Source organism: Lontra canadensis, unplaced genomic scaffold (assembly GCF_010015895.1).
Source record: "Lontra canadensis isolate GAN:19392208 unplaced genomic scaffold, GSC_riverotter_1.0 scaffold18, whole genome shotgun sequence".
Taxonomy (NCBI): Eukaryota; Metazoa; Chordata; class Mammalia; order Carnivora; family Mustelidae; genus Lontra; species Lontra canadensis.
Window position 1 is genome coordinate 4729408 of NW_022631012.1, and position 271484 is coordinate 5000891.

The 271484-nt window shown below is 37.5% G+C and overlaps 1 protein-coding gene across 1 annotated transcript; it reads right to left on the reverse strand.

Annotated features, from left to right (window-relative positions):
* Positions 1-87440: 87440 nt before the first annotated feature.
* On the reverse strand, positions 87441-211386 carry CPS1 (carbamoyl-phosphate synthase 1). Its single transcript, XM_032859891.1, has 38 exons — positions 211118-211386; positions 188688-188797; positions 185162-185306; positions 183541-183630; positions 181342-181398; positions 179053-179145; positions 176703-176792; positions 175118-175246; positions 174440-174546; positions 173449-173587; positions 172731-172808; positions 171007-171105; positions 168962-169057; positions 165317-165506; positions 163902-164059; positions 161813-161941; positions 158862-159006; positions 156916-157126; positions 155389-155587; positions 151818-151994; positions 148167-148285; positions 129028-129169; positions 127653-127718; positions 127125-127188; positions 125222-125403; positions 118107-118301; positions 117615-117682; positions 115430-115505; positions 111053-111130; positions 108437-108544; positions 106699-106788; positions 105476-105646; positions 102922-102996; positions 100154-100252; positions 91611-91670; positions 90754-90866; positions 89281-89410; positions 87441-88540 (listed from the first exon to the last, which is right to left on the reverse strand). The coding sequence occupies exons 1-38, from the start codon at positions 211241-211243 to the stop codon at positions 88442-88444; spliced, it is 4503 nt and encodes a 1500-aa protein (XP_032715782.1). The 5' UTR covers positions 211244-211386; the 3' UTR covers positions 87441-88441.
* Between the last annotated feature and the right edge of the window lie 60098 nt (positions 211387-271484).

Sequence of the window (271484 nt, forward strand, 5' to 3'; positions counted from 1 at the left end):
GTGGTCTTCCCTTCCACATTCTCCACATGACTGTCTTTGGAGGAGGGGTAGATGTCCTTGTTCTTCAGTCCCCTTAAAAACCCTTTCCGTCTGACCCGCCACCCACGTACACTTTCTTCTCACAGGAACCCACAGACTCAGGTAAGTGGGGGGTCGAGCATCACTCCCTTTTATTTCATGAAACTTCAGACGCTGGTTCACTGTCATTCTCGCAAATGCACTTGGGTCATAACTGGTATTTCCTTTTCCACTTTGTTCCATAAGAAAGCTTCCAGTGTGCTTGCCTTTTAATTCCTTGGCTCATTCCTTGATTTACTCATCACTGACCTGTTCCACATCTGCCAGTTGCTCCTGCAAATACTAGAAGTATGTTGACTATTTTACTCTCACTGGCCTTCCAGCCTGTTGAGTATCTAAGTCACCTCCAAGCAGCCTACATTTTTCACGGGGTGCTTTCCAGACAGGAAAATCCTGGTTCCCTGAGCCTCACTGCACATCGTTGGCCACAGTGACTCATTCAAAATGGGAACATGATCTATATGGCTCAATAAATATAAGAAGATGTTGTGGAGAAAGCAACTTTCCTGATCCTCCCAGAAAACCACTGAAGAAGTTCTTACTCTTTTTCTGGACAATGTGGTATAAAGTTTTACCATTCAGAACTGCCATGACCTGTCCTGCTATAATACCATACACTTCTAGATCAAATCATATTTGAAATTAGATAAGCAAATAAGTCGCATTCTCTACTCGACTGATACACAAAGCTAAGAAATGGTGTGGGCAAAGCAGAGGCCAAAATTACTAAAATAAATAAATAACCAAACCTTTGACTGGCTGAGACATACCCATTATACTTTCAGAAGAGGTCCCTTTGTTTCTCTAACTGTAAGTTAGAGAAACAGATAGATGACAATTTTTTTAGTGGCACTCTCTTTAAAAAGCTTATGATTAGGGTGCCTACCTGTTTCGGATGGTTAAGCATCTGGCCTTTGATTTCAGCTCAGGTCATGATCTCAGGTTATGCGATGGAGCCCAATGTCAGGCTCTTCACTGTGTGTAGAGCCTGCTTAAGATTCTCTCTCTCTCTCTCTCTCTCTCTCTCTCTCTGTCTACCCTCCCCCTCCCCCTGCTTGTGCTTTCTAGTTATCTCTCGCTTAAAAATAAATAAATAAATAAATAAATAAATAAATAAATAAGAGCTGATGATGACCTGAAAACTTTAACTGTGTTAGCTACGTGAGGGTTTGTTTTACTACAGCAGCTGGCTCTATCCTAACTCATATACCCTTGTAAGCCCTGGTAAAAAGTCTTGATTCTATTCTTTTGTGCAATAGGGGAAAGTCATAGGAAGGTTTTAAAAAAAAAAAAGAGGTTCTAGCTAAAAATTGGGGCCTTAATATATAGACAAATGCATTCTAAAAGGCTGTATTTACATAAAATGATCACCGTGTTCCCTCTATGATTTCTACCTACTGGGGTCCCCCTACATTTATTTTAGTCTTTTCCTGATAATCACTTAAGGTAATAATTGATTCAGAAGCACAACAAAGGCAACGTTCAGGTATTCTTAATTTTTTACAACAGCACTCAAGTAATTGTATCGTTCTGGCTTTTTATTCAAAATAGGTCCTCATGGGGCACCTGGGTGGCTCAGAGGGTTAGCCATCTGCCTTCGGCTCAGATCATGATCCCAGTGTCCTGGGATTGAGCCCCAGTTCGGGCTCCCTGCTCGGGGAATCTGCTAATCTCTCTCCCTCTGCTCCCTCTACTAGTGTTCTTTCTCTCTCTCTGTCTGCCAAATAAATAAATAAAATCCTTTAAAAAAAAATAGGTCCTCATGCTTTCTATTGTTCCTCCTTGGGCCAGCTTCATGGATGTGCCACCTGTGCAGTCACACAGGCCACAGGCTGGACAGGGTCCCCTGCTTGGTTTAAGGCTCTTTTGTTGCTATTTTCAAGTTCTTAGTAATATTTAAATGAGAAAAATCCATATTTTTCTTTGGCCTGGGCCCCACAAATTACATAGCCAATTCTGCTCCCACTTAGTCACTGTCGTGCACGTTTGCACATGCACACACATACACACTTTTCCTCCATTGCACCACTGCCTCAATAATAACAAAAATAGCTAATGTGCCATAGGTTTAGTCCTATCATGTACCAGATACTGTACTTAGAACTTCATAGACATTGTCTTTTTTCATTTTTATTACAACCCTGTAAGGAAAGACTTTTATTATTCTTATTTACAGGTAAGGTATGGAGGCATTAAGTCATTTTTTACCCAAAATGGTCCAACTTTTATGCGATTAAACTAGGACTTGAATTAAAAGATTCTAACTTTTAACTGCTATGTTATACTATAGACTTTTTTTTTTTTTAAGTAGTCTTCAAATTCTGTGTTAAAAGAAAGTTGGGGGGGGAGAAAGAACACATTCTACTTAGTTCTGCTTTCTGATAGAAAGCAGCATCACTGTTTTGGATCAGAGCCATATAAGGTAATCCATACAAGTATTAAAAGCCACTGATAATAATGACCTTTCTTGAGTAAAACATACGGATATGTGGCTTCAGTAAGAGAAACAAATTTATTTTAAATTATACTCTACTAATATTCTACAAGGCAGCTATGGAAACTAAAATACATGCACGATATTCCCCATAATCTCCTTAAATATCAATTTTGACTCATCCAGTTGTTTAACATTCATAACATAATGTTATAGGAATTGCAGATGAATTATTAATCAGAATCTGAAAAAAATTTATAATTACATATTTATAAAAGTAATCCCTATCTTTGGTTCTACACTTACTGAGAAGAAAAGGCAGCTGAATCTTGGCTTGAAGGAGCCAACTGCCAGTTCTTTTCATTGCAGCAAGAAACAATTACAGATGTGACGCCTTTTAAATATGGTTAAAATGCAAATTTAAAAAAAATTCAGTATTTCTAAAAAATAACCTGAGAAGTAGTAATAAGCTCTGGTGTTACCAATACCAGTTAGTTAGTAAGAAACAAAGACCACTTATCCATGAAAATTAAAAAAGCAGGTCAATTTCTGTGGATGTCTCAGGTTAACTTCCATTTAACATAGGGTACATATTTCTTCTCATGTTGGACACTGAGACAAGACAAACCATTCCCCAATTAGAGACGGATGATCTTTTGCCCCTGCTTTGTCACCTTCTACTTTAGGATGGATGCTTCTTTCAAATTACCGCTTCATCTGCTCCTTACTTTCAGAAGATGAACCACACTTGCTCTGGTAATAACTCATTTCAGTTTCCACTTTAATAATATAAAGATCCCAATGAGTTTCATTTTCCTACACTATTGCATAGCAACAAAAAATTTTCATTACATTTGTCTTCAAATTATTCATGTTTCTTGTAATCAAATTTGTCCTCTTTGGGGATTATTTCTTTTAAATTTTGATTACATTTTCCCATTCACAATAAATCACATCAAAATGATTTTTAGTTTCCCTAATACACACCCATGACATTAATCTCCCCTTATTTGAATCATCTGGCAAATGAATCCCATCCTCTCAAAATACTTTCAGAAGCACCTTTTTTTTTTCTTTTTTTTTCTTTTTCTTTTTTTAAGAGGGAGAGAGTGGGGTAAAGGCAGAGCGAAAGGGAGAGAGAGACTCTTAAGCATGATCCTGAGATCATGACCTGAGCTGAAATCAAGAGTTGGATGCTTAACTGACTGAGCCACCAAGACACCCCTCAGAAGCACCTTTCTTAAGACTTCCCTAGTCCCATCCTTTCCTAACAAATACTGTAGCGACCAGATGCCTCTGATAAGTTTCCTTTTATTATAACTCTGGCTACACCATATTGTGTAATAATTGCATGTTTTCCCATGTTTTTGATCTCTGTTCCGTAGAGGAGGAAAAATAATTTTCCCTCTACTCTTCTCAGTTCTTGGCTAAGACCCTTGTAATAAAACCCAGATTAACAAAAGAAAATTAGAAGTGAATATATGTACCTCATGGACACATGAGAGATACTCAGGGAAAAATGAGGAACCTAATGAGGTGACTTTAAAATTCAGGCTTAAATACAATAGTAGGAAAAGGGAAAGAGGCCTTAATAGGGAAATGTAGGTCTCTTCGGGGTATGTGAGTTTTAGGAAAAAAGGATGGGCCTTTCGAAGAATAGATGGGAGGTGTGAGAGTTGGTGACAGAGTGTGTCTGGTGTGGTGTGGCTTCTATTCCACTACCCCCCACCCCCACAGTTGCCTTGACTAGAGTCAATCTTCCCTGTTTGATGAAACTCCTGGGGAGGAGACAGTTGAGTTGTTTTTGGAGGATGTGTCTTTAGGTAGATAAGGAGAGTTCAGAGAAAGCATGTCCCTGCACTTACTGTTTTTTGAGTGCCTACAGCTCAAAATCACCAGGATGACAAAGCGGCATATTTGGGGATAGCATCTCCTGAATTCCTGTGGTCATATCCTGCTGTCCTTCCGTTCCTTTTGCAATCCAACACATGGTAACAAATGTTTGTTTGAAGTGTGTTGAAGAAAGTATACATCTCAGGGAATGTGAGGGAGTTATTCTTAACATCATTGTGTGAGGGACTTTTTACCATCGTACAATGGATAAATCACTGCACAGTGTTAGGACACACTGTGTTTGATAACGAAACTCCTAATGATGATCAGAAGATCATTTCCAGCCTTTGTTTCGGCTGCACAGGCTACTGGGGTCAGTCAGCTGGGGCCACAGCTACTGTGGGTCCTGGACAAAGTTTATACTCAGTATTGGAGAAAACGTCTTTTTAACAGTTTGTCTTCTGAGTTTTTGCTTTATTTTACAAAGGAGAGATGTTAGAAAAAATGCTAACAAAGTTAGTTCCCAAATAAGTGGGATTGTTACATGGTATTTGATTCCTACAGTTTGACTCTTGGATCTTTCTTTGGAATAATTTAAGGTAATCTATAAACTGTTTACTTACAACACCAACCATCCTACCAAAACACAACCTGATGATTCCTTTAGGAAAGACCATTCCTGAAGCCAGGCACTTACCCCTTACCCCTACAGAATCATCATGATGAACTTCTGTTCTTCAAAATACTCCTCATATAATGGCACGTAGGTTGTCCTCATGCTCTGAACTTTACCTGGGCCACCTAGAAATGTTGAGAATTTATGGATTTACTACCAGAGTTCTAAAAATGGTGTGGGTTTTTTTGTAATAAATAAGTTTATTAACCTGTAATTTTCAGAGCTTCAAATGTATATGTGCAACAATATAAGGTTTAGATATATAGTAAATTCCGAGTAAAGTCATAAAACTTTTAAAAATGCTAAGTATGCGGGGCACCTGGGTGGCTCAGTGGGTTAAAGCCTCTGCCTTCGCCTCGGGTCGTGATCCCAGGGTCCTGGGATTGAGCCCCACTTCGGGCTCTCTGCTCAGCAGGGAGCCTGCTTCCCCCTCTCTCTCTCTGCCTGCCTCTCTGTCTACTTGTAATCTCTGTCAAATAAATAAATAAAACCTTAAAAAAAAAAGTTGTTTAAAAAAAAGAATGGTAAATATGACATCTCTATTATTTGCTCACATGTTCATAATAAGTAAATGACATTGAAGCTTGCATGTCATGCTGTATCTCCCATAAGAAAATCTGTCTACTTCTTTCACAATTCTTTGCTCACCATTTTCTTCTTACTTACTGAGTTTTAGAAAAAGCTAAATTTCTGTTGGGCTATTTTCATATTAGGCAGAAAATGCCCAAACATACTTGCACAGGTTTGGAGTCTACGGGAGAAAATACAGGCTACAAAGCATTCTCGAAATTCTTTCCTTGAGATGTGAAGGAGGATTCTCCTCAAAAAGATAGGTCAGCACCCTTCAGAAAATGTGAAACTGGGACACAATCAGCAGAGCTACAGTATGTATTCAAATGCAAGAAAAAGAAGGAAGTGGCTCTCGATATAAGCCTCAAAACTAAAGTTTTGGGGCACCTGGGTGGCTCAGTGAGTTAAAGCCTCTGCCTTCGGCTCAGGTCATGGTCCCAGGGTCCTGGGATCGAGCCCCGCATTGGGCTCTCTGCTCAGTGGGGAGCCTGCTTCCCCCTCTCTCTCTCTGCCTGCCTCTCTGCGTACTTGTGGTCTCTGTCCCTTTGTCAAATAAATAAATAAAATCTTCAAAAAAAAAAAAAAAGCTAAAGTTTTGAGGACAGATGTTTTCAACTGCAGGTGCTTGTCTTCTATCTAAGCTACTTCTCCTCCAGGCAACTATCAATTCTGAACTGAATACCAGCAGCGGTTGACTTATTTAATGACAGGTAATGCTCACCTGCAAGGCCAAGAAGACAGCTAGTCCGGTAAAAATTTGCAGAAATATATAAACACAAAAATGAAATATTCAGATGAAGCCTACTACTACTTTGGAAAATAGATTCAAACAAGCTGAATATTAAAAAAAAAAATACACTTTTCATTAGTAAAAAAATTCTTTCTCTTTCCTAGTCATTTAAAATTCAGAACATCCTGTAATTATTGTTAAATATTCTGACTGGTGAAATGTGTTGACACATCAGAACATTCACTTTATTTAAGTGACCTAATAATCTGTCATTTGTATTTTACAAAACGGAAAGAGAATTTTACATCTCAACAGTTTAACCATGGATACAGATTCTTTTATGTGCCAGTAATTTTTATAATATTTGCTCATAGAAAACAAATATAAAGCTTGTCCTTGTCAGATCTATAAACTCATTTATATGAATAATCACCAACAGATTATGACTGAGAGGTAGCCGCACAAATCCATGGGCTGTACAACTGAAGGGAGAAATTAAATCCATCGCTACAGCCCAATTCAAACTAAGCAAATTCCTCTTCTCACCGCCTCTTGCATTAAATTGCACAAGGTCATTTGACTCACCCTGAGATTGCCTGAATTACCAAAGTAGTAACTACTAAATTCCTTGCCTCCTTTTACCTAAATTAGCTGCAGCAGTGGCCACTCTTGAGACATTCATTTGACTTTGACTTAACACGGTCCCTTAACAAAACTGCAGAATGACCCAATCTGGCAGACCCACTGGGGAAAGAAAGACAGCATATTGACAGCCCCTGCTGGAGGAGTGGTTTATGTTTCCTAGCTGTTAACAACACACAGCTGTAACTTCCAATATTCTTGCCAGACTTCATGTTCTAAGTTCCTGGTTATAAAAACAGAATCATTATAACCCAAAGAATCCCTACGAATACAATCCGATCTAGCTGCCTGGTATTTTGGACTCTAAGAAAAAGATGTATATGTTTTCTATGCATCATGGTGTGGTTCAGAGTTAGAGCTCTGATCCCTTTGGGGTTTCTCCCATCACTCACTGCATATTGTAGATAAGGAAAAGGATTAGCCAAGAGTAATTTTTATAGCATAAAGGTCTGTTTCTGAAAGCTTGTCTATCTTTTGCCTCTTATACTGTTCCAACACAAAACATTCCTAGCAGAAAAGCTAGAGCCTCTCTTCTATTGAAGAGTTCATCGCCCAGAAATCAGAATATATTGCAGCTCTTCCTTATTTAAGTCCCTTGAGAATTCTGCTAACATGGAATTTTTAGTTACTTTTACTTTCTAGCTCATCTACTTTCAGTTTGAGCTTTTTAAAAAATGTTTTAATTTTTTTTTTAAGAAAGAGAGAGTGTGTGTATGCGCAAAGAGGGAAGGGGCAGAGGGGGAGAGAGAGAGAGAATCGCAAGCATGTTCCATGCTCAGTTCAGAGCCTGACATGGGGTTTGATCTCAGGATCCTGAGATGATGACCTGGGCAGAAATCAAAAGTTGGATGCTTAACTGACTGAGCCATCCAGGTGCCCCTCAGTTTGAGGTTTTAATGATTACTGATCAGATCCAAAAAATGATGACTGACCCAAAACCTATTTTCTTTTCCAAGGTCCCTCTCAAACTCTACATTTGGTCTTAATATTCCTAATCACTTTTTCAGATGGATTGGCTTCTCCATGAACTTTATTTGCACTGTTTTGAACAGGGGTCATATCGAACAATCTTATTTGTCAGTTTATAGCAACTACTGTCACGTAATTTCATGAAGTTCCTACTTTACCTCGAGGAGTTGCTTCCACAACTAAATAAAGCCAGTACACATGTTAAATTGGCCAGTATACACGGGAAAAGTGGGCTTACCTTGTTGTTAACAGGCATAGACAAGCTCAAGCCCCCCAAAATTTAAAAAAAATCACTTAAAAAATAAAAATTCAGGCACCTGGGTGGCTCAGTTGGTTAAGCAACTGCCTTCAGCTCAGGTCATGATCCCAGAGTCCTGGGATTGAGACCCGCACCGGGCTCCCAGCTCCATGGGGAGTCTGCTTCTCCCTCTGACCTTCTCCCTTCTCATGCTTTCTCTCTCTCCCTCCCTCTCTCTGATGGATAAAGAAAATCTTTAAAAAAATAAAAATAAAAATTCAACAGAACCATAATTATAACCAATTTAATCAGAAAAATCACATTAATTTCATTCATTTGTTTATTCATTTATTCATTCATTCAAGAATTCGTTCACTCAGCAAATGTTTACAGAGTACCTATTTGTATCATTTTATAGGTTCTGAAGACAAAGCAAAGAAAAAAGTCACAACATTTGCTTTTTAAGAATTTATATCTTAGCAGAAAAAGAATAAACTGACTGAATAAAATATGAAATATGTCAGCTGGTAATCAGTGTCATGGTGAAAATAAATTAAGGAAGTAGAGTACAATAGTCAGGGTCAAGGAGGAAAGGGGCAAAAATGAATGAGGAAGGTAATAAGGGAAGGACCCCCTGAAAGGGGGGCAGTGAGCACATACTGAACAGAGATGAAGGAACAATTCATGCAAATATCCAAGAAGCATTCCAGGAAGAGAAGGCAGGTGTGTGTCAGAGCAAAGGGACCAGAGCAAAATCAGAAGGAGATGAGGAAAGGGCAACAAAGATGAAGGCAGGTAGGGAGGAGGAACATGAGCTCACACAGTCCTAGGGCCTCGCCAGCCACGGAAGGCATCTCACGGAGCTGGGGGGCCATTGAGGGGTTTTGAGCAAAGGAACAACATGGTCTGCCTTAGCTGTCCTGATGACTGCTGCTGGGATGAGAAAAGATTTGGAAGGACAAGAGCAGGACAGAGGAGTCTTCTTACTGTCCAGGACGGGCAGACAGAACTTTTCATCCATCCTTTTCTAATGAGAACTCTCAGCATCTGTTTCCTCGTGTGGCAGAAACAAGTGTACCTGCTGTGTCTTCCAAAGGGAAACTCCTCCACAAGTACCATGGCAACTTCCTGTGTGTTAAGAGTCATTCTATCCGTGCAACCAAGGCTCCCTCTGGGCCTAAATGTTTTGAGAGAGCTTCTTAATTGTGCTTAATTAAAGAGCATGTAAACAATCTTAATTTGAGATGTCTATGTGAGGATGGATTTTAATTATTTAATATTAAATTTAAAAACCCTCCCTTATAAGTGGAATTTTTTTCTCATATGAAAGATGGATATAGCTACATTCTCTGGATTAGACATATGGTGTGGAAGTTTTATAACCAAGAAAATGTAAGCAATTTAAATCTGACACATGCTTAGAATTCTATAGTATCGGTATTAAAGGTATATACCTTAAAATTCAGGATTATAGAAGAAAAAAATTTAAATATCTCTGTGTTTCAGGGAGGTTTCTTTAATCTATGAATTACCATAGGATTCCTTTAAATAGAAAGCTCCCATAGTGAGTTACTAATATATTGATGTCGACAGGTTTATAGAAATGCAGTTATACTTTAAAGATTGAGATTTCTAAGCTGAGTTATTAGGGCTCATTACTAAGTTTCCTGAAGTCTGCAAAATCCCTGAAATCATGTGCAAAATTCTGTGTTTGTGTGTGTGCGTGTGTGTGTGTGTGTGTGTGTACTATGGATTTTTCCAGAGTGGTCATAGATTTCACCAGAGTTTCAGAGAGCATTTTTATCCAACAAATTTAAGAACTATGGTACAGTCGGTAGGAAGAAAAGATTGTAGCAACAAGAAAAGTAAGAGTTTAAGCAGATATTTTAGGGTTTAATCTGAGAGATTTTTTTAGGGTCTTCTAAGTGCAGAGTACTTAAAATTCTCACAAAAAGGATCTAACTCTTCTAAAACTTGTGTTTTTCTCTAGAAGATAAATAAAACTTACATAAAACAATCCACGGAAAAGGCAGGGGGTCAACTGAGCAATGATCAGAAACCCAATCATACTGAGAAAGAGGGAACACAATACAAGGAATCAGGAGAATTGCGCAGGCCCCCAGTGCAGAAAATACACCCAGCTGGCACGGGAACTGAGAGGTCTTTTCTTATTCTCGTTCTCTTTTACTCTCTGCAATATATCTGATCTAGTCCTTTGTCTGCCAACTAACTCTAACAGGCTGATAATTTTTGTTCCTCCAAACTTTGGGTTATGATTGGGTTTGGATCACCATGATGTTGACGCTGAATTCTCAATTCACTAAACTTCTAAGCCTCGAAGCTTAATAAATCAGATTCAGCTTCTGTTTTGTTTAAATACATTCTATAAAAAAAGAGAATCTGATACTCTCAGCTTGGATTCTGAATCCATCCTTGCTCCAAGAGGTAGAATTATCTGGTATAGCCTGGAACCATGGTCGCTCCTTCTTTTCTCTGGAGAACCCTGACTAATACAGATTTTGTTACTTAAAGCAGTTCTAGAGAAGCAGAATCTTAAGGATGAGTTTTCTGAATTGGTTCTGGGGTTTCTGGAATTGCAATTCTGATTAAATTTGAAGAGAAGAATGACTCTATTTCCAGTAGTAAAGAGAGCAGTAATAGTTCATAGTGTGATGTGACAACAGAAATACAGAAAATATCACCATTGGATATTCCTAATGAAATACTTACAAGATAAAGGTTCTAAGTAACCACATATTTGATAGATAACTTAGAACATTTTTGCCAAACTAATGAGTATTACAAGATTGGCGGATTGCTCCTAATCGCACTGGGTGAATTGGAGAGAGAAAAGGATGAGCTCAGGGATTAAAATTCCCTGCTAGAGCACTGTATAAATCATCTGCAAATTTCTAGGTCTACCTTGAAAGAAACCCTTATCGCCTATAGCTGCAGGACTGAGGTTGCTGCAAACTAAACCCAGATTCTCATTCTATGAAAGTCCAGATTACAACACAAATTTAATTCCTAACTTCAGAGGGTGTCTGCTGTTAAAATGAAGGCATGGACTGGAAAGGAATGGGATCCTGAAAATTAGCATGGGGATATATGGGAAGATCCTGATGAAGGTGGAGACATTGGACCCCTAAATTCTGTTGAGGTTTCTTTGCCAGTAGAATCAGCCATCCAATCCCTATTTGAGGCAAATAACCCTGCTTTACCTGAGGAAACTGAAATGGGCTTCCCTAAGGAAGATACTCTAAGTTCACCTAAGGACCTATGCCCACCACTCCTCTTTGCTTCTAAATCTAAGCTAACTCAAGTCCCAGCAGACCCAACAAGGTTATATGTAAATCATGACCCATGAAGATGTGAGCTATGCTCTAAAAGAACTTTGTAATGCTTCCAATGTATAGAAAAGAGAAATCTGGGAATATGTGTGAGAATGGATATTAATTATATGAAATGGTAGTGCAACAACAGAGTTGTATCAGGCCAAATTTATTGATATGGGTCTACTAAGTGGAGATTTGAATTTAACGTTACAGTTTGGTGGATGATAAATAATTGTAACAGTTTGGTTCATTGGCTGAAACATGGTTTCAAAAGTGACCTACAATAAATAAAATGACATGTTAAAATTGCCATGGAATCCCATAGAGGAAAGGTTCCAAAGGCTTAGGGAGATTTGAATGATAGAGTAGATTTATCATTTAAGACCTAATCCTAATAAATATAAGCTAATAAAAATATAGCCTATAAGGCTACTAATAAACCAAATTCGGTAGACAGTTGGAGGTAGGAGGAAGGAGAGGGATGTCATATGATAACCACCAAGAATTTTAAGGTTAATGTTCTCTGCTTCAGTGTGGAAGATTGAGGCTTGGTTTACCTTACCTTTTGCTCTTACTACATATAATAAAGGAAAATAGAGAAAGAAAATCACAATTTTAGAGATCAACTTCTTGTGATGTGGTTTTTCTCCCAAACTACTGTTCTCACCTTTGATCTAAACCATAAGCTTTGAAGAATAGAAAAGAAAGTGTTCTCACTTGAAAGTTTAAGATTATAAATCTTCTTTCCTCACTCTGATTATAAATTTCTTGGGAAAAACCCATCATAGACTCTCTCTCTCTGTCTCTATGAAACTAAGATGTAGCAGTACTTTTCCTAACCAGTATTCTCCCAAAATACGACATCATTAAAGTTTGTTATAACAACAATAAGAATCATAATAATGATTGGGCCATGTTAAGTTACTGGTAAGATCTTTATCTCTACCAAGCAAGCATCAAATAGATATGTAATTAATTTTTCCTGACTATGAAAGTAATTATATACTGGCAAACATATAATTGCCAGTTTATAAGATACAAAGGTAAACCACAATGTACCAGAATATATAAACAATGTATAACTAAATCCAAGATAAACAAAAAGGAATTAATGAAATTGTTTTCTACTCTTTCTAAAATTATATTATTTATCTAATATTTACTAAATATATACCACCAAATATTTATGTAACAAAATGAATAAGCTTTGTCATGCAGTAAAGAGTAATTTTCAGAACAGTGAATAGAATTAGACGCCTGCTTTTAGGGGTCTCGTTTTTTCATTGTTTTCTAGTATTTTCTAGACATGAACACACATGGCCAAGATTCCTAGGATCTTGCTAAACCATCCAAATAAAATTAAATTAAAATTATACCTGATCTGTATGGAACATATTTTATGCTATCACTATTACTATATGTTCAAAAATTAAGAGACTTTAAAGTGTGGTGACTTGGGCATTGAGACAGAGCTTAAATATGATTTCACTTAAGCTCAAATGCCTACAATGACTAGGCAACAAAGTGAGCAAGAATAAAGAAATACAGAAGGTACAGACTGTTAACATGGAGAATGTGGCCGATGTGAAGTGAGATAAAAAATCTCTACATTCTAGTTGGAATTTGTCATTTGGGAACTGAGGCCAAGCATTGCCAGACAGCTTGAATTTTCAAGAAAGCCAGAAATCCAAATATCATGTTATTTTAAAGTATCAATAATGTACGTTTTAACGTTCAAAGCTGTGTGCGGTGGCTAGATGGGTAGGTGATGGGAACCTGGATATGTCCCAGCTTCAGACCTCTGGCCACTTGCTTGCAATTTCTTGGTCAGACAATACTGAAGATCAATTTCCTATCATACAGCTTCCTTAACTAATGGGAACAGAGTGCTACACATCTCAGACACTCAAACATAAAACTGTGAGCTACGATTCAGTTTATGAAAGTTAATACAGAAAATAAATCCAATTCCTATTGTAAAATTATGCAAACTAATTGAGCAATATTACCTTACATGTGCAAGAGGATTGGGGTGGGCTTATTTCAATTAGGCAAACACACAGCGTTCTGACAGGCAGAACAATTTCTAAGAAAAATATTGGGAAAAATCCTATATAAGCAATTTGGTTATGATCACAAACTGTTTCAAATCAACATCATCAATCTGTTTTAAATAAGCAATAAACAACTAATTAAAACTAGAATCATAACAGATTCAACAGTTAAAATTCTTGCTGCCAAACCAGCTATTTTTTATCTAGAAATAAATCTTCAGTTGACATATACATAAGTTATAGCTTCTAGGCTTCTATGCACCTGTCTCCCTTTTAGAAAGGAAAAGAAAACATCACTTCATTTTTTTTTTCACAAGTACAACAATTATAGAATGCAATCCAGTCAAAAGTCCTGTTAACTTGCTCTCTTAGAAATACTCAGAAGCTTGATTAGTAAGGTTGGTGTTATTGTTCATTCTTGTATCCTGTTTGTCTCGGTCCCTGACATTCATTGTCTCACTCTGGAAATGAAAAGTTTACTCTCACAGAGAGGCTGGCATGACTGTTAACTATATTCAAAGCAAAGTTTAAATATGCAAAGGAATGAACATTTTCCCCAAGTGCAACATTTCCTAAGGCTTCTGAAAATGCCTTCCTGCTTCTAAGGTTCCAGATGAGCCCCTGACACCTAACCATTTGATTTTCTTTAGTGATGGACCTGGTGTTTATCTATCTATTTAGTTTTTTTTATTGAAGTATAATTGATACACAATATGACATTAGTTTTAGGTATATAACACAGTGATTTGACATCTAACCTTCTTACCTAGCCCTGTGCCTATATCTTTTGGCCTATGCCTCAAATACAGCATTATTATAGCATTTATTTCAAGTCTTACCTTGTTTTTGAATAATTTGTGTATGTGTTTTTCTTCACTGATTAAAACCAGGTACATGGAAAGCAGTAATTTTGTCTTGTTTATTTTTTATCGTTTGTCTTCAGAAGATCAACACATCACAGGGTCTTACATGGAGTAGTAGATACTCAGTGGATATTTACAAATCAATTGAAATACCATGACTTGGAGATTTAGACATGAAAGTCGACCATCCTTTCCCTAGTATTTTGTTTTTGATTGGTATCAACAACTGGTGGCAGCTGCCAACTAATAATTTTATAAAATATATATCATATTGTTGAATTATACAAAGAGTTTTTGAGTTTCCCACTTGCCAGCAGAAAATACCTCTTAAGAATATGAGGATGAGATATATACATATATTTGCCCTTTAAATGGAGCATAGAAAGTGGTAAGACAAGAGCAATCACTACATTATATGAAAGTCTGTTTCTTTCTTTGCTAGAATGCAAATCCTTCAGGATACTGATCATGTCAGTCTCTCCACACTTGTAAAACTAAACACAACACAGGATTTAACACTTAAGATATGCTCAGTAACTATTAACTACCTGTTAATACAGTAATCAGTGATAACCCAATTTGAATAAAAATGACATCACCACTCTCACAATCATACCCAATAAAACATATAGTAAAGAAATTTCTAGGTAACCAAGATAATAGTAGCTGTCTAAACCCAAGTCTCTCCATCCATCCTCCAAAAACTATACAGATCAACAAAAAGAACAAATGAAACCATATGAATTCTATGTTTTCAGCAAAAGTGGAAGACAGTGGGGCACCTGGGTGACTTAGTCAGTTATGTGTCTGCCTGTGGCTCAGGTCATGATCCCAGGATCCTGAGATCAAGCCTTGCATTGGGCTTCCCTGCTTCTACCTCTCCCTCTGCTGCTCCCCCCTACTTGTGCTCTCTCTCTTTCTGTCAAATTAATAAATGAAATCTTAAAAAAAAAAAAAAAGTGGAAGACAGAGAACATAACAAACTTCAGATTAACTAAAAAGAGAAAAATAAATATCAATTTCAACCAGAATCCCTGTCACAATCTTTGAACCCCTTTCACAATCTTTTGTAAGGAGTTAGTGAGATGTGGAAAGATAGTCCAAAAGAGAGAAGAAGGGATGGAGATAAAACATACTCCCACAGAGAATTAAAAAAAAAAAAAAAGAAAAGAAAAGAAACAAAACAAAAAAGGAGTCATACTACATCAGAACAATGACTTAAAAATTTACATACTGATGTCAGCAAAAATGACAGAGATGGTACTCCAAGGGCCCATCCCTCCACAGAATTATTGAAAAATGAAACCTAACTATAAGAAAAAACTTGGTAAGAATTCTGAAAAAAAAAAAAGAAGTCATAGGTTTTCAAAACATACAGAACCCTTAATCAAGAAAAATACAACTTAAAAAAGGTAAGAAAACTTGACAACAGTTTTACTTATTCTCGTCCCACCTGCCTTCACAGCTCAGTGAGACACAGCCCCCACTCAACAGTGAGAGACCTTGATCCTGGGTTCTAGAGGGAATGGATCAGATCTTATTCTCAGAGAATTGTGTCATTCTGTTTTAACTTACCTGAGTAGCTGAAGAAAGCATGTTTTGCCTAACTTAGAATGTGCTCAGGAAAGAAAAGAGGCAATGCAGAGGGCTTCCCAGTAAACATTGTAGGCAAATGAGCAAGTGAGGCCAACAATAGACATGGAAAGTATGGGGGAAGAAACTGGGGGACAGTCCTAGAGAGAGAGAGTCCCTTTGGGAAATGAGTGCATTCAAAAGCACATATGTGTATACTGGAGAATTTTAAAATCTCTATTCATGTGTAGGGCAAAAATGCGTGCTCAGAAAAGACTTGAGAAGACCCTAAGATTTCAACCTCTAGCTATCCTTAAGGCTCAGGTTGAGCACCAAGGTAAGGCTAAAACAAACGGTAAGTGACCTGACCAAGCACTGGAGGAGATCCAACCTGCAAAGATTAAGAGTTTTATTTTCCTTTTTTAAAATTTCTTTAATTTTTTTTTGTCTCTTGGCCTTCAAGAAAGTCTTTGTCAAAATAGTAGCTGAATATATGCTAAAAGAACAGAAAAAACAGACTTCAGAGCTCACAATGACAAAAAATACAGACTTTACAAAAGTAGGTTAGAAAAGTCACTAACAAGTAAATATGTGGAGCCCACACACAATCAGCAACATAAACCTTGAGGAGGAAAAGAATCTGATTTCTTCAGATACATGATTATATTCAAATATCAAGTTTTCAACCAAAAAAGTAGAAAACATACAAAGAAACAAAAGGTGTGGCTGATTCACAGAAGGTAATAGAAACTATCTTTGAGGAAGCAGAATAGGAAGGAAAAATAAAGCTGTCTTTTTTCGCAAAGAATATGTTCATCCATGTAGAAAATCCAAAGAATTGACAAAACATTCCTGAAATTAATAAGCAATTCATGTAAAGTTGCAAGATTCAAGGTTAATATACAAGAGTTGATCATGTTTAGCAATAAACAAGTAGAATTTGAAATTAATACAATTTACATTAGTATCAAAACATGAAATAGTTATAAGTCTAACAAAATATGTATAAGAGCATTATGGGGAAAATTACAAAACCCTGATGAAGGAAGTCGAAGAACTAAATAAATGGAGAGATATTCCGTTTACAGATAAAACACCTCAATATTGTCAAGATATTAGTTCTTTTCAATTTGATCTACAGATTTAACATAATCACAATAAAAAAAAAAATCAAGTTACTTTGTAGATACTGACAAACTTAGTCTAAAGTTTATATAAAAAGGCAAATGCCCCAGAATAGCCAACATAATATTGAAGAAAAAGAACAAAGTTAGAGGATCCTCAAGGTTCCAGAACTTATTATAAGGTAATTGACTGTGGTATTGGTAAGAGAATAAGAAAATAGATCCATGCAACTTAACAGAGAGTCTGAAATAAACCATATAAACAGAACCAACTGATCTTTTACAAAAGACCAAAGGCAGTACGATGGAGCAAAGATAATCTTTTCAGCAAATAGTGTTGAACAATTGGGCATTCACTTGCAGAAAAAAAAAAAAAAAGAATCTAGACACAGACTTTACTCACTTCACAATAATTAACTCAAAATGGATCACAGATTTAAATGTAAAATACAAAACTATAAAACTCCTAGGAGATAGCATAGGAGAAAACCTGATGACCTTAGTTATGGAGAAGAATATTCAGATATAATACCAAAAATACAGTTCATGAAAGAAATGACTGATAAGCTAGACTGTTAAAATTAAAAACTTTTGCTCTGTGAAAGGTAATATCAAGAGGAGAACATAAGTACAGAGTGGCAGAAAATATTATAAAACACATTATCTGATAAAGAACTGTTACCTAAAATATACAAAGAACTCTGAAAACTCAACAATAAGAAAAGGAATAATCCAATTAAAAGACAGCTGAAAGACCTGAATGGACACTTTACCAAAGAAGATATATAGGTAGCAAGGAAGAATATAAAAAGATGCTCCATATCATATGTCATTTGGGAATTGCAAACTAAAACAACAATGAAATACCATTACATGCTCAGAATGGTCAAAATCCAAAACACTGATGACACCAAATGTTGGCAAGCATGTGGAACAACAGAAACTCTCATTCCTTACTAGTGAAGATGCAAGTGGTACAGCCATTTTGGAAGACAGTTTGGCAATTTCTTACAAAATTAAACATACACTTACCCTATGATCCAGCAATCATTTGTATTTACCCATATGATTAAAAACCTAAGTCCACACAAAACCTAGACACAAGTTTATGGCAGCTGTATTCATAATTCTCAAAAGTTAGAAGCAATGATGTTTCTCAGTAGGTTCATGAATAGATAAACTGTGGTTTATCTAGCTAAAGGAATATTATTCAACACTAAAGAAATAAATAATCAAACCGTAAAAAGACATGGAAGAACCTTAAATGCATATTACTAAGTGGAAGAGGAAAATCTGAAAAGGCTTCATACTGTATGATTCCAACCAAATGACATTCTGGTAAAGGCAAAACCATGGAGATGGCAAAATGATCAGTAGTTGCCAAGAGTTAGGGGGAAGGGAGGGATGAATAGAGCATAGAGGATTTGTAGGGCAGTGAAACTACCTTGTATGATACTCTAATGGTAGATACATGCTATTATACATTTGTCAAAAGCCATCAGGAGTGAAACTTATGTCATGATAATAATGTGTCAATGTAGGTTCATGATCGCAACAAATGTATTATTCTCACAATTGAGACATTTGATAGTAGGATCAGGAATAAATGGGGCATCTGTGCTTTGTGCTCAATTTTGCTATAGACATAAAACAGTCCTAAAAAATAAAGTCTAGGGACGCCTGGGTGGCTCAGTTGGTTGGACGACTGCCTTCGGCTCAGGTCATGACCCCGGAGTCCCGGGATCGAGTCCCGCATCGGGCTCCCAGCTCCACGGGGAGTCTGCTTCTCTCTCTGACCTTCTCCTCGCTCATGCTCTCTCTCACTGTGTCTCTCTCAAATAAATAAATAAAATATTTAAAAAAAAAAAAATAAATAAATAAAGTCTATTTTTTAAAATGTGGTGGTAAGAGAGTAATAATAATATATAAAATTTTTATGTTCTGAAGAGTAGAAATAATGCAACTAAAAGTCGGTGGAACAAGCAGATATAAAATGGAAATATAATAAGACAACTAATTGTTATGTAGGCAATAAGAAGCAGCCAAAATATATTATTAAAAACTGACAAAAGACATTAAAAGGTTAAATTTAAAAATCAGAGAAATAGGACATAAAAATGTATAATTATAAAGGCAATCACTAGAAAAATGCTATAGCCTTAAATATAAAAAATAAAAATTTATATTTATGAAATATAAATATATTGTTCTCTTTAAAACAGAGAGTTTAAAATATTGATAGCAAAGTTCAATTCAAGACAAAAAGTGAATATAATAAAAGAGAACAATTTGTTCTCAATTGCTAAAAATCACAATAAAGTTGAAACAGTTGTGAGTATACACCAAACAACACAGTGACCATGGTTAAGAAGTAAAAACTGCAGAAGATGATAAGAAACATACACTAATAGAAGATTTTAACATACTGCTTTAAAAAAATATTTTATTTATTTGAGAGAGAGAGAAAAACAGTGGAGGGGCAGAGGGAGAAAGAAAGGCTCTCAAACAGATTCTGCGCTAAGCATGGAGCCCAGTGTGGGGCTCTATCTCACCACCCTAAGATCATGACCTAAGCTGAAATCAAGAGCTGGATGTTTAACTGATTAAGCCACCCAGGTGCCCCTAGCATACTACTTTTAATATCAGAACAGGTTAAGGGCACAAAAGATAAGCATGAATATAGAATGTAAACAATATAATCAATAACCTAGATTGTGTGTGTATTGTGTGTATCTAAACTTTATACCTTTGGGACACCTGGGTGGCTCAGTTGGGTAAGTGTCTGCTGGCTCTGGTCATGATCCTAGGGTCCTGGGAATCAACTCCCACAATGGGCTCCTTGCTCAGCCAGGAGCCAGCTTCTCCCTCTGCCTGCCACTCCTCCTGTTTGTTCCCTCTTTCTCTCTGACAAATAAATAAAATCTTTCAACTTTATACCTTCACAGCAGAGAAAAATCCTTTTTAACAACACAGGAAATATTCACAAATTTTTATTATATACGCTGCTATAAAGAAAGCACCAATGAATTCCATAAACTAGAAATATTACAAATACTCTGTTCTAAACAAAATAAAACTAGAAATTAATAACAAAAGTTTTACAGTCCTTTCTATATAGAAATTTAATAAAAAAAAACATATTGAACAACTCTTGCAAAGGCAAAAACAAACCAAAATGATAGGATTTCTCAAAAGTAATAATAAGGACAATTTTATGTATCATAACCTCTGGGCTATACTGAAAACAGTAATCATATGAAAATTCATAAAATGAAACTCATGTCAATTAAAATAGAAAAACTAAATAAATTAAATTATCCAATTAAAGGCAAGAAAACAACAATAAAATAAACCAAAGAAAACCACAGGAAGAAATAAAAAAATGCAAAAATTAATGAGTGAAAACAGTACTGTTCAATAGATTTTTCACATGTCTATACATATGAAAAGTAATAAAAAGCAATAAAAAGGAGCAAACTACTGATATATGCAATGATATGGATGAATGTAAAAAAATTAGGTTACCTGAAAGAAGCCAGACACAAAATAAAAGGGAACTCTAATCTATAGATGTAGATATCAGGTCACTGTTTGCCTGGGTTTGAGGGTGACGCTAAAGACTCACTGCAGAGAGCATAAGGAAATTTTTTGGAGTAATGGAACTGTTCTATAATTTGACGGTATGGTGGTTGCATGGATATTCATACTTACCAGAACTCACTGAATTGCACTCTAAAAATGAATTCATTTATATATGTAAATTACACCTCAATTTGATTTAACAAAAGAATCCATGTATCTATGCTGATACAAATATAATAAACAAAGAGAGGTGAAGCAGATCTCTTCCTTATAGTAGAATCCAACTGACCAATGTAGCAACAATGGTGAAGTTACAAAATGAATATAAGGAATTTCCACACTGTTTTCCAAAGTGGCTGCACCAACTTGCATTCCCACCAACAGTGTAAGAGGGTTCCTCTTTCTCCACATCCTCTCCAACACTTGTTGTTTCCTGTCTTGTTGATTGTGGCCATTCTAACTGGTGTAAGGTAGTATCTCAATGTGGTTTTGATTTGAATCTCCCTGATAGTTAATTATGATGAACATTTTTTCATGTGTCTGTTAGCCATTTGTATGTCTTCTTTGGAGAAATGTCTGGTTCATGTCTTCTGCCCATTTTTTGACATGATTATCTGTTTTGTGTGTGTTGAGTTTGAAGAGTTCTTTATAGATCTTAGATATCAGCCCTTTGTCTGTAGTGTCATTTGTGAATATCTTCTCCCATTCCATGGGTTGCCTCTTTGTTTTGTTTCTTTTGCTGTGCAGAAACTTGATCTTGAAAAAGATATTGTCCATTTATACAATGGAGTATTATGTCTCCATCAGAAAGGATGAATACCCAACTTTTGTATCAACATGGAAGGGACTGGAAGAGATTATGCTCAGTGAAATAAGTCAAGCAGAGAGAGTCAACTATCATATGGTTTCACTTAATTGTGGAGCATAAGGAAAACATGGAGGGCATTGGGAGATGGAGAGAAGTGAGTTGGGGGAAATCGGAGGGGGAGACAAACCATGAGTCAATTATAGTGAGTCAATTATATAAGAATCATCTTTGGATGACAAAACTAGTGGTTGAAAGGTTGATGAAAAGCAAACTGTTTACATAGTTCTAAAGTATCTTCCAAGTTACTTAGTAATTACAAAGAAGACAAAAAAAACACACTTTCTAAAGGAGAAACTAAGCAAACTCCACTTTAACCTAGTGTTCAAAGTTAATGTCACTAGTAATGGGACAAACCAACATCATATACCTGCTGATATGGCACACTAAGGACATATCACACCTGTGACACACGTGTTTAGATCTTATAATATCAAACATTAAAAAGATAATAGACAACTGTTTTTAGAAACATTAATTTCTTAAAACCAAACATTTGATATAAAAACTGATATAAAGCACTAAAGTGTATTAAAGTACTGGTTTAATAAAGATGGATATCTTGCCTTCCTCACCAGATACATGTCCCCTAAATAAACATATATTCCTCATTGCTTGAAAGATTTTTATATTCTTCATATATTGTATCTAATCATGTGGGAATATCAAACTCATTGAGCTCAATTCTACAAAATACCTAAATTTTACTCTTAAGAAATAATAAGGCTCATGAAAGACAAATATTCAAAACTGTTCCAGATTAAAGTAATATGACAACCAAACTTAATGTGTGATTCTGGATCCTAAATCAGACAAGACATATGTACACATATTCATAACATATACTTAGCTATATGTTACACTGAAGACAATTGGTAAAATTTTTATGAAGTCTGTAGATTCAATAATATTATACCAATATAACATTCTTGAGTTTGGTCATCATTCTCTACTATATAAGAGTGCTCTTATCAGTAAGTAATGTACATTAAAGTATTTTAGGATAAAGTGGCATCATACCTGTAACATACGATCAAAGGGCTCAGGAAAAGTAATTGTGTGTGTATGTGTGTTTGTGTCTGTACCTATTTATTCTGAAAATGATGAAGCAAATGTGGTAAATGTTAGCAATTGAGGAGTCTGGGTAAAGAGTAAATGAGAGTTTTTTGAATTGTTGCAATTGTTCTAAAAGTTTGAAATTATTTCAAAATAAAAAGTTACAAAAACTAAAAAAAAACACAAATTAAGTTTGTAGTAATAAATGGTATAATATTGGTTTGGAGACTATGGATATGCAGTAGGTTGTAAGAATGACCCATTCTGATAAACCATTTCCTTGTTAGACGTAATAAAAAAATGTAAATAGAATGGATCCTTTTCAATGCCTACTGTTCTCTGTGATTCATTGAGATAGAATATTGAGAATTTCAAGGCAGTATTTGACCTATTCTCTCTTCCTTATTCTTCTCTTCTAAAGCCACATTTTGATAATGTCTCATGAGATTCTCTTGAGGTTTTAGTTACCGTCCTTTCTATCTCAGTATAATAGAACCCTCATCAATTCATGGTAAAATACAGGATCATGAAATCTCTAAACAGAGAAGATTCTACTTAAGACAGTTGATTTCTAGATAGGCATCTCAATTTGAGGTACTACAAGGGAACAGTTTATATTGTTATTTCAGTAATATATGTTGGATTTCTGACATAAACCTATATAAATATAATAAAATATCTAACATTAAATATAAAACAAGTATATATTTTCAGCATTAACTGCCTAAAACCAAACCAATTGTTATAAAAACTGATAACATGCTATATATAACAGTAGCAGTTTAATATAGAGAAAAATAATACATGTCTTTCTTACCAGTTATATATGCTAATAATCTAAGGATCTTTAAACTATATTCAAAATTATCATCATCTGTCTCCAAAATTTCATTGTCAATTTGATTTTCATGAATATCTCTAAAATCATTTGGATGATGAGTTCTGGGACAGGAGAAAAGTCTGTGGCTGTCATTTCCTCTTCAATAATTTCTTATTTTATAAACAATTAAATACCTGAAGTAAGCAATAGCATCACCATTAATAATTTCAGCTAACTGTTGTGGAAATTCTCCAGTGTATCTATTTGTAGCTTCTCCCTAGACTTTGCCACTATTCTGGTCAGAATTTCTAAGATCATCAAATACTCGTTCTCACAATAACTAAACAAAGCAAAAGACTTCTTTGTTGGAAGACAGAGATTCAGCTAGCCTAACTATGCATCCATGGAAAGTTATGTCTTCCATATGATTACATGACTCATCATGTTATCTTATCACCATTTATTTAATTGATCAGAATCAGTTAACTTCATTAACTTCATTAGACACCGGTTTAGACCCCACACTGGTACTTTCACTGGCTGTTGTAAATACAATTTATGAACATCACTGCAGAAGGTTTCAGAAGCATTCATGTAGCAGTCACCTGCTCTGACTACTAGCAATTATCAATGGTAGGATAAGAAAGTTCACATCAAAAATGACCATGCATTAAGAAAAAATATTGTGATAGATAATCAATCCACCAGTATTACTAGTATTTATTGGTTCTCTTAATTACATATAGTCTTTAGATCAGCTGGATTCTAACAGGGCTTTGAAAAAAAAATGAGAAACACTGCGCATAATACATTTCAAACAAATGCTGCATCTTCACAAGACTGCCATTTTGTCAATAATTTCCAGTAGAAACTTCTAGGAAATGGAGACTACGACCAAAGAACTAAGCACTTACAAGGTAACACAGAAGCAGTTCCAAAAGGTTTATATTTGAGATAATACTTAAGAACATAATATCAATCCGTCTGGGTTCAAAATCTATCTCAATCAGTTATTTGTCATGTAGCCCTTGGACTAGCGGGCTAGTTCCCTGACCTCACTGAGGCACAATTTCTTTATCTGCATATTAGGAATATCAATGCCTCCTAGGGCTGGTTTTTTTTTTATGGGAATTAAACCCCATATAACTGTTTTTTACTTTTTTAGGTTTTCTTTCTTCTAACCACAAAAGCAATAACAGAGTAAGAAGGGAGGTAATAATAATATAAACTTCCATCGAGAGTTTAGGCTCTAGTGCTACAAATACCTGGTTTTAAAACCTGGCTCTGATACTTACTATCGACAGGATTCTGGGCACATTGCTTTATCTCACTCTTCTAATCTGTATAATATACATACATAAAACATAGTTAGTGGGAACATTGACATAGTAAATATTCAATAGAAAGTCATTTCAAAAAATACATTTTACTCTTAGAAATTTTGCATGCCAAACAAGTAATCGATCATAGTATAAAATCAATATGGTATAAAAAAATAACTACTGAAGAATTGATTATAAAGCATTTTGCCAAATGATTTGTAATGATGGTAGCACAGGTCTGTAGTCCCTTAACTAAAATTCTTGGGCCACATTTTAAAATTCAGAATTACTCAGATCTTAGAAAGGAAATATACGCATAGCTTGTGTATTTCATACCTCTAGCAAGGTCTGATGCAACACCCCATAATTAAGCATATTAATATTCAGTAGTGAAATGTATGAATATTCAAATTAAGTACAGCTTTAAAAAGATTATAAGTCACCTCAGCTCAGTTTAGGTCAGAGTTTGCCGCCAAATGACTTGAAAGAAAGCTTTTAGTTTTCTGAGATTTAGAATTTCAGAATGGTAAATGGGGAAACGTGGATGTGTATTTGCATACCTACTAACAGAGCTGGACATACAGAGAATTCTTTATGTACCTGTTAACAGGGTGATTGCCCAATAAGAGAAAATTTTGATCAAAACATTCTTGTCTCTTCAAAGTCAAATTTACACATCACCCACGTTAAGTTTAGTGTCAGCTATGAACTCATGTGCTTTTCTAAAACAAAAAGTATTTGGTAGGACTAGAAATGGGGCCACTGCTTCCCCAGCAAGTTGCCTCATTAGTAATAGTTTCTATGTCCGAATTGGGTTCCTGTTAGGATATTCAGTAATTTTGCTTCAGTTCTTCCCGGGTTCTCAAAAAACAAAGCAATAAAGAAGTAAAAAAAAAGCTTTCATTAAAAAAGAAGGAGAAAAGCAGAGAGAAGGAGGGAGAAAAAGAAAAAAAGGTGTCATCTACCCAGATTTATTGGGACATTTGCAAGTCAGAATTTACTCCCATGATAACGAGTATTTCATAAAAGCTCTGTCTTAATTATTATATGTAATTCTTTTGAATATTATGAATATAATCCAAAACTGTGTAAATTTTATCTTTATCAAGAAACACATATCCAAGGGGCTCCTGGGTGGCTCAGTGGGTTAAGCTTCTGCCTTCAGCTCAGGTCATGATCTCAGGGTCCTGGGATCGAGCCCCTCATTGGGCTCTCTGCTCAGCAGGGAGCCTGCTTCTCCCTCTCTGTCTGCCTCTCTGCCTGCTTGTGATCTCTGTCAAATAAATAAATAAAATTAAATTTAAAAAAAAGAAACACATATTCAAATAATTTTTTAGATGTCACTGGTATGAAGAGTCTTCAGAAAATGTTTGTTTTAAACAAAAGATCAATAAATAAACACACTTTTTTTTGTTTTTCTGAATTTCCCCTAATTACTTAACTCTCCATGTATTTAATTAAGACAAAAAATGAGTAGAATGCTTTGATTGTTTGGGTGAAAGTTTTCATAATTATGCTGACCATTATTATTAATAATTACAACAGTAATTCAGTGTAACTTAATTTGGTATGCATTAAAATCAATGACAAAACCACATACTGATCCTGCAAAAATGTTATTTATAATCAATTGTAATTTCCTTGTCAGCAAATTTACTTTTCTATTTGGCATACATACATTGAAAGCTATGGATATTTGAAGCCCAGAAGTCCAAAGTTTAAATAATATAGTCCAATAGGCATTTTAAAAAGTGAAAATCATTTCTATTCATAAACAGATAGTATCGCATCACTATCTAAAAATCCCATATTCTAATTTAGCCAAAGTCACTTTAAGAAAGATAATCAGGGGCACCTGGGTGGCTCAGTCAGTTAAGTGTCTGCCTTTAGCTCAGGTCATGATCCCAAGGTCCTGGGATCAAGCCCACATAAGTCTCCCTGCTCATGGGGAAGCCTGCTTCTCCATATCCTACTCCCCCTGCTTCTGTTCCCTCTCTTACTGTGTCTCTCTCTGTCAAATAAATAAAGTCTTAAAAAAAATTTTTTAAAGATAATCAATGAAGAACGATAAATATTGGGGAAAACTATTTTTCAAACATTAAAGAGTTTTCCAGATGCCTCATAGTATTCCTGCCGATCCATCTATATAGGGTTTTTATTGTCACCTTCTAGGGTAAATCAGAGCCATAGAAGACCAGTAAATTCTCTGTTTCTGACATTCTGTGTGCTTGATAGCTTAAAAATCCATCAGATGGACTCGAGTGCTTTAAAAATAACAACAACAACAAAGCTGCTTTGTTTTCAAAGTCTCATGCTTTACCCACTACATCCTGTAAGAGTGATTACTAGGAACCGTGTTCCATTCCTTTAAATAGGCTTCACCAGAGCAAAGTTTCAAACTCAGGGAGAGAAGAGCTACTACCACTAGTCCAACTGACCAGGCTGGGAAACACTTCTTTATCATGCTTAAAGCTGAGAAACAAAGTTTGTCTTTTCCCAAACCAAAATAAATCACTTGATGTCCAGTTTGATGCTAACTACAAAAGATTTTACAAAATAAGTCAAGGGCTTCTTTGGGTTTGCTGAAGTAAAGGAAGAAACATTTAGTTCTTGTGAGTGCCAATTGCAAATGATTAATGAATTGACAGAAACGAACAGAAAAGGGAGTAAATCAACACAGAAACATGTAGTCCAGATGTCAAAAGAAGGAGCAAATGGGCCATTTGTTGTGATGTTTATGGAGGATTTTCCCAGGGAAGTTTACAAAGTACCATGACTGCAAGTACAAGAGGTACGGAAACTCTTCCATTCACCTACAGGGAGGATCTGTGTTCCTGCTGGATACAGGTAAAAGTATAGTCCTTATGTGCTTGCTGATCTCTTTAGAGGAAGTGAGGTAGTATCTGGAGAATGTCTTCACTCTGCTCTAGTTTATGGGAGCAGATGAACAGATCTTAGACTGCACATAAAAAATATTCAGGGAAAGTTGAGGGGAGAGGGGCCAGGAGGAATTCTAGAAGCTGAAACAGAATGAGCAGAATATAAGCCATCTTAAAATGAAGGGAAGAACATGAGAAGAAAATCTGCATTTCTGTTTATCAAAGATTCAAAGTTTTGTAGGAATGTTAGTAAGAAAGTCATAGGACCATATTCTCTATTGAACATAAATAGGGACTTCTTAGGCCCCAGCAGGCAAGAATCTCTATTTTACACGTGTAAGTGAAATCCTTTTGAGGAAAAGAAAGAAGACTATATTCATACCAGTCATTACAAACCACCATTACTGGTCTGGCTAACCAACATTACCAGTCAACAGCATTGTTCTGCAGAGACAGGTCAAAAAGACTGCAAACACTTACCTAGCACACAACCTATGTGTTCCTCTGTCTCAGGAGAGTGAAAAATACCTCCAAAAGAAATTTGGATTGGCACTTTAATACAAGAGTATTTAATGTGGGGTCCACAAACACTATTCAAGAAAGCCAAAAATCCAATCCACTCCCCACCACGCACATAGTATACTTTGTTAATCTGTGTGCATCGTTCTGAGAATTGTACGGCTTCCATCAAATTCTCAAATGATCCTTAAAGTGTTAGTAACCACCAATGTAATACCCTACTGATAGGCCAATAGGAGATAGAACATACCGAAAGGAAGAATAAAGCAGTGACCATCTGTTTAGCTAAACCCAAGAAGAGGGCTTAGTTCATGGAATGTGTGTGTGTGTGTGTGTGTGTGTGTGTGTGTCTGTATTAGAGGAAAGAAAAATTGAGGCAGAGTCAAAAACATCCTTGTATTATACTGGTTAGTATTAATAATCACACAATTCTTATCAGTTTTATATCAGAATAAAGAAATTTAGCAAGTAAAAGGAAGAATGTCACAGAGAACAGAATAGGGAGAACATGTTTGGTAGAGTATTTATCTGCTGACTCATCAAAATGTCTTTAAATAGAAAATTAAAGGAAAGAGAGAAAGCTGTTTTGCCAAGTCTATAAGCAGTACCAGGGTAGGCACTGGAAGAGAAATTCAAACACCAAACTGTGGGGACACAGAATTGTGCAAATGTCCTCCAAATGTCATTGCTTTACAGAAATTGAATAATTACTGAAGAGCTCATATTTTGCTCCTTTTTCACTCAAATGATGTACAATGAGCTAAGCTACTCAAAAATCAAAGTTTTTCTCATGAAATGTTCATGTGAGATTCTTCTATACAGTAAGAGGACAATAACCATGCAATGAAAAGCTTGCTGGGATTTAAGTCAGTTTACAAAAAATAGTATAATAGTCACATGAGACAGAAAGTAGATTTAATAAATGAAGATTTATTATCTTCATTTTATCTTTTATCTTGCTTTTATCTTTTAAAAAATACACAATGAATTTCAACATAGAAAGAGTAGGAATACATGTTATCAGAGATAATTAAAATCAAATATGATATGGATGAGAAGATAATTTTCTTTTGGAAAAATAAAATCTAGGAGACAGAAAGAACTTGTAGGGGAGGTTAACCATTTTTTGAATCTTCAAATTACAGAAACATTCAGGAGAGTATTACAATACTGAACACTATCAAAAATCTTGATTTTAAGAAAAAAAAGATTATTGAATACTGTATGTCCTGACTGTTTACACTGGCATCGTTCCCTGGCCAAAGTTCAGAACAAGTTATTATACAAATGGGTTATGAGTACATAGAAAAGAAAGTGGGGTTACTAATGACCATTGCGTGTTCATGGGAAGTGATGCTGAGGGGAACCGTCCTCCCTTGGGACAGAACTTGCTAGTGCCCACCTGAAGACTTCAAACCTTCAAGCAGACTTTGACATTTTCTGATCCATATTTCTTACCAATGAATGTGAGTGAATGCCCAAAAATTTCAGAAGAAAAATGTCTGATTGCATTGGAAAGAATGAGAACAGTTATGATAGTTAAAAGATTGAAAAGCACAGATAAACCGTGGGAACCTGGAAGCAACATAAACCAGGTAGCTGTCAAAACAAGCCAACAGGAAATAAATGCAGTTTAGGTTACATAAATAATGTAATAAGCTAGAGAATGATGGACACTCGAGAAATAGATGTGATTAGTGAAAAAGAACATATTCGTCATGACAAGGCAATCTTTCTCACACTCTGCCTTGCAGGGCTAAGCTAGGAGAATGGATATAATGATCTACCAAGTTCCTTGGTTCTGTGACCTTTCAACTTTCATACTGGAGGCTTTGTAACCCCTAGACTTGGACTCTGAAACAGAGATTACAAACTCAGCAATCTAGAGTAAGACAGCAAGAATGATGGGGATGCTGGCAAAGCAGGGTGACAGATTGCTTCTGCTCCAGCCTATTGTTGTCAGCAACAAAATAGGCCCAGGTGGTCAGATTTTCCAATTGCTCAACAGAGGCCAGAAATCTACATTTTTAAATATGCAATCTACTGATTTCTTAAAATATTGGCAATTAATTTAATATTCAAAATTATTAAAATAAAATTTAAAATATTTTAAAAATAATTGTGTAAATGACAGAAAATACATGAATGGGTAATACATACATTATCAAGTTGCTCTAGATATTCTGTTATAAGAGATGTAAAGAGCTCTAGGCAGAGCCTCCACTAAGCCTTTATGTGAGTGCTACCTTTTTAAAAAATATTTTGTTTATTTTAGAGAGAGTGTGTGCTAGTGAGAGACCGCAAGCAGGGGAAGCAGCAGAGGAGAGGGAGAAGCAGACTCCCTATTGAGGAGGGAGCCCAATGAGGAGCTCAATCCTAGGATCCTGGTATCATGACCTGAGCCAGAGGCAGACATTTAACCCACTAAGCCATCCAGGTGCCACTACAGTGTCTTTAAGTTTTTATTTAAATTCCAATTAGTCAACATACAGTGCGATAATGTCAATGCTACTTTGATTTTATTCTTGAGTTTCACAATCTCTTTTCTTTTCATGAGACAAACATCTGGTGTAACTTGACTCTACCGATCTTATTCCTACCCTGGTTCTCAGATCCCATGGAGCTGCTCTATCTCTTGCTCTTCATGCTGCCTAAATTCCTTCCTGAGACTTGAACTTTCCTGAACCTGAATGTCTGGAGATGTTCTCTATCATAGTGTCTTCTCTGTGGCCCACAGAGGGACATTCCTCTCACTTCCAAGAGGGCACGATTGCATATCTGTACCAAACAATTGTCTACCCACTTAGTTATTCTGCTACCTGGAACATGGATTAGGGTCACTTGGTAATGTTGATCAAATTGTACCAGGTACACTTTTCATGTCACGGTCTCCCTCTATTTGTAGTTTATTCTGACAATTTTTTTGGCAGAAGGGAGGGGAAGTAAGCTATAATGGGGTGGGAAGTCTCTTTCTAATTCACACAAAGGCATCCACTGGGATTGATGTGGACTTGTCTACCATTGCAAACCCTACTCCCCCATAGATTTTATTGTACAGTGTGTTAAATTTGGATTGGCTATAATTAACAGAAATGAATTCAAACTGGCTCTAGGAATATTTTTAAAAATACATAATAATATGACAGGAAATCCCAGAAGGAATTCAGAATATGACAAAATAATCTAAGTATACTATAAATACATGAAACCGCCACTGAAATGACTGGGGGGAAAGGTGCTGACACAAGTACCTTTGGAAATGAGCAGTCTATAAGACTAAAGGCAAAACAAACTGTACATAAGGACTGTACTCTAGTTTATAAAATAATTTTCCATTGGGGATACAGGTTAACCATTCTGATATTAAAATGCACGTGTAATGAAATTGAATAATTAAGTAAATGCATGGCAGATGGGAGAGCTAGATTTTTCACTCTTAGAATAAAACATTATAGGTAATCAAAGGAAAGAAGATAGAATGATCCATGTTGTAATGGATTTAGAGGTGGACACATCAGTATAAATTCATATTCTGCTTAACACAGATACAGATGATTTTATACAGAAATATTTGTAGAAATGTGCATGTACATGGGCTAGTATATACACATGCCTCTTTGTTCTGGCTAGTATATACACATGCCTCTTTGCTCTGACAGCTGGAAGGGCCTGGAAACAGTGATATCCCATCAGTAATGTGCACATCTAGTACCCAGATGTTAGTTTCTAATACTATACCCCCCAAAAAAGGAACTAGGGTTCCTTAGAGAAATGACCAATTCTAGGACTGGAGCAGGAAATGTGCAACATGAACCTGAAACATCTCATAGTACCAGAAAGCACAAAAATGGTTAAAATAAATAAATAAATCAATAAAGATGAATAAAAAACAAAAATACTACAATAAGGCTTTGTCCAAAGGACACAGAAGCCAACTGAAAGAGCTCCTATTGACCATAACTAGAACAATTTGAGCACCTAAATAAATAAGTTATATTGGATTACAAACTACATATAAAATAAATATCCATGGGACCACATTATATGAATAATTGACAAACAGATAAATGAGAACAGAAAAGTAGACCATGCAGAAGAATCCCAACTCATTTATGTACATGCTCAGTCCTAAAAGAGGTAGAATGTCCTAGTCTTTAAGTGTGAGCTATGCATAGTAACTTCTTTATAAAGATGATAGTATAGAAAAGAGAGGAGAGGGAAGTAACCTTATAGTTGAGAAACCTGACAAACATTACCTTTGCCAAGTGATTAAGGTCAATATTAGTAATATGTACCCTTGATACCATGTGATAAAACTGCACTTTATTGATAGTATGTACCCTTCATATGAGGTGATAAAATGACATTTTACCTCTCTAGTCTTGCTGTAAAAAAATGCATAAGATCAGTTTGATGATGATGAAAACAGTAGGAGAGCAGAAGTGTGAGACATTCTAAGAAATAATTGATTAATACTCCCCAAAATAGTCAAGGTCATAAAAAACAAAGAAAGTCTGAGAAAAAGCCAGGAGGAGCCTAAGGAGACATGACAATGAAATGTAATGTGATATCCTAGAGGAGATCATGGAACAAAAGGAGCACCTTCGGGAAAAACTAAGGAAATCTGAATAAACTATTGACTTTAGTTAATAACAATCTATCTGTATTACTTCGTTATATGTAATAGATGCATCATTGTTAATAATTGGGCAAGTGGGTATAAGGTATGCAATAATTCTTGGTATTTTGTATTTTTTGTGTGTGAATCTAAAACTATTCCAAACTAAATTTGTTTTCTTCTTTTCATTTAAATGCATTTTAATCAAAGAGGTGAAGAAGAGTTTCGCACAGTATCATCTTTTCTTTTATTAACTATAACTGTAGAAATTACAGTTAATAACAACTGTGGGTTTTTATTTTATTTTATTTTATTTTATTTCTTTTCAGTGTTCCAAAATTCATGGTTTATGCACCACACCCAGTGCTCCATGCAATACGTGTCCTCCATAATAGCCACCTCCAGACTCACCCAACACCCCATCCCTCGCTCTTCAAAAACCTTCAGTTTCTTTCTCAGAGTCCACAGTCTCTCATGGTTTGTCTCCCCCTCCGATTTCCCCCAACTCACTTCTCCTCTCCATCTCCCAAAGTCCTCCATGTTATTCCCTATGCTCCACAAGTTAAGTGAAACCATATGATACTTGACTCTCTCTGCTTGACTTATTTCACTGAGCATAATCTCTTCCAGTCTTGTCCATGGTGATACAAAAGTTGGGTATTCATCCTTTCTGATGGAGGCATAATACTACATTGTATATATGGACCATATCTTCTTTAACCATTCATCCATTGAAGGGCATCGTGGTTCTTTCCACGGTTTGGTGACTGTGGCCATTGCTGCTATGAACATTGGGGTACAGATGGCCCTTCTTTTCACTACATCTGTATCTTTGAGGTAAATACCCAGTAGTGCAATTGCAGGGTCATAGGATAGCTCTATTTGTAATTTCATAAGAAATCTCCACACTGTTTTCCAAAGTGGCTGCACCAACTTGCATTCCCACCAACAGTGTAAGAGTGTTCCCCTTTCTCCGTATCCTCTCCAAAACTTGTTGTTTACTGTCTTGTTAATTTTGGCCATTCTAATTGGTGTAAGGTGGTATCTCAACGTGGTTTTGATTTGAATCTCCCTGATGGTTAATGATGATGAACATTTTTTCATGTGTCTGTTAGCCATTTGTATGTCTTCTTTGGAGAAATGTCTGTTCATGTCTTCTGCCCATTTTTTGACATGATTATCTGTTTTGTGTGTGTTGAGTTTGAGTTCTTTATAGATCTTGGATATCAGCCCTTTGTCTGTAGTGTCATTTTCAAATATCTTCTCCCATTCCAAGGGTTGCCTCTTTGTTTTGTTGACTCTTTCCTTTGCTGTGCAGAAGCTTTTCATCTTGATGAAGTCCCAACAGTTCATTTTCACTTTTGTTTCCTTTGCCTTTGGAAACATATCTTGAAAGACGTTGCTGTGGCCAATGTCGAAGACATTACTGCCCATGTTCTGCTCTAGGATTTTGATAGATTCCTGCCTCATGTTGAGGTCTTTCACCTATTTTGAGTTTATCTTTGTGTATGGTGTAAGAGAATGATCGAGTTTCATTCTTCTACACATAGCTGTCCAATTTTTCCAGCACTATTTATTGAAGAGACTGTCTTTTATCCACTGTATATTTTATCCTGCTTTGTTGAAGATTATTTGACCATAGAGTGGAGGGTGCATATCTGGGCTCTCTGTCTGTTCCACTGGTCTATGTGTCTGTTTTTGTGCCAGTACCATGCTATCTTGGTGATCACAGCTTTATAATAAGCTTGAAATCAGGAAATCTGATGCTCCCAGTTTTGCTTTTCTTTTTCAACATTTCATTAGCAATCCGGGGTCTCTTCTGGTTCCATACAAATTTTAATATTGTTTGTTCCAGCTCTTTAAAAGATGCCAGTGGAATTTTGATCAGGATGGCACTGAAAGTACAGAATGCCTATCTATGAAAAACCCACAGTGAATATCATCCTCAATGGGGAAGAGCTGACAGCCTTCCCTTTGAGATCAGGAACACAACAAGGATGTTCACTCTCACCACTATCGTTCAACATAGTAATAAAAGTCCTAGCAACAGCAGACAACGAAAAGAAATAAAAGGTAAAAGGTATTCAATTGGCAATGAAAAAGTCAAACTCTCTCTCTTTGCAGATGACATGATACTTTATATGGAAAACCCAAAAGACTCCACCCCCATACTACAAGAACTCATACAGCAATTCAGTAATGTGGTAGGATACAAAATCAATGTACAGAAATCTGTTGCTTTCTTATACACTAACAACAAAAACATAGAAAGGGAAATTAGAGAATTAATTCCATTTACTATAGCACTAAGAACCATAAGATACCTGGGAATAGACCTAACCAAAGAGGTAAAGGACCTGTACTCGAGGAACTACAGAACACTCATGAAAGAAATTGAAGAAGACACAAAAAGATGAAAGAGCATTCCATGCTCATGGATCAGAAGAATAAACATTGTTAAAATGTCCAAACTAAAACTTTTATTTAAAAAACAAACACATGGGGGAGGAGTCAAGATGGCGGAGAATTAGCAGCTGAGACTACTTCAGGTAGCGGGAAATCAGCTAGATAGCTTATCTAAAGATTGCAAACACCTACAAATCCAATGATAGATCGAAGAGAAGAAGAAGAGCAATTCTGGAAACAGAAAATCAACCACTTTCTGAAAGGTAGGACTGGCGGAGAAGTGAATCCAAAGCGACGGGAAGATAGACCGCGGGGGGAGGGGCCGGCTCCCGGCAAGCGGCGGAGCAACGGAGCACAAAATCAGGACTTTTAAAAGTCTGTTCCGCTGAGGGACATCGCTCCAGAGGCTTAACCGGGGTGAAGCCCACGCGGGGTCAGAGTGGCCTCAGGTCCCGCAGGGTCACAGAAGGATCGGGGGTGTCTGAGTGTCGCAGAGCTTGCAGGTATTAGAACGGGGAAGCCGGCTACAGAGACAGAGCCGAGGAGTGAGCTCACAGCTCGGGCTTACCTTGAACCGGTCCCAGGCTCGGTCAGTTCAGAGCACGGCCGGAGGCAGGGTGACGGGAGTAATTGGGCGCTGTTCTCTAAGGGCGCATTGAGGAGTGGGGCCCCGAGCTCTCAGCTCCTCCGGGCCGGAGACTGGGAGGCCGCCATCTTCATTCCCGTCCTGCGGACTCTACGGAAAGCGCTCAGGGAACAAAACCTCCTGAAAGCAAACCCGAGCGCGGATTACTCAGCCCGGCCCCTGGTAAGGGCAGTGCAACTCCGCCTGGGGCAAAGACACTTGAGAATCACTACAACAGGCCCCTCCCCCAGAAGATCAACAAGAAACCCAGCCAGGACCAAGTTCACTTACGAGGAGTGCAGTTTCAATACCAAGGAGAGCAGCGGAATTCCAGAGGAGGAGAAAGCAAAGCACGGAACTCATGGCTTTCTCCCCATGATTCTTTAGCCTTGCAGTTAATTTAATTTTTTTTCTTTTTCAATTTTTTTTTGTCTTCTTCTGCTAAATTTTTTTAAACTTTTACCCTTTTCTTTTTTAACGTTTTTTAACTAGTTTATCTAATATATATATATTTTTTTCCTTTTTATATTTTTTCTTTATTCGTTTTCTTCTTTTAATTGTTTAATTTTTTTTTTCTTTCTGAACCTCTTTTTATCCCCTTTCTCCCCCCCTCAGGATTTGGGAACTCTTCAGATTTGGTTAAAGCATATTTTCCTGGGGTTGTTGCCACCCTTTTAGTATTTTACTTGTTCCTTCATATACTCTTATCTGGACAAAATGACACAGCGAAAAAATTCACCACAAAAAAAGAACAAGAGGCAATACCAAAGGCTAGGGACCTAATCAATACAGACATTGGTAATATGTCAGATCTAGAGTTCAGAATGATGATTCTCAAGGTTCTAGCCGGGCTCGAAAAGGGCATGGAAGATATTAGAGAAGCCCTCTCAGGAGATATAAAAGCCCTTTCTGGAGAAATAAAAGAACTAAAATCTAACCAAGTTGAAATCAAAAAAGCTATTAATGAGGTGCAATCAAAAATGGAGGCTCTCACTGCTAGGATAAATGAGGCAGAAGAGAGAATTAGCGATATAGAAGACCAAATGACAGAGAATAAAGAAGCTGAGCAAAAGAGGGACGAACAGCTACTGGACCACGAGGGCAGAATTCGAGAGATAAGTGACACCATAAGACGAAACAACATTAGAATAATTGGGATTCCAGAAGAAGAAGAAAGAGAGAGGGGAGCAGAAGGTATATTGGAGAGAATTATTGGACAGAATTTCCCCAATATGGGAAAGGGAATAAGCATCAAAATCCAGGAGGCTCAAAGAACCCCCCTCAAAATCAATAAGAATAGGTCCACACCCCGGCACCTAATAGTAAAATTTACAAGTCTTAGTGACAAAGAGAAAATCCTGAAAGTAGCCCGGGAAAAGAAGTCTGTAACATACAATGGTAAAAATATTAGATTGGCAGCAGACTTATCCACAGAGACCTGACAGGCCAGAAAGAGCTGGCATGATATATTCAGAGCACTAAACGAGAAAAACATGCAGCCAAGAATACTATATCCAGCTAGGCTATCATTGAAAATAGAAGGAGAGATTAAAAGCTTCCAGGACAAACAAAAACTGAAAGAATTTGCAAACACCAAACCAGCTCTACAGGAAATATTGAAAGGGGTCCTCTAAGCAAAGAGAGACCCAAAAAGTAGTAGATCAGAAAGGAACAGAGACAATATACAATAACAGTCACCTTACAGGCAATACAATGGCACTGAATTCATATCTCTCAATAGTTACCCTGAATGTTAATGGGCTAAATGCCCCAATCAAAAGACACAGGATATCAGAATGGATAAAAAAACAAAACCCATCTATATGTTGCCTACAAGAAACTCATTTTAAACCTGAAGACACCTCCAGATTTAAAGTGAGGGGGTGGAAAAGAATTTACCATGCTAATGGACATCAGAAGAAAGCAGGAGTGGCAATCCTTATATCAGATCAATTAGATTTTAAGCCAAAGACTATAATAAGAGATGAGGAAGGACACTATATCATACTCTAAGGATCTGTCCAACAAGAAGATCTAACAATTTTAAATATCTATGCCTCTAACGTGGGAGCAGCCAACTATATAAACCAATTAATAACAAAATCAAAGAAACACATCAACAATAATATAATAATAGTAGGGGACTTTAACACTCCCCTCGCTGAAATGGACAGATCATCCAAGCAAAAGATCAACAAGGAAATAAAGGCCTTAAATGACACATTGGACCAGATGTACATCACAGATATATTCAGAACATTTCATCCCAAAGCAACAGAATACACATTCTTCTCTAGTGCCCATGGAGCATTCTCCAGAATAGATCACATCCTCGGTCCTAAATTAGGTCTCAACCGGTATCAAAAGATCGGGATCATTCCCTGCATATTTTCAGACCACAATGCTCTGAAGCTAGAACTCAATCACAAGAGGAAATTTGGAAAGAACCCAAATACATGGAGACTAAACAGCATCCTTCTAAAGAATGAATGGGTCAACCAGGAAATTAAAGAAGAATTGAAAAAAGTCATGGAAACAAATGATAATGAAAACACAACAGTTCAAAATCTGTGGGACACAACAAAGGCAGTCCTGAGAGGAAAATATATAGCGGTACAAGCCTTCCTCAAGAAACAGGAAAGGTCTCAGGTACACAACCTAACCCTACACCTAAAGGAGCTGGAGAAAGAACAAGAAAGAAACCCTAAACCCAGCAGGAGAAGAGAAATCATAAAGATCAGAGCAGAAATCAATGAAATAGAAACCAAAAAAACAATAGAACAAATCAACGAAACTAGGAGCTGGTTCTTTGAAAGAATTAATAAGATTGATAAACCCCTGGCCAGACTTATCAAAAAGAAAAGAGAAAGAACCCAAATAAGTAAAATCATGAATGAAAGAGGAGAGATCACAACGAACACCAAAGAAATACAGACAATTATAAGAACATACTATGAGCAACAACTCTACACCAACAAATTTGACAAACTGGAAGAAATGGATGCATTCCTAGAGACATATAAACTACCACAACTGAACCAGGAAGAAATAGAAAGCCTGAACAGACCCATAACCAGTAAGGAGATTGAAACCGTCATCAAAAATCTCAAAACAAACAAAAACCCAGGGCCAGACGGCTTCCTGGGGGAATTCTACCAAACATTTAAGGAAGAACTAATTCCTATTCTCCTGAAACTGTTCCAAAAAATAGAAATAGAAGGAAAATTTCCAAACTCATTTTATGAGGCCAGCATCACCTTGATCCCAAAACCAGACAAGGATCCCATCAAAAAGGAGAACTACAGACCAATATCCTTGATGAACACAGATGCAAAAATTCTCACCAAAATACTAGCCAATAGGATTCAACAGTACATTAAAAGGATTATTCACCACGACCAAGTGGGATTTATTCCAGGGCTGCAAGGTTGGTTCGACATCCACAAATCAATCAATGTGATACAACACATTAATAAAAGAAAGAACAAGAACCATATGATACTCTCCATAGATGCTGAAAAAGCATTTGACAAAGTACAGCATCCCTTCCTGATCAAAACTCTTCAAAGTGTAGGGATAGAGGGCACATACCTCAATATTATCAAAGCCATCTATGAAAAACCCACCGCAAATATCATTCTCAATGGAGAAAAACTGAAAGCTTTTCCGCTAAGGTCAGGAACACGGCAGGGATGTCCGTTATCACCACTGCTATTCAACATAGTACTAGAAGTCCTAGCCTCAGCAATCAGACAACAAAAGGAAGTTAAAGGCATCCAAATCAGCATAGAAGAAGTCAAACTATCACTCTTTGCAGATGATATGATACTATATGTGGAAAACCCAAAAGACGCCACTCCAAAACTGCTTGAACTTGTACAGGAATTCAGTAAAGTGTCAGGATATAAAATCAATGCACAGAAATCAGTTGCATTTCTCTACACCAACAACAAGACAGAAGAAAGAGAAATTAAGGAGTGAATCCCATTTACAATTGCACCCAAAACTATAAGATACCTAGGAATAAACCTAACCAAAGAGGCTAAGAATCTATACTCAGAAAACTATAAAGTACTCATGAAAGAAATTGAGGAAGACACAAAGAAATGGAAAAATGTTCCATGCTCCTGGATTGGAAGAATAAATATTGTGAAAATGTCTATGCTACCTAAAGCAATCTACACATTTAATGCAATTCCTATCAAAGTACCATCCATTTTTTTCTAAGAAATGGAACAAATAATCCTAAAATTTATATGGAACCAGAAAAGACCTCGAATAGCCAAAGGAATATTGAAAAAGAAAGCCAAAGTTGGTGGCATCACAATCCCGGACTTCAAGCTCTATTACAAAGCTGTCTTCATCAAGACAGCATGGTACTGGCACAAAAACAGACACATAGATCAATGGAACAGAATAGAGAGCCCAGAAATAGACCCTCAACTCTATGGTCAACTAATCTTCGACAAAGCAGGAAAGAATGTCCAATAGAAAAAAGACAGCCTCTTCAATAAATGGTGTTCGGAAAATTGGACAGCCACATGCAGAAAAATGAAAAAGGATCATTTCCTTATACCACACACGAAAATAGACTCAAAATGGATGAAGGACCTCAATGTGAGAAAGGAATCCATCAAAATCCTTGAGGAGAACACAGGCAGCAACCTCTTCGACCTCAGCCGCAGCAACATCTTCCTAGAAACATCGCCAAAGGCAAGGGAAGCAAGGGCAAAAATGAACTATTGGGATTTTATCAAGATCAAAAGCTTTTTGCACAGCAAAGGAAACAGTAAACAAAACCAAAAGACAACTGACAGAATGGGAGAAGATATTTGCAAACGACATATCAGATAAAGGGCTAGTGTCCAAAATCTAGAAAGAACTTAGCAAACTCAACACCCAAAGAACAAATAATCCAATCAAGAAATGGGCAGAGGACATGAATAGACATTTCTGCAAAGAAGACATCCAGATGGCTAACAGACACATGAAAAAGTGCTCCATATCACTCGGCATCAGGGAAATACAAATCAAAACCACCATGAGATATCACCTCACACCAGTCAGAATGGCTAAAATTAACAAGTCAGGAAATGACAGATGCTGGCGAGGATGCGGAGAAAGGGGAACCCTCCTACACTGTTGGTGGGAATGCAAGCTGGTGCAACCACTCTGGAAAACAGCATGGAGTTTCCTCAAAATGTTGAAAATAGAACTACCCTATGACCCAGCAATTGCACTACTGGGTATTTACTCTAAAAATACAAACATAGTGATCCGAAGGGGCACGTGCACCCGAATGTTTATAGCAGCAATGTCTACAATAGCCAAACTGTGGAAAGAACCTAGATGTCCATCAACAGATGAATGGAAAAAGAAGATGTGGTATATATACACAATGGAATACTATGCAGCCATCAAAAGAAATGAAATCTTGCCATTTGCGACGACGTGGATGGAACTAGAGGGTATCATGCTTAGCGAAATAAGTCAATCAGAGAACGACAATTATCATATGATCTCCCTCATATGAGGGAGAGGAGATGCAACATGGGGGGTTAAGGGGGTAGGAGAAGAGTAAATGAAACAAGTTGGGATTGGGAGGGAGACAAACCATAAGTGACTCTTAATCTCACAAAACAAACTGAAGGTTGATGGGGGGAGGGGGGTTTGGGGGGGTGGGGTTATGGACATTGGGGAGGGTATGTGCTATGGTGAGTGCTGTGAAATGTGTAAACCTGGCGATTCACTGACCTGTACCCCTGGGGATAAAAATATATTATATGTTTAAAACAAACAAACAAACAAACAAACAAACACATGATTCTAAGTATATAGGAATAGATTACTAAAGGCAAGGGAAACATTTGAACAATCAGATCTCAAGAAAAGCATGACGAAATAGAGCTTAGGAGACTTCAGTATAGGAGTTTCTGACTTCATCTGGTTTACGTCCAATAACATAATTCAGCCACCAACCTCTGCTTTTGTCTTGTCAGAATTCCTAATTCCCAGGAGAAGAAACCTGACCAGTTTGCACAGGTTAGATAACCAACCTAGACTTAAGTGGCTATAGCTCAGAGAGTAGTAGTGTAATGACGTGTCTTCATTTGGTATATTGTAAACAGATCATAGAAATAGGGAATGCATGGTTCAGTTATCCAGTAGTCCATTCTTCAAGGAGGCTTGAAAGGAGGCTATACAAACAGAACTGGGCTGAGCAACACCAAAATGGAAGGATAAATGAAAGCAATTAGCATTTCAATTCTGCTTTATCATTTCTGGTTGGTATATCACTTAAGTTCAGGTTAAGTGCTATAACAATAAACATTTTTTTTTAAATCCACCCATTCAACAAAATGTAAGTTTATTTTTCTCTCAAGTAACAATCCCAGTATGATTAGTCCAAATCTGGTGAGTGGTTCTGCCACTCTCAACATTTGGCTTTCAACTCTAGACTTGAGGCAGTTTTTATTTTTTTGCTACCATTTCCTAGCTGGCATGGAAGGGTTAAAAAGGATAAAGAGAAAGAAGCTAGAAGAAGGGGGAGGAGGAAGGAGAGGAGGAAGAGAAATTGCACATATCACTTCTGTTCATTCCCTACCTCACCCCCACTCCCTACCAAAATATTTATTCTACCTATTACAGGCAATGCCTAACTGCCAAAGAAGGCTAAGCAGTACAGTCTTTAGTTATACAGCCATATGCCAGCTAAAACTTACAGAATTCTATTATAGAAAGAAAGAGGATTAATACTGGGGATCATTAGTTAGATTTTCCATGGACAATAATCAAACTTTTACTCCTATGTATGTTTTCCATATTGATTAATTCACCTTACTAATATTTTACGAATCTCCACCACCTTTGTTTAAAAGATATCCAGTGAAAATTTCCATTTTATTCTAGTACTTTTATAGGCTCTATGATTAGCCTATTACTATATAATTTGAGTTGGGATGATTTAATCTACAGCACTATAATCTGTGGCTACAGGTTACAGGTAAATGTCACAGGTGTTAGGGCTGCTCCCCAAAGATGACACTTAAGAAACTTCTGGGACAAGAAGTCAATTCATTGCCTTGTTAGTTAGGCCAGTTTGAGTTGGGCTTTCTGTTACTGGTTAGATCATTCATATTGATTAAGAACTTTTACATCTATCCTATCAGTTACCTCTGGACCTGAAGAAGGACAGTATGCTCTTGAACAGCATCTTGTCAGAGACACCTAAATGGACAGAGGACTGTCAAATCCTAGTTGGCTGGTATGCCTGAGAATTTGAAGGGCTCATGAAGAAATATAACACACCTGGAAAAGACCCCCATGAGAAATAACTTTGACATGAAGACAAAGTTTGCATTTGTTGACTTGTTCTTTTGACTTTTCTTATCTTCTATGCCAGGAACCTCAAAGCTTATGCTGGAATTGGTGCTGTCACAATGATCAGAAAGTTAAACCATGAAAAGATTATATGAATGATTTTACGTGATATATAGAGAGATTTGTTCTAAATAAACTTGTGCAAGTTTACGACTTTGAATTATGCTTTGAAATGCTATCACATACTTTCTTGATGCCAATATGCACCCTCAAGTCAGTAGGTCCTTCTTAGATTTCCAAGAAAGCCATGTCCACAGTCTGTGGTATGGAATGAGGGGTAAGGGGGTGGGGGAATGAATAGGCTTTCAAGTCAGGTTGTCAGTCAAAGGTTAAAATCAAATTAAAAAAATAAATAAATAAGAAACAACAAAAATATACAGAAGGTCAGAAAGAAAGGGGTGGGGAGGAAAAGGAAAAGCCAAGCCAAAATGCCTAACTGTACCTGACTAAACCATGTTTTAATTCAGGTGAGGTGAGAGTGTGGTCAATTCCTAGCAACATTTAGTTCCTACGCTCTTTCATGAGACTGGATTACAAGTTTCTATAAGGAAAAGGAACACAATTTTACATTTCTTTTTAACATCCTCTCCTGACCTGACTGCACTGCTCAGCTTCCACATTCCTCACAGAAAAATTACTTGTTGATGAATGAATTTTGTTCAGAAAATGCAAAATTGAACAATTTCTTCTATCATAAAGACTACCTGATGATTTATTTTACTTTTTTCCCCCCTACTTTTCAGTAATTTATGGGCTATAGTTGAGATGCATCCAATAGAAAACCAGTGCTTATAATTGCAAAATCCACCTGAATGAGAAAAATTAAAAACAAAAGCACTAATTAAATTTAATTAGGTTAGACAGAGTAGACTGATCATCCCGTTTCATTTACTGAAGTATATGAGCTTGAGGAAATGGTAACTCATTAAGCATTTTGCATCGCACTTCACTGATAGCAAACAGATACGATTCCCTCCATATCATGACTGTAACAGGAAAAAGAAAAAGATAATAAAAAGAACTGAGAAAGAACTGAAACTTGAAATAAGATTTCCTAGAGGTTAAGAGAAATGACCGTGTCACTTACAAATAGACATAAGGACCTTAGAGTGATGCATTCTTCCCCTCTTTAACATCTAGAAAATTTTGTACTTAGCAGTGGGGAAAAGATACAGAAGAGATTAATATGTGACTTTTTTCCCCTTCGGATCAGATTTATAAATTCATCACACAGTTTCTTCTCCAGAGTTTGGTAAAAAGGTCAAACATAGCTACATAGTCGACTAGTTTGCATCACTGTGTGTGTGCCTGTGTGTGTGTGCATGCACCTGTGTGTGTGTGTGTGTGTGTATTTGTGTGTGTGTATTTGTGTGTATACACACATTGTTTGGGTGCCAGCAACAAAACACGACTCTGGCTACATTAAGAAAAATGTGGGGGAAAAAAAGTATCAGAATGCTCCTAAAATTAAATGGAAAGCAAAGAAAATATCTAGCTTAGAAACTGGCAGGAACCAGAGGTATTCCACAGCCCACAGAGCAGGCAATTCTCCATGGTCTCTTCACAAAAGAATGAGTTCTAACAATCTTCTGTCTTTATATCACTCAAATCAACATTCAAATCCTAGAGGAAAAAAGTCCTGTGGACCTAGCTTAGTCCCATTAGAAAGGCCAGGACACCTTGTGGAATGGCCAAGCTGTATACAGTAAGAAGACAAGTAAACTCCACCACCACCACACACACACACACACACACTCCTCTAAAATTTGGGATCCTATCACTAAAATAATTTCATTTCATTTAAAAAGGACAGACATCCACTGCAACCACTAAAGTGTCAATCAGTCCCTATCCCCCAAATGGTGGATCGCCTAGCAATGAGCATAAAATCCAAGCTGGATCAACCAGGGTCCTTCACAGAGACTTTAGGTACCTAAGACTGCTTCCTGTGGGGTTTTAGTCTGAATCATGCACGTGTAGAACAGTCACAGCCTCTTAACTTCTCCTGACACGAGGAGAAAGACCTTCTACAGTAAGGAGGACAGACCACAAAGGGAAAAAAAAGACAGGAAGAAAAGGGGAGCAGAAGAAACTGAAAAATATCTCACATCATGTGAGTTTCTGACTCTGACGTGACCATAGACTTGCCAGCTTTTTACAGCTCCCATTTGTAGTGGGAGGAGGGGGGTGTTAGGATTAAAGTACTTTGAGTAGAAATTCTGTCACTTATTCCCGTAAGAAATCTAACTAATAAACCACTTTCTAAAATAGCTATTCCCAAACACTAGTCACTTTAGACATTCTATCTACTTATGGCTTTCCCAGTTTTTATAGTTTTTTCCCAGTTTTTTGTAGATGTTCTCACTAAGTGATAACAAAAAAAAGAAAAAAAGTCTCTCATGTGAAACCTCCAACTTTTTGGACCATTCTCATACTAGTGTGTGCTCAAATCTATTCTATCCACTCTTATTCTTCTCTTTAGTACAACCTCCAAGGGAAAATTGCCAACCTCCTTTCCCAACCTAAAGTTCTCTTCATTCATTCATTTCTTCAGTAAACATACATTGCATATTTGTTACTACTCATGGGACAATGACTTTGGCTTTGGAGATAGAAGAAGGATTAAGACCAGTTCCTACTCTCAAGAAACCCACAGCCTAATAAAGCACGCAAAACATAGAAATGGGCAATTGATTGTTATTGTTATTAAATGAGATGATTGACATGCAAAGGGCACGTAGGAAACAAAGACAGTTCTCTAACCAAACATGCAATGGAAGGAAGAAGTAATATCTAGGAAGACCTAATAGAAGAGAGACATGTTAAAGGTAGGAGATGAGGAAATAAAAAGAATATTACCAAAACAGAAACCCAGGCTAGAAAGTATAAAGAAAGCAGTAGCATGGTATACACAGTGAACCATAGTCCCAAGTGAGTGACAAAGCAAAGTTGAATCAGACAGCCAAGAAATGAGACCCATTAAATGAATATAACTGAGGGTCTAGCACGTGAAAGGCCATGATTGAGGATTTGAACAAAAACATGACATGATAAAATTTATGCTTTATAAGATCACTCTGGATGCTCTGTGAAGAAAGGCTCTGGAGGGGTAAGGGCTAAAGTAGATAAATCAGTCGGGAGGATAATTCTGGAATTCACAGGAGAAACAACACTGCTAGGAATATTACTTCTGGAATATACTGGAGAAACAATGTTGCTTGGACAAGGGCAAATGTGGCAAGAAACATTTTGAAACAAGAAGAGCTAACAAATTTGCTTAATGGATTCAAGAAGTAAAGGAGAAGAAGCTAGAATGACACCAACGATTTTGACCTGAGCAATAGGGGAAATGGAGATAGAACTTACTGGGCTGGAAAAGACAGGGAGAGAAACAGTTTCTAGAAGAAAACAAGACATCATTCATGACCACTGTACGATAAAAATTAGAAATTTGAAAATTAGACATTCAGATAGAGATACCATGTAGGCAGTTGGACACAGAAGTCTGAATTAAGAGGAGTGGTGAGAATTGAAGCTGTAAATGTAGAATGCTTTAGCATAAATACATCATTTCAGGGTGTTTAGCTACATGAGATCACACAGGGCATGAGTATAAACAGAAGTCTCAGGACACGGAGGTGCTTCAACATTCGGAGGTTGGATCTAGCAAAGGAAATGGAGAAGGAAGACCTGCCAATGAGATCCAAGGAGTATCAGAAAGAAATACGTGACAATAAGTTTCCAGGAAGAAGGAGAAGTCAAATGCTGCTGAACACTTGATTTTCAAATTTAGAGTTGAAAACCATTTTCAGCAATTCCATTCTGTCATTTTTCTGTTTCCCCCTGGCCTTATGAACCCTTACCCTGTCTCCAGCATCACCCTGCCTTCTGACAACTGGTTCCCTCCTCGCCACCAGGACAGTAGCCCTTTTCAGTTTTAGCATCTCTTCCTAAAGATAGGGTAAGTAAATCACATTTAATATGTATCAGGGGGCAATGGTTTAATAGTGCAAGAGATAGCAGAAGCAAAGAAAAACAGTCTTGAAAAGCAATTACCTTGGACATAAAATTATAAGTTGTTTAAATCAGGTGAAATTTTTTGCAATCGTTTATGCTTTTCTAATTTTCTTGCCTCTAAAACTCATTGTGGCAGCATTACACATAGCTCAGGGATTACCCCAATTTAGGAGCTTCAGTTCTTCCCATTTTGAAAGTAATTCTGATTGATGGTATTAATATTATAATATTACATCAAGAAAAGCTATCAAATATTCATTTTTAAGTATTTATAACCCCAATTTTCATTACACAGAATGACAATAAAGATTGCCTAGGACAATACTGGCAATTTTAAATTTTTTTTTTTTTTTTTTTAAGATTTTATTTATTTATTTGACAGAGATCACAAGCAGGCAGAGAGGCAGGCAGAGAGAGAGGAGGAAGCAGGCCCCCCGCTGAGCAGAGAGCCCGATGCGGGGCTCGATCCCAGGACTCTGAGATCATGACCTGAGCCGAAGGCAGCGGCTTAACCCACTGAGCCACCCAGGCGCCCCGATACTGGCAATTTTATAAATAAATTCCAAGATTGATCTAAAATTGTGCTGGTTTAACTCTGAAAGCTGAGACTGGGTTATTATGTCAGTTAAAGTGGTTCGTGAAGTATGGTCCCTAGAGCAGAAGCCGTGTTCTCACCTGGGAATCTGTTAGAAATGCGAGTACACAGGCCACACCCCAAATCTACTGAACTCTACACTCTGGGTAGAGGCCCACAACCACTGTTTTCCACAGGCTCCCCCGTAGATTGCAATGTACAAAAGAGTCTGAGAAGCACAGAGTGAATGAAGGGAAAGCGGGAGGGCAAGGGACCCGAGGAGGAGGAGTAGAAGGGGTGAGAGAAAGAGAGCAAGGAGAAAAGGAAGAGAAGGGGCAAAACAGAAAGGGAAAGGCAAAAAAGGGAACGCTAAAGAAAGAGAATCATAGTTATTCTAAGATAGTAATAAGCAACTAGGTGTCTACCAATTAGAAGGGCAGAATAATTACCTCAGACTACTGCTGTAGGAACTGAGAAAATTAAAGTAAAACACTTTACAGGTGCCCTGGCACCCAGTATTGGTAACATCTGTATAAAAGGACTAGTCACAAAACAGCTCAATATGAAATTTGCTCAACGCAGCCACGTTCTTTTTTTTTTTCCTTTCTATTTTTTAAATTTTATTTATTTATTTGATGGAGAGACACAGTGAGAGAAGGAACACAAGCAGGGGGAGTGGGAGAAGGAGAAGCAGGCTTCCCGTGGAGCAGGGAGCCCGATGTCGGCCTGGATACTAGGACTCCGGGATCAGGACCTGAGCCGAAGGCAGACACTTAATGACTGAGCCACATAGGTGCCCACACAGCCATATTTTTAACCTTCATTGCTCACCATTATTACTAACTATTCTCATTTGTTGTCTCCAAAACAAGTACTTTCTGGGAGTCGTTCCCTATCTAATCCACCCCTTGGCTTACTTTAACTCTGCTTCCATTCTAGACACTTCATGACTTCCTTGAAATCCCCTTTACTGCCTACATTGGCACCCATCCACCTGACTTCCAGCTACCAGAAAAAGTTGCAAAGGCACAGTTGAGGTGGGGTGAGACTCAAGACTGTCACAGCGGAAGGTTCGCCACTGAGACACGATCTTGGCAAAGAATGATAGAGGAGATTGATATTTGCTCAAGCTGAGAAAGGAACACTTTCCGTTTCAAAGAGAGAGCCAGAGAGAAGAGCAGCCAAATTGTTTTTTAGTATCGTTTGACTTCCTTATGGAGACTTGAAGATTTCCTGGAGTTTTATTACCAACAGAAAATACCTGAGAGGCCAACTAATTCCAAAGATTCAGCTCTTCTTCGTTGTTTAATAAAAACCATAAAATCCAGCTGGCTAGGAAATTTAAAGATAAAGAAACAACTAATTAAACTTAATTGGGTCAGTCTGGGCAGGCTGATTACCCTGCTTGGCCTCAGGAGAATCTGATCTTGGATTCACTGAGCACAACTTGGCAAAGGAAAGCCCAAAATCAAGACAGGTGCTATATTTTTGTCTGACTGGAGATGTAATTTTTAGTGAGGAACACGAAAAAGAGGTTAAAAAAGGAAACAGGATACTGGGGTATGGCACAATCAACCGCAGACAAGTCATTCCAGACCCATTCTATTTTCTCAGAGTGGAGCAGAGGGAATTATTATAATAATAAGACAACGGGCTTATTTTATAGAAGGCCCTGGATTTCTTTCACCTGAATTAACCAAATGTATTTTATCAGGTTTTCTTTGCAAGTTCTTTCTTGCTTGCAACCCAGAAGAGAAATCTGAAAGAGCTACGTGCAATGAATTGAGTACATGGATAAAGGCCCGGTTTGAGGCCCACATGGCAGTGTGCCATGGACAAGGGTGTTGGTTCCTAGAACCCGAGGACAATCTTATGCCTCCAGCCTACATGCAATGAACATTTAATCTGAAACCCTTTGTTTTGTTTTGTTTAAGATTTTATTTATTTATTTGCCAGACCGAGATCACAAGTAGGCAGAGAGGCAGGCAGAGGGTGGTGGTGGGGGGGGAGGCAGGCTCCCCACTGAGCAGGGAGCCCCATGTGGGGCTTGATCCCAGGACTCTGGGATCATGACCTGAGCTGAAGCAGAGGCTTTAACCCACTGAGCCACCCAGGGGCCCCATACCACCCTGAATGCACCCTATCTCTTCTGATCTTGGAAGTCAAGCAGAGTCGGGCCTGGTTAGTACTTGGATGGGAAACCCTTTGTTTTGAATGCAGTAATAGTTAATCTGGCTAGTATTGGTTTGGATTATACCAAGATAGAAATGGTTTTGCACACAGAAATTATTTTCCCTCCTAGGAAATGACTTTAGAATTTCGGTCCTACATTTTCACCTTATAAAAGAACTCAAAGAATTAATTGAATTTTCTTCAAGGATGTATAGATCCCAGGCTTCTCAAAGTAATCTGTGGAACACCTGCATTGAATCCATTAGAATCATGGGTTAAAAATACAGTTTTTTAAGCCCCAACCCTGGCTCCTAAATCAGAATCATCTATAGTAGTAGGTCCAGGGAAAATGTATGCTTAAAAAAAAAAAAAAAAAAAAAAATGCTTCCCGGGTGGCTCTTAACAACCCTAAAACGAGAGAAATGTACTTCCAGTGTCTTGTTGCATGGCAAAGTAGTTAAGAGTTTGAATGCACCCCCATCAAGCCAAATAATGGTGTGACTTACCTTAAGTAAGTCATGTTACCTTTTTTCTCATGCCTTGTTAACTAAAATGAGGATAATAATAGTACCTGTTCTCAAATGTTGTTGCAAAGATTAATACACAGAAAGTGTTTAGTATAGTTCCTGGCTCAATAAATCTTGGCTCCAACCGTTATTAAAAGTCACATTACGGAGATAAAAATAGTAAGACATTAAAAAAAAAAAAAAAGTGGAGTCTCAATGAAATCCGTGTGGTGACCTTATTGTACTATTGCATCTTCGCAGTTTTTGCAACAAGCTAACTATTCTTCATTAAAAGCTAATCTTTAAAGTTTTTGAAACTTCTGGGGTGCCTGGCTGGCTCAGTTGGTAGATCATATGACTCTTAATCTCAGGATTATGAATTCAAGCCCTTTATTGGGGGGTGCCTAGTCAAAATTTAAAAAAAAAAAAAAGATGAAAGGTTTTGAAACATCTTTTTTGTCTTTTACCATCTTCCTAATACTGTTAATCTCTTGAAAGAAAGAGAATAAGCAGACAAGGGTATTTTCTATTGCACAAGGATGAAACAAGAGACCTAGCCTTTATGAAGTGTCAACCACATGGCAACAATGTCCACATATGACCGTAGGAGGAATTAGGTGTAAACTTATGACCCTTAATTACCCAAAAGAATGGCTGATGACCAAGAGGGGGAGAAAAAATCTGAGACATTAGCCACAACTGTCAAAAAAGGATTAAATTAGTTACGTATATTATGAAATATGTTTCTCATTACTCTGGGATATGTAGAGTACATTTTTCATTAAAAAAAAGAAGTAAAGGGGCACCTGGGTGCTGCAGTCGTTTAAGCAACCGACTCTTGGTTTTAGCTCCTGTCCTGATCTCAGGATCATGAAATCGAGCTCCATGCTCAGCCCAGAATCTGCTTGAGATTTTCTCTCCCTCCGCGCCTCCCTCCCTTGGTCTCTCTCTCTCCCTCTATCTCTCTCACAAATAAATAATAAGTCTAAAAAAAAAGAAAGAAAGAAAGAAAAGTAAAAACATAGGAAGATAATGAGTTTCATATCATGCAAAAGCCACATCTGAATTATCTGTGCTTCATCAACCATAGTTTTTATGCTATTCCTACAGATTGATATGCATGATCTCATTGAATTCTCAGGAAACTGTGCAAGGAAGATATCATTTCTTTTCACATGGAAAGGAAATAAGGTTAGCAAGATTAAGCACCTTGCTCAGGGTGACACTGCACATTCAACAGGTAGCCGGCTGCTTCTGCCTCCAGACTCCCGCCCTTCATTCCTCTACCGGAGTAATAGATACAAAGGGGTGTGCTGAGTGCCCAGTACTGAACCAGCAGCCGAGGACACATGCCCTCATGAAGCTTTCGGTCTAGTAGAAGAGCTAGAGAATAAATATATCCTGATCAGCATTATGAGTTACGCCCAGAGGTGGTTTAAGAAGTTCTAAGAGCTTGTCACGGGGAAACTAACTTTACTCTGTGGACAAGGAAAGGACTCCTCAAAGAAGAGGCTTTTAATCTGAGACGAACAATGAGCAGGATCAGTGAGAGGAAAGGAGAGTGCTTGTAGTGAAGGGAGCAGCACACATGAAAAATTTGAAGCAAGAATGAATCAGATACTTTGAAGAAAAATGATATCCAGGAAGGTTAGAGCACCTGAAGGGAGGGCTGGAGCCAAGGAAGAAATAATATAGGTTATGTAAGGTTTAGGGAATTCACCCAAAAGGATAAAAACAGACATAAATTAAGCAGATGAAAGCCATGAGCAGATTTTCCGACTGGAGATGCTCTCCACATGAATGACTGGCACAGACATATGAGAAGACTAGCTAGAGTTAGCAGTTTTCAGCCTCTACTCAACATGCTTTTGACCAGTAGACCCATAGCTCTCTTCAAGCTATACTCCTGCCAATTCAACTAATGTACCACAAATACAATAAGTACTATAAATACTCTGTAATTTCTACTGAACTATAGCTCCAAGCACCACCTCTTATCTTGATCTCAAGATGTACATCAGCTGTTCCTCTTGGCTTATTGTCTGCAGCTGTGTAATAACAACACCCCAAGCACCCATTAGAGTCAATTTTATTGGTAACTTCTGCTTATTTATGACGACCATCATTAATCAGCTTCTGGAAATCAAAGCCAACCGGAGCCTCTGTGCTGACATAGACTTGCAGTCCAGTGAGTACTAGAACCGCAAGGACAGAGAGAAATAGCCTTTTTCTGTCTTGTTGGTAAGTCACTGGCTGCCTTAATAGATTTTAGTTGGAGTCACAACAAACTACCGAATGAAACTCATCAGGTTAATCTTGAGTAATGTCGTAGCCTTGAATGTTCCTCACACTTCCTAAACTTCCTTTTTTAACATTTCATTAACTGATTCACTGGCAATTAAAAATAGGCGTGAGAGTAAACAACTGAGCTGATTTTACTACTCTTTGATTGGCTACTGAACTATAAACAAGATTACAAAGTCTGCCCTTTTATTCCCTGGTGATTCCTGTTCTTCTTTATCTTAAGTATGCATCTGTCTCCTAAAATCTTTCCCTGGGCTAACCCAGTCCTGCTTTTGCACACCTTCCCTAATCAGAGTTCCTCCTGTACTGTTTAAAGATTTAGTTTAGAACTCAAAAGTTTCCAAGGATGTACCCTACTCCTTGGAGGCTGAAGCCGCAGAATATAAAGTGGAAATGGAAAATAAATAATGTATATTGTAATTTGATGTTGTGATTCCCATCAGAGTCTACAGAGAGGTTTGGAAGGAAGATGGTCAGCAGGCTTTTTTCCACAAACTGATTGTTCAACAAGTAACCTACCACGGACTATTCTAAAATTAAGTAAAAACTGTGTGCCTGGAATTCCTTTAAAATATTCCTAGTATAGAAAAATTTGGTGCACACTCTACAGTGACCCTGGTGAGTCACGCCCTCGTGTAACTGCCTCCTCTTGAAGGGGGGTGGAAATTGCTAGTGCTTCTAAGTGATGGATTATAACAAAGGAGATAGGATGTAATGCCTTTGATTAAGTTACTTTATATAGCAAAGGTGATGCAATGTCACTCCCATGAATTTGTTATATTATATAAGCCTCTGACTTAGAAGACTGGAGAGAGAAGTTCTCCCCGTGTGGCGAAGTAAGCGGCCATGTTGTGAGGGACTGATGGGGAAGCTCCCGTAGCAAGGAACTGTGGGAGGTGTGCAGACCCCAGCCAAGAGTGAGCAAGAAAATGGTGCCCTCACTGAGTAAGGGACAGGCAGAGCCAGGTAGGGAGGGATAGTTAGGGGGCTACGTGATTAGCAAATGTGGAGGTTTAAGGAAATAGGAGATAAGGGAGCACACCAGACCACCCTGTCCTAGGCAGGCTGTCCTATGACAGTCTCCTGTGGTCAACCGAAAACAGCCAGACCCTAAAAAGAAGTAAGCCGTTAGAGATGTTATCACTAGTCCTTAATCAATGGTGCTGCCAATAGAGAAGTTAAAAAGATTTAAGTTCCCTGGTTAGCTTTCAATAAAAGACCAGCCCTAAAAGCCATCAATGGCAACCCTGTCGGGACCCCTCTCACTCCTGAGAGCTTTTTTCTGTATCCTTAGTTAATAAAACTTGATGGCTTTACTCACTCTCCTTTGTCTGTGAGATTAATTCTTCAACTCCGTGAGACCAGTACCACCCTCTCGCGCTTCATTTGTTCCATAGCTACAAGGAGATGAACTCTGTGGACAACTGGAAGGAGCTTAGAAGCAGAGCTTTCCTTAGTCAAGGCTCTGATGAAAATATAGTATAGCTAATACCTTGATTGCAGATTGTTTGAGACCCTGAGCAGAAACCCCAGCTCATCTGTGTCTGTACTCCTGTCCCCCAGAAGCTGTAAGAAAATAGTGGATTTATTTATTTTTCCTTTTCCCTCAATACTTTTTAAAAACTTTCCTTTATCTTCTGCAATTGGGTTTCTGTTGCAGAAAGTATAACATACAACTGACTTGGGGTCCTTTGTAGGTGATTAGGTGATTTGCTCTTGTTCTTTCTGTGTTTGTTAGAATTTTCTTTTTTGACTTAGCTGAATTGACATATGTACAAATTACGCATTCTTCTCAGGAGACTATGGATAGGGATACATCTGAAATAACAACACGCGGAGCTCTCTTGACCGTAATGATGTGGGAAATGTTGGATTTCAGCGCTGATGACCAAGAAAGAATCCTTGAGACATCTTCGGTGCAAAAAGGTGGTTTTATTAAAGCACAGAGATGGGCCTGTGGACAGAAAGAGCTGCACTGGGCTTCTGAGGAATGGCTGATTATAAACTCGGGAGCTGGGGGAAGTAAAGACAAAGGAATATTTCCAAAAGGACTTTCATATGCTAAAGTATACTCAGGTGATCCTGGAGCTCTAGCTATTATCAAGCTAAGGTTGTTTTTCCCTCTGGCAAGGCATTAACATTAAGACAATTGGGAGTTTCCTGTAGGAAGGTTATACTCAGCCTTCCTCAAGGATTTGTCAATGGGCTGCAGGTTATAAGAAAATTTAGTTTTATCTCCATTTCCTTCTGCCTTTGTTTCCCACATCACTATCACCAGTTGAAACAATCACAACTGGTGAAAATTATTGAAAAAATAAATTAAGTCTCTGGATATTGTCCTATGGGCATATAGAAAATGGGGAAACATTTATTTAAGAAAATCTATGCAATCTTCATAAGTTATGAACAGCGAGTCTGGATTTTGAGCTTTTATTACCTTTCCCCCGGTGCACTGTGATCATAAGTCTACTTCAAGCAGGTGCAGCCAAGAACACAAGGATCCCTTCCGCAGCAACCTGTCAAGGGTTACACTATCTGTCTTGGCAGGGCACACCACTAGAACTCATCCCACAGCTCTGTGTTGCAGGAGCTCTATTCCAGGCGAGAGTGGCTGAGCAATCTGGAGTTCCCTTTCTCCACCCAGCCCTCACTCCATTGGTGGAGGCCCTACACCAGGGGCATCAGACCAAAAATACTGACTCCTGATTGCCTGCCTTTGCTCACCTACAGGTGGGATAGAATTTCTATGCCTGAAGAGGCAAGCCAAGGTCAGAAGTCAATGCCCCACTCGTAAAGGGATGTCACTTCTAGATAAGTGAGTCACTTTCCTTACCCCAAGGTCTAGAGCAATGATACAGAGGTTTGCGTCACAAGCAATTAAAATAACTGATAACTCCAACAAGCTAAACCGCAGACCAGGCAGACATAACAGAAAGGACCAGGGAAAGAGCTAAGATTCCATTTGGGGTCAAAACAAACCTCAAAGGCCAGCTTCAAAGACAACCCCTGCAGAGACCAAAATTTAATTGGATTAGACTGGAGTTGATATAAGCCCCAGGACATTGTTGAAAACAATAGAACAATCAGCCAGCAATTAGAGGAATTAGAGGAAGCCAGCAGCTGGATAGGATACCATCGGAGGCAAACAGGTTTTTGGTTTGTTTTTTTTTTTTTTAAGACTTTATTTATTTATTTGACAGAGAGATCACAAGTAGGCAGAGCAGCAGGCAGAGATAGAGGGGGAAGCAGGCTCCCACTGAGCAGAGAGCCCAATGATGCAGGGCTCCATTGATCCCAGGACCCTGAGATCATGACCTGAGCCAAAGGCAGAAGCTTAACCCACTGAGCCACCCAGGCGTCCCTAGGCAAACAGTTTTAACAACAGAGATCAGAGAAAAAGACAAAAGAGAGCCCTGCTAAAGCCACTGTCTTCCCAGGGTGACTATGTGTGGTGCCAAAGGTGGCATCCACTGAGGCAGGACACTGTGGGGGACACAGATTTCACAGAAATAATCCAGCCAAGAAACTAAAAATATGAACAAACATCAAAAACCACAGCAAGCCCTGGAGGGGGTGGACCAGTATCCAGAGTTGGAACCCACAGAAAAAAATGGTGGAAATGCCAAGGGGTGTAGCCACTTTGGAAAAGAGGTGATTCCTCAAAAGTTTAAATATACAGCTCCATATGACCCAACAACTCCACTGCTAGGCATTTACTCCCCCCCACCAAAAAAAACATATCTCCACACAAAAAATGTATGAACAAATGTTCATAGTGATGAGGGAGGAGAAGGCTAGCTAAGGTCAAAGCACAAGCGGGCACCCTTCAACTCTCCCTCTCCCCCACTCCTGGGTGGGACAGGTGCAACATTGTTCCAGGAAGCTCCCAACTATCTTATGGTTAATGCCTTGCCAGAGGGGAAAACAACCATAATTTGACAATGACAAGGTCTCCGGTATCCTGTGAGTTTTTTTAACAAATAAAAATCCTTCTGAGACCTCCCTTTTCCTTACCTCCCCCACCTCCCGAGTATATAATCAGCCGCCCCTCACAACCCAGGTGTAGCAGCTCTTTCTGCCCACGGGTCCTGTCTCTGGGCTTTAATAAAACCACCAGTTTGTACCAAAGATGTCTCAAGAATTCTTTCTTGGTCATCGGCTCCAGACCTCACCCCACCAAACCGCACCTATATTCAAAAACTACATCAATAGCATTCATAATGAATAAAAAAGTGGAAATGACCCAAATTGTTAGACTAGGCACCTGTCCAGGCAGCACTCCATAGGAAGTGGGATCAGACCAGGTAGGCCCAAGATGGTGGGTGCCATGACACGAAACCCCTGACCAAATAAGAAAGGAAAAGGCAGAAACTCAGCTTCCTTGCCTCAAGTAATGAATATCTCACCCTGTTGTTAACAACTGCCAATAAAAGGATAGAAACCTGGACCCCAGGGACTCAGCTTTCTCTCACTGGAGCTCTCCCACTCACATCTCCCGAGTGTACTTTGGCTTTAATAAGCCTTTCTGCTTTGCTTTGATGAAGTTTCCTCAGCCTACCTCAATTTTATGGAGGGGAGGGTGATGTTAGGGCTTCAGGAAACGGAGTTATGGGTCTCTGGAAGATAGACTACTGGTAAGAAAGCGTCTTCCTTGTAAATCACTAGGGCATTTGTAAATTGAGGGAGACTCCTGTCCTGCAGAACTGTGATCTCTATCCATTAACCATTTGTTTTTCCTTTAGGACAGCCAGGAGCCCCTGAGAAATGTCACACATATCACATGGGGAATGGAGGGGTATAAGGTGCCAGCTTCCGCTTTGTTCTCAGCTTGCCTTCTGCTCCCTCATCAGCTTCTGTCACTCCTCTGCTGTGTTGTGTGTCTACCCTTGAATTCCTTCTAGAGAGGAGATTAAGAATCTTCAGTTAGTCCTTTGGGACGGGCTGGGTTAAGGGTCCATGGTCTCCCCAGTTACCCTGGCAACAAAATGCCCATCCACTGGTAAATGGATAAATAAATGTGGTATACTCATATGATGAAATATTACTTGTCAACAGGAAAAGAATGAAAAACTGATACCTGCTATAAACATGAATGAACCTTGAAAACGTACTAGTGACGTGAGCTAGCCACAAAAGACCACCTTTTGTTCCAAGATATAGAAAGTAGTGGTTGCCAAAATTTGGAGACATTGGGAAGAAATGGTAAGTGAAAACTAATAGTTGCAGGGTTTCATTTTGAGGTCATCAAGATGTTCTAAAATTGTGGTGATAGTTGCTCTACTGTTGAACATGCTAGACAATTGAGTTGTACATTTAAAAGTGAATTGTGTGGTGGGTAAATTATATCTCAATAGAATTTTTTTTTTTTTTAACTGACAGTGTTGGGGTGCCTGGGTGGCTTAGTCCATTAAGTGTCTGCCTTTGACTCAGGTCACGATCCTGGGATCGAGTCCTGCATCTGGCTCCTCACTCATCAGGGATCCTGCTTCTCCCCCTGCCTCTACCGGCCACTCCCTCTGCTTGTGCCTGCTCTCTCTCTCTCTCACACACACACACACACACACAAATAAATAAAATCTTTAAACAACAACAACAAAAAAAACCGGCAATGTCAACCATTTACCTTCCTCACTGGACTAATAGTATATTTACACTGCAGATTTTATCTAAAGTTTTGTGTTTGCCTGAGAATTTTTAGAACATTCCTCTAGTTGTGTGGTGGAGAGAAAGGAGAATTTTTAATTAGCTGGCCTCTGCAGATTTTTCTTTTCAATAACAAAGTATATGTTGCTATAAATGAACACAGAGCCAGAAATTGAGAGGTTTAATATTGCTTAGTAATATGGGGTTTGCCTCCAAAGATTCTGAGCCTTAGCAAATAGAATCCATATTGTCCCTTCTGTTCCCAAATCAATGGTTTAGTTCATTATTATTAGTGATTCTATTCAGGCACACAACGTACTTCTATGCTGTGTTTTTTAGTTTAGGAGAGCCAGCCTTTAAAATTAAGCTTACTCACCACTCAAAAAACAGCATGCCTGCAATTTTAGATCACCACACCGCATCTGTGCCTTTAAAGAAGCAGAGTATAGTCATTTATATTTAAGAGATTAGAATATATCTTTGGGTACTAAAACATAACTCTTTACCAAAGCAAGTAAATATAAATACAATTCTTTTAGAGAAAGATTTCTTTCAGAAATAAAGACCTAGGATATATTTCTTAGTGACCACTTTGAAGGAAAAACAAAAAACCTCCGTCATTTCCCTTTTAACACACATACACACCTCAGAGTGGGGTTAAAAATCTCTCCAGAAGTTTATTCTCAACCATCCTCAGCATTTGAGTGTCCCAAGATTCTGTTAACTTCTCTGTCACAGCCAGACTATAATCAGAGTGTCCACATTAATTAGGAAAATAATTTGGTTTACCTCTGTAGCCTACTTGTTTTTAGAACTCTTCTTTTTTTTTTTTTTAAGATTTTATTTATTTATTGGACAGACAGAGATCACAAGTAGGCAGAGAGGTAGGCCGGGGGCGGGGGATGGGGGAACCAGACTCCCCGCTGAGCAGAGAGCCCAATGTGGGGCTCGATCCCAGGACCCTGGGATCATGACCTGAGCGGAAGCAGAGGCTTTAACCCACTGAGCCGCCCAGGTGCCCCTTTTTAGAACTTCTACACCCTTCTGCACCCATAGCAGAAGAGACTTCTAGTTCTCTACCTTACGTCTGCCACATGGTCATGATCACCCTGAGGGCCCGCTTTCACAGGGAGCAGGGTTGCCCTTTCTTTTTAACTCCCTCCCAGCAATTATTTGATGCCTAAACTGCGGCCAGATATAGTTTAATTGACGTCTATCTGTTTACATTTTGAAAAATAACTTAAGACAGCCCCCATCAAGAAAAAAAAAATCGTAGAAACTATTCTAAAGCACTGATATCCTCTAAATCATCATAATATTGTGAGAACAACTTAAATACGACTTTTAAATAGAAATAGTTGTCAAGTTTGGCAAAATGCTGGACCTTATCGGGCATGAGTAAGAAGGCTGCGCTTAGCTAACCACATCCAATTCAGGAATCAGGCCCTCGTCTAGCTCCTGGCAGTAGCAGTAAATTGATGGCAAGAATGGATCATTAAATTCTGGTAATTAGTGGGATATTATTCCGTCTATCAAATTTGAAGTATAATTGATTAATCCCTTAACTTTGAGATATGTCACATCAATTTATTTTGCTTGTCTCAATAGCAATCTTGCCATGTTCTCAACACAGTTATTCCAAAATTATAGATCAAGTAATCAATATGTATTTACAAGTGCCATAAAGGTGTGAGTGCTTATGGTAGGCTTTATGGGGGCTACAAGGAGAGATAAAATCTCTTTTGTCACCAAGGTACTTAAATATTAGATAACTGGGAACTAAAAGATATTTTGTAAGTGAAAGAGAGGGAGAGAGAGAATAAGATGTAATAAATATGCCAAATGATAGTTTGAATCTCTTTAAAACAATGACCGCCATTACACCAGTTTTTGGGATTGTCATACACTGGATTTATGTCTCATCATGCTTCATTGGCTGCCCAAAGCCTTTATTATACTTGGTAGATATGAGATACTTGGTAGATCTACTTGGTAGAAATAAGAATATTCTTATTTTCCTCAAAGATGAAAAACTACAAAAGAGCCTAATTACTTCTTTTTAAAGATAGAATGATCGATCAATTGATTGATTTACTTGAGAGAGAGAAAGAACGCGCGCACGCATGATGGGGGGAAGGGCAGAGGGAGTGGGGGAAAAAAATAGCAGATTCCCCATTGAGTGCCTGAGCTGGGAACCCAGACAGAGGGTAGGGTCTTCAACACAGGGCTCCATGTGCAGTTCAATCCCAGGACCCCTAGATCATGACCTGAGCCAAGTCAAACAACCACCTGACTGAGCCACCTAGGCACCCCAAAACCGGTCTAATTTCTAATGACAAAGGTAGTTTTGTTTTGACTTGCCATTATAAAATATTGGCCTTTAAATTATTCCCGTAACTATTTCTTAAAACATTCTGATAATCAAATTATTAGTTTCTACATTAGGCTCTCATTTTTATTAGTGAAGATTCTAAGGACTATGGTCTAGATACCACTTTTAAAAGTTTAATCTGCTAAACCCACTAATATGCAAATTATAGACTTGCCAATACTTCACGTATCTGGGAACCAAAACAGTGACAATCTGAAAGTTTAAAAATAAATATTAGGCGAAGCATTTACTCTATTTTCATGGCTCAGTTATTTCGATTTTCATTGCTCTTTCAGAACAGGAAACGTTTCATACTACATTATATAATTAATGATGGATGTGTGACCCTGTGTACATTTTAGTCCACTGTGATCTCTGGCTACATAAATAATTTATATCAAGGAAACTGCTCATATACAGGAGAAGAAAGCACTGACCTGGAGCTCCTTTATCGGTTTCATCTCTAGTGAGTGTCATATCATAATTCCTTCTTCCATCTCCTTTTAAATTTGATTAAACAAAGAGCAAATATGTTACTGCTGTGCAAGGGTGACACACTCATTAATCATAACATAATTTACAATTATGAGATGCACTTGTTTATTATACTAAAATAATAGATGCCATATGAATAACTAATCTGATAATAATATTCTATTAAAAGAATTCAGTGTTACATTATAAATCCACACTACAAAGAGAATTCAAAGTGACTACAGAGTTATTTTGTTCCAAACTAGAAGATGTCATATGCCAGCTCTTGTCATAAGATGGTCCATATGACATACATAAGGCATCTATTCCACTGTGAACATACCTTTAGGTAAACACAGAAAAGAAATCTATCCTTTAATCTTGTAGTATTTTGGTTTTAGTTACAAAAGCTGTTGTGTAAAGAGTACATGAAGGCTTAGGGTTATTAAAGCAATACGTTTTATCATATGCGCATGAAGATAAAAGTAACTACCAATGTCTGACTTGTAACTCATGCTGATAGTGAGGAATTTGCTCTTTCTTGTGAATTCATGTTTCTTGTAGATAACAAGCTGCCCTGGGGAAGAGGGCCCTGGGAAGAAAAGGGTGGTAACCATCACTGCCAGTGCACGGAGTACTGCACTCTGTTAACACTCCTCCTTCCCCACAGCCTGCTTCTGACCGCTCCTAAAGCTCAGCACTAACACAAGAACCAAAGCAGGTGGATGATGGGAGGTGTGATACCGACATGGTTGCATTCCGGAAATAACTCGAGTCTGAAATCAGACAGACCTGGGTTTGAATCCTGACTCTGCCACTTACTTACTAACTTACTGCGGCCCTGGGTAGATGACAACCTCTTGAGTTTCAAGTTCCTCATATGTAAAATAAGTAGAGTAGTATCTACTATCAAGATAATCATAGATGTCTGATTAATTAAGCTAGTATTTATTTGAAACAGGTCTACTGTGGCAGGCACTATGTTGGGAAGCAAAACAACTTAGGGTGACCAGCTGTCCTGGTCTATCCAGGACTTTCCCTGTTTTAGCAAAGGAAATCCTGCATCCCAGAAACTCCTCAGCCACAGGTAAACCAGGACAGTGAGTCATCCTACCAGAACCTTCTATCTAACAGACTATATCTAGATGCCAGCAAGAATATGACCACAGTGTGAAACTGTAGTTTCAGAGAGGAGTCAAGAGGGAAAGCGGAAGTATTAGCCCTCATCTGGAACTGAAGTTAGCATGAGAATTAGAGAATTCTAAAGGGGCTGGTAAGAAGATGAAGAACTAGATTATAAACAGGGGGGTGCTGGGGAATCCAGTGAGTGAACAGCTGACAGAGCCAAACGAGAATCCTTGAAGCTCTAACTGGTCCTTGAGGAAACCTTCCATAGTCTGTGACCTACAGGGAAACATCCAATGGTAAAAGGAGGTATAAAGGAAGCCACACACATGTGTAGGTACCCAGACATACCACTTGGGGAGAAGCCAAAACATAAAATATTTGGTACAAAAGATCTGTAGACAAAGCCTGACTGGACCACAGGCTTAAAGCATCCTATAGTCTTACATAATAATACCTCCACAGTCCCCCCACCTAGTAGTGAAGAAACTAAAGCTCCAGACATTACCCTCAGCCTCACGTTCCCAAGCCACTGCTTCCAATAGGAACACCTCTGTTTTGCTTTCCTTGCCTGGACTTTTATCCCAATACTGCTCCAGGCTTTCTGAGGCCTCCAGCACTTCCTCCCATGCCTGCCCTGCCAAGCAAATGTCCTGAGAGCCTCCGATCCCATTATTTTTATCGGGATCACCCATCAGATTCCATCTACTTCATCAGCATTCCTCTTGTTCATCCTCCTCTCCATCTCATTGCTGTTTGGTTCACGCGTGCATTGCTGTTCTTAAATACCACCGCAATCTGCAACTGGTTTCTCTGGACCTTTTCACCCTTTGCTAACTCAGCCACTGAAGCTGGCCAAGCTGACAGCGTACAAAACTGCCAGAGAAAGTTCTAAAAGGAACACCTGATCTGACCACGTCCGTTCCCTGCTTTAAAATCATTCACCTTATTTCTACCTTCCCTTCCGATTTCTTCTTTGACCCAGTGAACATTGAAGAGTGTGTTGTTTAAATTCCACATATTGGTGAATTTTCTGGTTAAATTTGCTAAGAGAGTAGATCTTATGTTACGTATTCTTATCACACACACACACACACACACACATAATAATAATAATAACAAGAGGGAAGTGTTGAATAGGTGTATGGCATAAATTGTGGTGATAGTTTCACAGGAGTATACTTACCTACAGACACATCAAGTTGTATACGTTAATATTTTCATGTACAGAATATACTTTGAAAAAAATGTTTTTAAGAAAATTCTGAGTTTAGAATCACACTAAAGGAAAATTTTTAAAAGTATTTTAGATCAAAAGAATATTATTCTATATTAAAAATGCAGCTTTGCAAAAAAAATGATAATTAAAAGTATTGGTAAATGGGCTGGATTAATGTCAAAAAAAATAATAATTCAACTGTCCCCCAAGATGTTCACAATGAAGACTGAAATTCTTGGTTTGTTTATAGGCCTAACTATCATGACCTGTGCTCCCAGGCTGGTTCCATGTTTCCCAAAGTATGCACTACAAAGCACCATTTCTGTTACTGAAAGTGTTGTACTAAAACAAGAATTTCCTTCGTACAATGAGTTTGGTATTAAATAAAATTCAACAGTACAGGATTTCTTAAAATGATAATGTGATCATATCTTTATGAATCTCCAGAAGAAGAATATGATTTATTTTGTTACCCCATACCAACTGAATCTGAAAACATTTTTTGTAATGCTTCTAGCAGGATGAATGTTCCCCAAAAACTATTTTGAAAAGTGTTGTTCTGGCCTCTCCTCCTACTATCCCCCACCATCCGTAGCCTTTACCCATGGCATATGGAACTGCTGGAACCCATCACGCTCCTAACACCCTCTCATCTTTGCATGTGATCCCTCCTCCTCCTGAAATGTTCTGCTTTCACTCTTTCTCCTAGCTAATTGATATGGCATTTTCAAGACTAAGTTCAAATGTCCCTTCTTGGGCTTCCGTCGTCTGGCTTACACGCCCTTCCCTAAACTCCCAGGGCATCCAGTTCGTTCCACTTAGCGCCGGTATTTTTCCAAGGAGAGGGACTTTCTTATTCACCTTGGTTCCTTCAGTGATTAGTACAGTATCTGACATATACTAGATGTTTCCCAATTGTTGAATAAATGGAGCGTTGAAGTTGATAGAGAAGAAATCATTGAACCAAACCTTAATGGAGGATATTGGACCAATAGTATAGCAACTGCCTGTCTGCAAAATTAATAAGAAGAAACAAAGCTGTCTTTCTGGAGTGCTCTCAGTACAGGAAAATGAACTGTGTGACCTGTGGGGTCTTCTACTTGCCTTTGGAGTCTGTGAAGTTCTGGGAGAATAATACATATCTCTATGAGTTTGATGTAGCCCTTTCAAATGGATTTATTATTCTTTATTTAAATAATGTATGACTTACCCTTCCAGCTGAATATCAATAGGAAAAACAAATGTGATCTTAGATTTCCTAAAGTCTCCAAGTTAGAATGGTATTCAAATTCAATGAGATTAAAAGAACTTAGATAAAAATTATCAGGGATTTCTCCCCAGACTTTTAACTGTCACTTGCACAGCCTCTCTTTTTTATGTCTATTTTGACTTTCCACATCCTCTTACAGAGATTTTAAATTATCCTTTCTTGACTTGTTTAGTGAAAACATTTGAATCTGCTGAGAAAATTTGCTGCATTTATAACCATCTTTTTTTCCCTGTCAGATTTTTTTTCCTTTTTCTTTTATGACTTCTTTTTTTCACTGATCTACTCTTGCCAGGGATTTTGACAGCTGAAATATGTGATTAGTGCCATTTTATATCTCAATGTATGGATTTAAATTTAGTCACAGTGGTTCTAGTTGAAGGTTTGATCTGTCAAAATATTTTGGTTTTAGATGAAAGCTACCTACATATACCTTTCATAAAAACAATTCTTACACAAAAAGATTTACAGAATTCTTCCTTCTTAGAAATTCTGAATAGGTCACCTAGAGCAGCTGAAAACTACCAGCTTTATTTCATTCTTTGTGTTTTGGGTTTGGATATGCATGGTAAAAATTTTCATGCATAACCATACTTAAGACTCAATAAAGGAGTTAACTTGCCTCCTGGAAAACACTGTCTGCTTACTTCCTGCCTCCACTTCCTATTCATGCTTCAACATATGCAATTATGGCTTAACGGTTCCCCACCTCATGAAAACATAACTTTAATTTTTTTTTATCTTTATGACATTTCTTGGCATTATTTGAGAAATAGGAAAAGAGAAAGTAGTTCTAATACTGATACAGAGAAAAAAGAGAATTTTAGAAAATTAGAACTTGGTCTCTAATTAAAAAAAAAAAAACAACGAACTATCCATATATATTAACCCTTTTACCTATGTCCTACAAAGGTAGTTTCTTGCTCTTTCTAAGAAACAGTATTACTTGAGTATCAGCAAAACCAAAAATTTCTAAGCCTGATTTGTTATAGAAATAAGGTATTATAAAATATACTGCCTTAGAAGTGACTTGTTTCTGATCTAAGCACAGAGTTATATATGTAAATTTAGTATTTGAGGAGTTAATATATTTTAAAAGTTTTGATGTAAATATTAAGAAAATAACCTCTTAAAATCAAGCTTAGAACATCATGAATTCCTTGAAGGAAAGTCTCTGTTCTGTATTTCTTTATCTGTTGTGCCTACCACATAGCTAGGCACATGGTAGTATTAAAAAAAGAAAAAAAAAAAAACACTTGAAATTGAATTTCAAGTAGAGAATTGTGGAAAATGACTGTATAATCAATGAAAGGCAGATTTTAATTTCCTATGTTAAAATCCACCTGTTGGCCTTTATAATCACTGGTCCATGGGGTAATTTTATGTAAGAGAGTAAAGTCACTGTAGATGGCATATCTAGCACGAGAATTTCTCAGTTAAGCAACAAAGGGAGTTTGCTCAACAGAGATAAAACTAGCTGCCCTGTGGCAGTATATTAAGTACATTGGAGAGAGACAACACAGAAACTTTTTGCCAGACTTTGTGCCAGGGTCATAAGTTTGATCTTTTTCCGATAGCTTTAAAATGCCAGGGAAATATAATGCGATGGGGCACATATACGGTCTCCAAATTCATCAAGGACTTCAAGATTGCCTGGCTTGTTTTCCAGCTCTCCACAGTGGTCGTTTTAAGTCTTCTGCATTCTCCCTAAATCCTGACCCTTCTCTACTGACTTCAATTTCAGTAGACAATCCTCTCTCTGAGTTTGCTAAAATCAACAAATTAGAATCATAAATAAATTAAAATAAATGAGATCCATCACAGGGGAACTTATAGAACTCTCATCACCAAATACACAGACATACCCACATAGGCACTTGGATTCACCTCTTTCTCTACTTTGAAAATGGAGGAAATGTCCTTCCTCCTAAAAAAGGCCTTACCTGATGCTTTCTCATAGCTCTCTGTCCCTGCCTGTCTGCTGAATATTTCCCTCTCCCAGAGGGAATGCTTTAATCATCCCTTTAATCACCCCTTAAGGATCAAAAAAAAAAAAAAAAAAAAAAAAAAAAAAGTCCTTGGATCCCATGTTCTCCTGAGCTATTCTTCTTTCTTCTCTTTTCTCCTCTTCACGCTCATGGACAGTTCTGCATCTTTCTTATCTCTACTTTCTATTGACTCTTCAACTCATTCCAGCATGGCTTCTCCCATGCCACCAATGAAAGCACATTTCAATACAGCCAATATACTTTGTGACTCAAAAAAAGTTTTGATTCTTCATTTTACAGGACTTGTTAATAGTATTTGACATAATTGGCCTTGCTCTCCTCTTTAAAATACTCTCTCCCTTGAATTCTGTGAGCTCAGATTCCCCTGGGTTCCCTTCTATTTTCCTATGACCAGGCCATCTCAACTTCCCTTGATAACCCATCCTCCTCTCCCCAACTTATTTTTTTAATTAAGAGTTTATTTTTACATAATCTCTGTATCCAACATGGGTCTTGAACTTACAACCCTGAGATCAAGAGTCAAAGGCTCTACAAACTGAGCCAGCCAGCTGCCCTGGCTCTCCCCTCCTGTCCCCAACTTTTAAATGCATATGCCTGGGGGAATTCCAGGTTCTCCAGAGCACTTCTCTGTACTCTATTCCTTGCCAAGCTCATCCATTCCTACAGTTTTAAATGCCTCCTATATGATAACACCCAAAATTTTATCTTCAGCTCAAACATTTCTCTCTAAGTCTCACATTGCTGATCCCATTTCTTAACCGAGGTGTCCCCTTGGATATCTCACAGGTACCTGAACCTCAACATGCTAAACTAAACTTAAGATTTTCACTCCCAAACCTGCTCCTTGTCAAATATTATCTGCATAACCTGGGCATTATATCACTTACCTCGTAGGGAGAAGGTAGGACAGTCAGAGACAGGAAACATTCTCACTGGGAGGTTAATTTTTCCCCACCATCAGAATGTACATATCTGCTGGTAATAGGGGTGAGGACAGTTATGAAATATGGCTTACCTACTTCCAGAGACTGTCAAGGACATACACACAAATTCCAAATTCCATATAAGTTTCTAACTTCAGAGTCAAGTAAGGATTGAGGAATAGTGTACTTAGTCTATCTTCCACAAGCACCACATAGCACATCACATGAGTACCCTTAAAACCACACCCTTTCTGCCGCGTGAATAACACATCTCCATCCCCTCCTCCTTTCAGAGGTATCAGGCTGTTTTAAGCACTATTTACTCCCAAAGTCTTAAAATCCTCTTCTGCCACATCCTCTACAATGCTTCCGTCGTTCCCTGTTTCACCCATTTCCACTGCTGGATAAAGAAAGAAAGACTTAGAGGGCACCTGGGTGGCTCAGTCCCTTAAGCAACTGCTTTCGGCTCAGGTCATGATCTCAGGGTCCTGGGATCCAGGCCCACACTGGGTTCTCTGCTCAGCCCGCAGTCTGCTTCTCTCTCTCTCTCTCTCTCTCAAATAAATAAAATCTTAAAAAAAAAAAAAAGGAAAAGAAAAAAAGATGTAGATCACAAAGTAGGAGGATGTGGGGGAAGATTCCAGCAATTTATTCATACTCTGGGAGAAAAATATTCAAAGTTTTCAGACATGTCTTAATATTAACTTTATAATCTTATTGACTTACCTTTTAATTGAATAAAAAACTATCCATTTATAAGAGTCACAACTATTTTCTTAAATATGAGAAACATGAGAATCAAAGAAAAGTAAAAAAGAAATATGAAGACAAATCCATTGTTATGAAACAATTCTCTTTGCCAATGGAATTAACACTCACACAGTTGCTTATGCCAGAAATATGAAAAACATCCATATCTCTTTCTACTTCACTCATCATGTGCAATCACTTAACCTAGTCCCGCTAAATCTGCTATATATTTTTGGAATTCTCAAACTTCTCACCATTTGCACAATTACCACCCAAACACAAGCCACTATCATCTATCACTTGGAATACTTCAACAGCCTCCCAAAAGGCTTTCTCATGTCCAATCTCATGTTCTCGCAAAACAATGTCATATTGTAACCAGGATAATAAGTTAAATCATCTCTTTCCTCTCATTCTCTTGGAAATCACCCAATGCAATAGAAATAATACCCCAAAATTTACCTTTAATGAAATTCATAGACATCTGTAAAAAAAAAAAAAAAATGAGGATAGCTGTCAAATGCAATAAAGGTGAAACAAAGGAGTAAGAATCCACCAAGAAGGGAAATTCATCCCAGACATATTTCACTGTGTGTTGTCTAAAATAGCCAACTTAAAATAGATGACAAACCCCAAGATTCATTTTATTTATTTTTTTAATTTTTAAAATTTCAGTTTTCTTGAGGTGTAATTAACATGTACAGTTGTAAGATTTTTTAAAATGTTCACTGTGGTGATCTGATCTACACATACACTGGCAGGATTCCTCCCATCTTTTACCACACACCTCCCCTGCCTTGCATAAGTTGCCTTAGGAGCATTATGCTAAGTGAAATAAGTCAGACAAAGAAAAAAAATACTGCGTGATATCACTTATCTGTGGAATCTAAATTTTTTTTTTTTAAAAGTCAGAGAATAGAAAAGTAGTTGTCAGGGGTTTGGGAGATGGAGGAATTAGGGACAGTTTGATAAAAGGGTGTAAACTTTCAGCTGTAAGATGAATAATGTCCGAAGATCTAATGTGTAACATAGTTTATGGTTGATAACATTGTATTATATAATTGAAATCTGTTGAGAATGTAAATATTTCACTAAAATAAATGAATAGGTAAATAAATAAATGCACTATTTTTATTTCCTATTTTACAGAAGAAGAAACTGAGGCACAGAGAGGTGAATAATTAGGCCAAAGTCACATAACTATTAACTACCAGAACCATGTTTTTTGGGTGCAGGCAGTGGGGCCGTGTCCACGCTTTTAGCTCCTGCATTCCACTCATCGTTACTTCATATGTTCATGACAGCCCCCAAGATTCAAATGAACATCGATCATCAGGTAATACTGTCTGTTTGTTCTTACAGATACATTTTACACCTACTCTAGTCTGCTCTCTCCTTGAGTTAGCTGACTCTGATGAACTGATTAATCAGGTGTCTTTACCTTCCCCTTCCCCTTTGGATATGGCCAATGAGAACTACCTCAGGAGATGGTAGGGTGGTAGGAAATTACGGATGGGGTATTTATTCTGTTAGTTCTCTCCTTACTGAGCCACACGTTAGCAGTGCTTTATTCCTTTCCAAAAAACAGCTCCTGTTGGGAAGCCAGCTTTTACACCTTTAGTTCCCTCCCCCCAACATCCATTCATCCATCCATCTTTATCTCTATCATCTCTATCTCTATGTGTGCGTGTGTCTTTCCATAATGACTTCATTCATACACCCTCCTGCCCTTAGAAATCCTGGCTCCCTGTTACTCTTAGCCATATAGTCCTTCATCGTCTGTTAGTGGTTTCTCTTAACGATGACTACTATATCCTTGTCAATAAACTCTTTATTGAATTCTCCAGTTATTGCATTTAAATGGGCCACTTGATTCTTATTGGGATACTGACTGATGTACATTGTTTAGAACAATATGAAAAGCATAAATGGACTCAGGGCTGGTCTTTCTCTAGAATAAATTTGGTACCATAGAATATGAACACACAGACATCATTTTTATAGAGAGTCATCTGCAGGTGAGTCTAAAGAGTCTAATTTCTAGTCATTTGTGACAGCTGAAAAGCCAATAGATTTTGGGAGAACAGGAGGGCAAATAGAGGCTAAACAACTCGCATACAAATTAAACACTGCTGATTCTAATACTGCCCAGGCACCTCCCCACATAGGCTTTCTCCAAATAACTGACACAAATGTGCTTTGTCACCTCAATCAAGAATGTATTATAATAATTTTGTAAAGGATAAAGACAGAATCATTTAAAAATACTTTTAGGAACAAAAAGAACAGAAAAAAAACAAATGGCAGGCCCAAAACACACCAACTAGAAAAAATATTGCCACCAAACAGATAAAAATCTCAGCCAGGCATGTTGCCATGAATTCAAAATAACCAAGTGAATTAATCAAAGAGTTCAAAGAAAAATTACAAGAACTCAGGGAAAAAAAAAAATGCAGTGAAACAACAGAGCGAGATGAAACATAATCTTTCAGAGCTTATAAAAGAAGTAAGAAAGAATCACAAAAAATGAAATCCATCAGAGAAACAAAGAGGAGACAAGACTGTTAAAACACACTAAATGATGTGAAGAAGAACTTTGCAGAAAATAATTAAAATGAATTGGAAAGGATAAGAATAATAATTGGGAAAAGAAGAGAAAGAAGCACATAACACTGATTCCCTCAAATTTCATATGTAGAATGTAACATATATATATTTAAACAGTAAATAAAATAAGGAGAATAGGTTTATTTACAGGGGTAAAAGATATATAATATGAAAAAATGATGGAATCCGTGGAAATCATTTTGTAGACAATAAAAAGAAAGAAATCTGTACTAATTTCATTACTGCTTTGAGAAATAGAATGATACAGGTCTTCAGATCCTGAACTCAGAATTACAAAACACAAAAAGAAAAAGTTTCAAGGACAACTAGAGATAAAATATTTTTTTTTCATATTCTTATTTGACTTAAAAGACAACTGTTTAAAGTAATAATGGCAACAATGTATTGGATACTTCTGAATGACAACAGTGTCATAAAGGATAGAAGAAGGATTTGGGAATGCTCTGTTGTAATGCTGTAAGCCACCTGACCTAATGAGTAGTACTGTGTTACTTGGAAGTGGATTTAGGTTAACTGAAACTCAAAGGCAACAGGTAAAGAAGAAAATATATAAAAGAAATGTGACTGATATGCTAAGAAAGGAGATAAAATAGAATCATATAAAATGCTCAATTAAAACACGAGAAGGCCAAAGAGGAAACAAATGAAACAAATAATAAATAAATAGTAATAACTAATAATAAATGAATAATAAATAAATAAAATAAGTAAAGTAAAACATTGTTAAACTAAAGGTTTATTAAAATATGCCATTAAAAACAAAATGGGATCCGGAGGGAGACAAATCATAAGAGACTTTTAATCTCACAAAACAAACTGAGGGTTGGTGGGGGGGGTAGGGAGAGGGTAGCAGGGTTATGGACATTGGGGAGGGTATGTGCTATGCTAAGTGCTGTGAAGTGTGTAAGCCTGGATTCACGGACCTGTACCCCTGGGGCCAATAATACATTATATGTTAATAAACAAAAACGCCATTAAAACTCTGAAGAAAGCCAGTTGCAGAATGGGAGAAATTTGCAACAAAGAGATATACATTCACCTATGTTCAACAAAGGGCTCGAATCCAGAATACATAAAGCACTCCTATAAATCAGTTTAAAAAAAAACAAAAAAGGGAAAAAAAGGAATAAAAAAAGGAAAAAAAGGAAGATGACCCAATAAAAAGTAGATAAAAGACTTAAACAAGCAGTTTACAGCAAAGGACATCCAGATGACCAATAAGCACATGAAAAGCAGTCTGGGTTGATTAGTCATCACAGAAATGCAAATTCAAATCATACTGCAATGAAGAAGAGCCAAAATACAAAAACCAGAAACAAAGACCAAAACACAAGACAAGTTTTGGTGAGGGTGTGGAGCAAATGAAAGTCATCTCCTGCAATAGTGTAGGTTGGTAAAATGGCTTCAAAAAACCAGCGGTATGTACCAAATACAAGCATACATATGCACACTCTCTAACTCAGCAATTCTCCCAGAAAAATGCCTAACATAAATAAATATGTATACTCACCAAAAGACAGGGACAAGGGTATTCATAGCAGCATTATTCAGAATAGCCCAAAGCCAGCAACAATGCAAATCCCGAACAGCAGAATGGAGAAATAAGGAATGACATATTCACACAACAGACTGTGATTTAAAAATGGGAGTAAGCTACAGCTACACACAACATAGATGAAGATTACAACCATATTTAATGACCAACTGGTCATAAAAGAGTATATGTATATTATTCTGTTTTTATAAAGTCAAAAACAGACATAACTAAGCTATGGTGTTAGAAGCACGATAATAGTCCCCCAGGGGTATAGACTGGAAGGGACTTCTAGGGAGCTGGCTGTGTTCTGTCTCTTGGTTTGGATGATGGATTACATGGATATATTTGTGAAAAATGTCAAGCTGCATATTTATGATGTGTACACTTTTCTGTATATGTATTTTATACTTCAAAAACAAAGTTTAGGGGCACCTGGGTGACTCAGTAGGTTAAGTGTCTGCCTCCAGCTCTGATTATGATCCCAGGGTTCTGGCATCAAGCTCTGCATTGGGCTCCCGACTCTGCAGGGAGCCTGCTTCTCCCTCTCCCTCTGCCTGCAGCTCCTCCTGCTTGTGCTCTCTCTCTCTCTCTCTGCCAAATAAATAAATAAATAAAATCTTTAAACACACACACACACACACACACACACACACACACACAAAGTCTGTTGAAGTGGACTCTTAGAAAAAGATGGTCTTTGTATAGAAAAGCTAACATCAAGAATTAGCTCAATTTTTAAAAATTTCACAATACATACAAATATTGAATCATCATGCTGTATATCTGAAACTAATACAATAAATTCATTCCATCTCAATTAAAAAAATAATTAGGTGGGAGATAATGAAAGTTGAATGAGAAGGGACCAAATAGTTATTAAATTATATTTCAAAGTTGTAACAATTAAAAACATGATAATATACACTGGTCACTGTCTATTTTCCCTTCCAGATCCATTATCTGCATTTTTTTACTCTGCTCTGTGCTCTTAGGAGACTGAAACTGTGGATTCATCATCAGGCAGGCTTCTGGTTGGGCTCAACATGGCTGGAACTGGTGGCAGACTGGAGGAACAGAGTAAAAAGTCAAGTAATTATGCCCTCGGCTCAGCTCCTTCTGTGCAGGGGGCTATAATTTTGGAAGCAGCTGCTTTCTTTGACCACAGCTCCTTTTGGTCCAGCCATTTATTACCATGAAGGAAGGCCTTCCTGGATGATGGCAACAATGTTCCCTCTCTTACCTCTTGAGGTTTATGGAGCTAAAAGGTTTCCATTGTTTCTATTCACTGAGGGCTTTACCGTCCCTTATAGGGTCCCTTAAGTTTGTCCACTCCTCTATAAATAGGCCCTTTGGTAATCTCTTCAAATAAACTTTCGAGTGTATCATCTATTTCCTACAGGAACGTCAATTGGTACATACTATCACTATGAATAGAAATATAGCTTTCATTTATAGACAGATTGTTGGAACAGATAAAGAAGTCCAGAAACTTACAGAAATTTAGCAAATGATAAATGTACCAAGCATATTAGTTGGGAAATAGGAATTATTAAATATAGTGTTGGGGTATCTAGATACTCTTTAGAACAAATGAATGTTAGATACCACCCTCTTTCCTAAATCTCCAAATGTATCAAAGGTATAAATATTGAAAAACCATGAAACCCTTAGATAATATAATAAAACATGAGCTTTTCCTAAGTAGTAATCTCAGATAGACAAAATATTTTAAGTGTACAAAAAACCTTTATCATCTATGAATTCAAAAATTTAAAAAGAGACTGCTGCTTCTTAACAGAGAAATGAATAACGATCTACCACAGATAAACTCAAAAGTGAAACAACAAAAGTCAAAATGGGGAACATAATTGAGATGTAAGTAACACACAAAGGCCTAATGTCTTCTAATTTCAATAGTAAAAATTTTGCAAGTTAATTTTTTTAAATAACCAAAAGACATGAAATTTTTCATCAAAAAGGAAAATATTCATATAAATATTTTTACAAAGAGATAAAGTCTCTTTCTCTACCCCTTCATCTGATTTTGGTCATGCAACCGGTTTGACCAATGAGATACTAAAAAATATGATGCATGATAAGGGTTAAAACATGTTTAAATATTTTCTCAATTTGTTTCATTCTAAACAGGTTTTGAGACAACTTACAGAAATGTATATAGTACCACCTAATAATTAAATAAAATAAAATGATAAAAATGATATTATGCAATGATATATCATTGGTGAGTTCAGGACTCCAAATAGAACCATTAATTTCTGTCTGGATTTTGAGGGTGGGTCTCAGATTTAGTCCTTTGCTTCTTGGCAGCCAGGGATAGAAACGAGATAGGGTAAAAGAGATATGAGATCCCAGATCAAAGTACACAAGTTGCTCGTTGCTCTTGTGTATAAATATTCAAGATAAATATTTCTTACAAATCCTTTAAAGGGATACTGTGGGATACAATGGCTTAAACCCTCAATTTCTTAAAACTGTTTGACAAGAAGTAAAGCTCAAAGAAGATTTCAATTACCCATTTTTCTAGATACTCCAAATCAAACAACCTTTACTCCATTGCCCTTAGAATAAATCCATGTTTTACTGTAAGTTAGTATGCCTACTTCTCCTTTCTTCTCAACTCCTCTGCCTCTCATTCCTTGTGGTTCAGTCATTCAGTTTCCTTGTTATCTATCCAACTCCCCAAGATTATTTCTTCCTCTTCCACCTTGCAGTCAGTGGTCTCTATGCTTATAACATCTCTCCTCCTAATCTTGCCAAAACAAGTTCCTTGTAGTTATTTAAATGTGCCTCAATTATCATTTTTCAGAGAAGAGGGCCTCCTTATCTTCTTTGTTACTCTCCATTACGCAATCCTGTTGTATCGCCTGCACAACACGGATCACTATTTAAATGAGTTTCATGATATTTTTCATTCATTGCCCATTTTTCAAACAGTGTATCAACTCTAAGACCTTACCTGTCTCATTCACTAATCTGTCTCCGGTGTCTAGAGCAGGGCCCAGGACATAGCAAGTGCTCAATAAAGACTTTAAGTATTTCTTAATTGAATAAATAATAAAAATAAAGCTAGACTATCAGAGTAGTGACCTACCTTAAGGGACAAGCAGTCATAAAATCTAGTTTTTGTATCTTACAAATAATTTTGAGGATTTAATCGTCTATATCCTACAGTATTCCTGTAAAATGTTTCAAACAGCATCTTCCCACTGCTCATCACCCTTCACGGGCAAACCCTTCAAGTGCCTCCCCTCTTCTAACTAAGATGTTTCTTAACGTCCAGGGGTTATAATTCAGTCTTTGATCAAATACTGATGTAATATGTTCTAGTTGTTTCCTAATATAGATGCCATAAGATTTTAAGTCCTTATGAATTTATATATGTTCTCCACAGCATCTGGAATAGTGCCTGCCACAAAAGGAGTATGTAATAGACCTTCACTACACAAATGAATGGCTTAATATATCCTATGGCTCAATGAAAGAGTAAGATTATTTTTAAAACCTAAAAAAAAATGAGCAAAATTAGTGTAATCAATATTCTGGAACCACAACTATCAAAGCAACAAAAAAAAATTAGAAAAATGTGTGTCTAATAAGTTTCCTACAAGAAGAAAGAAAGTATTGATGATGTTCAAATACATAAATAGTAAGAGACAGTCTATGCCATGCTTTCAGGATACAGTATTTTACCAGGCACAGATTCGTCAACGATGCAGTGCTTTTGTATTGATTCTAAAGTGCTTTTTGGATGAACTTTGAAAGCCATTTGCTGAGTGTGGGATTTTGTAGGCTTGGGGTTGTCAATAAATGTGTTTTGCTGTAATTAATAACTATATGTTCTTGCACCTGTGGGGAAGATGAAGTATCTTTCTAATTTCACATTCAGCAATAAACACGAGCAACTGTCTGCATGATTCCTCTTTTGATTCCAGCTGCCAACAGCTTGGAATGCTTTGAGTCCAGCTAACTCTACATTCCCTCATTAGCTGGTGTCCCCATTTATTTTTCTGACTAAATGGGTAGAGAAGTCATTTTGTTTAGTTCATTCGAATCTGTTGAGAAAGATACCAGCAAATCAACACCTGTCACCTTTCAGTAAATCCTAAGAGGAACTGGGGATTTGTAGCAGATTTGCCTTGGCAGGAAATAAAATGTTCGAGGACTGCAGTAAATGACAGAATTCTATGAAACTGCCATCTCCTCTCTTAAAGTAGGGAATGAGCATCAATCTATTATGGACTTAATTAATCCAAATCACTTATAAAACAATAAAATTTAATTATGGATTCTTAAAAACTGAGAACCCACCAATTATTGTTAATGGGCTTTTTCTCGATCATAGCTAGTGAGTTAAATTTATGGAGACTATTTTTCCAACAGTTAACTTTTTAAAAATATCATTTTATTTTTAGATAAGTAGCTTCAGTATAACATTGTTTTACAGTGGTAGATCTAATAAATCCATTGATTTCAGTGTGGTTTCTATATTTTGGAATACAGTTAAGAACTAAATTCCTGAATGGGTCTCTATATAATTGACATTCTCTGCACCTTCCAGACCTTCTATCTTTATTATCTGTTTAGAAAAGTATTTCCCTCTCATCTCTGAACAGCTGGATATCTGTCTTTACATTGATTTTTAGGTACCTCTGTGCTTGAGAGCACAAACATGGCAAAACATTTCAAAATTCATTCTGATTTTGTCAGATCCTAGAGTAGGTCAACTGTTGCTTGTGAATGAGACCCTCATTCCTTGAAATTGTATTAAAGGACATTATAGATTTAATGATGCTTCTGTCCACAAAGAGTTAAGCCTTCCTTGGAAATCAGTGACTTATTCTTAAAAAGTAATTATAAGAACAAATACTTATTGAACTTTTGCTCTATGTCTAGTACTTTTCTATGGGCATCTACATGGATTGTCTTATTTACCTGCACTACAATTCTGTAAACTGGGTACTAGGACATACTCCTTTTCACCAATGAGAAAAGTGAAGCACAATGAGTTTGGATAGCTCGCCCCAAGTCACACAGCAAATCAGTAGTGGAGACAGACTTCAAACCCAAGAAATTTGGATGTTCATCATTACACACACCAGGTTTCTCACCTGATTAGAAGTAGAAGACTGGGGCGCCTGGGTGGCTCAGTGGGTTAAGCCGCTGCCTTCGGCTCAGGTCATGATCTCAGGGTCCTGGGATCGAGTCCCGCATCGGGCTCTCTGCTCAGCAGGGAGCCTGCTTCCTCCTCTCTCTGCCTGCCTCTCTGCCTACTTGTGATCTCTCTCTGTCAAATAAATAAATAAAATCTTAAAAAAAAAAAAAAAAAGAAGTAGAAGACTGTGTACACATATACATGTTCTCATTTCTTTAAAGCCTGTCTTGTGCTTATCCCTGCAAAGCACTGTGATCAATACCATAAAATCCTATATGTATGTATAGTACATGTAGGTACCCCTTTGGTAGATCACACCCAGAGTAGTAGTTCTTGCCAAGCAGATGTTGTCTGCTCCCAGTTCTAGCCATGCAGTGTTTCCAAACTTCCTGCCTGTCTTTTCTAAACCTCATCCAAATAGATCTTCCTGGCAAAGATTTTCTGTTTTGCTCTTGAGTCATTCAAAATGACTATCATTACAGACCTTGACCCCAGGTGACTTTAAAGGACCACCTAGTCTTCAACAGCAAAATATTATTTTACACTGTGGGAGACCTAGGTATATCTTCAAATAAGAAAATGTTATTCATACATTGCTGATGAGATTTGTACTGTGGATGGTGTTTACAGCTGAGGTGGTAACTGTGCATATACATTTTCAGGATCTTAGATCAATTGAAAATATTTGCAAATTATCTAATTGGAGTTGGGGGTGTGTAATTAATTAAATACAGCTGTAAATTCATTGCTACTCCTTCAGTTGAGAGGTGAAGATTAATTCCTCCCTCCTGGATCCTGAGCTGGTCTTAGTGATGGGTTTGCCAATTTTGATGCAGGGGAAATAACATTCTGAGAATTCCAAGGATAGATCATATGAAGACTTGCAGCTTCCATTTAGGTCTTTTAAAATCCTTACTCTGGGGGAAGTCAACTGCCATGTAAGGAGTTCAACTGCCCTGATACCACCACATTGAAGACGCCAGATTAGGCACTCTTGGCCAGCAGTCTCAGCTGGGTCCATGCTTCCGGTCGTCCTTCTCAAGTACCTGTGAGTCAAGTCCTCTCGAAATTTCAAAATCAGCCCAACGACCAGTTGTATACACAAAATGACCCCATCAATGTCACAAAAGCAGAGGACTCATGCAACCAAGCCTCATCCAAATTTCCAAACTACGTAATTAAGAGATACAATAAAATAGTGTGTTAAGCCACTAAGTTTGGGGGGTAGTTTGCTATGCTCAATGAATAATGCACAAAAAGTATGACATACGGCTCTGCCACAAGGGAATCAAGCCTGACATTCCGATTCCATCATCACATAATCCTAAAATCCCTGGCCTAAAGAATTCATTTCACATTTATAAGTAGATGCCACTTCCACATTGGGATCCAGCTAAATAAGCAAGGACCTCTGACTCTCCTCTGTACCGGGATCCTCAGAGGACACTTCCAATGTCTTCGGGAACAAGTTCATGTAAGTTGGCTACTCCCTGGCGGACTTCTTTAATCTCTGGGTCCATTGAAAGGTACTAGTTCCCACAGATTTGAGTTATCTCAAGGTTTCATGAACATGTTTATAAGGATCCAAAAATCAGTTTATGCCACTAGGTAGGTATCCAGACAAAATCTGGTTATTCCATGTGTTTGCCCATTTCTCCTGCCCTCCTGTCTTAACTCCTCTGATCTCCCCTTGGTCTTATGTACCCTCTCCCCGGCACCTTCGTCTCCTTCTTGGACTCACTGCTCCTCTCTACCTCCTCCCTTGCTTGTATATGAACTTGAGCAGTCACTTTCCCTCTCTTCACACCTGTAAATTAGGGACGCCAGGATCATTATAATAAGATAACATAATTTACATGCTAACATAACACTGGATAAAGAGTAAGAGCTCAAAATGTGTTCACTATGATTAGTATATTATTATTATTATCTTTCAGCCTAAAACAGTAGTGGCCCTGCCAGGAACTCATGACAATAAACACCTAACTACCAACTACCACCTGCCATCACTCTTCCCTATAAAAATCTACATTCCATTTGGGCTCATTCATGAACAGACCATCTCTCCTATAATCAAAAGCTTCAAGTCAAAGTAACCACACTGCCCAGAAAATCACAGCATTGTCACAGTATGAAGAAGTATAATGTCCAACCCCATCATACAAAGGAAACTGTCTGTCAAACTGTCACTGAGGTCATTCGAAATCCAAACTTGTACAACTAAATTACTCTTCATAATTATAAGGCTTTGCTCAATATAATTATATCATTTCTGACAGATATACCAAAGTCATTTTAAAGTGGGGTTATCTGGTCTTTCAGTACATTAAAACTTGCTATGTTAGTCCATATAGGATAATATGGTCCTGAAATACATTTTCTTATGTAACAACCAAGAAAAATAACAATTTGTAATTTTATCTTCCTAGAATAATTTTTGATTCAGGGATTTCTAGACATTTTAACATTGCATGAATTTCACTTTTAAACTGCTAAGAGGTCAATGGTAACTATTAGAATGTCTCATTTTAGGGATCTCTTGTTTCCCCCAGAATATAATAGCTACTTAAGAAGATATGACCTTACCCATGGACTGAGTGATCTCTTTCCAGTCTTTAAAACTGATTATACAACTGCCTGCTAGATATCTCCATTTGGATGTTCCATAAAAATCACTGTAATAATAATGGCTAACACCATAGCACTTACTCCCTACCCAGCACTTTGAAAGTACCTAGCTTATATGTTCTCAGTCTACCCATCACAACAACCCTATGGGTAGTTAGATATTCTTTTTTCCATTTTTACTGAGGAAACCAAGGTATGGAAAATTTAAATAACTTGCTCAAAATCACACAGCTACAGAGTGTCCAAGCTTGTTTTCAAACCCAAGAGGACTTGCTCCAGAGTCTGGCTTTTGGTCACTGACTGTATACCATTTCCATTCTGCTTCTCACAGACCCTTGAAACTCAAATGCCCGAAACAGAATTTAACATTTTCAACCATAAACCTGCTCTAACTCATGGGTTCCCTAGTTCCAGAAACTTCACATGACCTCTCTCACCTATTTGCCTAGGCAACTACATGGAACTCGGAATCACAGCACCCTTCCTACTCTCCAGACACATAATAACAGTTCTTCCTTCCAAACACATTATCCTCAAACTGGTTTCTCTTTCCTAGTCTAGTCCAAATGACCCCCCCATCCTTCTCTCCCTCCCTCTCTTTCTACCTCTCTCCTCTCTCCTGGACCCCTGCAACAGCCGGCTCCAAACCTGGTGCTTTCAATCCATTCTTTCTTCAGCAGACGACCTGAGTTTTGCAAAAATGCAAAAGTAACTATGTTACCTTCTCACTTAAAACACTTCAACAGGGGCGCCTGGGTGGCTCAGTTGGTTGAGCGACTGCCTTTGGCTCAGATCATGACCTGAGGGGTCCTGGGATCGGGGTCCTGGGATCGAGCCCCACATCGGGCTCCCTGCTCGGTGAGGAGCCTGCTTCTCCCTCTCCCTCTACTGCTCTGCCTGCTTGTGCTCTCTCACTCTGTCCAATAAATAAATAAAATCTTTAAAACAAAACAAACAAACAAAAAAATACTTCAACAGCTTCCAATTATCCTTAGTCAAGTGTTCAAATCCTTTAACACAGCTTGCAGGGCTCTTATGATTTAGTCTGTGCTAGTTCCCTGGCCTCGCCATCAACCCTGGGCTCATGGCTCCAGTCAGACTCTGCTTCCTTCAATTCTTCAAACGCAGTGTTTTCCTTGCCTCAGGGTCTTCATGCGCCTTGCTTCCACTGAGCATCTGCACTGTAGAATACAGCACACTTCTTCACCTAGCAAATTCTTACGCATCTCTTGGGTTTCAGATTAGATATTACCTCCTTGTGGAAGCCTGCACTATTTGCCCCAGGCATGTGTTTATATGGCTTCTCAACTTCCCTTACTACAGCATGAATCAGGCTCTAGTATAATAGCTTTTTAAAAAACTCTCTTCATTCACCACTGGACTATAAGCTTCACAAGTCCAAATCTGCTCTATTTTATTTAACATAGCTACTCAAAAATATTGTGAAATTATTAATAAAGTTTGACACAAAAAGGCTAAAGAGAAGCAATAGATAGTATATACAAGCAGCTACATACTCCTAAATTAAGATATTTATTTTCTGCCAAAAGAAAAAAAAAAAGAAAGCGACAGATTTCTACAGACATTCTGTGTGAAATGTTCTATAACAGGAAGTTAAAAAGAACTAAAAGGAGTGGTAAATAACCATGAACAAACCACCATAGAGAAAGCATAAATGAAGGCACAGATCAATAAGTATAATTTTTGGAGCTCAATAAATGTTTATTTATAATATCGTGAGCATGGAGATACACACAAACTTTCATAAGATTACTGAAACAATAAATAAGATTGAAGGTAATTATATTGATCTGTGATAGACTTAAAGAGAAAGTAGATTGAAGTCTGGGAAATTAATGCTGGTAGGTGTTTCCTTTACAAACTGCTCCAGCCTCCTGTATACATGAAGAGCGAAGTTAAGGCTGGATGCCAGTGGATACTGGACAAAGTCACTGTAGCCAAGAGAGGAAACAGGAACCCCAAATTAAGAGAAGACAGGACCACAATCATCCTAATCAAAAACTTCGTACAACTATTATTTTCTAGGATCAAAATACTGTGGATTCAATTTTGAATGTCTACTATCATTTAGGTTCCAGAAGTATAAGTCAGTAAGACAGTCCCTCCACTTTCTGTAGACTCCACCTTCTGCAGCACCAGACACCCTTGACTGGCTCTCAGCTCTCGGTTCAGGTTAAAGAAAAAGGATGCTGAGATGATCTGGAATTATTTACAATGGACTAAACTCAGTGGATCAAAGAAAGCCATCACTGATCAACACCAACCCCATCATACGGACATTAGGACATACAGACATTTAGTTACTGTGTGTGACCGAAAAACTTGCGTGGTTCCCGTACATCTGACAATATCTGTTTAAAACCAGCCTTCCAAGGAGATTAGCATGGGAAAACTCGAAGAGAGTAAGTCGGGGGCCATTCCCTGTTGGTTCAGTCGGCAAATTACCTCCTGCTGGCACTGAGATGTCCACGTGAAATTCAGATTCACAGATTTCAACTGAACCGGGCACCAGAGTTGGCAAGTTACTTCCTAAGCAAACAGGACCTCAAGTACCCCAAGTACCCCAGTACCCCAAGGCAGGTAAGGATACAATTAACACCACCTGATTTTTTGTTCTGGAGGGCTCCAATGTTGGGGAGGGTCAATTCAGGGTTGTTTTATCTTATTCTGATACAATGAATAAAACATGAGCCTAATTTACATCAAAGACTTGTGCCTCATGGTTTAAAAAAAATCTCTAAAAACTCCTATTCTTTCATATTTTAACTGCAACACCACCAATTTTCCCCTGAGGCTCCCTATATATTTTAATTATGAGTCGGAAAGAAAGTATATCAAACCTGGCAAATAATATGACAGTATGTCCTCATTTTAATTAGAAAATATTTTTTTAAAATGATCCATATGTAAATCCTCTTGAATGGAGAGATTAAAATAAATGTTTCAATTTAATTAAATTATTTCATATAAATTTCATTTGCAGCTTTCTATGTAGAAAGTTGTAAAGAGTTATGGAAAACACTTAGCAGAATATTTCTGTTATGCTAAAGACCTCAAAGCCCTGCCATATTTTACCCTTCAAGATCTTGGAATAGGGAAGTAAAAAGGAGATTGCCAAATGCCCTTAAGTTTTAGAAAGGAAAATACAGTCGTCTAGACACCACCATTAGAATATTTCTTTATTAATAAAATACATATATTTTTCAAGTATTTCTCTTCTTTAGTAACATGTTTTGAGCTTGTTGGATTCTCTCCCCTTTCTGCATGTTGATATCTTCTCTGTCTTCATTATGGCTGCCAACAACACCAAGCTTTGTGTGGGAAATTGTCATCTGGAGACACAGCATCTTTTTTTTTTTTTTTAAGATATTTTTTATTTATTTGACAGAGAGAGAGAGAGAGGTCACAAGTAGGCAGAAAGGCAGGCAGAGAGAGAGGGGGAAACAGGCTCCCCACCGAGCAGAGAGCCCGATGTGGGGCTTGATCCCAGGACCCTGGGATCATGACCTGAGCCGAGGGCAGAGGCTTTAACCCACTGAGCCACCCAGGCACCCGAGACACAGCATCTTGGACTTTTTTGTGAGACTGCTGTTGTTGCTTCCTTTGATAAACAAAAGCCCTTTTCTGTGGTTTGTGTGGTTCTTCAAGGGAAGGCGTTAAAGAAATAATTAGCTAGGCTGGTAGTTTCAGGAGAGGGAAGCTGCTACCAGAAAAACCTATTTTTTGTTTTGGTCAACAATCAATAGTGGGTTTTTTTTAATTTTTTAAATTTTTTATTTTTTGGCTATAAGTCCTTTATAAAATGAAGGTGTCAAGACTCAAAATACGATCTTTAAGCAACAAGAAACATGCACAAATGGTGCTAATTTTGACTTGCTCAGAGGTCTGTTTTTTTTTTCCCCCCTCCATTATGGCATTGATTTCAACAGCTGTAGGTACTTAAACTCTCTTTCTGGAAACCTTGCACCCTACATTATGCGTAAGAGAAGAAGTAGGGACGATTATTACCGATTTTTCGCAGAGCCCTGGGAGCCACTCAGGAGGAGGACAGACATTCTTCCTCCTGCCACATTACCTTCACGCTCACCAGTCGTACCAGCTTCTCATAAAATAGCAAGTAATATTCATTAGGAAAGATGGAATTGTTATGTGTAAGAACAAAGGGAAAAGAAATGGTAGGAGAAATAAGGGAAAGAAAGTTGAGCTAGTCTCTTTCAAGCTAAGGGTGCCTGAAATGATACGTAATGAAAGGGCTTTGTGGATTTGATTGGGTGTGTGTGAGCGGTTAGGGCACCTGTGCCCGCAGGGGGCCACACCAGCAGTCATGTGGTAATGCTAGTGTGTAATTACGGAGCACTTAACTGCATTCAGCCCTGGTTTGTTTCTCTGATAATTTCCACTTTCATTGTTCAAGGGGCTGTGGACACTCATGGAAGCTGAGGTTCGAGTACCTGCAGCTGTTGAGATAAATAAATGTTGTAGCTGTTTCTGAAAGTTTCTAGTTGCAATGCTGCTTAAGAGGGAAGTTTGACGGAAGTACAGTTAAAATATTCTACTTACTTTTCCAAAGCCATAAAATCCTAAATCTATAAATGGATCATTCCTTATTCCTCTTCTTCATTTCACAAGCTGGCTGAGCTCCTTTTTCTCCCCTCCCAGTAGCACTGGTCCTCCTTGCATGCTATTAAATTCTCAGTATGGAAAAGCTACTTCGATTTTCTATTTAGCGCTACAGACATAGCCCCTCTGTTGTCTGTCTGCACTTGTGATATATAACAGATTCAGACATTTATAAAACGTGTTAACCTGTTTATATGAAAGAATAAAAATGTTCCAAAATCTGGCTAGATCTGAACACAAATCTGCTTCCATTTCCTTGCATTGCCCTCTGCCAACCAAAGCTCATTGTTTATTTGTGTTCAAAGTATTAAGTTTGAAACATTAAAAACAAAGATAACAAAAACAAAAATTAATGTAATTTCATATGAGCACAAGGAAGAGAGTATATATATCTTATCTTCCATTTTCCAAAAGACCCTTTATGTCACCAACAAAAATATAGGCTTTATTTAGGAACAATGCTGCTTGATTCATTACTATTATTCTTCTTGTTTAACTGTATTTTATAAATAGTCTGTTCAAATTAATATAGAAATTAAGAACCTTTATTAAGCAATACAAATCTTAGCTATTGCTTTGAATGTCTGGTAGTTTCAGCAAGCAATACTGTCTCAAACTATGAGTTACATTTCTAAATTGGTCGCTAGTAGCCTGATTACTTCTGTTTGAAGTGTACCTTTTCTCTTCCTGTGTGTGTGTGTGTGTTAGATAGAGACAGATGAAGATGATGGGTGGATGGATGGATGGATAGATAGATGAGAAATAGATGACAGATACATACATACATACATAATACACAAATGTTAAAGTAGTAATAGGGGGCCTGGCTGGCTCAGTCAGTAAAGCTTATAACTCTTGACCTCAGGGTCGTGAGTTCAAGCCCTATTTTGGATGTCAAGCTTACTTTAAAAAAAAAAGTAAGTGAGAAAAAGTAAATAGGGTAAAATATTACTGATAGATAAATCTGGGTAAAGAGAATATAATTTTTATTTTTGCAATTTTTTAAGTCCAAAATTATTTACAAATTTTTTAAAATTTACATGTGGCTTAAACACATACAACCAAGATTCTGTCCTCAACTTCTATCCCTTGCCCTCTCTTTCCACACATACCCTGAGCTTATCATACAAATTACTTGTAATTTCCTTCAATGGATGCCCTATTTTGTCTCCCTGGGGAACTATGATGTGCTGTTCCAGACAACAGATGAGGCCATCTCCCCAGAAAAGCCTTTCTCTGATGTCTGCAGGCAAATTAAGTCTTTCTTCTTTGTGAGAAATGTATTTTTTTACATGTTTGTCTTCCTTATAAGACATTAAAAAAAAAAAACTGCATTTTGTGTGACCTTAGTCATGTTACTTAACTTTTGTCTGCCTCTGTTTATTTAAAATATGGCGAAGACAGCACCTACTCACAAGGGTAAATCAGGTAAAGTGTTTAGAAAGGCCTGAGGTATAATAGGTGTTCCATGATGTTAGTTATTATGGTGGTGTGATGGTGGTAAGTGGTACAGTATTGGGAAAGTACTAGAATGATAGGAGGGATCATGGTATATCCTACACCAACCATTGCAGAAACTCACTAAATATTTTCAGGTATATGAATAAATGGATGCTCAGGGAGTACATTATTATAATATCAAAGGGAAGAAGCAGTGAAGGTTTCAACGATGGTGGTAACAAGGAGCAGAGGAGGAGCAAATGAATTTGCAAAGCGTTCATGGAAATTTACATCAAGTGGTAATCCCTTGACTATGGGGTGAGAGGCAAGGGATACAAACTATTACACCATCATTATCTTAGGACCTCCACAAAGCCCCATTTTAGGTGGTATTTCTGGGATATGGTTATCCCTGGGATATTAGCACTATCTCCACCAGGCGATACGGATCAGCTTCTGATAGGGTCAAGTACTTCTGTGCATTATGCAAGGCATTTGTTTAAAAGTTTCTTATATCTATGTGGCAATCTTTAGTCAGTGTGTGGTTGTATACATTTGAAAAGATTGAGATCAAAGACAATATATAACCACATAACAACATAATAATTTCTTTAATGAGACTTATAAACAAGGTGAGGGAACAAGAAAAAAAAATGTAACAGCCTAGGTGTTGTTATTTTTAATATTAATTTGCTCATTCATATCCTATATGTCTTTTAAAGAAAAAGAAAAAGTCACATAATCCTGGCTAAAAATTGTTTCATCAGAGAAGTGAAGTGATTTTGTGAAATCAATTAAGTCAATGTTAAAAAAATAAAATAAAATAAAATAAATACAAGAATACAAATGTACAGCCTCTTAATAGCATTTTATTTAAAAGTTTACAATTAGAGCACACGTAATAACACAAAAAGTTTAAAAGTGACACAGGCTGCCCTGTAGAAAGCACTTTTCTTGTAGGCAGAAGGAATGGGAACCTTGTGCTTAAAATGTGTGGCATTCATAGCATAGTACGGGGCTCAGCAGATCAACAGAATCCATAATCTGAAGGCAATGAACATAACTTCCAACTTATTCCAAAACTGGTGGGGGGTGGTGGGAAAAGATGGCATCAACCTGAAGATTTCACTTGGCTCAGGTTAAATCCAAAGGAAAACAAGAACAGAAAACCACCTCAGCGGCATCTACTCTCTGCAGACATGCTCCAAAACACAAAACTACAAACCAGTGTCCGTTAAAGAAATCCATACTTTAAAGACCTCTGTCACTTCTCAAATTCAGTACTGTGGAAAGGAATAGGGATATTCCTGGGTGAGCCAGATAATTGAGAATAAGTATCAAAAAGATGCTTTACACAAACATCATGATGAAGAGGTTCATAAATTAAATCCATGTTTCATTTTAATGAATTTTTATAGTATTCTGCCTTGTTAAAATGTCCTGAGTACGGCAGATGCTGTTTAAAACCAATGACAATAGTGTCTTGAAAATATGTATAGTAATAGTTCAGAAGATAGAGAAGCGACGTTTTCTACCTTGATCATCATTAATCAGCACCATAAAATGTTAGCTGCAAATAAGCACATAGGTAAGTTTGGCCCGCCAAAAATAAGGCATTAGAAAATAGATGAATTCTCATGCAGAACAAGTTATTTAGGAAGGAGTTTAAGAAAGGTTTGTAAAAAGTGACGGACAACAATTTGTGAAAGGAAGGAATGTTAAGGCATTGCCAAGTAAACTGAAATAGTTTGGTGTCAATATCTGTCTCTGTGGAAGACAGTTGGGGAATCAGTTCCTTTAGATCCGGTGTGGCTTGGGTTGGTTTCAGCTGGAGCCCGGTGTTGATTTCTTTATGGCATTTTCCCAGCACTGTACTGCCTGTAGTGGAAAAGACTCTTGGAGTCCACTTTGCGGGATTTCTGCACAGCCTCAGCAAAAAGTTTGGTCACCTGAAAACATAAGGGTAGGAATCTTACTGACCCACATGACATGAAAGTGAAGATTTAATGAAGCAGGAGCAAAAGGTCAGTTTTTGCTCCCAATTTCCAAAGGGACATGTGATGAAAGACACAAAAATTTTTATTTAATCAGGACTGTCTTCTATATTTCAGACCTTATCATGAGTAAGCTAATCCCTGCCCTTCAACTCCCCCCAGGGATTAAAACGGACTCAGGGGGTAAAAAAATACGATGAGTCAAAAGTCACTGAGTCTTGAAGTACAGTTCTTCTCCGCAATAAATTTGGTGGGTCACGTCCAAGTGGAACAAAACATACCTCACGTGATCGTTTTCTGTGAATTGGACAAGTGCTTGCACTGTATCTGGATCCGCAACTATCATTAACCTGTTGTTCTTTTATGATGGCTTTCATTTAGAAACAATGGAATAAAAGTTTGTCTCTTTATTCCATGCCACACCACACTTTTTATTTAAAACATAATTGCATGGCTAATGAGTAAGAATGGCTATCTGTGGCTTTTGATTATCTCAATTGCTTGATCACCAACTGTCTGTTAGGCCATGACCTACCATAATAGCACCATTACTTTAGATTCTATTTAAAAATTTTTCTCCATTCTGAATGTTACAAGAAGGGGAGAAGAGGGATGTGCATATGTTGATGAATACTCTTAAGGGAGACATAGAAATAAAAACCTGCACGTAGCTACATTTGAGGAAAAGAACATACCTGGAAATTAGTGAGGAGAGCAATTCCACTGTCAACAGCTGTCCTCCGAATCACATAATTATCATGGACAAACTTAGTGTTGTTATTGGGGAGGTTAATCACCAGGTCAATGCTGCCATCTCTAATCAATCTGGAAGAATAATCAAAATAAAAGTTTGTAGGTGGCAATGTATATTTTATAATTAGTTTTTAAAATACTAACGTAATTATTCTCTTGTGCATTCAAGTCAAAGTCCTACTGAGTTGACTGCCATCTGCCCTCCACTGTTCCTAAATAGATGTTCAAATTACATTAATTGTTTTATTGCATTCTTGAAAGAATTCTGATGGAAGTCTAACTAAGTAAATAGAAAGGTTTTTTCTTTCCCAAATGCTATCTATCCATAGAAGAATTGGTAATTTGATAGGTATTTACTTATTTTACAAGGAGGTTTTTCTCCAGTATTGAAGTCCATTCCACTCCCATACTCCCAATTCCCAGACTTCTACCTCACTGCCTGCTTCCCAGTGCCTCTCAGCTAATGGTATGCCAACACAGATATGTCAACACTTGCTTTTGAATTAAGTCTCTTCACATTCTGTTGCTGGGCTGCCATACACACTAGGGGACATTTAAATGTCAAACAGCATGAAGGAATGCTAAATGTTGTTTTACAAAGTCCTAATCAAGTGCCTATAGCATCTTTGGAAATCTACTAAGGTGTGAACAATTTGCCCTTCTTTTATTTCATAATGATTTATAGGTTGCCTTCTTGAGAGCCCAAACAAATGGTAGCCATTTAACAGACTGTAATATCCTGGAACAACTGAGAATTTTCTCTTATGTACCTATGCCACATACCTCTTTAAGTGTTGATGTAATGGAATTCCTAAAGACTCACATTGTGCGCTAAAATAATATGTCTTACCAAATCTAATGATGACATAGCCTGAGGCATAATAACCAACCTGATTAGACAATAGTAAATTAGGTAATTCAATGGTTGGTGTTATCCTAGCACTCACCACAGTCTCCTGCATATAGCAAGTGCTCAATAAATTGGACTGATTTATTCACATACAAACCTCAGTGAAATGCAGCTGGTCAATCTTATATTTGATATACACACCTACATACAATCTAAGTTTAATGTAAAATATAAAGTGCTGTATTACATTCTCCATGTCTGATTCTCATCACTGAGGTCTTGCTGTCCATTCAGGAAATCATCCTTACTAGAAAATATTTTGAAAGATGCTATGTATCAGTATATAGACATATGGCATTATATGTTATTGTAACAGCAAAGTTCACGAGAATGAAACTTTACTATAATCCACAGATTTATTCATCTGAAATGGCTAAGAGGACTTTTAGAAGACTTGCAATAGGGTAAGGTAAAGTATTCACCTTACTAGTTCCCCAAAATCATACTAGTTCCCAAAAATTAATCCTCTATCTGTAGGAAGATAGAACTCTGCCCCAGTTCTTACTTTCTGATGGAAGAGAGGCTGGGGTTCTGTCCTTCCTGAGACGGCCATGCCACTGGGGTGGCAGGGACATTGTTGGCATTGAGCCAGTCTGACGTGGCTTCCGTGGCAAAGAGCTGCATTTAAAATGGAAAAGTCAGTTACCGAATCACAGGGACGGCTTTCATGGAACAAAGAAACCCAGTGGGACACACCTGTCACTTAAATCATAAAGTAGAAGAAAGTGGTATGTATGAGAAGCAAGAATACCCTGGATAGAGATTTGGACTCCCTGGCCAGAGTCATGTGCACTTCATATATTTTAAAAATATTCTAAGGAACAACTTAATAACCTCAACTGTAACTGCTTTTGTAGAAGAAAAAACAAAGAATTATTGCTGGCTGAGGATTCACTGTTATCAAACCAACAAAGCCCCAGGACCACAGGCCCTCTCTGAACATCGGGAATCATTTTGTTTGACTGAACCAGGCTTTGCGTGGAAGTATTTGTGGCAAAGAAGTTTTGCCTATAACTACAACAGCTGGAAACTATGACTTCATATGGAAACAAGAAAAGGAAAAAGAAAAAATACATGGGAAATGCACTGGACCTTTGTCCCAATCCTGTGTAAACTAAACTTTCTAAGTGTTTAGATGCCAACTCCCATGGAGTTTATGGTACCTTTGTTATGACTTAAAACTAGTCTTTCTGATAGTTTTATTCTATTGAAGTCTTGAAACTATCACGTTAGTTAAATCTTTCAAGTTGAAAGGGTATGTTTTGAGCTATTTCGTTCCTCAAGATTCATTAATATTCTCTTTGGTGCATAGATTTCAGGGCTTACAGAAAACGACTTGGGAAAAAAACTGAGATCACGCACCTTGAAGCCTTCGTTGTGTAACTGTTCAGCCACACCAAGGAATCTGGGACGGAATGATTGCTGGAATTAAAAGAATTTAACAAAACTCACTTTCCAGATAGTCCGCTCTTTATTTAGTCACGTGCAATACGGTATTCTCTCAGGCCGTGATCAGAGGCAATGCCATATGTTGCTAGGTGCTTTAGATTCAAGGGTGACAAGTTCGATCCTCTCATCCTCCTAGAGTGAGTACCGAGTCCTTACTTATTTGTCCCTATCGGTAAAATTACATCCACATAGTCTTGATCTCTACAATCGGACTTTCCACCTTGCCCTCAAATTCTTCCACTCCCTACTTAATCCACTTTGTCTGCAGATTAAGATCCACCTTGGTCCTACATGGATCCTTCTCCAGGTCAGGGAGAATTTAAACACACCTGGGTTAGGAGTCCAACACCAGGTCAGCCTTGCTGAGGGTTCTGCCTGCTCAACCAGTTCTACCCGCTGGATTCTAACTTGGTCCTGCTCTTAGATGACTGGGCCCTGTCCCAACAGCTTGCCCATACCCCCCTTCAATAAGTCAACCATTTTGGACTCAAGTTTGCATTAACTTTAAAGTAAAGAATGAAAGAATGGTCTCTAGAGTCACTAAGCTGCCTTTGAGATCCTGGTTTTACCATTCATTTTTAATGTGTCCTTAGAAAAATTAATGTCTTTGAGTCTCCATTTCTCCCTTTTTAAAATGGCGGTGAGCATGGTAGTGTATCTTTTCTTGGGACTCTACAATAAACTGTGTGACCTTGAGAAACTTACTTAACCCCTCTGTGGTGTACTTTCCGCATCTGTTAAATGGGAATAGGAACAGTATCTGTGTCAAAGGGTCACTGTGAGTATTCAACGAGTTAGTTTATAAGTAAGCACTTCTTAAAAGTGTCAGTATAGGAACTTAGTCCATTAATAGTTGTTGTACAAAGTTACTTGCCCATTAATAGTTCTCATTAAGTATTCATTGTTATTATTAAAACGTTTGTTTTTTCTGCCTCCCAGAGACTAGATCCCCACCCCTGGACACTAGTTTCCAAGCCTGACTTCCTCTACTGGCTGTCATATTTCAAATATAAGCCAACTTTCTCCTCACATATATTTTACTTCCAGACAAGCTTTCCTCAGGTTCCATCTCACCATTCAGATATGTTCTTAGAGCCCATTGTTGTGAACTTCCTAGAGCCTTAGCTGGACCCATCTGGTGTCCAGGTCCCGCTTTCCCTGGACTCCTGCACATTGTCACCAGGGTTCCTCCATTATGTACTTACCCCTTCTTGTGACCACAAACCAGTATTTGCAAGACAGTGATCAGGGTGAGAGAAAAAAAAAAAAGCCAAGTGGCCTACCCAAAAGTCAATCCCTTACCTTGACCTCATTAACTGGAATGTTTGGGTAACTGAGCTAAACAGCACACGGTTAAACAGCACACGGTTAAAAACATATCTATTCTGCCTTTGGCTGAACATGTTAACTGTTTTCTCTTGTAAAAAGTTTACAAACAGATGAAATGATTTGGTTACTTCAGTACATGTTTTATAATCTATTTAGAAACCATATTGGTAACAGCTAAAAAAAAAAAACAAGAAGGAGATAATCTTAGAGCCTCAAAGAAACTAAGAATTGTGATAATAAAACACATCAAGATCCTTGCACAATTTTGATAATGTTCAGCCCATACAACCTCCTAATATTTACTTGCAGAGGCTTTCTGAGAACAGATCTAAATCCTAGGAAAAGACTCCAAAGACTATGTTCAAATATAAAATTCTTTTGGATTCAGGCTCTCTCAATCCCAGAACTGCAGTTTTATGAGAGGAAACTATTGGCAAATAGAAAAGATAAATGCGACTGGTTGAATCTCAGCTAAGGCGGGCTCAGGGGTTATTCACGGACAGTCTTCTAGAACACAAATTGTAACCATGCCCAGGATAGTAGCTTTCCATTCCTGCTTAGGACCAAACAGGAAGAAATGGGCCTTAGTTGCAAGAAGCTCATGGCTAGATGTAAAGAAAAGAAAATATAGAAGTATAAAATCAGAGTAACTCAGTGACCTTAGAGTAATTTAAAGAGGCATATGGCAGCCTCCTTAATAGTAGGTTAGGCAGAAGAATAGGACAATGACTCTTTAAGCTTGATTCTACTTGGAAAGCAGGGTCTGAATTAGATGGCATTTTAGGTTTCTTCACATTTCAAGCTTCCTTGAAATATAGTAAATAAACATGAAATATTCTAAATGAACTTCTGAATCTCCCTCATTTGGAACACTACATTGTGACCTTCTGCTAAACACAGGACAGACTTAATTAAGTAAGCGCCAGAGCACATTAGAAGATGCAACATAAAATTGTCCAACAAGTTATTAACTGATACACTAATTGTGTATTGAACAAGCTATTCTCAATTTCTTAAATTTTTTCCCTAGCCAAATGTCACTAATAATATATAGCCATGTGATAACATAACATTGAAACCATTTTCTAAAATACAATTTCAGGGGCACCTGGGTGGTAAAGTTGATGAAACGTCCAACTCCTGGTTGCAGCTCAGGTCATGATTCTCAGGGTTGTGGCACTGAGTCCTGTGTGGTGCTCTCTGCTCAGCTCGGAGTCTGACTGAGATTCTCTCCCTTCCTCTGCCCCTCCCCACCAAATGCTCTCTCTCTAAAATAAGTAAATAAATCTTTTTAAAAAATATATCATTTCAGGGCACCTGGGTGGCTCAGTGGGTTAAAGCCTCTGCCTTCGGCTCAGGTCGTGATCCCAGGGTCCTGGGATCAAGTCCCGCATCAGGCTCTCCGCTCAGCAGGGAGCCTGTTTCCTCCTCTCTCTCTCTGCCTGCCTCTCTGCCTACTTGTGATCTCTGTCTGTCAAATAAATAAATAAAATATTTTTAAAAAATAAAAAATAAAAAATATCATTTCACAAGCACAGCAGTTCTCAAAATGTTGTTCCCCAGGAAATCAGTATCACCTGAGAATCTGTTTAAAATATAAAAGTTAAAGGGCACCTGGTGGCTCAGTCAGTTATGCATCTATCTGCCTTCGGCTTAGGTCATGATCCCAGGGTCCTGGGATCTAGCCCTGCATCAGTTTCCTTGCTCAACAGGGAGCCTGCTTCTCCCTCTCCTCCCTGCTCCTGCTTTCTCTCGCTATCTGTCACTCTCTCTCAAATAAATAAATAAAATATTAAAAAAAAAAAATAGAAAAGTTTGGGTCCCACCTTAGATCTGTGGAATCAAGAACTCTGAGAGTGGATCCCAATAATCTGCATTTTGACAAACCCTCCAGGTGATTCTGACGCACACTTAAGTTTAGGAGGAGGAGGGAAGAAGAAATAGGAGAACCATCCTTCACTCATTTTGTAATTTGAGGTGAAGATCCATTAACCTTGGCCAAAGTCACAATGAAAAATGTTGAGGAAGAATGTAATTTTTTTCTTTGCTATTTTAAAGTAAAATAAGTCAGCAAGTCCTCTAAGACCTGCAGACACCAGTCAGAACCTCATTATGGAGCTGTTTCAATGCTGTCCCCCAAGTGGAAAAGATAAATATCCAACATGACAGTATTGGCAGTTCCCAGCCGGGGAACCACTCTGCCTTCTAGTGTAGGGTGTTGGCTTTCATAGCCACATTATAAACTTCTATCAAACATGTATTGAACACTTGTGACACATAAAACAGCCTCTCCACAAAAAGAAATTACAGCTGTCAGCTTGCATCTGAGTAGCCCCAGATTTAATAGCTGATTGAAAATACCTGGGTAAGAAACCATTTGTTACTAAAGGTGAAAAGTACAAGCTGATTTATTTCCTGGAAAATGTTTATAAGAAAGAAAGTCCTTTAAAAATGAAAAAAAAAAAAAACATATTTCCTCCAATTATCATTTTCACATTATTCCAACTTCTGGCTGCAGAACAGAAAGCCCAGTTAATGTTGTGTGGTACTTGTGGATTCTACGGGGACGTCTGCATCGCCAACTCTATGGTTGTTCCTAATGATTCTGTATTGAAGATAAAAGGTTATTCATGTCACTCGGCGTTGTCTTTTTCAAATAAAACGCTTGCTTTGTGTTTCGGAAAGAGACTGAAGCCGCAGATGTCAGGATGGTGCTCGCCACCCCACAAACATCGTTGAATAGCCCAATCAGAGGCGAAAAGACAGTGAGTGCTCTTGATCTACTCTAGAGTAAATCATTCATTGTTAAAGGGTGTTCCAGAAAACTTCAAAACAAGGCAGATTGCCTACTCATAGCAACTAAAAATAAATCCTGATGGAATGAAAGGAGGCTGGAAATATTGCAGGAAAATAAAGGATGATTTTGTTGCCATATAAACCTACATTATGCCTTTTTTATTAGGATCTGGGCCTATGGAAAGCCTCTTGTTAGCGACCCAGTGCATGTAATACTTGACAAGAATCCTTTGACAAAATCTAAATCTTGACTTTTTTCCCCCTAAGTTCTAGTTACACACAATTGACGTTATGAATATTTCAAATTCCCCAGGTGATTTGTCCCATAGGATCTAACTTTGGGAGGGCAGAAACAGAAGGGGTGTGTGTGTGTAAAGGAGTAGGGTAGGAAAGAGAAGAGAAAGAGAAGGTTAGGAGACTGCAGTGCAACAAATTAGCATGCACATGCCCACACACACACACACACAATTTACTAGATGTTGAGAAGTGGCTGATACTTGCTAGTAATACATTACTATTTAAAACATGTGTTAAACTACCAAAAATAAGGAAAAAAATGTTTCCTGGCTCAGAGTCATTTTTACATCTCCTACGTAATTTCTCTTTTCCCCCAATTTTTTCTTGCAACCAGTTGTGAAAATGAATGAGTTAAGGTATCTTCAATTAAATGCTTGTGTTTGTCACAGGAAGGTGGGTCAAGGTGGGGACATAAGAGAAAAGGCCTTTCCCTCAAATACATGGGACAGGTCCTGACTATCTTCCTCACTTCTCCATGAAGGAATAATTAAGCAAATTAACTGCAGTGGTGTTGGCTATGAGCATTCATCTGTGCATGAAGTCTACACGGCATCAGGCTCAATTAATGATTATCTTAAAGAAATAAAAATTCAGGGGCGCCTGGGTGGCTCAGTGGGTTAAAGCCTCTGCCTTCAGCTCACGTCATGGTCTCAGGGTTCTGGAATCGAGCCCCGCATGGGGCTCTCTGCTCGGCAGGGAGCCTGCTTCTCCCTTCTCTCTCTGCCTGCCTCTCTGCCTACTTGTGATCTATCAAATAAATAAATAAAATGTTAAAAAAAAATCAAAATTCAGTGGTGGATTTCTTTCTTAGAATTTCACTCAAGAACTCAACTAACCGTGTTCCTTTGTATTTACTGGTTCTAATGTCCATTAGCATATTAGCATAGGGCCCCTAATGTCCACATATTGTATTATATTAGCAGTACTTTTTTAGGTCCTTCTCGCTTCTGACTTTATATATTTGAATGAGTGAATTATTCTGACCATGCTGAATCATGTAAAATAAAATGATTTTTTTAAAAAGTGCAATGCATACTGAAAATATGGAACCTGAATTACTTTGTCCACCGTCCCTAGGAAGTCTGAGTATAAAAGGCCTCGGTTAGGTTTGGTCCCATGCTATCTAAGAAGATACCTAGTGAGTTTTCTAGCTATTAATGCTCCAGTTAGTATATCCTGTCATGTTGTTCAGATAAATTTATGACGCGTTTTTAAAAGTCACTCTCAGTGACAATCCACCAGATGGTAACAGAGAGCGTGTCCTTGAACTGCCGGGAGGGGCAGCTCTTCCTTGCCGCCCACGCTGACTAGGTCAGAAAGTGACGCTCGTCCATCTCCTGCTAATCAATTCTACCATAGCTACTAACATTTTATTAAATATAAGTTTATGTTAAGCATTTCTTTATTTTTGAAAAGATTTCATTTACTTATTTGCCAAAGAGAGAGGGAGCACAAGCAGGGGGAGCAGAGGCAGAGGCAGGGGGAGCAGCAGACTCCCTGTTGAGTGGGGACCCTGATGTGGGGCTGGATCCTGGGATCCTGGGATCATGACCTGAGCCGAAGGCAGATGCTTAACCAACTGAGCACCCCCCACCCCAGCATCCCTTAAACATTTCTTTAAATATAATTTTTAAACTTTATAATTAAAATAGACACATATCTAAAGTCCTAACGTTGTGTACTTACACACAAGTATAAAGTTCTAAGAAGTCATGTAGCTGCTGCCATACTGATCTCTTTAAAAAAGAACGTGCTGGAAGATAAAAAAAACTTCAGTGGGCAGAACCTCATTCCTTTAAGAAACCTCTTTTTACCCTACAAAACCCTCTTTTTTTCCTCCAACCATAAAGCAAAAAATTCTGTTCACTGATGCCAGAATCACACAAATACCTCATAGGGATCGAATTAATTTTTGCTTAATATTTCCTGCAGCACTAGAACCAAACAAGGCACAATTTTATACCTCACTGCCTTCTTAAACTGATATTTTAAAAAGTTAGCACTATTATGATTAGTTGTGAAGACGGGGACTAAGGGCACAGTCTCCTCTGAATGCCCCCAGGTCTCACATTAAACTTTAAGTAATAACTGGAAGTTGGGCCAATACTCTCATACTTGTGACTTAATAATACTTAATACTCATTTATAACATGATGAGTCTCTCATATGGTGTGATGTGTCTCCAAACTGCCATTAAGCTTCACAATTGCAAGTCATCTTGTTAGCCTCTGCTCTAACTGTTCTCCATCTCCCTTTCGGCACCTTTATGAAGCAAAATTCCAAGTTGCTCTTTGCAGAAACTTCTCCAAAGCCACTACGCATCCAGTCTCCAGAGGCTAATTTGCTGATATGAAGACACCCTAATGAGGTGGTATCTATAATAATCACCCACAGTCTTGAGAATACCTGGTACTGTTCTAATTATATTTTTATTGATTTTTATGTAACCATGCAGGGTTTGAGCTTATTAAAAGTACGGCAGGGGTGTTATCTACGACCAGCTATTGTTTTTATAGGACCCAAGAATTTATCCCAAATATAAGTGAAAGACCAGGTGGAAAGTATTTAGTATTTTTTAGGAAATTTATAAACAGAACAGACAAATGATTTCCATTTGATGTGCAATAATAAAAAATTAATAAGCAAAGCAATAATAATTACTTAATAAAGCAACTGCTTAAGAAAGCAATAATAAACCAATAATGCCCTTTTGCACCGTATAAAGGTATTCTCTTATAATTATTTCACGTGGCTTTGACTTAGAAGACTTACCAAATAATGATACTCAAGAACTTCTGCAGGATACTGTGGACTCTGCTAACTTTCTTAAGCCCATTAAGCTCCTTCCCTTCAAGAACTTTCTGTCAGTTGAGGAGTGAGAAAAAACCTCCAGTAATGCCCAAGTCTTCTTCAGGTTTGGATCTTTGACATTTACAAATGGTCCTCAACGTGAAAAAGTTCAACTTTACAGTAGTGAAAGCTATACACATTCAGTGCCAACCATACTTCGAATTTTGAATTTTTATCTTTTCCCAGGCTCGTGATATGCAGTAGGAACTCTGTAGTGATGTGGGCAGCAGCGGTTCCCAGTCAGGCCACACGAGCATGAGGGCGAACAACCCATACACTTAAAACTATTCTGCTTTTCACTCTCAGTACAGTATTCAATAAATTACATGAGCTATGTAATGCTTTATTAGAAATCGGCCTTGTGTTAGATGATTTTGCCACTGTTGGCTGACATAAAGTGTTCTGAGCACACTTAAGAGAGGCTATGCTAAGCCATGATGCTCAGTAGGGTAGGTATATTAAATGCATTTTGACTTCTGATATTTTCAACTTATGATAAGTTTGCTGAGGCATCACCCCACCATAAGATGTGGAAGATCTATAGTATTTCCAAGTTGAAATGTGAATGAATGAAGGTAAGGAAGGAAAGAACAAAGGTCAGGAAGGGATCACAGAGCTTCAGCTGGGGATGTGTTCGGTTTGAGACGTCAGATAGAGGTATTCAAGAGATGGCTGGAAATATGGGATAATGAAGGATGAAGATTTAAAGATGACAGTTATGGATAGGACAGTGGATTCCACAGACACGAACTGGCAAAGGGGAAAGTCAAGAGATAGACAGAGACAGAGAGAAAGATGAGGTGAGACCCAACTTTATGGAAAGCATATGTTCAAGGGCCAAGGAGGAAGAACTAAGAGCAGAGCACATAGGAAAGATGTAACCAAGAAACAGAAGAGATTCCTGTTTAAGGCATCTTAAATCCTTCTCAGAACAAAGACCCTTTTCACTAGAGACCTTCCTTCTTTTCATTTTATTTATTCACTTATTTGTATTGATTGCTACAATGGAAAAACGCAAAACCCAGGGAACATATAGAGAACAAACATCCATTTTTTATATTAGTTGCTGTTTTCTTTAGTGGAGCTTAAAACAAACCTCCCCTCTTTTATACCACAATTCAGGTCCTTTCTCAGCCACTTCTAGCATGTGCCCAGGGGCATGCATGCAACGACACACCACTTACCTGGATTCCAATCAGGATGCCCTTCTGGGGTATCTTAAACCCTGTGGAAAGCATTGCCTTTAGGAAAGCTGTGTGAATACCTTCACCAAAGCAAGCCACCTGTTTAGAATAAATTAAAATGTAAAATAAGAAGAAGCAAACACTAGTCAAACAGCTCTTACTGATAAACAAATACAAATCAAAGCACTTTACTCATAGACCCCTTTGCTAGATTTTATTGAGTTGCCCAAAGACCATGCAGTCTGAATCCGGGGATTAACAAAGCCGGCCAGGGCAGATGTATCTTATGTTTTTAATTAAGCGTAATGAATGAATAAGCAATTCTTTCCCTATCCAACAACACTCCATGGAGCAACATAACTGGATTCTACTGTGAGTTATTTGGATACAAATCACAGCTTCTGGTCCGTAATGTGGTAAGTTACCAAATGTTAATATGACTTAATGTTTAAATAACAGTATATGTCACGCACACGATGCCACGGTGCGTGAATTCATGGGTCAGTAGCACACATGCATAACTGCTGACCAATTGGTTGGGAGTCATTTGGTACAGCTTATGAGAAAGCTTTTTGAGAAATTCAATAAATCCATGAAAATCTCAATTTAAAATCATTTTCATAAAATGAACCAAAATGCCCTGTTTAGACTAGTTCTGAATACCACAGCCATATGTTAATAAATTAATTAATTAATTAATTAAGATAAAAACCATTCCAAACTGACATATAATGTTTGGATACACGGAAGTTTCAGAGAGGGTAATTGTGCTATTAGATAACTACAAGTCAAATGGCCCCCGTAACCATAGCACAAGTGGTATATCTGAGCATGATGGGAATAGATTCTGCCATGCATATCATCATTTGGCACAGGTACAGAACCACCATTATAGTAAATAACGCTGATGGCTAGATTCATTCTTTAAGCAAATGACTCCCTTATTGTGAAAAGGATGTTCTCATGACTATGACCTTCAACCAATCACGAGTACACGCTGCTTTTCAGCAAACTCTTTCTTTGGTCAATTAATGGTCAACTAGCCTCAGTAATCTCAACCTCAGTTAATGAAACCCAAATTCTACTGACAGGAACAGGCAATCCCATCATGAAAGCAGATAGAACAACACACAAGAGGTTTCAGCAGTTTTGTAAAAAAAAAAAAAAAAAAAAAAAAAAAACACCAGAAAACAGTCAGATATTCAAGGACGCTCAGGTCTAACATACCCACCTTGCCACTAAAAAAAATAAAACAGCCCTTACCTAGATCAAGAGGTAAAGGTTTAGTCAGTCCTACAACAAGCCATCTGAACACTGAAAATGTCTCTTTGAAGCATAACTGAGATTTCACCTAAGCTAGAATTATTATCCTGCTCTCAGTTATGAAATAGGCCTTATAACATCCCACTCAGTGACACCTGGAAGTGTGACTCTAATAATAGAAGAATTAACTCTCTGCTTCTGAAATAGAGCACAACAAAGGTGAGCTGAGCTTCTAATTCTTTCGTATTTTCATATTTCAACAACTCCAATAATGTATGTCTGGAGGCAGAATGGACATAGGCAGTGAAAATAAGTTTGCCATACTAGAGAAAACAGCACAAAGGAAAGCCAATCTCTCCCGGATCTGAACCCTGGATCTGCTGAAAACAGCCCCGCTACCAAGTGACCCTGGGATCCAGGTGAGCCTGAAGAGCATCTCCTTAAATAGCAGAGAACTGTAATGTAGGCCCCTCGTTTTAAAGATAGGTTTTCTCAGCTGGTAAATTAAAAGCAGCAGCAAAGGGGCTAAGAGAAGGCAATCGCCAGTCCAAATACAAACAAGATAGCCATTTATTCCTCACTCCCTGCCTCCCTGTCTCGCTTCACCTCTCAGCACAGATGTTGCTTGTAACCAGGCAACCACATAAGACATCACATATTTATTGTAATTAAATATTTTCCCCTTTCAGGTGTTCCTTAATACAAGAGGAAACTATAATGCCTCACAGTCTGATGTTGCCACTCTGATGTGCACTGATGAGAATCTGAAGGTTGTATCTAGTGAGTCTGTCAAGGGCTGGGTGATTCATAAAATGTCCTGACACTGACATGTAGGGAACTTTCTAGAATCTGACAGTTCTCTGCAAGAAACACAGTTCACATTCTTAAAGAAACCTTCTGCTGACAAGAGTCCCAACACAAGTGAAGAGGGACATCCAGTGGCCAATCCCATTATAGGTTTTAGATGATCCCCAGGAGATTCACTTTGCTTTGCAAGTTTTTTTGAGATTTTTGCATTTATCTGCAGATTCCACAATGTTTAGGTCTGCAATCTTTCTAATGCTGTACAGTCATTCTACATATCGCTAGTAAAAACCCAATGATTTAATTTCATAGTAGCAAGACGCTGAGGGAGGTAGGGGTGGGAAGTGCTGTTACAGAGAGACCTTGAAATGAAAACTTAAAGCAGAAAGACCCAGGAGATATTTACTTAGACATGTAAAGAAATATTTTGGAAGCTGTTCTCAATGTGTAATGTGGAAATGAATTAGGAACACATACATTAGATTCATGAGTTAAATATGTGTGAAAATTTAGACTCTGGTCCACAAAAGTACAAGACTTTTCTTTAGTTCAAAATTCTTCAGCCCTTTCAGACTTTGATAACAGAAGTTTGTGTCCCCCTTTATACTTAATAACTTACTTACTGTATTATACTCAGCTCATAAAACCATAGATTTCAAAGTAGATTTAATGAAAGCATTCATGGATCATTAACCAGTTACCTCTCCAGTGGAAGCCATCTCACATCGCAGAATGGGGTCAGCATCCCTCAACCGGGGCCAGGAAAACATTGGAGCCTGTCAGAAATAATGGGGAGGAAAAATATGTGAGAGAAAGGTATAAAAGGAATGAGAGAGGATAAATTTATTTAGTGAACCGTCTCTCACAGGTTTCATTTAGGCTATGGTAGACACATAAAAAAATCTCTTTGGTCTAAGCATCTGACTTGAAAAATAGCTTTAAAACTCTGTTCCAAGAATTTCTTGAGCTCTTGGCCAAAAGCTTGGGTTAAATAATCACAAATTATTTCTGTAAATAGGGCCCCTGTGACCAGTCTAGTCCAGTGTTTCTAATCTGGCTTACACATATTCTTATTGGAGTGATTTCAAACAAAGTCTACTGGGCATTGGTCTCCCCAAGCACAGAGTTCAAACACATTTTTTTTCTTGGTAGGCTTTGGAAACATTCCTCTTCTTTTTCTGATCATTTGAACTTGCAACAGGCAACCATGCCAGAAATGTCTGTCTGTAAGCTGACTTCTGAGACATTAAACTGTTGTTGACACCTCTTAAAAAGCTTTGAAAAACATTCTGCTTGGGCACACTTCTGCCCAGAACTTTCATGTGAACTAGAACATAGATAAGAGTGTTTCTTCTTCATTTATTTTATCGGTGTAGTTCATGAGGAACCAAGTCCTGGTTTCTTGCATCTATCCGTACTTCTAGTGTGGACTCTTCTTCGATTCTGGTACCCTTCCAAGTTATCCTGGGATTATAGCTCGGGGTCACTTCACGAGGTCATCCTTAGTCAAGTTATATATTTCTCTACTCTCGCTTTTCTGTGCTCTCATCTGTGGACGTCCATCCACCTCCCTAGGACTGTGTTAAGACTGACTATAAAGAAGACAGTCATTTTTAAAAAGTCAAGATTCATATGCAATGATAATTAGGAAAGAAGTAAACTGGAAGATATGGTGCATTTTAAAAGATGCTTATCTGTCCTTCATTACTGTTTTTAACTGGATATTGTTTCATACACGTAAGTGTATGCATATTTCTGTGCCTATGAATTCAGAAACATCAATTTAATGTATCTATAGAATTTCGAACGGAAAATATTTTTCAGGGCCTTCTACTTATTGGTCTCAAACAAAGAAATACTATGTATTTTTTTTTTAACCGATGTATAATTCCCACTGAAAGTTTTAACAATTTATGTTGTGTCATAGTCTCCAGGAATAAAGTGCCACCCTTCCCCAATATAACAAATGACATTCCATCTCAATGCACTGTAAAATCCAAGTCATCCTAAATTATTAAGCTAAATAAGATTAATAATTTTTTTTTAAATTTATAGCTTCAACTTAAAGCTTCCACTATAAAAGTCAGAAGTCAGAGTCTCAGCTGTAACACAATTATGACTCAGGTCACTAGGACATATAGGAATGGAAATCTTTTGAAGGCATCCAAAATATATAAATGTCACATAAATAACATCCCATGATATAAATTGATTCCATCTTATGTTTTTTCTAAAACATTCAAATATATTTATATAGTATCTCACTAATCCTCATACTTGATTAATGAAGTAAAGTCATAATTATAAATACTCTGTGCCTGGGTGTGCTGAGGCAGCTAGAGGAGCTCAATGGTTTTATTATTAAAGTATTATTAGAAATATACATCTAGGGGCGCCTGGGTGGCTCAGTGGGTTAAAGCCTCTGCCTTCGGCTCAGGTCATAGTCTCAGGGTCCTGGGATCGAGCCCCGCATCGGGCTCTCTGCTCACCGGGGAGCCTGTTTCCTCCTCTATCTCTGCCTGCTTCTCTGCCTACTTGTGATCTCTGTCCGTCAAACAAATAAATAATCTTCACAGAAGTGCCATCAATTTCATTTCCTTCGTGGCACCACCGTGAATAGCAACGGCTATTTCAGCCTTTCAAGAGGAAAAACTGTGCTGCTGAAGAAAATAGGAACTAAGCAAGGTGGCCAAGGTAGTTAGAATTTAAGCAACAGCACAAGGTAACACTTTTTACAAGACCCATGTATTCCTGAAGTCTTGGCATAATTCCAAAGGGACACAATTCAAGCCTTATCCTAACAAAATATGTCCGGAATTTCTGTTTACCAACCAAACCAAACTACTGTGTATCAATTGCAATATCATAGTTTATAATTCACTCAGCTAGTTCGTTTTGAAGTTATGTAATTCTAAATGATTTTTTTATTATTTTTGAAATGGATAAAAATTGATATAAAGTTGCCTGTGTATATATTCAAAGGAAACATAATAAATCCCTGGTCCAGCACTTTAGTTAGAAAGTTAATGAAGTATCAAAATTATTTTTTTTTACATTTTTAATTTTTTTTTTTTTAAAGTAAGCCCCCAATGTGGGGCTTGAAGTCATGACCCTCAGATGAAGTCACATGCTCTCCTACTGACTGAGCCAGCCAGGCATCCCTCAAGATTATTTTTGATGAAAAATTTTTCCTTTAATTTCTTGAAACTTAAAAAAATGACTGATAGTCATTTTTATCAGTCATTTTTATGTTACCTTAATTGCAACATAATCAGCAGGAATTATGGGATGGTCCAATGTGGGAAGAGGTTTCTCATCAATGCTCTCTCCAATCATCACCTTGGTGGCCACATCAATGAAATCTACCCCCAGTGTCTTGGAAACAAAGGGGAAAGATCGAGAGGCTCTCAGGTTACACTCAATCACCTGGAGAGACAGACAACAAAATTCAAAAAAAAAAGAGAAATGATGGTGAGATCCACTGACAACATATTAACATTCTCCCTGTCACCTGGGTTCTAGCTGTTTTTTACTGGAGCCAGCTCTTTTTTGCCAGACTCTTTCTTTTCTCCCCACCGCTCGCACTTTGGCTAACCAGTTTCCTTTTCGTATCTTTGAATTCTGACTTTCTTCTGTCTGCTTTCCACAACTTCATCTCCACACACTGCTGATAGATTTTAATGCAGAACTCAGATAATGCCATGTCCCTGCTGGAAAGTCTTCACTGGGTTTCCACTGGCCATCGGATGAAAGTCTGGTCCTTGAAGGCTTTCTATTCTCTTGCCTCAATCTATCTCTCTGTGTTATCTTGTACCATTTCCCTGAACCCAATTTTACTTTCCAAGTTTGCCCTGCACTATTTACCTAGAAAAATGATCTTGCTAAACTGAACTAGTTGCTATCTCCCCAAATGTGCCAAATTTTCTCTTAGATGTTCTATTTATAATGTCCTCTCTACCTTCTTTTGTTTGTCAAAATTCCAGCCATTCTTTAAGATCCACTTAAAATACAAAAATGTGACTTATCCATCTTTATTGTCACCATATGATTTCACATAGTAGATGCTGCTGAACCAATTCTGGTTACATTAAATAGACTAATTAAGACTACTAGTTGATTTAACACTTTTTGTACATCAATAGTATCTGAGACTTCAGTGGATACAATTTGTGACTATTCGACATGTTCAGATAGTCACTGTGTCCATCTTTCTGTACTGCAGATGGCAGTCAGCGGTCCTCTTTCCCGTGGGTCGGAGTGCTTTCCATAACGGTGACTGACATATCAGTGCCACCAAAGGCCTCTGCCTTCCAGCAGGGCAGGCCTTCTGTGCTGTGCAACGACCCACACTCAGACAGGAACCGCTGCAGGAATCTCGGCTGCTCAGTCTGCGCTCACAGAGGAGACCACCGGAGGGGCACAAACCAACATAACCTAATACAGCTTGGTGTCCTCTCAGGCACCTCGGCATTTCTTACCAAGACATCGTTGCCTTTGACAAGAAACTGGACGTTGAATGGGCCAGAGATGGCAAAAGCCTTGGCGATCTTTCGGGTAGCATCCTTCACCTAGATCGAAAGGACAATGACATAGTGCTAAAGGGCATAGCTTGGTTACAAAACACGAAGAAAACACCTCAAACTTAGATTTTTAAACTTTCTTTTGACAGAGAGCTACACCTCCACTAATAATAATAACAGTCATAATGGCAATAATACTAATAAAAATAATGATAATAGCAGCCACTAACAGGCATCTATCAACAAAATAATAATACATACTAAATGTCTGCAACCAACTAGCAAGAAAAAGAACAAATAGCTTGACAAAATTATCTTTCTGCCAAATGTCCCTATCCCCCTGCCATTGTGTACTCTGGTTTTACTCTGAGGGCTAAATGGAATTCTGTCAGTCCAGTTGCGTCAGCCCCAGAAACCGCAGTCCAAACTTCCTATCAATCTCGCGACCTACCTACTGAGAAAAGCAGGCCCTGAAACTACACGGCACTGCAAAGAGACCAGAGAGACCTCTTTGCTGTGTTTTTCTGCTGCCCTGGACTCTACCTGGGTAGATATGGTCAGAAAGAAATGACGTTTCCTTGCCAGGAAGTTCTGCATGTCACATAAACAAATCCCTACATCCAACCGGAGCCAGACGGTACCCATGCAATGAGGGGCCGCTGACAGCAAGAAACAAGAGCTCCTTGTTCATTACTTTTACAAGAGGGACTCAGCAGCTTAATTAGTTATAAAAGGGAGTAGAGTCCATGGCATACCAAACTCTGAGAGATTCCGAAAAACCTGAGTTCTTGAGGTCATTTATGCTGACATGATCAACGAAAGCACACTTGACGTCCAGGGATGTTGTTCTCTTAGGTAGCAGGTGTTACAATATATCCTGCTGCCTTCCTATCGAGAATGAGGTGAGACCTTCAGAATCCAGCCCAGTGTACAGCCAGACAGGCCCACCTAGATTTGGATGGCCGGGTTATGGGTAAGCCTCACTGAAAAAGCCAAGCCTGACCTAACATACCTAAAGAGTAAAGGAACAACCACATGAATTATTTCAGGTGATGGTCTCTGAGGCTGCCTCGCAGAGCATACTGAGTACTGAGGCATCATTCTTGGGAAGGTCTTTAAAGCAATGGTTCCAAAGGAGAGGCTGAAAGAGACCTAATCAGGAAGTGCTGGTATGAGATGAGGGTAAGGGTGGACAGTGACAACAAAGGTTCCAGAAGTTTCCTATGTGACTGCTGCATACCTGCTTCTAATTGAGAAGCACGGCTTTATACGCCGCTCACCTAAGTGGCTCTCAAACATGGGAATCATCTGCAGCAGTGTTCTCCAAATGGGGTCCCCAGACCAACAACAACAACAGCAACATCACTTGGGGACTTATTAAAAATGCAAACTTGGGGCCCTGCTCAGAACTACTGAATCAGAAACTGGGGGTGGAGTCCAGCAATCTGTAGATGAGCAAGTTCCCCAGGTTGTTACACTGAAGCACAAGAACCAGCACCCCAGCACACAACCAAGTGGGCTCAAAAGGACAGGAAGGAAACCGTTCTCTCTGAAATACCCAGCAAGCTCAGAACAGGAAAATTCCCCTCATAATTGCATTTCACCTGGGGCATGTCCTACATTGCTCTCTAGTTAAAAAAATTTTTTCTTAATCTTTGCTTTTTTTCCCTTTGCACTTTTCTTGATAAATCATGACCTTTTCGATGGCTCCTTGGCTGACGGTTTGTGTGGGCAGCATCAGAGTAGCATCTCCTGAGTGGACACCTGCATCTTCCACGTGTTCAGAAATGGCATGGGAGATAACCTGGCCAAGAGAAGATTTTAGAAAGAGTTGTCAGGCACCTACTTCAGTGAAGCTAAGGCCCCTCCACCCTGTCTCTCCCCAACCCCCCCACAACCCCATTCTAACAGATGCCTGGAGCATTGACAAATTACTCTGCAGAGTCTTTGGGCAAGACGACCATATAAAGCCACATGCATGGACTCGCCTCCTCCCTGTAGAGTGACAGACTGCCCCTGGGGCAGCTGACAGTGGCTGAGCTGACCTCCCTCCTTTATTGATTAGAATGGGTACGAATCAGGAAAATACAACAGCTGAACTGAGTCATGTTGACTTAAGAACAAATAGGCAGCTAAAGAAAGCATTTGGGGCGCACTGGAGGGATCTTTATCTTTTCCTTCCAGGTTAGGGTTTAAACACTAGAAAAGATGGGAGACGTAACTATCCAGTGAGATGCGTGTATAACTTAGATGGTCCAGAAAGAAGACTTAAGATCTAGAGCAAGAGATTTTTTAATTAAAATTTGAGAAAGAAGGGGAAGCAAGAAGAAAATATTCTTATCTTCTCTTACAGGTAAGGAAACTAAGGCAAGATAAGAAGAAATAACCCAAGTCCATGTGACTGCTGTATGGCAAGTCAGATTTGAAGCCCTTATCTGTCACATTGCAAAGTTTATGGTCTCAGTCACCATAACCTGAATGTTAACAGCATGTGTGTCTTTGGGAAGTGATAAAGCTGACAGTCGGGGAGAATAATTGGGTAACTGTAAAAGACTTAAATAAATTACAGAGATAATTTGTTTATCAGATTTATAAATGACTTAAAGCAGAGTAACGTTGGAGTCTCCTGCTGAGGAGCTCTGTGACCTGGGCAAGGTACTTTATCTATTCAGCCTTGGTTCCTGATAAGGCAGTGCTAACAATGGTATCGGTGTCGTAGAATGTTTCTAAGGGTAAGAGAGAAAGCATATATAGTTTCTGACATGATATTTAGGGCATAGCAAGCATTCAGATTTTTTTATAGTGTCTAGAAATGGGGAGGCACTACTCCCACCAAGCTCTGAAAAGAATCACAATATAGCTGAAGCACTATTTCCATTTCAGAGTGTGACTATTTTAAAAAATTGTGAGTAACCTGGAACATTTCCAAAAGAAGGAGTCCAGGATGATAAGCAATGGTTGATGTCTGAGAGAAGCTTAGATTAAGAGCATATCCTAGCAAGCTGGAGCCAAATCAGGCCAACAGACGAGCATTATATTTGAAAAAAAAAAACCACAAATGTCTCCAGGCTAGTCTTAACATTCTCCACGTTGACATTGGTATGATCACATCACTCTCATTTTATACCTGAGTCTCAAATACTTAAAACGTTGAAAAGGAGGAAAGATTAAACATATGCTCTACAATTCTGAAGGCCAGAAGGTCAGGAATGAAAAAATTCCAGGGAAGCAGACTTTACCTCAAAAGAAGGAATAAATGAGATGTCCATATGACATCTTTCAGTCTGACAACTTTCTGTGCTCTGTATAACCAAAGTTGCTAAACAGAAAATAAGTGACCCCTTTCTGGGGATGCTGTAAAGAACATTCTCATCCTTTGGGGTATGGGGTTGAAATAAATGATTTCTAAGGATGCTTAAACTCAGGATTATATGATTCTGTAGTAAGAAATCATCACTGATGTGTGTGTATATATATATATATATATATATATATATACACATACACATATCTAAACAACCCTACTTTGAACTATTAATCTGCAAGACCAAAAAGACAAAAAGATTTAACATTTTCAGTAGTGTTTTGAAGTATCTACAAAGTAGAAAATGAAGGACAGTTTTTTAAAAATTTTTTCCTTAAAGCAAATAAAATGACACGGACTCCCTAAAACATTACTTCCTATATATCAAGATAAATCATAAATGCCTTATGAGTACAACTAGCAAACCTAAGGGAAGCATTCTTCACATTTTCATTTTTCACTGAAGTTGGAGGCATTCATTGTACTAGAAATACAGATGTGATCTGGTAAGCTAATTTTATGTTATTATCCTTATCCACCCAACTCTGTTTAGTTTTGTCTTTATTAATGCAATAAAAAGGTGGAGGCTGGGAAATCAAGAGAGGAGAAAAACTAGGGATTCAATTAGGAACTTCAGAAAGACAAGTATTAGATGTTTTTATAATACCCATTGAAACATAAAAGGAAACCCACAGACCAAAGAAAATGAGAGAGAAAAATCTATTCAAGAAGAATGATGAGTACAGGATGATAATTAATTTTGAATATCATCAAAGAGAAATCCTAACGGTATAAAACACAGGATATATGATACCTGTGACACATACACTAAGTTGTCAGTGAATCTGAAAATTTTGGGACTGAGCCACTCGTCCACTATTCTTAGAGACCTGTTTTGTAGAAATCAGGACCTCCAATCTGTTTCAAAACTGCAAGTTGCGGGTGGGGACAGGTGGAAGAAACTTGATGGGAAGGCAGAGATCTAGGAGATGGGGGTAAAGCACTTACTCTTCCATCTTTGCCAACAGCATCCATTTCCACTTCCCGGGCCCCCTCAATAAATTTTGTCAGCACCACTGGGTGTTCCTGTCATTGAGGAAAAGAGAAGGGCAGAATCCTTAGCTGACATGTGTATAGTGTCAAGTGAAAATTGCATACCGTAAGTAAATCTCAGTGTAATCCTTGCAAAGACCTTAATGCTCAACACACTACACAAACTCATTAGCCAATTTGTTGGGTAATAACAATGTCATTCTCTGCTTTCAGTGAGGGAGAGGGTCTCTCTTCCATCGTGAGTCCTCAGTCAACTGAACATGAGTGCTGAAATTTCAAATACAGACTTTTAAGTGAGTGACAGGAAAGAGAGGGCTAAGAAGAGGGTTGGATGGGGGAGTTATGAATATTTCTCTATTTTACTTATAACTGTGTATTTTTCTTGGTTCTAGTTCTTTCTCTCTTTGTACACTTGTCTTTTCCAAGTGCTGCAATTTCCTATATCAGTTCTCTCCAGGAGACTGTGAAAGAAATTAGGAGGAGAATCTCATTTTGTTTTGTTTTGTTAGGTCCAAGATGGACTCCATTACATGGAACTGACATTCCTTATACCACTTCTAAAGCATGGCATTTGCAGCATTTCTTTTTATTAATCTTAAAACATTCTTCCTTTCTCCACTGTTTTACACCCTTTTCCTTCTCGAAGTTCTCCCCATTCTCAGTTCCTTCATGACAGTGCAGTGAGGCCCTCCACCTTAGGACCACTGCTTGCTTTTTCTAGACAAAATGAATAGGTTGACTCACGACCTATAGTGTTCAGGCATCTCTTCTCGAAGCCCCAGGCACCAGCAACACACCACTTGCCTTCTTATCAGACCCTGCTTTTCCCTGTCTCTATGCCTCTCTCCCCCAAATACATCCCACTTTCTCTCCTCAGCTGTGACTTTCAAGTCTCAACTCATGCTTCAAGCCCTGACACAAAAGGTACTTCCTCCCCTAAGCCTTCTCCAAACATCTCCCGTCCTTCTGAACACAAAACCCCTTTGCCCACCATCATGGAGTTCATCTCATGCATATGTGTCAAATTTAATATATCTTATCTCCTTTAGTAGAACACTTGAAATTGAAAGGAATTTTGTGGAAAATTCAAAAGAACCAGTGTTTTATGCCATAAAGAAGCTTCTCTCTCCAATTAAATGAGGAAAATTTTCATACTTCCTTTTCTTCAAAAGCCTACTGGACATGCAACGATCTATTAGCCAAGGGGGGAAAAAAGATTCCTTTCCATCTCTGTTCCCTCTTCTTTAAATATCTGATGTTTACTGCAGCAGGACTACTGGAGCTGTGTTGAGACCTATATGGGATTTTTTCCTATATTTTGATGATAATAGCATGATTTAAAAAAAATTACCAGCTGTCTTAGCTTCCCTAGCCAAGCCTGAGACGGGAATCCTTGTTCAAGTGATTTATGGAGGGAGTTAGAAAAGCAGGATGGGACAGCAGGAAAAGGTTAGTATGTCGGTTGTCTCAGTGGAAACTGAATTTGGCTGTACTCCACAGGGGGCTCTGGAGGATGAACTGCAACACAGAGTAAGTCCCACCATGAGGCAAAGGTTGCTCACTGTTTAGTGTTTTGAGGGTGGTGCTGAGGTGAGGTATCTTGCCTCCGTGCTGAAGAAGCCCCCATTTGACTGAGAGTAGTTACCCAGAGAAGAAGTACACCTGGTCAGTATTACCAGCTGTCACTACAGTTAGGGACAGGTGCTTCTACAGATAAAGGGATCTGAGTGGGGCAATGACAGCATCCACCATCCTGGCCATTTGGACAACTGTATGAAAAAGTCCTTACCATGTTAAGAAAGAAAATCTCTTAATAAATTTCAATCTTTCTGCAATATTATACATTGTCAGCCTTGCTAAGACACTTTCCACCTTTGATATCCATAAACTATATTTTCTTATTTCTTTGTCAGGCTCCTTCATGTTTCCTTTTCTTTTACTCAGCCCTTAAATGCTGGTATCCCTCTCGTCTCTGTCTTCGCTATTTCACTCCCTCTGTACTCTCGCCTTGGTGATTGCCTCCTTCTCAAAACTCTAAAATGATATGCTATTTATTTCCAAAATTATATGTACATCTCTATCACTAACCAAAACCTTGATTCTCAACTTAAAATCTGTATAACCCACTGCTTTTGAAGCATCTGCACTTGGGTTTCTCATAGGCATCTTCCATAAAAGGTCAAATATTAAATATATGATTTCTTTCTCTAAAATTTCTCCTTCTCACATTCCCTATTTTAATAAATGGTACCACCATCCGTCTAATTGTCCAAGGCAGTGGCTCAGGAGCCATCCTTTATCAGATACTCTCTTACCCTCTGCCTCCATTCACTCACTAATTGCCTTCACTGAACATTCTAAATATTCTAGAATACATGTAATTCTTTTTTATCTTTACTATCATTACCCTGCTCCAAGGTGCTGTCATCTCTACCCTGAGCTACAGCAATAGCCCCTAATCTTTTTCCATGAAAGCAGTCTGGCCCCAAACTCATTATAACTGACAAGATTCTCTTATCTATTCCCGGCCTATTCTTCTACTCTTCCACCATGTGGAGTGTCCTAGCCATATACTAAGTACTTTATCAGTTTCTAGAAACTCCATTTTTTTCCTCAGCTTTGAACCTGTATCTGGGCTGCCCTTTCTTCCTACTCACACCCACAATGAAAACTTTTCAACAAGTTAACTCTAAATCAACCATTTTAAATTAATTTTAAAAACCCTCCTTTAGGGATGGACCCCAATACACTTACACTCACCCTCATCCTGTATTTTCTTACCGCGGTGCTCATTATATTTCATGTAATTAACTGAAGACTGATGTCCCTAGTAAAGAGAGTCCCCTGTGAGAGGAGACTGTATCTCTCTTTGTATGAGTGTAGCCCCTGATACTGAGAACAATGCCATAATACATAATATAGCAGGTGCTAAACATGAATGAAGACATAAATAGATGAGTGATTGATGGGGGCTGATTTTATTCTAGATTCACTGAACTGAGATCCCAGATTCTGCTGTATTTTGAAGAGGACACCTGAATCAGAATGTTCTCAATCAGGACATCTCCATTACAAAACTTTGGTCTAGTAGGGGCTCTATCCATATACTAGCAGAAAAAAATATTTTTAAAACTATTCAATGAGTAGAGGTCCTGTGGGATACAATGTCCCAGGCAGAAAAGAGAGGGCACCTGCTTCCTCATTTACACAAGCCCAGCTGGTTCTAACTATTGGTTTTTCAAACGGAGAGCATGCCCGATCCCTTGGCAGGAAGTCAGAGAGAGAAGAAAGTGTCTTGCTCCAGTCCGCATTAATGAAAACTGACCCACTGAGGGGATGCCCTCCTCAGCTATCTGACTTTCATACAGAAGTAAATTCAAAATCTGCTTGGTTTTCTTTTTTACACTCTTTGTCTTTCTCACCCTTTACTCTTCACTGACCCAATGTCCTGGGGAGCAACCACTATACAGAAGGGATGTCTGACTTCATAAGCAGGAACAGTCCATGCTCTTTCTTCCTCTTTGAAATGCTTCTGACTTCACTCTTTAGGTCCCTCCAAATTCCACTTGCCTAACATCAAACTCTTCTCTATGAGTTGTGCTCTCTCTCTGTCTTATTAAAAAAAAAAAAAAAAAAAACCAACAAGCTTTTGAAAGCTTTTAAAAGGAGAACATTACTTTCATCCTTTACAGTACAAGGTCTTCAGATCAATAACCTCACTGGGTAAATGGATCACACTGAGGTAATACCAAGGGAGAAAGTAAAAGCTGAGGGCAATGGAGGAAGGTAGTTGAATCACCACAAAATTATAAACATTTTTATTAACTGACAAATGGAATGTATCAAAATGAAAAAAAGTCAAAAGGTGAGCAAAGGGGTTTACTGTTAAAATTGCAGGGTTAACTAAGCCAGAGTCTCTCCAAGTATGAGAATTAAAAACCAGGAAAGCCCTCACTGAAACACGATGAGATTGGCTAGGCAGTCCTTGAGGCTAAGAACCCCAGGGGTAACTTGATCAGCATCTAACTTATGAACAAAGAAGGATATTTATACACCCTAACTCCTGGAGGCTAAAACCAGATCTGTGTTGCGATCAAATATGCGCTGGTCTTCTTCTTCCACTAACCCGAAGGATCTAAACACAATTAAATGCATTTGAGTTTTCTTATTCCCATATATAGGAGACTACTGAGTAGGGAGAAAGAAAAAAAAAAAAAGGTGGGGAGGAAACTATCCTAACATGGTGTGAAAAGAAAAACATATGAAATAAGGTAGCAATTAATACTGAAATAAGGTAGAAGTAAAAGTCACAAGGAGGAAATCGGATACTACCTGAGAGACTCTAGTGGCCTCCTCTAGGAATTTTTTCATCTCATCTTCAGAGAATACCACATTCATGGCCGACCCACTGGAAAAAAGAAGAGGACAGGTCAGTTTCTTTCACCACTTTGGAGGAAAAGCATGCTAGACTTCATTGTTTCTCAGAACAGTTCCAGGCAATCTCTAGTTTCATTCTGGACTGAATAAGAAGATACTTTTTTCTAAATTGAGTGCTTATTCCACTTAATCACGGGAACAATCAACCAAAGTAGAGTCACTCAAGTTAGGGGTAATAGCTGTGATGATGTCCCAAGAGAACCACATAGCTGTAGAGATAGCAGTATCCCAAAGTCTGTCCTTTTGATCCTGTGCTTTCATTCTGCTGGTTCCAGGTAATTCTTAAACCTTAACAAGATTCATGCTAGGATCTAGCTATTCTTTTTTTTTTTTTTTTAAGATTTATTTATTTATTTATTTATTTATTTGAAAGGGTCGGGGGAGAGAGCAAGGAGGGAGGAGCAGAGGGAGAGAATCTTAAGCAGACTCCTTGCTGAGTGTGGAGCCTGACACAGGACTTGATCTCAGGACTCTGAAATCACAACTTGGGCCAAAATCAAGAGTCAGACTCTTAACCGACTGAGCCACCCAGATGTCCCAGGATCTACCTACTCCTACTCTGTTCCTTCAGAGGTCATTGACCATGGCTGATCTTAACCCACAGGTCTGCTGTGAAAGCAGGTCATTCTACTACCGGCTAGGTTAGAAAAGTATAAAGTTTTTAGCAACATTTGCAAATATAATGTACAGTATCTGACTGAGAGATATTCAACTGTGTCCTTCTTATTGATTGCTTGAGAAAGAATGATGATATCAATTTATGCTGAATTTTGATATTTTTAAAGTGAGATCAGGGGCGCCTGGGTGGCTCAGTGGGTTGAGCCGCTGCCTTCGGCTCAGATCATGATCTCAGGGTCCTGGGATCGAGCCCAGCATTGGGCTCTCTTCTCAGCAGGGAGCCTGCTTCTCTCCCCCACCCCCGCCTGCCTCTCTGCCTGCTTGTGATCTCTCTCTCTCTCTGTAAAATAAATGAATAAAATCTTTAAAAATAAATAAATAAATAAATAAAAATAAATAAATAAAGTGAGGAAGAAGGAGGAATAAGAAGGAAAAAATAAGGAAGAAAAACACTACTTTCCACTTCTTTTTAAAAAGCAGCATTCTTTGCTTCTTCTACTCTATTACATATTTTTGCATAAAGAGCTTCCCATGTCTTCATCTATTTAAGACAGGAAGGCTAAGTCAATAACCCTGATAATTCACAGTATAGGAAACTGGAACAAAGAAATAGATTGAAAGCAAGCACAGTAGTCAAAGCTGCTTTCTGCAACCCTCCCTCAAATGTCTGTGTGTTCTTTAAATTAACTTACATTAATACCTCCAAGAAGAAGTAATATTTGATGGTGATTTATACAAAATGTCATTTAAATAAAAAGGGAAGTTTTCCACCTCATTTCAAATTTTTCATTATTTTAAAGGATCCCATCACAAATTCCATTTACACTTTCAAATTATGCACAGCAAATTGTGTTTCTCTTATTATCCCCTGTTCCGTGAAGTCCTTCCTTACGTGTGGTAACATCTGAAGAGAGTAAGTGATAATTCATAACTTCTCCTTTGATGATAGAACTTCGTTTCAAAGTTTAATATAAAAGATCCTCACCGTCTCTGTCCCTCACCATTATAATTCATCTATTAAAAAATGTGATCTCAAAAACTCAAAAAATTCAAACCAGAGGCACCATCAGAAGGTGCTGACAACAGTCAGAGATAAGCTGCCATTTCCGCTGACTAGAAAACAGACACTGGAAAGAGATGTCCCAGGTTTGTTTTGGTTTTGCTCTTTGGGTTTTTGAATTGTTCTCTTCTCTAATGTAGAACTACCCTCCCTCAGTTGGGCAACAAGATGCCCTAAGCAGTGTTATAAGATGGAGGACTGTGGACTCTTATTGCCACCCTCTGAAAGAAAAGCGATAAGCTGAATGACCACGCATAGGTCCTTTCTCTGGCCATCTTGGTTTGGGGGGTGTGGGCGGATTTACAAATCACTACACATTAAAGCCAAGTGCTATCAGCGTACCGCATGCAGTTCAGTATCTCCTGATTTTTAAATCATTACTTTGGGAAAACAATATATTACCTCAAAACATAGGAAGGTCTCAACAAGCAGGGGTAGCCCACAGAATTCGCGAATTCCAGTGCCTCATTCTAATTAATAGAAACAACAACAACAAAAAGCTCATGATTAGTTTAAAACACTCAACAGAACTGCAGAAAGGCATCTTTAGAACAAATGGTAATACAAGCCCTTTTATTCTTTCTCTCAAAAGACACCATTAAAATGTAAATTGGACATGGAAACATATAAAATTCCTAGTTTCTAATTGTAAGTATCAATCAAGCTCAAAAATAGTTTGAACGTCTTTCATTGTCCGAATCTTAATGAGAATACTCTTACCAACTCATAACCAGCATTTAACTGCACTCATGGAAATATACCAACTTCAAAGTCAAGTCACTAAGCCTAAGTGCCTCCTGTCTGCCCTGAAGTTAACATCTGTGATTAGTTAACATTCGGGTTGCAACACTTCAAAAGCCAACATTAAACACAGACCCGTGTTTCTCTCCTTACCAAAGTGTTAACAGCCTTCCAGGGTGCCTGAGCCACCTTCAGCTCGTCCAAGACAGCTGAGAAGATGGAGCGATCCTCAGCCCGGTCGATCTGCAGAGGGCTCGTGCCCATGATCTTGACACCATTCTTGTAGAGAGGGACTGCCAGGTTGTTTGGAATCTGACCGCCCACTGAGATGATGCAGCCACCGCACGCCTGGAAAAGACACCCATAACATCGGCCGTTAGGGCCACTTCGCGATGGATGAACAACTGCTTCACATGTTGTGATTGTTGCATGTCTCCCATCCATGGGCAATATCAAGTTATGCCCCCAAAGAGATAAACGAACTTCTTTCCTCCTTTCCAGGCACTTACACGCAAAAATCTGTTTGAGAGTTCCATACAACGACACATGACTGCCATGTCAGACTTCCACACAACTACACAGGAATGTATGATATTGACGTGTATGACAGTTAGAAAAAGGAAATCAAGACAATTAACGTTTTCACCACGCACTCTACTGTAATCAAGTGCTGCTTGGACTACTGCTCTAATTCCCTAAATGGACAGAGATCTCTCCTTCTAATGCTCACTTCTCCTTTTGCCCTCCAGCCCAGGCCTTCACTGAGATGAATCATCCTACGAAACTGATCCACCAAGTCACTTCTATACTGGAAACTCCAAAGATTTCCTATGACTAAAGGACAAGGTGTAAACTCATCACCATCATCAGGACAATGAAGAGTCTCCAGCCTTTTCTGTCACCCTTCTTCTCAGCACCAAGAAGACCTCCTACTCAGTATCCCCAACTACGTGCACTCCCACTAGCAAGCTTTCTGCCCACTTAACCTTCCCCTGCCTTTGCTACTTCTCTCCTTTTCCCCTCTCCCTTGTCTAAACTCCACCATCTCTATACTACAGCCCAGTCTAAATCCTACCTCCCATTTTTACATCCTCTCTCCTTTCCTGTTACCTTGGCTCTTGTCTACAGTACCCAGTAACTGATTTTAGTCCCTGTTTCCTTACTAATTGCCCTGAAAACAGGATCTGAATCTTTAACCTTAATTTTCTATTAGTAGTCAAGACTTCCAGACTAAAAATAAAAGTACATATCAAAAAACAAAAATAAAAATAAAAAAATAAAACTGCTGAGTCCCAGGTCACTCCAGGAATATAACATAATCAACCAGGGGTACATGCATGAATCAAGAAGAAAAAGCCCCATCCATTTCCTTAAAATAAGCATTTCCAATAAATGTTCACTTTTTATTTTTAGTAATTACTAGAATGCATCATATTTTGCTTTTAGTTATAGAATGATCACCATGGTAATAAAAACTACTATTACGGCTCAGTAACAATTACAGCCTGAAGGTCTCATGAAGTACACTTTTAAAATTTCAATGTGTATGTAAGATATTGTTATGGATAAATATATTTTATTAATAGAAATATGGGAAGAAAATGCTAGGAAGAAGGTGAAATAGAATTCCAGCTTAAGGAGATAAAAGGAATAAAGAAAAATTTCTGAATTTCAAAAGGAAAAAGTCCCATCTTAATTGTCTCTGTGAAACTCCCTCTAACATTTAGTCTTCATGTCTGCAAAATTAGAACAATATTTGCCTGCTTCACAAGGTCACTATATAAGTTAAATAAGATAATAAACATTAAAGGCCTTATACATTATAAGTGCATAAATAAGACATTGTTATTAATATTAGAAAATATTATTATAACTGATAGACCACCGATCTTGGAATAATTTGTATTTGCCTTAATAACGTACTAATGAATACTGGAACTGCTGAAGTCATAGATATTAACCAAATGTATTTTATCATTATTTGAAATAATTCTGAGATAGTCTTAAAAGGGATAAAGCTAATTTGTCTTTGATGAGAGCAACGATAGTAGTGCCTAAGCAAACACCTCACAGTTGAGTGCTTAAATGCCTTGTAAACAGTATGGAAAACAATAATCCACAGTTCTGCATATTTATAAGTGCTTTTATCATTTCTCATATTCAATATACATCTTTGCAAAACCTTTAAGAAGATTTATTCTTTGTACTATAATAATATTTTTATTTGCTTATTATTTTTAGTTTGTTAGCAGAGTTAATATTTTAGAGGCTTAAAAACTAATTCCTCAATTAAATGCATACAAAGATTTTTCACGTGAAGCACTTCAACATAATTTCTAAAAAGAGAAGTATCAACTTGTGAGCAAAAATAGGGGACCATCGCACACAATGGGAGCTCAAATTTGAGTGAAAAGTCTTTAATAAATACACTAACATTTTTTAAAATGTTCTATGAAATCGCTTTTTATTTTTTCAACAAATTAGCAACTTTTAAAACAGTAATAACATAATCTGCTACTATTCCTTAAGGATATTACTATTTGCCCTACACCATCTGTTTGACCTTCACTGTATTCCTCTGAGACAGTTATTACTCTCCCCATTTTACAGCGAAAGAAACTGAGGCTCAATGATGGTGAAATGACTTGCCCATATTTCTAATCTAGCAAATGCAGCTAGTACTGAACTCAATTTTCCACACTGTAAAGCAGTTATGTTTAAATAATAAACCGAATCTTCGAATCTTAAGGTAACTATTTTTCTGCCTGGTTGCAAGTGTCGTTACTGCTAGAGGTTGCAAAGAGAGCTATTTCTGAAACATTGTTTTTTGAAAAGTGGTAGAAAAACTTCCTCTGCAAAACCCCATTCTCATCATTGACTCCAGAAATAAAGATCATTGCTGGAAAGACAAATACATCCACAGGACATTTTAGAGTAATGGTGGACGGTGTAGTGTAGTTTTGCCCACACAGCAAAAGGAAATCAGTACAAAGAACATGTTTGTAGGATGAAGTTAATATACGATAGTTTTGTGGAAGAATTCATCTTAAATTGTCCCCAACTCCAAGCACAGAACTAGCAGGGACTTAGTAAGAGAACTTGGTATCCCACATGGGAAAATTATCATTACTACCATAATGATCACTTAAGCCTAAATAGTTTTAAATAACTCACTGACATAAAATATTCTAAAATTCAGATTTGTTTCACAGATCCCTAAGTACCTGGCTGAAAATAATTCCATCAGAGTCCCAAAGTTCCACTGATCTTACCTGGATTTGTTTATATCTTTTTACTCAGTTTAGTTTCCTGTTTTATTTTTTTCTAATTTGGTATCACTAAGCTCAGACAATACCACACAAGAATATTTCTGAAACAGTATTCAAGTACAATCACACCACAAATGTATTTTTAGTACTTTGGTTTGTCCTTATTTTTATGGGCAAATTAAATGATACATTATAGACAGAATGCAAGAGAAAAAATTTATCTTACCAACAAAAATAGCGTTTAATTCATTAAAAGATGGCCCTAATTTTTATAATTTCATGTATTATCGCTAATTAACAAAACTCTATTCTTTGTACATCTATGAGATTGATTATCTTTACTGTGCTTTATTATCTTAGTTACTCACATCTTAGTAAAACATTTTTAACACTTTAGGCAGACCCTTAAGATTGTATTTAATTACAGTTAAATCAAATGCTAGGAATGAAGCCCAATTCTAGTTTAGAGCCATGAATTCCCTAATGGGTTTTATTTACCATTAATTAATGATTTTCATTCATTCATTCATTTAATTCAAATTGTGTTACAGAGGTGTCATTGTATATGTATATACATATAGCATAAGGTATTAAAAATAGAACAATTATATCATTAATCAGAGTACATTTTTATGTGGGTATGATCCAGTAAATTATTCACTATAAAAGAAAGAAAAATTAAGAAGGACTCAAACTAGATAGGGACATCATAAGGTGTCAGGTATATTGCCTGGCATTTTTAGACTCAATCTGGTTTTTCATGAAGAAATTTTTTAAAAATGAGAAATGAAGTTTATATGGGGCCAGGATAGAGAAGAAAGTAAATGTTCATTTATACAACTTTTCAAACCATGAGTCTCCAGAGGAAAAAAGGAGAATGTAAAGTTAAGACAGGATCTGTGTGATTCTTTTTTTTTTTTTTTAAAGATTTTATTTATTTGAGAGACAGTGAGAGAGAGCACGAGAGGGGAGAAGGTCAGAGGGAGCAGGCTCCCCATGGAGCGGGGAGCCTGATGCGGGACTCGATCCCAGGACTCTGGGATCATGACCTGAGCTGAAGGCAGTCGCTTAACCAACCGAGCCACCCAGGCGCCCCATCTGTGTGATTCTTTTAAAAAAATAATTTATTTATTTGAATGTGCAAACAGGTGGGGGGATGGGCAGAGGGAGAGAGAGAGAGAGAGAAAGAGAGAGAGAATCCCAAGCAGACTCCCTGCTGAATGCAGAGCCTGACCCAGGGTTGAATCTTGGGACCCTGAGATCATGACCTGATCCAAAATCAAGAGTTTGGCCATTTAACTGACTGAGCCACCCAGGTTCCCCCTGATCTGTGTGATTCTTATTCATTGCCATAGCCTGCAAAGATTATTGCATAATTCATCCCTAGAAAATAGATTTAATAATAGATCTAATAAAAGAGAAACACAATGTTGCAACTTTCATAAACAATGTAATAATATCCAACTATTATACCTCAAAATAACTTGAGAACATCTTTTCCCTTATAAGGAGTGCCTTAGCCAAAATTATAAACTAAGCAAAATATTATCTGTCAAAGCCTTGTAGATAGTAGATACCAATTTCTCATTTTCTTGGCACTTCCCCATACTCAACACCAAAATTAAGGAAAAAAAATTAAAATGTGAATTTCTTTTCAAGGAGTAGAATCCATAACACAATCACAAGTAATAAATGACTTGAATTTAAAGGTTTGCTCTTTATAAAGTATTAAAAAATGTCTGCATTTCTGTAGTATTTTCTATTAAAAAAAGAGAACAAGTAGGAAGGAGATTTTAGCATAAGAATCCCCTCTCATTCCACCTCCAACTATGGTTTTTTTGTTGGTTTGTTTGTTTTTGGTAGCCTTCATGCCTAACATGGGCTTGAACTCATGATCCTGAGATCAAGAGTACATGCTCTACCAGCTGAGCCAGACTGCTTTGTTCACGATGCATGTCACTTTTCTGACTCCCCCTCGTGTTTTCTTTAGAGGGTATATCCTTATTGCCATGGAAATACGGTAGGTCCTGAACTAAACCAAGAAACCTGGACCAGGAGACTCATCATACTTTCTACCATCCTATGTAGCTATGTAGCCTAGTGCCTTTCTAAAGTGACTCAAATGTGTGCTTTTGAGCAAGTTTAGATGTGCTTCCAATTTTCTGTAGATTTACCATTGAATGTCTCAGTGCCTTTAGCATCACTAGGGATACCCAAAGCTGGATTATGGAGATTGTGAGGAGATACACAACAACCTCAAAAAAGGAAACATACACACATATGTACTGTGTGTATGACATGTGTATGTGTTAATATAATATTTCCTGTGGGATAGTCTAACAAATACATCAATGGAATATTGTTCTTATATTCTTCAATATAACATTTAAAAATATCTTACATAGTAGCACTATAAATGTCAACTAGCTTCAAAGAAGGACCAATTTATTTTTTACCATCATACTGAATTCAGTTACTATAAAAGGATCTCATTAATATCCATGTATAACCATATCCAAAGGCAGTTGTAGAAGTTTTTAATCTTTCCTTAAACTGTTTCATGCGGAAATAATTAATTATGCGTAAAATGCTCACTGCAATTCCTGTAATCCTCATTAATATTTTTTAAACAATTATGTAATTTTTCATTTATTTTTGTTATGGGTCCCAATATTATTCTAATGTCTTAAAGGTAAGGACATGGTTTTACAGCTTCCTATCATGCTGAACCTGGTATTTAAAAGGTATTCAAGATATATTTGTAGAATGTACTTGTTTTGATCCTCACGTGAAATGAATCTTGAGAAATTATTAGAAAAACCACGTCAGAGACAAAACTAAAAATTGTCTATATTCTACCTAAATTGTCTATATTCTACCTATATTCAATTTCATTATATCCAAAGATAAGTGTGTCAGTCTCAAATGGACAACTATGATGATATATCCATCCAAAGTTTGTCTATTTTTCCTCAAGGTAATAAAATCATTACATGTTCTAACACTGAAATTTACACCTTCCCATGTGGTTTCAGCCACAAATCTCCTTATCTTCACAATACCTGTACGTAGCACAGATATACACTCATTTGGTCCATTAACAACAATAAAAAGATGAAACACGGAATTTAAGAAGTTTGCACAACTAATGAATTGTCAAGTCAAAGCTTGAACTTAGGTATTGTGGCCCTAATTCAGGTTTTTTTTGTTTTTTTTTTTCCCTAAGTGACCGTATTTTATACATAGGAATGATTCTCCATCGTAGGGAATTAACTGTAATGACATGAAAAGACTCAACCACTAGACATCACCCTGAAATCTACCAGTAGTTGTTTTTTTTTAACTGTAACACTTTAACTTGTCTTACAGACTTATAGTAACCTGTGGTCATAGGAATCCCTAGTGAAGATACTCTCGATAACACAAGAGTGTGGGTGGAAGAACTGCCAGAGAAACATAGAGAAGTACCAGTATTGTTCAGAATGAACTCCTCCATCTTAAACTGAAGACTAATGGCTTCATCTGACAGCACACAGAATTAACCACACAGAATTAACTGGTCATTTGTGAACAACTGACTTCTCTCCTCTGGGGGCCATTCATTATTAAACTGTAACAACACACAAACTAGAGAGAGGTGGCTTCTTCTATGTCTAGATGATCAATTAAATCATTCTACAAAATATTTTGGAGGGTTGTCTTGTATTAGTTAATACATGTCTGGCACATGTTACCAAAAGAAGGGTTTTCAATCTAGTTGGAATGCTTAGAAAGAAAAAAATAATCACTCTGTGCCAGGGCCTCAAGACTTTAAGGCTGGGATAATTTTTTTTTTTTTTTTTTTTTTTTTTTTTTTAGTTTCACTACAAAATTAGACAGTGGAAGACACTGGCAGCTCTTTCTCCAAAGGGGAATTACAACATAAATCTACATACATACATCTACATCTATAAAGTATGCACTACATATATTTTTCTTCTTTTTTTTTTCTCTTTTTACCTCCTGATGGTAGATGTCTAGGATTCTCTCCAAAGACAACTCTTCAAAGTACAATTTGTCACACTCATCAAAGTCTGTGCTCACAGTCTCAGGGTTACAATTCACCACCACTGTCTTCTTGCCAAGCTGACGCAGTGTGCGGATGCTGGAGACAGCACACCAATCAAATTCCACACTGCTGCCTGCAGAGAGGGTGAGATTGGGAAGAGGGGTAAAAGAAACACAAAGTTACAACACAAAGACCAGCAGAAAGATATTGCTAAGGCTAATAAGGAAGCTAATGCCCTTTCCTTGCAATTTTTAAAACTCCAAAATGTAAATTTCAGATACATTACGCACGCTACAATAATAGGAAAAACAGGGACTAATTAAACAACAATGACATGTTGGCTGTTTTGTATGCTACGTTCTGCAATAAGTAATCTCCATATTTGAAACATTCAAATTCAAAGTTAATGCGAGATCCTTGTAATGATTTTTTTAAAACCTCATTTACAAAAAAAGAACTCAAAGTGAACATATTGACCTCAGGACACAAAAAGAGTCAAGCTAGTGATCAGAATACTTGAGTTCTTGTTTTAGTTATTCCACTTTAGTTACTCTGCTCTCTGAGGGCTAAACCCAATGATCCCTGAAGTGCCTTCGAGCTCTGACATATCTTGATTGATTGGAAAATCCTGTCCTTTCCAAGCATATCCTTTTAAACTTGGCAAGGCCACCCCATGCAGAGTGAGTGACCTTCTAAAAAGTAATTTGAAGTAGAGTAATGGCCTAAATACCTCAAAATATCACCTCTACTGGGACGCCACAGAACTGAAAGTCCTGGGATTTGTACTAATCCTTTGCATTAGGATTCTGTCTTCTAAAAATTCTTATCAGAATGATAATTATCCAAAAATAGTAGCATGCTAATTTTCACTATCAGTTAAGTATATACTTGATTATTAGCTTAGCTAGTCTTCCCTGGGTCCTGAGGTAATGCAGAATTGTTACAGGAATTAGGCAAAATTTGAATAGGAAAGAAGAAATTTCTACAGAAGAGAAAGGTAAGTCCTGGTGGAGGGATTCAGGCCATTAGGCCATAAGATAACTACAGGGGTAAAGATAAAAACACTTTCGACCTACTTCAAGATTTGAGCAAAGATTGCTGAAGTAGCATATCCTGAAGCACTTGGTTAATTGTAAAACCTAAAATAAACTATGTTTAAAGTAACAGAGTAAGACTACATACATTTTAAATTATGTATTTTATCATTTCTATACTAGAATAACTTGCAAGACTAAATGTTAAATACACTTGTTGAGAAATATCATTGCCTATTTAAATATATACTTTGTAACTATAAATTATGATTATTATATCGTTATTAAATGTCTAATTTTAAGTGACTGGGTGAGGTGTCACAATTTCTGCTGAGAACATTTTAATTAAATAATATAATGCTCTGTCTATGCACCAATGATAAAAGCTCTTTGCATTTGATATCAACAGAAGTCATATATTTCCAGATCTCATCTACAAATGTAATTTCTGGTTGATATAAGACGTTGTTGAACAAATATAGATCATTGCATAAAACTGTGCCTGATGATAAAAGGTCAGAGTGTAATTCATTCCCCAACTTCAATGAGAGGCTCAATTTAGTTCATGAGGATAAAAACATAAAAGGAGGACATGGTGAAACAGGAGAAGGAATTAAGTTGAGACCTGCATCTGAGTCCCACATGTATCATTTAATAGCTATATCAACTTGGGCTTTACCCAATTGAAACTTTTTCTTACTTTGCAAAATATTTATTATAACAGCATCTCTTTTACATAGTTCTTAGAATAATAGAATGAACATGTGTGAAAAGTACTATATAAACTATAAAGTCTTATGGAAATATGTTATCACTTTACCAATGTGATATGGACCACAACCCAACACCATCATTCCATGGTCATCAAAACTGATATCATGCTCCTGAGGAGGAAAAGAAAAAAAAAAAAAAAAGACACAGAAATTATTGTGTGTTATTCTTCAATCTAATTAAACTCTTTGTCCTGCCACTGTGTCTGTCTTTCTCATTTTTCCTCTTATTGACATGTATCCTCTACTAGTCTCTGGGACCTTGTAAGTATAATGTATAAGCTCTGTTTAGTCACAGAAAATAAGTTCAATATTGTTTTAGTTAAATAGCCAGAAGAACACATCATAATTGTATGTTTATATAACTCTTATTATTATAATTTACTTGTTTGATTTCACCATCTTTAGGCAGTTCTGAAAAGACTGAGTATGGAAAGACATTATCATATCTGACCCACATGATGTCACATTTAATACCAAGATTACTAGAGAAGCAAAAACACAAAAGTTGTATTTCCCCATGTGGATAATTTACTAAATCTGGAGCTTGCTGCATACAACAATTTAGCAGTTCCTACCTGACCATTGTAGGTAATATAGAGGTAGTTTGTTACTGATGGGTATTCTGCAGCCAGTGTATCGATCTGCAAGAGAAAATAAATAAATAAATAAATAAATCGGGATTTTATTCCCTTTGTTGTATTTTTTTCAAGAATAAAAAAAAATATTGTGCTGCATTCATATTCCTTTAATGCCTCTTACTGTCAGATACAAAGACAGATAAAAAGCTAGGTACAATTCAATTATTGCCTAATTCTGAAAATGAGATTAGGTGGAGGAACAATGATATAATCTGGTTATCATTTGACCAACAAATAACAATACACACCCCAGAGCATCACTGATCGACTACAGCAGTACATTTCATGTACAAAGCACAATGGCCATAGTCAACTGGCTACCAGGAAAATTTACCCAGACTGCTATCTAAAGCAGCTCAAACCACAGCAAAATGACCTGTATGTAAGAATGTTTTTGGTTTGCAAATTAATCCATAGGATTTTAGTTACCTATGGCACTAAGCAATGGGATGACAAAAATACCTTAAAGCTTGGGGATGAGGGGGAGGGGACAAGGTCTCATTGAACATATTTAGAAAAAGTAAATCAATTCAGTTCTCAAAGGCCAGAAGCTCAGCTTAGTGAGCAAGAACTCAGGGCCAACAGGGCAGGCTAGTGTAAGGCAGGTGAGAAGGAAGAAAGATAATTGCTGAATAGAATATATTCAGCATCAAACCTGAGACCAAAGGGTATGCATGTGCCCCCTCAGCATGTGGAAAAAAAGTCAATGATTTTAAAGGACAAAAACCAGCTGGTGGTACTTTAAGCCAAAGCATCCCTCTACTAAAGTCCAAAAAAAAAAAAAAAAAAAAAATCACAATGGTACACCTATGAAAGTTCTTCTGTGATTGTCATGAATACTAGATGAGCTCATTATGCCCAACCCTATCACAATGAATACTAAATGAACCATAATGATGGGACACTTAAAATAAAGTATTACCCTGTAAAAAGTTAGTGCCAAAAGAGATAACTATTCTTTTCAAGAGGTCAGCCACCATGCTAGGGTATTTCAAGTCCTTCTATTATACTAAGGATTTAACTTATCACAGATCTATTTGTACATGGGTCAAAAAGTAAAGGAGAGGTCATTTAAATTTTTTTTCACTTAGGGAGAGAAAACCATGTACCCATTCTTACCTTTACATCCCAGTGCCCCTTCAACCTTTCCCTTTTAAGTATAAATCAATCCTGTGCTAAATAAAATTGGTGGTATCATGGGCTTCAATTAGACAAGTAGAATCATTTTTGAAATTCAACCCTCTTTCTGTTGGCAGTGGCTCTATGACTTGGTGCCTATGTTTCCCCCTTGAGGAAAGGGAAACTTCTTTACCTGTTTAACCCAAGGGTGGATGTTTTTCTTCAGCCTCAGCTCCCTTGTCTGGGCCTCAGTCAGCCCAAGGCATTTTGAAATCTGCTTGTCTGAGAACCCAATCTCCTTTGACTTTTTCAAGGTTTCCTCTGTAATGGACTCACTAGGATTTAAAGAAAAAGAGAAATTCAAGTTTAGAACAGACACAGTAAGGACCAGTGAACTGTTCAATTTCAAAAACACCAAAGTGTCCTTCTTTTTCATCTTCAACATGTTTAGATATCCTATCTTTTTAAAAATGCACAAATTAAATAGCACACTAAATCGTCCACCCTCTGCAATCTTTCAGTGTTTTCAAAGCTGACCTTTTCAAATATGTGTTTTCCTACTTCCATACCCCCAGCACCTTATTCTCTTATTTTCTGAAAAAAATGGCTTCTGTATTTACTGTCTTAATGGACTTCCTCTTTCAAAATAAGCATGGACCTTCCTCTTACTAAATCTAGGAAACTTTTCTCAAGTTTCTTCTCCTCAACCTGTCAACATATGACCTACTTGATGTTTCATTCTTTAAAGATATCGTCCTCTGGCTCTGATAGGTTGCTTCTCACCCTACTTTATAATTCGCAAAAAAATTATTTACTGGTGTTTTCCCCCCGCAAGTCTCTATCTTTTGTTACCAGATTTAAGCCTAAAGTTCTGGCTACCTTTTCTCTCCCTCTAAATGTAACCACTGTCATTTGCTCAAGCACTATAAGTAATCAATAATTCCCAAGTCTGTAGCTCCTTCTCTAATGTCTGACTTATTCTCCAGGTCTTTATATGTAGGATCTTCAGGAAACACCTTCACCTGGGAATCCTAACATTGTATCAGACTGGGTATACTCTCCATAAACTCTCTATTTACTAATATTACATAGCTATCTATGTCCGCAAGATAGTTCTCTGTGATTATTTCCCACCCATAGTGTAGACTGTATTTGTGCTATTTCTCTCACCTGTAGTGACTTCAACATTCCTATAACCTACCCAACTGCTCTCCACCTCCCAGCCACTCTTTATAGGTCAACTAGAGCCAAGTTCCATCCATAAGATCTCTCAGTCTGCTCTCACTCACACATCTTCCTGGGCTCTTCACTGACTCATTTGCCTAAAGGCAGGAGCATAGTTGGAACCATACTGCTTAGCATGTCAATATTGCCAATATTTTTAATGTTTCCTAGCTTTTATTCACCAACCTGACTTTTTTCCCGCTAGATTCATGTTCCATGATGACAAAGAATACATCTGACTCATTTATCAATTCATTCCCAAAGTTTAGCAGGTTAGTCCTCAGACAACATTCAGTAAATATTTATTAAATGAATAAGGGAAATTGGACTTCAACAGCTTTTGTAGAAAAGACAAAGTTATTGAAATCAGCTTATAGCTAGAATTCAAAATGTAATACAAAAGGTAATACAAAAAATAATTTGTAAAGAGCCAAGATACAGAAGAATAAAATACTTCTGTAAAAGTATATTTAACTAAATAGCTATGGGCCCACTATTTCAAGCAATAGTCAATACAATAAAATTCAATTTTAACAGTCTGATAGTCAATACAATGAAATTAAAATATAACAGTATGTTCTCAGAAGATCTAACAATAAATAAAACATTTTCATTGAAATTCTGCTAATAAAATGTAGTTGAATTAAATCTATTGCATTTTGTTCATTCTATTCTTCAATCTTCTTTAATTAATTCATATTCTGAGTTTAGAGAAGAGAGAATCAAGCTGGTATATTTAATAGCTATTTCTCTGGCTTTTGGATATCAGTCCTAGTTTGGATTTTTACAGCTCTGTCTCTTCCCAGTCAATTTGCTTTTTCTATGGCACTTAAATTTCCTTCTGTCTCTCAAGTTAATTCATTATTTCTTCCCAACATATTTAATGTCTTTTTTTCTATTCTGATTTTGATTTTTTAATTTTCCCAAGTGTTTGATAAACAGTCTCCCAGAGCAACACATTTTTCTGTCAAATTCTTGAATGTAATCTGATTATTTAGTATGATTAGTCACGTGCTATGTGTGCAAAGTACTGGGCTTCCTGCTCTAGAACTATGCTGTCCAATATGGTAGCAATTAGCCACATGTGACTATTTAAATTATAAATGTTAATTCATCTAAAAATTTTTAAATTAAATTTTAGATTCACAATTGCACTAGCCACATTTCAAGTGTGCAACAGCCATATGTGGCCAGTGGTTACTGTTACTGTATTAGATGGTGTGGATTACAGAATATTTTATCGTCACAGAAATTTCTACCTAGGCCATGCTGCTCATGAAGATACAAAACAGTATTTGAGACAATGCAATGATAGGGAGCAATTCGAAACACTTTATGGAGAGACAGGCTATGTGGTGCAAAGTGAGGTCAGACAAAAGAGATAACAATGTGAGTGGATGTAGTAGAGACCTACTATGGCAGTAGAGGAATAAGAACAGAGCCATAAAGTTAAGCTTTCTATGGTTGAAGGAGTTGACAGATGTACTGTAGGCAAGGGTAATTGCATCTGCAATAATTTGAGACCACGATGGGCATGGCAGGTGTAGAATACATACTGAGGATTTGTAGTTAGTAGAAAATTATGAATGGTGAAGGTGGGGCAACACCCACTGTCATTCTTACATCAATGCTTTAACACTTAGTGAACATGCCCTGTGTCTCAGGTTCTATGCCACCTACTTTATTTTTTAAATTCTTTATTTAAATTCAATTTAAATGGAATTTTAATTAAATTAAGTTAGCATAGAGTAGATTATTAGTTTCAGGGGTAGAATTTAGTGAGTGATTCATCAGCTGCATATAACACACAGTGCTCATTACATCAAGTGCCCTCCTTAATGCCCATCACCCAGTTATCCCTTCCCCGATCCACCTGCCCTCCAGCAGCCCTCAGTTTGTTCTCTATAGTTTAGAGTCTCTGGTGGTTTGCCTCCTTCTCTGTTTTTTCCTGTTTTATTTTATTTTATTTCTGTGCTACTTATTTTAATGATGGAGAGATAAAATATTGAATCTCTACATTCAGGGAGGTCAGAGTATATTAGGAGGCAAACAAATAGCCACTGACAGGGGCTCAATGGGTTAAACCTCTGCCTTCGGCTTGGGTCATGATCTCAGGGTCCTGGGATCGAGCCACACATCAGGCTCTCTGCTTGGCAGGGAGCCTGCTTCCCCCTCTCTCCCTGCCTACTTATGATCTCTCTCTATATACTAAATAAATAAATAAAATCTTAAAAAAAAAAAAAAGCCATCAATATGCCTGCACTGTGAGAGGTGCTGAGGAGAAATGTAGGCAAGAGAAGCCCCGGGCTCAGGGGAAATTCTCCCAGCGGCCACTGGGGAAGTCTGGAAAGGCCTTACCCAAGAGAGGACTGCTGAGCCCCTGAGGGATTTTGAAACACCCCAGTTCCTGGTGTTTACCTTTATTCTTGCAAAAAATAAAAAATCTGAGGCAAAAGCAGAAGAAGAATTTGTTGCTATTTGTTTTGGAAATGTATATTTTCACTTTTCTTGCCAAGATTGTATTCCTAAATCAATTGCTCATTTGTTTATGTGCAAGTGTGCATTCAGCCTCAAAGTGGAAGTACTTGATAAATAAGCCATTTTTCTCAATTAGAACTATGCATGATGTTCTTTTTAAATAAATATATTCCTGAGTTTTATGAAAGATAAATCATATTAATGTTTACCTGCATGGTGAAAGGTTACACATTTTCTCTGTGATCTGCAATTTTGTTAAAAACGTAAGTATGAAGCTTGAGTTAGGTGGAGAAATACTGTACATATAACATTAAGCCGATTCTTACCCTTAGATTTTTCTACCTACTTGCTAGAACATTTTCCCATAATTGTGCGATAGCAGTAAAAAAATATATAAAAATAAACAGATCTTCAGTAAGACATTTCTTTATTATTGCAATAACTATCTGAGGCAAAACCCATATTATGTTACTATATCAGCAGCCACACTAGCTTAAATGACTAAATCCTAACCCATGGAGCAACAATCCAGACACCCTGAAAAGAGCCATTACACCTGTAATTATGACTCTGGACTAGCAAAAATGCAAGTTCTTCAAGTCCAAAGATAACCAGAAGTAATACATTCATCTTGAGCTCTTTGGATCATGTTTTTCTATTTAGTTTTTTTTTTTCCCCCTTGCCTTGAATGATTTATTTTTATTTCCTCTTATAAGGAATACCAGTCAATTCTTCAAAGGTTGATACATTGCTCTAAATGAAAATTATAAATAACAGTATTAAATAAAAAAAGAAACCACTTAGATTCCTCATGTTTCTATTAGGGATGAAATAAATTTGCATTTGTTTTGTCCACATTCAGCAGTGCAGTCTTTTCTATTGCTGAAATATGCATAATTCCTCTTATTATTTTCCACCAAAGAGTCCAATAGAGCACATAAAGACATCTCTAGCAAATATGAAATCATCCTCCTTCACTCACCAAATAAAATTGGTCTCTTACCAATAAGCAAAGAAAGGAAAAAAAAAAGAAAGAAAGAAAAGAAAAGAAAGAAAGGCTGATAGAATTGTCTTCATGCATAAAAAAGTAAAGTAAATTATTTCTGTGCTCAGCTCTGGTGGCAAAAAACAGCTATCTGTCACTAAGACTAACTCAATCATTATTGCTCCCCATAGCATCTCCACACCAGAGAACTTTCATTATTTAAAGGGGATGCCTGAGAAGAGCAACAGTAACACAGAATAATGAATCACAAATGATAGAATTTCAGGATGGGGCTGAAAATTTACTTCTCCATAGGCACCCCCTCAATTCTTACCAGGTGAGATTCCCATAACAGATGTTATCAAGCCAGACTTGCAGAGTGCATGCTTACAAGCTGATTCCCAGAATATTTTCTGGGTGAGCGCAAAACAACTCTTTAACTTTTGCTCAATCTTCAAATAGCTAGATCAATAGCATGTTAGGACATTTTTTAATATCTTGAAAATTAGGGTGTATTAAATTGGAATGGCATATGAATGTAATCATGTTCCTCTCTTTTAATTTGAATGCAAATACTAGGTAGGTATGTTCATATGAAATCCAAAGTGATATCTCTTCTGTAGTATTTTATTTAAATCTCTCTGGTTATTAATTTCTACTTTTCAGGCATGTTCATCAAATAGTGTAAAGCATTTCAGTCCTCCTCACTGACAAAATAAATGTTGATTCTTCTTCTTCTTCTTTTTTAATACATGTTGATCCTGACCCAGCACAGCAGTTACAAAAACACGGATAAATTAGATCCCTTCCCACATTCACCGCTACCCTAATTCTGTGGGGTACCCCGAACTCCAAGACAGGAAGCTGATTGCCTCTCTCTATATTTCATTCTTTCTGCTGCTTTTGTCTGACACAGAGCTGGCCGGCATGTCATTACATAGGGAAGAAAATTGACTTTATTCCCTACTTGTTCTGATACAAAATTTTATTTTGAGTCCCATTATAATAAAATAAAAGAAGAGACAGTTTGAAGACACGATTCATTAGCTTTGGGCCAGTGATTTAGATAAGGTTAAACCTCTTCAGAGTCAAATGCAAGATGAATCATCTTAAGTGAACTTAAAGCTCATCTAACAATGTGGAGATTCGGATATGCCCTCCTCATCTCTATCTGCCCACATTGGGCTGGCCTCCATTTTGTCTGCTAAAAAGAACTTCCATCAGAGGGAGATTTTTTTTTTTTTTTAAAGAAATCAAGTTAGATGAAAGCTTATTTTAGGGACAGGGCTATACTATTTTTCTTTTTCCAAAGGAAAATAAAAGCCTTAATTTGGAACAAACTCAAAATAGAATAATTACTAAAAGAAGTATAAATGCTGAATTTGTGATTCCAAACCGCCTTCTGAAGCCTCAATAGGGAATGATCCACTTATATTATATTGTAAATCAAGGGAGCATTATACCAAGCAAGAATGTGATCAGCTGAACGGAACATATTGCAGAAAAGCACACAGTTTTAAAATATGTGCAATAAAGTATCCGTCTGTTATCTGGTATGTATGTCTGTGTGCTGGTATGTTTCTGCTGATCTTTATTGCATTCTGGGAAACATGCCATACATGTAACTCTTCTCTCCCCTCCCAGCTTTCCTTGCTTTCAGAGTTCAGGGGCAAACTCTACAAAGGTCACACTTCCCTCATCGCATAAAAGAAGCTAAACACATAACACAAAGAAACACCAGATAGCTGTGATGTTGGCCTTTTCATAATCCTCAGTTCCTCTCTACTTAGCAGCTGAAAATGACAGTTCTGAAATTTTTGGAGGGGGAAAAACACCTTAAAAACAGACAATCAGACTTTTACACCCTCTGCCATAATCTTTTAATGGTTAGACAGCAGGGCTCAGCTTCTACAGCGGGAAGTCTCTTGTGTGTTCTCTGGTTTTATAAACAATACGAGCCTTTCTCCTGTCTCTCTCTGACTTCCAACGTAGATTTTGTTGTTGTTGTTTAAAATTCTACCCTGTCATCTCTGCAACTTCCTCCACTCACACTTAGTCTTCAATAATAAATGATAAAAGGAAATGGAATAAATTCCCCTTAATGAGGAAATTTTCACCTGGCACAGAGGAGCTGGGGAAATCTATTAACCGACTGGAGGAACGCCGGCAGCATGGCAATTACCAAGGGAGCCTGCACACTTCACACAGTCCTCTCTTCCACTTGACTGGCTTTTATCTGATCCACCAACTCACAAGTAATACTAAACAAATTTCTCTCCAGATTGCACAAGCTCTAACGCGAAAATGAGCACTCCACTTGGCCTACGATTACGGGATGGATGGGCTTGCGATTTTATTACTGTCTTCTTTTTAAAAATCCCCGAAAAGGCAGAAGCTGAGAGAAGCATGAGGGCCTGATCCTCAGCAATGACACCTGCTTTAATAAGGACGGAAAAAAGAGTAAGATTCGTGTTCTCTGCCCTGAGACCCCCCCCCCCCACCAGTCAGTCTTTCCCCTGACTCTTGCATGGCTTCAAGGATTATTTTTGGCATTTTGCAGGTTCAAGACCATGCCCCAATGCCAATAAGGCAAGCAGGGGAGAAGTTATTTGTCTTCTCATCTTTTTTTTTTCCCCCAAGGAGAAATGCAAAATTTTCCTTAAGAGAAATGCAAAAAACGTTTTTCAAAAGCAGCAGTCGTGTTTAGAAAAGCAAAGTATGAGACCTAGGCAATTGGGTAAATACCGCTATTTTCTCTTAATTCTTCAAAGCACGGTGCTTTGTTACTATACAGTGCTGAGGTCTTTGGAGGAATTAAAGAACACCTTGATCTTTACCTCTCATCTACAGGGCAAACAATACCCAGTGATCCAATGTTCATGGGAAAGCACACCAGCATGAAAATTATCTATGAAGATCTAGGTCCACTTAGCGCTATTGCAATATGCTACAATCTTACAAGTGTTGACTTTCGAGGGACCAGACACTTAAAACTGTATTTCACCTTAAAGGCTACTAAAAACAACAGAATCACACAAAGAAGAAAAGCTTATGAGCAAATGATACTGTAGATACTTTTTAAGCAGGCAATTTTTAATCCATGAATCTTAACATTCTTTTTTTTTAGCCAATCTTTAGTGATCACAATAATCCAGAATTACTATGGTATTATTTTCGATCTGGTAAGAACAACTTATATAATACTGATTATAGTATCATGATTATAGTCTATAGCTACCAAGTAATAATAATGTGGAAAGTGGCCTAATATAGGTTAATTGTAATTTTTGAGACATAATAAATCACATTTTATATCTCACTGATTCCTAGCTGAAAATGCTGTGACTCTCCTACGCTCTGCCATAGATTTGGTAATGATGAAAAACAAACAGAAAGCACCCTGTCACAGTAGTAAGTCATGTCTATAATTGTATAAGAAAGTGTTCTGTTACATTCAAAAAAGCATGTTTTTACCAAACAACTTTCACCTGATCAGACTGAACTAAAGGGCAAAGTGCATACCATAGAATACTGCTTCTCCTACTTCTGATTAATAAGTTTATTTATAATTTTAAACCCATTCAATAGGTCCTTTTCCCCAAATTAAGATGTATTCAGTAAGGAAAATCCTGGCTTTTCCCAAAATATAGGTTTTTTATATGTCCAGAATTTAAATCCAACAAAAACAAATGTTGCATAAGGCCTCAGTAGAAAACTGAGATTAAATGAGCATTCTTTGATGTTATAAAATCTGTTCTCTCACAAATAAATTTATTTGGAAGTCCTATATTTTACAACCTCTCCATGATCTTTGTTTAAAGAAAGTCATGTTTCCACAGAGTAGTTTTCCACCTACCAGATGTGTTGTTCCAAGCAACAACAGTATAATTTTCAATATATAACCTTCTTTGACTTCTAAAAACTATTACTTAGAATCTTATTAAAATAAATTACTTAACTGAATCTTATCTACTGATAACTGCTGCATAGATTTTTTTCTTGCTAAATGTAACATACATAGGAATAATTTTTGACCAAATTTTTTAGTTCTTGAGTGAGCAAAAGTAAGCCCAAAAAGAAAGGGAGGGGATAGAATGGAAAGTCATTTCTAGGAGGATGTGGAAAAATTCTAGTTTTAAATTCCTGATAACATATCACATTAGATCGGTTAATTTGAGGATTATTACCTACATGGAAATCAAAAATCTTTATCACTGAGTGTTTTTCAGAAGAAGACATAAAAATAAATATTAACACCCTGGACAGCAAAAATTCTCATTCACTTCATGCTAATGACTATATACTCAAGAGCAAATTGAGTAGCTCTCCCTTCAAGCTGCCTAGAGCAAAAGATGGTCAATTATACCAGTCCATCAGCTAAAGAGTAGGCTAGGTTGGGGAGGTCTAGGTAGGGGAGGGCTAGGTAGGGTAGGTAGGGTTAGGTAGGGGAGGGTTTGAGTCAGTATGTGTAATATCACCACGGCCATGTTCACACTGAGGTGATGGCCGTTACTTTATCATCATTATGTGTCATTGGCAAAGAGTGTCTAACCACCTATGTCAACCCTAAGTAAATATCTCTGGCCAAATCTAGAGTCAGGCACCAACTCTACTGAGAGAACAATCCTATCAGACAGACAAAATGATAAATCTGTGAAATGTTTGGCACAATGCCAAGCAGGTAAATAAGTGCTTCACAAATGCAGATGCCAGGGCATGAGGGAGAAGGGGAAGAGCGCAGGTGCCAGGGAGGAGAAAGAGTGAGAGAAGGAGGGACAGAAGCAGGAGGAGCTATTCATCAGTACAAAACTGGAACGTCATGTGGCCCCATCGTCTCAGCATTTCTCAGACTTTTCCTCCCCTCTGCAACATTCCCGTAGCTCTCCCCTGACATGAGGGCCAACATACTCGGCTTTCCTTGCAAATCACAACTGATCTTCTGGAGAGCATGTGCACCCAAGCATTTTCTACACCGTGGGGAGGCATGGCCACTACCTTACACTCCGTAGGACAGAAATCATGCATTTTACCTCCAAGGCCGGACTCAGGTGCTCTATGCCACCATAAAGACACTTCAGGTATGAATGGGCAGGTGAAAAAATTCTGGGGGTCAGTGAGCTAGCTTCTGTAACTACAGCTGAGGCAGACAATTTAATGTAAATGTATTCTCCATTGTACACTTCAAGAAATTTTTTTACTGACCTGCATTAACATGGAGGATAAGGTGTTCGCATCTTATTTAAAGAAAAAATATATGTGTATGTATGAATGCCTGTATACAGACAGTCTTCTATTTGAAATATGGCAAAATGTGAAAGGAAAACCCTTATCCCAGCTCTCCATACCCTAGAAAATTCTGTTTACATCTTTTAAAGGTGACTCGCCAGGGCTTTCTCCCTGCCAGGCCTCTGTTTCCCCCACAAGAGTTCCAGAGAAGGGCACATCCCTTACAATGCTTCTGCTCTAAGTGGGGTCAACAATTCAGGCAGGAAAACACACAGCTCACAACTTGACAGCTAAGGAGGAACTGATCTCCAGCTGTCTGATTTAAAAGTCATATCTCTAAAAAGAAGCTTTGAAAAGGGTTAGTGACTAGAACCGCAGGCAGAAGCCCAGGGCTAGATTCCTTACTTTCCTCTGACTGCTGTGACAGAAAGCATGACACACACCTCAATTTGACTCAGTTTCACCATCCACGAAAATAGAATAGTGATATTTCCCACTCGTATCATAACAGAAATGCACCTTAAGGTCAAAAGAGAAATATAGATCTCTTATAAATAATATACCTTTTTTGCCCTAACCTTCTCCACTGGTTAACTAAATTAGAACCTTCACTACACTTGTAAATATTAGTGAACGTTTCTCACAACAACTTTTAAGAAAATTTGTAATTTTGAAAACCTGGATAGTTTTTTTGTTTTTAATCAAAAAATATAAAAATTTTGGCTTGTTGTCAACAGGCAATACAGATTTTATAATGCATATGTAGGTATTATAATGCTTCCAATATATATATCTCCATTTGATAATTTAAAGCAATTAGATAAATCCCCTTTTATTAGAAAGCAGTTTATTCAAAGTCTTCCTACCTAATCAGTAATATATAGTCAATTTAAAAAATGAAAATGTGGAGATGCTGATCTACAATGTCTTCCAACACAGTGAATTTGTATCTTGGACTATATATTTTTCAGGTAATCATTCTGTGGGTCTCTTGAAACGACCAGGAACTATAAATGCATTTTCTAATTTCTCGTCTTTATCATGACTAAGAAATTCTGATTTTCATTTTCTACCAAGAATATGTATTCATTTACTTAATGGGCATATTATCACACAAATATTTTTGAGTTTTTGCTTGATGGAAGACACCGTCTGCCAATGCCCAAGAAAATATATGATCAATAAAGAACTGGAAGCCATTTGTATCTGTTTCAGAGCTGATGCTATGCTTTAGTATAGTGAACTTTATTCTGTGTCCACACTAATCAGCTCTTAAGAAAAGCTTATAATAAAAGTCTATTAAGACATGATATTTGCAATTTGCCTTAATGGAATTTATAATTTAATTGGAGGATGGTACCCACATGCACCAAATAATTAGAGAACACTGAAATGAAACTATGTGCTTCCAACTACTACCTACATTGAACAAATAGGTAGATAATATCCACTTTAATTTCTGTTCATAGACTTAATTTCTTTCCAGTAAGATTCTTACTTTTATGAAACATAGTAGAAACATAACAAAATAAGAGCAAACATGATTTGTTGCTTCCTAAGTAAAATTCATCCATTTACCCACTTCCTCTCTTTTCTTGCATATTTGGTTCTTAGAGTCTAGTTCCTGCTCTTTCCTCCAGATCATCAAATTTGGAAGACTTGCTCAATTCTCTCGCTCTCTACTCTCCCTAAACCACACAATATTGTTGAAAGTGTCTTCTTATTTTGTTTATTCTGTTTTAAAATTTCTCTTTTCTTGGCTCCCCTGGCATTGGGATATATTGAAGGATTTATTTGGGGGGTATATTGAAGGGATATATGCTGTCCTTGGATTCCTCAAGTCCTGAACTTAAATCCTGTTTCCAATGGGCACTACCTCTGAAATCTCGAAAAGTTTACTTAAACATCTGAGCCATTGTTTCATTTATAAAATATGAGGTAGGCAGGCACACCTTCTAGGAACTCTTAAATGAACGCTTTATGTGAGGTAACATATGCAGAGGTCTTAGAGCTTTTGTTTTTAACCTCCATTTAACTTTCCTGGATTTGTGTTCCTGCCTCTAGTTGGTCTGTTAAAAGTGTCTGTCTTCTGTATAGCCATGTGTATATATTTAACCTTCAAATATAGATTATAAACCCAATGAAGACAGGTTAATGACTAACGATTATCCATCGACAGATGGCACTGGACCTAGTACCAAGCTTTGCACATAGTAGGTACCTAATAAATACTAATGACTGAGTAAATGAACAAATACCATATGGTCCAATAAGAGTCTTAATAAAGAGAAATGCCATCTAGTAAATACATAACTCATCATGCTGAGATCAGAGATAATGACATAGAGATAATCTATTAATTCTTGACTATTAATAGGTACATGCAAATTATGAGTATATGTTATTGTAAATCAACTTAAGATTTTTTGAACTATCAGTATTTAAGAATCAATACACACAAAATACAAATCTGTTTTTTGAATTATCTAAATATACTCTGAAACATTTTGAGTAAAACATTTATTTTGCCCATGCCAGAATCAAGTTCTCTCTCACACTTTCAAAATACACATTTGTAAATGCTATTTAAATAGTGAATTTAATGAAGACTCTCAGAACATTAAATATTTGATGTAAACTTTTACATTCTATCTGATTCAATAAATTGTTAGTTAAAAAAATTAATGGAGGGCCATCAAATCTATGACATCACCTAAAATATTTTATCACATGGAACATAAAAACAAATTAAAAATGAAATCTATTTTTGGCATTAGGTTCACAGGGGCATAGAAATTCCCACAGTAATACTCCTCTTTCAAATAGAAAAAAATAACTTTCTCATGTAAGCTCCAATTTTTAGTATTCTTGATGTGGTTTATTAGATAAGTGGTTTAGGGTATAAAGACAAACCATGGAATGGTAACATGTAGTAACTGATAAAATTGTTTTCCTTTAGAGTTAATTATTTCACACATAATATGTTATATATTCATCTTAGTTGCATGGCTTCCCAGTAAAATAAGAATGGAGTTTGCTTTTTTTTGTGTTGTTGTATTTTGTTTTGTTTCTAACTAGAAAGAAACTTGAGACTCAGAAATATAGTGTGAATTAGTGGTGAGGTCAGAGGACATCACTCATTTTCTGCAAATCAAGACAATGGGTTCCATTAAAGTGTCCAATCATCACCATTCCCACATTCATCTATACTTAGTATATATATGAATGTTCAGACTGGAGTGGGGAAAACAACCAATGGTATCACAAACATATATCCAGAATAAAGTATCATCAAAATTATAACATGCAATTATATTTTATATATGAGGATATATATATATTTCTTTCCCTAAATTATTTCTATATTTGATACCCTTTAAGACTAAAATTTTTCATTATTAGGGTTTTTTTCTATCAGAAATTACAAATTATTATGAGAAAGCAAAGTGCTGACATTTTTCTGTCTTATATCTAAGTTTTAACAACTTATAGGTGACACTTTTCCCCAAGAAAACTTTAATCAAATATAAGCACAAAAGGTTCTTTTATGGTTCTGCCATGCCTCATGAGCAAGTTAAATAAAAAGCCAATAGAAACGAACATGTGTAGGAGAGGACATTCAAAGGGAGTGTTCCAGCTAAGGTGACACCTGCATTATTACATCTGCCAGAAGTTTGTGGCTGCAGGGAAATGGCCAACTTTACTGAGCTCAATTTAGCACTTGAATGCCCAAGTGGAACTCACCAGGTTTGCCCTAGATTGTTTTCCTAAGCAGTAGGCACACCTATGATTTTTCAGCACTTACCAATGGACACAGTTTATCACACTGAACATGGTGATGTTCAGATGACAATGGGGCCCTTCAAAAGTGTACTTTACTCTTTCTGACTGCATTGACTATAGCAGTAAGTGTCAGTGAAGGAGGAAAAGAAGATTATCAGAATTAAAACAGTAAAAATATGAAGGCTACAGAATATTGGAAAAAAGCAATTACTGGATAATTTGTACATTAATCCACAGTAAATTGAATTTATATTAACAATTAATAGAGAAATGGATCCAAATCTAAGCCCCCTATACTTACATAGTGGAAACTGTACAATGGTCATATCCCCTCTTTTTAAACCTCTAAATTGGACAACAGATTCATTTTGATATGTCAATCAGAAATAGCCAAAGCATCCAAAAATCAAAATAAGGAAATAAAAAAATTAAAAAGACACAAGCAGAAGATAAGCAGATTCTCAAACCTGGTAATTAGCACCCTCATGGTTTTTTTCTTGCCTGTTCATGTTGGTTTTTTTTTTTTTTAAGTATCATTATTATCTTTCAACCTAAAATTGCTAATCCAACTTGATATTATAAATTAAAATGTTTGGAGTGTAATGTCCTGAAATAGTCCCTGCTCATAGACAAGCTTTATTACAGTTGACTTCTTTCCTTACTTATAGCAGAAGGGGTTCAACTGAGAGATCCTTGTACCTGTGCTTGTCTATTAATTACTAACATAGTTGAAAACTTTATCATATGTGCTAGTTCTATGGTGATGGGACTGTCATGCTCTATTGACTACTGTTACTATATTGAAAGTGTCTATTATATGTAAACTTATTTCCCTCTGTTTAATTCATCTTGCCACACTCCTCAACATACATGTACAAATACATGTGTGAATACATATATATATTCATATATATGTGTGTGTGTGTATACATATACACACATTTACATATAGCACAGGAGTGAAATTTCAAACATCCTGAGCTCTGGAGTCCTGCTCAGGTTTGATCTCACACCTGTCATTTATTAGCATGTGATAGCAAGGAAGTTGCTAAGTATCTCAGTGCCTCAGCTTACAACTGTAAAATCAGGATAATTACTGATCTCCTTAGGTTGTGGTAAAAATTAAATGAACAGTGACTGGTATGTAGTCAATAAATTTTCTGATTATTGTCTTACACTTGGAAGGCACTCAGAATTGTTTGATTGAATCAAAATCTGGTTTTCTCTATTAAAAGATATAATTTTAAATCCATTCTTTTGTTACTTTAGGGGATCAGTTACATCAGGAGAACCTAGCTGATGAAGACATTTGACATTTGATTTATTTGATTTATGGTACTTGTACTTTTGCCCTTCAGGTCAGGTTTATTTGCATGACCTGAATTGAATCTATCTATATGCTAATGGAGGAAAGGATTACAGGTGAGGTTTTTGTACTTTTTAATAGATCAAAATAAGTATATTTTTTTCTTATAATGAGTATTTATGAAAATGCTATATGGGAGTAGCATTATGTGTGAAAGAGTGTGGGAAAAATAAACATATTAAAATGTGGATAGCTCAGTTGTGAAAGCCAATGGATAGAGCTTATGCAAACGTCGCAGCTCCACTAAAAACTCTGACTGAACTTTTCTTAAACTCCCTGCAACGTGATCCAATAACATGAAGTTAACAGGTTAAACACCTAAATCCCAGTGCATATGCATTACAGGCATTGGAATCCTATATGATACAAATCACATCACATTGAGTAAAGAGAAACTTTTCAAAACCTAAAGAAATTCACCGTAAAATATGTTATCACTCTAGGTCGATTAATGCTACTACACCAGCTTATAAATTTGGGGAACTTCCTAGAACCGTCAACTTTCCTAGCATGCCCTTGGGCAATTATAAACAATTTAAGAGGAAAAGGAGAAAGTCAGTGAACTCAAGTGGGGAAGCTGTCTAAATAATGGCTATCACCTGAGTTGGTAAGAATGGCTACTGCTTTGGAAGTCTCCCGAGGGCTGCCCTTGCTATGTTCATGTACTGGAGATGGCAAACCGAGTTCTGATGGGAGCAAGCACTTGCAGCCTGGACACTCAGTTGATTATTCTAACACTGGTCTAAGGTCTCATCACCCCTGAACTCAGCTGGGATTTCATATATTATCCTCAGCATGACACACATTCATCTCCACCATTCAAGGAAAGGAATTTCTATAATTTTCCCCTTCTCACGGACATGGAAAACTCAGTTATTTCCATAATGCCAACCTCATTACAAACATTGTTTTGTTTTCCCCATTCCAACCTATGGACACTCACATATACTAAATACATGGGTATATTCCATTTAGGAGTCAAATTCTGAACTTCATCTCAGATGACTGTATTAAATACAAAGCATAGACTGGCCATCAATCTGAATGATGTTCTCATCCTCTGCTAGTAAAGATGTTTATTGGATTTTAGAAGAACTTTAGCACGATTAACAACTGTAAAATAGAAATTTTTGTTCATTAGCATGATGGAGTGTTATTGATCTTCTGATAAGAATAGCATTTGTATTACTTGCTATCACGGCTTCTTTTAAAAAAATACATCTGGTATTAAAACAAGTGACAGTGCATCATCAAGAAAGTTAAGAAATGGCATATTGTAAAATACATAAGCAAATGCAAATTGTGTGACTCTAAAAAATAGTCTTTAAATGTATCTGTCTGAAATCACAAAATACTCTTCATTATAATAAGTAGCTTTTTCATTTTCAGGGGGAAATGAGGGAAAACCTTCTTAGGCATTCACGGTGTGCCAAGCGTCCTTTACATTTATATTGTTTAAGTTTCACAGTAAAACTATCAAGCAGACATTAGCAAAAAGCATGTGAGGCCAGAGAAAGGAGGGAGGTCACGTGCAATTCCACAGTGGGGAAAACTTCACACCTATCTATCTGACTAGCTCCAAAGCCTGTACTCTTTCCAACACACAAGAAAGGAACCAAGTGAAACTTAACCCACATCTGGCATTCTATACTTTGTCCCTTCCTTAAGTTTCCCCTTTTCTCCCAGCTGAGATCCCCAGTGCCTGTTTTCCAGGGGACCTATCAGAAAAGTGCAAAGGGACCTCAGCACACTGGCACCAGAGAGATGCTAAGGAGAGAGAATATGGAGGCCGTGTCAAATCACCCCAAATAGTTACCTCCTGGGTCTACAAGGAAAGTCTGCCTTTCCAATGCTGGAACAGTTGAGATTTTGAAATAAAGTGAACCACAGATAAATGTAAATGAAAAAGAACTGATCTTCATAAACTTTTTGCAAACTGGCAATGCGTAATTCAGCTATATAATGTCAACTGCTAATAGAGTTATTATTACTGTTGGAGTAGTATCTGCCTTGATGACTAAGCCTTCTTGGATATGCAAAGGCTGAGAAAAAGCAGAAGACGCCATAATCTAGGGTAATGGTGAAGATAACCAAAATAGGACAACAAAACTCAAGTCCTACACCCTTACACTCCATCAGCTACGATATCCATTCAATTTCGGACCTCTATGCACCATACAATGACTGTGACAGGTAGCTTCAGTGGACATCTATTCTTTTTTTATTTTTTCTTTCTTTAACTTATTTAACACTTCTAAATAACAATCATTTTCAAATTGCTATGTGTGCATCTAGGAATACTCCAAAAACAAAAACAAACAAAACAAAAAAACAAGAAGAATTAAACAGTAAAGTGTCATTCAGAAAATAGTGAGTTCAAGGTTTAGGTTTACCAACACCATGGATCACCTGTGGAGTCCTTAAGACAAAAGATGACTTTAAATATAATGTTTTAGACCATTCTAAATTATTAAAAGCTTTATATAAAAATTTCTAATGTTGATCAATATGGACAATAGAAAATATGTCTATTTACAAATGTGCTTATGCCATAAAATGAAACCTAAAAACATTAAATTGTCAGCAAATAAATGTAAGAGAATGTGGAAATCAGAAAGATAAGTGATCTGTAACAATAAGTAGGTCTAATCCTCTGAGGACATTTTTCACTCTCAATATACACTTATTTCCACTTAGTTAGAATCTCAACCTGCTTTCTGGTTGCAACAAAAACTATTCAATTAAAACATAGAATTGGTCCAAAAATCAGAATGTATATCAAGTGAAAATTTAAATCACAACAACAGCTGCTATTTTTCACCCCAGGTCTCTCCCACTGCTACGACCGTCACACTGTAAGTTTCTAGCACCCTCCTGTGGTTTAATTGGAGTGGTTTCCTAGGCATTTGAAATCAGTTGTCTGAAACTGGAAGCCGTAGAACAGACTATAATTCAACATGGAAGTTCTGCTGGCCTCGTAAACCAAAGAAAGGAAACGTCAAGTCAGCAAAATTCTAAGATGAACGTATGGGCTCAATTGTTAACATATTTGCTGTCTAGTGTTCATTTTATGTGATCACTAGGAAGGATGACTTATAAGCAACCACAGCTAGTTTCATTTTTGGCAGATCAGAATCCCCCATTTTCAAAACCAAGCATTTGTTGTGGGCAACTGTTCAATAGATGAAAAGGAACCTCGTTTTGCTCAAAAAGAAAAGCAAGTGTTATTACTGCCCAGTTCATGTGCATCTTGATTAGGTAAACACAGTGACTCAATCATATGCCACAGATGAAGGCTTTGAGAGCTTTCCACTGTCTTCAACGTTTTAAGTGATTAATATTTTTACATTTACTCTAATCATTTGAGAATAACTTACCCAAAAACAAACAAACAAACAAACAAAAAAAAACATTTCCTTCTCTCTAAACATATTCCTAGGCTTGTAATTGAGACCTTTTTCCAATAATTGTGTATTTCCGAACCTTCTTAAAGGCAGGAAGCTAAAGAGGATTATACTCTCTCTCTCTCCTAGATTGGTAAATGTTCCTCTTATCAAAGATCCATGATTAAAACCTATCTGTGATTTCATAAGCCTGAGGTGCCCCAACAAACACTCTTCTCATGAAAAATAAAGAAGTAGATTTTAAAGCACTGACACTATCAGAATATTCCAAACATGAAATGAAATTTTAAAAATAATTGGCCATGAAGGAGATAAAAATGTAAATTAGTGAGAGGTAAAGAACTTATTAACAGAACTTGAATGTGGCTTATTTGTATGCTGAACTAGAAGTCCCAATGTTAAAAATATCAGTAGAATGCAAGAGGAATACATTTGCTCATCAACAGACAGCAATATGTACGTTGATATTAAGAGAAAAACCAACTTCAGAACTTAGAAATATTATAGAAAATAAGAATATTATTCATTCATTACTGATTAATAACATTTTGATCTAGGTAATTTTTGGTAAGTTAAATAGCACATGAATTCATAGATGTACACCAATTTTTATAACTTCAAAATACTTAATAAAAATACCACTATGTTTGATGGCAATAGTAGGGGTACAAGACTGCTAAAAAGATACCTTTCAAAAGGTAAACATTGAAAACTGTTATTTCTTGATTGCTACTGCTTACCAACCTTAGCACTACAAACTTCACCGAAGAATTTTGAATTGAAGAATTTTGGCCAAACGGTTGAGGGTAAGAGGAAGACAAAAGCTGCACAGAAGGTATCTGGAGCGAATCAGAACACTGCCTTACCTGTTGAGCCCTTTCAGTGTCTTTTCCATGTTTAAAATGTCACGCATCTTATACAAAAACCACTTGTCAATGGATGTGAGCTTCATAATCTCATCAAGGGACATGTTGTCTTCCAAGGCCTGCCAAAAGGAGAAGAGATGCTTTCTTTGGCAAACATTTTATAAATGTCTTATTTGGTTGAAAACATAGAGCAACCATTCCTCTCCATGTTATTCAGAGAGCTTAAGGCTATAGACTGAGAATGGAACTGATAGGATATCATTGATGTTCCTCCCAATAAACCGACCAATGCTGCTGACTATATCTACTCATGTCGTGCCGAGGAGGTGTCTTGAGTTAATCAGAGCAGTCTGTGCTCCGAAAAATCCCCCTGACAGGCTCTGCTTCCCTGCTTTTTATATAACCATGTTGCTAATTATATCCTAAATTTGGTACATCTCTTTGGAATTAAAGAGAATCTCTTGAACCTACAGTTAAGTCAAATTGGTAGGAAAGCCTAGAATCAATATGATGATCCTTTAACTTGTATTTTGGAAAATTACCCTTTGGCAAATACCATAGTTTTATTACCTCATTCCACGCTCACACAAACCAGTCGGTGAAAATTTATGGATCAAATCTGGCCTACTGTTATTTCTTAGAATATTTCCTCAGAGAGGACTTCAAACAAAAAAATTATTTTGAATCAGTTACTATGACTTTTGTGCTAAGACAGCATTTTACAAAATCCTAATATATTCCAAAACAGTGTAGCAATAACTTCTGTTCTGATAGGCAGCTCAGCTTTTTCCACAAGCTTACTTTAGCAATTTCTCAGAAGTAAAATTACAACTATGGGTCATTAAGCTGAGTAGAAAAGGCAATGGAAAGAAGAGATAAACACTCAAAACCCAAACCCTGATATTCAAAAGAAGTCCACTCTTCTTCTTTACTATTTTTAGGTGTATGTTTATAATCAATGAAAATTAATAATCAGATAATACTCCAAAACCACATATTCTAGAAATGGCACACTGTATTTTAAAATCCCATTAAGAAATTTATGTAACTAGTAATTCTGCTGTTATATTTCAACCCAAGGAGCTTAATTTTCTTTAAACTTTCACTGATATCTAGCAGCAGAGAGACAATGATTATAAGTGTTGAGAGATAGCTCAGCTCATAATTCTGTCGACTAGTGTAAGACAACACCTAATGGGAATACTCAAAGTCTTGCTCATTTTATAATTCTATTCATGTTTCTTTTGTTTAATTCTCCCTGTATATTGCCAGTATTTTGTCTCATTTTCCAAGTGATTAAAGGTGCAATTAGCTGTTGGCCATCAACACTATGAGGGGGATAGAACCTTAAGTCAGTGACACTTTTGACAGAGCAGAGGAAGTTTTCACATGATCACACACTCTCAAGACCTCGCCGTTGTCAGAGGGCCTAGAATCTTGGATTCATTTCACCATGAGGAAGGACAACTACAGTCACACCCCCGGAGTCTAACTGAAAGCCAGGTCCTCCCCGTCTTATGAACTCATCTTCAAGCACCCCAGCTTTGCCACGTCACACGGCTACAATGAGGTTCATAATGATCCCAAACAAGTTTGAGGTTACTTTAATGTTTCCCAAATCAAAAATAATGCCCTGTATTCTCCCCAGATCGAAAGAGATGATGATCCAGTCATCCTGAAAGAAGACTGCAGCAAAAATCAGGCCTCAGAGCAACTTGCCCTTTTGTAAGGACCATGAAATCGAGGGAAGATTTACTCACGCCTTTCATTCTTTTTCCCCTTCAGCCCTCCACCATCCTCTCACTCTCTTTGTCAAAATCACCAAGTTCCTGGTTGCTGGAGTAATGAACAGTAATGATGACCTCTAACAAACAGAAATCAGTTCCTTCTGCTGGCACGCTGGCAGACAATAATTTATACCTCAGACCCTGCATTCCTTGCTTGTATGGAGGGTGCTCTGTGAGAGAAAGGACCTCCACACATTTCCCCTGAAATCTCATCCTTTATAAGTCTGTTAGAAAAGAATGAGAGATTTGCTTGAGCTTTACAGCCTTGCCGGGAACTTGGAAATACTTCCCTTTTTCATCCCCCTCAAAATGGCAGAAATACGATTACTAGGCTTAAGGGAAAAAATCCATTTACTGCCCCTTGTCTAGAAAGAAAAAAATCATATGTATATGAATCTGGTGGAATGCTTTTTTTTAAACAAAAGACTGAAATAAGAACAATAAAGAAGGTAAAAAGCTTTCTGGAATAAGCTCTCGTCTCTGCTATCACCCACTCCCCACCGAAAAATGTTAATTCTCTATTACCATGGAACTCAATATTGAGAAATGTCCATCAAAAGACACTAGCATCTGCCAGAATTTCAATGGAACTTAATGTTCTGCATTCAGAAACCATAAAGGTGAGGAGAGTATACATTATATGCAACGAAGGAAACATTCCCTCCCCTTCTCCCCTCTCAGCAGGACTCGGTATATGGACATGAAAGTTGCAGTGAGTTCAAAATCATTCACAGCATTTTGCTGTTTCTACAAAGGCAAATTACAAAGACAGATTTCCCTTTAAAGACAAAATTCATATTTTCATCAACTCGTCCCACATGCACACATGCATGTATAAAATGGTCAGCGGGGCTTTGTAGCTCCAGGGTGGTTTGATACTGTTGGAGGATTAATGCCTAAGCTTCCTTAAATGTCAAAAAGCCATTCAGGGATTTCTGACCAGACAGGTCCCAGCTGCCCAAGTCACCTTTTATAAAATCAGATGAGCTGAAACTTCAAACCCCAACGCATAGTAAACATGAAGGGAGATTAATATAGCATTTAATTTGCATAAAAGGGAACTAGGGGGTGGAAGTAAGAACTGTGGGGCTTTTTTGTTCTAAAAATAAGACCGATAAAATAATTACACAAAAAAGCCTAGAATCACTGAAGATCTTTAGAGTCATTGTTGTCTAAACACAGAAAATGATGCAAATAAAGATTATTCTAAAGTCTGAGGTAGCCTATACTAAATGATACTATTTTATGCATCTTCCTTTCTAAAACACAATTTTATGCATTTTCAAGGAACAAGTAATCCAAGGGATAAGAAATGGCAGGTCAATACAATCAGACCTACTTAAGAGTGTTGACAAGATATATTCTAAAAGGAAGGAACATGTTATCTATGTGATCATCCTTTAAACCTGCAATGTGTTCTTCAGTCCAGGTTCAAACCAAATTTTCAAAGGAGGGAGTAATATTTCATTAATTATAGAATAATCTGAAAAAAGCCACAGAAGTCTTCAGTATAATGCTAGTGAAGAAAATTATATTTTTCCCCCAAATCCCTGAACTCAGAACCATTTTATGTTTCAGTTTTACTTTAAAGTCCAGGTTGTCGGGGTGCCTGGGTGGCTCAGCTGGTTAAGCGTCTGCCTTCAGCTCAGGTCATGATCCCGGAGTCCCGGGACCTAGCCCCACATCATGTTCCCCCGCTGCTCTGCGGGGATCCTGCTTCTCCCTCTCCTTCCCAATCATGCTCTCTCTTGCTATCTCTGTCTCTGTCTCTCTGAAATAAATAAAATCCTTTAAAAAAAAAAAAAGTCCAGGTTGGCTATATTCTAAAGAAAACAGTCGCTCTGGGCCCCTTATCACATATTACCTTAGCAATGGCATAGATACGGGTGCTGGATGGTTCAGCCAGCTCTCTTCTGAGATCTACGTTGGATGGCCATTCTTTGTTCATTGGGAGACGGGAAGTGAAACCATCTATAGATGGATGGCACATTCTTAAGGCTTTCTGGAAACTTTCCTCAAAGGTGCGACCAATAGCCATGACCTGTAATGCACATTTAAGAACATGTATTTTTAAAAAGAGCTTATATATTTTGAATCCAAAACAGAAGTAGAAATGGATGTTCTTCAGAAAAGATGTAGGAAAAAAACATACAAGAATATAACTGAGATTTAGGTGTTATTATTGTTACTTTTCTTTCTCTCTCCTTTTCTCCATGGTTTTGATAGAATGGGTCTTTAACAATATTAGGTCAGTCTTCTACCACACCAGGAATTTAGCTTTATTTGCTGAGACTGTTGAGGAAATTGCCTGCACCTGCTCTCAATCATAATATTAAACTAAGGAATACATGGAAAGAGCATATGGACACTTTCTTAATAAAATCTTGCTTTTATGCAAATGTTCTTTAAAACAGAAAACAAATAAAGAGAAGTCAGACATATATTAGCACAAAAACAGAACTATTTCCAAATGGGTTATCAGTCACAATCCAAGACAGGTTGGCTTTCTTTATAACTAAGCATTAATATTAACAAAACCTTCAGAATTACAATGAGTACTGACAGATTCAGATCTTGAATGTAGGTGGAGTCTAAACTCCCCATGACAAATTCAACGTGTTTTCCCACCATCTTTCCAGCTGATTGTACACTAATCAATTAGGAAGACCATGTGGTGATTTCATTTGGACAAGTTACAACTCAGAACTAAACTTAAATTGCCTTTGAGCCTAACCAGTTATTTTCAGTGGATAACCACTGTCTTTGAATCTTTCCATGGAATAATAGATTGCTATGCATATTTGGTCTCCAACTTAAAATAATAACAGTGACAATGTTGCCTTCAGTAAACTTCCATGATTCCTCAAATAGACCCAGGTTCCCATTCGTGTCGGTTTGATAAAACTTCATGTCAATTGTGTGACAAGATACATATTCAAAGATTGCTAAAGCCAAACAGATAACATTTCACGCTGCTACCAATTTAATTAGAAGTAAGGAAGATTCTCAAGTACTGAGATAAATAAAATATTAGTCTAATTCGGATAGGCAACTTGCAAGGCATAGTGGTATCTGAAGGGGTACACAACATGGTCCTAATACTTGCTAGCCTAAGCTTGAGAGAGACTGCCAGGAATGAAATATTTTACGGTCCTATCAAATGAGGAAGATATTTCCGGAATATTTAATACAGTTTATAAGTATTACATATTTAAAAGTTGGCCATAAAGTAATGGGTTCTATAAGTAATTCATCATCAATAATTATTTGTAAGTATACTGTACGTAATGGTATATAAAATATGTTCAATGAAAGAAAAATTAACATACCTATATAATAACAAAGGAGTACATAACTGTATTTGCTCAAAATTTGTGCTTTTTAGCATTTTATATTATTAAAATTCATCTTCATTAAGTGAAAATTTCACCATTTTTCATTGGAATAACTGACATGGCCCTAACCCTATTCCCTGACCCTATTCCTCTCCATTCTCAAAGTACCTGTATGTAAATACTGTATCTTAACTTTCACCACAGTTGAATTCATATTACATTGGTTCTATTTATATATTCTGAACTTACCAACTGCAGATAACACGTAACAAATATCTACATCTTATTCTGCATGTTGCATGGAGTAAAAACTCAGGAAATGCTTCCTAACTTGAGTTGAACTAAATGTATGATAGGAAATATTCATGGACAACAAATGTCCCTTAGATAATAAACCTTAAATGAAAACGTTACAGGAATTATCTCATATTCTTTGGCCTATAAATTTTACTGTAAGCAATGTGAAAAAGGGATACTTCCCACAAAATAAACAAAGTAACAGTTGTTTATTTGGCAGAAAAGCTACCAACAAAACTTTCCATGGCATTTGAGTTTTAATGCTATTGTGCACCATGAAGCATGAGAGGAAAAATAAGATTTAAAGCAGCTAGAAAGGACTACTGTTTTTTTTTTTTTTTCACAACTAGTAGGGCATTTTAATTTAAAAGGTCAAATTTTCCTTATCTGTCATTACTTTAAAATCTTGCATTAATATCCTGGAAAGTAAGGAAACCAAAATAATAATAATAGTCCCTTGCACACATGAATATGATTGACCAGTAAAATGTCTTTTTTTCTCTTTTCTCCTGCACTGCTGATGGATTTAAGCTGCACTTCCTGCGATTGGTGGTGCGTATTTCTGCAATGGCTAGTCTGAGGATAGGTAATAAGCTGTAATATAGGGCAAATAAAGGCCAATATAGAAAAATAGGTCATAAGTAGTTCTTTGCTCTGTAGTCTAACTAGTTTAGATATCTAGACATAGACGAAGAGCTCCTACATTGACCATATAAAGACAAAGATGAGATAAAATAAAATAGATGATAGGTCAATACATTGATAGAGATTGAGATTCACGCATACTGCTGATAATAAAAAATTCTACCCATAAACAATGACAACAATACTAATAAAACACATTTACTGGAGATTCATTATGAATCTACCTTAAAAGACATTACTAAAAATTTACATGTATTAATCCTAAACCTTATAAGACCCCCCCAAGATATGTATTATCATTTCCAGTTTTCGGATGGAAAACCTGAGGACCAGTGTCTCACATGAGTGTCTGTAACTAGTAAGTGGCAACACCAAGAGTAAAATCCAAGCTCATTTGGTTCCAAGGCTCATGCTCTCTCCAAGCCAACTAGTTGCAAGCAGAAATAAAGCCCTTGGTGGGGGAGGGAAGAGAGTGACTGTCAGAGAGTAGGGGTCTCGATCCCTTTCTTTCATCTTATACTGAGGAGCACTCCATCTTTGAAGATGGATTAATCAAAAGCTAATTTTAATTTCAAATACTATAAAAAGGGAAATTATGAAAAGTCTAAAGCCCCTAAAAGCTTAGACCATTTCAATATAATCAAAGAGGGCTTCATATCCCAATTTTAAACTTTACAGCTAGATGAGACATGGATCTTCTAGTCCAGCCCCTTCCTTTTAGACATGTAGAAAGTGAGGTCTAAGGAGGGCAAAGCCACAGTTTGTGTGAACAGATTTAAATTAAATTCTTAACCTCAGTGCAGTGATCTTTTTGGTATGCCACTTTATATCATGTTATTTTCTAGATTTGATTATAAAACACATTATAGCTCGATTATTTATGAAAATATGTTTTTTGTATGTGTAAATATATTATACACCCACATATATAGCCTCTCCTTTTAATTAGAAGCTTTTAAGATCCATTAAGTGGTCATGTAATGATTACTTTATGTTAATAGTCAGAGAGATGTTGAAACACCATGGAGGAAATGAAATTACCATATATCCTCTAATCAGGAACCCAGTATCCAGGAAACCTGAAGACTTTCAAGGATATTAAATATTTGACAAAATAGCTGAGAATAAGAATAAATAGGGAGTAAACCAAAGACTCACCTCTCCCACACTTTTCATAGAGCTACCAATTCGGCTAGATGTTCCATGAAAACGATCAAGATCCCAGCGAGGAATCTTAGTAACCATATAATCCAGGCTAGGTTCAAAGCAGGCTGATGTTTTCCCTGATACAACATTCTTGATTTCTGGAAGTGGGATTCCTAGGGCAATCTTTGCAGCAATGAATGCCAGTGGGTAACTATAAAAGAGGAGATTTTTTTTTTTTTTTTCAGCAATGAGCATTAAAAGCAGCCCAAGACATAAATTGGTTTTAGATATTCTGGTATTATTCCACATCAGTATGTAAAACACATCTGGTTCTCTCTTCTGTATGGAGACTTAATAGCCACTTATAAAATAGTATGAGTCATGATAAAGTAGAGAGGCACGGATCACAAAAGAATTCACTCTCTATGCCTGACATTCAGGGCAACAGCTGACAACCTTCACCTCTTTAATCCAAAATCAATGACTTCCTTGATAAGGTGCTCACTTTTGTAGAGCCTCCATTAAGATAAGAATCTGCAAAATATTATTTTGAAAAGATATATAGATGTCTGCACCTAGGAAGACAGTAGAGTTGGCTGGTATTATGGGGTATGCAATGGTCAGAAAATATAGTCATTGCAAGCTGAGGTCCTTGTTTTGTCTCCAAATTATTTTTGAGCTTGGGACTCCTTACAAAACTAACACTCTAGTAACTTAACTAGATAGTTTTGGTAATTATATTTGAGGAAATAATTCAAAGAACTGTAGGATTACATATGATTCTTTAATATATCTCCCCCATCTGACAGATGAGGAAATGATAGAGACAATAAATGATGTGTCCAAAGTCAATAGGAGAATTGGAAGGAGAACACAGGTCTCCTGACTCTTGCTCAGGGCAACACTTCACTGGCACTCCACACAGCACTGTGGAGCCATATTAAGCAAAAATGCCATGTAATTTAAATGCCATGTGCTAAATATATTAATAGAAAAAAAGAACTAGTTAATGTTCTCTCCAATTATGCTCGCTGGCAGTTTTTAAATGGGTAGCAAATTCATTTATTTGGTTGCAATATTTATCTATAGAAGAACCCTACAATGTTTGGTCCTGTGGAGTTTGGCTAAAATAAAACAATTTATTGAATGTTTGAATCAAGTAAACTATACTAGTTGCCTATCATTTACTAAACACCTGAAGAAACCAGTTGAGGACTAAAATTGAGAATTAATTCTCACTTTTTAACAATATCTGCAAAGTGCAATTAGGAAGCAGATTTTTTGAAGCTGCTTTGACCACCCAGATTTTGATTAGTTTATGATTAGCCAGCAAACAAAGCCAGCTAGCAATATCATTTGCCTGAATCTGGCAGCAAGCTCATTAATAAGCATGTCCTTAGGGTCCTAAATGATTTGCAGCCAGCATACAGAAACGGGGACTGTAGCTTGTAAATGCAGCTCAGTCTTCCACTAGCTGTCAGTTTTCCAAAACTATCTGTGAAGAATCTGCAAACACATGGTCAATCATTCTGATCTTACCCAGTGGCCTTTGAGGCCAGGGCAGAGCTTCGGGACAATCTGGCATTCACTTCAATGATGCAGTATTCCATTGAGGTAGGATGCAGGGCAAACTGAATGTTGCATTCACCCACAATGCCCAGGTGGCGAACAACATTGATTGAAGTCTGTCTCAACATCTGAAACTCTGCATTGGAGAGGGTCTGGGCAGGGGCCACGACAACTGAATCACCTGTATATCGAGCAACACTTGTTATTTGGTACCATATCTGAATAACTAACTTCAGTGACTTAAATATATTTGTGTGATACAAGACACAGATGAGTCTAAGGGACTGTTGGGAAAATAACTGTCTCAATGGGGTACATATAAGGCACAGCAGTTACTCTTCCCTCTTCTTGTTTTGCCTGTATTACTCTGAAACATTATTGACAGGAACCCCTCTGACCTATCCCAAGCTCATCTAGCTATCAAGGCCTCAGTCATCTGCTGACCAGATTGACATTAACTTCTTCAATCTTCAATCAAACTCTTCATCTCAAAATCTCTCTCTCTCTCTCTCAAGTTCTCCCTTCTATAAATGATCATCTCCTCTTCACTCAGACTGGCTCATCCCTCAGTTTCCCACATTTCATCCCTTTCCATTGTCTCACCCCTCTCTAATCATAGCCCTTGTTATTCAATCTCTTAGTCTTTAGTCACCGCCCCTCCTGCCCACAAACATGCTCAGATTTCTCCAGGCTCGAGAAGACCTGCCCCCCACACTGCCAATCAGAAGAACATCTCTTTATTCTTCACCTGACTAAACTTCTTGAAAGTTTCCCAATTCTGTGTATCCCTCATTGCCATATAGTTCTTTTCAATATGGCTCCCATAAACAACTTTGCATTGAAACTGTCCTCTTGAACATCCAAAAACCCACATTAAATTCCTAATTCTTGACACTTCGTGTTTGATAAAGCCAAAACCAAAGCTCTTTTATGAAATATTTTCTTGTGTTGGCTTACTTGTGTACCACCCTGGTTTTCTTCCTAACACTCCCTTCCTTCTCTTCCACACTAACCCTTCCTCTTACTCATGCCCTGTAAATCTAAACAGGTCCCAAGTTCAGCCCTTGACCCTATTGTCTTTCTTTCTATGTCTATGCCCATGAATACTTAGTCTATGCTTCCTGCTTCAGTTATGGCCTTCACACCAGTGACTCCCATGAGTTTTATCAACTTCTTTATTTGTATCCCCATTTTTTGAATTCCAGCTTCTTGAGAATTCCACCCATGCCTCAAAGTTAGCATTCCTATATCCTAAGTCATCATTTTTGCCCTCTCATCTCACTAGTTCCTCTTCCTAAAAAACGTATTTCTTCTATTTCTATTACTTGTGACTATTTTTTTTATTCACCTGGTAACTAATATCCTCGTCTGATTTAAACCTTCTTAACCGGGGCACCTGGGTGGCTCAGTGGGTTAAGCCACTGCCTTCGGCTCAGGTCATGATCCCAGGGTCTTGGGATCGAGTCCCACATGGGGGCTCTTTGCTCAGCGGGGAGCCTGCTTCCCTCTCTCTCTCTCTCTGTCTGCCTCTCTACTTGTGATCTCTCACTCTGTCAAATAAATAAATAAAATCTTTAAAAAAAAAAAAATAAATAAAAATAAACCTTCTTAACCTCATTTCTTACTTTTCAACAGCAAGTCTTACAGATTTTGCCACCACTACATTCCTTACATTTAACCTCTTCCTCAAATGAAATCAGGATAATACCTGCCTTACGTCATAGGGTTTTTGAGAAGATCAAAATTAATGTGAGGTTATTTTCAGTACTAAGAAATACTATTTTGTGTAAAATTTTATCACTAGTCTGTCAGCTAAGAATAGTAATTTAAAGAAAAGACCTTAATAAAGACATCTATGGGTCATCAGAAGCATGAGCTGAAGGCATTACTATAACTCCTGAAGATTCTTTGCCTACCTGTATGAACACCCATGGCATCGACATTTTCCATGTTACAGACAGTGACACAATTGTCATCAGCGTCTCGGACCACTTCATATTCTATTTCTTTCCAACCTGTCACTGACTTCTCCACCAGAATCTGGTTGGTCATAGCAAAGGCCTAGAAATTGGTGACAAAAGACATCATAGAGACAGAAAAGGCACTGGTTTAGACACGGATAGTTGGCAAAATGCCCTGCCTTAAATCCTGGTCAGCATCGAAGTCTGAAGCCTAGTCTCCGTCCTCCTCTATGCTCCAGAAGGCACAATGTGTCAGAAAATCAGTGAGGTACTAGGAATAGCATCCTGCAGAGAATATGCTTGATTTACATTATTGAAGCTTGCCATTCAAAGTGCTGATATGACATTAAATCAAACTAATTTAGGAAAAAGAGAAAATAATTGAGCAATCAGGCAGAGGGAAATGGAATTATTTCAGCAGCAAGGCTTCTGTAAAACCAGAAAATGTGATAAGTGCGAATAAATATAGAAAAATAAGTCTAAAGACTCTGGTTTTCTCTAAAATAGCTGAGAGTGCTTTATACAGTGACATACACAATAAAAGTCAGTTGATGTTGATGAGGAGAAGAAAGGAGATAATGATGGTTGTAAACAGTTAGCCAAGATGGCATACGAAACTTGGGAATTAGAAGAATCATATGCAACTATTATTATGGTTAATCACCACCTAAGTGCTTAAATACCCTGAGTCATGTATCACGTGTGCCTGATTAAACAGATATGAATTAGTATAATTATCATTTCGTATTTATCGCATACCCAATGGTGGGTAGAATATTGAACCCAAAATATGAAAGAGGCTGTCTCTGACCTTAGGACATTTAGTGTCTCAATATCCAAGACAGAATTGGCCCCCTTTGTCTTATAGTATTTTTGATTTGCAACAGCAGCGAGAAAGGAAGAGAAAGCAATTGGGGAAAGTACTTTGAATTTTTTCTAATTATTAGCAGGAAGTATAATGAAATAACTCAATGTTATTTGGGTGTGTGTGTGTGTGTGTGTGTGTGTGTGTGAGTGCACGCTTAATGTGTCTCAATACTATCTTTTTAACCTCAGTCAATACTACAGGCTCCCCCATGTCCAACTGAAAATGTAACACATTTGTCCCCGCAGCTGCCTGATGATGAGGTTTTCAAAGTGGTTAGAAAACTCTGTAGCCAGCATGAACAATTTAATAATGATTTATCTGTCATTGGGATTGCATGCTAAAAGAGGAAGTCTGGGAAACAAAGGGTATGGATTGGGGAAAGCTCTCAGCAATCTAATGGACTAGGCTGGATGTTTGGACACAAGGACAATTGAGATCAAATTCACCTGTTGCCTCAACTTCCTTCTTTCCAGTCTCAGATTTTATACAAAGACTAATTTTGAGACCTAGATGAGTTAATGCTACTTTGAAAGGTGCTAAATATAATCTCAAGAGAATAAGGAGTAGTTTAGGAATTAATGATAAAAATAAAATGATAATGATAAAAATAATTATTTGAAGGGAAAAGCTATGTTTTTCAAAAAAAAAATCCAATGCCCTATTATTATTTTAAGGAATTTAAATAGTTTAAAACTATTCCATTCCGAAATTGTTTTCACTGTAAACCTTTTCAGACAATTCAGTATTCAGAATTTTTACAGTGTAAAAAAATATTTTTAATAGAGAATAAGTATACATGAATACTAGTATTGAAAATATTGGGAACATCTAATATATCAGAGGAAAAAAAATTGCCTCTATAAACACGTCTTTTCTTTAAATACATGATTCATAACTCCAGAATGGAAACAAGAAATATTTACGTTGATATACTTTCCTTTTGGGGGGGTTTGTTTTGGCAACTTTAGAAACACTAAATCCAAGCTGATAACAAGTAAGTTTGTCATTATAGATGTTTAAATATATTTAATTTTATTTATCTGTTCTCAAAATCCTATGACAATTCAAGGGCCGCATTTTGTTTCATTCTAAAGAGTAAATAATGACAGATAGAAGTTGTGCTTGGTATTTACTCAGCACTCCCCAAAGTAACTCTTAAAATAATCCTGTCAGATTCACGTCCACAACCATCAAGGTACACGGGCCCCTTGGCTCTACACATATTTGTTCATTCAGCCAACAATCACTGAGACCTCCACACCACCAGGCATTGTTCTATTTCATAAGAAGAGAACATGGGCAAAATTCTTTGCTTTTGTGGAGCATGTTTTCTTTGATAATGTCTAACTTATTTTTTGGAACACATCTTAATTTTCTTTTTAATACTTAAGAACTATTCAGTAATACATTAAAATTATTTTGATAGGACACAAATTTTGAAAACTCAAATCTCACTTTTGCTTAGATGAGTGTGCAGCAGTTGGCAGAGAGAGCTCATTCATTTGTGATACCAAGAGGTTTATATTGTATATATTTTAAACACCTGACTTTGAGGGAAAGACAAACTACTCAATGTGCTTTATTTCACTTTAGATGTCATCCGTGTCATATTATTTCAAAAAATAATAGAAAATGGGACATTACATTCACTTTTTTTAATCACTAAAATATATTTTAGCATCATGTGTATCTGGGAGCAGATTCTGAAGCAGAGAGAGATGGAACTCAATTGAGTTTATGCCTCTGAATAATCAAATAATACAGTAAAGATCGAGTGACCATCATCAGCATGATCACCGATAGTCAGAGTGACCATCAGTTTTCCTAGGACCTTCCGGATTAATGCTGTGTTCCAATGTAAATAACTGTATGCATTTCCCTTCCAAAGGTACCATCTTTTGGATACTTTTAGAAAACATGAATGTGGTTTAATAATAGAGAAAAGGTCATTTCTCATCTACATAACTTTCTCTAACTGAAAGGGCATATAGAATCCATTTTCTTGGTTGGTAAGAATTTGGTCTGTGAAAATACAAACCTTTGTACTGAGGTCCAGTAAGGTCTCCTTAGTGGGACAGATGCCAGAGCCTAACCCCCCCAGGGCATAGGCAGAACGGATCATCACTGGGTAGCCAATGGTGTCTGCTGCTTTTAGAGCATCCTCGATCTAGCAACGAGAAAGATTCAAAGTCTTAAAAGCTGACCACACTAGCAGAAAAGACCACACCAAGAAAGTATAGCAATTCAGGTAAGTCAGTTTCTTTGGGAAGAATGACTACAGAGGGGCACCTGGGTGGCTCAGTGGGTTAATCCTCTGCCTTCAGCTCAGGTCATGATCCCAGAGTCCTGGGATAGAGCCCCGCATTAGGGTCTCTGCTCAGCAGGAAGCCTGCTTCCTCCTCTCTCTCTGCCTGCCTCTCTGCCTACTTGTGATCTCTCTGTCAAATAAATAAATAAAATCTTAAAAAAAAAAAAAGAATGACTACAGAAATGCTGTATTATTCTTTCATTTTCTTTGGAAAAATAAGTGCAGTTTTACAAATTTAAAGTAAAAAATCCTAGGATTTTTTTTTTTAATACACAGCAAAGGCTTTCATTTATCTTTTTGTTGTAAATTTTGTTCTGTCATATTAAAAAAAAGAAACAATGGCCCAAACTGAAATAATCATTATGAATTTGAGAATGGAAGCCATATTGAAATTTTTAATTCAATTTAAAAGTCTTCATCTCTTAATGATACAAGGTTTTCTACTGCCAAAATGAACTTGATATTACTGCAACAGGCCATTAGGAATACTGTACAGAAAGAGAGTTTTCATTTTTCAAGTTCAGTCAGAGAGTAGTCCCAGAAGCTTGGATTTTTTTTTTTTCAAACTTACAGAATACAACATATGGTGGCTATATTTTTCTGTCATGGAATATTATTACACTACCAATGGGAATGTAATTACACCTTTCCCATATGCCCGTTTCTCATCCTGAGGAAGCAAGGACATAATTAAATCTGGCAATGAAAGAATAAATGTATGGCAGGAGCTTTCCAAATGTTCAGCAGAGCTATCCTGGGACTATTCCTGACTGACAGCTCTGCAACATTGTATGTACTTGGTAGCATTCTTTTCTGAAAAGTGCTTGGTCCATTTTAGTTGTCCCAGCAGTACTTGCCCTTTTCCCTAAGAATTTGCTACTTTTGTAATGGGAAAGTTGCATTAAAAACTGCCTCCAGAACCCCCACTTCATTGACCACATGTCTGAAATCAGGAATAAAGTCAGGGACAGAAACAGATATATAGCAAACCAACTTTATCTTGGTGCCTTGTAATAGCCTATCAATAGGCACAGGCTACAGTTGAAAATAATTAACAAAAAGAAGAAATCATCTTTCCTCCCTAAACATCTAAGCCACAAGTTTCTTAGTCATGAATCTCATTGATTAGATCCAGTGGCTTTTTCTAGATGATTTCATTTTTAAATGTTCATTCCATTCTAACAAGAAAATTTTAATCCAATCATTCCCCACTGGCAGGTCATTTGCACATACAAGATATGTAACGGGTCGCAGAAAGCAAAAATCGTTTTGGCATTGAAAGTTGACATGGGGGGCGCCTGGGTGGCTCAGTGGGTTAAAGCCTCTGCCTTCGGCTCAGGTCATGATCCCAGGGTTCTGGGATCGAGCTCCACATCGGGCTCTCTGCTCTGCAGGGAGCCTGCTTCCTCCTCTCTCTCTCTCTCTCTCTGCCTGCCTCTCTGCCTACTTGTGATCTCTGTCTGTCAAATAAATAAATAAAATCTTTAAAAAAAAAAAAAAAAAAAAAAAGAAAGTTGACATGGCCCTTTTTTTTGTTTTACCTCAGGAGATTTGATATTCAATGGCACTTCAACCACTGATAAACCACTTCGTCTCTGGGCTTTTGCTTCCCTTTTCATAAAATATTAATACCTATCCCAAACATTTCAGCATGGAATGCTGCAATTAATACACAAAGTTTCTGAGGTACTAACACATTTCTGGAAGATAATACATGCAAATATAATAATTTAACTATCATTTTTAGGTGTGACAAACCACTCTCCCTATAACATAAGACAAATAATGGTCTTGTTTCTCCAGAACAAAGATTCCTTACTGATTCCACAGCAAAGCTTGGAGCAATCTTTTCATTAATTTCATTTAGTTTGTCTGAGAACAGCTGCCTGTCTTCTGTGGCCATAATGGATTCAACTGAGGTCCCCAGGACTTTCACACCATACTCCTTGAGTACACCTCTCTTGAATAGTTCCACTCCTACAGAAGAACCAAATATAATCAGTTTTTAAAATCTCAAACTCTTATGTCTTTTTTAATAGACATCTGAAATACAACTTTTTTTGAACCTTAAAATTAGCTCCAGGAAGCCACCACAGTCCACAATAGAAGTGTGCTTAAGATTTAAAAAAAAAAAAAAAAAATTGAAAGAAATTCTGAAAACACTTAAGCAAAATATGTTGCTGGTGACATTACTTATATTACCACCTTCTCCAAATGGTTTTTATTATCTCAATAATAAAAATCATAGGATACAGTAAACCTCTAAACCTTAGTATATTCCCTTTCTTTCTAAGGTCCAATCTTATAATGAGATTCTCTTACTTAAATAATCCCAGTGGGGGCGCCTGGGTGGCTCGGTGGGTTGGGCCTCTGCCTTCGGTTCGGGTCATGATCTCAGGGTCCTGGGATCGAGCCCCGCATCAGGCTCTCTGCTCAGCGGTGAGCCTGCTTCCTCCTCTCTCTGCCTGCCTCTCTGCCTACTTGTGATCTCTCTCTCTCTGTGTCAAATAAATGAATAAAATCTTTAATAATAAATAAATAAATAAATAAATAGACAGATAAATAATCCCAGTGAATATAAAAGTCTTAGCCAAAGTCAGATGGCATGTTAGTGGAAACATTATTTTGATGATTTTTAACCCAGATAGATACAAAATAATGTTTCCACTAACATGCCATCTGACTTTGGCTAAGACTTTTATATTTGATATCTAAATTATTATACCAACTTCTTACTCCAACTAACTCATGAGATTCTCATTCATGATCCAGCTCCAAAGATTTGAAGTCTTGAAAAAAGGACAGAGTATTGGGTTCAGCAGATGCATAAAGGGGTGGTAGAGAGACTGATCTATGTTATCATGAGAATATGTGTGAAAGCCAAATGCTACTGGGCCAACAGGTAAGAGCACAAAGCATTTAATCAATGTCAATTCTCATTTTTTATTCATAATAGTTCTCAGGGTTTCGCTGGTCAAGAGAAAAGCAATATACTGAAGTGGAGCAGGGAGCTCTCACCTGGCCACCCCAGAGCATTAAAGTACCTCAGCTGTTTTGTGAAATAAACCAGTAATATTTATCACATGACATTTTCAGGTGGCTGTTTGCTAAATGCTTCCTCACACATTAAAGAAAAGCTTTTATGAACACACAGAGCATAATTGTTAGAGTCAAAAAAATATTACACATAAGTGCATGGGCCAAAACTCTGCAATTAAACTTAAAAGAACTCACCACAGTTCAGAGCTGTCTGGCCACCCATGCCTAGAATTAATCCATCTGGCCGTTCCGCCTTAATGACCTCGGTGACAAACTGAGGGGTGATGGGGAGAAAGTAGACAGTATCTGCTTGCTTTAAGCCCACCTCGTTGGTTTGCACTGATGCAATATTTGGGTTCATCAGGACAGTTTTAACATTTTCTTCCTGAAAGAAATAAAAGGATCCAGAATCTGAACATATGATCTAAAGGAGAGAATCACCATATTCAACTGAAGGGTCTGTATTGGGTGACAAAACTTTTAGGTTAGTTTGTGGGCTATCGAGATCAGTAATAAGACTGATGAATGGAATGGAGGGTAAAGGGAGACAAACGTCTGGTGAGAGGAAAGAAAAAATTCCTTGAAAATAGAACTATTCAAAAAGAACTGGTTACCCCACAAGGTTCACCCTGAACTCCTTGCTAGAGGTATCAAGCAAAACTGGAGTTGATTTCTATAGAATTTGACTAGAGGTCTATGAATACTACTGAGTTGGTTGTAAAAGACTAAAATATTTTTAAAACTTAAAAATTAATAAGATATAAAATGGAACCAGAGGCAACATCAAAGACACCCCTTTCCAATGTTTGTCAGAGACCAACATGGAGTGTACATGTAAAATACAAGATGATGTATTCCCTTGCTGGAAGCACTGAGAGCCTTCTGCGGGATTCCATCTTTTTAGATTTTCATGACTGCTATAGTGCTTTAACAAAGGGACTTATACAACTTTTTATACATACTACATTAAAAGAAAATGACCATATGACAAAAAATAAAATAAAATAAAAATGTTGCGTGTCTGCGTGCGTATAAAGGTATTCATAGCTCTACCTTATTTCTGACATCTGGAGAGATCTCAAAAATAATTCCTCATGTAGGCTATGAAAAGGATAAATAGCTTTATAACCTGGGATAAGGGTGATACAGCAAAATAATTGTTATAAAATATGGCCATCTGTCTCTTATTATTTTACCTATTACCATGTCAATATAGAACTCTCCTAATACATCAACAAAATACTCAGATGAGAATATAGAAATCATCCTTGAAAGCCCTATATGTCCTTGGGGGAGGATCTGAATAAAATATTAAATGTATTTCATATTACTTTATACTCAGTGCCTTAAAACTTATAATATACTTTTTTATCAATTTATTTGATTTTTATAAAAAGACTACAAGAGAAATCTCTACCTCACAGATGAAAAAACTGACATTCAATAAGGTTAAATGACTTGCCAAACATCTTCTAGCTGATCAAATGGTAAAATTAGGATTCTAATCCAAGTCTTAGGATTCAAGTTCTAGCCCTTTCTTCCATCCGAGTCATCTCTCAAGATTTTAAGAAAGCAGTTTTCAAAAGGTGTTATTAAGAAAATTTTGAACAAATACATACAGATAAGCAAATGCATTTAAAATATAGGGTGGAACTTTTTTAATTTAACATATAATACATTATTTGTTTCAGGGGTACAGGTCTGTGAATCACCAGTCTTACACAGTTCACAGCACTAACGATAGCACATATCACAAACTCTACCCAATGTCCATAACCCAGCCACCCTATCCCTTCCCCACCCCCTGCTTCCAGCAACCCTTAGTTTGTTTCCTGAGATTAAGAGTCTCTTATGATTTGTCTCCCTCCCTGGTCCCATTTTGTTTCATGGAATTTAAATAAAGTCCAAACTAAGAACACATCATCAATAGAAGTTACAGAAGGTCTCACTACTAGAGAAAATCACCAAAAGATTTAAATATATTTGTATTTTCCTGAATGTGTTTATACAATGGATGTAACTGTTTTTTGTAAATCAAATTATATAAGTAAAGGTTCCATAAGTGACTGTAATGAGTGTCCATATATTTTAAAACTAAAAATTATTTCAAACTATTTTAATACATTTTATATTATTATTTTTTCTAATATAGTTCTGGCTACAATACATGCACCACCTGATTATTTTTAAATATTTAGCCCATAGGGGCGCTGTGTGACTCAGTTCAATGTCTGCCTTAGGCTCAGATCATGATCCACGGTCCTGGAACTGAGCCCTGAGTGGGTCTCTCTGCTCAGTGAGGAGTCTGCTTCTCCCTCTCCCTCTGTCTGCCACTCCCTTTGCTCGTGGTCTCTCTCCCTCTGTGTGTGTGTCTCTCTCTCCTTCTGTGTCAAATAAATAATGAAATCTTAAAAATAAATAAGTAAATAATTAAATAAATATTTAGTCCATAAATTCATTTCTACTAACTTCCTCATTAATCATAATACTATCACAAATAATTCCTATTTGGTTAAAATACATAACTTCACCTAACAAATGTAAAGCACATAAAAATATATAAGCTATGAAAATATTAATTCTTTATAAAGCTACCAACTAGGATAAAAAAACATATGCTGCTTAAATGTATTTATAAGACCTGAACGCACTTACATTGTATTCTAACCAATCTAAACCACTGGATATCCTCTAATTATATAAAAAGAAATTGAATCATAATACAATGAAGTAAAGTACTCCTTGAAAACGTGCACAAAAAACATACGTGTGTATGTGTGTGTACTCATGCATGTATAGAAAAGAGCATTAAAATATAAAACTAATGGAAAGAAGAGTAACTAACTGGGGGCTGCATTCTATTTTTTTCAACAGAACTGTCAGGTGAAAATCTTTGTGTATAGTTGTGAATACAACAAAAAGGAAAAAGAAAAATTCTGGCCAACTGTTTTCTGTGTTTGTTGTCCTAGTCTCCCGCCACCTTGTCTGTGTGGCTTTCTCCTAGCCAGGTCTCTGGTGCATGGCTTTACACAACAAAGCCAGAGGCAAAGTCACAGAAAGCTCACATTGTCCCTGGATGGCCGATTAGCACCAACATGGGGACTATCCAAGGAAATAAGGACACCAAAGAGAAGCCAAGTTAGCTCTTTCATAGAAATACCTTACATATACAGTGAAATTTTTCTAAAGGTTTGTTTTGCTATGACAAAGGGTTGGAGAGATCTTGAAAGACTTCAAAGGAACAGGGAAGGTGTTTTTCCCAATGTTGAGTATCCAGTCCTCATTTCTACATGATAATCCGCCAAATCGTTCTGTTCAGTCATCAACCCAAGTCATAAATGGTTAAATTGGGTCCCCCAGTGACAGGTAATAACTTCTAAAGCTGGGCAAAAGGCATCTGTTGCCTTTGCTCCCTCAACTTGATCTTGCCATGTCAACCAGGATGCCTGAAGCATCCTCTAGAACATTTACAATATCTTACAGCACCAAGGATCCCCAAATTCCCTCTTTCACACAAAAGACAAGTATATTTTAAATGCTCACTGCCTCAAAAGAAATGAGCAACATCTGCAAACGTGGCTTTTTATGTTTTCAGTACAAATTGGTGGTAACAGGTAGTTTTGGAGATCACTCTTACGTTCTTGATTTACGGGTGTGCAAAAAAGTTTGAGAAAGTAGATTTCACGTGTGGTCTAAATTTCTTTAATGTAAGATGTGTGAGAAATTGTTGAGGAAATCAATTACAGTGACTTTGAAAAGAGGTAGTGTCATAAATCTAAATTATGAAATACTAATTAGATTCATTAAAGGAGTATATTAGTTCTTACAGAAACCTCTCACCTTCATGGCTTTTACAGCTTGTGATCCCGAGTAATCAAATTCACCTGCCTGACCAATGGACAGACCTCCAGATCCTAAGATAAGGACTTTGGAAACCTGTAAGCAATAAGAAAATGGCATTGCTCTGATTAGCAAGACGGGGAAAAGAGGCAATTTCAAGAGCAGGGAAGTCTATCTATATTGTCCAGGTTTACATCGTGATTTAAAGTACAATGTTTCAAAACATACATGAAGAAAAAGACTAACAACTTTTTAAATTCAAATTCAATTAATTAACATATAATGTACTATTTGTCTCAGCAGTGCAGGTCTGTGATTCATCAGGAAAAACACGAACAATTTAAAAATCTCTAATTTCAAAGCAATTTCCAAAGTTCATGAAGTTTTTTTCACTTAGGTAAAAAATTTTGAGAAGAGGTCTACATTTTATTTAAAGATACATAAATATCTAAAAATTACTACATAAATGTATATGTAAATCTACACATCTATATGTGTGTGTGTGTGTGTGTGTGTGTGTGTATGACAAGAATCTCTCTAAAACTTAAATGTATTACATTCAATACTCCATAGTTTTCTTCTAGACAAAGCAGGACTCTGGGCCTTCCATAACAAACTAATGAAAACAGAGAAGGCAAGGGGACCATGGAGGCACTTTCATATTCACATTTTCACCTTTACCGTTTGTGCCAGAAATATTTACAGAAAATGCAAGAAGAAAAACTCATGTCTTGACAATATACTGAAATTCTATAAATCGTACATAGGATTCCAAGCAAATAATGATTCTGCTTATTTTTTAGCCCCAAGTGCCAAAGACTTCAGTGGAGAGAGATATTCCCGGTCACTGCAAAAGACAAGGACTTGGGAAGCTTGGTTTGCCTCAACAAATGCTTATTGGATGCCTACCACATGCAAAGGCGAATGCTGCAAAATCCAAATTATATCTTTTTCCCCACCATTAATTCATTAATTAATTCATTAAGAAAAGAAAAGCATCTGAAGAACATGAGTTGAGGTTCTGAGAAGAACACTACACAGGAAGTACATGGGTTCTTTGCTTACCAAGAACCCATAATTTGATTCCACACAGAGTGGGTGGGCTACCTCCATCATTTCCATCTGAGGACAAGAGGCTACCATGGAAATCCTTAAAACAGGTCATCCAACTCAAATGATCATTTCATGTAAACATTTAATTCAATTACCTTTATTTATAAAAAGCCAATCTGTATATATATACTTGAAACTACATATACATTCTTCTAAATTTTATATAATAATGATGTAGGTATATGTGTGGTGTAACTATGAAGGAAATGGGTAGAAATCTTATCATACTAACCTATACATTCACACAAATAAGGACTCAAGTTTGTGCTATAGTACTCCTCTATTTTCTCTTAATAGGTAAAATCATATTTTTCTATTCATGATGACCAATAATATAATTCTTTTAGTTGAAACAAAAGTTCTGTCACCTATAATGAATGATTCTGTAATCTGAACTGTATCTCAAGCATACATAAAACTATAGTACATTAAGTAACAGAATGTATCAAATTCTAAACTAAAATCCTATTCTTTATTAAATTATTTTATTACAAATTTCTAGAAGTAAACTGTAAAGGTATAATTTTAAATCAAAAACATGAAAATTGGGTTCCTGGGTGGCTCAGTGGGTTAAAGCCTCTGCCTTCAGCTCGGGTCATGGTTTCAGGGTCCTGGGATCGAGCCCCACATCAGGCTATCTGCTCAGCAGAGAGCCTGCTTCCTCCTCTCTCTCTGCCTGCCTCTCTGCCTACTTGTGATCTGTCTGTCAAATAAATAAATAAAATCTTTAAAAAAAAAAAAAACATGAAAATTCCAGTGAACACATCAAGAACAGACCAAACAATCAGATGCTAAAATAATGGGTAATTAAAATATTACCAGTAGTCTTTTATAGACATTAAAATGGTTAACATCATTCATTTAAAAAATTATCATATGATAGAGAAAAAATCAAAAATACACAAACCAGAAAGGAATCCACATATACTGACCTCAACTCGAGATGCAACCAGAGCTGGTTTTGGTAGAACGGATGTAATTGTGGTACCTTTCCCTTTCTTTATCAGTGAGAAAAAAGAATCAAACAGGTACTGGAAAAAAAAAAAAATAGATCCAACTAGTTAGAAGCTGCAAAACTCATAAGGTTGCTAGATAAAATATACATGCCCAGTTAAATTTGAACCTCAAATAAATAACAAATAATTTTTAGGATAAGTATTCATATACAATATTTGTTTTTTGCTTTTCTGCCAAAATTGGCAAAACTAAATATTTACTACTATAAGAATTAGATCAAATAAACATTTCTAATTGTTCACTTCAAATCCTATCAAAAGCAAGTTTTTAGCAGACAATGAACATTTCAGATCATGCCTTCTAAGAATGTCATGCTTTCATCCCCTTAATTATGAGTTATTTTCTTCTAAATGGATCCTTCTAAATAAAACTCTAGTTATACAAAAGAAATTTAAGCTATATTACTTATACATCCTAAAGTTAGAAATAACTAGATTTTGAAAATTTCTATCAGCTCAAAAAATACCTCCAAAGCTTATTCTTAAACTATACTAATGAATTTACTACTATTGTGTCACTAGACATGACAAATTTCAATGAAGATACTCATTTACAACTATCTGGCAGGACAAAAAAAAAAAAAGGATTAAGCGTTACTTAATATTGCATGTCTTAATTTCAATGTTCCTAATACAAAGTACTACTATGGGCAAAATATTTAAATTTTAAATTTGAAAAAAAAATAGTATTCAGCATGTATTAGGCCAAAAAAATCCATGTAATTAAGTTTCTTTATGCATTTCATCATGGGCAGGTAATGTTATACTGATTTGAGGTATTAAGAATCACGTCCTAAAAATATTAAAAAATGAACAGAACATATATATCTGAAAAGGCAATTCAGGAATGAGAAATAGAGTTTACGGAGGGAAAATTCTGTTTCTCCTCATTTCGCCTGGGTGTCTTTAGAGTATGTGCTGACAGAGAGGAGCTGTCAGCGTTACTACTAGAGGCGTTAAGGTGTGGGAGAGGAAGTCACACCAGACTTTCCAGACTTTTCTGTGTCACCACAAGCTCTTGTTTGAAAAGGTGACCTTGAGCACTGAACCAAAAGCTCTCACACACAAAATAAAAATATTTAAATTAAAAACAAAACTCCTCTAAGCATTCTTTCTGGTTCTTTTCTTAAGCCATCTGATTCATATATATATGTGTGTGCATGCTCTCTCCCCTCCTGAGTACCCCTGCCCTTCTTCCTTCTCCTGCTGCTGTTTATTCACTCTTCCTGGCTACACAACCAGTTGCCATAGGGATTTTTGTGAAGTCACAGATGGGGGATTAAAATTTCATTTCAGTTATGAGAACAAGAGAGCAAGAGGGAATTCATTTGCATAGTACAACAATTGTAAATTTCAGAACTAAATATATTAGAATGATAATGATTTAAATAAAAACAGCATCGTGTCAGGTTTCTTCAGGGCTTTCCCACTTTAAATTTTAAAAAAGACAGAAATTTCCTCCATGATATTCATGGGGAAATTTTAATGCAATATACATGTGTTATCAAGGCACTCTTCTTGAAAAATATTCTGTACCTAAATCATCTGAGGTGATGATGTTTGTTTCTCAAGTTTTCACATAAATACATTTCTGATTTAAAAAAAATTAAGTGTACAATAGGCCTCAGGTCCAAACATACCTCAGTGTCTGTGGGACCCGGGCTGACCTCTGGGTGGAACTGTACGCCGAAGAAGGGTTTACTCTCATGCATAATTCCCTGAGAGAACAAGAAATAGGAGAAATTCCTTCTGTAACAATGACTGTCAACCAGGGCTACGTATTATTCAGCAGACAATAAAGTTCAAAATAAAAAAAAATGAGTTAAATGCTCAAGGACATTCCAACAGCTAACAGTCATAATAAAAATAAGCCAACGAAGACTCAACCAAATGTGGTTCCTTCAATAAAAACAACTGATTTGGTCTATAGCCTTTGGGTGCTCCCCTCCCAGGGTCTGTTCAGAATAAACTCAAATCTTCTTCTTATCTCCAACTCCTAAATTACTTCTCTGAGGGTCTTCTCAAGGCTACTTCAGAGCCAAGTAAGTCTCAGAGACCCACATAGACAGGCCCAAACAGATCTCCACCAGCTGTCCATTAGCAATGAATGTGGAAGACAGTCACTGATTAACCACTCAAAGAGGGTATCTCAATGAGCCAACTGATGAGAGAATAAGACAGAAGTGACTTTTTAAAAAGCAGAGGGCGATGGGAAATAACCTATAAAAAGAGTTCTTACACATTCTCTCTCTCTCTCTCTCTCTCTCTCTCACACACACACACAGTGTCTGGCTAACAGAGTATGAAAAGCCCTGCTTTACTTATTGCCAACTGAACAGGTTTATTGAGAGCACTTACCTCGTTGGTTTGGTCGTTGACATTCACAAAAAGTGGTTTCCAGCCAGCAGGAAGGGTGTTGTCCAGGGCATAGCCATGATTCTGAGCAGTAATGAAAGCCTGTCTGTTTGTGATATTCAAAACAGGCTGATTCTGCCCTCTGGAGAAAAAAAGGAGAAAAAGAATAGGGAAAAGGAAAAGTGAAGACTAATAAACACCTTCATTGTAAAATAGTGGATGAGAAAATCCTATTAAAATGTAAAAGTTTCAATTGCTTAGTGGAAATTACTTTGTGAGAAAAGTCACAGATTGTTAATCCCAATAATTTTAGCAACAAAAATCAATTCAGGAAGCTTTGCTGTGTGTTAAATACCAGGTCTATTAAACTTCTACGATCAGTACAAAGGGAGAACTGAGCTCATAACAAAAAGTTAAGAGTGGCTCATGAGCTTAACAGAGACACAAATAACAAGCAATTTATGTTAAGGAAGATAAGTAATTTTAAAGCCAGAGGAGAGTTTTTGGGAAATGATAAAGAGATGACAACTCTGTCATGAATAATTTTGAATTACACTTTACGAAGAGGGTGGGCTATGGGGGAAAGCGCCATGTTGAATAAACCGGAATCATTCAGGGTAAGGAAGTAAAATGGAGAGGATCTGAAGACTTCCTGGTTCTTGAGTCTTACAACGTTATCAGTGCTCTGATACCTAGCTTGGAAGGCAGAGAAGTTTCCTTTGGAATATCATATGATGGAGCATAATAACCTCAATTTATGCCAAGGGAAGGAAAATAACTTTAAACTACAGCAACATTATTGTTAGAGAAGGCTGCCTTTCAAAAATGCAATAAAAGTGGTATTGGGTAGTCAGACAACTATGAACCATGTAATAATACGGTTATGTTTTTTTCTGAAGAAAATGGCACATAAGTTCTCTAAGGCTTTTGCAGTTAGTTATTAACGGTGTTTCAGAACCAGTTTGACCTGTAAACAGACACGTAGCTGTCTTACCTGTTGGGCATGGACATCTTGTAGGTTTTGGCACCAGCAGCCAGTCCTGTTATTAAATTTCCTGTACTGATTCCAAACAATGGCTCCTTGCGGTCACTCTCCAAAATCTAAATCAGGGAGAATTTTTATTAGCCAGGAGTACTGTTACAAAAAGAAAAAAAAAAAAAGATGCTGCCTCTGATGGAATAAAAATGAAACATCCCTTTTATTCTTAATTAAAAAGGTAAAGAGAATAGTAATTGGATTAAAAGCTAGACTATAAATAAGAATATGACTCACAAATGTGTACCATTAGAATTTTTTAAAATGTACTTAATATTCAAACTAAACAAAACTTGATATTTCTTCAGAAACTCAAGGGTGTTATAGGCCCCCAGGTCATGATGAGAAATATGAATTGTCATTTTACAATCGTATAGAAAGACACATTTGGAGATTGGACTCGAGCTCTCTTCACTTGAGGACACAATCCCAGTTACTCTGCCTGAAGAAAGGTTCTTTTTCCTCCGGGACCCTCTCCTCACTGGTTCCCCCCATATAATATGTGCTGACACTGCCTCAGAGGTCACAGATAGGAGCTAAAGAATATCTGAACACCTAAAAGAGATTCCAGCCTTCCCAGCTGCACAGACTCCCTCCACCTCACACAGATATATACTACCCCCAGGTTTACTGCACCTTTTTGACATTCTGGATTAGTGGTTGTGCAAGAGCAGGGTTCCCCGGTCCTCCAGCAATTAAAAGCCCATCATACTCCATCTTGGTGAAATCATGATTCCAGGGAACTAAATGCACTTCAGCTCCTCGCTGGAAAACAAGGACAAAAATGATCAAGTCAATAACATTTTTCTTGGTCAAAGTGTAATTTTGCCTAGACTTTCTCTTGACTAAACACTCCCTAAAGGGGAGGGGAAAATGGCACATAATTCAAATAAATAATATTGAGTGAAAAATTCTTTGGTGGCTCCCTGTATTTTGTGTGATGTGTAGGAAGTCAGTGGTCAATAGAAAGTGGAGGAAAAAACATCATTGAAGTTTTGATCCTGAAAAAATAGATAACACATTTTCCCATATTTCAGGAGGCTTCAGAGCCTAAAGAATTCCTGACTAGGCACTGAGGAATATTGGTCATTTTCACTACCTGTGGTAGAGAGAGTGGAAAAACAAAAAATCCATTTTCTGCAAAATTTAATTTGGTCCACCTCTTACATTTTTCAATTTTGGTTGTTTTTTGTTTCTTTTTAATCTGACCAAATTTTCATCAGTCTTCTTTCCTAGAGTTTTCTCACACTATCCGTAGTATCTATACTCTGATAGAATAATTATAACTTTTATATATAGAAGTGGACAGGAAAATATCTTTGATGGTTTCCCTAGAAGCATCTCCTGGGACAAGGATTTGAGGGAAAGAAGCCTATTTGGAAAGGTTTCTAAGAAGAAACACTAGAAAGTGACACTGTGAGACACCCCAATAAAGTATGCATTACCAAGTACTATGGACAACTGGAGTTTCAGCCCACTAGGGAACTCTGAGAGCCAGTGTAGACTACTCACCCTCAAGATAGCTCATTGACGGGGCAAAGGAGTTGGGGTATTTACACACTGGCCTTCTCTAGTCATTGGGTGGGACTGCTCCAAGGATCATTAATTCTATGTTATTTCCTGCCTACCAGCAGGCTCCAACCATCAAAAGAGAGCCCTTAAGCAATGAAGTGCAGACATTGGATGGACAAAATGCCTTATAATGGTAAAATGAGAAGAAGATACAGAGAGGCCATCGATAGCATCTGCTACTGAAGAGTCAAATGCAAATTTGTGTTAATAAATTGACAAGAATTTGAAATCATGATTTGGAATGTGAAAGTTTGTACTATATTAGGGCATGATCCCTGCAAACATTTGGCACATAATGAATGTAGTCCAATGGAGGAGTTCTCCAACTGACTCCAAATTTTTGGTCATTTCTAAACCCGAAGAAAGTAAACATGGCATGTCTCAGAATGTCAGTCAATACATGGTAAGAACCATCATCATTCTTCTCTGTATTTGTGGTCCCTAAAGATTTTTTTAAAACATACTCTACATCACTAATTTTAACAGGGATACAAGTGTTATTTTATAGATCAAAGACAAGAAGAGAGCAGATCCTCTGACGTTCCAAGAGGAATGCACAAGTTTTCTCTGAAACAGAGGAAGGAAATCAGTTTAACACTAACGATCAGGATTACAAATCCTCACCCTTGAGATGGAACACATCACTTACCTTTACGAGTAGGCGAATTACATTGTTTTTAATCCCACAGTCGACAGCTACCACTTTCGTGGGGTTTCCTTTGCCATACACCTTGACATCCTGCAATTTTGACAAGCAGAGAGTGAGAGGGAAGTACAAGCCATGAGCAACACGCCAATATTGTAAACACATCTGGGGACGCTTTGCACTTATATTGGTAACAGACTGATTGCTAACTACTAGGGAATGACTGGCAGTTAACAATCAATTTATAAGGCACAGAGAGTGCCACAAACTATCGTTTTTATGAGGGAAAGTGTACTTTGCTATTTTATATAAAATGTTGATTATAGTAATAACAATGATCCCTAAGAAATTGGTCACTTCCATAATTGACAATGACCTCTCCCATGTTTTGCCTCATTAACAACCAGTGGCAATGGAATTTTCAAGTGTTACTGCATGATTCAGTACTAGACAGATGTGGTAATAGATACATCATGCTTTAAATACCATTTGTTCCTCAACTTGCAATAAAGTTTGGATGGGGCAGAGCTGTTGTGCATTAGGCTTCTGTAGTGGGGCTAATGGGTAAAATCAGTATGAGAGTCAGAGGATTGCTAAGCTAGTGTAGACCACTGCTCTCTTTAGGTTACCATGCAATCATTTGCATTTAAATGGTAGACTTCATAAAAGGATCCCTGAGCATATCATAATCATTACCTACAGCTAAAGCACTGCTCAGAGTCAGATCCATTTTCACAGGCATTTACCCAAGAAGCAGTTCCCCCAAAGTCGTAAAAGGAGAAATACTAGAAACGGAGAGAAAGCCTAGAAGGCTGGGTGCCCACACTGATTACAGCTTCAAGAATTACCTAGTATATTCTGAATTTAGGATGATTTCAATGTTTCCAAAAGATTTTAGATGAAAGTTGCAACCTGGATATTTGAAAGAGCATTTTACTTTAACTGAAACATCAGCTCTCCACTCTCCACAAATTCTAAAGAATGGGAAATCATAATCCTTAGACCGTACTTGAAAAATATATATATAAAGTTTGTCACTATTTTTTCCCTGCTAACTATTCTAGAGAAAAAGTGCCCAATTCTTTCCATGATCTGGGGAAATTATTTCTGAGCTGATCCATAAATGCTACAGATAATCTCTCTCATCGGATAATTTGAAAAAGTGTGGATTTATTTTTAACCTTAGGCTTCTCCTACAACATAAAGCAATATTACCATCTAGTTGTAGCTACATCAAATTGCAATTACAAGACAATGAATTAAGCTATCAACCATATCCAAACAAAACTCAGAATAAATATAATCTGATACGAATATGCATTTTATCACAGCTACAATGAAATTATTCAATTCTGCTAGCATTAAGAAATGGGGTCAGTTTTCACCATTGCAATCTCTCTCTTGATCTGACATAGATAAAAATACAGACAGGCTCCTTTTTGCCGGTCTGTACACAAATACATTATATACTCTCCATACAGAATGACAGCAGTTTTAAGGAAGACCTCACAGACACGTGAATATGTGAATTTGCATTATGACTCTTGAAGAGAAGAAATGTATTATGCACTGGTTTTAACCTTATTACCACAAAATTCTTTTTAAGGTGACTTTCTCTAGGTCAGTGTTCCTCACATGTGGAAAATGCTGCACTAGATCCTCAAGGTAGTTCTCAATACTAAAAAGAAAAATAGCTCTTTTTCATGCTGTGTCTCAAATGAAATCACTTCACAAGGGAACATATAGAAACAACTACAGGAAAAATAGTATGGACAAATTTTACAATTAAAAACCAGGGAATATTGCATATGGCATGATCAAATTCCAAATATATAAGCAATTACATATCTAATTTAAAATTCGCTGTCTTTAACAAGTCCTATTTCTCAGGCTTCGACATCCTGTGAATGCATGTTTGCGTCTAGCATCAGCATCAAGGTCAGTACTGATTGGCAGGGACCCATGGTTCTGGTCTCTGTTTCCATGTGACTAGGCATAGGAATGGGAACACCAGATAATATCAACATGTGTTTTCTCTGAAACTGACATGCTATTAGCCAGGCGATTTTCAGTCTTTTAATAACATTTTCTTAAGGAAAGGCCCTGGTGCCCAGAAGTTCTCACTGCTGGAATTCTTCATGAAATGTTATTCTCCATGGTCATTCTGATTGATGCTGGATTGCAGCAGGTAAAATTTACTAACTTTAAATGCACTGATTTGTAATATATATTTTAGCAGCTACGAGATTTTTTTTCCCTCAAGTCTGGTGCTTCAGGATAAAGACCTCGGCCTACGTGAAGATTTTGATATTATAAGAAATAAAACTACAAAATGTGAAGGGATATCTCTCACCTTGGTTGAAACCTCAGCGATCAAATTCTGCTTATTTGGATCCACGAAATCCACAGGCTGACCTTCAAATTCAATTTTCCCAAGCATGGTACCCTATCAAAGAAAAAAATTAGACAGTTAAAGGGGAATACCAGGCAAGGTGTTGACAGGATCCATTCACAGGGACTTAAACGGCTGCTCCAAGATCTAAATGTCTTTATAATTACTTAAAACCATCAGCAGAAGTTCCTCATCTTCTCAAACTGTAAATATGAAGTAATTTGTACAGTACATTCTGAGAAACACTGTGGGATGTACAATTCTTTTTTTTTTTTTTTTTTTAAAGGTCTGAGACTGGCCCTTGGAGTAAGCAAATTCTAAAGGCATCAGAATTCGGGTCTCCAAGTTTCAGGCTGCTGCAAATTAGAGCATTTAGAGTACCTATTCCCTTAGTGCACATGACCTAAAGAGAGTTCAGTGGAGACGTGGACAAAACAATCTTTTGAGAAGAAAAAAAAATCTAAAAACAGCAGAAAATTGAAAAGAAGTATTAATTATATTATGATAGTTAAATTCATTTACAAAATGATATAAAGGGCTATGTAAATCACAACCTTTGAAAAGTAGCATTGAAAATGTTCAGTGTTTTGGGTTGTTCATGTCCTGGTGTCCCTAAGGCCCTGAACTTTAAAGAACGTTCAGACCTCTGCGAAGTTTTCACAGATTAGCCTTGCTAGCCTGAACATGGCAAATGTTTCCTTATTATTAGCTATGTCTTGAGATTTACTTATTTGTTAGTAAGTCTAGCTTTATCTATTTACAAAATAGCATATTACAAATCAAGACTTTATTGGAGGAGGGGAGTCAAGATAATTCATTGATTTGCCTCTCTCCAAGGAAATCACTGCATTGCAGAAAAGGGAAGAAGCCTTTGTTTCCTTCTGAAATATATTCTTTAAGGAAAGAAGTAGTCACGTGAGAATGAGTGAGGGTAGAAAGCACCAGCAGGTCATTCTCATTAACATCTATTCTCAGGAAAATTGAGGAGGAGGAAGTAAAATGAGAAGTAGAGTGGAAGGACTATGTCAACTCTCATTGTCTTCCTTTTGGTCACGGGTGTGTGGCCATGCCTCACTTTCAAAAAGCCGTTTTCAGAAAGCCGTTCTTTCTGCTTAGAGAGATCCTATGTCAATATACATTCTAACAAGGAAACAACATATTTTCTTGAAGAGTCTATTTCACTTTGAAATTGTATCATTTCTTTTTTCCTTTTTGTTTCTTTAAAGATTGTATTTATTTGAGAAACAGAGTGAGAGACCATGGTGGGGGATGCAGAGGGAGGGGGAGAAGCAGATGTCCAGCTGAGCAGGGACCCCCCCCCCCTTCCACTCCCACCCCACACAGGGCCCAAGGTCATGACCTGAGCCGAAGGCACACGCTTAACCAACCGACTGAGCCACCCAGGTACCCCATCCTTTTTTAGGTAATATGATTCAATGAAAAACTTTAATGGCATTTGGGGAATTTAGTTAAAATCAGTGAGGTAAAGTTTCTTTCTGCTCTGGGATATGAAGGTTTTATGTAAGAAAAAAGAAAAATTAGTACCCTCCCCTTCAACCAAAAGAAGCAAGCAGATGGTAATGAGATAGACTCAAAAGGAGGGGTTAGACTGTTTAGCAATCAGATATGCAAGCAAAAGATAAACTTATCTTTTATCACCTCGGTCATTGGTACAGTCTCAAGAAAGACTATACAATTGAGGTAGGGTATGCAGGGCTCATTAGACACACCCGTGAAATATAACTCATTAATTTCACAGATAACCCCTCCAAGAAGACTAAACAAATAACAGCACTAATGCTGCACACTTCCTGGTTTGCCTCTTTCAGCAGGTCAGTATTGAATTGAGGCAAAGTTGTTATGCACCTGTTTACCTTCTCCACTGGGCTCACTAGCCCTGTCACGTGGGCTGACTTAGGCCTCCACTCTCTGGCATAGTGAACACACAGTGCGCACTCGATAATCTGCTGTCTATCCAGCAACAAACATCCCACTCAAATATTCAGTTTTGAAAATCACATCAGAGATAGTAAAACAAGATGGCAGAGGCTCAAATGACAGAAATTGGTCAGATTTGTTCTTTCATATATTGTTGGATTCTTCAAGCAATGAGAAAAAATAGAATACATATTTTTTTAATTTATAGAGCATATAGTAGATAAACCATATATATGTATACAGAGAGAGAGAGAGAGAGAAGGAAAGAGAGAGAGAGAGAAACATAGAGTTGGCTAAAGATGATGATCATACCTTATCCCGAATTATTTTGGTCAGCATTCTTGTATCCACTCCATAAATTGCAGGGACCTATAAGAAAAAGAATTTGTAGTGACAGTGAAATTGGAGGAAATTAGATCCAGCATATTGTTTTCAAGTTATAAACTGAGCATCATCTATCTTCTTCTTCTTTTTTTTTTCATCATCTATCTTCTTGAGCAGTAAATAATTTCCCTCCTCCTTCTTTTCTCTGACCCAGGGTGACTGTATTGTCAGAACACGGTAAATTGCTGTTCCACTTGGGAACAGGACTCTTAATACCCAGGTCCTTCCTCAGAATAAAAAATGAGAAATCCTGAACATCAATCTTTTGCTACAGTATTGTTTCTTTTTATACAGGATAGTAAATAGGCAATGTTACATATTTATATATATTACATGCATTTATATATATAAATAATGGAATTTGAGAATTTCATAAGCAATGATATGTAAATACTACGAAAATCCACATTTGGAGCCATATGCTCTGGCTACCTACTAGACACTCAACACATTTTTCTGAGGATGCTTATTTTTTTTTAAAGACGTTATTTATTTATTTATTTGACAGACAGAGATCACAAGTAGGCAGAGAGGCAGGCAGAAAGAGAAAGGGAGAAGCAGGCTCCCCGCCGAGCAGAGAACCTGATGAGGGGCTCCATCCCAGGACGCTGGGATCATGACCCGAGCCAAAGGCAGAGACTTTAACCCACTGAGCCACCCAGGCGCCCCTCTGAGGATGCTTATTAAGTAGTCAGACTCTAATAAGATTTCCCACCTGATTAGGAAATCAGGTAATATAAACATTTGTTTTCTTTTTTTTGAGTAGTTTGGATAGAGACAGATGTGGTAAAATAAAGGGACAGTGAGTTAGGAAGCAGCAAAACAGGTTCTAATTTCTTTTCTTCTACCATTCGTCTGAGTGATGTTTGAGCAAGGAGTTTTTACTCACCGATACACAGAAGGAGATGAACTGGTTACTATATTAGACGTTTTTTTTTTTTTTAAGATTTTATGTATTTACTTGAGAGAGAAATTAAGAGAATGGTGGGCAGGAGAGGCAGAGGGAGAAGCAGACCTTCTGCGGGGCAGGGAGTCTGACATGGGATCAATTCCAGAACCCTGGGGTTATGACCTGAACCCAAGTCAGATGCTTAACCAACTGAGCCACCCAGATGTCCCTTTCTTAGACCCTCTTCTAGTCTATATGTCTGTGATCACGAAAGATGATTCAAAGCACATTTTAAAAACAAACTAACAAGTCATGGATGAAGTTAATACTCAAACCATTAGTTCTGACACAGAGCAGCTATAATATCAGTTGCCTAGTGACACAAAGGAAACATTAAAAGGAGGGTGTCCTAAATGACCATTACAAAAATTAGCTGTCTAGGTAATGGAGGTAAATTTGGATAATGGTTGAGAATGAAATAGTAATGATTCAGGTGGTGAAACAGATGCCTTGTTCTCCCCTTTAAAATTTAGAAAAAAAATGAAACCCAGGAAGTCAAAATCAAGATTCCTTGATTTTCAGAAAGAAGCAACATATAGCCTCAGTAGGTCGACGCTCATTGGTGTGGCAGAGCTTTCTTAGAATAATATTCTGTCAGTTAGAGGCTCCAAAGCAACAGAAAACAGCTACGGCAACACTGGAGATGAAGCCAAATGTAGCAGGTCCCTTAACTTTAAGTACGTCTGACATTCAAACCAGGAGAATCCTCTTATTTGATTAGAACAATAATACTTAAACTAAGGAAAGTATAAGATAAGGTTTATAACTCTTTTCAATTACCACTTCAAATAGGTTATATCTAATTATATGTCATCGAATCGTAATGTTTAAGCCAAAAGAAACTTAATAGCAATCTGTTTATCCTCGTAAGAGTTCACGATTTAGAAAATATGGTATGATTACATGATCTGCACAAAATCACACAGCTAGTTAGCGGTAAAGCTGATCCGAGAACCCACGACTCAAGTTACATATCACAATCGTGGTGGGTATAAGAGGATGGGAAAATTAAGTGGTTCAAGAAAATAAAAAAATCTAAAGTGTTCTCTAGGCTCTTTCCCCAAAGAGAAATGCTACCAAGCCTGTGTGAGTGCCACCTAGTGGATTAAACTAAGAATGTGTGGCCGTCAGTATTACAGAAGAGAATTGGTCCAGACAGGTCAGCCTGCATTTCTCACCTTTTCTTCCTGTAGCCACTGCCCGAGACTCTTGGTAGCCAGCCAGTGGTGGTAGTCATTGCTGTAATTCAGCACCAGCAAACCTGCAACCTAGAAAGACAGGGAGTTGGGGTGAGCAGAAAATATTATCCAACTCTTGTGACTTGTTTTACGAGTCCATTTGCAATTTTTTTTTAAAAAAGCTTGAGAGATGGAGAGGAGAAATGAATGGGGGAAATCCGAGTGGGAGACAAACCATGAGAGACTGTGGACTCTGAGAAACAAACTGAGGGTTTTGGAGGGGCAGGGGTGGGGTGTTGGGGGAGCCTGGTGGTGGGTATTAAGGAGGGCACGTATTGCATGGAGCACTGGGTGTGGTGCATAAAAAATGAATTTTGGAACACTGAAAAAAATTAATAAAATTTTAAAAAGCTTTATTATATCCACTGATTCAAGGCTTAAAATTCTGGAGACTTGAAGAAAAAAGATGATCAACAATTTTCTCTTAAAAAACATCATTGTCACCTTAATTACCATGTTGAGGAATAGTCTTACCTCATTTGCCAAATCCTGTGACTAAGCTAGGTCCCCCATGTCAGCACCCTGGTACTTTTTCTCCATGGTATTTACCAATAATCTAATTAATAACTAGATTACACTATCTTCCTGTACATTAAACAAAGGATACATAATTTTCAATCTACATTTAAAGGAGACCGAATATATGGGGGAAATTGTGAGAAATAGAATTAAGCTAAATGATTGGTCCAAGTCATTCAAAAATACAGTGGGAAAAAAATAGAGTGATGAATTTGGATTATACATTTTTTAATTGTTTATATGGTCCACATTTTTAATACTATCCAAATTTTTTTTTTTTTTTAAGATTTTATTTATTTATTTATTTGACAGACAGAGATCACAAGTAGGCAGAGAGGCAGGCAGAGAGAGAGGAGGAAGCAGGCTCCCCGCTGAGCAGAGAGCCTGATGCGGGGCTCGATCCCAGGACTCTGGGATCATGACCTGAGCCGAAGGCAGAGGCTTTAACCCACTGAGCCACCCAGGCGCCCCTATCCAAATTTATCTTGATTAGGAAAACTTAATGTGTTTACTTTTAGACTGGCATATAAGCTATCTTTTATTCACCCCCTAAATAGGATAAGATTAAAAGGCAAATACTCGATACAGAGTTGATTACCAAAGACCTTTTAAAAGGTAATTCATCACCATTTCTTGTAGCATACTTGTCATTTAGACTTATAACAACATCTTTCCAAATTAAGCCAAGTTTCATCCAAGGCATTAAGAGTAAATGCAAAGTGCCATGAAAAATGAAATTCAAAATTATGTCATGTTAAAAATTATTCCCATAATACACAGGAATAAGATTGAGAGCACAAATTTAATGGGTTGTCCTACGGTATTGAGGAGAAACTTTACTCATCCTGGATTCTTAAAAATAAATCAACTATCCCCCCTCCAACTGAGACTTTTTACTTTTTCTTTTTTTTTTTAAAGTAGGCTTCGTGCCCAGTGTGGGGCTCGAACTCACAATCCTGAGATCAAGAGTCTCATGCTCTAGAGACTGAGCCAGCTAGGTGGCCCAAATTGAGACCTTTTAAATAGTCATCACTGGCACTACCTTAATTCCATCAGACTCCAAATACTTGCTAAGTCCCAGTCCATCCATCGCGGCAGTGTCAGGAGCTCCACCATTCCCAATAATGGGATTGGCCATGGTGAGAATCTGTCCCTTGTAGGCAGGGTCAGTAATAGCTTCCGGGTACCTGAGTAAAGAAGCCAAAAAATTACCAACAACAACAACAACAAAGTCTGTAACTACAAAACTACAATCTACATACACACTCTTAACTATTGAATCCTTGAAAATTTAAAATTAATTTAAAATCCTATAAAATCCTATAAGGCTGCATCTAGATTTTAGCAAATCTAAAGAAATTTTATGATAGGATATAAAAATGTATCCCATCATATGACTGATATGAAAAGACAAACTGACCTTTAAAAAAATTTTTTTTTCATGTGAGTATAGCTGACACACAATGTTACATTAGTTTTAGGTTTACAACATAGTGATTCAATTTCTCTATATGTTATGATCTGTTCTCCACAAGCATAGCTCCCAGCTGTGATGACACAAAACTATTATTACAGCATCACTGTATTTCCTTTGTGGTGCTCTTTATTCCTGTGACTTATTCATTCCATAACTGGAAGGCTGTACTTTCCACTCCCCTTCCCCCACTAGCCCATCCTCCTCCTCCCCCTTCCCTTTGGCAAACATCAGTTTGTTCTCTGTATTTATGGGTCTGATTCTGCTTTTAACCTAAACTGACTTTGTAAGTTCTAAGGCATATTCTTATATAATCTTCAATCCCTAAACTTCTTAAACTTTTTAATTCCTTGAAAAATTCCTTCATAGGGAATGAAGGAATTTCTAAAAGATTGTCCTATTTAAAGTTTTCAGGTATCCTGAAGTTTCCCCTTGCCTTCCAGACACGAATCCAAACTGGTATTTACTATTAAGGGCTGCCAGTTTCACCAAAATATTAATTGTCAAAAATTTCAAAGTTTTTTTAAAAAATACTTTTCAGGAATCTGAAGACTATCCTGATTACATCGCTGGTGACTGCATGGGTGTCTATGTTTATTAAAATTCATTCAACATTTAAAATGACTGAGTTAATTTCTGTGGCAGAATTGCCCAAAAATATAAAGGCTGTAGGTTTTTATTTTAAAGTCTGGAGAAAGGGAAAAATAAGAATACATATATTCCCTGAGAGAATTACTCAATATAGTTGTTTTAAAAAACAGTTTTAGAAAGAATTATACAAGTTTGAGAGTTATCAACTTAGAAAAGAAAATCAGTCCCACAAAAATTGCCCTGAACCACTTCTGACTTCTAAATCAAAAGATTCCAAATAACTATTTTAAAGTACTTGCATAGAATTAGGGAGGAATGCATTAGATCTTCATTTTAAAGTTAAGAACATATTCTCAATTTTATTATATATATATATAAATATATATGCATATATATCACTCTCATTCTGAATATTAAGAAACATTATTCCAGTAAATACCAGGAGTTATCTGTAGCTATTCCATGCCCTGGAATACAGCATAAGTTGAGGCTTCCCCCCACCCTACCCACCCCACCCACCCCCTCATCCCCTCACCCCCGCTCACATTTTCACTTTCTGCAGAAAGAGTTAAACCAAATCTTTCTTGTGGATTACTACTGATAATGAATTTAGGTGCTGAGGGGGACAGAATCAACAACCTTGAAACCAATAAAGTTCAACTCAGGCAATAGTCAACATAAATTCTTCAACCCCATCCAGACAGACTCCTCCCAGAACTACTTTTGTCAACAAAACACTTAGTCTTTCAGCTCTCCAACCCCTGAGGAGACTAGAGTGCTATAATATTTATCCACACCTCCATCAGCTAATTTCTCAGATGCCTCTCACCTGTCAGGAACTGATAATTTTTTAACCAAGGCTTACACACAATATAAATGCATTTCTTGAAGATGAAAAACAAAATAACCCCTTTAATTATCAGCCATCTTACTGAGCGAGACACACAATGAATGAAAGCAACAATTCTCAATGGAAAATAGGATCTGTGGACTAATGTTATTAATGAATGCCTTTTCCTACATCAAAAACATCTTTAATTAATTTAATTTTACTTCCCTTTCTTCTTTCTCTCCATAAAAGAACTGACCATTCCCTTTAAACATATGCTTACAATACTCTCGCCGCAAGTGAATAAATACAGCTTGTCCTAGAGAACTGCAGTGTTAGAAGCAAATTAATCCATCAGGTCCTGTTTGACTTTTGTGATGTGACAAGATTTATTACCCATAATCTATCACAGAGAAGAAAACTCCAGTGCCCTCCATCATTCTGATCTATATTAAACAGTTGTTTGTTGGCAGGTATATTAACACAGCTAGTAATTAGTGCTGTCGGAAAGCTTAAATAATTGCCTGGTGAAGCAAAACTTTGCAAACAGCTTTCATACACTGTAATTTAATGTTCTCACCAGTGGAACTATTTTAAAACCCACCTAATATTCTTCATTTCAGACAGAGCCAAGAGTTTAGAGAAGAATGTATGTTAATAATATAAAGGAAGTTTCGTCAGTTAATAACTTCCATATCAGTTAACCCAACATCTCTTTGTCTTTATAAGGTTAACGGAATTTTCCTAAAAGAATTTGTCAAATACTCCAAAGAAGTTTAGTTCATTGACTCTCTAAGGGAAACCTCTTGAAACCACCTAGTCATATTTTTTTAAAGGACTCATAGGTTAGATTTTTTTTAATCCCCACTATAAATTACTGTCTAATCCAGGTCCCTCATTTTATATGTGGAAACTAGGATTCAGAAAGGTTAAGTGATTTTCTCAATATCGCATAACCGGTTAGCATTGAAAATTAGACCAGAACTTCAGCCTCCTGGTTCCCAGAGAACAACCATTTGTTGGTCGATAAGGACAACTAGGTGATTTCTGCAGCATCTCTGATCTTTTTGCTGCACACCTATTAGCAGATCTTAAACACTGACTTGAGTCTCAATTGATAAATTTTGGAACCATCAGATCAATGAACCTGCTCTCCCTTTGATTACTTTAAGACAATAAACGGATCTGTTATTTCACCTTTCTTACTAGCGTGTGAAATTACACAGAATACCTAAGAACTTTCTCAGCTCCTTATAGTACTTCATATCAGATCTGCAAGGTTGATTCTTAACTTCACTAAAGCAATGGGACTGGAGTGTGCTATCCATCCTTTCCTTGCTCCAGTTTTTACCTTAATCATATCCATACCTTCCCCGACAGAAGCCATTTAAGTAATCTCATATGACTTGTGTCCTTGGGCTCTAGGTTTCTAGAATTAATTTTATGCCTTATTTTTCAGGGGAAAACCAGTGTCCGCATTCTCTTTCATTTACCACGGCAGGGAGGAGTTTGTTATCTATGCTGGAAGAGACGACTTAGAGCACAGGGCAACGGTAGGACAATGTGTAGTCTTACTATGATGGGATGATTTCAGCTTTCCACCATGACTAAGATCATCTAGTTAGTCCTCTACATAGAGGAAGAAGAAAACCTTGGTGTCCGAGCATTACTCACCCTCCCAGGCCCGTGTTAAAAACCACTTCACCAGCGACAGAGGATGGATGGCCGAAGGAGTAACCTTTCATCTTAGTTCCATCTTCCAGGACAATGTGTGCTGTCTGTGCCTAAAGAAACAGACGCATGAATCTGAGCGGAATACAAAATACGAGGTAAAACGCATTGAAAAATATCCAAAGGTACAATACACAAACTCACACACTCATTAAATAAACGTCCAATATATGTGATGAAACCATACTGCCTACATTTGGAGTTTCTCTCCTGCTCCTTGTCACTTTTCTTCAGATGTATGGCTCTTGTCACTGGCAGGTGTTTTATTTTGTTTCGCTTGCAAGAGAAACTGAAGCATGTTGATACATTGTCTATTCTAAGTCTACTTGTAGAATTATTGACAATCCAGAAATACTTCAGTTGAGCTGAAATGCTGTGTGTCTATCTTTTTCCCCTTAATATTCCATAGCTTTGCTCAAGGATAGCTTTAAGGGAAGTTCATGAGTTTGCAAAAACTGTGTATCGTACCATACGCTCATCATCATTCTGGGGTTTAGAGCTAGAAGGAATCTTAAAGATTATCCATCAAATCCCCCAGAGTGTTCCAGAGAGCTCTTGTGTTTCTTTCTTTCTTACTTTTTTTTTTTTTGAGAGTTCTTATGCTTGATGGAGTTGTCCCAAGGGCCATCCCTCCACACCAGCTTTATGATCATAAAGAAGTCAAAACTTTATCACTCAATTAATACTGATACAAAAGCAAGCAGTATGAAATATCTAAATATAGATCATATTATATTTTTTAGTAGAGTTATTTATATCCATGTCTGGTTCTCTCTTTAGAATATAAGGCATTCTGAATTTGATCACTTCACCATACTAATCTTTTTTTTGAACAGCTTCTATACAATCCTTGGCTAAGAAGAGGGACAATGAGAGAAACTTATCTATGAAGCAGGCATCAGCCACTCTTCCAAAATGCTCTAAATGCTATTGTTGAAACAATTTATGTCAAATTTCATTTCCATAGAAGTTAGGGAAGAGAGAAATGTGGTAAAGTATACTTTGGGAGGCAAAATATAGACTCGGTAAGAAACCACAGGGCAAAATAAGTGGAATATGATCTTTAAGAATAACTATAAAGAAAAACATCTCTGCAAGAATTGAGGACACTTTTTATTAATTTTTGGCATAGTTTTTTTAAGATTGAAGATACCATTGTGCTTATATTTAAGAGTCCTTTTTTTAAAAAAGATGTATATTTAAATACTTAAGGATAAAATACTATGATATTTATGATATCTGAAATTTCCTTTGAAATATTCAGGAATTAGGGCGAATTGGTAGGGACATGAAATATATTCGGCCATAAGCTAAAATTGTTGGGAGTAAGGAAGATCAGCGTGCTGTTCTTTCTGCAAAGATTAAGTGCAGCCCTTAAAGAGAAGCATAGGAATTCTCTACTTTCTTTCGCTCACATTTTTAGGACTGCTCTCATGGTGCCTAATCCTTTCATACCCTGCCATTCACCCCCACTCCCACCACACACACACACACACACACACACACACCCCAAACTTGATATACAGCAGAAGCTCGGTAAGTGATTTCTAGACTTTTGTTATTACACTCCTTTAGATTTGCAACATGTACTCAGCTTTTCAGGTGTTAAAGTGGAAAAACTTGATTATTTTTCTATAGTAGTCTTCTCTGTAGAAATGCAATGCCTCTTTTAGGTACAAGTACACAAATCTTTTGGCATTTGAATAACTGCTCTTTAATGTATAAAGTAGTGTTTGATCATCTTTAAACCAATATAATCTGTGCCTAAATATTATTTATGTAAGGGTATGCATACACATGAACTTATATTTACACACAAAATAATTCAGTATTTCCTAATAAAATTGATATGTTTAAGATACTTATTTCAACAGGAAAGTTCTGTTTTTTTTCAAATTGGAGGCACAATGCATGGATTTCAAATTTATATTTCTGAGAAAGATTAAACAAAGTGCTGGACTGCACACATATGTGTTTCTGTGTGCGAGTCCATATGTGTGGCAGAGTTAGCCAAAAGAATTTTGTCCTTTACTTGGCTTATCAAATAATCTTTGAGACAGTTTTGTTTCATGTATAGCCTTGGAACTAGTGTTCGAGATCTCAAGCTTGATACTTTATCTTTGAATAGTTATGGTTTATCCTCTTAGCAACTAAACAAAAAGAGCTTTTGGAATTTAAAAAAACAAAAGAGATGAACATAAGGGAAGGAAGGAAAAAATAAAATAAGATGAAAACAGAGAGGGAGACAAACCATAAGAGACTCTTAACTATAGAGAACAAACTGAGGGTTGCTGGAGGGGGGAGGGGTGGGGGATGGCATAACTGGGGGGATGGTGGCATAACTGGGAGGGGTGGGGGGATGGCAAACTGAGGGTTGCTGGAGCAGGGAGGGGTGGGGGATGGCATAACTGGCATAACTGGGTGATGGGCATTAAGGAAGGCAATTGATGGAATGAGTATTTGGTGTTATGGGCAACTGATGAATCACTAAGTTTTGCCCTTAAAACTAATAATACAGTGTATGTTAACTAAACTTAGATTTAAAAAAAAAGCTTTTAGAATTACTTGGCACAAAGGAAATCACAAGTGATTAATGTAGTATGAGTGATGTCAAGTTCTGAGTTCTGCTTCTGTATATAGGAAATCAACTTTGCATGTCCCTTCTTCTCATAGCATGATTTTCTTATTTTGCATTTTATTTTAATTTACCAACTATTGTTTATTTACGATTGAAGACAGGGGTTAATGATTTTAGGAAGTAAGAGTGATAATGTTCAGTGTATTGTTAAAGATTGTTATAAGCTAATGAAATGTGTATGTTGATGGTTCTCAGTAGGGATATTTTTAATGGGAAATTTCCCTAGTTTGAGGGAAATTTGAGCTCTGACATGTTTCACTAGGTGAAACTCTTTGGTCCAAGTAATGAAAATTCACTGTCAAAAAAGTATTTTCTCCTCAAAGTATTATTTTCTGTTCTTGAGGAAGCCATGTGTAACCTACATGCTTTCACAAAATGGAAGGAGGAAAGAAAACATCTTCCTAAATAATACGTAACTTTGATAGAACCTAAAATAACTGGACATAGTTGGCAAAACGGCTACAAACTACAAATTTCAGCTGTTTTCTATCCATCAGTTTATCTATCCTACTCGAAGCCATCCCTGCCTAAAATATCATCTGCTTACTTTTTTACTTTTTTTCCCTTTTCCTATCTAAGAATTTCAAACTGTCTGATCTCTGGGTTAGACACCATCTAATTATTTTAAAGAAAGGTAAAAATTAACATAAGCAAATCCAATTCTTGTTAGCCCGTTCCCACAATTCTATTTGGCATTTTTCTTTCTCTCTCCATGGGACTAGATTTCTACTTTACTTTCAGTCTTTTAAAGATATACTTGAGGAGACATTTACTGTTGCCTGAAATAGTCTCTGAGATTGTGTTCAATATGTCTTTTTGATCCTTTAATTATATTTTTTGTTCTTTTTGGCAGCTTTTAAAGATCTTCCAATCCTCTTTCTCACTACACATTATATTGTTAGAAGGCTTCTGTTTATAGTCTATGGTACCCTTTATATTCCACTTAACTACATGGGCCTCTGATGAGTTTAAAATGATGAGTGCCAACTGACTTACCTATGAATTGATAAAGGAACTCTGAACAAAGAGCTATTATTTGGTATCCCCTTTTCTAGCTAATAGTTCCCCAAATGCTATTTCATTCCAATGAGTCCAAAAGAAATCACCTTGTGACTATTGTAAGATATTTTAGTAGCCTCATCCTGGTAGAAAGAGGTCCATAGTCTAGGAATTAGATTGTATCATTAAGGGATAATTTAAGTGCCTACTGCCAGAGCCCTTTAATACTTCGAATGCTGAAAGTACAAAGGAAACCTTAAGGAAGAGAAGCCTGTACACTCATATAATGTCAGGAAAAGTAACCAAAGGATATATAAATATGAATTCTACTAAGTAAAGGACCTCTATCATGACATGGTCTCTATGTGTTTAATAAAAAATATATGTGTCAAGAAGACTGCTTTCACATTCAGGTCAAAAACTCATTGAGCTCCTACCATGTGCCAAATCCCACACTAGGCTCTGGAAATACATGGATGAATGTCCCCAGACTCTCCATTTAGCAAAAGGTCTAGATATGTGACTGAATGGTAAGGAAGAAACCTCCAGAAGAATATCACTGAAGCACCTGGAGATAACAAAGATAAATAAAATATCCTTTCCTTCGGGAGACTTTTCTTTAATAAAAAAATTTGCCCTTTCTTTTCCATCTATGCTTTAACTAATAAAAATTAAAATTTTATGAAAGAATTCATGTCAAATTTTGAATTTAAAGCCCAAAATTTAAAGGCTTTTTCAAGGGATGCCTGTGTGGTTCAGTTGGTTAAGCATCTGGCTCTTGGTTTTGCCTGTGGTCTTGATCTCAGGGTTGTGAGATCAAGCCTTTGTCAGACTTTGTGCTTAGTGCAGTCTGTTAGAGATTCTCTCTCCCTCCCCCTCTGCCCCTCCCACTTGTGCTTGCTTGCTCTCTCTCAAATAAATAAATAAATAAATACTTTTTTTAAAAAAAAGGAAGAAGAAGATGCCTTCAAGTTTGCTCAAATGTCATCCATCTTCTTGGTGAGTCATATATCCTCCCTCTTATTTAAAAAATGAAAACATTGCCCCCTCCCACCCCCACACTCCCACCCTCATCCCCCACTCCTCCAACCCCCCACCCCCACCCCACCCCCGTGCTCTATCTGCTCTTCCTTTATAGCAGTCATTGCCTCCCTGCCTTATCACCCTGGAAAACAAACTTCATGTGGGCAGAGTATTAGGTCTGCACAGAGTAGACAATTATTCAATTTTTGTTGCATGAATAAAGATTCATTGAGTGTCAATATGAAGAAAATTACATAATACCAGGAATTTTTACTATTTTTATCACTATTATTCAGCTTTCAGTTTGTCAAGGCATGAATTTAAAAATAAGCAAATACTTGTTTTGAGTTGCCTTTCTGTGATGCTTAACCAAGAATGCCGTTCTATAATGTGTTTAATTTAGTCCCATCAAGTGGACATACTATGTTGGAAAAGAGACATGAGTGGCATTGAGGGAGAAAAGGGGCGAAGAAGGGAGAGATCAGTGGATGGTTATACCCGCACAAGCATAGTGAGCGTGCTGTATGTAAGTGTACAAATACGCGTTGTGCAGAGCTAAGACAAATATCATGATCATTCAAAATTCAATTTACTAGGCATTTCACATCAAAGAGGCTGACGGTGCTTGAATTACTTAACAAACTGTTCCATTCCTTATCTCACTTTGCAAACATAGACAAAGAATGAGAAAGCTCTCCTTACCCAGTATATTCTAAAATATACAGGTATGCGAAGAAAATTCTGTTTTATTCTATTTAATTTTAAGATAATTTATGCACACGAATCTTGAAGAAAAATTATTTTACATTTCTCATATTGTTCTCAGGTGTTAACATATGAATTTGTCACAGCAGATTCAAGTGAAAGGTGTAAGGTAAGGTGAACTCAAAGGGATCAAAAGTTATTTTGTACACTGAAAGCTATTTACTTCTTGATCACCAAAATTAGGTGAATAAACATGTATTATTACCCACCTTACTCAAGTAGAAATTGGAGTCTAGGCTGCTGCCTATCTCTTTGTTAGTTATTGTAGAGCAATGGAAGCATGCAACAAATTCTGAAGTGAGTTTACTCTGACCCCTGCTTGGTAGAATGATGAAGGATTTTAGTCTGGTTTGCTCTCATTACACATGGAGAACAACTATTCTCCAAAATGTAAATACTTATATGAGCATTATTTGCAGATGGCTACTTTGGATTTTTCCTTGTGTTGGTTGTTGTTGTTGTTGTTGTTGTCGTTGTTGACGACGACCTGGGATGAACAGTCTCAATTCTTATCACATGTCCTTAAAGTTCTTCATTTTACTTTTTCCCCTCTGGGTCTTTAATATTCTAATAACTTTTCTTAGTCAAACCTTCATGAAAATTAAATTCCATGTGTGGCAGGATCCACTTAGTGGCCTAATTTTAATTGAGTACTCAGTTTCATTATAGTGTAATTCTTCATCACTAATTAAATGTATATGAAATTATAAGAATATTCTTCAAATCTCAAGATCATAGCCAATAAAAAATCTTAACTTTTAATTCACTATCTAATTTTAGATTTAAGTCAAAGGACTAGTTACATGTTGTTGTTAGCTGTTTTTATTCATATTGACTCAACCAAATTGACAATAAAATGATGAAATATAACAAAGAAATTTTGGGTTGTATCTGTACCCATCTTCAGGTTAGCAGTTAAGAGATATTTATACTGCTTTTATTAATGGAATGTAAATCAATCCCTTTTCTCCACTCAACATCATTTATCATCCCAAACAAGCATCATCCCCTAAATGTAACGAAGAAAATAACCTTAGCACAAGAGGCAGCAGAACAAGAAGCATCTATCTAGAAATCTCATTCCAATAAGGTCAGTCACATTGGTTTGCCAAATGTCTAGATCACAGACTTGAAAAATAAAACAACTATATATTGTAAATATATAAATTATATAGGTATTTCAGGATAAGAGTAAGTATAATTTTCCATCTAACCAGGTGAGGAATTATTTTAAGTATAGAGGGGGTAGAATTCTGGAGAAAAGCAAGTACTATAGGGAAAAAAAAATTCATAGGCTATGGTCAGTTACTTCTTCTATGTTGACCACATCCATACCAATCTGTGCACAGCCCTATTAGGGACCATTTAAAACTGTACTCTGGGGGGCGCCTGGGTGGCTTAGTGGATTAAAGCCTCTGCCTTCAGCTCAGGTCATGATCCCAGGGTCCTGGGATCTAGCCCCTCATCGGGCTCTCTGCTCAGCAGGGAACCTGCCCTCCTCTCTCCCCCCTCTCTGCCTGCCTCTCTGCCTACTTGTGATCTCTGTCTGTCAAATAAATAAATAAAATCTTAAAAAAAAAAAAAACTGTACTCTGTGACTATCATCATCTCATATGTGGAATTTAAGAAACAAAACAGAGTATCACAGGGGAAGAGAAAAAAAATAAAACAAAACAAAATCAGAGAGAGACAAACCATAAGAGACTCTGAATCGTAGGAAACAAACTGAGGATTGCTGGAGGGGAAAAGGTGGGAGAGATGGGGTGGCTGGGTGATGGACATTAAGGGAGGCATGTGATGTAATGAGCACTGGGTATTATATAAGACTGATGAATCACTGACCTCTACCTCTGAAATTAATAATGTAATATATGTTAATTAAATTTAAGTAAATGAATGAATGAATGAATGAATGAATAAAACTGTGCTCTGTGGAAGGGAAAGAGAGGTAATATAAATGCAGTTGGGTTGGAGAGAGCAATTTTGACCATCTCTCCCACCTTTCACCATTTGGCTTTCTCTCCCCCCACTTCCTGATAAAATATGGATTTCACTGGTTTTTTTGGTTTGTTTTTTTGTTTGCTTAGTTTTGGTTTTGGTTTTATAAATGTGACTAATTGTAGTGTATTAAAGGTCATCTCTACAGATGCCTTTGGAGACTGTCAAAAAACAAACCTTGAAGAGCCATAGAGATTCAGGTATGCCCAAGTTCTCACCTTCATCTCTGCTCTCCCTTCTTTCTACCTCCCTGAACTCTACCACTTGTTAGAAAACCAAGTTTGATCATCTTTGTGCATTAATCGAACAAGCAGTAGAAGACTTGTCCCTTCTCAAGTTAAGACTAAACAAAAATTGGCACTTATTATTTACTGCCCCATAACCAAGTATATGACTAATTTCTCCAATTAGATTATAGGCAACACCAGACAACATCAAGGACAGAGAGTCTGCCTTGTCTGTCCAACACAGCATCACCAGCACATAACACAATGTCTGGCGCATAGTGGGTGATTGGAGAAACCATTTTATTCCTTCCTGAATTCATACTTTGGTCCATGAAGCTAATTTTCAGAGACTTTGGGAAGGTCATTTAACCCCAGTCCACAAAGTAAAAGTAAGAGGAATGATTGGTGACTTTGGGAAATGGAATTGAGCAAGACTGGCTTAGCCCTTCTTAACTCTCTTTTCCAAAGAAACCTGTTCTCAGTTGTACATCAAGATGGGAGAGGAGCAGCTGTGAGTGAACACACTTGACTCGGGGAAAGGAGTTACAAGAAACATATTTTGTTACAGAGCTGGGCCTTGTTTACTAAACAGCTTTAGCAGTAATAAAGATGATATTCAGATTGCTGTCTATTTGAATACTGTGTCTTATTTCTGTATTGATTCTAAATATAGAGATTGAAGAGAAGGTATCATTACACCCTAAAATCACACCAGTAGAAAGTACCCTGCAAATACTGACGGGCTGAATGAATGAATGAATGAATGAATATTTGAATGAATGGCTTTCAGGTGGCAAAGAAGCTACATAGATCTATTTTTGTTTCGCTGTAACGTAATTGGCTTGCAGAATGCAAGTCATATTTTAACTATTCCTCTTAGGCACTGCTCACAAAGGTAAGAAACAATGGGCAAGGGGCACCTGGGTGGCTCAGTGGGTTAAGCCTCTGCCTTCGGCTCAGGTCATGATCTCAGAGTCCTGGGATTGAGTCCCGCATTGGGCTCTCTGCTCAGCAGGGAGCCTGCTTCCTCCTCTATCTATCTCTCTGCCTGCGTCTCTGCCTACTTGTGATCTCTCTCTGTGAAATAAATAAATAAAATCTTAAAAAATAAAAAAAGAAACAATGGGCAATATACAGCTGTCTTTTAACTCCGTATGACTTATTTCCTGGGAGACTAGTTAAGAGAATGAAGAACACCTGCTTTCACAGTATTTTTCTCTTCCATATTCCACCAACTAGAGATGTAAATGGGTGCAGCAATTCCTTTTTAAAAAGTCATTATCATACTTAAGCTTTATTCACAGTTTAGTAAAATCACTTCACGCAGATAATCTACTAACCGTTAGTACTGCTAAATGATAATGAATTAACTATAACAGAAAAAAGGAAAGCATGCACTCTCTTCCATACGATCTTCTCCATTATTTCCTTTAATAGAGAAAATTGTAAAATTTAATACTGAAAATAAACACCTATTTTTTCATTTTATATTTAATACAAGTTTTTACTTTTCACCACATGGTGAATTCTTATTTCATTTGTCTTATTTTGGGCTGAACTCTTTTATAAAATGTAGATTTCTAATTCGATACTTTTCTAGTAGCAGTTGGTTTTACAAATCTTTCAAATCCAATGATATTAAGACTAATAGTAAGATGTTGGAGTTTCAGGGTCTCTCTCTTTGGCATCTTTTCCTAACATCCCTTGGGGATAACAACTTTCAAATCACATCTGGTCCTAACAGGCTAGATAATAAAGTTACTTAAATAATTACTAGTGCAATTAAAAATAATTCCACTGTTAATGGGAATTCAAAATGATGTAGCCACTATGGGAAATGGTATGGAGATTGTTCCAAAAAAAGTAAAACTGAACTAACATATAATCCAGCAATCCTACCTCTGGATATTTACCCAAGGAATTGAATTCAGGATCTCAGAGAGATAGTAGAACTTCATCTTCATTGTAGCACTATTCACAGTAGTCAAGGTATGGAAGCAACTTAAATATCCACCAACAGATGAGTAGATAAAGAAAATGCAGCATATACGTACAATGGAATATTACTCAGCTTTTAAAAAGGAAGGAAATCCTGTCATACATGGCAACATGGATGGACCTTGAGGACAGTATGCTAAGTGAAGTAAGCCAGTCACAGAAGGACAAATACTGCATGATTCCACTTACATAAGATACCTGAAATAGTCAAACGCATAGAATCAGAAAGAAGAAATGTGGTTGCCAGAGGCCAGGGGAAGAAGGGAAACAGGAGTTACTAACTAACAGACATAAAGTCTCAAATGTTTAAGATGAATAAGTTCTAATGATCTGCTGTACAACATTGTCCCTAACACTGCGCTGTACAGTTAAAAATCTTTTAAGAGGTTGGATCTCATGTTAAGTACTCTTACTGCAAAAAATAAAATAAAATAAAATAAAACAGATCCACCTCATCACATAGTATCTAATAATTCATAATGACTATTAATAACTCATAGGTTGTCACTTATTTGCTTTGAGAACTAACTCCATACTACATTGGATTTTGTCACCACCCAAGAGAAAAATCTCCATCATCATTTATTATTGGTTCCCAATTGTTCCCTCTGTCTCCAAACTCTCCCTGCTTCTACCTACCCCATGCAGTGAAGTTAAAGGCTATCTTTCTTAAACATATATTCATAACACTAATCTTCACTTCCCCAATTAACATTCCAAGTCCCCTCATCTGGCCCATTCTCTATACGGAATCCCTTAGACTCCCCACCTCCCTAGACTTTGTGCATAAATGTCTCCTCTTTGCCTGTTTCTGTCCTGGTTATCCTTCTTAGCCCGGCTCATAATATGTCTTCAAAGATCCCCCAAGTCAGAATTAACCACTGATTTTCCTGTGCTCTCACTGCATGTGTGTACTGTTTGTGTTAACTTTTGTTTTAATTGTTTAAGTTACTCTTCTACTCTGCTAGATCATGACTTCTGAGACAGAAAATCCAAAGTCCGATTTAATTTTATATCCTCACAGAAATGGCCCACGGTTTTTCACACAGTCATATAATCGCAATATACTTGGTGAATGCACAGAAATATGGGCCATTATGTGATGCTGAATGTTGTTCACATGCTGATATTATGGTTTTTCTAATCAACTCTCTGATGCCCACTGGCTACTGGGTTTTGTTCGCTTGTTTATTTTTACTTGAAAACAAAGACAGATGTCCCACATAGGCATAGTTCATGCTAAAAGATGGAAGATGAAAGTAAAGAATAAGTTGGGACTGGTTGGCAGCCCTTGCCTCATAAGCATCCCTAGGTTTCTATACCAACTAGGTGTCATACGGATAATATCTTCAGAAGAGTCTAGAAGATCATGTCTAATCTTTATTCTTTGAACTTCCTAATGGGTTGCTTCCATTACTAATATTAATTATTATCTTAATGTCAACATAAATCTAAACCTCCATCACTGGGGAAAAGGAATAATAAACTATGTGTGCATACATAGCCCAATTATTTTCCTTTCTTCCTTTACTTTTTTTTTTCTTTAAAGATTTATTTATTTATTTATTTTAGAGAACAAGAGGTAGAGGGAGAAGAAGAGGGAGAGAACCTCCAATAGACTGCCCACTGAGCACAGATCCCAACACAGGGATCAATTTCACCACTCTGAGATCACAACCTGAGCCAAAACCAAGGGTTGGAGGCTTGACCAACTAAGCCACACAGGTGCCCCTCTTCCTTAACTTTTCATTTAAAATCCTTGCCAAATTTTACTATAGGTCAATGGCAAATTCACTGATTTTAATTCACTAATATAGTCTCATAATATTACACTTCTATACCAAATCCCCAAATAGTTTATAATTAATAGTCTGTTTTTATCTCCCTCTGGAAAAAACAAACAAAAACTGAGGCTGCCATATTTTTACTGATATTGTTTCTGAAGTTTACATTTAGTGCTGGTGCATATTTGACACTCAATAAAGATTTTAGCTAAATTTGAGAATAGTAACTAAAGATGACATGTATACTTCAATTTTTCTCTACTTTGTGTCCATATGTTAAAGTACCTCCCACTTTGTTTTGTTTCTATTTTAATTCTGGAATAATTGTCATGTTTGAAAAAATATATATAAAGCATGCCATGTCTTAAGCATGCCTTATAAAAGTGGATTGACCTGTCACAATCCTGTTTCTACCTTTTGGTATTGCTTTAATGAGACCCTGTTAAGGCATAAACCAGATGGCATGTATAGTTACCTATGCTTATTAAAGTCTATATATAGTTGCACAAATAAACTTTGTATATAGATTTGAAAGATAAATGTCTGCTGTTCTGAGAAAGTTACCTTACCTCAAATAGAATTATGAAGTTATGTTCGAAAAATGGGATTTGGGAGAACATTGACCTCGCTGAGGGCTCTACCCTGATCCCCTTCTTAAGGCTTCATTAATAATAATTAACATGATGGGTTGGGCACTGTTTCTAAAGCTACCAATGGGTTTTCTCAATTAATCTTCACAAAAAAACAATGAGGTAGATAATGTTAAGAACTGTATTTTACAGTAAAGCTAACTGAGGTTTGGAGGAGTCAAGATCATTCCAGTAGTAAACAGAAAAACAGTGGCTTCTGAATGTAGTCAGTGTTACTTAGAATCCACAACTCTCTACCCCGCTATCATTACCCTCTGCATGGAGCCAGGTAGAAGGTTTCAGCTTCAGCTGAGTTACGTATGGCCCCTTTTTCTTCTCCTAAGCTTACTTCTATTTCTTCTTTCCAATCTTTTCAAATGGGAACAAAAATGCATTTCAATTACAAACTCACTCGAATTTATTGATAAGATCTTTCTTTCAAAACTGCCGTGGGTAAACTGCCAGGTGCCCGCGTCCACCGAGAGTCACCTGTCTGTAAGCCTGTAAATCGTCAGAGTGGAAGGTCAAGTCATTAGCTGTATCCTGTGATCTTAGGAGAACCAGAAGGCTCTGAGAACTTTTCACACCGATTCCAGGCCCTTGAGTCTGAAGCTCTGAAGACTTTCAGGACTATCCATGTGGTGAACATGGAGACCCACCTCTCAGTTCCCCCTTCATGAAGGCCCTGCTGTCCTGCTGCAAGGGTTGGGGGTCAGTGGACAGTCACCTCCAGTCACTTCCCTGATGGTCTGCCTCAGCTGCAGAGAGCTGCTTTGCCACAGGCCCTGCACAGAGAGCCCCATGCCTGCACTGGTTACTGAGGCTGGCAGGGAGAGGAAGGCCCCGGCCCAACACAGGAAACTCTGGTGGGCGAGAGCTTTCTGTCGGGTTGACCTACGCTTTCTCAAACCTGCATCACAGTTTACTTCTTCTCTGCCCAACTCCGTTGCCTCAAATTCCCTCCACCAGCGTTAACCGCTAATAGATATCTGGCTCCCTCAACACCATTTAATATCTGCTTCTGGAGAACCTAACTTATGATAGTCACAAGTCAATAAGAATTCAAAGGCTTTGGAGAGTCTCAAGACAGAAAGTTCTGCTATTTATGAGGGTTCTAACCCAGAAACTACTAGATAAATGTGGAACACTGCAGGACACCTAAATGGTTTCCTTTCTTCATATATCCCTAAAATGTTAAGAATTAGCCCAGACTTCAAGTGAATTTGGCATAGTGCCTAAATTAGGTCAGTGAAGGTCCTTAGGCCAAAGTTAATGGTACCTCCAAGTTGCTCAATGTCCTGAGGCAGACATACACTTTTAGGGGCCACTAAGCACAAGTTCAGCATGCAACTGCCTAAAATAAACTCATACACACACACACACACACACACACACACACACACACACACTCACACACTTGCCTATACCTTCTAAAGCTTTCTTGATTGACCTTGAACCAATGTTTAAATTGTGTCTGCAATTAATAAGATTATCTCTACCCCTTCACAATTGTATTTCTCTCCCATCCACTTAATTGTGTTTACAAAACATCCAACAAGACCCTGCACCTCATGCGTACCCTGCCAAATAAAGCCAGGCTTTGTAGACAATATGGATAGCAAGAAAAATGCGTTAAAACTAGCTCATGCTCAAGAGTTTGATTTCTTTTAGCCTGGAGCATTCAGATATTGTGGATCTGGAAGCCAGTTAGATTATGAAATAAGGAGTCAAAAATTGTCTGTTCTTGTGACTTTATATGATTCTGTGGGATAAAGAATGAAATTAGTAGTCCCCTTGTCCTAGTAATACTAAATATTACTGTCCACAACTTTATAGTTGGAACATCGTAAGATTATAAATTTTTCCACACACATAATATTTAAATAGGTTAAAATGGAATTTTTCTGTGTATACTCAATTACCTCATTTCAATCTTTTATTTTATAATTATAATTTTCTCTAAATTAAATTGAATTACATAAATTTCTACATGATCCCTATTCTTACATTACTTTTTAAATGGAACCTTTAGTAAACTGCACAATCTTTGGGTGTTGTACTTTCTAATATTTAAAAAACCTGATGATTCCTTCACAAAGCATAGGTAATAATGAAATAAATGAAATATGAAATAAATGAAAATAATGAAATAAATGAAAATACATTTTTGTGAGAGAGCTTGCATATAAGTAGAAATTCCAACAAACTCTCTATTTATTTGTTGATTTGTCTGCCAAGGAAGTTGATGTTGTTTTACCGTACCACAGATTGTTGTTGTTTTTTAATGATCTCAAAAAATGTGACGCTGTAAGCAAATCTCACATTTTCCCTAAACATCTCACTCATCTCTTTAGGGCTTTTGATTTTTTCCTTCAAATTAAAATTCATTGTAAACCTACATTTATGGGTCCATTTTCATTTCCTAGTAAGATGACTGATTAGCTTTATGGGACCACAAATAAATGACCGAAATTTTATACCCTAATACTCTCAGTTTGAAATCATATTTAAAAGGGTAGATGATTCAAAGCACTTTCCAGGATAAGAACAATGCAACAGCTGTTAATAGGAGTCACACAGCTAAATTCTCCTTCAAAAAGCTTTGAAAATGTGTCCCTGGTGTTATGCTCAACTGATTTAGAGAGCTTAGGCTGAGGAAGTAACAGTCAAAATTCAAGCATAATTTATAATTTAACCTATAAAGGTTTTAAAAGTGCCCAGTGTTCATTACTGTCTTTAGGCTTTGCCTTTGCACTCAGTATTATGTTATTAAAAGTCATCCACTCATTCCTTAATCATCCCACATCGCAGCATCATTCTGGGCTAACTTTGAAGATATTGGCCCTTCACTTTGAAGCAGCTTTCTTTGGATCCATTAGTTTGAGACAGTGGAAACAAGTCAAAATGAGACTTTTCTTACAATTCAAAATTTCTAGCAGTAAACAACTACCACATTAGATTTCTGCATATGTGAAGCTTATGGGACTATAAGAGAAACAAACTGAAAATTGAAAAACAGCATGTTTTGTTACAATACATGACAATATTTTGGTTGAAGTGAAAGAAATATGTCACTGCCCTAAAATATCCTATTAATAGAATTGTTAATTAAAGCAAGAATCCTTACTAATTCTTTAATTTAAACAATCTGTTCTCAAAATGCAACCAAAAAAGGAGAAAAAAGGAAAGGAAAATGTATATGATTTATTTTATGTGAGGATAAAGTGCAGTATATACATGGGCTCTTGAGTAAGCAATAACATTACAGCAGGAGAAATGATTTAGAGCATTATGAAGCCAAGTTAAACAAGGATGGCTCCAAGTAAATAAAATAAAATAAAATAAAGCACAGTAGACAAAAAGCCAAAGTAAAAAAATCCATGTGGTGTTTGGGCCTAATTAAAATTCTAACCAGATTTGCTATGGATATGTTTCACTTGTACAAAAATAGACATCCAGGTGTCCTTGTGTTAACTCCAGCACTTACACATCCGTGAAATGGGAATAACTGCACTGTTTCTTCCCCTGGGTGTGAGAATTTACCAGTAAAATGTTCTGAATGTAAAGGCTTAAGCTAATTTAGCAATAAGTTCCATAAAAGATTTGAATATAAAACATGATAGTTGCAATAATCCCCTTAAGCTAGTAGTAGAAATGAAAATCATTTACTCGGGGAATCTGACTGTATTGCTATTAAATCATTTCACTATGTAAATTATTTGTATATCAGAAAAAGCAGAAGCCCCATGTGTTTATTTTCATTTTCACCAAGGCCTAAAGCCTTATAACATACTTGATTTCTGGCTTACCTGATGTTTCTTAGCTATTAGTTTATATCAATACTCATCCTCTCAAGAAATAAAATAAATCTGAGCCAAGCTTTAAAAAGGAAGAAGCTTAAAGCCAGAATTTATTTCAGTTATTACTGCATAGATGATATGGTAAAAGTTAAAATCATAAAGTGTTCTTTATCGGTAAATTAAACCTCTTTTTCCATTATTGGAGTTGTACTATCAAAAAAGGACACTTAAAATTCAGAATTAAGGTACAATTTCCGAATGTGGAATATTTAATGAGACTTTTCTGCAGTTATAATATCTAACACTTCAACAATTAAAAGTACTGTAACAGCAGTAATCAATCAAGACTTACAACATCCTAAGTTAATAGCCTTACCACATCCTACATTAATATTGTTATCTGCCTTTATTTAAACGTAAGCTATTGTTGGGGGGAAAATCTCACAAGGTTAATTTACTTGAATACTTCTCTGTTCCAGATATTTGTAAACAAATGAGTCAGATTCAAAAGTAATTTTTATTCTAGTTATGTTTCTCATTATAAATAAAATATAGCATTTAGAAAAATTCCATTATAAATTATGTTCATAAAGTGTAAGTTTACGGTAAAATTTTCCTGAATCTAGGAGGGCTCTCCAATATTATAAGACAGGGGCGCCTGGGTGGCTCAGTGGGTTAAAGCCTCTGCATTAGGCTCAGGTCATGATCTCAGGGTCCTGGGATCGAGCCCTGCATCGGGCTCTCTGCTCAGCAGGGAGCCTGCTTCCTCCTCTCTCTCTCTGTCTACCTGTGATCTCTGTCTGTTGAATAAATAAATAAAATCTTTAAAAAATATATTGTAAGACAATTTTTATTTTATGGCAATAAATTAATATGGTTTTATTTAGTTCTATATCATAGATGAAAATTATTCAGTAAAATTCTTAGTGGTACATTGACCCTATTGATTCACGTGTTAGAACTGCATGTTAGCCAGTAATCTCCCTGTGAAATATAAAAGATTGATATATGATATTTAGTAAGTTAACAAAAAAGGAAAAAAGAGTAAAGAAGTCTTGAAAATATTTTCATGAGTTGAATTCATTTAGACCACATGAAGAAAATCAAGGGGAAACTAGATGTGCTAGGACTAAGGAGTCCAAAACCAAGTCTGATGCTGGCTCATGTAGCTTCTTTCCAGTCTTCGGTCACTATAAATACCCTAAAAAATGCTAGTCCCATCAAGGACATTCATTCTTGCATAGCAAACTGAGGAAGCCTTGAAGTGGGCTTTGGCATGACCATTGCTTAAGAGATACTGAAAACTCTTTATTATAACTTGGACTTTGGTATAAGTCAGAAATGTGAAAAGGTTAAATGAAGATGTGAGGGCAAAGGAACGTTCTCTATTTCACTAAATTCACTTCTACAGGATCAGTAATTCTGCTAAGCATGGTCAGGTGAAAACTCAAATCTCCATCAGCTGGAGAAGGAAACAGGAGTCGTCCAAGCAGATTTCTTAGCCTCCTAACCTCCTGCCCTACCCTCATCTAGGCCCTATTTGACTATCACTTCTTCAACAGTTTTATGGCAGGAAGCTCAAAATGACAAGGCATTCTTGATAACCAACAAATGAGTCTGTACTTTGGAAAAGAGCAGTGGGATATAAAAGGCAGAGTACATAAACAAAAATATTCAAAAGGGAGCTACCTCTTAATTAAAGAAATTTCATTCACCCAAAATATACACAGTTGCTAATCATCCAGACTATCCAACCATTCATTTGGGATTGAAACATAATCATTTTTTTCAAAAACTTGCATCATCTTAGATGAAATCCAGCCCTAAAACCATATGTATATGTAGTAAAGGTCTAATACAATAGTTATTCTTGAAAGTGTATGATAACCCTATTCCTACCCCCACCTTTAATATCTACAAAGAGGCTCCAATATAATATCCAATGTAATATCCAATATAATAATGAACTCTATTTCCTGTGAATGTCTTTAAAGGTGCTTCAATATAACTAAATGATTCTAATTGTAGGAGTTTTTGTAGTTGCCAATTTCTAATCAATGACAATAGCTCCTCAAGACTGAGCTAAATAGGTAGGTTAATGTTGGAAACAGAGTATAAAAATCTTACAAAATGAAAACCATTCAAAGGGAATAATGACTCTAGGGCTCAATTGTATCTAAAGTACCAGAGAGAAGGACACTTGGACTGTTATGTTCCCAGCTTAATTGTAACACAGGTCACCATTTTAAAAACCAAGTGGATTAATGTTAGAAGCTGTACCTACTGAGAATCTTTTCGATTCATAAAGTACTTAACCTTTTCAATTTAATACATTTGATTTCCGAATTCATTTGCAAGTAAAAATAAAACTACTTAGTCTTGGTGACTTTCCAAGACTTGTGAATTCAGAATTTTTAAATTTTTAGTTTCTTGAAATCAGAGACTATCTACTTACTACTTGTTTATTTCCACTTATATACTCCGAGGATAGAAGCTTTAAAAAGGATATTAAGAGGTACATCCTGACTTTTGGAGTTGAATTCAAAATAGTAAAGATCATTTGCTTCATAGTTCTCGAGTCTAATTTCACTATAAGTGATATCTTCCTAGAGATAAATTTAATATTAAGGCAAAGGTGAAAAAATCATTATATATACTTGAGAATTTTCATCAGACATTTTGTCATTGTAATAATTTGAATGACATTATTTTGAATGAAATAATTTGAATAATTTGAATGAAAAACTGATGTGTCTACTAAGTCCTTCTACTAAAATGTGTAGGACAGAATTTTTTTTTTTTTTTTTTTTTTTAGTATCTAAGGCTTGGAGTGCCCGAGTGGTTCAGTCAATTAAAGGTCCGACTCTTGGTTTCTGCTCAGGTTGTGATTTCGTGGTCATGAGATGGAGCAACATGTTGGGCTCTGCATTGAGCATGGATTCTGCTTCAGGTTCTCCCCCTCCCTCCCGCTCTGTTCCTATCCCTGCTTCCTTGCACTCTCTCTCTCCTAAAATAAATACATAAAATCTTAAGTATCCAGGGTTTGCTTTTACAGTATTTTATAGATTATTTTTTGAAGATTTTACTTATTTATTTGAGAGCCACTATGAATGGGGGAGGGGTAGAAGGAGAGAAAAAAGGACAAGCAGACTCCCTGCTAGACACAGGCTGGAGATGGGGCTCGATCCCAGGACTCTGAGATCATAATCTGAGCCAAAGTCAGACACATGACTGACTGAACCACCCAGGTACCCCAGTATCTCATAGATTTTTAAGCACTGATTGTATGTAATAGTCACATAATCCTTTGAGTAAGTTAAGAACTGTTTCTACACTACCGATGACAAAATTTAGGTTCAAAGAAGACCTGTGACTTGACCAAGTTTCAGAGAATTAATAAATGCACAAGAGGGTTTAGAATCCAGATCTTTTTATTCCCCACCCAGTGCATTTTCCACTACACGCTACAACTGGCCAAATGTAATAGTGAGCACTGAACATTTTCTACACTAGTAGAAAAAGATTGAGGTCTCTGAAACTTCCACATGATCTGGCTGTTGATCATGTATATCCTTGATATCTAAGTCCTTTAAATGTAGAGCACCTTAAAATTCCTACCTCTTTCCTATAAGAGAAATACAACTGTGTCTATTGGCAAGCTACACTTTGTAAATATTGGCCACAAACAAATACACAAGGAAGGGCCACATAAAACTACAAGTGCGTCACTGCTGTCGTCAAGCCCACTCTGTCACTAATGGGACAAGAAAAGTGACCTCCAAAGCCATTGAAAAGGCAACTAATTTATAGGGCATTGCTTATAGATCTGCCCACAGGCTATCTTCTGCAATCTATTTATTAGCTATACCTAACTATAATGCCACTAACCTTTAGTGACTATTCTCACTGCTCTTCACTGACCATTATGTAACCACATCCTAATAATTTTTAGGTGATGTCCATCTAAAAAGAAGAAATTTGGATATAACTTCCTAGGAGAGTTGAGTTTTAAAAGTGAAGGCAGGAAGAAAAGTAGGTAGAGGACTGTTCCAAAATAAGTGAATAAAACACAAGCCCCCTTGGACTGCTGCATGGAATTTTAATTTGTTATTGTGAAGTTCAAGAAATTCTATTTTCATGCCTGGCTTTCCTCCAAAACTCTGGCCAGTAATGACTGAGTGTGAGTAATGACTTCTACATCACAAAATGATGGCTTATTCCTCTTACAAATTTGTCATTCTTAGCTATGAACTTTGGCAGACCTTTAAAACATATATACCACCCTGAGCTAGAAGAACTACTTTCACTGTAGTCCATCCATATAATTAAATCATTTTGTTGCGGTTGTGGTTGGGATCATACAGAGCACTTATTAGGATCATGGAGAAGTGGCTTCTAATCTCCGTCAGATCTATGCCATTTCAACTAGTCACTCAATTTCTCTTTTTCTGGTGTTGTATGGAGCTACACCTATCCCTGCCTACCTATTTTTGTAAGAAGTAAAAGATATTCCGGATAAAGAAGATGTTGTATATATACACAATGGAATACTATGCAACCATCAAAAGAAATGAAATCTTGCCAATTGCGATGACGTGGATGGAACTAGAGGGTATCATGCTTAGCAAAATAAGTCAACTGGAGAAAGACAACTATCATATGATCTCTCTGATATGAGGGAGAGGAGATGTAACATGGGGGGTTAAGGGGGTAGGAGAAGAGTAAAGGAAACAAGATGGGATTGGGAGGGAGACAAACCATAAGTGACTCTTAATCTCACAAAACAAACTGAAGGTTGATGGGGGGAGGGGTGTTAGGAGGGGGGCGTTGGGTTATGGACATTGGGGAGGGTATGTGCTAAGGTGAGTGCTGTGAAGTGTATAAACCTGGCGATTCACAGACCTGTACCCCTGGGGATAAAAATACATTATATGTTTATAAAAAATAAAATTTTAAAAAAAGAAGAAGGAAAAGATATTCCAAGGGAGACAACTTTGCAGTCTTAGAAGACACATCTGACTATAAATGGCATTACTTTCATTACTATCTATTCTCTCTGCAGTGATATATGAGTATCCTTGAGATACTGCTAACACTGAACTAAAACTAATATTCACTCTCAGAGTTTGTGTCTAGTCACTGCATATTTGATGATGGTTTAGAACATATCTCCTTTCTGGCTCTCTTGTTGTAATTAAACTGAATCCAAGAAAATGGTTGTTTCTAGGTTTCTTAATTTTAAAGTGGTAGTTTCTGATAGTTTCTCCTGAGATCTTGTGTTCTTTCTCTCTCTGTGTCTGTCTCTATTTCGCTCTCCCTCCCCCTTCTCACTCCTCACCTCTGTCTCTTTCTATCTCCCTCTCTCTTCCTTTCTTTCTACTCCTATTCTTTCCCCACCCTGTCACTGGAGACCACAAAGACCAACAGGCACGGTTGAGCCCTACAGATGTCACTCAGGGCTAAATACCATACTGAATCCTGACTTGAGCAATCTAAGAAATGGAAGCTGAGGAAGCATTTGGAGTATTTTTAGTCAACCCAGTGAGCATACAAAGTATTAGCAAAACACTCAAAACTATTAGGACCTATTTTTACACCAACAGATAAAGGTTGTTTTGGGTTTTTTCTACTTCACTTTTTATAGCTCTTACTACTAAAGAAGAAATCTATTTAAAGCTACTGTGATGACTTGAACTTTATATTCACTAAAAATGTTTTTCATTGGCAAAGTTCCCATGGAGTAATTTCAGATACCTCTAGTAATAAATACCTTAATAAAGTTATAGGAAGGAACAGAAGTTCCTACTGGAATTTCATAATCCAATGGTGGGAGTAGGGGAGAACACTTCATGTTCTCTTCCCAGACCTGCTTTTCAACTATAAATACATTCATAGGGACAGAATTATCAGCTTCTAATCGCCTCAAAGTCTTAATCTGCAAAATAAAAATAATAAATGTGGACTCCCAAATGTGGCTAAGAGGGAAAGGAAAAAAGTAAAGAAATGGTCTACATCATGGTTAACAAATGCCAGAATTATGTAGATATTTTCCTTCTGAAATTTTTTCCTAAAAAATGATGTTTCAAAACAGAAAAACTTACAGTGAGCCAGTAAAGCAGAGCTTAACAAATTACCTTCTGTGATGTGGCTCATGAACATGGAAACGACTTCATGTTTGAACCCTAGCTGTGTACAATAGTGACTGTACAGACAGAGTGAGCCCTGGTAGCCTTTAAAAGTCATTGTTTCCTAAACAGAACACTTATATTTTACATATTTACAGGAATTGTGACCCTTCTTGACGTTGGTTGAAAACTGCCATAATTTTACTCAGAACAGTTGAAAATGAACATTTACTAAACCCAGTCGATTCAATATTAAAGCCAATATTAATACATTAGCACTTCAGAACTACACGCAAATCTGTATTTGCTTCCTAAGTGACACCTTTGCTTCATGCTAAACTACACTCCATATGATTTTATCAGAAACAATAAATATGGGAATGTTACCTTGACAGAAAGGAGCCTGATGCCAGGTCTTGAAAATTTCCATTGATGGTGTGCGGTCACATTGGTAAAACCAAAACCAGTCTTCAGGGTCTTTACCACTTTGCAAGCTGTCAAAATCCTCGTCATTTTGAAGATGTTGATTTGTGACTACAATTAAATAAAATTATATATATTTATGAGAATTTTGTTATAAGATTTTTTAAATTAATGTGAAAGAAAGATGGGGGGTGCAGTCGGTGTTTAAGGCTGACTGCACAGCAATCTGAATTTCCATTCATTCTGTCATTAAATGTCTTCAGCCACAGCTCCTCCTTCTGTTAACCCCTCCTCCTGAGGTAATGTCCGGAGATGTTCTATGGACATGTAATACAAATTGCAACACATCAAACACTACCTTTTCCTGCTGAGATAATGCTAGCGTTGTAGAAAACCAATCATCCATCAAAGGAACTGCTTATGCAGCTGAATAGAATGACCTAGACACAGTGGATAACCTTAGGAATCTCACCCTAAAGAGTAATAACTTTCTAATAATGCCAAAGATCAAAGGCTTTTACCAGTGTTAGATGTGATGCCTATTTTGCCTCAAAAGAGATTTGGGATTCCCAAAGCAACCCGAAGAACTGCCATTTTCTTCATCTTAGAAAAAAGATGACACAAACCACATGTAGTAAAAATTACATCAGAATGAACTTTTCTCCATAAATATAGATTGTTCTTTTTTGAGTTAATAAGGTAATAGATGACATGCTTACTACTGCATTGTTTTGTATTCCACATTTTAAAGCAACCAGTAATATTAAGTAAAACACAGCTGGAGCCAAGTAGCCTGTTTATATCTCTCTTAAGAGTTATAAGATTCGGGGCGCCTGGGTGGCTCAGTGGGTTAATCCTCTGCCTTCGGCTCAGGTCATGATCCCAGGGTCCTGGGATCAAGCCCCGCATCAGGCTCTCCACTCGGCGGGAAGCCTGCTTCCTCCTCTCTCTCTGCCTGCCTCTCTGCCTACTTGTGATCTCTCTGTCAAATAAATAAATAAAATCTTTAAAAAAAAAAAAAGAGTTATAAGATTCATAAGAAGTCTATGAAACATGAGCAAGCATTGATTTTTCATGTAAGTATTCCTAAGTCAAGATTTTTTAGTTTTCAAAATGTCACATTTATAAAATTCTTGAGCCATCATGCTTCAATTAGGGCAAAATGGATTCATGGAGCCCTTCAATCCCATGCTTAATCAGGTAGGCAAAGGGTCTCATTGGCTTGTGGAAGTGCTCATGTCAGGCACATGCCTGTGTAGATCAGGAAGCGCTGTACCATCATCCTTTGGTATCCCTGCATAGGAGGCCAAGAAATGAAGGCTCCCTCCCAGGGCTTCCCATAAGGAAAAAGATGGCATAGAATAGCGTAGAAATTGTAAACTCCACATGGATAAGCTGAGTGCCAGAACTAGGGAAGTGAGGAGGACTTGGTTTCTTTTAAAAAGAGGAACAAAGTTTAAGTTCAGTCTTCTGTCTTACGTAATGCATTTTTTTAAAGATTATTTATTTATTTATTTGTCAGAGAGAGAGAGCGAGAGAGAGCAAGCACAGGCAGACAGAATGGCAGGCAGAGGCAGAGGGAGAAGCAGGTTCCCTGACGAGCAAGGAGCCCAATGTGGGACTCGATCCCAGGATGCTGGGATCATGACCTGAGCCGAAGGCAGCTGCTTAACCAACTGAGCCACCCAGGTGTCCCTTAATGCATTTTATATAAACATTCTCTGAAGCCAAAATACTTCATGGTCCCTGGTGATAGAAAACGGAAAAAAATAGTCTCACTCTAGTGTATATAAGTAATTAATAAAATAAATAATGTTATGGTAGTATGTCCAAATGCAATGGAAAAATACAGAGAAGGAAGGAAAGGAAGAAAGAGAGAAAGAAAGAAACACACCCTTGCTTATGTCCAGTAAAATTTAAGTATGGAATTATGTTACCCTGAAGGATGCATGAGAGTTCACCAAGTAGATGAAAGGGGAAAAAAAAAACACACACACACACACAGGGATGGCATGAGCAAAGCTCACATATAAAAATAATATGGCATATGGGGGGGCGGAAAGCTGACACAGCCTGGGGAAGCCTAGGGGCAGGTATAGTGTGGGAAAGTGAACAGGAGCCAAAACATGGGAGACTTTGTGTGCCTTAATATGGGTGGCCTTAATTCATATATACTGTTCATGGTAGTCATGGAAGTATTTGAACAGAGATGGAATTTGTGTGAAAGAAAGAATGAATTGGAAAAAATGAAATGGAGGATGTTGAAACTGGTAGAAGAAAAACAGTACTTACTGTTTTTAAAATTTAAAAACAGTACTTAACTACTTACTGGCTTAGTCTAATTCTCTGTTAGACCTTAGTCTCACCCCTTGTGTTTACGTCTCTGTCTCTGTCTCTCTCTCTATATATATACCAATATTAATATTGATATTGATATAGATCTATAGTGAGGCTTATCTTTCTCTCCTTAGAACAATGACATATTTATACTTATTATGGAAAATTTTTTAAAATGCAAAATAAATTTAAATCAGTCACAGTCCCATTGCTCATTACCCAAAGTCATGGCCCATTCCCACAGTAAACATTGTGGTATATTTTCTCCCTTCCTTCCTTGCACTTCGATTGAATATGACAGCTAGGGTACTGAGGACTTCAGAGTTTGGATAAGGAAAATAAGTAGCTTTGTAACCATTTATAACAGTTAGCCAAAAGCATGATGAACTAAACATGGTTTTCCAGAGAGTTATCTTCAACTGTAGGACATAATTCCATGACTCCAGAGTCTAAAGAAAAATGTAGGCCTGAGAGTTGTAATGGGCTTTCATTTGGGTCAGTAAAAGACCCTGGATGTAGCCTCTGGCCCCTGTTTCCAGTCATCAGAATGAAAGAAGAAAGGTAGAAGATTTAGGATTTCTTTTTAAGTATTCTGAATTAGAGACTTAGGAAATTCATCTTTCATGATTCTACAATCATCTTGGGACTTGGAAAGACCAATAAATAAAATGGTGAGTATTTTCAGATTTGAGTGTTCAAGACAGACTGAAATCTACAACCAAACTGAAAAAAAAAATATATTGTTAGTGAGGGAGTTTACATCAGGATAGATCAAAGGGATGAGATGATAAGAGCTGATTGGTAGCAAACATTAAAGCTAGAGATGAAAAATTTAGTGGAAATATTATACTTTTATGAAAGACATTTTATCAAAGCATTTCAAAAGAAAGTATTTTTCAGGTTGGAATGATTTTTTTTCCACCTCTGATAGCATTTACGTGGTCCTCCCCTCGTGTAAGCTGTCTGCGCACAGCTGAACACAGTGACAGGCAGGCATGCGTGTACACACAGGGACCTGGGGAAATCTGTGCATTTGAAATGTATTCTGTATGAGCCAAGATACAAATCCTTTAATCTTATAAGCCGCTCACTCAAAAAGAGAAATATTTTATACAAATTCAGCCCTTCTTTTCTATTGATACATTTATCACAGTTAACAACTATTTACGCACTGAGCTACTTGCCCCTGCACAATCTCATACACAACATTAAAAATTATTAAACCATGCATATCTCTATTTGGTTGGATTTTGACTCTTGAACATTTTTATCTAATGCTGAGAAAGTATTTTATTTCTTCCATAAGTTGGAAAATGCCTTGTGGAGATATATATACATATATGTCTGTATATACAGACATATATGTATATATGTGTATATATATGTATATATATGTCTGTATGTATATATACATATACATTGTATATATGTCTATATGTATGTATATGTACATATACATGTGTGTATATCTACATATATTATATATATACATATAATATATGTGTATATTATATATACATATATATGAATAAAGAAAAAAGTGGGGAAGGAAGAGAGAGAGAAGAAAAGTATCTTTAACTAGTAATAATTTATCATTTCTTAAGAGAAATGAAGCATTCAGCCTTCCAAATTTCTGAGAGTACTTAATTTGATAAATCTGTCATTGGGATATCTGGTATTAAGAATGCTACTAAATCAAGTACTAGGTGATATTTGTTTCATTTACTATTTTAAATTTTTTTAAATATGAAAAAACAGATAATAGTCCACTCCCCAAACATAAAGTCTGTTACCATTTTAGAGTACCTTCTTATTCCCATGAAAGGGTCATAGTTTTGAAACTGTGACCAACTTGCATTATACTTTTGTGAAGTAATATTATATCAAGAGTACATTCAATGTTATTGCATGTTCTTTTAAGACCTTAACTGAGAGAGCTGTAAAATATCTGATTTTCATTGCTTCTATTGTTGCTACGGTATATATCAGTATTGCCATTTTTTGTCACTATTGCCAAATTTCTCTCCAAAGAGAGTATACTCATCTATATACCGATTGCAGTGTATGGGTGTCCCTCTCAACACACCTTGCCAACATCAGGCATTATCTTTTATTTGTTTATCTAAGCACAGAAACTGGTATTTTGCTTTCATTTAAATTTTAAATTACTAGTGAGGTCAAAAAGTTCCACGTGCTTTTTGTAAGTACTCTTTCTTTCTTTTTTTTTTAATATCTTTTTGTCCCCATCACTAAATTCATTTCGCTTAAAGATCAAGAATATTTCTTAAAAGGAACACCAAGTAACACTGACTGACCACCTATATTAGTACTTGTACTAATTTCAATATCTTCTTCATTTGGGTGATCCACTGACATAAACAAGGGAGGATCTGCTTCCAACTGGAAAAAAATGAGACCAGCTCATCCTAGATGAAAGGCCACAAGCATGGGAACATAAAGAAAATAATGGTGTTAGTAATTCCTTCGTAAAAAATACAAAAACTGCCAATTGCCCTCTTGAAGTGTGTCTTGCTAGGTAATGAATCTAAGGCAATGCTAAGAAAGTGATACATCTATCAAAAAGTCTTTAACAGAACAGACATGCAAGGGGCACTTCTGGAAAAACGATTGAATAAATGAATGGATTCCTGTGTACTGAGTTCTTGCCTGATCCATTACACTTATTTAAGCAGAAACAAAATTATGTCAATGAATAGAAGGAAATAAAGATGTTCAGGAAGAGGAAAAAAGAACTGTCAATTAAGAATTCTACAAAAGGCTATTTTGAAGAGATAAATTTAAAGAAAGATGCAAGGTATGTCTGCAGAGCAAACAAAGTCAGAGTAAAAGAAGATGAGGTAACACCTCCAAAAAAAGAAATTTCTACTTTGTGTTTGAGTAGGGATGCCAGAAACTAGAACGCAAAAGGTAGAAATGATTATTATGTTTCAATTCTGATTTTTATTAGTCTAATAGAGCAAGGAACACCATTGCAAGTAAGGATATGGACAAAAAAGGCTACTCTTTCAAGGAAAGTGATGTGGATTTGTACCCACATAAAAGACATATACTTTCTCTCATTGCAAAAACTAGAACTGGTAGATAAAGTAAAGTTTGGCAGAGAGAAGGTTTATCAGTAATAACAATAGACAGATATTAGGTTATTAGATGATGGAATTTTTAAAAATAAGATGTCTTTGGAAACCCAATCAAGACAGACACATTCATTAAGATCCAATTGGCATTTAGAAGGACAGAGAGTGAGGGACCGGTTTTCATGAATGTGTTTCTCAGACTAACGTTTGATAACATAAAGGTTGAAGTGATACAAAGGAAAATGCAAAATGAAGCAGAAAAAGAGGCTTTGTAAAAATGGTTTCACAGGTAAAATCCAAGGCACATGTGATTTATATCCTGGGATAATAAAAAAGCTACCATAAATGAGACCCCACTTGAAGGAAATGTTAGATGCAACCTACTTTAATTCAAGAGCACTGAGCACATATTCGAGACCAGGATTAGGTGCATACACATCTGCTGGAGAATGTGTATAAATGTAAAAGGATACAGTGAATTAGCCAGTGAGTAAACCAAGCTTTTTATGTATTTATGGGATGAGAACAGAGTGGACAATGCTTTAGAAAGTTGATTCAGAATTCACAGTGACCTTGGTAAATTAAAGACATAGTCAAACACAAACAGAGTAAAGTGCAAGCAAACTCAGGTCAAGTGTAATTTGGTCCAAAAAGGGGGAGAAAAGCAAACTGCAAATACGAGCTATGGAGGACAGATTCTATATTGTATATTATATGGAAGTAGGCCAAAAAGCATATGTAGCAGTCCTAAAACATAGCAGGCTGCCCAGAGTTGGTTATAGTAAGTTGTTATTATCAAAGCCATATATGGCAGAACTTAGAGTAAGATTAAGGAAAAAAAACCTCGAAGTTCATTAGAAAATTAAATATTAAATAACTTAAAATGCTAAAAGTAGAATTCTGACAATAAGATGACTATTAAATTTAAAATCATGTCATGCAAGACTCCTAATTGAAATTTCCAATCCTCTTGAAAGTCCCCCCTAAAATAGACGCAGTTAGTAGTTAATATATAAGAACAATTCTACAATAGAAGTTAAAACATGGGAATTTATAACTATAATATATTAGCATATACCTATATCTAGGGAGATATACACATGACTTGCTATTATGTCAATAAGTGTAAATACGTATTTAAATAAACCCATTTCAATGGCTCTAATGATGATAAATATGATCTTGCCTCAAAGTGGAAGTACTTGTCTTTTGTGGAGCACCTACTAAGTGCTGGGCTACGTACTTGGTATACATTATTTGCTAATCTTTAAAGCAGTCTCTGTACTGAACATAGCTAACACTATCCCCATATCACAGAGTTGGTGAGTGAGTGAGTCCCAGAGAGTTAAGAAGCTTGTCCAAGCTCACAAAGGTAACAAACTGTAAAGCCAAGATCCAAACCCAGCTCTTAGGCAACATCCATCCTCTTTCCAGCATGTCAGTTATATCTGGGACAGACAGAGGCAGCAACATGAAATGACTTAGGGTAGGCAAAATAAGATCCAATTTCATAGGAAGACTACATGATTGTAGAGGTAGCAATGCTCAAAAATACTATGACATTTCTGGGAAATTAATAAAATATAACTTCAATAAAAATCAAATAATGATAAGAAAGTACCCATAACTTTCCTGATTTATTTTTATGTTTAAAATTAAAATAATATAAGAAATAAAGATGGTAACATAGAAGTAAAACTGTACATTTTTTCCAGTGATCTGTCTCATAGAACCAACTGGCCAGGGAGCCATACTTCTTGGTGGCTAACTGATTCAGCTAGACTTACCTAAAATAGCAAAGGCTACCTTATATCTTTCTATCTTACATCTATTGCTTGAAGTTCCATATTCCAGAACCTGGATAATTGAATACCATTGAATTTTCACAATTATTTATAAAGTCTAGAATTGCTCAAAGAATAACTAATTCAGGAAGTATTTACTGAATACTTTCCATGTATCAGACACTGTATATCAGGAAACAGTATTCTTTTCTGATGAAAGATGCTTTATGGGAAATGAAAACACTTTTAAAATATGTTGTTTAAGTACTCCTCAAACAGAATATAAAAATGTACATAGGGGGCGCCTGGGTGGCTCAGTGGGTTAAGGCCTCTGCCTTTAGCTCAGGTCATGATCCCAGGGTCCTGGGATCAAACCCCACATCGGGCTTTCTGCTCCGCGGGGAGCCTGCTTCTCCGTCTATCTCTCTCTGCCTGCCTCTCTGCCTACTTGTGATCTCTGTCTGTCAAATAAATAAATAAAATCTTTAAAAAAAAATGTATGTAGATAGATGGTTATATATAGCTGAAAGGATCTTTAAAATCATCTTTTCAATTCCTTTGTTTTATAGATATAAGAAATAAATATCTAAATGAGCCAAAGTCAACTCATTATTTTGAGTTATTTAATAGTAGAACTAAAGTCTGTAGTTCTGAACAATTACTATGTTTAAGTAGAAAAAAATTTGCAAATGATGGCACAGTTTGTGAAACAAACTACATAAATTATGTCAATCAAACTCTACACTTAATGTTGGCCTCAACGTTTTCTTAAAATTTGGCCTGAACATGGCTACAGCATAAATTGCATAAAATAAAATGACCAAATCATCAGGCAACTGTCATTCTAAAAAGTGAAATATTTCTAAGCTAAAAAATTTAATTCATCATCAGCCTTTTTTGCACAATAATTATCATTGCATCAAAATCATCTTCTAATGTGGTGAACAGAACAGACAGCTCTGACAAGCTTGTTTTCTTAACATTTTCAACAAATTACCCTCAACGGGTAAACACAAATGATTTTGCAAGGCTCTAAAGAGCAAAGCTGGCCATCAGGAGGGGTTATCTATGGTAATCCAGGTCATGTGCTAGGAGAGTATTGGACCCTCTTTAAATTAAACATTTTTGAGGATCACAAAGAAGCAAGTTGTGCAACATGTCTTGAAGTTACCGACTTCATGAAGTAAAGGACAGCAGATTACATTGAAATGACGTAGAAGACTTTTTTCTTTTTTGACTAAAAACAGGTCACCCACGCACATTCATACTCCACACCCTTTTATATTACGTTTGTTAGAGTAAATCTGATTTCTTCCCCGGCCTCCTATTTTCCGGAGAATTTGGTCCAGGAAGATGTATTCTGTCCTCCTAAACTGCTGTCATAAACAGTAAAGTTCCATCTTCCTAAGTACCATTGCAAATTCTCATGATTGGACCATACAGCTATTTCTTCTTGCAGATTAGATTCTTGAGTTGAGTTACTGAAAGACAGGGTGTCCTTTTTATTTTATCAAAGTTAAATTTTTTTGCTGAAAAATAATCTCTAGAGGGAAAAAAAGAAAAACAAGAGAGAGATGGAAAATGGGAGGAAGAAGAGAAGGATAAAGAAAAAGAAGACATCATCCTGATCCTTTAATTCTGCACAGTCAAAAGTGCCTACTTGGGGGCACCTGGGTGGCTCAGTGGGTTAAGCCGCTCAGGTCATGATCTCAGGGTCCTGGGATCGAGTCCCTCATCGGGCTCTCTGCTCAGCAGGGAGCCTGCTTCCCTCTCACTCTCTCTGCCTACTTGTAATCTCTGTCAAATAAATAAATAAAATATTTTTTTAAAAAAAGTGCCTACTTGGATTTAAACTCCTGGCACTCTTGGGTGTTGAAGAATTAAATGTTTTATTCTGGTATTGTTTATTTTATGTCATTTATTTTTTTAACTTATACTTGACCTCACTGAGATCATCCTCAGCTGATAGGAAGAGGAAGATAAGTAACGTTGCTGCTATCTGAACTCTCATTAAGAAACTGATTATTTCTAGAGAATATTTTTGAAAACTTCATGGACCAGAAAGTGAAGACTGAGCATTCAAAAGTTAAGGACTGTGCCAAGGTTCCAAAAATTTATTTTTAAAAGCTAATTGGGATTAGAAACTGAGGTCAAACACTAATAATAAAAATCCTACAAAAAGAGTGATTAAACGTATTATAAAAAGTAAGATAAATGAAAAAATAAGGTTGTATATTGGAAGAAGTTTCAGTATTATGTTAGTTACTCTGGATGGCACACTAATATATAACTTGGAAAAAGAAAGTGTTGTCAGGTTAGAATAATATTTGTACTAAATATGGTAACTGCATTCCTCAAATTATTAAAGACTGAATCAAAAGTCACTTGTCTATAAATGTGTATTTTTCTACCATTAATTAACAGGATTAATTAGTATTGATTAATTAATCAGTATTTCCCTACTGTAACAAAACAGAGAGAGATACAAGGTCCTCAGGAACATAGGTTAGTTATAAAATATTGCTATTCCCAGCAAAAACCAAGGATTCTCTCAAAAATATATCTAGCTCTTCTCCAAATAGAATTGCACATCCTCAAGATAAATTTATTGTGTGATAAGCCTGAAAAGGTCTTTTATTGGGATATGATTTTTTTTCTTATATTTATATTCATATAAGTTTCAAAGGCTTAAAACCTGATGAAAGTTACTGAAACCTTCAACTAAGGTCTTTCAGGAGTATAGTTTAACTTGCCCGTTCACATGGAGATCAGAGCACCTATGATCTAATGATCATTCTGTGACGCTAGCTAAAAGAATTGTTATCCACTAGGCTATATCACTCTCATTTTCTCTCATTTTTAACATAGCAGATAAGAAAAATGAGAAATTTCTATACTATGAAGGTATCCCAATTCTTATCTTGATCATGCTTAAAAGTAAAATGAAATATCACGGTGAACTGAGAAAAGAGTACTCAAATCTGAAAATAAACTTTTTTAATAATCCAAAATTAAAATCCTGAATTGTCTGCATTTTTTGCAAACTGTCTTTAGCGCTAACTCTCTGCTTAGAGGCCAGAGTCAATTTTAATGATAATCAGTCTTTTAAAGAAAAAATGTCTTTTAAAAATCATGTTTATATTTAAATAAAAGCTGTTTATAATAACAACTGACATAATCTTGGCAAATACGTCCATCGAGTACCAACATTTTTTTTTAACTGTTATTTTCCGTCCTTGGGGTTTATAAGTAGAGTTTCTGGCCCAGCTTTTAGGCAAACATGATGTGGGGGAGGTATGGTAACAAGCCAAGATGACTCTTGAACACTGAAGGTTGAGCTATATGCAAATATAAAACAAAAGAAATTAACACTGAGGGTCCAGCCTGACTCCTGGCAGAGACTAGAGCCTCTCAGTAGGAGGGTCCAGGTCTGCTATGATGTTTTTCTCCCATCCTTCAGCTACAGCCACTGGCTGAAATCCAAAGTGGCTTCATACTCTCCATCTCTGCTACTCGTTTCCCTTCTCTTCCTCATCCTGCCACACAGATTTCACCAAAGGACATACTTAAAACATGATAGAACAAGAAAAGAGAGATACAGGGACCAAGATCTTATAGGGAACAAGAAAAGAGAGAAGTCAAAGGAGGAATAGACAATTACCAAACAATATATTTAAAATATGTAAACAGTTTTCACAGGGGCCTGACACACTGCCCACAGTGTCAAAGCTCACTGAAGTTTTCTCTAAAATGGAGCTGACTGAGAAAACTAGGAAGAATAATTAATTACACAGTTTGTGAATCATTTAGCCAACATAAGATGATGCAATATTTTACCTGATGAAGGATTTTGAGGACAACTGTTTGTTAGATTAATTTTCTCAATTTGTCCATATCCGGTCAACCCTTCAAAGCCATGTGAAATCAGACTTTATGAATTGCATGTATGTCTTATCTGTATCATAAAGTTAAGTTGCTATTCACGGACTTTTATGTCATGCACTGAAATAGCTCCACACAGCTTATTGCCTACAGTGCAAAGCTAAAAATACAATACATACACCTTTCCACAGCTTTAGGCTCCTTTTGCCTCATTCATATTGTGAGATCCTAAATTCCTTTTTTTTTTTTTAAAGATTTTATTTATTTATTTGAGAGAGAGGCAGTGAGAGGGAGCATGAGTGAGGAGAAGGTCAGAGGGAGAAGCAGACTCCCCATGGAGCTGGGAGCCCGATGCGGGACTCGATCCCGGTACTCCGGGATCGTGACCTGAGCCGAAGGCAGTCGTCCAACCAACTGAGCCACCCAGGCGTCCCTAAATTCCTTTCTTCATTGTCTCGGTTTTCCATCAACAAGTTGGAAATAGTATCAACTGTGACCTTTCATGGGTCACATAAGACTTAAGTGATAACTGAGTCTCTCTAATTCCTTTTTTCAACATTTATTGAAGGTCTTTTATGTCCCAAACATAGTGCTAAATCCTAGAATAGAAATAAAACTCAAATACAGACTTGAACCCCCAAAGCTTGCTCTTGAAAAGCATTTCAGGCTTATTCTTTAATAGAGACATGATATACATTTTCTACTCTCAAGATCAAATAGTAAAGAATAAAAAACAAGAATTCAAGACCCACAAGACCCTAGCAAAACAGGCCAAATCCATATTCCTCTCTAGCAGCTCTCCCAGGATGAAATGTGATCACCCACTAATGTACTTTACAAAACAGAAAGCCCTCATGTCATCTTTCATATCCCAAAGGAATCGACCCACACCCTAAGCGATACTTTAGATCCAACTTCTCAAGGGGAAAAAAAGAATCACACTTTTTTACCAGCCAAATTTTGCTAAAGGGTCTAGTGATCAACACTGAACAAATTAACTAGAGTAAAACTGTAAGTAGCCACTGCATGTGTGACTATAAAAATGAGGTATAAAGCATGAAATCTCACATTAATTCCTTCAGGAAAAACAAATGCTTTCTGAAAACACATGAAAGAAAAATTCATGTAAAACTCTATTTTAAAGGAATTTAGACTAATACTGAATGCTACAACCAGGTAAGGCATAATATAAAAAACAACAAGCTTTAAAATAAATAAAACCTCAAATACTCAGGAAATTATAAATCTATAGCCTACCCTTACACCCAATAGGAATACCAGAATATAATCACTAAACCACAGAGAGTAAAGTAAGGCCTCAGACCAGTTATATTACAGTTACAAAAGTTTAAAAAGTCAGTAATAACAAAATTTCTCAAGAACACCTCATCAGAATCCAAATCCAGAATCCAGCTCACCACTGTTTCTTCTTTTCCAAATCTTGAATATGAGCAGCTAAGAAAAGATGAAAACTAAAGTCAAAGTAAACAAACTTTTGTCTGTTAAAGCTTATACACAGGGTGGTTGGAAATGGGATTGCCATGTCCAGGTTCAAGTTAGCAAAGTCCTTTTTTAAGGAGATTAATCTTTTTCTTCAGGCTTGAAAACCCTGTGCTATGTATGTCTGGGAAAATAACTACTCCACTACCTTGATACTGGACTCCGTGTTTCTTCCAGACTTAAGATAAGACACTTTTCCTTATCTTCTCTGAAGAAAAGACACAGCTTCAAAGTCCAGGAGACGGGTCATATTCTAATACCAATAGAATTAGAGGCCTTACTGAATCACATGACCTAGAAATAATATGGGGATAGAAAAAAAAAAGTGCTAGACAAGTCAATAAAAAAATTCTCCAAATGAACATATTTCCTCAGTAAACAAATGTCCTAAATATGTTAATAAATTTCAAGATGAAGTATGACAACTGTTCTTTTACACACTTAATGTATTATACTTCAAAATAGTATACACACTTTAAATTAACCAGCAGAAATATGCTCCAAATTTTATTTGCAATTATATTTCAAGTCTGATGTAATTTTCTACTTCAAGGAATATCTACACTCTCAAACTAGCATAAGTGAATTTCTAAATGAAGCCAGTTGAAAATAATTTCTGGCTTTAAAAATATGTTAAATATTTAAAATCATTTATATGATTCATATGTAATATTTACACATACGAATGACATAAAAAGAGTTAAGTAAAATGTTATACAAAATGTTTCCCTAGAAGGACTCAAAGCATCCTGAGTAATCTTCCTTTGATGTGTTTTAAGTCTTAGCAATCAACAGAATTGGCATTTTTAATATTAAACATATAAACTGTTCTCCAAATGAGGAAGAAAAACATAGCTGTGTTTATGAAAGTCAACTAGAAATCCCAGAATGGAGCTTTGACATGAATTCGTTCTATCACAGCAGCTAAGTTATTAACATATATTTGTCTGTATCATTTTCTCATAAGGAAATTGAGAGAGATTAATTAATAATGATCATGAAAAAAGAGTTTATGGCCTAAAGATGTATCTCATCAAGTGTTCTACATGCAGAGGAGGAATATTTGCAGTAATCCCTTTCAGAAGCAAGTTTCCAGTTTCACAAACCTACTGATGTGGATTCATCCCCAACATATTTTCTGTAACAAGTGTGTAACATGCTAAACTAGTCAAGAAGCGGAGGACAATTCTTTCCCTAGCTCTGTCATAAACTGATTCTATTGTTAGCCCATTAATTAACTTTTCTTTACCCAAATTTCTCTAAAAACTGGGCAAGTCAATGCCACATAAACGACAGGGTTGTGTAAGGGTTAATAAGAGAGGATCTATCAAGCTCTATGATTTCAGAAGAGAGCACTGAAGGACACCAATTTTGAAATATCAAATGGCCTTATGTCCATAGCCTTAATAGAATTGTTAAAGGATAACTAGGGGAAAAAATGAGTGTTTCCTGATCCCTGGATTTGTGCATGTCAAATGTATTCATTACTTATCCATTTATTTATTTATTCATTCAGCACGTTGAATATGTTCTACTATGTACCAGATATACCACTAGGCATTGGTGGAATGAACTAACAATGGTCCCACATCTCATGATACTTCATGTAGGAAATGCTTAACAAATATGAATAAATCATTTATTTCTCACAGTTCTGGAGGCTGGGAATTCCAAGATCAGGGTTCCAGTATAGTTGGGCTGTAGTGAGAGCCCTCTTACCAATTTCCTCACACTTCAGAGAGAGAGAGAAGCAACCTCTTTCATGTCACTTCATGTAAGGGCAGTAATCCCATTATGAGAGCTCTATTCTCATGACCTAGTTACCTCCCAAGGATCCCGCCTCCAAATACCATTACATTGGAGATTAGGGTTTCAACACATGAATTGGGCAGGAGGGTCATAAACTCTCAGTCTATAGCATGTGAAAAGTGAAATTATTTTATTTATATTATAAAAATTGCTGGCTGTGTAGAGACCACATTGCATGCAAGGTGAGTCCATGTAAAAAGCTAACTGTGGCAGACCTGTTTGGGAGTCCTTCCCAGATCCCCTTTACTAGGCCACCATACTCATCTCCCAGCCACTGCAAAGACTGACTGCTACTCAGTCATATGTGACTCCTTTTTCAGACACCTGCCCTGGTTGATGAGTATTGCCTTGCTCCATTCTAGGGTCATGAAAGGCCAAACTTTTTTCCCTCAGGAACAGACAGCTCTGTCATGTGGTTTGTGCTCTAGGGCCCTCTCCATGTGGATCAATAGAAAGCTACAATTTACTTGAGACCAGAGATCACATATTTAATTTTAAGTGGTGGAGGGAGAAGTCAAATCCAAGTAGATTAAAATTAATGGGACCTTAAAAAGTGGAGACAATATGGGAAAAACACAGTTAAGTAAAGTAACTGAATCTGTCTGAGAATGTGGAGCAAGGAAGGGTTTTATTTGCTGGGTTTTTGGTTGGATGGTTTCTTTTGATTGGCTTTTCAGATGGAAGATGACCAGGCCATATTTGATGAAAGGAAGGAATAAATTTGTATGAGAGAAAGAGTATATCCAAAAAGTGAAAATTTTGAGAAAGAGAGTCAGGATGGAATCTAAAGAACATGGAGAAGGATTGACTTATGATAGGAGGGGGGATATTTCCACCCTTATGACAAAAGATCATTAGGAGTAGATGCATAAAATATCCCCTCTCTTGCTGAAGGTTTGTTGATTTGGTAGTGTGAAGATGAGAGCATGGCCTGTTTCTACTTTATAACCAACTAGGGCATGTAGCTTTCAACTGAAGATGGGAAAGTTTAAAGTAACACCTGTGAAGAGTAGAATGACACTCTCATTAGAGAACCAGAGTGAGACAGCTCTCACTGCATTAGATTCCCATTTAATCACGAATTTATAGCAATACCAGAATGTCCATGTATGTGGTTTTCTACAGCCATGTTCAAATACATGGGAGGAGGCATAGACATGAAGGGTTGTTCACTAAAGTCTTGAGTTTTGCCAGGCCAGTTAGAGAGAAATAGGAGCATGGAAGTTTCCACAATGAAAGGATTATAATGGCAGACTTGAAGCTAGATAAGAAAGGATACTGAAGAAACAGTTCACAGTGGGAATTCTTGAGTATATGAAGTCAAAGAATAAGGAAGGGGGTTGGGGCAGAGGGATGTTTGAATCTTGGAGGCGGTGCAATTTCTGGTAGAGAGAGGTCTAAATGTGGCCACAGGAGTTGGTGGCTAAAGTCAACGTTGAATCAAAGGAGGGAGATGGTTTGCTAAAATTGGTTTACATCAGACCATTTGGTTCATGCAACTCCAGTACTCTATGGTCAACAAACATCTGTCAAATAACATGAGTTCTCGTGACAAAAATAATTCACCATCGTTACACTGCAAAGCAGTCAGAATGAGTAAACTGTACTAAGTGAAACACAAGTATTTCCCATTTTTTCCCTTTGAAGGAACATATAACTTCACATCTCAGAAATACGGGTTTAAATAAAGTTGGAAGAACCTTTTTTTTTTTTTTTTTTTTTGGCTTTGCTTTTCAGGGTTTAATAGTACTAATGTGGCCTTGGACTTCTGTAAGTCAGCACAACTGATCAATCAGCATTTCACTGATTGCTTAATTCCCCTTCTCTACATAGGAGGGGGGAAAAGCCCTTGCAAAACGTGTTTGTTCTGTTTGTTATTCTGGACAAAGCCGATAACGAGTTGCAGCTGCTGAACACAGTGTACTGCTTGTCGAGGCCATTGCTTTAACTTATAGATAGAAGTGGAGCAGCCAGAGATGTGCCTCGGGCTGAAGCGGTTGCTGTAAATAGGACAGCGCTCGCCAGCTACAGTATATGCGTTTCATTATCCGACAATTTGTTCTGGGAGGGCAGTTTGATTGGCCAGGCAACGGACTCAGAGAGAGAGATTTTTAAATATCACGACTCAGCTGAAAGAGTTCTTCTGTTTTCTAACCTGAGGAATTCGCTCTGTCAGTCTCAATAAAGATGCCTATAATAGTAGGTGATACATACTCTGAAGACATGTGTCCCTCTGGACACGGAGCACCCCTGATGATTAGTCTTGCGGCTATGCCTCAGGCCTCAATACTCCTAGTGCTAAAGCAACTTGCAGATCTACTCCTCAGTCAGACTGAGTTTTGTTCTGCTTTTCCGTGACTCAAAAAGATGTGAGGTCAACTCTTCGCGCTTGACCAGTAACGAGGTGTTTACACTGAGCCCAGTAAATAGCACCATTTGTCCATTATTTGTGATTTCATTTTCTATTTTATCCTAGATTATTCACTAGGACAGAAGGAAAACGATAGTAGCCAATATTAGATAGTTTAACCCAAAGTAAAGACAGATTTTTGGAATGGAGAAATAAAATAAGATTCTTATGCTTTGCGTGAAAAGATTTGCAAATAAGCCACTATCTGTGTGACCTGGAGCAAGATGCTTTCTCTCTTCGCACCTTGGTTTCTTCATAGGTAAAATGGAAGTAAGAAAATGAGGATTGCTGAGAGAATTTAAGTGGAAGAAGGTCTGTAAAATGTTTGATACTGGTGAGTGAAGGATACTACTGGTCACTCACAATGTGAGTATAAATTGGCTAGTCACTTTGTAACATGATTTGTTATTATAAGTAAAACATAAAATGAGCATATCCTAAGGCAATTAACATTTCTCACTATGGAGAAATACTAAAACATGCACAAAATGATAGATATAGAGATAGATATTCATTGCTGTAGAAATGAACCAGTGGAAATAATATTTAAATGTGTTAACATTCTTTTTCCTTTTGAAATTCTTTTTACTGACCTTCAGCACATACACACTCCATTTGCTTTGGGATCGTTTAGGATTATTACAGTAGGAATACAAAGAGAAAGAAAAAGTTAAATATTTATCTTCTGGCATTCCAATGATAACAACAGTCCTAAAAGATAAAATGTATTTTAAAATCTTATTAACTTATCAGACCTGGCCTAGTGGACTCTGATTACTTAGCATTCTTTCATATTACAAAACAGACCAACCTTTCCTATTATAATTACTGGGCACTGAGGTACAGAGAAGAAATGTCACAGAAGAAGCAGACACCCTACCACTTTGAGGCTGAAGGGTTGAGGGAAAAACATGGAAGCTCACAAGAAACAAGAAGGTCAGATTCGGATCCCATATTTCCCATCCCATCTCTGATTCCTCCTCCAGGACCACTCTTCAGGAAGTGAAAAAGTCATGGAGAAAAATTGACAGTGGCAGGCCACCAGATGCGTGAAACTGAGAAAAAGCTCATGGCATTCCGGGCCTGGAAACTGGAGACCCAGAATCACCTAGAATCATCCTCACTGTGGCAACACAGAGGCATTAAAGTACCAGAAGAATTATGAGGCCAGGGGTTGAGATGAAAAGATCACTGCAAGCAGATCATTTCATACAAGAGACAAATAGCTAAAGCCAGTATTACACCCCAAGAGCAGGGGGAACATAACAACATAGAAGGATCCAGCACAGACAGCAGACCAGCTCAGCCTCTCTGCAGATATCAACAAGGATCCAGAAGGCACTACATCGATTCAGGCACCCTTCCTTTCTCTACCATCAAATCATGTAAGCCAAACAACCAGATGCCATCTTGAAGAATAAGGTAGGCAGGCAGAACTTGGAAAGACTGAGCATCTGCATAGGTTAACTAAGCAGGGACAGAGTTACCTAAAAGAGATGTTTGCATTACAGTATTGGGTTCAAGACAGTGTCTACCAGCTTAGACTAAAGTTTAATTTTTGTCAAGTGAAACAGATCAGATTAGTCATTTAAAAAAAAAAAAAAAGAAAGAAAGAAAGAAAATTAAGGGCTGCCTGGTGGCTCAGTCGATTAAGGGTCCAACTCTTGATTTTGGCTTGGGTCATGATTTCAGGGTTGTGAGATTGAGCCCAGCATTGGTTCTGAGCTGAGTATGGAGTCTGCTTAATATTCTCTTTCTCCCTATGCCCCTCCCCCCTCTAAAAATAAAGAAAATTAAGCTACATATTCTTTGCATATCTGAGCCTTCCGTGAGTAATTCCAAATCTTGCTTCAAAATCATCAGTGGAGATATGACTAAACAAACATAATATGCCAATTCTTTGGAATATTTTGCAGTAGGTTGAAAGACTAAAGTAGATCTCTACACACACAGAATAAGAGCAAACACTGACACAGCATTTACTCTGCGTATCGGCTTTGTTCTAAATGCGTCACATGTGTTAACCCATTTCATCCTCCAAAAACCCTGTGAGGCATGTTCTTTGTTATTCTCATTTTATGTATGGGAAAACTGAGGCACAAAAGCTAAATTGTCTTCTCAAGTTTCCTGCCCCTAATTAGTGAGAAGCCTAGATAGAAATATCTCAAAGGCATACTGATGGGTGAGAAAAGCAACTTACAGGACAATACATACAGCATAACATTAATAAATACACATATATACACACAAACCAACACTCTACAATTTTACCTATAAATGGAAGAGGTTTGAAAGGGTATTATCAAATTAGTAATAAGACTCTCCTCCAGTAGCAGGAAGAGTTTTTCCATAGGGCTGAATGTTGTCAAAGATTTTAGCCTTATCTATAATGTTTTAATTTTTCATATTTACAACACAGTAATGCACTACTCGTGTTGCTAAAAATTGATAATACAGATGATAGAAAATGGTGAGATTATAGTGATAAGTAGTATTTTTTTATTTTTCTACTTTATCTGCAATATGCTAATATAGAAAATTATTTTTAAAATGCATGAATAAGTATTAAATAATGTGGAAAGTTAATGAATTGCAAGCTGTTTATCCTACCATCTCCACTGGATGTCAGTGGACTGATTTTTAATCATAGAACAGTAATTAAATAGGAGTCAATGGCATCCTCTTAAGAACACTAACACGAACAAAAATAGTTACTCTAGATAAAATCGTTTCTATTGAAAAATAAAAGAATGAGAAGTAAATTATTGAAATTAAAATACATATCTTTACTTAAACATATAAGGATATCTCACTTTAATATACTGCATACATTCCACTACTATAAAATTCTGTTTCCCTGATTTTTTTAAAAAACCAGTTGAACCTTCACTGTAGGCTATACTGTACAGTCTGTAGTATACCACAGTAGACCATTTCAAATGTGATATCATAATAGGAATATAGGCCCCTGTGAAGTTTACAATGGCCTTTAAAACTTGAATAGCATATTGGGACAAGATAGGAGATCTGAAAATGGAGCCTTATTAATTTGAAAGATAACTTCATTATATAATTACACAACCTCTATTCTTATTTCAGATCTTGCCACAAAGAAACAAAAATGGCCACCAGAGAAAAGACTGTGAATCATGGTGCCAACCCCCAGGCCAGGAGGATCAATGCACCCATGTTCCATAGGAAGAGAATCTGTGGCTATGGTACTGCTTTTTCTTCCTGAAAAAGATGAGTATTACTGGAGAGGAGAGCGGAAGAGGAAAAGTAGTGTGTTTCATAGGAAAACAGACTGCTTTAGCCTCTGTGAGAGGCCAGATTTAGCACAAACACATCGTCTGCCAACAGCACCCAATGAATCACATCCCCACTGATCCTAAAAGAATAACTGTAGTCTTATCATTTTCATATAAAATGACACACTGTTCAGGGAAAGGTGGTAGCTTACTACGAATCGATGGTATGAGACATCCACCTTGGAATCAGGGTATCCCATTTGGTTAAGACCATACTTTAACAGCAGTTGAATATTGCTGCTGTAATAGAGAACACTTGGGCATGTCAGTACTCAGTACTTCACAGGGCTGCTTTGGCAAGTGTTTTTGACGTTATGTATGTGTGGTAGGCCCACCACATAGAATGACAGTTCGACACTAGGGCAAACTCACTATATATCCTATAATAGAGCCTTTACTAACCCCATGCCTCCTAGACTGGCCAGACTGAATTAGGCAATTATTCCTTCCAGAATATGGAGCAAATGCAAAAGAAATATACATCTATCCACATGGAAAGAATTTTGCCAATTACAATTGCTTTTTTCCCTTATCACTAGCTCTTGTCACCACTCATTGGTTTGAAAATTAACCCCCTTAGCAATGTACCATAACTGAACCTGGTGGTGATTTGAGGAAATAGAAATCCAAAACTGATAATTCATCTTTAGGTAATATATGATACACCTCTGCAGCTTATCAGCATTTCAAAGTACAAGAGTTTAAGAAATTCCTATTAAAATACATCTGGTATCATTAAGGAAGGGAATAGTGAACTTTATATCTTTCTGGTTTTCTGGTATGTTCATGAATATGATGTAAATTCATCACTGACTTTCAACTGCTAATATTTCTACCACTTGGAACAGTGAAATCACCTGTTAATACTACATGGGCTTTTTTGTTTTTGTTGTTCACATTTATTTATCTTGTACTATTTAACTTTTTAGAAGTAATATAAAAATTATTCAGTTTCCATTCAATAATTCATTCTCATGTTCTTTCTTCCTTACTTTCATTTCCCTCTTAATGGATACAAGATCCATCAGGCAATTTAAATTCTTCTCTGCAAAGGTATTATGATAGCAGATACACACAGCTGGTATTTGTAATTCCAGTGTTCTTTGATGACCTACTGCTTTATTTTGGATTGCCAGTCCACTGGGTTTATCACTAAAGAATCCCCAAAGTACTATTTAATCAGGAGCACCTGGATGGCTCAGTTGGGTGGGCAGCTGATGCTTGGTTTCACCTCAGATCACAATCTCAGGGTCCTGGGGTCAAGTCCCACATCAGGCTCTGCACTCAGCAGGGAGTCTGCTTGTGGATTCTCTCCCTTTGACTCTGCCCCTCCCCCTGCTCATGCTCTCTTTAAAATAAATAAATAATTAAATAAATCTTTTGGCTTTTTAAGTACTCTTTAACCAGAAGGATTTTTTTTAAACTATCTAGGAAAAAAGAGATTATTAGAAGAGAACTAATTGTCTTTCAAATTTAAAAGTTGTATGTAATTTTTGAATCGTATATACATAAAATCCTTTTGTAGGAAATTAGTTTCCATGTAATGTGTTCAGGATAGATTTAGCTTACTGTATGGGTGATTAGTTTGAAATCGACTTGAATTGGAAATGGCAATATAATGTCAGTTTTTTAAAATGTTAGGTAAGAAGTTACAGATCTAGGTTTGAATCCCAGCTTTATCAGTTAGTAGCTGAGTGAACCTAAACATAATCTCTCTAAATTTGTTTTTCTCATCTGAAAAATGAAAAATCATAATAGCACCCTTCTCATCACATCCATTTTAGATGGCCTATAGATGCGCAGCAAGCTAATTTTGGAGAACAGGAGTTAAGCTATAGTTGCTTCAAGAGGACATTTCAAGGTCACCAAAGAATGGAGAAGGAAAAGGGAAGGAAAGGCTGGACTTTTTTTTTTTTTTTTTAAATATAAGTGAGTGCAGTAAAAAAGAGAAAGTGTTATAGGCAGGATAATATTTTTGAAATATTAACTGATGCATTTTCTCCCCCAGGATTTCCTCGTTTCCTACCCCGCTCCTTGAATCAGACAACTGCATTCCTTACTTCCAGGAGAGGGTGTATATAGCAGAGAAGCAAAACATCATTCCTCAGTTTTTGATATTCAAAAGTTGGCCAGTAGCTGAGGACAGAGGCTGGAAAGCCAGGCTTTCAGGTATTATTATTCTCTACTGTGAGAAGATGGATTTGTGTGTTCCAATGACCAGAGCTTAAGCGACTCAGCATAGCATTGATAGTATAAAACCTACAGCAGGGATAAAGCATAAGGTTTTTTCAATACTAAAAGGTAAGTAAAGCCTTTAATGAGAGGTGGGTGAGGAAGGGAAGGAGATGAGCCCGTGAGAGTCTTACAGACATTGGGCAGATTGTCAAGTGCTGATGTGCATAGATGCCAGACCCACTCTCTGCCTACCTGCCCACCCCACTATGATTTAACCTCCAGAATAAAGGAGCAATTAAAACACCCAGAGCAGGGGCACCTGGGTGGCTCAGTTGGTTAAGTGACTGCCTTCAGCTCAGGTCATGGAGTCCCAGGATCGAGTCCCACATCGGGCTCCTTGCTCAGCAGGGAATCTGCTTCTGCCTTTGACCGTCCCCCTTCTCATGCTCTCTCTCTCTCTTTCTCTCATTCTCTCTCTCAAATAAATAAATAAAAATCTTAAAAAAAAAAAAAAAAAAAAACCACCCAGAGCAGGGATACGAATGCTTCCTTTCTCAATGCATAGCCAGGGAACATTGTAAGCTCTTAGAAAAATCTCTCATTCAGCCTATCACCAAAGCAACATGGCACAAGGGCCACCACGATAGCTGGGGAAGGCTCTAGACAGATGAGCCAAAAGAAGCCTCCTAGAATACCCCAGAGCCCACTCTCTGCATAGAAAGCAGCCATGAGTTCCTGAACATCCTCTAAAGAAACATGGGGCCTGCGGCCTGAGAAGAGCCAAAACTGCGGCATGGGGTGTCATCAGATCTCTAGACAGAGGCTCAGCCAGGCCCATGTGTACTAGCACCAGACGCTCCCCCGAAGACCCTGAAGGCTGTAGAATAGGGCGGCTACACATCTGTGGAAGCCAGCAAGGACCAAGGACGACCCAAGAAACAAGACACTCCCCCATTAATGTCAGGGTGACTTAAAAGCCCCACAGCAACTTAGATCATCTTTAGAGATAATGGAAGAGGGACCAGAAAGCTACTCTCAGAATTTCACTGAATAAATTAGAAGTAACTGAACTAAGTTGAGGTGGCAAGAGTAACAGTTTTCAGCCAACAAAGTAAATAGTTTTAGTTAGTTTCAGTAATAGAAAAATAAACAATCCTTTCTGTACACCTGAGTTATGACGGTCAATTCTGAACCCACTATCATGTCTGATCAATTACATATTTTCATGTAAAGCAGATCCCCTGAGACCTCTTGGAAATTTACTGCCTTTTTCTTCTAAGATACTTTCAAGTTAACAAAAGCATGCCCCGATGCTGCAGGAGGAAGTCAGTAACTGCCACAGTGGAACAATCCCGGAAACGTACAGATCTGACCCACAGCGATATGTAGGAATGGTTTTTGGTAACTGTGACAAGAGTGGGCAGTCATTTATCTTTCCATAACGCATCTGCATTAGGCAGAAGAAAAATGAAGTGATTATGAGTGGTCCCTCCTCCTTCAAAGGTGCCCTTCCTCCCTTTCCCAGCACAAGGGAACACCTGAAGGGAGCGGCCTACCCATAAGTCACTGCGGGGCCGGCTATGCAGCTAAGAAACATGTGCTTCTGTAGGCAGCCCCTGCACAGGCTGTCTTTTTGCCGTGAAACATAGCTCATTTCCCACAGGATATCCTAGTGCTTCTTCTAAGAAGCTGCGTGACAGAAGCCGCTGAGAGCTGAGGCATCAGAACACTTGGCACGGACGCCCAGCACGGCTCTATCAGTCACATTACACTTGGGCTAATCAAGGAGCAGTCAACAGAGGGCAGCTAAGGACACTGGCTCGATTCCGCGGTTCACTGTCTGATTAAACCCGGCAGAGAGAGTTTGAGCGGTTGGTTTCCCTATTCCCCAACGGCTTTCCTTTGAAGAGAAGGAGGAACAAAGGATCGTTTCTGATTACTCTGAAATGAACTTGTTCCTGCAGTGTTTAATAATGATCATTTGATGGATTCCCCTTGGTAGGTCACTGAGGTATTACCCCTCAGGTGTCTTCCAGAAATAGAGACCATCCAAGAACCCCCTAAGTTGCAAAGGGAGGAAATACTCCACAAATATTTCCCTTAAAGAAAAATAGATGAATTTGTCTTGTTTTGGGAAGCCAGGTACATGGTTTGTTACCATTGTTTTCAGCCCTAAGAAACTAGACCTGCACAGCTTCCACCGATGGTTGCGTGTCAGGAATCTCACTCTTCGTACAGGTTGTAACTGAGCACACACACTCAGGAGCCCGCCAGGTTCGGATCCTGGATCCACCACTTACTAAACGTATGGGCTTGAGAAAACTGCCTGCTTAACTTCTCGGTGCCTCGATTTTCAATCTGTATGACTGGAACAATGACACTGCCTACTCAGAGGTCAGAATGAGAATTCAGTAAGTGATGTATCGATAACATGCTTACAACAGTATCTAGACTAGAAATGCCGCAGAAGTGCCAGCTACATACTTGTCATTCTCGTTATTGCTATTTTTGCAATCTTTAAGACACTCTACCCATGAGCAGTTTTCAGTTGTCCAAACCTCTGACCTAAATTTAGGCCTTCAGAAAACCAAAAACCCTGTTTATCCTTTCAACTCAATTCGTTTTCTTTGAGTCCTTAAGACTCCGTCAATTTAGGGGCGCCTGGGTGGCTCAGTGGGTTAAAGCCTCTGCCTTTGGCTCAGGTCATGACCCCAGAGTCCTGGGATCGAGCCCCACGTCCGGCTCTCTGCTCAGCGGGAAGCCTGTTTCCTCCTCTCTCTCTCTCTCTCTGCCTGCCTCTCTGCCTACTTGCGATCTCTGTCAAATAAATAAATAAAATCTAAAAAAAAAAAAAAAAAAAGACTCCATCAATTTAAGATCATTTCAAGGACAGTGATGGCAGCCCCTGCCAGATGCTAATTCCCTGTCCTTGATGGTCATGCCACTCTCCAGAAAAATTTTACACCTGAAAGGTGACTTTCTTTCCTTCCCAGCACTGGTCTTCCCTATCTTTCCCGATTTCATTGGTCACTCATTCTTACAATGTTGACCACATTGGTTTGACCAAAGCTGAGATCAGTGCCTGCAGGATCATCTTCTTGAAGGCCTGTTTAACCTAGAAGGCATGGTCAACCACAGTCAAGAAGTGTGATATTTAAGGCCGAGTATTTTATGTGTCTTACCAAAACAAAACAAAATAAAAACAAAAACATAAAATCTTCCTATTTGGACTGTGGCTCGGAACTGTGTCAGGTTGGTAGAATTGCTTACCAGTATAAGGCACCACGTATAGGAACATTTTAATCAGTACTAAACTCACTGGTAAATACGTATTTAATTTAGAAATACCTATCTCCTAAACCAAAGTTTAAAATAAATAATTCAAACTAAATTTAAGCAATTTAATTTCTTTTTTATGGCACAATATTATTAATGAAATTACTCATTCACACCCAATAACACTAAATAGCATAAGAAGATATACATCTCTTAAGGGCATAATAATCAAGCAATCCCATTGAATAGAATAATTCAGAATTCTGAGCATCAGCATAGAAACCACTATGTGAAAATCTAAAACATCTAGCTATCTTTCTTGACCTTGCAAACTTCAATTTAAGAACCCAGACACAACTATTACTATTCTTTCTGCACAAGTCCTTTCATGTCACCTCCCCAGCCCTACGAGGAAACAGTGGAAAGACAGAAAAATCTACACCTACTTCAGTTTCGTATAAGGCTGTTTAAAATGAAAGATTAATTCAGAATTTAGGACTACTAAGTAGACAACCATTCATTTAGCGTTGTATCAGTTTCTCTTTCCATTCTTCAGAATGATTTTTAATTTAATACTTTCCAAGTAATACATTCCCCTTCCAAATGTCTCTAAGGTCAAAGACTAATTAACCTTTTCTCTTTAAGTTTGGCAAATATTCAGACCTTGTTGCCTTATTTTCAAGTTTGGAGCTGCCTTATAACTCTCCAAAATTAATTATACATTCTCTAAAATGCCTCCTGGTTCTTTGTGATCTAGTCGAGACTAATGAAATGACTAAACTTTCACTCCAGGGGCCTTTAATGAAAACCATGGTACTGAAGTGAAGTGCTAACCAAAGACCTCACTACAGATTACCAGAGAACTGTGGGCTTGTCAGAGTTAACCAAACCCTGCACCGTTGAAAGAGACCATAACATGGGCCACTCAGAAATCCTTGCTCTCCTCACTGACTTAGGAATCTTGAGTTGCTAATTTAATGTATAGGTGTACATTTTTCCAGCAATTAAATAGGGAAAATTATATTCAGGGTCTTTTTCTCACAAGAACAATGGAGTCTAGAAAACCAGGTATAGCACAGAAGAACTGAAAAAATAGTTATACCTGTCTATTTGTGCTTAAATCTTAACGTTCAGGACATCCTACAACACAGGCAAAGCTTCGCCTCATACCAAGGCCAAATTTATAATCTTCTTCCCCAATCCTTTTTGGTAATGGACTGTAAACAATAGAAGCAGGTCATCTGTCAAAAAAAGATTCTATTATAAACTCTTCCCCATAAGTGACTGCTTTTTCTCTGCAGCTCAAATTTACCTGAAATTCTCTAATCTTTCTTTTTCCTTTTATTTTCTCATTCATTAGGTAAAGTAAAACAGAGCTTGGAGGCATAACTTCCTCAAATTTGAACAAATACTTGAATGCAAAGCTTTGGGTGGCCTGCCTCATTAAAATGTTCCCAATTGATTACTTTTATTGTTCACTTTTTCAGTAGGCATGGAATGATAAGTACCAAAGAAATAGAAATCCTAAAATAACTGGTAAATCACTGGACAATTGAGAGACCATTCCACAATGCTAAATAGAAACCACAGGACCTAACAACTGGCAGAAGAATTCTGTTTAAAATTACAAACTGAACATAGAATTATCTGTTCTGCAGAGTTCCTTTTTCTTTTTTTTTTTTTTTCCGTCTTTGCCTGTTACAGCTGAAATTAATTCCCCAGGGCTTTCAGCCCCAAGGCCACGATCTTTCAACTTGCATACAAGTTACTCCTTCTGTCATCATTTCTCCTGTATCAGAAATGAGAAATGTTATATCACGTCCTGGAGAGTTTTCAAGCCTTGCAGTTTTATTCAGCTGGTGATATGGCAAGAGTTTTTAGGGCAATATTACCTGTTATTTTTCAAAATATATATATAAGACTTAAATACAAATAAATATTAGGGATGCCTGTGTGGCACCGTCGGTTAAGCGTCCGACTCTTGGTTTCAGCTCAGGTTGTGACCTCGGGGTTGTGAGATGGAGCCCGGAGTCCAGCTCTGTGCTCAGCGGGAAGTCAACTCAGAATTCAATCTTAAAAAAATAAATAAAGAAAGATTAAAAAGTCACTATGTCATGAACATTTCCCTAATACAACTAAGACAGTTGTTCTCCAAGCTTATTGTGCTTAGCAATGGCAAGGAATGATGGTTAAGTTCATTCTGAGGTAAATGGTTGTCAGCTACGTACCCACCAGAACTAGAATATAAATGGAGGTTGGAGTAAAAACAAGTAGGGAGGAAGCATTTGTGATGCAGCAGGAAGATTCTGGAATTTGCCTGACTGCTGAATTTATCCTTACCCCTCACAGCTACTACCTCAGGCTCAGCTATAAAACAACCTTCCTCTTCATCAGTTTCCTCACCTGAGGAATGAAGATAGTAATACTTACTTCGTCCTAGGACCATGGTAAGGTTAGGCTTGCAGTGCTGAAAACACTCAGTGAAACTGAACAGCCATAAATGGGCTGCCCTGTAATCGAAAACCCCTCACAGAGGGCCAGAACAAAACATCTTTGCTTCGGGAATTATGATGTTTATCCTTATGTCTCTCAGGTCTATACCAAACCAACTGTCTCTGAAATGGAGGCAAAAGTAGTCGAAAACACAGGTTCTCAGGCTGAACCCTCTGAATTTAAATGTTAATACAACCTCTTATTTGAGCAAATATTTGTGTGCCTTGGTCTCCTCCTCCATATAATCAGCATAATGAGTACCTGTCTCATGTAAAATGGTTAGCAGAGTTCTAGTCAACGCTCCATAGTGTTGCTATTACTGTGCCATATGAAAGCGAATTTAATGGAGAATAGTGAATAATTTTATTTTATAACTCAGGATAGAAGAAAAATTGATGCAAATTATTGTATTAAGGATCAACAGTATTTAGAAAAGCGAATTGTTGGCATTTTCAACAAACATGATTCCAGATCAGAAGAGTCCAAATCAACTTAAGGAGTTCAGTAATTCCATCCATCAAAAATTATATTTCCCTTGGGGCGCCTGGGTGGCTCAGTGGGTTAAAGCCCCTGCCTTTGGCTCAGGTCATGATCCCAGGGTCCTGGGATCTAGCCCCACATCGGGCTCTCTGCTCAGCGGGGAGCCTGCTTCTCCTCTCTCTCTGCCTGCCTCTCTGCCTACTTGTGATCTCTTTCTGTCAAATAAATTAAAAAAAAATCTTTAAAAAAAATTATATTTCCCTTAGTATATAACAACCCATTTGTACAGGAATTTGGTAATTTTGCCCAACTTTTATACGAGACCTCATGCCTTTATGCAGGTCACTAAATTGCCTTCAGTATCAGTCTTTCTATCATGAAGATAATTATAAAATGGCAACTTTTAGCAATTTACCAAGATACTATAGTATTACACTTTTAATGAAATGTTTACAGTCTACAAGTTTTTTAAAAGTTAGGAGCTTAAAATCACTAAAATTCATTATAAGAAAACTTGAAATCCATAAGAGACGACTTAGCTGGTGACAAGATTTGAAAATGCCTTTGAGTGAAAATGTCCATCCTTATATTGAGTGTGTATCTCAAGTTGAAATAGAATAGAATTGAACTGACATGGAGCAATGAATGGACAATAAAATGGAGATAGAATAAATGCAGTTAAGATGAAACCAAATAAAATCTATACGTTATCCATCCCCATCCATCTCCACAACACTGTCGCTTATTATCAGGGTGTCTAACCCAGTTCCCGCTTCCAGCGTGAAGGAAGGCTCTGTTTCCTGCTGCTGCTAGAAGTATTTATTAAGTAGTGAAGAATAAGCAAAAATATTCTGGAGTGCTATCCTTCCAGAATCTGTTTTCTTTTCTTTTTTTTTTTTTCCAGAATCAAAGGAAAACTTGGGCTAAAATGTCTCTCACTGTTTTCAATCTGGAGGCTAATGTTTAGGGCTTATGCAACTGTAATGCAATAAACCCAACAACCAAGGGAGGGCAAAGGAAAAAAATCCTTTCCTAGTCTATAAACCTGACCAGAGGAAATAAATGGTGCAGATGGACACTCTGGTTATGGAAAGAGGTGTCCTCTAAAATGGGTTTATTCTGGCAGAGACTTTATATATTTTTTAAGATTTTATTTATTTATTTGGCAGACAGAGAACACAAGCAGGCAGAGAGGCAGGTAGAGAGAGAGGAGGAAGCAGGTTCCTTGCTGAGCAGAGAGCCTGATGCAGGGCACGATCCCAGGACCCTGGGATCATGACCTGAGCTGAAGGCAGAGGCTTTAACCCACTGAGCCACCCAGGTGTCCCATGGCAGAGACTTTGAAACTTAAGACCAATTATAAACAAATTCCGTGAGAATGTGAACATTTCTTAGCCCTTCGCTCTTTTTTTTCTCTTGACTTCAATTCAGTTTAATACAACAATGACTTCTTTTGCATCTACTAAGTGCTGAGCCTTCGGCAACTGGATGATGATTAAGGCATGGTTCCCTACATTCAAAGAAACTAGAAGAGTCACAGATGGACAAAATTAACTCCAGAGAGAGTTATTCTGTTCTTATGGCTAATGTCAAGACTGACTTTATATTCCTAATTCTATTTCACTATAACTCCCTTTAAAAATCTTAACTTGGACTTCTCACCATCATGATAAATTCAAATATGCATAAAGCCAAATGTATCATAATTCCCTCCCTCCAGCTCCCTCCAAAAAAAGCACTCTACGCTCCAAATTGTCCCACGGCATCACTATGTTCCCAAGCAACTCAGGTCATAAAAGATACACTTTTTTGATTCATCTTTTTCTCTCCTGTCCCACTATGTTCCATAGTTAGCCACCATGTCTTGTTAAATTCTGCTGAGGAATTTAGCTCAATACAGTATTTTTCTTCAATTTCTACTACTAACTGCACCTTATTTCAGACTCCCTTGACCTTTATCTATTGCAGTCAAAAGTAAATAGGATGACAGAGATCTACCTCGCTCATACCCACAAAACTGAAACTCAGTGAATATTAATGCAGTAGACACAGGGGTACCTAGCTTGCTCAGTCAGTAGGGCATGCAAGTCTTCTCAAGGTTGTGAGTTCAAACCCCATGTTGGGTATAGAGATTACTCAAAAATAAAGTTAAAAAAAAAAAAAAAAAAAAAGAATGTCATAGACCCAGCTGGAACAGCTTCACAAAGTTTACCACTTAGGTCCCCAGACTTGACACAATTCCTGCCTTTCCTAAGGCACTATTGTTTGGCTTTTTCTTTGAGCTACCTTGGTATATTTCCAATAAATTACCTTTTTTTTTTTTAACTTACTGATTTCTATTTCTTCCAACCCAAAGAATCTTAACCAATGCAAAAGGAAATAACATTGAGGGTTAAATAAATTAAATCAACAGTTAGTAAAAGGATACAGAATTCTCCCAGATTTATATTTTGTTAAAGCTTAATTGATACTCTTGGTAAAAATAAGGACATCAGACATGTTAAGCAGAAGCCAGTGTTGAAACCTCTCTCAAAGAGGAACTGAAGTAGTACCATGTACGTCAGAGAGGCTGTAGTAGGGTCACTAAAAAGGTTTCCATTTTTTTGTTGTGGGGTAAAAGTGTTTAATCTCATCACATGGCAACCTAGATAAAGATGCGCCTCCAGATCATCACCTCCTTTTTGCTCTGATTATATGCCCACTGAACAATCACAATTAACTGAGTGTAACACCAATCCCCACCTACCTCAACATTGGCAACAAAGTGACCTGTGTGAGAATGTCAGCATTTTAAAGGGACGGGTCCCATTTTAAAAGAACATTATCTCTATGCATTTGGTTACTATGAGTCTCCTCCACAGTATGTAATAATTTCTTAAAGGACCAATAAAAGCTGGCTTGTGGTCCTAACATGCTAAGGAATATAATCTTGGCTGCCACAAATTTACAAGGAAAATATCAGTTTCTGAGCCCTTGATGCAATCTTCTTGTCATTGACTCATCCCCCACTCCCACTCTGCTGCATCAGATTTCAACATTTGTATAACAATACCCATCCCCACAAAAACTCTTGTGCTCATTCATTTATTTTGAGTCTATTTTTTAATCTGGCAAGCACTATATTAGGTAATGAAATATAAAAGGGCAAAAAAAAGGATCATAACTAGTATATTAATAACTAATAATTTACTAATATGTTAATAAATTTAACAAAGAACAAATAGAAGATTCTATTAGGACATATAAGAGGGTGACTTATCCAAGTTAAGGTTATCAAGGAATGCTTCCTTGAGAAAATAACACTGAAGATGAGACCTAAAGATGACCCTAGTCTCTTCCCTCTAAACTGTTTTCCCACCACTACCAAACTACTTAGAGTTTCCAACACTTCCCTTATGTCCAAAATCTCTGCCTGCTAAGTATATAGTTTAACTGAAGAAACCTATCTCTGGGAGCCACTGGACTAAGTGGTGATTTTTAATGTCCCTTACAGATCTAAAGATTTTATGATTAGTTTTCAGTACACATATAACCTTCTATATTATGGGAGTCCTAAAATTAGATGGATGTCCTGGGTGTATTTTTATGTAAGAAAAGAAAATTACAAAGAAATGTAGATGGTTACTCCATTTTTAGGAAAATGAACAACAACAATGTACTGTTAGGTGTTTTTGTTGTTATACAATTTTAGGAGCATGGAGAAATACATAGAGGGAAACACATCAAGCTATTAACAATGATTTCCTAATGGGAAGAAGGAGGATAAGAAGAATAAAAAAGGAAAAACAGGCCATAGAATAACTTCAAAATATAATTTAATTTCAAGTAAAAATTCAAATATAAATATCCTATTTTCATATTATTTCTAAAAATCTGTAAAAATTGAAAATATATAGATTTTGTTCCTACCAAACAGAGGTATCATGAATAAATGACAGTATCAATTAACTGATTAGGTGACAAGATCACAGCAATTTGTATCATTGGTTTATGGTTCCTTTTTAATACTACACTTCCAATTAAGTAATGTTGAAGCTTGTGATTTTAAATAAAAAATACTTCCACTCCATTTCAAAGAATCTCTTTAGTTCAGCTTCTCCATCTCCCTTCAAGTGATTTCCCAGTACTTCCCAAACGCATCCACCAAGCACTTTTTATCAGTAACCTTCAGTTTTATGGCTTTTGTGATAAATGTCAAGTTGTGTGGGGAGGGGGAGAGAGAGAGAAAGATTTCTCGAATTCTGCTGTGTGGCATGCACTGTACTATGTACTTCACATTCATGACTCCCTCTAATCCTCACAATAATGTTACAATGAAGGAATTGTAGTTTTTCCCCTCTTACAATTAAGGATGCTGGATTAAGTAACTTTCTTGAGTTGACAACACCTAAGGGGGAGAACTTGAGTTTTCACATAGGACAGCCAAATTATAAAATTCATCCTTTAGCCACTATGTTTTGTCTTCTGTCCTCCTTTCCATGCTTACCTCCCATGAGTCTTCCAATGGGCTCCATTCCAGCCCTACCAGTCATGATGGACTACTTGCATTTTCTATCACAGACCACTTTCTGTCACCCAATCTCCTCTTCCCAATCTTTTCCACCTTCACTTCCTCCTTCTTTTCCACCTTCTCTCTGTGTCCCTCTCCCTCTTCTTCCCCTCCATTTACTTGGTTTGGAATATAACACTTTTCTTCTATCTGTATATAAAGTAAACTCCTATTTGTTTCCTAAGACTCAGCTCAACTATCTTCTCCTTCTACAAATCACCCAAGGCATGGCATATCCAAATAGACTTGAGAACGTCCTCTTGAACCCCATTATGTCTATTTTAATACCTCTACTGTAACACTTATCACTGCCATAATTATTTGATTATTTAGCCACCATCTCACAATCAACTTTCCTCCCCCTGACTGTGAGTCATTTTTGGCCACAAACTATAATAACTTATTCTTAGTAATTCCAGAATCTCCTAAAGGACTCAGGACAGAGCAAAACTAAATGCATGCTAAAAGAATAAATAAAGGAAATGTTCCCTAGAGTTCAGTACACACGTCCAGGTTCATTTAGAGAAGACAGATAAATGAACAAGACAGAATGAACATGATAGTTTGCCCTCTGTTCTTAGAAGATAGCATAGGCTCTCAGATAAGTTAACTGTCTGAAGAAGGTTTTGCATCAGAATAATTAGCTGAAAAGTACAAAGTTTCAGAGAAATTACATATTACTTACAGGCACTAAATTTTCCATCATAGACCTGTAAACTGAACCCTAACTCAGGGGTGTTCAATCACATCAAAGATTCCTTTATCCTCAGTGTGTTGTAGATAGTGGGTGCTTCCAACAATGAACAATGTAGACTGATGACTAATGACAGCAGGTGCCTCTTTAGTTCTCATCCTTACAGGAAGAAGAACTCTCATCAAGAATTAGATTTGGGGCACTTGGGTGGCACAATCAGTTAAGTGACCAACTCTTGGGTTTCAGCTCAGGTAGTGATCTCAGGTTTGCAAGATCAAGCCCTGAGTCAGGCTCTGCACTCAGCACAGCAACTGCTTGGGATTCTCTCTCCCTCTCCCTCTGCCTCTCCTGCTTGTGCTGTCTCTCAAATAAATAAATAAACCTTTGGAAAAAAAAAAAAAAAGTGGGGGGTGCCTGGGTGGTGCAGTTGGTTAAGCATCCAACTCATGGTTTCAGCTTGGGTTGTGATCTCCAGGTCATGGGATCGGGCCCCACGATAGGGTCAATGATGGGTGTGAAGCCTGCTTGGGATTCTCTCTGCTTCTTCCCCTACTCATATGCTCTCTCTTTCTCTTTCTCAAATAAATAAGTAGATAGATAGATAGATAGATAGATAGATAGAGTCTTTTAAAAAAAGTAGATTTAATTTCTTGCCAGTCCAGTGGAGGAGACTGAGGGTTGAATTTATGTTAGTAAATAGAGATAAAGAAATGTGATACTTCTTACTTAACCAACTTAATATAATTAGGTTATATTATATAATATAATATAGTTAGGATTATTAGGTTCCAAGCAAGATGAAATTCAAAAATTTAAACAGGAAACATTGAAGATTTTGCACAGTGGAACAGTCAAAGAATGAGGCTTTTGGAGCCAACAAGAATTAGTCAGCTCTGAGGTTCTAGGTAACAGAAATCGATGGCATTTGTCAGAGTGCCATCTTTGAGCTGAATTCACTTCAATAATTTTCAATCCTTTTGTTACTTAATCTGACAGAGCAACTGATTGGTACAGGATGGTCAGGTGTCCACAAACTGACTAAGGGAGATTGGAGTAACTTAAGGGACAGTCCCATGAAGACTCCAATCAAGGAAGGATAAGTTTCCCATAGAAATATTGAGGTGTAGATAATAAGAAATAAGAAAATAGATAAATGGAATTTGGAACAGCAAAAATAACATATCCACTATCGATTCATATCCCTACTTTGCCATATTTGGAATGTAAGCTAATGTAGACAGGAATTTTTATTTGTGTTGTTCTCTAGTATATCCTGATCACTAGATTATTACCTTGCATACAGTAAGCATTCAATAAACATGAGCTAAAATAATTTAATACTCTAAATCCATTTGGTTCTAGTTATCTGATGGATCCTTAAAAATAGGTAAATGCTCAAAAGGAAAAAGTTTGAAAAATGGTCAAGACCTGAGGCAAATGCTAATGGAACCCTTGATGAACAGAGAACCATATGAACTTTCCAGAGGCTTATGAAAGGTCAATAGCACAGTACATGTTGGAGAGCAAGGCATAAGGAAAATGAGGGAAGGGAAATAACATTCATTAAGTGTCTACTTTCGGACAGTGGTTGTGATAGGCCCTTTTACATATGTTATCTCGGTAAATATGGTGCACCAAAATTTCAGGGAATACACACACAGTAATGACTACTGCAGAAATGCAATTTTATTTACTTCATAACTGCATGTACAGCTGGCCCTTCACCCGAGGTACCCTCCACTGAGCACACATTTGTTTTGCACAATGGGGCCATCAGCTCTGATAAAGTGCAAAGGGTCAACATCACTGTTCAGAGAAGCAACAAGCTTTCCAGCCCATCTCTGCCCCACTCTCAAGCACACCCACTACAGGAAGTAATGCCAACCACTTTATATGTGCTTACATGAATATTCTCTCTTTAAACGTGTTCTCAGACAAGACAATGAGTCACGATGTTTTTAAGACCTTCCTTCTCCTCAGCCCCTAAAGTGGAAAGAATGTGGTTCACTAAGTCCTAAAACGCAGACTGCTGGGTTAAAGTAGGAAAGAAGGTGTTTCCAGATCATCATCTACACAAACAGTTACATCTAGGCCTCTAGAAAAGGCCTAAGGAACGCTGCCATATCTAGTCCATGCTTAATTTCCAGATGACAAAACAGATGCTCGGATAAGAAAAGTAAGATACTCAATATCTTGGAGATTGTTAGTTTTAGGAAGAAGACTTGATTTTGGGACTCCCATATCTGAGTCCACCCCTCTTTTTTCATCAGTTTGTTTGGATATCGAGATTCTACTGTAGCTTTAAATTGTATACAACAAGAAATAGTAGATTAGCTACCTTAACTGTTAACTAAATACTATTTTCACTTAACTTCATTATTCACCTGTGTTTCTCAGAATTGTTTCTCTCAAAATGATGCCCGATGATGCCTGATGAAACAGTGTACCGGCTTCTCAAAGAAGAACCCCAAATTATTCGTTTATCATAAGAGGTTTTAAATGTGAGGTGTCCTTTTTCTCTTTAAAGTCCCACCAGTATAATGATATGCTTGTTCTTTCTATTTAACTATGATTTTGATGAGATCCATGGACCCAAGAAATAACATAAAATGTCCACTATGGTCCCCAGAATGTTTTAGATCAAAATAACATCAACCATCCAGATAAGGAAGTCCCTTGACAAACAAGCCAACAGCACCCTCTGGATGACAACAGTAAAGGCAAGCAACAAAAATTATAACTGTCAAAAATAAAGTTTCGTGATTCCAGATTTGCTTGTTCCCATTTTGGATTCACCAATTCTGGAATGAAATATAATTTTTGGTCTCCTTTCTTAATTAATCATAACAGTTACATTTCTTAGTTATAAATAACAAAATCTACTCTGGCTAGTTTAAACAGAAAAAAGAATTTATTAAAATGATAATAGCCTTAGCTACACCAAAACATGATCCATAAGAATAATGAATTGGACTTCATGAAAATTAAAAACATTTATACCTGTACCAGGAATATAGTAAGAACTGTTATTGCCCAACAATAAGACAAATTACCTGGTTTAAAATGGATAAAAATATCTGTATATATATTTCACAAAAAAGATATACAAAGGACTAATACGCACATGAAAAGAGGCTCAACATCAGTGGTCACTAGGGAAATGTAAATTAAAACCACAGTGAAATACCCACCAGGATGGCTATAATCAAAATGATAACAAGTATTAATAAGGACACAGAGAAACTGGAATCTTCTTTCGTTGCTGGTGGAAATATAAAATGGTACAGGAGCTTGGAAAACAATTTAACAGTTTCTTAAAAATGTAAGCATAGGGGCATCTGGGTGGCTCAGCCAGTTAAGCATCTGCCTTCAGCTCAGGTCATGATCTTGGGGTCTAGGGATTAAGCCCCATGTTGGGCTCCCTGTTCAGCAGGGAGTTTGCTTCTCTCTCTCTCCCTCTCCCCCTCCCCACCACTCATGTTCTCTCTCTCTCTATCCCTCTCTTTGTCAAATAAGTAAATAAAATCTTTTTTTTTAATGTAAAGTTTTTAAATGTAAATTTAAACATAAATTTCATAGATGACCCAACAATTCCACTGCCAGATATTTACTCAAAAGACATGAAATAAAAAACATGTCCACACAAAGACATAGACTAAGATATTCATTGAGGCATTATTCATAATAGTCAAAAAGCGCAAACAATCTAAATTTCCAACACTTGATAAATGGATAAACAAAATGTGATACATCCATACAAAAAGATACTATCCCGTCATAAACCAGACAGACTGCTGATAAATCGCTGTCATGTAGATAAGTCTCAGATGCCTCATCCTAACTAAAAGAAGTGGATGCAAATATTAGTTGATTCTATTTAGATAAAATGTCTGGAAAAGGCATTTCTATGAGACAGAACATAGTAGTTGTCTGGCGGGAGGCGGGGACCGAAGAGAGGACAAAGGCAATTGATTGCAAATGAGTATGAGATCTTCTTGTATTGATGGAAATGTTCCAAACTAGATAGTGATGTTGGCTGTATAATTCTGAGAATTTATCAAAAATCATTGAATCGTGTACTTAAAATGGGTGAATTTTATGGTATATAAATTAGAACTTAAAAATTCTCTTTGGAAACTTTCATTCTTAGCTAACATGGAGTAAAAAGAACAGGATACCCCCACCACTACGTGAAACAAGGCAGCAGCAACAAAAAAAACAGTGCATATAAAATGGCTGCTTTTCAAGACTAAGGAAGAGGGCAGCCACGATCAGGGTCCCTGACAAACGGGGTACAAATGAGGTGAGCCCTGGGATTACCCCAGTTTACTGTCTGGAAGACATCTCAGGCTTTGGCTCAGGGAAAGAGGACTGAGACAGGATCCAGTACACTGCCTGGCTTTAAGGACCTGAAACTGGCAGGCTCGGGGGAGACAACAGCAGTGAGAGTTCTCGGTACGGTGTAGCAGAAAGGAGTGAGCTACACAGAAAGAACACTGGAGATCTACAAAAGGTCCCCCTCAAGTCTTTGGCATTTACATCTGAGAAAATTATCCCTGAGTGCACAGAGCCACATAGATGGTAATTAAACTATTATAGCATAACCATCTGAGATGACCAATCCCTAGACACTTTTGATGGGGGCAAGCGAACAAATACCAGTATTATGGATAACATGTATAATATCCTGCATCTGATACAGAATCATGGTATGAAATTATAAGAAATGGCTTGCAGTTATCAAAAACAAAAAACTCTTATTTCAGATAATCACTTGGTCAATTAATTCACAATATGGCATAGCCAGAATGAGTTTCAAAAAACAAAATCATTTAAGATATCCTTCTAAGAACCATAATCTGCTTTGTATCACATATTCCTCTAAGAGCAACTCAAAAGCTATATGCTTCTTTTAGCCAGATACAAGAAAAAGGTGTGGGGGGGGGAGAAAAAAAATTTAGAAGAAATATCAATGAAAAAGAAAAAAGTCTAAACTGTGTAAATGGAATAACTGCCATCATTTTTCTTTGTCATTACCTTGACAATAAAAGTTTTGTAGGGAAGCTCCTGATTTATGGTCCTTTCCGGCAGTCACTGCTGAACAAAGCCACATTGATTTCCCAGGATCCAAGGTGGGGCAGTTCAAGGCCACTAACAATTGCAACTCACACTTCCATTGGCTGGATATCTATGAATTGGGTCTGACCCAGACCAAATTCATGAATGGGGCTGCTCTTGGCCTACCTGCCTTATCGCTGACAAATAGAAACCTTTACCTCTCCATAAGTCATACATGAGTGCACCCTGGACTTCTGACCCATCCTTGAGCTGGCTTTCTTGTTGGGAGACCTTATGACTCTCTTTGAAGATTATGCACCAATAAAGCATATTAATCTTTGATATAGCCGCCCCTCTGCCTGCTGAGAACAGTATTATTACAGCAAGAAGAGTAAGTTAAAGGATGAGGTAGAAAAGTTCAATGCATTTGTTCTCGGGTTTTCCTTAGGTTGTCACTACAATGCAGTGGATAAAGTGAGATTAAAAATTCCTTTATGAAATATTTCCTTTTTTATAAAACATTATAGGGCAAACAGGGAAATAAAGTAGGGTTATAGAGAAGAGTAGAGGAAAACTTGATGTCAATGGACATATATGCATAGAGATAAAGAAGTGATTAATAGAAGAATGGTAGAAAGAAAGCTAATATTTTGAAGATTTGATTTATTTATTTATTTGACAGACAGAGATCACAAGTATGAAGAGAAGCAGGCAGAGAGAGAGGAGGATGCAGCCTCCCTGCCGAGCAGAGAGCCTGATACGGGGCTCCATCCCAGGACCCTGGGATCATGACCTGAGCCCAAGGCAGAGGCTTTAACCCACCAGGCCACCCAGGCACCCGAAAGCTAATATTTTAAATAAACAACTGATAAAGAAGGAGAAAAGCTTGGCACCAAAGAAATGGTAAATAAAGAAATTGGGAAAATATTAGATAAACAAAGAAAACTCAAAATCTTAACTATACAGTAGAGTGTATCATTAAGGGCTTTCTGGAGAAGGTGGCATGAGCTGAGTTTTGAGGGCCAAGGAGGAGTTAGTAGAGAGAACAACATGTATAGACATAGAAAGTTGTGTTGTGGGGCACTGGGGTGGCTCAGTGGGTTAAAGCCTCTGCCTTCGGCTCAGGTCATGATCTTAGGGTCCAGGATGGAACCCCTTGTCAGGCTCCCTGCTCAGTGGGGAGCCTGCTTCTCCTTCTTCTTCTACCCCTCTCCCTGTTTGTGGTCTCTCTCAAATAAATAAATAAAATCTTAAAAAAAAAAAAAAAAGACCATGTAGGCACACTGCATGATGTCACTCATAATTAAGAAGTTTGTTTCCTCTTGTCTGCCTAACCAATAAGAAGTGGGTATAGACTGGAATGCACTTAGGACCTCCAGAATGGAGAAGAACTAGGTTTGGAGCATCCGTTCAATCTTACTGCAAAGGAAATATAGTTACATGAACAGGAGACACACATTAGGAAATTTCCTAATGATCATCCAGTTGGAGAACCTATCGGGTTTTTGTTTGTTTGTTTGTTTGTTTTTATGTTGGACTCCAATACCTAACCCTTTACCACCTGAACTAGGTAAAGAGAGTATGATCTCTGGTGTAGACTGCTTCAGCTCAAAGTGGGGTGGGCTCTACTACTTACCAGCTTTGTGGCATGGGGCAATTGACTTAACCCTGCTTCTACCCAGTTTCCTCATATGTAAAATGGGGCTAATAATAGAACCTAGGTCATGACCTTGATGTGTGGATTAAAGGATAGGCTATATGTCCAGTGTTTAAAACAGTATCTAGCAAACAATGAGCATGCTATAAACGTTAACTATTAATTTAAAGAAAGTCTTTTTCTTGTATTTTTGTTTTGTTTTGTTTTTGCATTTCTTTGGTTGGTTGATTGTTCTGTGTTTTAATGAAGATTGGTGTCTGAAGCTGCCAGATGCAAACCAGAGAAGAGTAAACAACAAGGGATCTTCACGGATGGACACACACCATGCTTTGCTCTGCTGTTCCAGGCAGTGACCCATCAGTTCATGTCACTCAGGGAAGAAGAAAGCACAGTGGTATATCCTGGCACCAACAGCATAGCATCTCCCTGAACGACAAGCAGCTGGGCTGGAACAAAGCCAGGGGAAGGAATGCAATCTCTTTGGGGAAAAAAAAAAAATTACAACACATCTTCCCATTTTGACAGCCCAGGGAAAAGAGGCAGCTATGTAGAAGAAAGCAGCAAATGCGCTTTGAGATCTTCCAATGAGAAGCAGCGGAGAAGCACACCCTATTATTGTGCAAAACCCCTACTTAGATGTACACCCAGAGCTTTGGCCCTCGCCCGAAATGTGCTGTTAAAAGGAGAGGAGTTTGACTGTTTTTCCCTGATGGGCACATAAAATTCTTTTCTCTGGGTTTGGCTGGTGCTGCTACAGCTGTTGCTGAAGAAAGCCCCTGAATAAGAATTTCTCCATTGCAACCTGAACATGTTCACCCTTCTAAGAACGCTGTGCCTGAATCATTTTTAGATTCATGAAGTTTTTATCAGCCACAAAGGTAACAAAATAAAATCTAATCCATTATATATAACCATTTATAACCAGATTATAGTGATAAGAGGCAAAAACCAAGAAAAAAGGAGAAAGAAAGGGAAAGAGAAAACACTGACAGAGAAAAAGAGAGAGAAATGCAGAAAAGAAGAAAGAAGCACACGCCCGCTGGAAATAATAAGAAAAATGTGAGCTAATATTTATGCAGAAGTTCACGTTCTCTCTCCCTTCAGATGACATAACGTTTATTTAATGAGTCTCTCTCTATCAACATGTCAAGCAAAACAGCTGCACCTTCTGGGCTCTGGCTCAGGGAAAGAAACTAAAGTGTCATGTCCCCACAAAGCGTCCTAAGCTAGGTGTCTCAAGTATATTGCACAGGGAAAGCAAAAATTCCAAATAACCAGAATCTCCTCCCTCCCAAGAATTGCCTGTGCCATCTAGTGGCAGCTGGTAATATAACCTCCCAGAGGTGTGGATGCAATTACCAGAGCTTCTGATTTCATCTTCTATAGACTTAGAAACACCTATGTTGGAGGGAAGGTGGTGGGGCGGGGGCGGGGGGAGTGTGGGGGGGTTGGGGGGGCTAAATGGGTGATGGGTTAAGGAGGGCACTTGTGATGAGCACTGGAAGAATTCTACTCCTGAAACTAATACTACACTGTATGTTAACTAACCGGAATTTAAATAAAAGCTGGGGGAAAACAAAAAAGAAAGAAAGAAAGACCTTAATTATCCACCTGGTCACAGGATTCTCCATACTGGGAAAGAACGTAAGGAGACCAGTGGTCTTGACACTGACCACAAAAAGGAATCCCATGAAGAGCTCTTTAAAAATCTGTCAGTATGTGGGTCTCATGCCCAAATACTTATGACGCTAAAAAATGATTTTTAATAAAACAACTCATTTTACTCAAATAAAAGGAATCAGAATTTCAAGATTCCTGGAAATGGTAGTTTTTAAAAGCTCTTCAGATGTTTTAAGCTGAATCTACCCTTAAAGACCAATGAGCTAATCCAACCCCACTTTGTTCTAGCATGTGGAAAGGAAGAATGAATTACTATCCAGCACTCAGTTGCTGGAGGGACACAGATGGGAACGGAGGCCCTCAACCAAATTGTGGGGTCTTGCTAGAGCGAGGTGAAGGTCACATGACTGGAGGAGCAGGGCAAGAGAGTGGCAAGAAGCACCACTCAGGCTGGAATTACAACTTCCTTTATTTGTTAATTGTTTTTTTTTCTTTTGACATCTCCCAGCTTGTTAAAAGATATGATAAAGGATACGAAGCAGCAGGCAAATGAAGAGACATACAGGGCTAGGTCTGGGGAAAGCATGGAGCTTCCATACCTCTCCCAGGTTTGCCTCCCTCCCCAGTTCCCATGTGTTGACCCCATGCTTCCCTTTAGAATGGATTTGTTTTGCTCTTTTTTTCTCCTCTCCCAACTCCTGAAATACATCCAAAAACATTCAAACTAAATCAATATATGTTGACATAAATCAACTTTGTATTCATTTGAAAAGATAATTCTACAGTTAAAAAAAAAGTATAAATCTCCCCAAATAAATAGAATGTAGGTTTTTAAGAATATTTTTGTTACATCTGTTAAACTTCTTTTTAGCAGCTTCTTTGTGTATAAATTTTCCTGGCATTAGGAGGTATAAAGATGGATTCTTCTTTATCTATAACCCGCCTCAATCCAACAAAGATTTAGAACAAAAGTAGATGCAAAACAGTATTTTCTTTTTTAATTTTAAATCAGAATGAAAGGTAATGAAAACCAAACAGTAAGACAAAATCAGGAAGAGTTAGTACATGGCTCCATAATTAGATCTTACACAAATTCTATTGTGCTTATTAGAGCTATTTTTTTTAAAAAAGGGAAAAATGATCAATTACAAGATTCGCATTCCTTATTTGATAAAAACAGAGCAGTTGTCCAGAATAAGAGCAGTTTTCTTAGACAGCAAACAAACGAAGTAAATCCCACATAGTACCGGGTGGTGATAAGTGCTATGAAGAAAAATGAGCAGAGAAGGATAGGAGTCAGTATTAAAGGGGGTGACTAGTTAAATTACTGCAGGGAACGTAGGACACCGAACCATGCAGCCATCTGCATAGTAAGTTTATTTCTTACTCACGTGAAGCCCAGTGTAGGTCAATGTGATGATTCTAATCCATACAATAATTCAGGACCCCAGGCCTTTTCCACCTTGTGGCCCTGCTCTCTCCCCCCGCCCCCCAGGATCATCGAGGTCCTTCTCTCCATCCAGCTGGAGAAGTGGAAAGAGGAGGAGTGTGGGGTGGGCAACACTCCTCTCCCTAAGGAGACAGGCAGCACCTTCTCCCATTCTAAAGGTGAGACCCAGTCATACAGCTCCATCTGGGTGATGGTGCCGTAGCTCTGGGAAATGTAGGCAAGTGGTGTGCCCAAGAAGAAGGGCAGACTGTGCATACAGATGAGCTTTCACAGCTCCTACCCACAACCGGGGAAGCTACTGCAGTTATCAAGAGGGAAGATCGTGCTGACTGGGACCGGGGTGATGACAGTATTGCTGGGGAAACTGAAAGGATTCAGAGTTGATTCTGAGTCAGAGCTGACAAGGTTTACTGAAGAATCAGATGTTGAGGATGAGAAAATGAGAGGAGTCAAGCCTAATTAAAGCCCAGACAGATGAACTGCTGAAGTTCAGACAGTCCTGCGTGGGGGGCATCCTGAGAAGTTTCAATTTGCCTGAGTTCATTCCTACGTGACTCTGATTTGCAGCCAGAGACGAAGGTTGTATTCAAGAACACCCAGGGAACAGAGGCAGGAAACATTAAGATGGTGGCTCTTCCTTGACCATGAAGCTCTTCTGAGAGATAGACAAAGGGCTTGTTTTTGCAAAGGGCTCTTGAGACAGAAACATACACAGTTTTTAAGAATTCCTCAATAGCCAAATGTGTAATGGGAAATCTGGACATTTTCTCCTGTAAATCATAGTGCCTGAGGAAGCAGCAAATACCACGGACACTTCTGGTGCATTGGAGGTAACCTGCTGGGTGGAACATTCTGGTAAAAAAAAAACTATAAAAGACACATTCTAAGATATACTTGGTGCGGGGGACGGGGCATTTTGATGACAAGGATCTGAATTTTTGAGAAATAATAAGAATGTTTTGGGTTCCCTACCAATTTGTCTTTAGAAGAAAGGAAAGAAAGGGAGGGAGGGAGAGGAAAAAAGAAGGGAACAAGGGAGAGAGAGAAAACCTATGGTACTTTAGTCCCCCACACAGGGGTGTGTACCCACGCGTGTACGCGCGTGTGCATGCATGCGCGCGCGCGCTCACACCCCCCCCCTCAAGTAGTGAATTCTGTGCTCAGTGACAAAAAAAGAGAGATGTGGTAAATCGGAGGGGGGGAGGGGGAATGGAAGTTGCTTGCTAAATACTTTTCTTCATATCTTTTGCTTCCAAAAGTCTAAGGCCATTTTCAGGACAGGGATAAGAGAAAATACTCCTAAGAGATCAAATATGCAAGTCAAATATGAAAACATGAAGGCAAAAGGATTTTTCTTGGATTAAATGAGATTTTCCTCAGCTGGAAGGGACAGGCAGGAAGAAAGTTCACTGTTGCCATAAGAGACTATTTCCCACAAGGAAGGAGGCTGATGATGGAAGGCAACTTTCTTTAAAATTTTTGCTGTATTCTTCATCATGGATTTTTTTTTTGCATTAATTCATATTTTTTAAAATCTCTCACTGGAATACGATTCATGTAATACTGAGTTTTGTGGCTCCCCTTAGTCGTCCTCATCCGGCTGTCTGGATGCAGGACACCACAGAGAGATAACAGTGTCCCAAGTATGCCACACCACTAGACCCCAAGTGTCATGCCAGTGTGATGATGGGCACCCGATGGCAACCTCAGTGGACAGATGACCTACAAATAGAGGCTTCTCTGTTCCCCCAAATTTTGCACTATGTAAGAACTTGGAATAGTGAAGTTAAGTAAATCTTAAGGAAAAAATGAGGTTAATAACAAAATTGAGATTAGGAGTAAAAAATAATTTAAGTTCTGTTTCCTGCCCATAGAGCTCACGAACTGATGTTCCCAACCATTTTACCAATAATTCTCAACACTGGCTACACAGGAGAATCACCTAGAGGGCTTATTATACATACCAAAGACAAAGCCCCCCACCCCAAGGCTCCGATTTAACTGGTATGTTTTAAAAGCTCCCCCAGTTATTCTAACGTGTGGCAGGGGCTGAAAGCCACTGCCTTGTGCTAACAACCATTGACAGTGCACGCCGTGTGCACTCTGACAGCTGGGCCTAGCAAAGGTCCAGCAAAACAGCAGCCTCCTGTCCCTGTCTTCTCTTCTGATGTGGCTTCAAAACAAATCTCAGTGCATACTGCCATGAAGCATAACACAAAACCTAACTCATGGGAAAAAGTGAGAAAGCTTGAAAACACAATTCAAAAAACAAATTTGAGAGAATCCCTTCACCTAAAGCTCACAGAGTGTCAACTCTTTAAAAAGTATATTTGCAGGGCACCTGGGTGGCTCAGTGGGTTAAGCATCCCCTTGATTTCTGCTCAGGTCCTAACTTCAGGGTCTTGAGGTTGAGACCCATGCCGTAGGGCTCTGCACTCAGTGCAGAGTCTGCTTGAGATTTTCCCTCCCCAGTCCCTCTGCCCCTCCCCTCTGCACTCTCTCTCTAAAATAAATAAATAAATCTTTTTAAAAAAACAAGATAAAAAAATAAAAAGTGTGGACTTTTTTTCAGATTTTATTTATTTATTTATTTGGAAGAGAGAGAGAGAGAGAGACAGCAAGAAAGGGAATACAAGCAGGGGGAAACAGGAGAGAGAGAAGCAGGCCTCCCGCTGAGTGGGGAGCCCGATGTGGAGCTCCATCCCAGGACCCTGAGTTGAAGGCAGACACTTAATGACTGAGCCACCTAAGCGCCCCTAAAAAGTGTGTTTTAATTTACAGGATCAATTATTTCAAGGTGACAAAGCCATTTTATAGTTAGAGAAGTTAGGTAATAAAGAAAGCACATTTAGAACAAAATAGGAGAATACTGATTTTAGTTCTTTTTTATGAAATCAATTTATTGTCATAGCTTAAATATTTTCTCTATGCCCCATGCCAGCAACATACACTGCACCACCTTTAATTCTTAAAGCCTAGAGGTAAAGCATATCTCTCTACTTTGTGTTAATACGAACTTGGTTCAGATGAGGTTTAACCCTGGTTTTCAAGGTGCTTATAATCTAATGGACTATTGGTAGTTCAGCACCCAACATTGTGACACCATGATGGATATCCCCGAAATAGCTTGCAAACCAGGTTACAACTTCAGACAGCTTTATTAACCCATCTGTTCACTCATATGAATGAAATCATTCCTCTACAAACTACAAATGGCTATCACTTCAAATGACAGCACTGCAAATGAGATGTTCGACTTGAAAGAGTATTTGCCTGCCCCTAGGGAAATGTTACTGCCAGGATAAGTAGAACCAAAAGCAAACTGAAAAAGAACTACTTCCCCTGTTTGCCAAATAAAACCTACAACTGGCTTATGAGTAGGAGAGAGAAAACAGTCAAACATAAGGTCAATGAAAGGTATCGGTAACTAACAAAAATATCCCTTTAGCCATCTATCCAAGTGCCGAAAAAGAACCCTCAAATTCATGACTGGTAATGGATTCCTTTGGATTTAATAGCACCATCTCCCTGTAGACTCTATGTAAATATACACATTTAGTATCCATGTAAAGTCGAAAGCACTGTCACTAACAATTAAATCTAATTAAACTGTTCATATCACTCAAAAGCACTGAGCCCTGGACTTGGAGGAAGATTATGCAGAAAAAATGGTAAAGGAGAACAAAACAAATAAAACCTTCACTTTCTAATTTGATGTAGGATTCACCCTGCCTGTGTTCTTACTACAATCTTCTGGACTCCTCCAATGAAGCCACCAGTTTGCCCACTATTTGAAAACCTATTTGAACACCATTTCAGAGAAGCAAGTGATGGAAGACGACTTGGAAACCCATCAGAGAAGTTCTTCATCTTGAACCCACAGACAGGGGGTCTGTGAATAGAATTCAAAGGAATTTACTGATATTTTTAATTTCTTATTGAAATTTTTACAGATAGAGTGAAATAGTGTATATATCATTACCTTCTATTTATGATGATTGTTTTTTTTAAAGATTTTATTTATTTATTTATTTGACAGACAGAGATCACAAGTAGGCAGAGAGGCAGGCAGAGAAAGAGGAGGAAGCAGGCACCCTGCTGAGCAGAGAGCCCCAATGCGGGGCTTGATCCCAGGACCCTGGGATCATGACCTGAGCCTAAGGCAGAGGCTTTAACCTACTGAGCCACCCAGGTGCCCCTGATTTATGATGATTGTTAAGCCAGCTGCTAGATTCTGTTATTTAATGTGTTAATAAGAAGTATGTATATTACTACATCACAATTTTTTAATTGTTTTGATAACTATATCTCAATGTGATTTGTTTTCCTTGAATCCTTTGTATTTTATTTAAAAATATTATTCTGAGAAGGAGTGACAACCAAAGCAGTCAAAACACAAAAAAAACTTAGGAACCCCTAAACAGAGAAACTTCTCCTTTCATTATAAATATTGGTTATTAGGTTTCCGTATTCTCTTACTACTTATCCTGAGCATATAATCCTAAAGTGTGTATCAAAGAAGGCAAGAAACAAAATATCCTCTACTAGATTCTTTGCTACCAGTGGCCCTCTGGGCTTTACCTTGGGGGGAAGAAGGCAGACATCCTCTACACTTCATCCAAATAACACATTAAAAGTTATTTTCTGCAGATGATCAAACTTCAAAATTAGGAAAAACTTTCACTTGCCTTTCTTAAAAAAGAAAAGAAACTGCCCATCACCCATTCATGATAGCTATACTATTTCTGACTTCTATAGTGACTTGCTGGAGGATTATGACAATTAACCTTTTGGAACTTCTACTCTATATGTAAGAAAGCATAAAGCTATGGGTCATTAAACAGTGCAACCACATCTAAGGGTTCTCTAGTGATCAAACGCTGCTATTGCTCAGAATATATCTTGAGACTTCCAAATGATGAATGTTATATGATCATAAAATGGTGTAGCACAGGAGAATTCTGGAAGAAAAGTGAAGCCTAACTCCCATCAGTTGGTATATCGGGCTGACCTCAAATTCCTAACAGTCAACCGTGCTGGCTTCGGATCTGCCGCCAGGTTTTTGATTACCAGCCACTCCCGACCCACAGTGTTGGCGGCTGCCCAGGGCTCAGTTTCACTTTTCCCAGCTTTATCACCACCATGCTTCAATCTCCGCTGAAGCCCCTGCCAGATTAAGGCGGTAGAACTGAGAGAGTGGAATGGTGGTACTCTTCTTCTGGCTAATGGGCTGTGGGCAAGCTCTGGTCCTCCAACTGGAACGTGGCCCCAGAAAAAGGGAGAGGCATCCTCAATCCCCAGTGCTGACAGATGTGCTGAAGGTGATCTTCCATCTGTTTTATGGGGAAAATGGTGGAGACTCGGTTCTTTAATGGTGATGGCAGGATGCTAACTGCCCATTGTTACAGGACACTCAGAAAACCAGGGAGAACTGAACAAGTCCACAGACATCAACTGCACACTAGGACAACCAATGCAATTCAGATACATCATCCAACATTTAAATCCTTCCTGCAGGAACTAAACACAGGCAGTAATTACATCATCTAAAGAAACAAAGCCCTCCCTTAGAACCAATTAAACTCATTCAAGTCAATTATTCAAACAATTCCTGCCAATACACAATTCAAACCTTCATGTCAAAAGATTTTGTTTATAAACTGACTAATGGCTTCCAGAAATGAGCTCCCTGGAAACATTATAAAGTCCCAATCCAGAGCATCACAGGCCTCAAGGGGATTTTTCAGCGTTTTCCCCTCAACAGTCTGCATCTTATAGATGAGGAATCCAGAGATCATGGAGCTTTAAGGGACTTCTGAGGTGGAAACAGGACTGGACTCGCAAGCTAGGGCTGTATAGACAATATTCTTATTTCACACATACGGGAAAAGTACAAACTAAGCTTTTTAGGAATTACATTAACAGGCCAACAAATTCATTGTGTACATGTGTACTGTGTAGCTCAAATTGTAGATGATGTTTTGATGGTACAAAAATCCAGCAACCCCACTTTCAATTTTCCCAGGAAACCAACTTTGGGTAATTACGGTCATGGCTCACCATTGAAAGAAGAGAGGATCTTATTCTAACATTTGATATACCCTGTAACCATTAATGAGGCCAATAAATGCCCTTCCCCGTGTCCCCCCTCCCTCCTGTAAGCATCCTGGAACTCGTTGCTGATGCAATATTATATATATATACACACACATATATATATATACATATATATATGTGTGTGTATATATATATCTATGTAACATATATATATATGTATATATATCTTTATCTTTCACCTTCCTTCCTTCTTTCATTTCCTCCTCCCTTCACCCTTCCTTTCCTTCCTGTCTTCCTTCCTTCCTTCCTCCCTTCTCTCCTTCCTTCTTTTCATTCTTATGACAGCATGGGGAAAGGCAAGTATAACCAAGGTGGTCCTGTGACTGGTTTTTGCCTCTGTCTCCCTATTTTATGATTTTTGGCTAAACCTGGATTTCCCTACTTTTGATTGCTCCCTACCTAATATTTATTTACTTGCTCCTATGACCTCCCAAATGGAAATGTCAAAGTGCTAGCAGATAAATATATCAGGGAAGGCTGTTTTCCTCTCATGGACACATGAAAATGGAGCAGCCCTGTTTCTGGGTCTCTCCACTGATGTGAAGCCAACACGCAGGGAGGAAAGCATTCATTCTTGAGACGCATCAGGGAGCAAGCCAGTGCCAACACACCGCCACCTACACTGTCCCCAAGAGATTCGAGCTGTGCTCTACAAAGTTCGCTAGCCAGAAATGCAAAGCAAACTCAGCAGGAGTTAAGCACCTCATTCCTCAAGTCAAACTGACCCTAGGCGCTGGAGAGGGAAATGGGAAACCCCTTTCCTTTTTAATCCTGGGATATATACTCTTCCGTCCTAAAAGGTAATCAAACTAAAGGTTTTCCTTCTTTGAGGCTGTTTGCCTTGATCCAGGCCTTAGAGATAAGCTTTCCCATCATCTATAAATTTGCTGTGTAGACCAAATAATTTTTCAAATGTTAAAATAGTAATTTTCTTACTAAGCTCTCCAGTGAACAAACTGCAATAATCCTTAATAATCTATTGCAACTTTAATTTCCCAAATGTGTACAAAAGTATACGTGAAAACTATGAATCTTCAGTCCACTAATCTCTTAGATATCCTAGAAAAATCTCAGTAACCTTACTTGGAAAGAAAAGAATTTTTTTTTTCTACAGGTATAAAAATAAGCCTTTCTACCAGTTTTTCTGGCTGTGAGATGCAACCATAGATAAAAAGGTAAAAGGGACAGGGGAGTGGGAAAGGCGATACAGGTGCAGTGGTGAACACAAGTTTTTAACCCAGAGTTCCCAAAGAGAAACATCACTTTCCCAAGAGAGAATGCTTCAGCTATTGTTTAAAAACTGGGTGAAATTTGTACACGGATACATCCATTCGTTTAGTTCTGCTCACAAGGCACCCTTAATCTCTCAAGGCAATGGTACCCATACACACAAAACCACCGTGACCACAGCAGGTGCTGCAGGAGTAGATGGAGAGAACAGGCAGCATGTTAATAAGGAGATGGTTAGAAAACCACAATCTGTCGGGCCTTGGAAAAGAAATGTGGTCATGAGCAAACTCAGCCTGCAATCAGAGACCGAGTTTTCATGGTATGGGTCTGAATGATAACGATGAACCCAGACATATGTTGCCATCCTTCCTCACTTTTCAAATAGAAAGGATGTTTTTGCTCTAACTATGGCACTTGAAACATTATAATAATACTTTACACTGACAACTGGCTCTTCTCCCCCACTAAATCAGAGGAGGTGTGTCTTTTCCTTTAGCACAAAGGGGAAAGTTATACTCATGATCTAACAAACAGTATAATTCAGTCCTGATCTCTTCTTTTCTTTTTCTTTCTTCTCTTTCAACCTTGGAGAATAGCCAATTTGTGCAACTAAAAACAAATAATGCAAGCAAGCCAAAGAAAAAGGTTGTAGAGCAAATCAGATATTTAATAAAGAAAGGAAAAGGCCATTTCAATGCAGATTCAATTAGTTTCAAGTCCTAAGGTTTCCCACAGGTTCCCAGCAAAGACCTGTGAGTTATACAGAGTGAGGTTCAGATGCCCTTTTTTTAAAAGAGAACTAGGACATATCCCTATGGTCCCTGACATAGGCAGGAAAACTGATTTAGTGGCTTAATTCCATTCTCAAAATTTGAAACTCCAGTATTGCACTGGTGCCTTCTGGGCATTTTCCTGACATTTCACTGTGCTAAACTGTTCTCCATTTGGCTTTTTACAAATTGATACATATAGCTGGGAGCACAAACACGTGTAAAAGTAAATTTACTATCCAAACTCTTGAATGAAGAAAGACAAACTGTGGAGGAAAGAAAACTGGAAAAGAGAAATCAGACTTAGCTTTAAAGGGTGCGGGGGTGGTGGGGGTCACAATGTACTAACCAACAGCTAAGACTATCTTAAACACAAAGACAGCAAGTCATTCAAAGAATGCCAGTGCCAAGAGGTAGCTTGGAGGAACGGAGTGTAATTTCCACCAGCTTCCTCAGACCACAGAACTTAACATGCACAATTGCCTTTTGTCTTGTGTGAAGTGTTTTGCAAATGCAGGTTGAAACAATGCCATTCTGTGTTCCAGCCCATGAGACAGCTGCCTGAGCCACTCCCAAGTACAAATCATGGAGCTACCACAAAATTCAGATGACTCAGCTAGAATCTGTTACATAACAGGATCCACCTATCCTTTGTAACAGCTGCTTGTAAGGCCCCAGAGCGCAAATCCTCCTGCTGAATATCTAAATGGCTAAGGGCAGAAGGCAAGAAAGAGATGACCACGAGCTAGCCGGGAAGGGGTGGGGGATGGGGTGGTCACTACAGCTCGGACACATGAAAGGCAAGGAGAGTGGCAAATTACTTAACAGATCCTTCTGAGAAAGCACTGTATCCATACTTTAAGGAAACGAGAGGGTAGAAGGTGAAGAATATACTTGAAATAGATTCTTTTCCAGAAATGGTAAGTAACTACTTAACAGCTACACAAGAGGTGCTTCAAGGTGCTTTCCATGTGTGTGCTTGTATAGTGTAGGATTCTTTTGCCAACTAAGGATTAAAAGCCTGCAAAGACAGCCATAGATCCTGCTTTAAGTTTGGTTCATTGAAACAGACCCTGAGAGAGGCTGTGGGTAGGAGGTGATTGCAGGGCCACCCTCTGGAATAAGGCCGGTGTAGGAGAAGGGGAAGACAGAGCACTTGGGGCTGCTGATCACAATGCAGTTGCAACAGAGGACCCCGCCTACCCCCTCCCCCACACCCCTATCCCCCCAACTTCCCACCTCTCGCTCCTCTGCACCTAAGAGTCCCCTTCAGAGCACTCCATGATGGAAGCAAAGGGTCAGGGCACTTGTACTCCTCAAAATGACCAGTCATTGGATGCTCTTCCAAGACACTGCTAAGAAAATGAAAAGGCCACCCTCAGCACTACCCTGTCTGGCCCCTAGCGTGATGGTCGAGGCTTTATGAAAGAGCTCTGAGTTACGCCCCTTGATGAGAAGGTGTAAAGTGGAATTATTCTGCCTGAAGAAAATCAAATTAAAGTTTTAAAACATAAAAAGACCTGTCGTGACTAGTTGTTCTCCACCTTGCTCAAACATGTTTAAACTTCTGGTTGAGAGATATTTAGGTTCAATCTAAGAAAGAACTCTTAGAAGTAGGAGGATATTTAAAAAAAAAAAAAAAAACCCTAACTGACTGCCAAAAGAAGTAGGAATGCTCGTTTCCTGGAGGGCTCTCAGGTGAAACAGCCACCCATGAGTAGAGATTGTGATAGGTCAGAGCAAACAGACATTTCTCTTTCCTTCCTTTTTTTTTTCCCCTTTTTTTTTTTGTAGCTCAGGAAATACATTACAGGCTGTGATGTGTCAAATATAAACTGGAGGCTATGATAATTCATAGAATTAACTTGTTACCATTTAGCACCATAGTTTTTTATATTCAAGATTCCCTCTCTCTCTCCCCCTACCCCCGCTGCCCCCGTCTCACCAGTTACTTTTCAAATTTTAGCCAGAAAGACAGTCATATTGGAGAAATTGTTTTCTTTCTTTTTTTTTTTTAAGATTTTATTTATTCATTTGGCAGACAGAGATCACAAGTAGGCAGAGAGGCAGGCAGAGAGAGAAATGGGGAAGCAGGCTCCCTGCTGAGCAGAGAGCCTGATGCGGGGCTCGATCCCAGGACCCTGAGATCATGACCTGAGCCGAAGGCAGAGGCTTTAACCCACCGAGCCACCCAGGCACCCGAAAGCTAATATTTTAAATAAACAACTGATAAAGAAGGAGAAAAGCTTGGCACCAAAGAAATGGTAAATAAAGAAATTGGGAAAATATTAGATAAACAAAGGAAACGCAAAGTCTTAACTATACAGTAGAGCAGATTCAACCCAGACCCCCTGACTCAAAATCTCTAGCAGTGAAGTCTGAAAATCTGTATTTTTACTAAGTTCCCAAGATGGCATATAATATATCAGAATGACTGCTCTAGAACTTGAAGTCACTCAGGGAAAAAGTTTTATATAGCTCCTTGGACTCCAAGTCCTGTCCCTCAGGGGAAAGAAAATTCAGCCTGAGAATTTGAGCTCTGCTTTCTCAGCCTACCCTGAGAGCAGCTCTGGCCCCCAGCTCTGAGGCTCAACTCAGGGTTGGGACCATGACAAAGGAGCGAACTCCTCCCTGCAGCCAGAGCCCTTGATCTTGTGGGCCCTTCTGTCAGCACTGGAGCGACCGGCTGACCTGCAGTGTGATGGGTTCTAGATGATTCTACGTGGCCGTGACTGAATTCCTGAAGTTATACTGCTAAATTCATACTGCTCTATAGGAACAGCTTCTCGCCCTTCTTATTATAAACTAAACTTCTCACATAATTACTCACCTGTGCATTTGAATTCTTTCCTCTCGTGGCAAATAGAAAGGAAAAAAAGAAGTACGAAAAACGTGGCTACCAGGCAAGTTAGAAAATTTTGAAGTTTTTCTTTTAAATAATTGAAAAGTACCTGCTGTGAGGCAATTCTGAAGCTTAAAAGAGAGACTATATGGGCCACAGTGTCTCTCTGTTGGTGACTTTCCCCTGCCAGGAAGCAGGACTGCCAGATATGCCAAAAGAAAAAAAAAGAAAAAGAAAAAAAAAATTCAAAATGGGACAATATTTTATGGGGCTTTGGCAACACATCATCTCCCTTCCATAGGTGAGTTTTATATGGTTGGCTGGGGATAGAAGAAAATGTAGTCCTCCTGATTAATGATTCCCTGCTGCAAGAAGTCTGTTCTTGTAAGGGACACTTTCCATTTCTACCTTCATTATGCATTTTAAGAATATAGAGAAATGGGGATCTGCATAATTTTAACAATGCAATGTAGGTACATAGTTTTGACAATAAAGGGGAGAGCCTCTTTTTCATTTTACTTGTAAAGACATAGGCTAACATGATTGACCAAGATCCCCTCTCAAATATTAAGTGCTGAGAGGAAAAGACAGTTTAAATGTTTGTACATTTTTTTACCAACTTTCTGTACTCACCATCTTCAATCTCCAAAGAAAACCCCAGCACACCTGTGTTTCACGTGATAGCAGCTCTCACCCAGCAGGTACACTTACAGAAAAGAATCTGTCAGCACACTAATAACAGTCCTGACAAGGGAGGGAGGAAATGCTGCCAGCACCATAGGAAATACTATCTCTGGGAAATTAAAAGTGTACTGTAGTGAGTTAGGGTGTATGTGTGTTTATGTTCTCGTTTCCTTCACTGGCAGTTGCTCCTGTAAATCCATGAATTCTCCACTATGAATGAAATAGAAAATTGTTTCAGTATTAAAATGTCCCAGCTGGATGTTAAACCAACAACACAGTGATTTTAAACTCAAGCTTAGATAACTCTTGCTTTATGCTTCTTTGGGTTGGAAAGGAAATGGGGCACTCTCTGCAACAGACGTAATACTTAGGAGAAAACTGAAAAAAGTAACAGCAGTTTGCATAAGTTCGTGTGTGTGTTTTGTTTTGTGAAGGGGGACAATTTTCTAGGAGAAAAAAAAAAGAGAGAGAGAGAGAGGGAGACTATGGAGTCTTCTGACCTACCTTCTACCAAAGGTCAATGACCTAGTTGCCAAGAAAGCTCTATGGAATTTGGGGGAAGAAAGCAAGAAGGCTTGGTTGCTAGAAGGGCAGAAGCAAAGGGAATACCAAGAACCAAAAGTATGTTTCTCCATTAACAGCAGACACTATGAATTGGAGTCATTAACTGGCCACCAAAATTAGTCCTCGCTCTTTCACTGTGGCCAGACACTCAGTAACTCAGCAGAAGACTTTCTCGCAGGCTTCTGGACAGATAGAGGTGGCAATGTGACCGAATCCTCACCAGTGGCATAATGTGGAAGTGATGATTTCCACTCCCTGGTCTGGGGACAAAGGCATGTGCCCCCCTTGTGTTTTCCTGACCTTCCCCCAAGCTGGAATATAGCTATGCCATGACCAGTTTTGATCCTACAGGCAAAGATAACATGCTGAGGGAAGAACAAACAATAGGATGAAATGAAGAGAAAAATAAATGTACTTATTTCACTGATTAGGTTTTGAACTTCTTTGTAAGTTAGCTTTCATCCTAACTAGTACACATTATAATATTCTGAAACTAAGGTCTTAGAATAGAATGAAAGAGCTCTCAGACCATACCCATTTTCTCAGTTTAACATAGAGCTTACCAGAGTTCTAGAAGTATTCTGTTTCAAAGGCACTAATACAGTGATTATTTCCTGAGAGTTTACACAAGGTACTTAAGAAAAGGAACACCGTAATATTTTTTCTAAAAAAATTACTCTAAATTTATAAGAAATGGAACAGGCCTTGAAAAATCAACAATCAAAAGTATATTAGCCACAAATGTATTCAGCCACCATAGCCACAGATGAACATAGTACTCTTAGGGGCTGAATTGTGCCCCCTCCCCCAACCCCAAATTCATATGTTGGAGTCCTAACTGCCAGTACCTCCGCATGTGGCCATACTTGGAGATAATAGGTTCTTTTTTTTTTTTTTTTGAGATAATAGGTTCTTTAAGGATGTAATTAAGGTGATATGAGGTCATTAGAGTGAGTACTTATCTACTATGACTGGTGTCCTTCTAAGAATTGATTAGGAAACAGAAACACGTGAAGAGACAGGGGGAAGACAGCCATGTGCAAGCTAAAGAGAATGGCTTCAGAAGAAATCCACCCCACAAGCACCTTTATCTTGGCTATCCAACCTCCAGAACTGTGAAACAATAAACTTCTGTCATTTAAGCCACACAATCTGGTGGTCCTTTCTTATGACAGCCCTAGAAAACTAACACACATATGTCAAGGTCAAGCATTTTTCTTTTGAGCCAGGCTAAGGAGAAATTCTTTGGGTTGCTTCTCTAACAAAATGAAACAAAACAAACAAAAGAAATGAGTTCTGCATGATTTCTCCTAATTCAGATTGATGGGTTCTTCTGGCTAACAAAGAGAGAACTTGTTCATACTTTGACTATATCTGAACTTTCAAAAGAGTTCTATACCCTCTCCAAAATAAGTCTGGATCCATGTCTCATGCTATGTTCAAACATGAACTCCAGATAGACTAAAGACCACTTAGGAGTGCCACTTAGGAGTCTTAGGAGTCCACAAGACTTCTTGGACATGAAGATAAATCCTCAAACCACAAGTTGGATGGGTTTAACTTCATTAAAATGAGGAATTCCAGTACAGTGAAGGATGCCCTAGAAAAAGCTAACAGACCAACAGAGATTCTGCAACATCTAGAGCCAAAGAAGATTAATATCTACAATAACCTACCCGCCCCCACAAAAGACAAAAATAAAACAAAAACAACTCCTGCCAATCAACAAGAAAATAATGCAATACTCAATAGAAAAATGAGCAAACGATATGAACAAATAAATCTCAGAGAAAGGCCAGATGTCTAATTAGTATGAAACAAAGCTCAACATCCTTAGCAAGAAAAATACTGAAAGCTTAACCATCAATGATCTTTCCACACCGTCCATTAGAATTGCAAAAACTACAACTCTAGATAATAACTAGTGTTGGAAAGGACATGGAAATGACAGAAACTATTAGATATTATTGGAGGGATTATAAACTAGTCCAGTAGTTCTGCAAAGCATTCTAAAGGGACTAGAGAAACCAAGTACAAGATGTCCTTTGATCTAGCAATCTGCTCCTGGGTAGAGTAGTCCCCCGTTATCTGTGGAAGATATGTTCGAAGATCTCTGGTGGACGCCTGAAACCACGGAGAGCACCAAATCCTACATATACAATGTTTTCTTTCCCCTTAGCACACATGCCTATGATAAAATTTCATTTATAACTTAAGCACAGTAAGATATTAACAACAATAACTAATAATGGAAAAATTACAAAAATACAATAAAAGTTATGTGAATGTGGTTTCTCTGTCAAAATATCATATGGTACTGTATTGTGCTTTACTGTACTCACCCCTCCTCTTCTTCTTCTTCTTGTGATGCTTTGAGATGACAAAGTGCCAACGTGGTGAGATGAGGTGAGGAGTGTGACGTAGGCATCGTAGGCATCGTGAGGTAGCGTTAGGCTCCTGTTGACCTTCTGACGATTCGCCACAAGAAGGATCATCTGTTTCCAGAACAAGGTGACCAGGGGAACGGAAAGTGCGGAAAGCGAAACCATGGATGAGGGCAGATGCTGTTTGGAACTCAGGAATACTCACCTCCAGATCCTTCTGAGAACATGTGCCTGGGTACACCTGGCTGTATTATTGGTGACGTGGAAGGTAGAAACAGTGCCCATCCCTGGGGGAAAGGATAAGAAAAACGGGATGGAGACATACTGTGAAAATAGTTTACATTATCTGAAACGACGAGTTATATGTGGAGCGACACAAAGGATCTAAATCGCAAGTTGTTGAGTATTTGCAGCTCTATTTTACTTATTGAAAGTACATGCTTGCAAAACCAATGATATATTTTCCAAAAGATATATAAAGTAAACATACTGTGGTGATTACCTTCTGGGGGAGAAGAATGGATGAGAACCGGGAACTAAGAGAAAAATTAAAATAGAATATGATCTTGCATGCATTGATAATGTTATACTAAAAATCAAGGAGTGTGATTAACTCATTTCTGCACCTGAGATTTAAACACAAGAACACATACAACAAAACCTCCCACCCCAAGTTCCTCCTGAATTTCTTTTCAGCGCATTATCCTCGCAAAGCAAATCTTCCATGAGGACACTGGAATTAACAAGTTGCCTAATCTTATTAAGCATTTTTGGTTACACTATCTCAGTGTTCACACACCACGGGCAATTCGTTGTCTTACCCCTTCCAGGGATATCTGGCATTTGGCAATGTCAGCAAACACGTTTGGTTGTCAGCACTTGGGGAGTGCATGCTACTGGCTCCTGGAGGGACAGGGACCAAGGTCGCTGCTAAACATACTGCAATGAATGGGACAGGGTCCTGCAAAAAAGTAGCATCCCTTTCCAAATATCAACAGTGCTGAGATTGAGAATCCCTACACTATCTCACTACATTTTCCCTTTACTTCTTTGGCTTCCGGAAGCCTGTCCTTCAAGCTGACAAAGATGCTCCTTTCCTCCTTCCCTTCTTACTCTTCCATTACTCTCCTTCCAACTTCCCCTCTCCACTCTGATTTCTGCTCGAGTACAGTCTACTGTCTAGGTTGCCTCTCTCCCTCTAGAAGTCATTAATCTACTTAAATACCACCCTGATAGTAATTGCTCATAAAGACTGTGAATGAGATAAACTGATGGTAAGCCATTAATCATTTAAGAAAATTAATTGATAAAATAGCCTCTTGTTCCTTTTTCTCTACTTTCTTATGAGTTGCACTACCACACACCCATCTATTAAAATAGGAAGGGTACAAATTTGAGATTTACTGAGATTTACTGAGGGCCTCTACTAAATCTTCATGAATTGGGCGAAGGAACTAATGAATGCCTTAGAAGGCAACAGTTAAAAAAACAAACTGGGCAGGAGGGGGTCAGAAGGAGACTTGGAGATGGCAGCCACAAAGCAACAATTTTGGGCCAAGGTGGCGGTGAAGTAGGATTTGAGATTCACCAACTGGATGTTATATGCTCAAGGGCTTCATTGAAACAAGAAGAAAGAGCAGAGAGAGTGACTCTGACTTTTAACTGAATTCCAGAATCCTCTGAGCAACAGAATGTGACTAATGTGTACCAGGTGGGCTTTAAGCATAAATGAAAGGACTGATTTTCAGATAATGGAGACTGTTAAACATGGAATTTTAGTGCTGTGAATATCCTACTCCGTTGGATATTAGCTATTTTTTTTTAAAGGACTGAAGTATACAGTATTACAGTCCAATTTAGACTAATGAGCAGATCAAAATTCTTAAGAGCTGTGATTTCTGTTTTCGCGCATTTTCTCTGAAGTTTCAGTTGCCATTTGATAGTCTGTCCCTTGGGCATTCATATCTCTTCTTTAGTGCCTTGGAGATTAAATTATCATAAATTATCGCCAAAGGACCCATTATCCATTTCTTCAATATACCCTGTTGTTTTGTTTTGTTTTGTTTTCCCTTGATGCTGCTAGTGGTGGCTGCGGTGTTTTATTTTCTTTCTTTTTGTTTTTTAAGAAACAAAAGGAAAAGTCTGGAAAGTCTCTGTAGAGAC

Coding starts and splice junctions, on each gene's coding strand:
- CPS1 (XM_032859891.1), bottom strand. CDS start 211,243: ATGACGAGGATTTTGACAGCTTGCAAAGTGGTAAAGACCCTGAAGACT. Junction 90,867..91,610: donor TACACAACGAAGGCTTCAAG/GTGCGTGATCTC, acceptor TTTTAAATGCAG/CTCTTTGCCACGGAAGCCAC. Junction 89,411..90,753: donor AGCCTCTCTTCCATCAGAAA/GTAAGAACTGGG, acceptor TTATTCTTCCAG/ATTGATTAGAGATGGCAGCA.